This window comes from Myxine glutinosa, chromosome 8, assembly GCF_964187855.1.
Source record: "Myxine glutinosa chromosome 8, kmMyxGlut1.1, whole genome shotgun sequence".
Classification (NCBI taxonomy): domain Eukaryota; kingdom Metazoa; phylum Chordata; class Myxini; order Myxiniformes; family Myxinidae; genus Myxine; species Myxine glutinosa.
The window spans coordinates 101214990-101503347 of record NC_136268.1 but is presented as its reverse complement, the minus strand read 5'-3'; the positions used below and the strand labels follow the sequence as shown (position 1 = coordinate 101503347).

Below are 288358 nucleotides of genomic sequence, written 5' to 3'. Positions count from 1 at the left end.
AACTTTGCCCTCAACATCGACGGTATCCCAGTATCCACCTCCCCTCACATCCGGAATCTTGGCGTCATCTTTGACCAAACCCTCTCCTTCGACAAATACACTAAACAGATCACAAAGTCAGCCTTCTTTCACCTGAAAAACATTGCCCGTCTCCGCTCATCCCTCTCCTCCACGTCTGCAGAAACCCTCATCCACGCCTTCATCACCTCCCGTTTGGACTACTGCAATAGCCTCCTCTATGGTTCACCCTCAAAAATCACCAATAAACTCCAATACATTCAGAACTCCGCTGCCCGTCTACTCACCCATTCCCGGACCCGTGACCACATCACCCCCGTCCTTTACAAGCTTCACTGGCTCCCCATCCCCCAGAGAATCCAGTACAAAATCCTCCTCCTGACATACAAAGCCCTCCATAACCTGGCCCCATCCTACCTGGCTGACCTCCTCTCCAGACACACTCCCACCCGCAGCCTCCGCTCTGCTGGTACCAACCTCCTGACCCCCTCCATCCGGACCAAATTCAGATCCTGGGGGGACAGGGCCTTCTCCATCGCTGCTCCCACCCTCTGGAACTCACTACCTCACACCATCAGAGACTCCTCCTCACTCACCACATTCAAAACATCACTAAAGACCCACCTGTCACTGCATTCAACATTCAACCCACAGCATTTAACCCCTGACTATCTCTTCTCCTTCTCCCTCCTTTTGCTTTAAATATTTCCCTATTGATTCTTGTCTTTTTGCAATTGTTGTTTTCATGTATTGTTATGCATTATGTTTTCCACTCTGTCAAAGCGCCTTTGGGCTTCTGGAAAAGCACTATACAAAATAAATGAATTATTATTATTATTATTATTATTATCATATTTTTCTGCATTGCATCAGCAGACCCTCTTTTTCCATGAGAAGTTTTCCCAGCTCGGCCACAGGTGTTGTTGACCTGCCGCATCCCAAACACGTGTTGGCTTGACAGTGATCCATATACTGTTAGATGTTAGGGTTATTTTACGATCACAGAGTCATTTTTGATATTTTATAGTCTTTATTTACATAAGCACAAATAAATTTGCTATTTTTTGCCACTTTACAATGCACTTTCAGCACAGGACTCAGACACAGAATGCCAAGGACTCGGGACTGCTGGAGGACAGCTTGGACTTTACAACAACAATGGTTCAATGGCGTCTACTCTACAAACCAACGCACAACCCACATCAACACTTGAATGCTTCTCTTCTTCTCTGTATCGGTATTTAGCCTGGATTTTTAGTTTAACCAAAATATTCCAAAATTTTAACCAAAACAACCTCCTTTACCTTTTTAATATCTTACTAGATGATAATAATAAAAAGCTACCCAAGACCTTTCACCCCAAATGGGCATCAGACCTGAGCTCTATCCATGAAAGGTAGACAAGGCCCCAATACCTGCTCTTAGTGGAACTGATGTGTGCCGTAGGGCTGAACGAGGCATCTTCGGCTACCAAAATATTTTTCTAGGAAGGAAAGAATATGCCAGAGCAGGAACAGTGTGTTACTGACAAGTTTAGCAAAACACTTTGTAATAACATCATTCATGATTGACCCTGCATGGAAATGAATGGAATTACAGATAACAGATTCTATCCATCCAGCTATAAAGTTGAAAACGTTTTCCTATGGAATAGTTTATGGCACGGAACACCATGCACGGAGCACCACAATCATGGAGGGAATGTGCAGAGCAAGTAAATCTGAGCATAACCCAAATCCAAACATATAATGACCAATACATGTTAAGCAATAAGACATGACATGTAATATATTCAAGCAAGAGCAATCAAAACAATTAACCTAGCCATTGCCGGGAACAAATCTGTCCATAACTTTCATCTGAATCCGTCCATAACTTTTTCAGATATCCTGCTCATAGACAAACAGACAGACAGACAAATGGGTGAAAACATAACCTCTGTCCACCTTCAGTGGCAGAGGTAACAAACTGCATGAGTGTTCTAACTATCCCCTGCATGCCGTATTTTCCAGTGTATTAACAGCACTTTTTATCAGCAAAAAAGGTTAAAAGTTAGGGGTGCGGTTAATACACGGGCGCGGTTAATACACCGCAAAATACGGTGTCTACACAATGGTTGATCCTTAAAATCGGTTCTGATGAAGCTAAATGAGCAATAGAGAAATTAATATTTTGTGGAGTTTAATGATTTTTTATTTTTTTTGCCAGTCCCAGTTTTGAGTATGCAGAAGTCTCACTATTTGCTCTCCAACAAAATTCAACCAAATGCTAACAGAAGTACGCCATTAATTAGATATCTGCGATCTCCAAGCGATCGCCAAGGGTAAGCCTCCCCTGGCTTAACCTTGGTGATCGCCCATGACTTACCCTCGGCCCATGATCCAATGATGGAATTTTCATTTTTGGACCATATTACCTTGACTTTCAACATATAGGGATAGAGTTTAAAATAAGAAAAAGTTTCCCCATCTACAATCTATCCATGAAACTCAACATCATGAAAATCGGAGAGAAAAAAAAATTCAAATTATGATCAATAAGGTATTTTTTTATTAATTAGGTCATCATCTGAAAAAAGTAGGTGACATCTTGGAAGGAAGGCCAAGAGGTCTTTGAGATTCCGCCTTGGCAAAATTGAGCGATGACAAAAATGCGTTATTTTGTTCAGTCCGGAATTTGACTTTGACCTTTAACTCGGAGGGGTATGATGTTAATTAACTGTAAATGGGCCTTGCTCTAGAGGTTAGAGTCTAGGCAATTTCCTTCTGATCGGACAAACGTTAGTCAAGTTTTAGTGAAAAATGTTAAATGTCTATAATTAGGTCAAAGTCAAAAAATGTCAACCCAGCATATTTCATATTCACATTATTATTCCAAAATTCCCAGCTGGCTCTGAGATACAGCTTGGAAATTGTGAGTGCAGGAAGAAGAAAAGACCCTAAATGGTAGTTTAGTACTCCCAGGGGCTAACGCGTACTCTGAGGTACCATTAAAAAACTGGTGGCACTAATTGTGGAAACAAACCTCACAAGTATAATCTTACCCCAATGCTATAGGGGAGGCTTAATTAAAGGCTGCGGGTTAGAGTGCAGGTAACTATAAATCTCCGGCTGGTTTACCTTGTATTGCGAGAGGAGGCGCGAACGGCGTAGAATCTGCTCGGTGTCTGTTCCATCCCGTGGGACGCACACCAAGCCAAATTCTCCCAGGATCACCCGGAGCTGGTCATTGGTGGGGTGTGGGGTGGGGATGGTTACAGTTTTGTATAAACAAGGGGTGCACATCTGGTGTGAAGACTCCTATAGCTACTGCTGGGACATACTGGCATAACGATAGTATGATGTGTGACAAACACTAGCAAATGAAAGCAGTTTACTTTAAGAAGATTATAATTTTGTAACGTTTCATTTTTCGTAATGGTGAACACAGTCCATCTCTCAAGAAACCAGTATCCAGCAAATATATTTTATAATCGGTCCTCAAAATACATTGTGCACTACATAACTAAGCCAGAGGTTTGCACATAACTAAAGTTTAATATGTAAATGCAAATAGAAATTCAACTTTGTCCAAGTTTCCCTATTCTAACAAAAACATCTTATTATAAAGAGCTGTGTATATGCCCTCCTCCCTTGCTCCAAATCATCTCATAACAAGCCTTCCCTCTTCCTCCCGCCTCCTCAATTAATACTTGCATCGTCATCCTTCCAGAGGCCGGGGATACTGAACGATTCCAGAAGGTCACTTCCACACAGCAGCATAATCCGTAACTCTAACAACAAAGGAAACATGGTAAATGTAAATGTCAACAGAAGAGCACAATCTGTGTCCATTTAGAATTAGATGGTCACGTTAAATGGGTTTGATGGAACACTTTTCATTAAAAACTAGAACTTACCCCCAAGTGACCACTATGTCTCGGCCCACATTATTACATCATTCTACATACTTATACCAAGTTTGATTTAAATACCTTCAGCTGTTCTCAAGTATCACAAGCCTTACTTACTATATTTTGTTTGTGTAACAAAGACCTGACATTGCCTCTGATGCCAAAATCGAATCAGTTCATCTTTACATCATAATATATAACAAGAAAGAGAAATCAGATTGCAAACCCTCGCCAGGATGTATTTTCAGTGGTTTTTAAGGCTTTTGTGTTAAAACAAATATAGCGGCCGAACCACATGACAGATGACATCATTATTTTTTTTCTCCACTAATTTATTCCTAGATTATGCTCAATAAATTTCATCTTGATCGGATGAAGTTTTGTACTTGTCGAATTATGACGTCATAATGGAGGCACCTATGACATCATCATTAACATATTTTATTATCCCCATGGAGAGTTCTTTACAATGAGCCATGTCTCAATTTTTTCTATTCAGCACTTTTGGAGATATAGAGGTGCAAAGTGCTTAGGTTTTTCCAAGATGGTGGCCGAACCACGTGACCTATGACGTCATAATTATCATTAAAAAAATTATACAGGTGGAGTTGCACGAATGGTGAAAATTTCCTGTCAATCGGACCAACGGTTGCAGAGAAAATCATATTTATTCTGTGCAGATAAACAGACAGACAGACAAACAGACAAACAAACAAACGGACTCAAATGCAATACACTCTCCTCAGGCGAGGGTAATTATAGCAAATTTGGTCAAAGTCTCATCAGTGGTTCACAAGTTAGTGCAGTAACAGAATTGTTACCTAACTGGACCTCTGACCTTTGACCTCCTGACCCTAAAAGCAAATCGGTTAATCTTTGCATCAAACTACATACTTGTACCAAGTTTGACTAAGATCCTTTCAGCCATTCTCAAGTTATTGCGGTAACGAAAACCTATCATGGACGGACGGACAACCCGAAAACATAATGCCTCTGGTAAATTCATCGGCAGAGGCATAAAATTTACCATAACCATTGAAGTGTACACATCTATGTGCGCTCCAGCCGCTTGTGGACAAGAAGTTTCTGCCTCACAATATTGCTGGAAGATTCACTGTTTTTTCTTTAATTGGCTTTAGTTTCACTTCAAGTTGATAAATCAAGCAAAATAAGTTGTTGTTGTTTTTGTTTTTTTTGTTTGTTTTGTATACAAGATCGAGGCTCGTGAAAGAGCTAACATTACTCACACAAAAAATCAAACAGACACAAAATATATAACAAGGGGAGCGGTAGACAAGATGGGGAGAGAGGGGGAAGGACACAAACACAACAAATGAGAGCAGGGACATCGGGAGATCTGTGGGAGGGAGAGGGCTTTGGGGGAGGAGGCATGGGAAGGGGGTGGTTGAAGTATAAAACACATGGACACTGCAAGGACTTCCAGTAAAGAAGTTGGTATTTCAAAAAAGTTACAGGAATGTTTTTTTTGTTTTTTTTTTAACAAGATCTAAGGCTCGTAATGGAACACACACACACACACACACACACACACACACACACACACACACACACACACACACACACACACACACACACACACACAATAACAGAAAAAAGGAATAACCATAAAACGTGTGTATACGTACAAATGTGCCCAACTCGTACCTATCTCCTCGTAGCGCACGGTGCTCCCTAAGTTGGCATTTTCATCTGTGGGGCCGGGGGAGGGTGGAGAGAAGGGGTAAGGGTGTCTCAGGAATACCCCATGTCACCGCACTGCAGCATTCTCCAGCAACCAAATGCTCCTCAAATGGTGTTTGCATGCAAGTCATAAATGTCCGATGGTATCCAATAATTCTTAATATCAAATGGAATACCAATCTTGATCAGCACAAGGGTAACAGGGTGTGTGTTGGTGTGCTGCTTCATTGTCCACATAGCTAAACATAGGATGATCACCCTTCTAAAATATTTCTGAGCTGGCAGTGTAGCACTCACTCTACCTTCAATGGAAACATTAATAGTTTTTGTTAATATCATCGGCATTATTAATTATTATCATTTTTTCGATGAATGTGAACTATAACATGTACAATCAATACCACCCACAGTTGCACACAATGTGCAGTTGCTGTAATATAAATTATAATTTAACGTTCTCATAAAGCTGCACAGGTCAGGCAGGTGCAGCATCATGGAGCACCTGCCCTAACCTATAGCACCCATTACATTGTGAAATTATCCTTATGGCTGCGATGGCCTAGCTCTTTAAAAAAGTCAAAAAAAACCATTTCCTTGAATTGTGGTAAATGATTGGTATGCATTATGGAAATTACCGATATATGGGAAGACATCAGACCGAGGGTGAAAGCAGCATACTCTGCTCACACTTTCTCCCAGCTTGGACAGCAGTTTACCTACAGGAAAGTGGAACACACACACACAAAGCTTACAGAGTCCCCATACTCTATTGTGCCAAGTCCTTCCTCGGCAAATCTGAACTTTTATAAACTCACAAGGCCTTCATCTGCAGCTCGATGGAATACTGCTTTCCCATTTTGGCTGGCACCCCTGCCTCACAATATGCACTTATTGATGCCATGGAAACCAAGACCCTCAAAATCATTGGGATCTCCTGTCTTTGGGCCTCTTACTCTCACATCATAGACAGGGCAGTGGCAACTCTGTCTTGTGTCAGTTTTACAGCCATTTTTAAGTTAACAAAGGGTGATGAATTGCGCAATGAAATGGCCATCAGCATGGGTACATTAATCCATTGTGTACACAGGTCTGAGACAAGGTGTGTACAGGTTATGGGGCCATAGATTCTTACCTGGCATTGGTTTGTGATTCTGATCCAGCTGGACGGTGTTCACCTGAGCCTCCTTGTGTGGTTGTGCCACGATGGGAGATGAGGGAGAGTTTACGTTTGAGAGAATGCATCCCATCACCCTCTGGAGGGATTATTTTGCGAAAGACAAAACATATGGGGAAAAGAAGGGAAGATATGGACAGGCGCAGCAATTACACAATTGCACTCAAATCCCCCCACGTATACCAGAATATGGAGTTAATTTAGGGTCTTTGATAAAAGGCTGCCAAGTACAGCCCATGTTTTAACCACCAAGCTCCATAAGCGCTTATGAACCCCGATTGAAATCTTTAATGTAGGTAAATGTCCCTGCTCTCAAAGGTTGCGTTTGCGTCCTTCCCCCTCTCTCCCCATCTTGTCTACAGCTCCCCTAATTATATGTTTTATGTGTCTGTTCGATTTTTTGTGTGATTAATGTTAGCTCTTTCACGAGCCTCGATCTTGTACACACAAAAAAAAAAAGTTTAAAAAAAAAAGAGATCAGAATCAAACACAAGATTCCAGATGTGTCTGTATCAGATTCCTCAGATTTAAATATCATTGCGCCTGTTTGTCCTCGTTGAACATCGTCTGGTTTTTGAAAATCAATATTGCTGCACAAGATTTCTTTCATAGAAACAATCCAAGGAAAAAAATACATTGTTGTTGTCTACGTCTGGGATTCAATTCAGAATTTGGCCCGCTGGTTGCATCCCTACTGAGGTACGGCTGTGCTTCTCATGCGGTGCCCTGCACATTCAGGCAGGAAGTTGTAATTTTCCCAGAGTGCCTGTGATAACTCGCTCACTCTTTGCAAAAGCCAACATGCGATCTTTAATGTCCAAAAACGATCAGTGGTTTGGCACGAAGCCTTAGGTATGCACACCCTCCTCAAATGTCCAGCCAGCGATTGAATCCCGACCAAGCTGCCATACTAGTGTTTCACAGGAAGGCTGAGACATCAATGTGTGTACCTGTCCCTCGGACAGATATTCAACTGGGCGTCCCGCCTGCCGGAATTACTTAGTGGACGTTATAGATCCCACGGAGTCCTGATGGCTTCTAGTTCCGGGTTGCTCTAGAGTCTAGATGTAGGTCGAATCTGCAACTGCTCCTTCCACCTCAATCAAAGCTTAGTTTTCTGAACAGGAACCGTTATTTTTTTACTGTTATATTTTTGGCCATGTGTTGCTGTTTGTGTTTTGGGCCCATTTTTCATGTTAGCTCATACCTTGTTGTGCTATATTGTTGAATTTGTTTTTGTGTAGCTCAGGCCTACTCCTTGGATAACCATCACGCAAAATCTGTTTCTGTTTTGAAATTGTTTCTCCTTCCGCTTACTTTTCCCCAAAGTTTTATCCTTTGCCTTTTTAACGTTATCATATTATATCCTAAACTTTTATAAACAACTTTTATGAAACAAAACTTTTTGCTTTCTGTAAAATCCCCAGGTTCCCCCTCTCCCAACTTCCCCCTCCTCGCTTCAAAAAAAAAAAAAATTTTTTTGCACTCCAAAAACGATGTACATTTGCCTGAATTTCCCTCTACCTATACTTCCTGTACTTCATTATTTCTCTCTGCCTTTTCTCAATATCTCCAAACTGAATGTTCATTGACATGTGTTGTTCTTCTTCTTTGTCAACGCCTATTCTTCCTCCTCCTCTTCCTCTTCTTCACAAGGAATATTTCACAAACCTGTCTTTCACCTCAGCGCTTCATCCATCAACCCTCCTCCCGTAACTACAGCACCATCATTCTGCCTTTAACAAAAATTTCTTCCACCCATCCCATGATGATCTTTGTCTTCATATGTCTAGTTGGGGAATCTTGAGAAGTTCAGTTTACAGAGGTTGTATGCTCATGACAATAACATTCCCTTCACATCCTTTTACAGTGTCAAACCCCTCCATGTCAGTACCCTCCCCCACATCCCAGACAAGCCCACGTCCTTCCAACCCCACCCCCCTAAAACTTCAGCATCCCTCCACTTCATGTCCCATCTTTCTGCATCCCCCCTCTGAAAGTTTCCCCCTCTCGTCATCTCCTCAAAGCTTCCCCCTCATCAACCCCTCTCCCAGATTTCCCTTCATCCCGTCCTCTCCCATCTTCCCCCTCGTCATCCCATCCTCTCCCAGCTGCCCCTCATCCCACCCTTTCCCCTTGGCCCACCCTCTCCCAGCTTCCTCCTCATCCAGCCCTCTCCCAGCTTCCCTCCTCTCCCAGCTTCCCTCCTCTCCCAGCTTCCCTCCTCTCCCAGCTTCCCTCCTCTCCCAACCCTCTCCCAGCTTCTCCATCGTCCGCCCTCTCTCAGCTTTCCCCTCGTCACGCCCTTTCCCAGCTTCCCCCTCGTCCCGCAATTTCCCAGCTTTCCCCTCGTCCCGCAATCTCCCAGCTTTCCCCTCATCCCATCCTCTCCCAGCTCCACCCCCGTCGTCCCATCCTCTCCAAGCTGCTCCTCATCCTGCCCTTTCCCAGCTTTCCCCTCGCCCCAACCTCTCCCAGATCTCCCCACATCAAGCCCTCTCCCAGATTCTCCTTCGTCCCATCCTCTCCCAACTTCCTCCTCATCCCGCCATCTCCCAGCTTCCCCCTCGTCGTCCCATCCTCTCCGATTCCCCTCATCCCATCCTCCCCTCGTCCTGCCCTCTCTTAGCTTCCCGCTCATCACGCCCCCTACCAGCTTCCCCTCGTCCCGCCCTCTCCCTCATTCCGCTTTGTCCTGGCTTCCCCGGCTCCCCCCAAATTCCGCCCTCTCCAGGCATCCCCCTTGTCCAGCCCTCTCCAGGCTTCCCTCTCACCCCATCCTCTCCGGGCTGCCCCTCGCCCAGGCCTCTCATCCAGCCCTCTCCAGGCTTCCTCCTCGTCTGATCCACTCCCAGATTCCACCGCTGTCCCGCACCCTCCCCCTCCCCCTCCCCTCCCTAGTCTTCTTCCTCTAAAATCAGATGGTGCCTTATTTAGTCTGTCTCCAGAATAAGCTCCCCATCCATCCCTTCCCTCACTTCAAATAGCACCACAGCTGACTGTGCTCATGAGAAGGCCGAATGCCTCAACTCTGTGTTTGCTACCAAATATTGGATCCCCAACCCCTCATTCTCCGTACCCAACCTTTCCAGTCATACCCAACTACTCCTGTGTCTTCTACACTTGAGAAGGTGGAGAAGTTTCTGTCAAACCTCGACTCTGATTCTGCAACTGGACCAGACAGCATCAGCGCACATGTCCTAAAAACATGCTCTGCTACTTTTGCACATCACCTCTCTCTACCCTGTTCACCCGATAATTTTCTCTCGGTCATCTTCCACCTGTTGGAAATCAGCCAACATCTCCGCATTACATAAAAAGGTGCAACAACCAATCCCTTGAACTACAGACCGATTTGCTTACTCCCAATCATCAACAAGGTCATGGAATCCATCATCACAGTTGATATGAAATCCTTCCTTTTCTCCAATGGTCTTATCTCAGATCACCAACTCGGATTCAGACCAGCTCACTCTACCTTGGCCATGCTGCGTCCACTCTCCCAACAATGGATGGAGGTGCACAATATTGTACATTAGGTCAGGGTTATCTCTCAAAACATATCTCGAGCTTTCAATAGTCTGGCATCCTGCCTTGCTCTCCAAACTGTCTGTCTATGGGATTCAAGGCCAACTCCAATCGTGGGTTACTCATTACCTCTACTCTCGTAGCCAACAGTTTACTCTCAACGGAATCTTTCATCTCCTCAACGGAATCCAAAGGCTGTTTTGGGCCCAGTCCGTTCTGAATAGTCATCAACGATCTCTCTGACTCTCTGGAAAATCCCATGTTTGGAGGATGAGGGATGTCACAGCAGAGAGTGGAGTCATCAGCAAAAAGATAATGATGATGACTCTTTGCTGATGACTACACTCGCTGCTGTGACATCCCTCATCCTTCAGACAGGCAGCAGCCTCTTCCCTCTCTTCAGACCTTGACAAAATTACCACCTGGTCAAACACTTGGAATACGTCTTTCCATACTGACAAATGTCTCACACACACACTCACACACACACACACACACACACACACACACACACACACACACACACACACACACACACACACACACACACACACACACACACACACACACACTCTCTCTCTCCCCCCCCCTCCAATCTACTTTCTTAACAATCCTCTCTCAAACTCATAGGCCTCAATATCAGCCATGATCTTTCTTTTGCAAACCACATTTCTAAATTAGCAAAGTCCTTCCTTGGCACACCTGAACTCCTATCTACCTACAAGACCTTCATCCGCAGCTTGATGGAGTACTGCTCTCCCTGCCTTGATCTTGCTGAGCTTGACACTGTGGAATCCATGGCCTTCAAGATCATTGGAATCTCCCGCGATAACGCCGAGTTTATGGGCATATCACTTTCCCATCACACACAGGTCAGTGCTTTCTCTGTATTCTATGACTTGTGTGTCTGTGTGTGTTTCAAGTCAGGTCAGTCTTATGGGACTGCCACTGGTAATGTGTAACGCAGTGCTACCTGCCGCTTGGTCGGGTTGTCAGTGACTAAACAGACACCCCTCACTGGCATTGCTACTGGGGAGGGTGACACTCTCGCAGGACTAAAAACAACACCTGACAAATTGCAGATGAGCTCCCTACAGGAGCCAATGGCCATCCAATACTGAGATGGTATCTCCAAAAAACCACCCAATGGGGGTAGGAAAATTTACTTTTCCACCTGGCCTAGTTATTACCCCCACCTGCACAGTGGTCCTGTGAAGAGGTTTCCTTGTTTCAGGACTGGGTGAAGGTTTTGCCAGTTTTTAGTCTTCTTTTTTTGTAGCTCTTCACAAAGTAGTGGCTTTCAGCTTTGTTTAGGTAAAACTTCAATTAAAATAAATAAATAAACCTCCTTTCTGGTCTTGCAACCTCTGCTCTTTCCATGCTTTGTTCCCTCCCACCTCCCCTCACCCCTTCCCACACCCTGTCTCGCTGGCATCCTGGCCAAAGTCCTGCACTCAGTCGAGTATCCTGTGTCAGAGTGATGTCCCATCCAGGTGTAACTATAGCCAAGAAAATGCCTTGACAGAACCAACGCTCTGTTTCGAGCACAGTACACAACTGACTGAACTATCGATGCTGGCAAATGGATCTCCAGATTAATGTCCTGGTGTATACATCGATGCATCGCCCTGCAAAGCAAAACATTATGGTGACAATATTTATAGCTGGGTCTATACTCGAACCCAGGATAGACAGCTCAAAGGAAAGTGTGCACGATACCTCTAGTCCACATTGCCAATCAAAAAATCGTTTTGGTTTGTCAGTAGTGAGTATACACAAAAACACTTAAATAAGCTATAAAGCACAGGTGATGGCATTAACACTGTCAAACCTTGCTAGCTAGGAACCGTCATTTCCGATGGGAAGTTAAACTCTTGCTTTACATGGTCTTTTTGAAGATGAATTACTCGTTCATGGTATCTATCAAGTCTACACATTTTTTGTGACAGATACTTCCTTTGAGCGAAGTTACCTTCATTAGCTCACGGTGATGTTGCAACACATCGCAAGTGGGCTGCCAGGTCTCTTGATAACACTCCCATGGGTCAACCCTGCACAGATACAGAATGAGAATGTCTGTCTACCGTATGCTTATGCTCACTGACACACTCTCTCACTCACTTCCACTCTCGCTGCCTTTTGTCTGTCCCATTTGCATTCATGTTCCTCTGTCGTCTCACTTTGCTGACTCTAACAGTCGTCATAATCAAAGTCTATCAAAAGGACCTAGTACACCACTCACTATGTATTTGTACCTCAATGCAGATGTACGATTTTGCAACCCACATTGATCACCATGTTTGTGCTCTCTCTTCTCCCAATGTTTTATCTGCCCCCCCCCCCCCCCCCTTCAGTACATTTTCCACTCTTGTCCTTACAAGTGTGTATTCAGGAATCAGTGCAGAGGCAGATGTGTGCAGAGAGCAAAGCAGAGGTACACACCTGATCCAGTCAGAGTTCTGGACTGCCAGCTGGCACATGCTCAGCCTATGTCGGCTTGAGATAAGGCCCTGTGGTTAAGGGTTTGTTTAGTAAAATCACCTTTTATTAAGCTGGTTTATCAACCTGCATTAAATGGGGGAGCAGGAGCTGCATTCAAAAAGTTAAACCAACCAGATACTCACAATAGTCCAAGAAATCTTACCAGCATTAACAGCACTTGTATAACAAGAAGAAAAAGACATAAAAAGCCATGGACCCCACCGTAGTTTTAGTAATTTTGCTGTACAGAGTTAAAGGCTGTCAGTCGACCATCTTTAGTCGGATGACAAAACAAAATCTTCTGCATATGTATACTCATGTATTGTCTTTGTGTCAAGTTTGGAGAAAATCGGTCCATGCATGTCCGATAAATGGATGGGGACACGTTTAAGCAACAAAATGGCCGCCATCGGCCATCTTGGATCTGGTCTCGAAAAAAAATATGATGTGCATATGTAACGCATCATTCATTTTCTGTGTGCCAAGTTTGAATAAGATCGGTAAATGTATGTCCAAGAAGTGTTTGAGGACGTGGTCAATATCGGGTTTTAAACAACTGAAATGTCTGCCAGTCTACCAGTCGGCCATCTTTGATCAGATCGCAAAATAAAGTGAGGTGCACGTGTATACCATCATGTACTGTGCCTGCACCAAGTTTGAACAAAATCGGACCATGCATGTGAGAAATTGTTGGAGACACGTTTAAGTAACAAAATGGCCGCCAGTCGGCCATCTTGGATCTGGTGTCGAAAAAAAAGAAGACGTGCATATGTAAGTAATTACCTTCGCAAAAGCGGAAGGTTATGTTTTGATCGCTGTGTATTTACCTTCGCAAAAGCGGAAGGTTATGTTTTGATCGCTGTGTATTTATTTGTATGTCTGTGTGTGTGTATGTTAATCGCATAACTCAAAAAGTATTCAACCGAATTGCATGAAATTTGGTGGGATGATTGGTTATTATACGGGACACATTTGATTAGATTTTGGGAAACAGATTTGCTCAAATTCTGACTATTTTTAACTCGATCGTATTTCACTCAAAGTTATGAGCGACTGAAGAAGAAGATGTCCATCCAGGACGTCATCACTATAACGCGATCTCCCGCGATCATTTCAACCTCAAAAAAAATTATAATTGCAGATTTGACAATAGATGAGGCATATTAACAAACGAATGAAACAGATTTGCTCAAATTCTGACTATTTTTAACTCGATCGTATTTCACTCAAAGTTATGCGCGACTGAAGAAGAAGATGTCCATCCAGGACGTCATCACTATAACGCAATCTCCCGCAATCATTTCAACCTCAAAAATTTTATTTTGGCAACAAAAGTAGCTGCGGCGAAGGTATGCGCTCTACCGAGTGCCCGTTCTAGTTATTTGTATGTCTGTGTGTGTGTGTGTGTGTGTATGTTATTCGCATAACTCAAAAAGTATTCAACCGAATTGCATGAAATTTGGTGGGATGATTGGTTATTATACGGGACACATTTGATTAGATTTTGGGAGCAATCGGGTCAAAGGTCAAGGTCAAGGTCACGAAAAGGTCAAAATCGTATTTTAGTACAGTACAGAACAGTAGCTGCGGCGAAGGTATGCGCTCTACCGAGTGCCCGTTCTAGTTATCTGTGTGCCAAGATTGAACAACATCGGCAAATGCATGTCCGATAAATGGTTGAGGACGTGTTCAACATCTGGTTTTTTACAATGAAATGGCCGTCAGGCGGCCATCTTTGATCGCATCAAACAAATGATGTGCATATATGTATACCGTCATGTATTGTCTTTGTGCCAAGTATGAACAAAATCGGTCCATACATCTCTGATATATGGTTGTGGACGCACGGACGGACGAGACCAAATCCATAAGCCCCCTTTGTAGACTAAGTCCAATGGGGGCGAGTAAAATTAATTTATTAACATCGAATGCCTCATGGATGGGTTTGTACACAAAACACATGCAAGAGAAGCATATTTGGTATAATGGGATTTGAAGCATGGCTCCCTGCACCATAAGCACTGCACCCCCCACATTATGAGCCTTTAGTCTAGGGCGATTAGTAATTTCGTGTTTTTTGTTTGTTAAAATTGATTTAGCAATGGATTCTGCTTCAGAATATTATAGAGATGTAAAAAAAATAGGGTTCCATTTTTTCTTTTACGTCTAATAGGTAGTAATTCGAAGAAATCCAAGATGGCCGCCATAAAATTTGGAAAATACACTTTTGTGCATATCTTTGTATCTAGATATCATATAAACATGAATAATATGTCCTTTTATATGTTTTCAGACCCAAGGAAGCCATATCTGCCATTGTTTTTACAGAAAAATGCAAGGAAATTAAAATAGTGGGCAATATACCAGCCAAAATGGAGACGGCCGTCGTGAAATCGGATCGTATAATTTCTCAATTAGAATCGATTCAATAAACAATCTTCACTGATAACATTTATTTTGAATACACACACACGCACACGCACACACACACACACACACACACACACACACACACGCACACACATACACACACACCTAAACATAAACGATGAATGAACATAAACGATCACATAAACGAATGCCTCATTCATCCTCATCCATATCTATCACACGCGGTTCATTGATGTTTGCTTTGTTGTTACAACTGTAACCCACACACCCACAAACTTCAGTACAAGGAATATTGTTATTGCGACAGCTACATCTTCCCATACACCCTTTCTTGCACCCACAGTTCACGAGATTCATTATTGCTTCTGGGGCTGGAGGATTCAGGCATCGACTTGGGGCATAAACCCCATCATCCGAAAGTAACTGCCAACCATACTCGACAGGTGATGGAAGGGACGGATGGCTTTCTGCTGCCTTTCTCCATATCATTGCGATATAATGTGCTCGCTGAACGTGTAACTTTAGCGAACCAGTGGTAGGTGGAAGACTCTCTCCCTCAGCAGCACGGTTGGAGAATAAGAACCAGCGAAGCTCGTTTACTTTCGTGTGAACTTTAGACTTGTACAGCAGACAGACGAAGCGTTCCAGCTGGGAACACACTTCTGGTGACGGATCAGTTTGTCCCAAAGACTCCAGAGCCTCCCATATCTTGTTGTCACATGTCATGAAGACCTTAAAGCACCAGTCCTTGCTCCTGCCAGCGAACCTTCCAGACATGTCACTTCCCGTGAATGCGTGGAATCCAAGTATTGCAGACGCACGTTTCTCTCCTAGCATGCCATGAATAGGTTGGACTGCAATGCTCCTCCTCAACTTTCCCTTCCCAGTGAGAAACCTCGTAGCAGGTGGTAGATCGTGAAATCTCTGAATCAGTAGGAGGAAGATATCGGTATCTGGCGAATCAATGATAACTTCTGCATCTTTGTCGACTGTGAGAGCATGCAGAATTAAGAGTGTATCGGCCTCTTCTTGGCTGTGCGTGAGTAGACTGTCTGGAACTTCAGTGTTGCCCGTGGTCTTAGTTCCTGATGTCACCATGAACTTCTTCAACTTGTTTGGATGAGCCTTGCTGTAAGATAGACACTTCACAGCCAAGTACTCTGTAAGCTCTGCCTTGGTCTTCACATTGGAAAGGAAATCTTTGAGTGAAATCTTCTGGATCAATGTACTATCCCTGACGTGATAGTATGTTGATTTCCCCTTTGTCCTCTTTAGGCGCATTTTGTCTTTCAGTGAGTTATCGATGTATCGGTCGAATACCAACCTCACGTCATCATAATGCACGGCAATATTTTCGAGGCGTTCAATGAACGATTGAGCAAAGTCACTGCATGTAATCATTTGTTCTGTTTTGGAGATCCCGTTAACAAGAGCCATGCCATCAATGATTATATCACTCTATGGCGAGAAGTCGTCTCGTTTTCATTGATCACTCCTGATCTTGTGGTTGTGTCTGGGTTTTGGCTGATCTGAGAGGGTTCCTGCAAATTTTGGCTTGAGATTTCATAGTCAGTTGATGGGTCATTAGTTTCTTCCCCAGCGTGTGCTGCTGCATCATTCAAAGCGGCAATTCCCGCGTCTTGATGCTCATTGATTTCTGTCGAAATAGGTTCTCCTGGTGGATCATGTACATCCTGCTCTTCAGGCTCAGCCAGATGCTCAAGTTGACGAAGGATTTTTGCCTTGTCGTATGCCAACAAGAGGGATCCATCAGATGCAAATAAAGAACGTGGAACGATGCCAAATTCATAGGTGCCAATACATTCTTTCAGGTCGAGCTCTGGTCGGCTCCGTGAGATAACGATGAACCTCTGCAACAATCCTCGCTCTTCTTTGACTTTGATCAGCTTGTCGCCCGATCTCACTTCTGTTGTGGCATTCGAACTCTTGAATGTTCGAAGTTTTCTTTTCGTCATTTTGTCCCACACAGAAAGTTTTCCCTCAGCTAAACGATCTGTGGCAAATTGCTGGAACATCTGTTGTCCGATCTCGTCGCGCTCTAAGATGTCGCTGGACACTTTTTCATTCATGACTTCTTTGGTGAGCAGGTTGTAGACCTCGTCTACTTCCTCTTCCATAAATGGATCGCCATGTTCACGGAACACCCTAGAAAGCTTGGAGGCATGGCTCATCACCCGGGAAAGCTTTCCCCCCGTGATTTCGTGGTGTTGTTTTCTGCTCTGGTTTTCACCAAGACCATATCCCTCCGCAAACTCGTGCAGTGACTTTGACAGCTCAGGTGCAATGAGGAAGAACTTGTCAAGCGCCTTCTCATTTTGAGTTATCCCTACGATTCCTCCAATCACCTTCAGTGTACGGTTTTCTTGCTCAATGCCATGGTCTGGGGCTATTGATGTGAAGCCTGCCAATCCTTTTGTCACACAGAAGTTCCCTTTCATGAATTCCCTCCACAGTTCTGGGTGCTGCTTTTCAGTCTCCTGCATTGTTGAAATGTAGAGAGGGAGCAACCGAGCATAGTTTAGATGATCGTGAGCGAAGAAGTACTTCGTGAGAGACTCGATGCTCTCCATATGCAGCAGCAGATCACGTTGTCTTGTACTTCTAATGAACAGAAGGATAGTCTCAAACTGTTTCATGTAGTTCAGGATGAAGCGCTGTATCTTGTTTGTGCTGACCTCAAATTGTTCCAGTTTTTTGGTCATATCTCTGGACTCCATCATGGCCAATGTTTTTTTGAGAATGTCGCATAGATTCTTCTCTGGCTCCATGCTCCCGCTGATGTCTCTCTGATATGCCTCTCCCAGACGAACAGATGACTCGTTCAGATAGGCCCTTTCTTCAGGTTCCATTGCCAGGAATCTCTGGAAGTACAGGTTGTACAAAGCGATCAGTGTTACCATGTGTGCCTCCAGAGCTCGATACAAGTGCCTCCGATTTAGTATTTGGCTCACTGTGGTTGGCGAGAAAAGTCCAGCCTCGACCCATGCCTGATCAATTCCACTCCCTTCCACGTATTTTCCTAATGCAGCTAAGGCCCAAAACACAACATGTAGCTCACCAGGTCGGAAGAGGAATTGCTTCCTGATGGCCTCGCGTTCCACCCACAGCTTCATCGCCAGGTCGTATAGCTGCAAATCGAGAGTCATGACTGTGATTGCCTCACTCCCCATAACACGAGTTGTGATGTTGTGAGCTCTCATCAGACCCGTGTACAGTGTATCATAGTCTGTAGGAGGCGACCTTATCAACGGAGGAACGAGAGCAACATTGGTCTTCTCACTGGACGAAGATAGCAAGGAATTGAAGGCTCCCCACGTCCCCGGAGCTGTGAGTTTGACGTCAACTTCTCCTTCTTCCTCGAAGTTCAGGCATCCAATCATCCAGGTCATATCGGTTTTCTTGTTCTTGTCTGTCTCGGGTTTTGATGTGAGCAGCTTGCAGTCGCTCTTTCTCTTCTCGGGTGCTGGCTTCTTGCAGGTCAACGTTTTACAGCCAACTGCATCATGTATCGTTTGAGCTTTTGATGACCGGTCAAGTTCAATTGGTGGTATCATGGGTGATTTCTCCGGTGATACAGGCTGGTAGATCGCAATTGCTGTACCATGAAGGGTATTCATCCCGCAAGGAGTTGACTCTAGAAAATCGATGTTGTCCATGGCAAACCAGACGAACGTGTCCTGAACCAACCATGGTGGTAGACAGATGCCTCCGGTGGACTCCATTTGCTTCAGTACGGAGTTGGCAATGCTGGTCTCAATCTCCATGACCTTTTTGTAGGAGATGGCGAGGTCCAGATGTGCAAGTTTCTCTACAAGCGCCTTGGATCGTGTGTTTTTGTGTATGTCGAGAGCTAAGCCCACACTCAATGGAGTTTCAAATCGTTGTTTGAATGATCCATCCTCGCTTCTTGGTTCGTACGATACCTGTCGGTCAGATTTATAAGCACCGACAAAGTGCTGCGCCAACAATGATGCACTCACACCAATGGAGTCCTCCCTGTTGCTATTTCCTACTTTCCTTGTTCCCATGACTGCATGCTTGCAGAAGATGTTGAGCATCGGGGGTGGCTTGTAATCAGCAAAGGTTCCATTAAATTTCCATGCTGGGGAAGATGCGATGTCTTTCCTCAATATTTTCGCAGCTCGCAAAAGTACTTTAAAATCGTCTTTGATGCTGTCTGCTGTAATTGTGCTTGATATCATGTGGTCTTTGAGCTTTGTGGAAAGAATCTGCTCTGGCTTTGTTTTGTTTGAGGGCCGGCTGAAATGAACATCGGCAATGTTGTCTAGGATCAATTGTTTCAGGTATGGCTTATAACTATGGTTGTCTGAGACCGGAAAGTCGTGCTCCTTAAGTAAATTGACATAGGTTACATGAATTTCATTCATATTCAGCACAGCATTTTCAGTAGTATCATTCAACGCAGTTTCAACAATTTCAATGAGTTCAAGGTCTGATAACACCTGACCAAAGTTAACATTGGTTGTTTCTGTTTGTTTTTCCGTCTTAACTATAGCACGTTTGGCCTTAACTACACATGGTAAATTATATTTCATGTCCTCAGCCATTGCTTGCAATGGGTCAGGCGAACTTATGACACTGTTCAGTCTCACTTTCAGATTGTCATTACTTGTTTCTTGGCCAATGTTTCTGATCTGGAGTCCCATGTTCTTTGTTGACACATTGTGTAGTTCACTTCCTCTGTCTTCCTGGCATATGACACATCTGAGCGCGTCAAATGTCTGTTCTCGGGAACACCTTCTGGATGTTGACGTGCTTTCCCCTAGATCACTAGAACTTGGTCGTCCTCTCTTTTTCAGTCGGATTTCTGCGGCACTGCCTGATGTTGTTCCTTTCTCAAAACTAGCCTTTGCTCGATCAATGTGCATCTTATTGGTAACATCTTTGTAACAAGCTTTATGGTAGCGGAGACCTTTTGCGAGCAATTCTTCAGCAGAGGAATATTGCAAACGTCTATTCAATGATGCAAACTTTGTTTCACCATACGTGTACTGTTCCTCAGCACCTGCCATCAGTTTCTCGACAGAGGAGAGTTTTGGTTTCGTTACAAAGGTTGTATAGTCTGTTTGCCCTATGGCCATTTGGCATACAAAACAAAGTCCGAAATCTACTGACTTCTCAATCTTCCTGGGTGGTGAGTCACTCATCTTGAAGGTAGGTGTAATTTTCTAGACACTCTTGAACTGTCGTCGGTCCTGCAAAGATAGATACTACTATTCAGATTCACATTTCGTCAACACAGTCAAAACCAGACCTTAACTAGATGGTGGAAACTTAATTAACCGATTTCATGCCGGCCGACCCCACTTTGGCTGGTATATGTCCACTATTTTATTTTCCTTGCATTTTTCTGTAAAAACAATGGCAGAAATGGCTTCCTTGGGTCTGAAAACATATAAAAGGACATATTATTCATGTTTATATGATATCTAGATACAAAGATATGCACAAAAGTGTATTTTCCAAATTTTATGGCGGCCATCTTGGATTTCTTCGAATTACTACCTATTAGACGTAAAAGAAAAAATGGAACCCTATTTTTTTTACATCTCTATAATATTCTGAAGCAGAATCCATTGCTAAATCAATTTTAACAAACAAAAAACACAAACAATATTGTTATGACATATGGGCCTGCACTACTTGGGTTTTCCACATTATGAGCCAACATTCAGATGGGAAAATCAGGCCAAAGCCAAACCAATTATAATTGTTTTGTTACTAATCTATATAATAAAGCAGGAGTATCTGTCTGTTCGTCTGTCCCCGACTAGTCCCCCAGTTTTGGGGCTAGCCCCCCCCCCCAACTTTCTGTGGAACCTTTTGGGGTCCCAGCGGGGGGTTTCACGAATTTCTCAATGCAATTATGATTTTGAGTTTCCACCTGGACACACCTGCTCTCTCTCTCTCCGCATGTAAATTTCTCAAAACATTTTTAGCTCAACTAGACGTTAGTCCAGTGAGCTTATGCGATAAAGCAGTCAGTGCCTGTGGGCCAGTGAGTGAGTGAGTGAGTGAGTCTGTAAACACTACAGTCATTGTCGCTTGAACCAAACACCGAACTCTCTTATCTGTCTCCCTCTTCCAAATCCTGGTGGCATCTGGACAAATCTGTTTCTGGTGTTTGTTTCCCCTCCATCCCCTCCCTTACCTCAAACGGCTACACAGCTGACTCCGCACGTGAAAAAGCTGAATGCCTCAACTCTGTGTTTGCCTCTAAACCTTGTGTCCCAAACCCATCCCTCTCTGTACCCACCATACCCAGTCGTACCCAGCTGCTCCTGGACTCCGTGTCCTTTCCTCATGACAAGGTGGAAAAGTTTCTGTCAACCCTCGACTCTGATTCTGCAACTGGACCTGACGGCATCAGCCCACGGGTCCTAAAATCCTGTTCTTCCGCTCTTTCACTCCCTCTCTCTGTTCTCTTCACCCTCTCTTTTGCTCAAGGTCAACTGCCATCTGCTTGGAAATCAGCCAACATCACCGCTTTGCACAAAAAAGGTGCAAAAACAGATCCGAGCAACGACAGACCAAGATCAACCTTCTCCCAATTATAAGCAAAGTCATGGAATCCATCATTGCTTCGGATATGAAATCTTTCCTCTTCTCCAATGGCTTGATCTCTGATCATCAATTTGGTTTCAGACCAGGTCACTCTACTCTGGACATGCTGCTTCTGCTGTCTCAACAATGGATGGAGGTCCTCAATGCCAAACAGGAAATTAGAGCTGTCTCCCTCGACATATCACGTGCCTTCGATACGGTCTGGCACCCCGCTCTGCTCACCAAACTCTCCTCCTTTGGTATCCATGGAAATCTCCATGCATGGCTGGCGGACTTCCTCTCCAGTCGTAGTCAACATGTGGCCCTGAATGGGTTTCTCTCATCTCCTCTTCCTGTTCAGGCTGGAGTTCCCCAAGGCAGTGTTCTGGGCCCTGTGCTTTTTCTGGTCTTCATCAATGATCTCTCTGACTCTCTTGAAAATCCTCTCTATCTCTTTGCTGATGACTCCACTCTCTGCCGCTCCATTCCTCATCCCTCAGATCGGCAGTCTGCAGCCTCCTCATTCTCTGCAGACCTGGACAAAATCACAGACTGGGCAAACAAGTGGAACATGTCTTTCAATCCTGACAAATCTCACACTCTTACGATGTCTCTCCGAAAAGACCGACTGGACAACCCTCCCATCTACTTTCTGAATAATCCTCTCCAAGAAGTTCTGTCACTCAAGCTTTTGGGTCTCACTATCTGCCATGATCTTTCCTGGGAAAACCACATTTCCAAGCTGGCCTCCAAAGCCAGTCGCCGACTGGGCATCCTCCGTCGTGCGAAGTCCTTCCTTGGCACACCTGAGCTCCTCACCACATACAAGGCTTTCATCCACAGCTCAATGGAGTACTGCTCTCCCCTCTGGGCTGGTGCTCCTGCCTCACACCAAGCTCGTCTTCACGCTGTTGAAACCAAAGCGTTCAGAATCATTGGAATCTCTCGCGATGACGCTATCTCCGAGGGCCTTTCACTTAATCACCGCAGGCAGGTTGGTGGTCTTTCCGTCTTCTACCGACTCCTCTCCGGCCTTGCTCCCCCAGCTCTCTCTGGGCTCTGTCCCCCAAATATTCCTGCAGGTCGCACAAGATCTGCCTGCAACCCTCCTATGGTTTAACTGCCAAAATCAAGACTCTCTGCTCACCTTCACTCCTCTTTTCTCCCACCTCTGGAACAAACTCCCTCACTCTCTTCAATCCCACTCCTCCCTCCAGGTCTTTAAAACGGCTGTTCACCACCATCTCTTATCTTCCCCAATACAAAACCTTGATCTTTTCTACCCCCGCTAATTTCACCCCAAATCCACTTTTTTGAGGTGACTTTTGACTTCTTTCCTGGAAGTCCTTGGTGTCCTTGCGTTTTATACCTATCCTGCCTCCCCCCAGGCCCTCTCCCTCCAAAAACATCTCCCGATGTCCCTGCTCTCAAATGTTGTGTTTGTGTGCTTCCTCCCCTTCTCTCCCCATCTTGTCGACCGCTCCCCTTTTTATATACTTTGTTTGCTTGTTTGTTTGATAAATGTTAGCTCTTTCACGAGCCTCGACTCTGTATACAAAAAAAAACAAAAAAAAACAAAAACAAAACACGATTTTGATGAAACTTGGCCACAAGCTACATATCTGATGCCCAATGAAGGTGTATTGACCGCATTAAAATCTGCGCTTATTTACTGGGGTTATTGGGAGGGGGGGGGGGGGGGTTGACACCCCCAAAATAGGTATTTGCCCTCTTCTCCGAAACTACACATGCAATTTTGATGAAACTTCGCCACAAGCTTCATATCTGATGCTTAACGACGGTGTATTGACCGCATCAAAATCTGCGCTCATTAAGGGTGTCTATGGGAGGGGTGGGGGGGTGTTTGACCCCCCAAAATATGTATTTTCCCTCTTCTCCGAAACTACACACATAATTTCGATGAAACTTGATCACAACCTTCATCGCCCATGATGTACCAAAGTTTGTTCACGGCATTAAAATTTCAGGGTCTTGGGGGGTTTGTGGGGGGGCTTGAGTGAGTTCCTGATTCAGGTGAGCTTCAGGACCTGCGGTCCTATATTTTTTTATATGCCTCCGCCCCCGAAGGTGGCCGGAGGCATTATGTTTTCGGGTTGTCCATCCGTCCTTCCGTCCGTACGGGCTAAACCTCGTTTTTCTCAGCAACCACATGTCCGATGAAGACGAAACTTTCAGGGTAGGAGTGACACCCATGCAGACTGTTTTATCACAACTGTGACGTCATAGGTCCCGTGGTATGGCAGCCGTCATGGAATAAACGCAAATATAAAAAAAATTATTTCTCGGAAACCGCTGAATGGAAAAATTTGAAACTTGGCACATTGTCAAGTACTCCCAATGGGGAACAAAAGCATGATAATGATGACATCATAGGTGAAGTGGTATACCAGGCAAAAATGTTATAATCAAATTCCTTATCTTAAAAATCTTAAATTGCATGCACATGATCTACGACCCATTTGTATTGAAATATTAAATTTATGACATCATAGGTCACATGGTTTGGCAGCCATATTGGATTTAACCGAAAACCTTATAAAAACATCTTCTCCCAAACCACCAAATCGATTGACTCAAAACTTTACGTGTGTCATTGACTAGGTATGGCGATTAAAAGGTGATCACAAAAACATCATTGGTCACATGGTGTGGCAGCCATATTGGATTGAAGGAAAATATTAAATAATTATATCTCTGAAACCACCTATCGATGTGATAAACCTATCCGCGCGCGATATCGATGCGATAGGGGAGTTACCCTATCCGCGCGCGATATCGATGCGATAGGGGAGTTACCCTATCGATGCGAAATGTTACAAATATCAACTAGCACCACTGTTGCATATAGTTTGGAAGTAATGACATCAGAGGTCATGTGGCTTGGCAGCCATCTTTGATAGAAAAAACGAACCTTATCCGATCAACACGAAACTTCACAAACGTGATCCTCTACCCATACATATGTAGTGTGTACATTTTTCATGTTATATGTCATGTAGTGTGGCAGCCATATTAGCTTGAAAGCCGATGTTTCAAAAAATCCCTTCTCTGAAAGCGCTTCACCGGTCGATGTGAAACCTGTCAAGGCTGGTGAAAATGTGATACTTCAAAACAGCTGAAGGGATTTAAATCAAACTTGTATATTTTTAGGACAGTGAAAGAGGGCATCTACCCGTTGTGGGACTATGCGGAGGCATATTGGCGACACAGTCGCATTGCTCTAGTTTGCTGAGGTTTTGGGCTCCCACCCATGCATAGCATTCCCATTCACGAGTTATTTATACTTCCATATGAAAAAGAAAAACTATTGGCATTTCTAGGATGATTGTATCTTGTTAAAATAACCTTTTGATCCCCTTTAATACATTTGCTTTAAAAATTGTTTTCTCTGCAATCACTTGTCCAATCGATGTAAAACATTAATTGTAGGAGGGAATCCACATGGAGAATATTTTTTTGCTAACTCTGACATCATAGGTCACATGGTATGACAGCCATATTGGATTAAAGGAAATAAATTGGAGATCATTTTCTCTGAAATCGATCAACGAAAACAACTGAAACTTGGCATATGCCATCAACTCCCCATAGTCGGGGCGCGCATGGCGGTTTAGTTGGGGCGCATGGCGGTTTAGCCGGGGCACATGACGGTTTAGCCGGGGGGCACATGGCGGTTTAGCCGGGGGGCACATGGCGGTTTAGCCGGGGGGCACATGGCGGTTTAGTCGGGGCGCATGGCGGTTTAGCCGGGGCGCATGGCGGTTTAGCCGGGGCGCATGGCGGTTTAGCCGGGGCGCATGGCGGTTTAGCCGGGGCGCATGGCGGTTTAGCCGGGGCGCATGGCGGTTTAGCCGGGGCGCATGGCGGCTTAGCCGGGGCGCATGGCGGCTTAGCCGGGGCGCATGGCGGCTTAGCCGGGGCGCATGGCGGTTTAGCCGGGGCACATGGCGGTTTAGCCTGGGGGCACATGGCGGTTTAGTCGGGGCGCATGGCGGTTTAGCCGGGGGGCATGGCGGTTTAGCCGGGGCGCATGGCTGTTTAGTCGGGGCGCATGGCGGTTTAGTCGGGGCGCATGGTGGTTTAGTCGGGGCGCATGGCGGTTTAGTCGGGGCGCATGGCGGTTTAGTCGGGGCGCATGGCGGTTTAGTCGGGGCGCATGGCGGTTTAGTCGGGGCGCATGGCGGTTTAGTCGGGGCGCATGGCGGTTTAGTCGGGGCGCATGGCGGTTTAGTCGGGGCGCATGGCGGTTTAGTCGGGGCGCATGGCGGTTTAGTCGGGGCGCATGGCGGTTTAGTCGGGGCGCATGGCGGTTTAGTCGGGGCGCATGGCGGTTTAGTCGGGGCGCATGGCGGTTTAGTCGGGGTGCATGGAAGTTTAGTCTGCGTGCAGTGTGCCTTATTACAGTGTAGTGGTTTTAGCAAAATGGTGTTTAAATGCATTGGACGAAAAGCAGAGCAAAATCCCACCTGCTTCCTGTATCCTTCATGCACCGGGGAGATGATTCCACCAATGACGATATAACGGGCAGTCTGATGCAGAAAATTTCTTGCCGTTTCTGCCACATGGGAGAGTTATGTCATCATGCTGCCCACACTTCATTGCTCTGACAACGTCTTAATTTCAATATTACTCCCAGGTTTTTACCTCTCCATACAGGAGTGTTCACTCAATTCTAACCAAATGTGTTTCTACCATCAATGTGGTGCTCTTCAGCTCTCCGCCCTCTGCCCTCCAACCCAACCCCTCCTCCGGCTACCAGCTTTCTTCCAGAATCCGACTCCTGGTTACCCTCTCAAATTTGGACATGAACGCTCACCTCCATTCCTTCATCCCTCTATTCTCTAGTATGTGGAGTTCACTCCCTCTGTTACATCGTGCTGCCCTTCACCACCTCATGACCCTCAAAATCTTCCAGCAGCGCTGCCCACAAATACCTTATCACCTCTCCCGTACCCACCACTGATCTCTCAGGTACCCCTCCTGCCCCCTCCGCCCCGACCGACCTTTCCAAGCACGCACCCCATATCTCTTCAAGCACCCATACCCGACCTCTCCCAAACCCACCTCCATTGTGTGGGGCGGGGGAGGGGTTGATGGATGATATCAACGTTGTTAATTTACCCCATTCACTGGTGTTGTTACTCCAGGAGAGGAGGCAGCCTGGTCATTGATCAAAAGGTACTATACACCATTATTGCACTGCACTACAGTCAAATTCACTGTCTTCACTAATTACATGAACAAATCTCACAACGACGTTCAAACTCTAAGGAAATTTACACCAGACGAAGAACAAACCAGCTTTCACCCACAATGCTCCACTTGGTAGCACAACGTATTTGGGCTCGCCTGACGTCATTCCACGCAACTCGACTGCCATCTGAAGAGTCACCGTGGAGGTACAACTACTATCAGTTAATACCCTCACTCTTCCACAAGCCTCAATCTTGTAGAGGGGAAACAAAATAATGTGAAGGGTAATGCGGCAAGGGTAATGGAAGATTCAAGGAAGAACTGGACCATTCAGAGTGGAACAAGCACCACGTGACAACAGGTCTGATAAGAAACGCCGAGGTATGCCAACAAGGTGAGTACCTGCAGTATTATTCATGGAAATATGGCAAGTACCAGGGGGATCACAGCTCGTGAGTATCAGGGGAATTATAATTTATAATCGTTACCTCGTGAGTATCAGGGGGATTATAATTTATAATGGTTACCTTGTGAGTATCAGGGGGATTATAATTTATAATCGTTACCTCGTGAGTATCAGGGGGATTATAATTTATAATGGTTACCTCGTGAGTATCAGGGGGATTATAATTTATAATGGTTACCTCGTGAGTACCAGGGAGATTCTAATTTATAATGCTTATCTCGTGAATATCAAGGGGATTGTAATTTGTCATGCTTACCTCATGAATATCAGGGGGATTATAATGCTTACTTCGTGAGTATCAGGGGGATTATAATACTTACTTCGTGAGTATCAGGAGGGATTATAATGCTTTCCTCGTGGGTATCAGGGGGATTATAATGCTTATTTCGTGAGTATCAGGGGGATTATAATACTTACTTCGTGAGTATCAGGGGGATTATAATGCTTACCTCATGAGTATCATGGGGATTATAATGTTTACCTCATCAGTATCAGGGGGATTATATTTATAATGCTTACCATGTAAGTATCAGGGGGGATTATATTTATAATGCTTTCCTCATGAGTATCAGGAGGATTATATTTATAATGCTATCCTCGTGAGTATCAGGGGGATTATAATGGTTACTTCGTGAGTATCAGGGGGATTATAATGATTACCTCGTGAGTATCAGGGGGATTATAATGCTTACCTCGTGAGTATCAGGGGGATTATAATGGTTACCTCGTATCAGGGGGATTATAATGGTTACCTCGTGAGTATCAGGGGGATTATAATGGTTACCTCGTATCAGGGGGATTATAATGGTTACCTCGTGAGTATCAGGGGGATTATAATGGTTACCTCGTGAGTATCAGGGGGATTATAATGCTTACCTCGTGAGTATCAGGGGGATTATAATGGTTACCTCGTATCAGGGGGATTATAATGCTTACCTCGTGAGTATCAGGGGGATTATAATGGTTACCTCGTATCAGGGGGATTATAATGGTTACCTCGTGAGTATCAGGGGGATTATAATGGTTACCGCGTATCAGGGGGATTATAATGCTTACCTCGTGAGTATCAGGGGGATTATAATGGTTACCTCGTATCAGGGGGATTATAATGGTTACCGCGTATCAGGGGGATTATAATGCTATCCTCGTGAGTATCAGGGGGATTATAATGGTTACCTCGTGAGTATCAGGGGGATTATAATGGTTACCTCGTATCAGGGGGATTATAATGCTTACCTCGTGAGTATCAGGGGGATTATAATGGTTACCTCGTATCAGGGGGATTATAATGGTTACCTCGTGAGTATCAGGGGGATTATAATGGTTACCTCGTATCAGGGGGATTATAATGATTACCTCGGGAGTATCAGGGGGATTATAATGGTTACCTCGTATCAGGGGGATTATAATGGTTACCGCGTATCAGGGGGATTATAATGGTTACCTCGTGAGTATCAGGGGGATTATAATGGTTACCTCGTGAGTATCAGGGGGATTATAATGGTTACCTCGTGAGTATCAGGGGGATTATAATGGTTACCTCGTGAGTATCAGGGGGATTATAATGATTACCTCGTATCAGGGGGATTATAATGGTTACCTCGTGAGTATCAGGGGGATTATAATGCTTATTTCGTGAGTATCAGGGTGGATTTTACTTATAATGCTTACCTTGCGAGTACCAGGGGGATTATAATATGCACATTTCCAGCATAAGTACCATGGGTATTACACATGCGAACATGAGTACTCAGGGAGCCGGGGTATTAAAAACCCCAGTTGGGTACTCCTCCGTATTGTAAATAACGCCGGAAACAAGCGAACAGAGCACGGACGTTGGTAAACATGACACCACACGCTACGAGGATGGAATGCAGTAAATTTACACCTGAAAGGCACCAAACAGCATCATCTTACCTTACAGGACACCGCTCGTGTATTTACCGATACAAACCCGGTATTCCAGTCACTCTCATGATGATGATGGAAGCCTTCCCGCGGTAGACTGCCCACGTTACCAGACCGTGTATACGTGACCCTGCCGTTCCCACACCTTACCGAACATGTGAACGTGTGCTCTTGTGACCGGGTTGAAGCTGCCGCAGGCCAGAAGAATCACGTGCGTTTTGCAGTTTTCCGACATCGCTGGTATCGCTCGCTCTACGCCGCACGTACGCGCGAAGAGCCCAGCTCACTCTGCCTGTACGTACACGGTTATATCGCTCCTCCGTACGCACGCATGTACGTCGTTCCGCCTATATAGGTACGTCGTGTGTAATTCGTTCTCAGCAGCGTGATGTCCGTGACCTGTTCATTCGCTTGACACCCCCTCTTCTCATTCCAGTCCAGATCCTCCTTCCTCTGCCTCCTCAGTTTGATTTTTCATCTACTTCTTCTTCTTCTTCTTCATATGGCAATGAACCGCGCTCTGGTGGAGGGGTAATTATGTCTTCTCCTCTCTCCACTATCCTTTTCCGCCTACGTAATGTTCTTCGGCCACTCGGCGGACTGCATTACGAGTCATCCCTCCCGTAGTTTAGATTTCAAGTGCTGAGGACTGGCTAGCTGCATCCCGTGATTAGATGGGCGATTCGTACGACGCGATTCTCCTCACACGTTTCCGCTCCGCTTTTCCCGCGCTTTCTTCCTCACGCTTGATTCGTGTCCCAGTCACGGCGGTTTGCTGCTCCGGTCGGTTCTCTTGCTCTCACACGATGATTTAGCACTTCAGAACAGTCAATGTATATGGGAGGGGATTTTAATTTTTGCATCATACATTACTGACCTTATTCTAATCCACCTCAGGTTGACACTCACGTTCTCTCAACGGTTTCCAGGTGTATTCCTCCAGCGTGAGCTCCGGATTTGAGGCCTTGTTGATTAACACGTTCGATAGACCCGGTGAGTCCATTTTATAATAAACTAGCAACAGCACCCATCGCTTTGCTGACTAATTTAATCAAAATACACCATGTTTTACTTCACAAACATTCTGCTCTATTCACCCTATAATTTGTCCGATGACATCTTCAATCTGCTTGGAAGTCAGGTAACAAACATCATCTTTGTCACGTGTTAGATGCTTTGGTTTGAACCTCTGCTTAAAATGAGTGAGATTTAACATTTTGAAAATTTTGAAATATTCTCATTCAGATTTCAACATCTCCATAACTAGGGTTACCATATTTGATTTTCAAAAGAGAGGACACAGAGGACGAAATAAATAAATTAATAAGAGTGGGGGGGGGGGGGGGGGGGAGGGGAAGGTGTATCTGTATCTACCAACTCATGTTGTGTTAATGTGGTGTGTGTGTATATATATATATATATATATATATATATATATATACACACTGTATATATATATGCAGTGTCTGTGTTGTGTGGTCTTGTGTTGTGTTGTCACTGAACTACTCCCTCAAACTTTTGTGAAATCCTACCAAACTTCTGATATGCACCTATCTCTCCCGTGGGTAGGTCCTAAGGGTATTTCTTTTTGAAAAAATTCCCAATTTGTTTTTTTTTGGGGGGGGGGGGGGGGGGGGGAATAATAAAAAAAAAAAATTCCAACTTAAGTCTTCAACTTCAATTGTTTATAAAATGTAATATCACATATATTACAAATACATTTGTGCAAAATAATTGTTTGTATTATGATTGGTGTAAAGTGTAAAACATGACAAAACAGCAACTCATGTACAGTCATCTATCAAAATATCTGCATATCTGGGCAGTGTCTGTGTTGTCACTGAACTACTTACTCCCTCAAACTTTTGTTTCCGTGGTTGTGAAGTGTTTTTAATAACGTGGTGGTGAGGTGTTTTGAATTACGTGGTGCTGAGGTGTTTCGAATTACGTGGTGGTGAGGTGTTTTAAGTTATGTGGTGGTGAGGTGTTTTGAATTACATGGTGGTGAGGTGTTTTGAATTATGTGATGGGGAGGTGTTTTGAATTACGTGGTGGTGAGGTGTTTTGAATTATGTGGTGGTGAGGTGTTTTGAATTACGTGATGGTGAGGTGTTTTGAATTACGTGGTGGTGAGGTGTTTTGAATTACTTGGTGGTGAGGTGTTTTGAATTATGTCGTGGTGAGGTGTTTTGAATTATGTGGTGGTGAGGTGTTTTGAATTACGTGATGGTGAGGTGTTTTGAATTACGTGGTGGTGAGGTCTTTTGAATTACATGGTGGTGAGGTGTAATCGTTCCAAACTTCCAGTCTGCACCCCCCCCCCCCCCCTGTATGTATGTGCTGAGGGTTTCCTCTTTTGAATCGTTTTTTTTTCAACCTAAATCTTCAACCTAAATTGCTTATAAAAATGTAATATCACAAACACTACAAATAAATTTGTGCAAAATAATTGTTTGTATTATGATTGGTGTAAATCATGACAACACAGCAGCTCAGGTACAGTCATTATCCTCAGCTAAAAGAAGCCTGTTCTTCAGTAACGACGCGTGGTGAGGCGAGCGTAGCGAGCCAAGCCAACCTAGTATATATTGTTGCGGTTTTGAAATAAAGGTTAATTTCCCCTCTTAGTTACACCACAACATGAAGCCTCGCGATAGCTCAGTTATTTCTTAATAAATGTAAGCGTAGTCTTTTCCTGTGTTTAGTTTTGCGTTGAGTAGGCCAGTGAGATTAGGTGTCCTTTTGGCGCTTTGCTTTGACGCTTTTGGTTTGGCGCTGAAATACCACGCGGCAGGCCTGAACAAGTCGACCGAGGCCGAAGGAAGGCGGGGCGGGAGGAGTGGCCGGTAAGCACGAGCCGCCAATCAGGGCTCGAGGGGAGTGGCTAACCACGACGACCAGAGGCGGGGTTTGGAACATTCGAGTCGGGCCGGGTCGGAGCCATATAACCCTGCTCCGAGCCCTCCCCCCACCTCAGATGAGTTCCGCAGTTGAGATGAGTTGAGAACGCGCGTCAGATTGGAACGGGTGAGATCGCACGAGAACGGACGGCACGAGAACGCAGAAGGCAGATGAGAACGCGAGTGGAGTTGCAGAACGAATTGAATTGCCGATTGTACACGAACTTTCTCCCGTTCCCTGTGCTCTGTGCTGTATTAATTGCGCGCTGGAAAGGACGACCCGCGCCGGGCCACAGACGCACGATTTTCCTCCTGCCTGCCTTTGCCTGCATACGCGCCGCGAGGATTTCCTCCTGCCTGCCTTCTCCTGATTCGTGCCGTGACCGCCAGAGGGCTACACCACGAGTGAGCTGTCCCAGAGCGACCGAAGCAGGCGCGTTCGGCGCGCGGACATTCTTCCTCCATCTTCCCGTGTATGTGAGTGGGCCCATTTGTCTGGGGATAAGTTAAACTGCTTAAGCTCTGCTCTGTGTCCCTTTCCTTTCATTCTGATCATTGTACATAAATAATAAATCGTGTTCTTCCTCTGATTTGACCGTCCTGTCCCCTTCCATCCATTGGCTTCGCAGGGTACGAATAAAACCGCGCGAATCGGGTTCCAATAAAAGTAACAGCATGAGTCACGTGATACGCATTCCACTCGGGCGTACTCGATTAAGCGTGGCTCGTGCGAGGCTCGATCCCCGCTTTCGTTGCAGCATGGGTACCAAAGGTACGTGCGAATTTGTCCCGAAACCCTTTTTCACGTTTGCCCGGAAGTGGCGATTCGGTCTCGCGGACCCGAAGACCCAGGGGGGAAAAGGGGTTTAATCTCCCCTTTGTAACGGGAACGGGCTTCGGGAATCTGCAACAACATAAATCTATATATATATTATATATATATATATATATATTATATATATATATATATATATATATATATATATATATATATATATATATATATATATATATATATATATATATATATATACATACATATTGTTGCGGATATGAGGACTGTATTTTTTTTATTGTGTTGAATTGTGGTAAATTGCTGTGTAACATTGGTTGATTCTGGCCCCTCCTGCCTCCAGTGTTGTGTAAAGGTTAAAAGGGCGTCCCGGTAGTTAATTCCATAAAGCACACATTGAAGGACACGATAAAACCCTTGTTCAGTAGCTTATATCTTTATTATGTGTTTTAGATTAAGGCTTTGTCGTCCATTAACATGACACTCCATTGCACCAAGTGAAAAAGATAGATTCCCTTCATTCCCATTCCCAAAAAGCTCCATTTCCCCTTTCGTCAATTGCCATTCGCATTGCCAACCAACAATTGCCGCCATTGGCCACGAGGCAGGGTTGGGGAAGAAAGGCGTGCCCGCCCGTCGTCATCAAGGGCGGAGCCAGAGGGTCGCGCGACCAACCAGGGCCGAGGTGAGCACACCGATGGGCGTGTCCTGAAGGCCGGCGGCTTAATCGCCGGCGGCGTTAAAAAAAGCGCGCGCGCAAGAGTGACCAGGGGCTGGGCTGAGCTGCGTGGTGAGGTGCAAGGAAAAAGAGCTGAGTTGTGTGGTTTTGACTAGAGCTGAGTCGTCAGGGCTGAGCTGCGTGGTGAGGTCCATGAAAAGAGCTGAGTCGTCAGAGCAAAGCGGAGTAGGAGGTCCAAGAGTGGTCAAAAGAGCTGAGCTGGGTCGTCAGAGGAGAGCTGCGTAGAGAGGTCGAAGACAAGAGAGGTCCATGACAAGAGAGGTCCATGACAAAGAGAGGTCCATGACAAAGAGAGGTCCATGACAAGAGTGGCGGTTGCATCCACAGCAGCTTGAGCCACCGAAACTGCATCTACAGCAGCTCGAGCCACCGAAACTGCAGCCACAGCAGCGTGGGGCCTGGACGGCAGTTTGGAGCAGGGCCGCGAAGGAACGGCGGCTGCCCAACGCGCTGATCATGCTGCCGGACCCGTTGGACTTCCCTCTCCCTCGAACCATCCACCTGCCATTCCTATCATCATTCCCCGTGTAAGTGTGTTCGTAGTCTGTCTTTTGTCTTGTCCCTGGGAATAAGTTAAGCCTGTTAGATAAGCTAGTAATTTTCACTGTGTCACCTGCTTTTTCATGTTCCCCTGTACATAACCGTGACTGCTCCTTTTGCTTGTGTGTGTAAATAATAAATCCCGTTACTCTTCTGTATGTCTTCTTCTTCCTCTTTACATTCGGTCGTTTTAGAGTTTTCCACATTGAATATCTGTGGCGCGATACAGCCAACGTTTGGGTGAATCGGGGAAACTGTTAGGTCGCGGTGCCTCCGCTCGGCAAACATACCATCCTTAACCGCGGACCGTAACAATATATATATATATATATATATATATATATATATATATATATATATATATATATATATATATATATATATATATATATATATTGTTGCGGATTCGGGGGTCGGCCTCTCCCCTGATCTAGGGGGGTGGGGGGGGGTTAATCCCTTGTCCTTTAAGCTGGCCGTCCGAGTCCCTTTAGAAGTTATGACGTCACTTCCGGTTGGTGGTAAGTAGGGTTGTAAGCCTAATTAGTCTTAGTACCTAAGTACTACCACCGGCCGTTAAAGCGAGGAGATAACTCCCACCCGAGCCGCAGCGTTAATGGATACGCCGAGCGAAGCGAGCCGCGACTCAGGCCGTTAACAAAGACTAACCCGATTCTGAGCGGTTTCCAATCGTGCCACAGGTACTCAATCGAGAAAAGACAAACGATCGATAAGAGGAAACCAGAGTAAGGGGAAGAAAGACAAAGAGTGAGTTTATTAATTATTTACAAGCAAAAGAAGAGGAAACAAAAGAATATACAGGAGGAAGAAGAAGAAGCAGGGACACAGGGCAGCTTACCTATACAGTCTTAACTTAACGACCCCAGGACAATCAGACACACTCACACCGGATGGTCGCTGGTAGGGGAAGGAAGGTCCAAGCAGATGTCCAGGCTCCTCGTCCGGTCCTGACTCGTGCCGTGGTGGTGATGAAGCGGGCCGCAGCGCGTCATTGTCGTTGACCGCGAGCGGACCTTACAGATATCGGGGGAACTGGGATGCGGCGTATGTAATACGTATTTTGTGCCAATGCTCTCTCTCTCCCGATCAATGTTCTTATCAAAGGCAGTTCGTATCAAAGGGCAGTTCGTATCAAAGGCAGTTCGTATCAAACGAGCTCCCTCACGCAGTTCCTCAAGTCCCCAAGTCCGTGTAATCGAGCTCTCTCCGCGCAGTCCTATACAAATAAGCAGTCCGTGGCACAGTCCTTCACAATAAGCAGTCCATGGCACAGTCCTCAAAGGGCCTTGGCACTTGCGCTTATATAATGCGCTCACAGATCAATGCGCGCTTCATCAAACAACGCCCGCCAGTGAGCTCACCTCAGCCCTGGTTGGTTGGCGAGGGCTCACCGGCTCCGCCCTTGATGGTGAGTTGACAGGGCACACCTCATTCTTGTGTCCCGCCCCCTTTTTCCTCGGCCTGAGACCGCATGTTCAATGGCGTTTGGAGCGAGCGCTAAGGTGACGAAGGCTCAATGCAGCGAACGCTGCTAATCAAACCACGTGACAATTTTGGGGAGAGAAAAGCCCCGACTGTAGGGGTGCATAATGGCGTAGCTCGGAGAGAGCGGCTGCAAAATGAACGAAAGGGCCTACTCCTTATTTGATTGATGCAACATAGATTCAACTATTGGGAACACGCCTTATCTGACACATAATAAGGAAATAACTAAAGTTCCTATGGTGGCCTACGTGTTGCATATGGACTCGAGGGTGCGACCTTTAACCTTTTAAATGATGGGATATTTACAAAAACGATTTACAAAGTGAGGGTTCTAAAAACCGCAACAATATATATATATATATATATGTATATATATATGTATATATATATATATATATATATATATATATATATATATATATATATGTATATATATATATGTATATATATATATATATATATATATATATATATATATATATATATATATAATATCTGTGTACCACGTGTCCTCTACAGTCGTGGCCAAAAAGGTTGGCACATTTTTTTTTTTTTTTTTTTTTGTATACTGAATCGAGGCTCGTGAAAGAGCTGACATTTACTTCACAAACAAATCAACCAGACAACCAAAATATATAAAAAGAGGGAGCGGAAGACAAGAGAAGGGGAAGCACACAACATTTAAGAGCAGGGAGATGTGTGGGAGGGAGAGGGCTTGGAGGGAGGAGGCATAGGAAGGGGGGGGGGGGGGGGGTGGGAGAAGTATAAAACACAAGGACACCAAGCACTTCCAGGACAGAAGTTGGTATTTCAAAAAAGTGGAATTGGGGTGAAATTAGTGGGGGTAGAAATGATCAAGGTTTTGGATGGGGGAAGATAAGAGATGGTGGTGAACAGCTGTTTTAAAGACCTGGAGGGTGGAGTGGGATTGAAGAGAGTGAGGGAGTTTGTTCCAGAGGCGGGAGAAAAGAGGAATGAAGGAGTGAAGGTGAGCAGAGAGTGTTGATTTTGGCAGTTTAACCATAAGAGGGTTGCAGGCAGATCTTGTGTGACCTGTAGGAATATTTGTGGGACAGAGCCCAGAGAGAGCTGGGGGGGCAAGGCCAGAGAGGAGCCGGTAGAAGACGGAAAGACCACCAACCTGCCTGCGGTGAGTGAGTGAGAGGTCCTTGGAGTTAGCTTCATCGCGGGAGATTCCAATGATTCTGAATGCTTTGGTTTCAACAGCGTGAAGACGAGCTAGGTGTGAGGCAGGAGCACCAGCCCAGAGGGGAGAGCAGTATTCCATTGAGCTGCGGATGAAAGCCTTTTTTGTGGTGAGGAGGTCAGGTGTGCCAAGGAAGGACTTCGCACGACGGAGGATGCCCAGTCGGCGACTGGCTTTGGAGGCCAGATTTGAAATGTGGTTTTCCCAGGAAAGATCATGGCAGATAGTGAGACCCAAAATCTTGAGTGACAGAACTTGTTGGAGAGGATTATTCAGAAAGTGGATGGGAGGGTTGTCCAGTCGGTCTTTTCGGAGAGACATCGTAAGAGTGTGAGATTTGTCAGGATTGAAAGACATGTTCCACTTGTTTGCCCAGTCTGTGATTTTTTCAAGGTCTGCAGAGAGTGAGGAGGCTGCAGACTGCCGATCTGAGGGATGAAGAATGGAGCGACAGAGAGTAGAGTCATCAGCAAAGAGATAGAGAGGATTTTCAAGAGAGTCAGAGAGATCATTGATGAAGACCAGAAAAAGCACAGGGCCCAGAACACTGCCTTGGGGAACTCCAGCCTGAACAGGAAGAGGAGATTAGAGAAACCCATTCAGGGCCACACGTTGACTACGACTAGAGAGGAAGTCCGCCAGCCATGCGTAGAGATTTCCATGGACACCAAAAGAGGAGAGTTTGGTGAGCAGAGCAGGGTGCCAGACCGTATCGAAGGCACGTGATATGTCAAGGGAGACAGCTCTAAGTTCCTGTTTGGCATTGAGGACCTCCATCCATTGTTGAGAAAGCAGAAGCAGCATGTCCAGAGTAGAGTGACCAGGTCTGAAACCAAATTGATGATCAGAGATCAAGCCATTGGAGAAGAGGAAAGATTTCATATCTGAAGCAATGATGGATTCCATGACTTTGCTGATAATTGGGAGAAGGCTGATTGGTCTGTAGTTGCTTGGATCTGTTTTTGCACCTTTTTGTGCAAAGCGGTGATGTTGGCAGATTTCCAAACAGATGGCAGATGACCTTGAGCAAAAGAGAGGGTGAAGAGAACAGAGAGAGGGAGTGAAAGAGCGGAAGAACAAGATTTTAGGACCCGTGAGCTGATGCCGTCAGGTCCAGTTGCAGAATCAGAGTCGAGGGTTGACAGAAACTTTTCCACCTAGTCAGGAGGAAAGGATACAGAGTCCAGGAGCAGCTGGGTACGACTGGGTACGGTGGGTACAGAGAGGGATGGGTTTGGGACACAAGATTTAGAGGCAAACACAGAGTTGAGGCATTCAGCTTTTTCACGTGCAGAGTCAGCCGTGTGGCCATTTGAGGTGAGGGAGGGGATGGAGGGGGAACAAACTCCAGAAACAGATTTGACCAGATGCCACCAGGATTTGGAAGAGGGAGACAGATAAGAGAGTTCTGTCCTGAGAACGGAGAGATATTGTTTCCTGGCTCTCCTGAGGGTGGACACACACTTGTTACGGGCTTTGTGAAAGGAAATGAGATTTCCTTCCGTTGGATTTGCTTTCCAGGAGACGAAAGCAAGTTGTTTCTGGGCAATAGCCTCACCACAAGATTCCATGTACCATGGACGGGAGGAAGGGTATGACAACTGAAGACGAGATGGGATAAAACTGTGCATGAGAGAGAGCAATTTACTTTGGAAGAATTCCCAGGATGAGTTGATGTCAGAGGCGGTAGAGATGGGAGAGCAGTCCAGATGATTGATGGCTGCTTGAAGACCGTGCCAGTTGGCCTGATTGAAATGCCAGACTCGTCGACGCTGAGGAGGCTCTATGAGAATGGTCAGAGAGATGTCTACTTTAACAAGCACATGATCAGATGAGCCGATTGGAGCAGAAGAAGAGCAGCAGACATTTTCAGGGAAGTTAGTCATAACCAAGTCCAGAAGAGAAGATGCTCCGTTGACTGAGATCCGGGTCGGGAAATTGACAGATTGTGTTAGTCCCAGTGAGTCACAGAAGTCCTTTGCTGAAGAGCCATGGCTGGTGAGAGAGGTACCCACACCCAGCCAACTGGCATGGTGACAATTGAAATCACCACATATGAGGAAGAGAGAGTTGGGATGGGTAGATAGAAGTTGGTCCATATTATCAGACAGCGAGATGTAGATGGAGTCATCACTGTTTGGTGGACGGTACAACACACATATGAACAAAAGGTGGGAGCGAAGGGGAAGCCGTAGCCAAAGGTATTCCTGGGGGTGAGGTGGAGAGAGGGCAGTGCAGGGCGAGTGAGGAAGAGAGTTTTTTATAAAGATAGCAAACCCCCCCCCCCCCCCCCCCCCCTCCAGGACGAAGCTCAGGTCTATCATACCGGAGGAGGGAGTAACCTGGGAGAGATACCAAGGAATCAGAGACATAATGAAGGAGGAAAGTTTCTGTTAAGCAGATCACATCTGGTTTGTCAGAAGCAACCTGTATGGAGAGATCAGTCAAGTTTGAGCGAAGGCCCCGGATGTTTGAGGTCCATACTCTTAAAGAAGAGGAAGGGGGAGCATCGGATACAGAACGGGGGGGGGGGGGGCGGTAGGGTAAGATGTGGAAGAGGAGGAAGAGGTAGGGAGAGCTGTTGAAGGTGTGTCAGAGATTTCAGAATAGCTTGCTGAAAGGGAAGAATGGGGCAGACAAAAGGTTTGATGGTGATTGGGTGAGGCGCAGTGAGGTGTTATTTGAGGAGGGGGAAGAGTGAGGCAGAAGGTTGAGGGAGATGAAGGTGAAAGTTGGTAGGGGGAAGGAGCGGGGAGGACGCTTTGAGGAGGAGGGGTGAGAGGGGAGTCTAGGAGGGGAGGAGTGAGTGAAGGTATCGGAGGGGAGGGGTGTGGGGGGAGTTTAGGAGGGATGGGGCAAGGGGGGAGATCTGAAAGGGATGGGTGATGGGGAAGATTTGGAGGGGAGGGGCAAGGGGGAAGATTTGAAAGGGATGGGTGATGGGGAAGATTTGGAGGGGAGGGGCAAGGGGGAATATTTGAAAGAGATGGGTGATGGGGAAGATTTGGAGGGGAGGGGCAAGGGGGTGGATTTGGAGGGGAGGGGTGATGGGCAAGTTTTGAAGGGGAGGAGTGATGGGGAAGTTTTTGAGGGAAGGGGTGATGGGGAAGTTTTGGAGGGAAGGGGTGATGGGGAAGATTTGGAGGGGAGGGGTGAGATTGGATTTTGAAAAATGTACGATTAATGGGAAACGAACATTTATTGCAAAATGAGTTTCTTGAGACCTTCGAGTCAAAAATACGTTTGAGGACGCTGAAGGATGGGTGGAGTTCTGGAGAGTTTAGGGAATGTATGAAAGAGGCACTGTAACTGTAAGAGATGGAAAATTTTTTTGGAATGAATAGATTTGGTGAGCAAGTCGAAAGCCTCCTTTTATAGAAGAAGAAGAAAAAGGTGTTATAGTATATGACAGAATACAGTTCTTCAGGGGACAGTTGAAACTTTTTTTAACGACGTGAACACGTGATCACGAACAACGTGGTCGAAGAACCAACGAACAAATAAGAACGAACAACGGATAAGAACAGAGAAGGGAATATTTTCTGTTTTTTTTATTGTTTTTTTTTAGTTGAGATGAGAACAGAGACAGAGACCGAATGTGAAACGTGAAAAATAGAGACCGAAAGTAATTGTGAGCGCAATCGAAGAACCGCTGAGACAGAAACAAAGCCTCAAGCCAAGGTCAGACACGGTAGCCTACTAGTACTACACTGGGCCTCAGAATACGTGACACGAACTAACCGACGATTCTGTACACAGGTATGAAAAACCAACACCAAGAATACTATTAAAGACACACCAATAGTTTCACACACCGAAGGAAAGATACAGTTTCGACAAAAACACAATTGTGAAAAGTTACTTAACTTCGAAAGCGTGCGCGCATGGACAGCTTTGAAGAGACGTGACGTGACGAGAAGAGACGTGAAGAGACTTTGAAGAGATTTAAAACGTTAGACAAGTGGTCGATGTTCGGGGTAGTTAGGGGGAGAAGAGAAAATCTAAGAAATAAGCAATACAGCGAAGGAAAGAACTTAAATTCACAGAACACGTATGGGGGTAGGGAAGCCGAGAGAAACCAGGCCGCGCACGCGGTGGGACAGAAAACGATTAAATTATACAAAAGTTTGCAAGAATTGCAAATCAACACCAACTGGAAAACACACTGCAACACATGCACAATAAAAAGCGAGTAGAAATTGACGAAGACACAAACATTTGCACTTTTTTCAAATAATGAACCATTTCTTCAAGAAAATTGTTGATATTAAAAAGTATTTTGGTATTCACATGCATTTCTTTGGTTTGCAGTGGAACAAAACAAAAAAAACTGAAAAAATACTAAATCTTAGCTTTTTCCACACAGAAATCCTAAAATAGGCCGGAAAATATTATTGGCACCTTTTATAAGTTGTTAGAAATAATTAGATTTCAAGCAGGTGATTCTACTTTATTTTGGAATTGAACTCACCTGTGGTGAGTTGCAGGTGCCTGCAATATAAAAATCACTCATTCAACCAGTTTGAATAGAGAAAAGGAGTCATTCTGCTGTTTTGTGTCACTGTGTGTACCATAATGAGCATGGAGAAAAGAAAGAAAACCAGAGAATTGTGAGGAGGTCAGACACAAGATTGTAGCCAAGCATGGACAATCTCAAGGCTATAAGTCCATCTCCAGAGACCTTGATGTTCCTGTGTCCACCGTACGCAATGTTATCAGTAAGTTTAAGGCCCATGGCACTGTAGTCAACCGACCTGGATGTGGCCGCAAGAGAAAACTTGATCGAAAATTGCAACGAAGGATTGTTCGAATGGTGGTTAAAGCACCTTGATCAACTACCAAACAGATTCAAGCTGACTTTCAGACACAGGTATGACAGTTTCAACTCGCACCATCCGTCGCCAACACAAGGAAAGGGGGTTCTATGGTAGAAGACCCAGGAGGACCCCACTGCTGAGAGAGAGACATAAGAAAGCTCGACTGGAGTTTGCCAAAATACACCTGAACAAGCCAAAATCCTTCTGGGAGAATCCTGTGGATATATGAGACCAAATTAGAGCTTTTCTTTTTAAAGCACATCATCTCTATGTTTACAGAAAACAAAATGAAGCCTTCAAATAAAAGAACACCTTCCCTGCAGTCATGGAGGAGGGTCAGTGATGTTTTGGAGTTGATATGTTGCCTCTGGCACTGGTTGCCTTGAATGTGTGCATGGCATCATGAAATCAGGAGATTACCAAGGCATTTTGGAGCACAATGTTGAACCCAGTGTCAGAAAGCTGGGTCTCCGTCGAAGGTCATGGGTCTTGCAGCAGGACAATGACCCCAAACACACTTCAAAAAGCACCCAGGAATGGTTCAAGACAAAACGCTGGACTGTATTGAAGTGGCCAGCAATGAGACCAGATCTAAATCCCATTGAACACCAGTGGGGAGATGTGAAAACAGCAGTTGGGAGAAAGCACCCTTCAAATCTGGGAGAAATGGAGCAATTGCACAAGAAGAATGGGCCAAACTGTCAGTGGAGAGGTGTAGGAAGCTCATTCATGGCTATAGGAAGCGCTTGACTGCAGTTATTTTGTCCAAAGGCTGTGCTACCAAATATTAAGTCTAGGGTGTCAATAATTTTGTCAATGCCATTTCTTTTTATTTTCTGATTTAAAAGGATATATTAAGTTCTGAATCAAAAACAAAAGTTCTGTGATATTAACAGTGAAATAAAGAATTGTGGAGACCAAATACTTTTGTCAAATTCAACTTACTAGCAACGGTACCCGCCCTATGGGTTGGGCTTCAAAAAGGCAAAATATCAGAAATTGAAGGCTTTTTTATTTTAAACGATTCATATCCGTTAAATCATATCACACACAAATCATCAAAATCTAAACAGTACATGGCGCTCATTTTGAAAAAAGATTGAATTCTGCAAAACGGAAGCGGCCGCTACACGTCTTTCTCAGTCGCACGTTTATGTGTGAAGAGTGCGCGCCGAATCTGTAACACGGAAGCGGCTGCTACACCTGTTTCTCAGACGCTTTGCACATGCTGCCATGTTACTTCGGAGCCGCACGTTTATATAGGAAGAGTTCGTCAGGAGTCTATCTGAAGAGTTCAGATGCAAAAACAGATATTAAAGCGCGGCGTTACGCGCGCTGCTTGTGAGCAAGGAGGAAGCGGACAAGCGGTAACATATAAATGTCTTTATTGTAAGACTACACTGTAACACTGAACTCCTCCGGGCTGGGCGCCCGGTGTATATCATGAGGCCACGCCTACCCCTCGGGCGTGGCCACAGCCCACTTCGTGCGTGGAATGATGTCACCACGCCAGTGGGCTTTTGTGTCCGCCACACGCGCCCCCCCAGAATTCCCGCGCACCTGGAGGGCCAGTTTGCGGGGCAGACGAATGACCCGGCCGAAGCGCCCCCTGGCGATCGGCGGCGTCCGGGGTGCAGGGATACCAGGTGGGATGCCCCTGGCTGCCCCTGGGATGGGTGCAGGACCGGGGGGCGCCGTGGCGGCGGGGCTGGGCGGTGCCGGGGGTCCGCCCGCAGGAGGGCGGCCCCGACGTGGGGGTCGGGCCACTGGCGGTGGATGGTCCACATCGAGGTGGGCCGGCTTGAGGCGGTCTACCGAAACGCGGTCAGGAGTACCGCCGATGTCCAGGGTGAAGTGCTTCGCCCCGGTCTCCAGCACGCGGAAAGGCCCGTCGTACGGGGGCCGCAGTGGTGTCTGATGGGCATCGTGGCGGACGAAGACGTACTCCGCCGTGCGAAGCTCCGGGGCGACGTGCGTCGGTGGGTGCCCGTGGCATGCCGTTGGCACCGGGGCGAACCTCTGGGCGGTCTCTTGCAGAGCGGAGCGCTGCTGTGCCGCGGACCATGGTGCCGTGGAGTCGGGGAGGAACTCGCCCGGCACCCGCAGCGGTTGCCCGAAGACCAACTCCGCCGCGGATGCGCGCAGGTCCTCCTTGGGTGCCGTCCGGAGGCCCAGCAGGACCCAGGGGAGCCTGTCGACCCAGCCGCCGTCGCGGAGGGTGGCCCGGAGCGCGGCCTTCAATGAGCGGTGAAATCGCTCACACAGGCCATTAGCCTGGGGGTGGTAGGCCGTGGTTCGGTGCAGCCGGACCCCGAGCCCCTGCGCAACCGCCCCCCAGAGCTCCGAGGTGAACTGGGGGCCGCGGTCGGATGAGATGTCTGAGGGGGCGCCGAACCGGGCGACCCAGGTGGCGATGAAAGCCTGCGCGACATCGGCCGCCGTTGTCGACGCCAAGGGCACGGCCTCCGGCCACCGGGTGGTGCGGTCCACCATGGTGAGGACGTAGGTGAAACCCCGCGAGGGGGGCAGAGGTCCCACCAGGTCCACGTGGACGTGGTCAAACCGGCGTTCCGGCACCGTGAACGGGGCCAACGGGGCCTGGGTGTGCCGGTGCACCTTGGCGCGCTGGCACGCGAGGCACGTCCTGGCCCAGCCGCGGACGGCCTTCCGGAGGCCATGCCAGACGAACTTGTCGGCGATCAGCCTTTGGGAGGCCCTCGCGCCCGGGTGGGACAGGCCGTGGATGGCGTCAAACACCTGGCGCTGCCAGCCCGCGGGCACGATGGGGCGAGGACGCCCGAGGGAGACGTCGCACAAGAGGGCCGCGCCCGCGCCGTCGAACGGCACCTCGGTGACGCAGAGGCCCGTGACGGCGGTCCGCAAGGCCTGGACGTCGGGGTCAGCGGCCTGGTCCGCTGCCATCCGGGCATAGTCGATGCCAAGGTGGACTGCGTGGGCGACGGCCCGGGAAAGGCAATCCGCAACCGGGTTGTCCTTCCCCGCGACGTGCTGGATGTCCGTCGTGTACTCGGACACGGCCGAGAGGTGACGCTGCTGCCGGGCCGACCACGGCTCGGTGACCTTGCCCATCGCGAAGATCAGCGGCTTGTGGTCGACGAAGGCAGTGAACGCCCGGCCCTCGAGCAGATGACGGAAGTGCCTGACCGCCAAGTGAAGTCCGAGCAACTCGCGGTCGAAGGTACTGTAACGGCGTTCGGGCGGGCGAAGCTGCCGGCTAAAGAACGCCAGTGGTTGCCAAGCTCCACGCACCCATTGCTCGTGCACCGCGCCCACCGCGTAGTCCGAGGCATCGGTGGTGAGGGCGATCGGTGCATCGGGCGCCGGGTGCGCGAGCATGGTGGCGTTAGCCAAAGCGAGCTTCGCGCCCGTGAACGCCGTGTCCATCTGCTCGGTCCAGGTAACGTCGCCTTTGCCCGGCTTACCTCGGAGAGCTTCGTGCAGGGGGCGCAGGAGCTGGGCGATACGGGGCAGGAACCGATGGTAAAAGTTCACCATGCCCAGGAACTCCTGCAGCCCTCTGATCGTGCGGGGGCGCGGAAACCCCTTCACCGCCTCCACCTTGGCCGGCAGGGGGACGGCTCCGTGCCTGGTGACACGGTGCCCCAGAAAATCGATTGTGGCGGCGCCGAACCGGCACTTTGCGGGGTTCACAATCAGGCCATGCTGGCCCAGGCGTTCGAAGAGCGTGCGGAGGTGGCGTAGGTGCTCTTCGCGGGACGCGCTGGCGACGAGGATATCGTCCAGGTAGACGTAGACAAAATCCAAGTCGCGCAGGACGCTGTCCATCAGTCGCTGGAACGCCTGAGCCGCATTCTTCAGACCGAAGGGCATGCGCAGGAACTCGAAGAGTCCGAATGGCGTGATGACCGCCGTCTTCGGGACGTCCTCCGGCCTGACGGGGACCTGATGGTAGCCGCGTATGAGGTCCACCTTCGAGAAGAAGGACCTGCCCGCCAAACGGGCGGAAAAGTCCTGAATGTGGGGGACGGGGTAGCGGTCGGGAGTCGTGGCGTCATTGAGACGGCGATAGTCCCCGCACGGTCGCCATCCCCCGCCGGGCTTCGGCACGATGTGCAGCGGCGACGCCCAAGCGCTCTCTGAGCGCCGAACGATGCCGAGTCGCTCCAGGGTAGCGAACTCTGCTTTTGCCACCGCCAGCTTCGTCGGCTCGAGGCGGCGTGCCCGGGCGTAGACCGGTGGCCCGACGGTGGGGATGTGATGGGCCACCCCGTGCTTGACGGCCCCCGCCGAGAAGGTGGGCCGCGTGAGGGCCGGGAAGCCGGCGAGGAGGCGGGTGAATGCGTCCGCTGCCGGAAGCGTACAGACCAACGTGGCCGGAACCGAATCGTTCGGCAAGCCGCTTGGCAAGCCGCTCGTTGAGCTGGGCAACGCACATGCGAGCGAGCTGAACGTCTCGGCCTGGACAAGCCGTCTGCGCTTGACGTCGACCAGGAGCCCATTAGCGCACAGGAAGTCCGCGCCAAGCAGTGCCATGGGCACGTCGGCGGTGACGAACGTCCATCGGAAAACCTGCCCTCCAAACCGCAGAGAGAGGCAGCGTTTTCCGTACGTACGGATGGGCGTCCCGTTCGCGGCAAGCAGCGCGGGGCCCCCACCCGCGGCGTGCTTGTCTGACGTGCCGGCGGGAATGACACTCACCTGTGCTCCCGTGTCGCACAGGTAACGGCGCCCGGAGAAGGTGTCCGTTATGAACAGCAGGCTGCTCGAACGGCCGGCGCTCATCGCCACAATTGAGCGCCGGCCCGGGCGTTTCCCGACCCGTTGAAGGAGCACGGCGGATGACACCGCCGAGCTTCGTGGCCGAACTTGGCGTGGAACCAGCACCAGGTGGTGGAGCTGGAGGAGCGCGGCTGGCTCCGCCAGGCCGGTGGAGTCGACGGGTTTCCCCGCGGTGGCGGTTTTCGCCGCGGCGGTGGGCGGGGCGTGGCGGCGTTCACGAGGTGCGTATCAGCATGCTGCTGAACCACAGCGTGCTGTAGAAGATGATGCTGTGGAACATCAGCGTGCTGTAGAAGATGATGCTGTGGAACATCCGCGTGCTGTAGAAGATGATGCTGTGGAACATCAGCGTGCTGTAGAAGATGATGCTGTGGAACATCAGCGTCGAAGGCCGTGACGGCCACGCCAACGCTCGCCCGCGTGTCCGAAGCGGCGAAGTACTTGTCCGCCTCGGCCGCCAATGCTCGGGGTTCCGTTAGCCCGGTCCCGGCCAACGCGAGGCGAACCTGCGCTGGAAGTTGGCGACGGAAAAGCGCCCGGAATAGCGAACCGGGGGCTTCGTCGCCCAACAGTGACAGCATATGGTCCATTCGGACCGACGGGCGCGTCTCACCGAGCTCGGGGAGATCCAGGAGGCGATCGGCCCGTGCGTCGTCCGTGAGGCCGAACGTGGCTAGGAGTAGCCGCTTGAGTGCCTCGTACTTGTGGCCGTCCGGTGGGTGGCGAAGGACGGACACAACTCGAGCGGCCGTGCCGGGCCCGAGGGAGGCGACGACATGGCAGTAGCGCAGGTCGTCGTTGGTGAGGCGCCGAAGCTGAAATTGGGCTTCGGCCTGGACGAACCAGACTTCGGCCTGAGCCTCCCAAAATTCCGGAAGTTTGACGAAGGCGGCCATGGCGATGGCGTCGCGTGTGGAAGGATCGCTCCGGCAGATCCAACGTCGAGGGTCACCAGTAAAGCGCGGCGTTACGCGCGCTGCTTGTGAGCAAGGAGGAAGCGGACAAGCGGTAACATATAAATGTCTTTATTGTAAGACTACACTGTAACACTGAACTCCTCCGGGCTGGGCGCCCGGTGTATATCATGAGGCCACGCCTACCCCTCGGGCGTGGCCACAGCCCACTTCGTGCGTGGAATGATGTCACCACGCCAGTGGGCTTTTGTGTCCGCCACAATATATCCATTGTTGCTAAAATGAGAAAATCAAGATTTTCTGCTGTGCATTCCAAGTGAAACCCATAAAAATGACATGGGCTATATCTTAATCAGTAAATATGAGATAATAAAACGGCAGGATTTCAAAAATTAAAATTTATTAGAAAAATAAATTTTTGGTGATTTTGAACACGTTTTCCCGCAAAAACAGATAAGTCCATGGGTCGTTTTTTTGTCAAAAACAGATCAATCCAAATGTCACTTTTAGACAAGTAAAAGTGGTATGAAATGACCAGAATGTCATTCTTATGGCAAGTATCATGTGGCATAATAATGAAATTAATACCAAAAAGGCTTCAACGCCCCCAAAACCAGTTTTGTCAGTTTTCTGTTGCTGATAAATTTACGGGTAAGAATCAATCTTTTGCAGACGACCACAGCCACCGAGGACACTCTCACGGCACTATCCAACCAAAGTCACCATCACAAGTCAGCAGTATCCCAAGTAACATCACAAATCAGCAGTATCCTAATCCACCAACACAAATCAGCAGTATGTATGTCAGCATCACAAGTTGCCAGTACAACACTCCAAAATCAGAATCATAAACCTGGCAGTAAGCAGTGTTGGCAGTATCACAAGTTGAGGGGCTGTCCACTGAGTACGTACACGGAGTCACCTCACCCGGTACACCAAATTTGCAAAAGTAGAACTGACAAAATGATAGTATCATTCAAGCCTTAACAGGGGTTTGCCATCCTGAAACATTCCAGTCTGCGTGTGTGTGTACTTCATGGAGCAGCCCCCCTACCCGCCCCCCCCCCCCCCCCCAGATGCACAAACATGAATAACGAACAACATGACGTCACAGATGATGTCAGAGAGCAGATCCTACAACAGCTGAGCATGTAATGGAATATCACAAAAATCAGTTTTCAAGCCTATACTAGCACTGAAAGGGTACATCACTGACCGACTGAAAAGGTGTGTTCGCCTCCTGATGATCAGGAGGCGAACACACCATTTCAGTCACAATAACCTTTCAAAAAATTTCCCAGTCGGAGTCCAGCTCGGAAACTGATTTCTGCAACATTCCACTAATACTGATAAGCGGAAATCGGATAACCCTGCCACACTTGGCACTAGGTTCATGGAATCACACAAACTCTATTCTTCATCACTGCTCTCATTAAGTCCTGTCTCCCAACATTCTGTCCAACATCAGCCAAGGCATTCTCATAAAATTCTCTGACTCCTTCACCAGCACCAAGTTCATCGATCAGCTTCAGGACATCCGTTTTCTTAGCTTCCTTCACGCAGTTGACCATTGGACTCAGAACAGGTTTGAATGATTCCCATTTTTTTCCCCTTTTCAAAACATTGTGATAGCAAAAGTCAAGACTGTAGACTTGTTTGAATCCAAGTTTGTCCCCATCTATCTCGAGCACCCTGGCCTGACTGATTTTGAATGAACGGGATGAGGAGCATTGACCTGTCGCTGCAGACTTCAAATCATAGCAAGCCCAATCAGTGCTATAAACATGAACATTTCCATGCTTTCGTAAAATATCGAGGTCCTCAGATGGAAGCAGAATGGTGTCCTTCTTCCGAATGTCCTGTTCAATCCTGCCAAAAGCACGGTCAGCAGGGAGGAAGCTATGGCCACGTATCGGAAAGTTGTACTCGATTTTCAGATCCCTAAATTTCTGCTTCCTTAATGCAAAAAACATTGATATTTTTGTTTTGCCCATAGCAGGAATCAGAAAATAGCCGCAGTGTTTTAAACTGAGACAGTTCTTCATGGACTACAGTTCCGAAGTAATGCTGAAGGGCAGATGCCACCATGTTGCTGTCCTTTCTGTTCTGATTTTCCAGCCAGACGAACAGATGAATGTCCTCCTTCCCTTGTGGCTGGCCTCGCCCACGGTGACGAACAACACCAAAAACATACAGATAGAGTTGGCGGGAATAATACGTCTGTCCAATGGGTGATTTGGGTAGAACGAGGTTCTCCATGATGTCGAAACAGACAGTGAAGGTATCCCCAACTGCATTCATAATGTCGTAAAACTTGCGTCCCCTGCGACGATGGAGGAGATACATGGCTGATGTTTCACGTTTCTCCTCATCAGATAGCTCTGGATCTTTTAACTTTATACGGTATTTCACACAGGAACTGCATACATCTTTCGCAGGGTGTCCAAAGCCAAGGTTAAAATCATACACGAAGACACTGTAGTAGAATGCGTACGAAATCTGGGCATGATTCTGATCCGCGAACAATGGATGCATCTTCTTGACACTGAGATCTGTCGGTAGGTACTTCCGGCCAGGGGCACCACGCTGTGCATAGTGACTGGCTCGACAAGTAAAAGTCCCGATGCGCTGCTGTACTGCTGCCTTTTTCTCATTATTCTCCTCGACCTTGCGGGCACCGCCACGATTCTCCGGCCGGGCTACTCCCTTTTCGAACCAGTACTTTGCTATGTTGGATACTCGATCTTTTTTTACACCTGAAATTACAATGAAAAATTATGAAGCAAGCCAGAAAAAACAGTTGGCAATTTAAGCACCAGGTAAGATTATTTTCCAAATAAAATGTACGACGGACAATGGACATGATGGAAACTGTCATGTTGCAGCACAAAACGTCATTGAAAAGAACCAGTGCTTTTGAAAACCAAACAAGATTGCAAAATGTAAATCAAAATTATGATCCAGACAGCAGTGGATGCATGCATAATGTTATAGAATAACATGACAATTTAATGACTGGCCACTCTCATCATGAAAATAAATAACTACTGTGCCTTGCCCTGGCCCCTGCAGTGGTTGTGGTCAGAAGGGGGGTGAGGGCGTCAAGAAGTGACCCATCCTGACATGACCAGAAATGCTGAAAAAAAGAGCATTAATTATTTTTATAGCACTTTTTTTTTTTTTTTTTTTTTTTTTTTGTATACTGAATCGAGGCTCGTGAAAGAGCTAACATTTACTTCACAACCAAATCAACCAGACAAACAAAATATATAAAAAGAGGGAGCGGAAAACAAGATGGGGAGAGAAGGGGAAGCACACAAACACAACATTTGAGAGCAGGGAGATGTGTGGAAGGGAGAGGGCTTGGGGGGAGGAGGCGTGGGAAGGGAGGGGGGGGGGGAGAAGTATAAAACACAAGGACACCAAGGACTTCCAGGACAGAAGTTGGTATTTCAAAAAAGTGGAATTGGGGTGAAATTAGCGGGGGTAGAAAAGATCAAGGTTTTGGATGGGGGAAGATAAGAGATGGTGGTGAACAGCTGTTTTAAAGACCTGGAGGGTGGAGTGGGATTGAAGAGAGTGAGGGAGTTTGTTCCAGAGGCGGGAGAAAAGAGGAATGAAGGAGTGAAGGTGAGCAGAGAGTCTTGATTTTGGCAGTTTGACCATGAGAGGGTTGCAGGCAGATCTTGTGCGACCTTTAGGAATATTTGCGGGACAGAGCCCAGAGAGAGCTGGGGGGGGGGGGCAAGGCCAGAGAGGAGTCGGTAGAAGACGGAAAGACCACCAACCTGCCTGCGGTGAGTGAGTGAGAGGCCCTTGGAGTTAGCTTCATCGCAGGAGATTCCAATGAATCTGAATGCTTTGGTTTCAACAGCGTGAAGACGAAATAGGTGTGAGGCAGGAGCACCAGCCCAGAGGGGAGAGCAGTATTCCATTGAGCTGCGGATGAAAGTCTTGTATGTGGTGAGGAGCTCAGGTGTGCCAAGGAAGGACTTCGCACGACAGAGGATGCCCAGTCGGCGACTGGCTTTGGAGGCCAGATTTGAAATGTGGTTTTCCCAGGAAAGATCATGGCAGATAGTGAGACCCAAAATCTTGAGTGACAGAACTTCTTGGAGAGGATTATTCAGAAAGTGGATGGGAGGGTTGTCCAGTCAGTCTTTTCGGAGAGACATCGTAAGAGTGTGAGATTTGTCAGGATTGAAAGACATGTTCCACTTGTTTGCCCAGCCTGTGATTTTGTCCAGGTCTGCAGAGAGTGAGGAGGCTGCAGACTGCCGATCTGAGGGATGAAGAATGGAGCGACAGAGAGTAGAGTCATCAGCAAAGAGATACAGAGGATTTTCAAGAGAGTCAGAGAGATCATTGATGAAGACCAGAAAAAGCACAGGGCCCAGAACACTGCCTTGTGGAACTCCAGCCTGAACAGGAAGAGGAGATGAGAGAAACCGATTCAGGGCCACACGTTGACTATGACTAGAGAGGAAGTCCGCCAGCCATGCGTGGAGATTTCCATGGATACCAAAAGAGGAGAGTTTGGTGAGCAGAGCGGGGTGCCAGACCGTATCGAAGGCACGTGATATGTCAAGGGAGACTGCTCTAATTTCCTGTTTGGCATTGAGGACCTCCATCCATTGTTGAGAAAGCAGAAGCAGCATGTCCAGAGTGGAGTGTCCAGGTCTGAAACCAAATTGATGATCAGAGATCAAGCCATTGGAGAAGAGGAAAGATTTCATATCTGAAGCAATGATGGATTCCATGACTTTGCTGATAATTGGGAGAAGGCTGATTGGTCTGTAGTTGCTGGGATCTGTTTTTGCACCTTTTTGTGCAAAGCGGTGATGTTGGCAGATTTCCAAGCAGATGGAAGATGACCTTGAGCAAAAGAGAGGGTGAAGAGAACAGAGAGAGGGAGTGAAAGAGCGGAAGAACAGGATTTTAGGACCCGTGGGCTGATGCCGTCAGGTCCAGTTGCAGAATCCGAGTCGAGGGTTGACAGAAACTTTTCCACCTTGTCAGGAGGAAAGGACACAGAGTCCAGGAGCAGCTGGGTACGACTGGGTACAGAGAGGGATGGGTTTGGGACACAAGATTTAGAGGCAAACACAGAGTTGAGTCATTCAGCTTTTTCACGTGCGGAGTCAGCCGTGTGGCCATTTGAGGTGAGGGAGGGGATGGAGGGGGAACAAACACCAGAAACAGATTTGACCAGACGCCACCAGGATTTGGAAGAGGGAGACAGATAAGAGAGTTCGGTCCTGAGAACGGAGAGATATTGTTTCCTGACTCTCCTGAGGGTGGACACACACTTGTTTCGGGCCTTGTGAAAGGAAATGAGATTTCCTTCCGTTGGATTTGCTTTCCAGGAGACGAAAGCAAGTTGTTTCTGGGCAATAGCCTCACCACAAGATTCCGTGTACCATGGATGGGAGGAAGGGTATGACAACTGAAGACGAGATGGGATAAATCTGTGCATGAGAGAGAGCAATTTACTTTGGAAGAATTCCCAGGATGAGTTGATGTCAGAGGCGGTAGAGATGGGAGACCAGTCCAGATGATTGATGGCTGCTTGAAGACCGTGCCAGTTGGCCTGAGTGACATGCCAGACTCGTCGACGCTGAGGAGGCTCTCTGAGAATGGTCAGAGAGATGTCCACTTTAACAAGCACATGATCAGAAGAGCCGATTGGAGCAGAAGAAGAGCAGCAGACATTTTCAGGGAAGTTAGTCATAACCAAGTCCAGAAGAGAAGATGCTCTGTTGACTGAGATCCGGGTCGGGAAATTGACAGATTGTGTCAGTCCCAGTGAGTCACAGAAGTCCTTTGCTGAAGAGCCATGGCTGGTGAGAGAGGTACCCACACCCAGCCAACTGGCATGGTGACAGTTGAAATCACCACATATGAGGAAGAGAGAGTTGGGATGGGGAGATAGAAGTTGGTCCATATTCTCAGACAGCGAGATGTAGATGGAGTCATCACTGTTTGGTGGACGGTACAACATACATATGAACAAAAGGTGGGAGCGAAGGGGAAGCCGTAGCCAAAGGTATTCCTGGGGGTGAGGTTGAGAGAGGGCAGTGCAGGGCGAGTGAGGAAGAGAGTTTTTTATAAAGATAGCAACCCCACCTCCAGGACGAGGCTCAGGTCTATCATACCGGAGGAGGGAGTAACCTGGGAGAGATACCAAGGAATCAGAGACATCATGAAGGAGGAAAGTTTCTGTTAAGCAGATCACGTCTGGTTTGTCAGAAGCAACCTGTATGGAGAGATCAGACAAGTTTGAGCGAAGGCCCCGGATGTTTGAGGTCCATACTGTTAAGGAAGAGGAAGGGGGAGCATCAGATACAGAACAGGGGGGGGGGAGGGGTAGGGTAAGATGTGGAAGAGGAGGAAGAGGTAGGGAGAGCTGTTGAAGGTGTGTCAGAGATTACAGAATAGCTTGGAGAAAGGGAAGAATGGGGCGGACAAAAGGTTTGATGGTGATTGGGAGAGGCGCAGTGAGGTGTTATTTGACGAGGGGGAAGAGCGAGGCAGAAGGTTGAGGGAGATGAAGGTGAAAGTTGGAAGGGGGAAGAAGCGGGGAGGATGCTTTGAGGAGGAGGGGTGAGAGGGGAGTCTAGGAGGGGAGGAGCGAGGCAGAGTCTCGGAGGGGAGTGGTGTGGGGGGAGATTTGAAAGGAATGGGTGATTGGGAAGATTTGGAGGGGAGGGGCAAGGGGGAAGATTTGAAAGAGATGGTTGATGGGGATGATTTGGAGGGGAGGGGCAAGGGGGTAGATTTAGAGGGGAGGGGGTGATGGGGAAGTTTTGGAGGGGAGGGGTGATGGGGAAGTTTTGGAGGGAAGGGGTGATGGGGAAGATTTGGAGGGGAGGGGCAAGGGGGAAGATTTGAAAGGGACGGGTGATGGGGAAGATTTGAAGGGGAGGGGCAAGGGGGAAAATTTGAAAGAGATGGGTGATGGGGAAGATTTGGAGGGGAGGGGCAAAGGGGTAGACTTGGAGGGGAGGGGTGATGGGGAAGTTTTGAAGGGGAGGGGTGATGGGGAAGATTTGGAGTGAAGGGGTGATGGGGAAGTTTTGGAGGGAAGGGGTGATGGGGAAGATTTGGAGGGGAGGGGTGATGGGGAAGATTTGGAGGGGAGGGGTGAGATTGGATTTTGAAAAGTGAACGATTAATGGGAAACGAACTTTTATTGCAAAATGACTTTCTTGAGACCTTCGAGTCAAAAATACGTTTGAGGACGCTGGAGGGAGGATGGAGTGCTGGAGAGTTTAGGGAATGAATGAAAGATGCACTTTAAGAGATGGAATTTTTTTTTGGAATGAATAGATTTGGTGAGCAAGTCGAAAGCATCCTTTTATAGAAGAAGAAGAAAAAGGTGTTATAGAATATGACAGAATACAGGTCTTCAGGGGACAGATTAGACATTTTTTAACAACGTGATCACGTGATCACAAACAACGTGGTCGAAGAACGAACGAACAAATAAGAACGAATAAACGAATAAGAACAGAAAGAAATATATTTGTTTTTTTTTGTTTTTTTTGAGGAGATTTTAAAACAAGGAAGTTTGGGGTGAAAAGACCGTGAAAAACAGAGACCGGAATGTAATTGCAGCGCGATCGGAGAACCGCTGAGACAAAAACAAAGCCTCAAGCCAAGGTCGGACACGGTAGCCTAGTACTACACTTAGGCCTCAGAATACGCGATACGAAAGACCGACGATTCTGTACACAGGTATGAAAAACCAACACCAAGAATACTATTAAAGACACCCCAATAGGTACATACACCGAGAGAAAGATACAGTTTCGACAATAACACAATTGTGAAAAGTTACTTAACTTCGAAAGCGAGCGCGCATGGACAGCTTTGAAGAGACGAGACCTCCAATCTTGCGCATGCGCAGATGTCAAAATACTCACAAATCTGGAAAAATACTCACAAAAGATGCTGAGGAATGATGCCTTGCACACTGGCACTTTCTGTCTATCTTCCGTCAGCACAAAGTATTTCACATCGATGTCCCTGCTCTTCTGCCTTGCTGGGTCATCCACCTTGGGCCTACGGCGTTGAGCTGCCTTAATGTTCATGTACGATAGGAGTATGGCATCCTGCTTCACTTTCTCAGCCGTCGTAAACAGGAGCCCATGCACGTAACCCACATCATCGTCAGTCAGTGTAGATGCCATGCACAAATCAGTTATGTACACAAGCTACACATGGAATTTTTCCGATCGAACTGTGCCGGCCTTTCTTCGCCACAGAACGAACAGATTCCTCTGGACGGCGCTTCTTCTTACGCCCAGATGGCGAGAGCATCACTGGCTCTTCGATTTCATCAAATTCCTGCATTACTCCTTGCAAATTACAGCAGTTTTTAACGATAAATCGGACAGAATTTCACTCGATTCGACGATGCACAGGGCGCAGACATGTTGGATGTAGTAAACAAGCCGCGTGCGCTGATTGGCTGAATGGATGTATCGGGGTTTGGGAAAGTACGGCCTCGGCGCTTATCGTTTTCTGAAACGAAATGCGATCTTGAATGGGAAAATACGTGGACGCTATCGGGTTTTGGGAGAAAATGATTTGACTACTGAAACGGAGGTATTGAAACATATACTTCGGTAAACATAGTTCAGTTTCGTCAAAAATGGCGTTTATCGGTTTTTGCGCCTGAACTCTTCATCTACTCTCTCCTGGTACGTAGAATAAACAGTATTTGTAGAATTTCAACAAAAGCCACATCACTGTTCATATCGGTAAATATGATGCCATCGTGTTTGGAAAAACTGGAAAATTGGAAAACTTGGAAAAACAATATAGCCTATTTTACTCCCAGGGGTCCCAGGAATACCCACCCAAAATATTGTTGCGATCGGTTGAGCCATTTTTGCAGTACCTTCGAACGGACGGACGGACATTTGGTGAATTATAGTAAGATGTTTAGAGAAAATTGTGAGTTATTTGAAAAAAGTGCAAAGTTCCCAATATTTTTGGCCACGACTGCACATTGATTATTTATCGATAAATAAGAACAAATGTGCCTCAAAAATCAAATGTTATAATTATTCAAATTTCAATGTACCTCTTGACCCCTTTCCTTTTACCAGTCCTTCTTTTTGCTAATAATAAGGATTATGAGCTCTCTCCTCAAAACTACTTTCTTCTGCTTGTCCGAGTCCACATGAGATTGTAATTCAATCAATAGCACCTTTTATTTGCCACAGAGACGTACCTACGGCTCTATATACCAAGTACTCTGCTTCCCATTCTTCTCGACCACTTTGAAAACAAGGGAATTTTGGATTTAGTTCTGCAGGGAATTTACACTTTGGTTTAGGCATTGTAAAGAAGACAATCAAACAAATGTATACGGTATTACGGTACGGACTCAGAAGAGAAACTGCCTCGAGCACACCACAAGACTCACTGTGTGGTTGGTCAGGAAGTGGACGCGTGATGTTCGAACTCGTCCGTTACACCATGACGGAGTACTACAGACTTGTACGAAGTTGTCCCTGTCCAAACATCACATAACTGCATTTTATCACCGAAATAAATGTACAAAAATGGTTCGACCCTTTAAATAAGGTAAAAAGTATCCCAAATCTTGAAATTTATCCCTTTGAAAATGCAAAATAAAAAAAGGCTAAACCCAGACATTTTAAGGTGTTTTACAAACCCGGCCGAATGGAGATTTAAGGACCAAAAAGGAGGACATATCCGGGGAAAACTGGACATATGGTAACTCTATCATAATGCATATTACCCAGTTGTTTAAACTTTCTTTATATAAGACTAGCGTGGATCGGCTTGCGCTCGCCTTACCACACGTCGCTGCAAAAGCACAGGCCTGTTTAAACTGAGGATAATGACCTGACTGAACTTGAGTTGTTGTGTTGTCATGATTTGCACCAATCATAATACAAACATTTCTTTTGTTCACATTTATTTGTAATATTGGTGATATTATTTATTTGTAATTTATTTGCAATCAAAAAAGGTCCAAGTGGTGTAAAGCTCTAAATGGTCAAGGGTCCAAGCTGTTTAAGGGGTTGAATGTACTTAAGGCGTGTAAAGGTTTAAAGGGTATAAAAGGTTGGAAGGGTGAAGGGATCTGAAGGTGTCTAAAGTATTGAAAGGGTCTTAAGGTAAAAGTGGTCTTAAGGGTCTTGGGGGTCTTCAGGATCTTGGGGTTTAATGGGTCTGAAAGGTCTTATGGGTCTTACTTCTCTTCTTCTCTCCTATTGAGATCGTCCCGATGATGATTATGATGATGATGATGATGATGATGATGTGTCTTACAGGGCTTGAGGGTCTTCTGGGTCTGTAAGGGTCTTCAGTGTACTTTGGGTCTTCAGGATCTTCAGGACCTTTTGGTTATTTTGAGTCTTTGGGGTCTTTTGGATGTGTAACGGTCTTTTTGGACTTTTGGGTATTTTGGATCTTTTGGGTATTTGGGGTCTTCTGGGTCTTCAGCATATTTTGGGTATTTTGGGTCTTCGGGATATTTGGGGTATTTTGTGTCCTGGAAGTCTTCAAGGTGTTTTGGGTCATCGTTGTTCTTAAGGGTCTTTTCGGTATTTGGGTTTTCAGAGTCTTTTGGTACTTTTGGGTCTTCAGGGACATTTGGGCCTTTTGGAGTCTTCGGGGTATTTTAGTCCTTTTGGGTATTTTGGGTCTTCAGGGTTTTTTGGATCTTCAGGATCTTTGGGGTCTTTTGAGTCTTCATGGTATTTGAGGGTCTTTAAGGTACTTTAGGTCTTTTATATCTTTTGGGCATTCAGGAAATTTTGGGTATTTTGGGTCTTCGGGGTCTTTAAGGGTTTTCGGGGTCTTTTGGGTATTTTAGGTCTTTGTGGTCTTTTGGGTGTTCATGGTATTTTGCATCTTCAGGATATTTAAGGGTCTTTGGTGTCTTTTGGGTATTTGGGGTATTTTGGGTCTTCTGGGTATTTTGGGTCTTGGGGGTATTTTGGGTCCTTTGGATCTTTGAGGTCCTCAAGGTCTTTTGTGTCCTCTGGGTCTTTAAGGGTCTTTGAGGTCTTCGGGGTCTTTTGTGTCTTTGGAGTCTTCCAGTTATTTTGGGTTATTTGGGGTCTTGGTGGTCTTAAGGGTCTTGGGGTATTTAAAGGGTCTTCAAAGGTTGAAGGGATCTCAACAGTCTAAAGAGTCGAAAGCTATATTCCAACAATACGTAATTAATAGACATGCATAATTAATAGACAGGCTGCAACTGGCATTCCAACAGTACGTAATTAATAGACACATGATCACAGATTCACGGCTTTACTGGGGTCTTTGGGGTCTTTTGTGTCTTTGGGATCTTCCGATTATTTTGGTTCCTTTGGGTCTTTTGAGTCTTTAATGGTCTTCTGGGTCTCTGTGGTCTTTCGGGGTCTTGGTGGTCTTAAGGGTATTGGAGGACTTAAAGGGTCTTCAAAGGTCTAAGGGATCTCAGCATTCCAACAATACGTAATTAATAGACAGGTTACAACCGTCGTTGAAACAACCAGCATTAAAAGACATATAATAACACAGTTTCACGGCTTCCCGGACGGACGGACGGCTTCACGGACCGTGTTTTTCGGTTTTATATATCTATATATATATCTGTGCAGCGTCTGTCCTGTGTTGTGTTGTCTTGTCACTGAACTACTTTCTCAAACTTTTGTGAAATCGTACCAAACTTCTGGTATGCACATATCTCTCCCGTCGGTATGTCCTAAGGGTATTTTTTTTGAAAAATTTTCCAATTGTTTTTCTTTTTTTTTGGATTTTTTTTGGGAATTTTTTTTTTTCAACTTCAATTGTTTATAAAAAGTAATATCACGTATATTACAAATACATTTGTGCAAAATAATTGTTTGAATTATGATTGGTTTAAACCATGACAAAACGGCAACTTGGGTACAGTCATTTATCTATATATCTACATATCTGGGCAGTGTCTGTGTTGTCACTTAACGACTCCCTCAAACTTTTGTTTCCGTGGTTGTGAAGTGTTTTTAATAACGTGGTGGTGAGGTATTTTGAATTATGTGGTGGTGATGTGTTTTTATTACGTGTTTTATGGCTGTAGGAGTGTAGGTGTTTTCAATTTCGTGGTGGTGAGGTGTTTTTAATTTTGTGGCTGTGAGGTGTTTTTATTACGTGTTTTATGGCTGTGAGGTGTTTTAAATTTCGTGGCTGTGAGATGTTTTTATTACGTGTTTTATGGCTGTGAGGTGTTTTCAATTTCGTGGTGGTGAGGTGTTTTTAATTTCGTTGCTGTGAGGTGTTTTTATTACGTGTTTTATGGCTGTGAGGTGTTTTTAATTTCGTGGTGGTGAGGTGTTTTTAATTTCGTGGTGGTGAGGTGTTTTTAATTTCGTGGCTGTGATGTGTTTTTATTAAATGTTTTATGGCTGTGAGGTGTTTTCAATTTCGTGGTGGTGAGGTGTTTTTAATTTCGTGGCTGTGAGGTGTTTTTATTACGTGTTTTATGGCTGTGAGGTGTTTTCAATTTCGTGGTGGTGAGGTGTTTTTAATTTCGTGGTGGTGAGGTGTTTTCAATTTCGTGGTGGTGAGGTGTTTTTAATTTCGTGTCTGTGATGTGTTTTTATTAAATGTTTTATGGCTGTGAGGTGTTTTCAATTTCGTGGTGGTGAGGTGTTTTTAATTTCGTGTCTGTGATGTGTTTTTGTTAAATGTTTTATGGCTGTGAGGTGTTTTCAATTTCGTGGAGGTGAGGTGTTTTTAATTTCGTGGCTGTGAGGTGTTTTTATTACGTGTTTTATGGCTGTGAGGTGTTTTCAATTTAGTGGCTGTGAGGTGTTTTCAATTTCGTGGTGGTGAGGTGTTTTTATTACGTGTTTTATGGCTGTGAGGTGTTTTTAATTTCGTGGTGGTGAGGTGTTTTTAATTTCGTGGCTGAGATGTTTTTATTACGTGTTTTATGGCTGTGGGGTGTTTTTAATTTCGTGGTGGTGAGGTGTTTTTAATTTCGTGGCTGTGAGGTGTATTTATTACGTGTTTTATGGCTGTGAGGTGTTTTTAATTTCGTGGCTGCGAGGTGTTTTTAGTACGTGTTTTATGGCTGTGAGGTGTTTTTAATTTCGTGGTGGTGAGGTGTTTTTAATTTCGTGGCTGTGAGGTGTTTTCAATTTCGTGGTGGTGAGGTGTTTTTATTACGTGTTTTATGGCTGTGAGGTGTTTTTAATTTCGTGGTGGTGAGGTGTTTTTTATTTCGTGGCTGTGAGGTGTTTTTATTACGTGTTTTATGGCTGTGAGGTGTTTTTAATTTCGTGGTGGTGAGGTGTTTTTAATTTCGTGGCTGAGATGTTTTTATTACGTGTTTTATGGCTGTGAGGTGTTTTTAATTTCGTGGTGGTGAGGTGTTTTTAATTTCGTGGCTGTGAGGTGTTTTCAATTTAGTGGCTGTGAGGTGTTTTCAATTTCGTGGTGGTGAGGTGTTTTTATTACGTGTTTTATGGCTGTGAGGTGTTTTTAATTTCGTGGTGGTGAGGTGTTTTTAATTTCGTGGCTGATATGTTTTTATTACGTGTTTTATGGCTGTGGGGTGTTTTTAATTTCGTGGTGGTGAGGTGTTTTTAATTTCGTGGCTGTGAGGTGTATTTATTACGTGTTTTATGGCTGTGAGGTGTTTTTAATTTCGTGGTGGTGAGGTGTTTTTAATTTCGTGGTGGTGAGGTGTTTTTAATTTCGTGGCTGTGAGGTGTTTTTATTACGTGTTTTATGGCTGTGAGGTGTTTTCAATTTCGTGGTGGTGAGGTGTTTTTAATTTCGTGGCTGTGAGGTGTTTTTATTACGTGTTTTATGGCTGTGAGGTGTTTTCAATTTCGTGGTGGTGAGGTGTTTTTAATTTCGTGGTGGTGAGGTGTTTTCAATTTCGTGGTGGTGAGGTGTTTTTAATTTCGTGTCTGTGATGTGTTTTTATTAAATGTTTTATGGCTGTGAGGTGTTTTCAATTTCGTGGTGGTGAGGTGTTTTTAATTTCGTGTCTGTGATGTGTTTTTATTAAATGTTTTATGGCTGTGAGGTGTTTTCAATTTCGTGGTGGTGAGGTGTTTTTAATTTCGTGGCTGTGAGGTGTTTTTATTACGTGTTTTATGGCTGTGAGGTGTTTTCAATTTAGTGGCTGTGAGGTGTTTTCAATTTCGTGGTGGTGAGGTGTTTTTAATTTCGTGGCTGAGATGTTTTTATTACGTGTTTTATGGCTGTGAGGTGTTTTTAATTTCGTGGTGGTGAGGTGTTTTTAATTTCGTGGCTGAGATGTTTTTATTACGTGTTTTATGGCTGTGGGGTGTTTTTAAATTCGTGGTGGTGAGGTGTTTTTAATTTCGTGGCTGTGAGGTGTATTTATTACGTGTTTTATGGCTGTGAGGTGTTTTTAATTTCGTGGTGGTGAGGTGTTTTTAATTTCGTGGCTGTGAAGTGTTTTTATTACGTGTTTTATGGCTGTGAGGAGTTTTTAATTTTGTGGTGGTGAGGTGTTTTTAATTTCGTGGCTGTGTGGTGTTTTTATTACGTGTTTTATGGCTGTGAGGTGATTTAAATTTCGTGGTGGTGAAGTGTTTTCAACTTCGTGGCTGTGAGGTGTTTTTATTAAGTGTTTTATGGCTGTGAGGTGTTTTCAATTTCGTGGCTGTGAAGTGTTTTCAATTTTGTGGCTGTGAGGTGTTTTATTACGTGTTTTATGACTGTGAGGTGTTTTCAATTTCGTGGTGGTGAGGTGTTTTTAATTTCGTGGCTGTGAGATGTTTTTATTATGTGTTTTATGGCTGTGGGGTGTTTTTAATTTCGTGGTGAGGTGTTTTTAATTTCGTGGCTGTGAGGTGTTTTTATTACATGTTTTATGGCTGTGAGGTGATTTAAATTTTGTGGTGGTGAGGTGTTTTAAATTATGTGGTGGTGAGGTGTTTTCAATTACGTGGTGGTGAGGTGTAATCGTCCCAAACTTCCAGTCTGCACCTACCCCTCCCCTCGGTATGTGCTGAGGGGTTCTTTCTTGAAAAAAAAAACATTCAACCTAAATCTTAAACCTAAATTGCCTATAAAAATGTAATATCACAAACACAACAAATACATTTGTGCAAAATAATTGTTTGTATTATGATTGGTGTAAATCATGACAACACAGCAAGTCAGGTGCAGTCATTATCCTCAGCTAAAATAAGCCCGTACCTCAGTAACGACGCATATATATATATTGTTACGGATACGGGGGACGGCTCTCCCGTTAGCAAGGGGTGATTAGCCCCTTGTCCTGTTAAGCTGGCCGTCTCCCCGGTCCTGGTACTTGTAACGCTCTCCCGTGGGATGGAACGGATCAGGGTTATGGGTCCAGTGTTTATCCCGAATACCTTTATCCGTCCCTCCGCAGACTAGGGAGACAAGTACCGCTCGAATCCCGGTTTTAGATGTTATAATTGCCGAGCGGTGTTAGCAACCCGACGTTCGAGCCATTAGCAATACTAAACCCGATCCTAAACGTTGGCCAAATCGTGCCACAGGTGTGCAATGATGGAAACCTCTAAAGCGACCGAAAGAGCATGAAGAAGAAAAAGACAAAGTAGGGAATAACAGGATTTATTTACACACAACTAAAGCAGAAAAGAAATGGAATATGATTTACAAGGCAATGGAAGGAGCAGGAGACATAGTGCAATGGTTAGCTTATATATTACACTCTTAATTAATACCCCAGGACAACGTGAAGGACAGACGAACGATCACACTTACACGGGGGATGCAGGCAGGAATGAATGGCTTGGAGAGGCACGGAAGGTCCAGCGGGGACTGGGCACGGTCGGGCCGGAAGGCACCGCCGTCAAAAAGCCAAGCCACGGTCGTGCGAACTCCCGCGGTTCCAAACTGCGCGGGCGAAGTTCCTTTCTCCGCACTGCTGCGTCGCGCGCTCCTTGTGTTGCCTCGGTCCGTATCTCTTCTGCAGCGCGGCACGTATCTCAGCTGCTTGGACTCATCTGCTCATCTCCGTAGCTCATCTGAGGTGGGGGCGTCTCCCACGGGTTATATAAACCCCACCCTTGAACCTTCGCGAACCTCCCAGATCGTTCTCTCTCCGCCCGCTCAAGCCAAACCCCTTCGTGCTGGGTTGGTTGAGCGGGGCCGACTCACTCCTCCTTTCTGTGACGAGGTGCGGAGACACGCCTTTCTTCTCCAACCGACCGCGTGCTCAATGGAGTCCATTTGCGGCGAAAACCATCCAAACCTGACACTTTGCAGATGGGACCTACTCTTATTTAATTCGGTGCAATGGAGAGTCAAACTATTGGGAAACACAGCCTTAAACTACATAGAATAAGGGAATAACTATTTAAAAGGATATATAGTGTCCTGCGTGTATGTTTATGGAATTAACTACGAGGATGACCTTCGACCCTTCTTTACATTACGGAGGGTGACATTTCCACACAACAAAACCATAATTCTCACATTCTTTACACTTTCTCAAATTCGTTACACTGCACCCTCCTTCCTCCCTGGACCATTTGGTCAACACAACACACATCACCATCACTCACTCATACACTGCTCCATACACCTGTATAGTTGCACACCTGTGCAATCACAATTGTTCCTCACTCACTGCTCCATACACTTCCACGCTCAATACACTTTCGATTCTCAAACACACGGCATCATCTTATCTAACTCCTCCCCTCTGGAACTTGCGCTTCCCAGTCGCCCCTTTAAACTATTGCGCTCCCTCGTCATTATTATCCAACTACCCTCTCTATGTCCCCACTACCGGTTCAATGTTGCTACCTAACCTTACCGTTACCTATGGTCATCTTCTCTAGATCCCTACACACGATATCCTAACCCTCCCGGGCTAGTTTTCACTGCCAACCCCATAAATCTACTGCTCCTTTGCCCCCTTTGTGAGGGATGGCAGAGTTGCCATCCCACCACATCGGGCAGCTCTTACTATAAATTTTGCTCACCAAATTCCAGCCAATTAAAAATTTGCCAATCACTCTACCAATCATTTGCCAATCATCAATCTGCCAATCCTTTGCCAATCATCAAATTTTGCTTTTCAATTTCGGGTCCAAAACACTACCATCATTACACGTCTACTCACTTGAGCCTCTCGGTGCGCCAATTCATTTCCAAAGCTCGGCTTCGCAAAGCCGAGCAATGAATGCGGGTTGTTTGGTGCCGGCGGTTGGATTCGTCCGGCATTCGGTGCAGGGAAGGGGGCTTACTTGGGCCGAGATCCCACGCACCATCTCGGCACGGAGCCGTCCAATGGCCCTATCTCGCCCTGCCGGAACGCCTCAACCACAAAGGGTTGCCGTGACGACCCTTCCTACCGGGCCGCCCGCTCCGCTTAGTGGAGTACGGATGCGGCCGTTCAGAGCGAGGCCCGGCGTGGACTGCGTACGGCGGTTCTGTCGAAACCGCCGCGGTTACGATCTCCGCGGGTTCCCGCGGCACGCAAACCCCGGCACGAACCGAGGGCTCGCTTCGGCTATAAGTCGGTCTAACCGCTAACCCGGTTAGCGTCGATGCTCCACTTGCATGCTTACACCCCGCGTTCCGTTCCTTGCTCACACATCCAGCCGTTCCCATGCTCCTAGTCATTGCACCTTCTCTTACACACCCAGGTACACTCATTCCGCTCACAGACTTTGTCACACACCTGACCACCGCACACCTTTGCACACACTCGTCATTTGCGCACCTCACCAACACACCTCTTCGCGCCCCCTCCTCGGTCACATCCTCTGTGACAACCACAGGTGTGCTCTCCTCCGCACACCCAACCACGTGCCTCACTACTAACTCCAGTGTGCATTCCCATACGCGCTCTACCATTCCAGGTGTGCATCCTTCCATTCCAGGTGTACATTCTCTCTCACCTGCCACAACCAGCTCACGCTCCGTGTCACTCTCACTACTCTTACCACCACACTCGGTCGCGCATTCACCCTCAATCTTGACAGCGCACTCTGTACCCATACACTCCTCTGTTACACACCTTTCTCGCGCATCCTCTTGAGCACACTCTCCCGTTACACTCACCACGGGTGTGCATGCTTCCGTTACATCCCCTGTAACACTCCCCACTACGCGCTTCCATGTGCCCCCCCCGCACACGCGCTACGACCAACTCACTCTCGACAGCACACTCACTCCTCGTGCACCCGTCCGTTACACACCTTTCTCGCGCATCCTCTTGCGCACACTCTCCCGTTACACCCTCCGTAACACTCACCACAGGTGTGCATTCTCCCGTTACATTTCTTGTAACACTCCCCACTACGCGCTTCCATGTGCCCCCCCCGCACACGCGCTACGACCAACTCACTCTCGACAGCACACTCACTACTCGGCGCGCACTTTTTCCTCACACACCCCATAGTCGGACATTCTCGCACACCTCCTCTGTCCATACACTCCGTACCTGTCGCACACTTCACCAGCGGCCTCTCACGAACACCCGGGTCCAAACCAACCCCCAAGCCGACTGAATCTCCCCTAACACCATGTACATTTCTGCGTATATCGCCACTCACCTCGGCACCTCGTCTCCACACCTCCTTCGCCACCTGCAAACTCTTTATTTGGGTAGTGAGCACATATTCATGATTTGAGCACCGACCTTGTACATATTCCATCACTTCCTCTTTTATCTCCCTCTTAGTTTCCCTCCATCTCTTCTTAATTTCACTCACCCCCTCTTCCACTTCCTCTAACTTTTGCTTCACCTCTTTTATTTCCCGGTGCGTCTCCTCAATTTCGTCCTCTAATGCCACCTTGACTGTTTCTATGTGCGTCCTCACCTCCCGGTCCTTTGTCTCCATTGCCTCCGTCACCTCGTCCAACCTCGTTGTCAGTCCCTCACGTACCATCCGACATTCCCTCTTCGTCGCTATTAAGTCATTTTTTATTTCTTTTTGTGTCGCTTTCAACCCTCCTAGTACCGCAGTGTTCTTTTCTACCTGCTCCACTAGTTCCTTTTGTCCCACCGTCAGCTGCTCTACTCCCCGTGTCAGGTCCTCTATGCCCCCCTGTAACCTAGCCGTATTATTCCTCACCTCTTTCTCCATACGCTCCTTACCTCGCTTTACCTCCTCGCGTACCCCCGAGACCTCCTCGCTTACACCTCGTCTTATTTCCTCCCCCATTTCTTTAGTAGATGCCGCCCTCATCTGTCCCAATTCATTCCTCTGAGCATCCAATTTAGTGTCTGACCCGATTTTCACCTCCTTTATCTGGTTCCCCATCTGTTTGATTTCCCGGGCGGATTGCTCCCCTATTTCCCGCAATTTGCCTTCCATCTTATTTTCTAGCCCCGTTAACCCATTCTTTACCTCTTTTATCGCGTTGTCTAACCCCTCAAATGTATTGTCTAAACCCTCAAATTTCTTGTCTAAACCCTCAAATTTAGCTTCTCGCCCCCCGATTTGATTTTTTAATCGCTCCCCCAATTGCTTACTATTTCTTTCCATCATTTGTCCCATTTGCTCTCCCATCCTGTCCATACTGTCGTTTTCTTTCTGTATTTCCGCCATGAATTGGGCCATGAAGGCTTGCATTTGGACCACCCCCATTGGTGCAGCGGGCGCGGCTACCGCAGCCACGTGCGAGCCGCCATTTTGTTACTCTGCAACCTCGTGCGTGAGAGCGCCATTTTGTGTACCTGATTTCCCCGCAACCATTTCACCATTTCTCTCCTCCTCCATTTCTCCCACATACATTTCCCTGGGGTCCTGGGTCACTTCTACCCCCCTTTCTGACTCACCCACCTGCATCCGATCGCCTTGACCATCCATGGCACGATTTTTAACTTTGGAATATTAAAATACAATTTTTGGGCCACTCGTAATTTGAGCGCACTAAGCGCTTCAGGTCCGTATCCCACTCCTGACACCAATTGTTACGGATACGGAGGAAGGCTCTCCCGTTAGCAAGGGGTGATTAGCCCCTTGTCCTGTTAAGCTGACCGTCTCCCCGGTCCTGGTACTTGTAACGCTCTCCCGCGGGATGGAACGGATCAGGGTTATGGGTCCAGGGTTTATCCCGAATACCTTTATCCGTCCCTCCGCAGACTAGGGAGACAAGTAGCGCTCGAACCCCGGTTTTAGATGTTATAATTGCCGAGCGGTGTTAGCAACCCGACGTTCGAGCCATTAGCAATACTAAACCCGATCCTAAACGTTGGCCAAATCGTGCCACAGGTGTGCAATGATGGAAACCTCTAAAGCAACCGAAAGAGCATGAAGAAGAAAAAGACAAAGTAGGGAATAACAGGATTTATTTACACACATCTAAAGCAGAAAAGAAATGGAATATGATTTACAAGGCAATGGAAGGAGCAGGAGACATAGTGCAATGATTAGCTTATATATTACACTCTTAATTAATACCCCAGGACAACGTGAAAGACAGACGAACGATCACACTTACACGGGGGATGCAGGCAGGAATGAATGGCTTGCAGAGGCAAGGAAGGTCCAGCGGGGACTGGGCATGGTCGGGCCGGAAGGCACCGCCGTCAAAAAGCCGAGCCGCGGTCGTGCAAACTCCCGCGGTTCCAAACTGCACGGGCGAAGTTCCTTTCTCCGCACTGCTGCGTCGCGCGCTCCTTGCGTTGCCTCGGTCCGTATCTCTTCTGCAGCGCGGCACGTATCTCAGCTGCTTGGACTCATCTGCTCATCTCCGTAGCTCATCTGAGGTGGGGGCGTCTCCCGCGGGTTATATAAGCCCCACCCTTGAACCTTCGCGAACCTCCCAGATCGTTCTCTCTCCGCCCGATCAAGCCAAACCCCTTCGTGCTGGGTTGGTTGAGCCGGGCCGACTCACTCCTCCTTTCTGTGACGAGGTGCGGAGACACGCCTTTCTTCTCCAACCGACCGCGTGCTCAATGGAGTCCATTTGCGGCGAAAACCATCCAAACCTGACACTTTGCAGATGGGACCTACTCTTATTTAATTCGGTGCAATGGAGAGTCAAACTATTGGGAAACACAGCCTTAAACTACATAGAATAAGGGAATAACTATTTTAAAGGATATATAGTGTCCTGCGTGTATGTTTATGGAATTAACTACGAGGACGACCTTCGACCTTTCTTTACATTACGGAGGGTGACATTTCCACACAACAAAACCATAATTCTCACATTCTTTACACTTTCTCAAATTCGTTACAATCTATATTATAATAGCCGTAGATGATTCTGTCTGTCTGTCTGTCTGTTGGGCGTCTGTCCGGGGTGTAGCTTACTCGGTTTGCAGAGTAGCTCCACCCATAGCTCCACCCATTCTGGGAGAGCCTTCGCTTCATATAAACAAATATCCACCATTTTATTTACTCGCATAGCTTTGAGGCCTGTTTTGTAGGCCCATGGTGTCTTGCTCTCTCTCCCAGTTTTATTTCAAATCAAATTCGATGTATCATTTCATTTTTCACAGTCGCTAACATAGTTTTAGACTCGGTTGGAAAAAAACGGGAAGAAAATCCGATGAAAGTTGCCGTTTATAGAACGAAATGAATTCTCAAAGGCCTGTAACTTCAAGGCCATTGAGTCTCTCTCACGCCTTTATCTCCAATCTAACTCACCATCTGATTTCATTTTTATCGATGGTTTTGGACTCGGTGTCAGCAATAATTGAGAACATTCCACACACGTGGGAAAATGCAGAGATATATTTTTAAAAATCGCGTCATGATGTATCATACACCGCCCAACATGACACCGACGGCAACGTGTCGACATATATTAAAAATTCACTTTTGCTTTTCCGTTAAGATATATTACTTTTTCGTTTGATGACAGTCGTCACAAAAACGTCAACAATGATGCCGACATATATTTCTTCGTTTTTATTTCATTCAACATTATTAGCCGGAAGTAAAATATGTTTCAGGAAATTACCGAGAGATATTTCTTCGTTTTTTAAAATTAGTTATGTGTGCATACACTTTAAATAGGTTTATTTGAAATCTTTAATTTTCCACAATATAATTTACTTGCCATTTATCATTTGATGATTACGAGACACTTCCTCTTGAGGATCGTGACAATTCATGCGCTGCGTGGAAACCTCTATTTCCAAAATGAATGAGACGATCGATGAAGAACGCAGACTTGAACAGGATGTAGCAAGAAAACGAATGAGACGGGCGAACGAGTCCATCGACGAACGTCAATGCAAACTTGAACATGATGGAGCAAGAAAAAGAACGAGACGGGAGAAAAACGAGAGAAACGAGACGGGGAAAAGCCGATTGGAGAGGCGAGTGAGGAGCGATTGGAGAGGAGAGTGAGGAGCGATTGGAGGGGAGTGTGAGGCGCGATTGGAGAGGAGTGTGAGGGATTGGAGAGGAGAGGTGTGTGAGCGATTGGAGAGGCGAGTGAGGAGCGATTGGAGAGGCGAGTGAGGGATTGGAGAGGAGAGTGAGGAGTGATTGGAGGTGAGTGTGAGGAGCGATTGGAGAGGAGTGTGAGGCACGATTGGAGAGGAGTGTGAGGCACGATTGGAGAGGAGTGTGAGGCGCGATTGGAGAGGAGTGTGAGGCGCGATTGGAGAGGAGTGTGAGGCGCGATTGGAGAGGAGTGTGAGGCATGATTGGAGAGGAGTGTGAGGCGCAATTGGAGAGGAGTGTGAGGCGCGATTGGAGAGGCGTGTGAGGGATTGGAGAGGTGAGGGATTGGAGAGGAGAGGAGTGTGAGGGATTGGAGAGGTGAGGGATTGGAGAGGAGAGGAATGTGAGGGATTGGAGAGGAGAGGAGTGCTAGGTGGAGAGAGGAGAGTGTCAGGTGGAGAGAGGAGAGTGTCAGGTGGAGAGGAGTGAGGGGTCACATATTATGTGAAATAAATAAATTGTGTTCATTACACCATTTCTGGATCTGATGACTTGCCAGTAACCATTTTGTAAAAATGAATGTGCAGCATCTAACTCAATATGTCGAAATGTCACACACGTCCATGCCCGTGGGATTCCCACGGGTGACCCCGCTAGTATATATATATTGTTACGGACGCGGTTTAGATGTTATTTACCGAGCGGTGGTATTGCCGTGACCGAACAGTTATTCCCCGACTGGACCCCGATTCCACCCAGACGTTGACCAAATCGCGCTATGCCAAATCAATGATGGAAAGGACGCGACGACTGGGAAAGAGGAAATGACGCAAGGGGTACAGTTCTCAAGACCTCCGGAGGAGGGTATAATTACAGTGGTGGAGAAAAGGGGGTAGATTACAGGGCAGAGTGAGGTAAAAGACACAGAAGAGATGGGCACTTAAATACAATCTTATCTATTCCCGGACAGACCACAGACAAACGGAACAAGGCTGACTTACACAGGGATTGATGGCAGGGAGGGACAGGTAGTTCGATGGCACAAGGTGCACCTTGGCTCGGGGACAGGATAAAGCACGGTCCAGTCCAGAAGATGCGGGGAGGCCTCACAGCGCTCGGAGGGTACGTCTTGCTTGCTCCAAGCTCAGCGCGCATCTCACGTCACCTCCCTCTCCCTGCGCATGCTCAGCGGGGAGTGACACACCCTCGGCTGGTTGGCTCCGCCCCACTGGGGCCGGTCCGCCGCTTCCATTGGGTGCGGGGGTTACCGGGCTCCGCCCTTGACGAGGAGCTGACAGGGAGCCCCTATTTGGTAACCCCGTCGAGCACATGTTCGATGGCGGCTCGTTGGGGAGGCCTGGTGCCCTCCCAACACCCCCTACCAACCAAGCCGGAGTGAGGACGCGCACTCCCCGCGCCCGCCGCTGCCGTTGCTGTTGTTGTTGTTGTTGTTGTTGTTGCTGAACCGTGAGGAAGAGCTGCGGGGAGGTATTGGGAGGTCCTAAACTTCCTAACGGTGCCATACAATCACATTCTGGTGCAACGAAGGGTCAGAATTAATGGAAACGAGTCCTTAACTGACAAAGACTAAGAATAACTAGCAAGATGTCCTATAGTTGTCTTACATGAGATGCGGTGAACCTGGGCACGACATTTAATGGGGGAAATAGGGGGAGGTCGGGTCTACAGAGTGTTGTTTACAGAAAATGGGACTAGGGAATGGGGGATTGGGGATAGTTGGGAAGTATTGAGGAAATAGGGGAATATTTACAAGCGGATATGGATGGATGCAAATCCCATACCCGCAACATTGCACCCTTCTCTACCTCGGGGCGGCCCGACCCGATAAATTTTTACCTACTTTAGTGTGGCACTCAGATGTAGTTCCCTCTACTATTAACTCAACCCTGAGTGCGACAGTTTTACAGATGTTCACAAATGAGTAAATATGTCCCCCTGCGACGTTGCACCCTTCTCCTAACAGAAACACACCCACAGGATAACCGAATCGCGGAAAGCATCCTCAAACTAAACATACAGCCGGTAGGGAGCATCATTTATACAAGACTACACTGATATTTACACAACGATCCAGGACCTGTTCTTTGAGGAACACATGCAGATGTTATGCATAGGGAGAGCACGCATGCCAGCATCGATACACCAACCCACGAGTGCCCTGTGGCCCTACGGCCTTTAATAATGTGCAGAGCACCCCGTCCAAGCACCAAAAGCACCACCCCATTACGCACAGTCAGCACCATCCGGTGCACCAATAAAGTGTTCATAAAAATGCACAATTAAGTGTCCATGGTCACCGGTGGTGTCGCAGCCGGCCGATGTTCTGCCGCTGGTCTTGCCTTCATGGAGTGCACTTGGCCTTCTGGCTTCTTTAGAAATAAAGAAAGGCGCCAACCGCGTCCATTTCTTAATTGTGGCCGTCAGGGGGCCAACTAAAATTGCGGTCCATATGGTGTATCGATCCAGGCAGCAAGCAGCGGAAGTACAGGCCCACAACTGCGGAGCCAGCACCTCTCTCTCCTCTCTCTCTGCCCCAAAGCCAGATCCTCGGAGGTGGGAGACAAAAGAAGACAAGTGAGTAAGGTGGTAAGGGCGCAAAAGTGCATGCAATACAAGGTAATGCACACTGGGGGCACATGGGAACCAGGTGAGACAGGTACGTTCCTACCGTACGCCCCCCCCCCCCACCAGGTAACCTACATTGCCCCTCCCTTACCCCTTACTGTATCCACAAAACACAACACTACCCATAAACATCTACTTTACACATCAACAACGTCCCTACTGTCTTCCCCGTTCCTCCCATAAACCAAATTCGTCTTCTCTCCCTCCTAACCAATCAAATTTGCCATTTCCAACTCTCATCAAAATCTGCCATCTCCAACTCAACATCAAAATCTGCCATCACCAATTCATCATCAGTCCCTCCTAAGGAGGGAGAGATGGAATCACCCCAATGTCTCATCCACGTCGTGATGCGTCTCACAAATCCAAACAGCAATTCTCATTTCCTGCAACACAAAACAAAGAAAACACAGGTGTGGAGTCATCATCATCACCTCAGGCAAGTGGCTGCGTATGGTGCGACAGGTTCATCAATCCTAACTATTTCCTAAATGACTTTAACAACTTTACATTACCCGGGGTCTTTCTCCTGCCAAACCATTGGCCCACTTACACTATGGGTTCTAAAAACCAATTCCCATTGACCAACTGTGGTGCTTCTCAAGTTGGGGTCTCACTCCCCCGATTCATCACTCGGTGCCCCCGCACAATTTCGGTGGCTGGGTCGTGTGACGCTCCTAGCTGGTCCGCCCACCTGCACACCTCCACCACTGTTGTTGCCTACCGAGCTCACCTGCTCCTCACCCTAACCTAACTAACTGGGGAAGGCCCTCTCGCACTCTCACCCCCTCAGTGCCCTCTCTGGCACGGGCTGCCCGATCCACACCCGGGATCCTCAGGCACCCACTGACACTAACGGCTCCCAGAGCCCACCTGCGGCCTCACCTGGCCGACATCTAACAGTGGCGGAGTGCCCAACCATTCACACTCATACTAACAGGCCACACGACCAGCCAATTTCACCACACCAATGCACCCATCCATAATACCATTCTGCAACCGCACCACAAATGCCAATATCCAACCACAATTTACCTATACCTTCTAACTATTCTTTAAACTACCCTCCCCGGGTACTCGTGAAAAGGGGTCCACTCTTCCCCCATCCACACCTTCGCACCATGCACACCACTCCGTACCACTTACTCTAACTCTCTCCACACCACTCATTCTCTGCTCCATATATTCCACACACCTGTACTTGCACACCTGTGCTCTCATACTTGGTGCCGCCTGCACCCTTCTCTCCCCCAAGCGCATTCGCGCTGATACACAACACTCACTACTCATACACTGCTCCACACACCTGTCCAGTTCTCACACAGCATCATCTCATCTAACTACTCCCCTCTGAAACTTGCGCTTCCCAGTCGTCCCTTTAAACTATTGCGCTCCCTCGTCATTATCATCCACTCTAATCTACCTGCGTCCCCTCTACAGGTATCCTTGTCACTAACTAACCTTAACGTTACCTAATGTCATCTTCGCTAGATCCCTACACACAATATCCTAACCCACCCGGGCTAGTTTTCACTGCCATACACCCCATAATCTATAGCGCATTTGCCCCCAGTTTGTGAGGGATGACAGAGTTGCCATCCCACCACATCGGGCATCTCCCACTACCAATTTTGCACATCAAATTTCAACAAATCAAAAATTTGCCAATCACTACCCATCATCTGCCAATCATTACTGCCAATCCTTTGCCAATCATCAAATTTTGTTTTTCTAATTTCGGGGCCAAAACACTATCCTCGTCATTACAGTCTACTTACTAATGCCTCTCGGTGCGCCAATTCACTTCTAAAGCTCGGCTTCGTACAGCCAAGCCATGAATGCGGGTTGTTTGGTGCCAGCGGCTGGATACGTCCCGCATTCGGTGCAGGGAAGGAGGTTTACCCGGGCCGAGGTCCCACGCACCATCTCGGCACGGAGCCATCCCATGGCCCGATCTCGACCTGCCGGAATGCCTCAACAAAAAGTGGTCGCCATGACGAACCTTCCTATCGGGCTGCCCGCTCCGCCTAGTGGAGCACGGACGCGGCCGTTCAAAGCGAGGCCCAGCGTGGATCGCGTACGGCGGTCCTTTCGAACCCGCCGTGGCTCGGATCCCCGCTGGTTCTCGCGGCACGCGAAGCCCGGCACGCACCGAGGGCCCGACTCGGCTATAAGTCGCTCTAACCGCTAACCCGGTTACCGTCGATGCCTCACCTGCATGCTTACACGCATACGCTACCCCTTTCTTGCTCATACATCCAGCCGTTTCCCTGCTCTTGGTCATTGCACCTTCTCTTACACACCCAGGTACACTCATTCCACTCACAGACTTGGTCACACACCTGACCACCGAACACCTTGGCACACATTCGTCGCTCGCACACCTCACCAACACACCTCTTCGTGCCCCCTCCTCGGTCACCTCCTCTGTGACGATCACAGGTGTGCTCTCACTCGCACACCCAACCACGTGCCTCACTACCAATTCCAGCGTGCATTCCCACACACGCTCTACCATTCCAGGTGTGCTTCCTTTCTCACCTGTCACAACCAACTCACGCTCCGTGTCACTCTTACTACTCTCACCTCCACTCTTGACAGCGCACTCACCCTTGGCGCGCACTTTTTCCTCACACACCCCAGAGTCGGACTTTCTCGCACACCTCCTTTTTCGCACACCAGACCTGTCGCACACTTCACCAACGGCCTCTCACGAACACCCGGGTCCATCTCGACCCCCAAGCTCATTAAATCACCTGGCGCATCATACGCACGACCATATTGGTCACCACTTACACCGGGTCCTCTTTCTCTTCGCTTCTCCTCCATCACCTGCGAATCCCTCATCCGGTTAATGAGCACATCATCACGATCCGAACACAGACTTTGGACCAATTCTTTTACTTTCTCTTTCATCTCTTTCTTATCCCCTCTCCGTCGCTTCTTAATTTCGCTCACCCCTTCTTCCACTTCTTCTAATTTCTGCTTCACCTCTTTTATTTCCCGGTGCGTCTCCTCAAGTTCGTCCTCTAAGGCTACCTTGACCGTTTCTATGTGCGTCCTCACCTGCCGGTCCTTTGTCTCCATTACCTGTGTCACCTCGTCCAACCTCGTTGTCAGTCCCTCACGTACCATCTGACACTCTTTTTTAATTACCCCTACGTCCTTTTTCATCTCCTTCTGTGTCGATTTTAAACCCTCTATTACCGCTGTGTTCTTCTTTACCTGGTCCCCCAACTCCTTTTGTCCCACTGTCAGTTGTTCTACTCCCAGCGTCAACTCCTCTATACCACCTTGCAATTTTACAGTCCCCTTTCTCACCTCCTTCTCCATGCGCTCCTCACAGTGCCTCACCTCCTCGCGCACTCCTCCGACCTCCTCACTCACACCTCTTCTGATCTCCTCTCCCATCACTTGCATCTCCTGCCCAGATGCCACCCTCATCTGCTCCATTTCCTCCCTGTGAGCATCCAATTTAGTTTCTACCCCCATTCTGACCCCCTCTATCTGCTGCCCCATTTTTTAAACTTCCCTTTCCGCTTGGTCCCTCATGTCCCTCAATTTGCCTTCCATACTGTTTTCTAACCCCTCTAACCCCTTTTTCATCCCTTCCATTTGATTCTCTTGAGCGGCCATTCTGTTTTCTACCCCCGTTAACCCCTCCTGTATTTCCCCTAATCTATTGTCTAATCCCTCTATTCTACTCCCTAACCCTCCGATCTGGGCCCCCATGTCCTCCCTCAATTTCTCGCTATTGGACCCCATCCTTTGTTCTAACCGTTGGCTATTGGCCCCCATGTCCTCCCTCAATTTCTCGCTATTGAACCCCATTCTTTGTTCTAACCGTTGGCTATTGGCCCCCATGTCCTCCCTCAATTTCTCGCTATTGGACCCCATTACCCCCATTTGCTCACTCTGAGCCTCTATACTGTTTTTCAAACCTCCAATTTGGTCTCCCATTTGTCCCATAAGGGCCCTCATTTGCAGGAAAAAAAGGTTCGAATCCACCAGCGGCGCTGCTACGGTCGCGGGCACGGTCGCCGTAGCCATGTGCGAGGCGCCATTTTGCGCGCCCGTAACCTCGTGCGCGAGGACGCCATTTTGCGAACCTGCCGCCCTCACTGCTTCGCTTTCCTCATGTCCCTCAATTTGGTCCTGGATCGACCCTGCCTCACTCTCCTCTACCGGAACCCAGCCGTCTTGATCTCCCATAGCGCGACTTTCAAAATTCGGGTTTTTTGTAAAACAAAATCAAATTTCGGTGACTTATAATTTTGAGCGCGTTAAGCGCGCTTCGGGTCCGTATCTCACTCCCGACACCAATTGTTACGGACGCGGTTTAGATGTTATTTACCGAGCGGTGGTATTGCCGCGACCGAACAGTTATTCCCCGACTAGACCCCGATTCCACCCAGACGTTGACCAAATCGCGCTATGCCAAATCAATGATGGAAAGGACGCGACGACTGGGAAAGAGGAAACGACGCAAGGGGTACAGTTCTCAAGACCTCCGGAGGAGGGTATAATTACAGTGGTGGAGAAAAGGGGGTAGATTACACGGCAGAGTGAGGTAAAAGACACAGAAGAGATGGGCACTTAAATACAATCTTATCTATTCCCGGACAGACCACAGACAAACGGAACAAGGCTGACTTACACAGGGATTGATGGCAGGGAGGGACAGGTAGTTCGATGGCACAAGGTGCACCTTGGCTCGGGGACAGGATAAAGCACGGTCCAGTCCAGAAGATGCGGGGAGGCCTCACAGCGCTCGGAGGGTACGTCTTGCTTGCTCCAAGCTCAGCGCGCATCTCCCGTCACCTCCCTCTCCCTGCGCATGCTCAGCGGGGAGTGACACGCCCTCGGCTGGTTGGCTCCGCCCCACTGGGGCCGGTCAGCCGCTTCCATTGGGTGCGGGGGTTACCGGGCTCCGCCCTTGACGAGGAGCTGACAGGGAGCCCCTATTTGGTAACCCCGTCGAGCATATGTTCGATGGCGGCTCGTTGGGGAGGCCTGGTGCCCTCCCAACACCCCCCTACCAACCAAGCCGGAGTGAGGACGCGCACTCCCCGCGCCCGCCGCTGCCGTTGCTGTTGTTGTTGTTGTTGTTGCTGAACCGTGAGGAAGAGCTGCGGGGAGGTATTGGGAGGTCCTAAACTTCCTAACGGTGCCATACAATCACATTCTGGTGCAACGAAGGGTCAGAATTAATGGAAACGAGTCCTTAACTGACATAGACTAAGAATAACTAGCAAGATGTCCTATAGTTGTCTTACATGAGATGCGGTGAACCTGGGCACGACATTTAATGGGGGAAATAGGGGGAGGTCGGGTCTACAGAGTGTTGTTTACAGAAAATGGGACTAGGGAATGGGGGATTGGGGATAGTTGGGAAGTATTGAGGAAATAGGGGAATATTTACAAGCGGATATGGATGGATGCAAATCCCATATCCGCAACAATATATATATATATATATATATATATATATATATATATATATATAATATATATGATTTCTAATACCAGATACCAGGGGTCTAATACCAGGGATTCCATAGATATAATTGGGATCTTCTCCTTCACCCGGAACCCCCTCTCCCAGACATGTTACCCAGACAGAAACCACACTTGGGGTACCTTTAGACAACATGTAAAATTATTGGGCTGACACACTTGTTCTCGCAAACCTGTTGTTGTCTATCAGTACCACCGTCTCGAGATGATAAAGATAGACCGGCATTACACAAGGCATCAGAACCTATCCTTTCAATCTCCTTGAAATCTGTGTCTGCCATCACTCCCTCCCTCTTCTTCCACACATTCGCACCCATCTGAATCCTCCTTCGCACCTTTGCCTCTGACTTGCCATCCGACGGTCACTGTTCCACCCAGATACCCAAACCTATTTCCCTGTCTGATCTTCTTCCCCTCTAACCTGCTATTCATTTATTTCCTCTGCCACCCAACCCACATCACCTCCATCTTCTCCATGCTCATTTTCAGCCTATGTTTCTCAAATGCCTCCTTCCACTCCCTCAGAACTTCCTTCATTTCCCGCCCACTCTCCACCACAACAGCCAGATCGTCCGCATACAATATCATCCCCAGCATACCTTTCATGTTTATCTTCCTGCTTACCAGCTCCATCACCATGATAAAAAGGAGTGGGCGCAGAGTGCTTTCCTGCCCTCAAACCGATCTTCTTTCGTGTATCATCAGATGGCCAGCTCAGTGTCGTGCAGCCATGCCCTCGTCTCTGGTCCTACGTCGAAGAGGTCGGCTTCTGAAGGTGGTCTGTATAGGGGGCAGGTGGTAATTATGTGTTCGGCAGTCTGCTCAGGCTCGCCGCACTCGCACGCGATTGGAGAGGAGAGGAGAGTGAGGAGTGATTGGAGGGGAGTGTGAGTGTGTCTGCCAGGCCCCACATCTTCAGCGATTATTTGAAGCGGCCGACCCCCATACGTAGACGGTTCAGCAAGGTCCATTGCAGGCGTGGTAGATCTTCTCCTACGACGCCACCTCCTGGGTCCCAGATGTAGCGGTGGATGCGGGTGGGCCCGGCCGTTTCCCACACCTGCTTCCAAGACACCGCCAGCCATGCGCTTCTAGACAGGTCCGCAGGGATAGAACTGAGCATCTCTTGTGCCGCCTTGTTGTAGGGATGGCGGGACTTGAGTCTGCTTGGAGGCGCCACTATCGTTGTGGTGTTGTGCAGGATGTGCCAGTCTCAAACCGATGTTCACATATAAATAAACAGACACGAATTGAGCTTTATATACAGTGGCCTGCAAAAGTATTCACCCCCTCCTCTCCAAAGCTTCACATTTTGATGCCACCTGAGCTTATTTCATGATGCTTTCAAATCAAACTTAATATATAGAATCTTCACAAACTACTCCAAAGTGATGAAGCCAAAAAATACAGATAAAATGTGAATAAGTTAGATAAACAGAGAAAATCAGATTATTCTCAAAGGCATAAGTATTCAAACCCTTTTGCCTAGTTAACCGTAAATCACCTCAGGAGCAAATTCTTTGTTTGAAAGGTTACAAAATAAGTGTAATAGGTTTCACCTGTATGTAATCAGTGGTTTAACGTAAACATTAAGCTTCTTCACTTATCTAAGGAGTTTAAGGTGCTAATCTAATGTTAATAATCTTACTAAAATTCACCAAATGTCCGTCCGTCTGTCTGTCCGTCCGTCTGTCCGTCCGTTCGAAGGTACCGCAAAAACGGCTGAACTGATCCCAACGATATTTTGGGTGGGTAATCCTGGGATCCCCGGGAGTAAAATAGGCTATATTGTTTTTTCAATTTCAGCTTTGGCCTCCAGCATTTTCAGGTTTGGACTCCCGCATAACGTTATTTTCCCGGGTACCGCACAAACGGCTGCACTGATCGGACTCGGTGACCTTGGACAAAGACCTTTTATAAGGACATGGGTTGAATCCCTGCTTGAGAGAATGCCAACCGCCTCCCCGCCATCACGGTCATCTCTCCAATTCACAATCCCACGAGATATGCGGAAAGGACGGCCCAAAACCAATTATCTTCTTTTTGATTCATATATAAACATCATTGAAAGTAAATAATGACCTCGGCCAAAGTTCAAACGACGTGGGTTTAATCTCTACATGAGAGAATTCCACATAGCTATTTGGGCGGTGTATAAGCTAACAGATTGCTGTCTCCATCGATCTTGCCAAGGCCATAATACCTATCGGCTCAAAATCCTTTTAACTGTTGACTTGGTAGTTTTTACAACGAAGGAAACATTAACAATGTTGTTAAAAGTTTATATTGTGATTAATTTGTGATTGGAGTTATGTTGTTTGGAATGAAAAAAGAGGTATCGAGTTCAAGTGAATGATGACATGCCGTGATGGTTTCTACTTTCTAAACCTGAACCTCGTGGATCACCATATGCAGATTCGCCATGGACCCACGATCGATGTTTCTATACGTGAACGTACCTGTTTGTTTGCGAACAGGTACGTTTTTCATGCAAGTCCTTCACGAACTTGCTGTCCATGTCTGACGTGTGACTGAAGATGCTACAGGAATGTGGAATTTATTGGTTTCATGCTTTAGCATTCGCCGTATCTGCATTGCCTGTTTGCTTCTGGCCTCCCACCCGTGTGCAGCACGGGTATCTCACCAGTGTTAATAATGTTATCTAAGGAGTCTAAGTAACTCACTTGGTTAACCAACAAGGCAAACATGAAGAGCAGGAGCTTTCCAAATAAGTCACACATAAAGTGGTGGAGAAACACCATTCAAGAGAGGGTTATAAGAATATTTCAAAGTTGCTCATTATCCCTTTGAGTACCGTGAAACCCATCATTAAGAAGTGCAAGACGTATCATACCACACAGACTCGACAGATCAGGTCGCCCATCCAAACTCGGCAGCCGGGCAAGCAGGAATCTGGTTCAGGATGTCACTGTAAATCCAACAATGACTGAAAGATCTGTAAGTCTCTATGTCTGAGATGGGGGTCAGTGTTCATCAATCAACAATATCCCTTTCCCTTCACCAAGCTGGCCTCTATGGGCAGGTGTCAAGAAATATGCCATTACCGAACAAGAATGACTGCACAATGGTCAAAACCTGCGACAAAATCTATGATTTTGTGATTAGGAAACGGGCCGATTGGGAAACACACATTTAAAGCACTCTTAAAAGATGAACAGTGCAATTGGTAAACACATTTAAAGCACTCTTAAAAGATGAACAGTGCAATTGGGAAACACACATTTAATGCGCTATTAAAATATTAACTTGACACCTCTTATCCATGTCACCCTTCCCACGGTTATATCAGAAAGAGCTGATTCGACACACGGTCACGGATTGCTTCACCCTAATATGGGGCTGTTCAAAAATTTCGTAACGCTATTTTTTAAAAAAAATTTTGGTAAATTTGCGTGACGTAATGCTTGATTACATCGTGTGACGCTTGATTACAGTGCGTTCTGACATACCGTGTGTTTTGACGGGCTTGATTAAACCTTATTATTATTCAACATATGATTAGATTTTTTGGTGTCCCACATCATGAATAACACTCGACCCAAACAAAGCCAATGGAAATCTGACGCACTAAACCCAGGCAGTATGTAATCAGCAGACGCCAACAGGCCTAATGTGTTAGGCCCACCATAAAATCAAGATGGCGGCCATATCAATTCATCTTGATGCTACAATGGGTGGAATCAAACGACAGATGTGGGTGTGGTCTGGTAACTGTCCAACCAATGGGTGCACATTTTTAAAAATCGACCCCCAACAAGAATCCCAACAACAACAACAACAGCAATGCAAAGCTTTTGTTGACCTGCAACATGTCACAGGTAAAAAGGATGCATCTAAAAAAGCTCGTAAAGAGTTTACGAGAAAAATTTTGTGTACAGGTGAGACAAATATTGAACTTTTTGGTCTAAATTCAAAGCATTACTTCTGGTGCAATCCTAACACTGCACATCGAGGCGAGCTTGTCAGGATAGAAGGGACAATGAACATTGCAAAGTACAGGAGAATCCTTGATTTCAGCCATGAATCTGAAACTGGGTAGGAGATTCATATTTCAGCAGGACAATGATCCGAAGCACAAAGCTAAAGCCACACTGGTGTGGCTGAATGAGAAGAAAATAAATGTTATTGAGTGGCCCAGTCAAAGTCCTGACTTGAACCCAAATGAACATTTATGGCAAAACTTGAAGACTGCAGTCCATCGACGATCACCACCAAATTTGGGAGAACTAGAGCAATTTTCATGTGAAGAATGAACAAAGATTTCATCATCTCACTATGCAAAGCTGGTAGAGACCTACCCTAGAAGACTCGTAGCAGGCATTGCTGCAAAAGGTGCTGCCACCAAGTGCTGACCTAAGCAACTGAATACTTTTGTAACCAGTGAATTTTGATTCGTACATATTTTTTGCAGGTATTCCTGACGTAACAGAAAGTATAAGTGTTTAGTTTGATCTCTTCAGTGATGAAAAATAGTTCATTTGGAAAGAATTTTTTCTCCATAATTTGTAATTCGTCTAAATGTGGCATTATTGGTAGGGGGTGAATAATTTTGCAAGCCCCTGTATTCGATGAATTCTAAAGTTAATGTATTAGTACTTTGAGATTATTCCGCCATAGAACTGACAGGTCAGATCAGAGGTAGCGGCTTTGAATTTATTTTCCCACACATATCATTGCCATAATCATATATGTGGGAAAATTGCATGCCCAGTAAGGGTCGCCCAGATAGCTCAGATGGCAGAGTACTGGTACGGTTTTCCAGAGGACCTGGGCTCATTTACTGGTCTGGGCACGTACTTTTTCCACATATATCAATTTAATTATTTAATCCTGTTCATTAATCTTATAATATTAATATAATAAGCTTGATTTTTGCCTTCATCCATCATACTGACATATATCCAATTATTAATCTCAGTCAAGTGCTTCCTCAGATGAAAGAGGCATTTTGATTGAATTATAGATGAAGAGAAAGATGTCAGTCAATTGAAATTGGAAATCACAATTTGATAAAAATAAACTTTGGCAAACAAGGAGAAATAAGTATACAGACATTGATCTACCATAACACTCATGCATCTGTCTAACAGGCCAACATTACCAGGTCATGCTCCATTTATAAACTGGTGCAAGAAGAGGAAATGTACAGTGCCTTCAGAAAGTATTGTCACGTGACTGCTCTCAGTTAAGACCGAGAGTGAGCCATGGATGGAAACGAGCGTTGATGGAGGTGTTCAACTCAAATTGATGGCGGATGATACGCGAGGAGGAGGCAGAGTACCGACTTACCTGGACGGCCTCGCTGATGTCTTCACCCTGCGAAAATAACTCACACGAACCGGGTTTAAAATGTACAGTGAAAATAATACAAAGGATTTATGATAACGAATGTCGGGACAAGAGAAACGCGACGATAAAACTAAAACCTAAATGGAGCGCTCCCTCACCAGACTTAGAAACGCAGACACAGGGGAATATAAACTGGATAAAATTAATAGTGTGGGTTATCGTGCACTTAGCTGAACTCGCTCGTGGTCTCATCAGGGATCGTCCGGCCCCGAGCACGCAGTCCCGACGCAGCTCCGGTATTGGCGGGAAACCGCTCGACGTTGGCGCGCGCACACAAAATCAGGCCTCCGTTCTCCTCGCACGCCGATGGATCGTTTCAGTATGAGTGTCGAAGGCCAGGGGTGAGCGAGAGGCAGGAACGTCAAGGGACAGAGGAATATCCGAGGGGCGAGGAAGGGCAAATGAAGGCGTGAAGGGCAAGTGAGAGAGAGAGGGCAAGAAGAAGCGAGTCCAGGGCAAGAGAGAAAATGTCAGTCTCCTCGTACTTTTAACGTCGGCTTCCTACGTCATCAGCGCTTCTCCACCAATCCCTGCCGGCCAACCCCACAGATTTAGCTATCCACCAATCACACTCAGCCCCGCCTCTCACGTCCTCGATGGTATCTGGCCAACCGGCACGATGCTTACTGCTCCTCCTTCTTTCCCCAATCGGCTGGAAGCTTCTTGGTGACCAGTCACGGCTCCCTCATTCTCCTGGCCTTTGGTTGGTCGACTCCCACCCAATAGAGAGTCCTTCTGGGCGTGGCTCCCGGCTTGCCTGTGCGATGTGTGTTCAACCAGGCGGTGTTGTTAGCCCTGGTGCTTGATGCCTGGCTTCCGGTTAGGTTTTACTGTCATTTATTAATGAGTGTACTAATGGGCCTGACTAGTGTCTATGTGCAGTGCCATAAGGGACATTGGGATGATTACAAGGTTTTACGAGCCAGGGAATTGGCATAATCCATGTGATAACTAACACAAGGATCATCCTTGTATGATCACAAAGATACACTTACGCGAACAAACCGCTGAAACAAACTTATTACATGTGGGGTTCCCTATCACGATAATCGGAGCACACTACCTATACAGATCTACCTGACTTTATACATCACTCTACCCCACCGACATAATAGTATTCACACCCCTTAATTTTTTCACATTTTCTTGTGTTACAGCCTGAATTTAAAATGGATTAAATTGGGATTTTTTTGTCACTAATCTACAAAAAATACCCCATGATGTCAAAGTGGAATTAAAAAAAAAATTTTTTTTTAAATAGTTAAATAAAAAATGAAAATAATTTAAAATGAAAAACGGAAATATCTAATTTACATAAGTATTTACCCCCTGAGTCAATACTTCGTAGAAACGCCTTTGGCAGCGATTACAAATTCAAATCTTCTTGGGTATGTCTGTATCAGCTTTGCACGTCTGGATTTGGGGAGTTTCTCCCATTCTTCCTTGCAGATTTTCTCAAGCTCTGTCAAACTGCATGCGGTGCTTCCGTGAACAGCAATCTTCAAGAGTTTCCACAGATTCAAGTCTGGGCTTGGGCTAGGCCACTAATGGACTTTCAAATTACTAGGGCATGCCCGTACTATATATATATCTAAAATTATATCCCCCCCCTCTATTTACATGAAATGGTTTGGTCCATTCGCAAAGCCAAAGCGAACGGCTTGCGAGTACGGTAGAACCCCCCCCCTCTATTTACATGAAATGGTTTGGTCCATTCGCAAAGCCAAAGCGAACGGCGAACGGCTAAATCGCCATAGCTCGGTAGCTCGCTGCTCTCTGATTGGTCGAATCGTTTTTTGGACATAGCTCGGTAACTACTTGTCCGATTAATATGAAACCTTGAAAAGGCACATCCTCGGGTCCCCAGCAATATACCTGGCAAGTTTCAAGTATATCGGACCGGTAGTTGTCGAGAAACAGCGGTCGCATACACACAGAGATTACTGGAATTATAGATAGATTGTTCTGAAGCCATTCCAGTGTTGCTTTGGCTTTATAATTGGGTCATTGGCACATAAATATTGTCGTGTGACTGCTCTCAGTTAATACCGGGAGTGTCACGGAAGGCAATCAAGCGTTACTTTGAGGCGTTCATTTCAAATGTGGATTTTATTATATCGGCGCCGAAGGAAGAAAGAAGAAGAGGAAGCTGAAGAGCTTACCTGTGCGATCCCACTGCTCGGTACCAACAGCATGCAAAAATAACTCAAGCGGCAACGGGTTTAAGATGTACAAAGAAAATAATGAAAGGATTTATTAATTAAAATGCCGGTCATAAAGAAAATCGCGACGGTGAAACTAATTCCTAATCGGGACTTCCCCACACTAGACGTATAACACAGACACAGGAGAATATAAGAGAAAATAAAAGCGTGGTGTGCAACTTAGCTCTGACTCGCTCGTGGTCTCGTCAGGGATCGTCCAACTCGTCCGGTACGTTGGCAGTAACCGCCCGGCCGTTGGCACGAAAACAGGCCTCGCACGCCCCCGTTCACGAGGCCTCGTTGCTCTCCAGCGGCCAGCCGCGCGTCGTTTCCATCGTTCCGCCTGCCAAACTCGGCCTGCTGTCGCCCGCACCGAGGTCCAGTACGTGAAGATAGGGAGGAAGAATCATTGGCGCACAACCGCCTCCACCAAAGTCCGAAGGCAAGAGAGACAAGGAGAACGCAAGGGAAGTCCAGGGCAAGAAGACGGTCCAGAGCAAGAGAGAGAAAATGTCCGCCAGTCCTCCTTTAATATCCAGGTCGTGACATCATCAGCGCTTCTCCACCAATCCTTGCCGGCCAACCCCACAGGTTTAGCTCTCCACCACTCACACTCAGTCCCGGTTCTGACGTCATCGGTCATACTTTGCCAATCAGCGAGATGTCCCCTACTCGCACTCTTTTCACCAACCAGCGAGCTCCTTCTTGCTTCGCCCTGACCAATCATGGCTCCCTTCTTACCCCGGCCTTTGGTTGGTCAACTCCCGCCCAATCACTGGCCTTCTGGGCGTGGCTCCCGGCCCGCACGAGCGATGTGTGCTCAACCAGTTGGTGTCATAAGTGGAAGTGTTCAATATCTTGCTTCCGGATAGTTTTATTGTCATTTGTTATGTGTGGTGCTTTAAATGGTGGGATTCCTCACTAGTGTTTATTGGGTGATGAGCTATACTCAGTTTCCACCAGATGTAGTGCTTTGCATTCAGGCCAAAGAGATAAATTTTTGTCTCATAAGACCACAGATCATTTTGCCTCATTTCACGTGCCTTTTTGCTTTCGTCTTTCACGTGCCTTTTTGCAAACTCCAGGCGCGCTGTCACGTGCTTTTTTCTCAGGAATGGCCTCCATCTGGCCACTCTCCCATAAAGCCAATATTTGTGAAGTGCTCCAGAGGCTGTTGTCCTTCCGCCAGGTTCTCCCATCTCAGCCAAGGAACTCTGTTGTTCTTTCAGAGTAGTCATTGGGCTCTTGGTCACCTCGGTGATGAAGGTTCTTCTTGCTCAGTTTGGTCAGATGGCCAGTTCTAGGAAGAATCTGGTTAGTTCCGTATTCTTTCCATTTCCTAATGATGGAGCTCACTGTGCTATTGGCAACTTTCAAAACTCTATATATAGTTTTATACACTTTCCTAGATCTATGCCTCCTCACAATTCTATCTTGGAGTTCTATGGACAGTTCCTTGGACTTCATGGTTGAGTTTCTGCTCTGGCATGCACTGTCAACTGTGGGACCTCGTATAGAAAGGTGTGTATCTTTCTAAATAATGTACAATTAATTGAATTGGCCACAAGTGGACTCCAATCAAGTTAAACGGACATCTCAAAGGTGATCAAGGGAAAATGGATGCACCTGAGCTCAATTTGGAGTGTTGTAGCAAAATGGTTGAATACTTTGACTGATGGATGCAAGACATTTCAGCTTTTCATTTTTTATTATTTTGTAAAAACTTCGAAAACAAAAATTCTATTTTGACATCATGGGGAATTAAACATGTAGATCACATGTGTAGATTAGTGATAAAAATCTCAATGTAATCCAATTGAAATTCAGGCTGTAACAACAACAAAATGTGAAAAAGTCAAGGGGTGTGAATACTTTATGAAGGCACTGTACAAGTAAGAGGATGGATAGACAACGATATGAAAGAAATTTTCGATGAAAGCCTATTTTTGAACAAACAAAGTTGAATATTTTTGAATTGCTTTGGGTAGATCTGAAACAAGCGTACCAAGTCATAACAAAGAAACAAGCTTCACTCAATAGTTGATGCTTGAATACCCTGCCTCTGAAGCACCCGTATGACAATCATAGTCGGGTCGGGAATCAAACCCAGACTCGATTGCTCAAAGGTAAGTGTGCTACATCTGCACCATCCTGTAAACCATGGTTAGGTACTCATGTGTGTTCATAGCTTCCTAATGAGTCCAGCGTTTTGCACAATTTTGGTTTCCTCTTTTCCTCCAAGGTGTATCCGTTTCATTTTTGAAAGCAAAAGAGTGGGATCAATCGATGTTTCAAGATTATCTGAGGATCGATTATGCAGTCATAAAATGTAAAATCCAGGGAGTGAATTGGGGGGAAGATAAAGCCTCTTTCGAGGTCATTTAGCTCGTAGGTAGTGCCGATGCACCCGACATGTCAGCAGGTATCCATGATAGTTGGTCGATGTGGTATTTATAAAGATCCAATACTCCTGCATATTGGGCTCACATTACAGCACATAAGCATTCGGCACAGTGAGGGTTAACCTTGTGGTGTAAAAGCAAATGCAACTGGGTCGATTTTTTTCGCTGTCTGTCTGCATGTGGTCATAGTAATGTGTATTCCTCTTGGCACAGATCTACGGGGTTAATTCAATCACATAAAACAAGCCTCTCTCATCCCCCCAACAAGTAAGATTAAACATTTATTTCCCATTTGATATGTACCAGAGAATGAGCACATAGTAATGGGATAAAAATTATGCGAAGGGGAAACTAGAATGGTGCTTGGTAGAACGCATACCTCCACCAGGCTGGACAATTTACATTTTGTATCCCACTGATAGGCCAGATCTGCATCCAGACTTTAACCAAAATCAAATCGACTTGATCTTGTCACCTACCCAACTCATCCACCTAGTTTTTTCAGAATCCATCCACTTTTTGAGATCGTGCTAGATGTCGTTTTTGGTCCCATCTCTCAATGGTGGAGTTACTATAAAAATTATCGGATCCGAATCCGGATCTTCACCAAAATCGAATTGATCCGTCCTTGTGACACACCCAACCTGTCCACCAAGTTCCATCCGAATCCGTCCCTTACCTTTTGGGATCTCGTAGTAAATATTGTTTTTATCCCTATCACTCAATGCTGAATACTCTCTTTAAAAATTACCGGATCTGTATCCAAATCTTCACTAAAATCGAATCAATTCCTCCTTGTCACATACTCAACCTGTCCACCACGTTTCGTCCGTATCCGTACTTCACTTTTGAGATATCGTGCTATATATCGTTTTTTGCTATATCTCTCTATGGTGAAAAATCTCTTTAAAAATTCTCGTATCCGGATCCAGATCTTCACCAAAATCTAATCAATTCCTCCTTGTCACGCACCCAACCTGTCCACCAAATTTCGTCCGAATCCATCCACACCTTTTTGAGATATCCTGCTCAAAGACAAATAAACAGGCAGACAGACAGACTGATAAAACCACCTTTAGAGGCCATTTTTCCCCGCAAGCGGGGGTTGGCCTTTTTCGGGAACCGTGGTTGTTGTTGTTTTTCGGTCCCCTTTTTGAAGCAATGTTTTACGGCCGGATGCCCTTCCTGACGCCAACCCTTTTTGCCGCCTTTAACGACAAACAGGGAATTACCAGTGAACTGGTCCTCAATTAGCCGACCTCGGAAGGAATGACAGGCTGAGTCAACCCCCCTGGCGTTAATTCAGCGATCGACCGGGATTCGAACCCAGGATCCTAGGATCCTAAGCTGGCACCCTAGCCGCTAGCCCAACACCAGGGTTCCCTCCAGGGTTCAGCCTCCAGGGTCCAGGGTTCACCAGGGTTCAGGGTATAGACAGATATATAAACAGGGGTAAACACATAACTCTCCGTCCACCTTTGGTACTGTTGCTTCGGTATATCCACGTTTGGTGGACGGAGGTAACAAAGATAAGGGTAGGAAAAAAACAATACAAACTTTCTATGCACACGACTTGCACAATGAAGGAATTAAGATGGCTGCAGCTCTATAAAACCAAAACATCTCCAACCATACTTTATTACTGTTGTTGCGTATTACCTCCCCAAACCCCGGTTACTGTGCACCTCAGAGTCTGGAGTGGGAACATGGCAGAAAGATTTGTTATTCTGAATGTTCTAATAAACCCGGGTAAAACTACACCAATGCAATTGCAGAACAAAACAAGTAATTGTATTAAGAACTCTCACATACACAACAAGAAAAAGAGCAATCGGAGATTGCAAACCCTCGCCAGGATGTATTTTCAGTGGTTTTTAAGGCTTTTGTGTTAAAACAAATATGGCGGCCGAACCACGTGTACGATGATGTCAGCATTTTTTTTTTCTCCACCAGTTTATGCTGACATGGCGCTCAAGAAATTTCATCTTGATCGGATGAAGTTTTGTACTTGACGAATGTCATAAGAGAGGCACCTATGACATCATCATTAGCATATTTTATTCCCCATGGAGAGTTCTTTACAATGAGCCATGTCTCAATTTTTTCTATTCAGCACTTTCGGAGATATAGAGGTGCAAAGTTTTTCGGTTTTTCCAAGATGGCGGCAGCACCACGTGACCGATGACGTCATCCCAAAAAAAAATTCTCCACCAGTTTATGCCGACATGGCGCTCAAGAAATTTTAACTTGATTGGATGAAGTTTTGTACAGGTTGAATTATGACGTCATAATGGGGGCACCTATGACATCATTCACATTAGATTCCCCATGTAGAGTTCTTTACAATGAGCCATGTCTCATTTTTTTTCTATTCAGTGCTTTCCGAGATATAGAGGTGCAAAGTTTTTCCGTTTTTCCAAGATGGCGGCCATACCACGTGACCTATGACGTCATAATTCTTATTAAAGAATGACTCAGGTGGAGTTGCACCTATGGTGAAAATTTCCTGTCAATCGGACCAACGGTTGCAGAGAAAATCATATTTATTCTGTGCAGAGAAAGAGACAAACAGACAAACAAACAAACGGATTCAAATGCAATACCCTCTCCTCTAACGAGGGTAATAATAACACTATTAAAGAAAGTACAATGAAAATGTTACTTGCATCAAATGAACAATACATATGATGGTACCATCATTCCCCCAATGGTCTCAAAGCAATGAACTCACGATACGCCCGCCAACCGTGAGTAGAATGTAACATTTCGCAAAGTCCATGCACGAATCTCCATGTGGGGTGAAGGTCGAGGTCGTGCAGAACGGCAAAACAATAGGCAGGTATAGGCGCGGCTGTGGATGAGAAGTTACGAGGTGATAGGTCGATATGGGAATTGAGCCGATAGGTAAACCCACGGCAATCAACATGATGAGGTCGATATGGAAATCCCAACGGCAAATCAAGATGCACCAAGTGGACAGCCTCTTCTTCTTCGAGGACAAAATGGCGTATAGGCCTGTAATGGAGGCGCTTGATTTCTCTCCAGCAATACGTCACACTTTGTGATAAAACCTGAGACGCAGGTTTAATTTCACTCGCAACATATGACGATGTCGCAAACCATCCCTTTCACGGGAAACCTCAACTCATTCGCGACCAATATATAAAAACAAGTCCACTCGCAGCCTCGACGCGATTCACAGCTCTCTCCTCCTCTCTCTGCCCATATCGATCCCTCTTCTTCCGGTTTCTTTGCCGCGTTTTTCTTTTCCCTTCACAAACATTAATTTTTACCTTTTACTAAAGTCATCTCCATTTCACACAAAAATCTTGACAACAATATTAACTGAAACATCCTACAAGTCTATAATAACAACAAAGGCGGAAGTGATGGATCCGTAACACTGTACACACCGATATTTGCAATTATCAAATCCATTGAAAGTTTAAAGAATACAACTGTTGTCATGAGAAGCTTTATTATTATATATTTTTATATTTGGTTCCAACTGCAGGAATGATCACTCGCCCAGCTCCTGATGTGCTCCTGTCTGCTCATCAAGGAATCTCACAAAGTGGAGGGGAAATATCCCGACATTGTCACCAACTTTTCCCTCCAGCCACTCGGGCGTCACTTTGATAGAGGGAATTGTGGGAAAAACAAGATGGAAGGTTTGCGTTATGTTATATTTTCTTTCATGGCCTTTATTTTAATGAACTGACATTGAGCTCAAGTTAGTTCAGGAAGTCACACAGTTGGTTGACAGTAATTTGACAGTTGACAGTTGGCTGACAGTTGGTTGACAGTTGTCCACAGACATTAATATGGTTGACAGTAATTGTTGTTAATATAATTAAGTACCTTCAGAGAGGACTTGTATCTTGTCCCCCTGTCTCAGAGCTAAGTCTCCAGGCTCCAGTGCATTGTACTGGAACAGAGCAATGGCGGTGCGTGTTGAGCCCTGGGGTGGGCACTCCAGCGGAATCTTGGGTGGAGAAACAAAACAAGAAGACGTCATGCGGAGCACGATTCTTGCAAAATCCGCCCCCCCCCCCCCCAAAAAAGTTTCCATTGATACAGCAAATTGTCCATTTCATGAAGATTAAAATTTACGATCTTGATCAAAGCTCAGTTCAACAGGATGAAAAGTGACTTTTTCAGATGAAAAATGATGATTTTAGAAGTTTGACCTTGAGTTGACCTTTGACCTCGACCTCAAAATAGTTGGTTTCCCAATTCAGTGAGGCAATACACAAATGCTGTTCTATTTTCAAGTCAATCGGATGAAAATTGATGGGTTTTCAGATGTAAAGTGATTGTGGAAGTTTGACCTTGAGGTGACCTTTGACCTTTTGACCTCAAAAATAGTAAGTTTCCCAATTTAGTGACTCGATATGCAGATGCTGTTCAATTTTCAAGTCAATCGGTTGAAAATTGACAGCTTTTCAGATGAAAATTGATGATTTTTTAAAAATTTGACCTTGAGTTGACCTTTGACCTTTTGACCTCAAAAATACTTCATTTCCCAATTTAGCGCCTCAATATACAAATGCTATTCAATTTTCAAGTCAATCAGATTTAAAATGGCGATTTTAGAAATTTGACCTCCAGATGACCTTTGACCTCAAAATCAATAGGCTTCTCAATTGGGGCGACCTATACAACATGGTGAAATACAGATAAGCATCTGTGCACAAATCAAAGACAAATCTGTGCACAGATAAGCATCCTCACAGGGTTTGGCTGCATCCACAGGGTCAGATGACCACATGATGCCTGGGCCCAGGCCTGCTGCAGGGCTTCATTGGTTTTGATTTCCAAGACAGTCTCTTCAATGTTTTCTCTGTACCTGCTCAGGACACAGACAGGGTATATATAATTACTGCCGCTTCGGTAATTACAGGGCAGGTTGTTTCCAATCATGTCTTGGCTTGTTACCCTACGCTCGCGAAGTGACAACGGGGTTAAGCATTCACGTGCGTACGTGTGCAAATGCTACGTGTACGCATCGCAATCGATCGTGTACGTGTACGCATCGTAATGCTACGTGTAAATGTACGTGTCTGCATTTGAAAAATTCATTTTCTCGGCAACCTTTGGTCCGATAGACATGATATTTTCACCATAGGAGGGCCTCTGCCTGTAGAATATTTTAATGAGTATTATGACGTCATAGGTCACATGGTACCGGCGCCATCTTGGAAAAAATTCGCACGTCTCTATCTCTGAAACCACTCATGGAAAAAATTGAGACCTGGCTCATTGTCAACTACTCCCCATGGGGAAATAAGATATGTTAATGATGATGTCATCGGTGCCTTCGTTATGACGTCATTATTCGACAAATATAACACTTATCCATCCGATCATTGTTAATTTTTTTCAGCAACTGTTGGTCTGGTGGACAGGAAATTTTCACCATAGGAGCGACTCCTTTAGAATATTTTAATGATAATAATCATGACGTCATCGGTCATGTGGTACAGATGCCATCTTGGAAAAACCGAAAAACGTTGCACCTTTACATCTCCAAAACCGCTGCATGGGAAAAAAATTGAAACGTGGCTCATTGTAAAGAACTCCATATGGGGAATAGGTGTTGTTAACGATGACGTCATTTGTGCCATAATTATGACGTCATAATTCGACAGGGACAACGCTTAGTCTGATCAGTTTGAAATGTATTGAGCGTGATCCATGCAACAATTATATTAGAGAATATAAATTTATGATGTCATCGCTCACGTGGTCTGGCAGCCATATTGGATCAAATAAAAAAATGTTCAAAAACAGAAGAGATGGCTCACAACAAGTTGACTGTGCAGGGTAAGTATTCTATGAATACCATCTAGTCTTTGTACTGAGCAATGAATCCTCAGACTGCTTCACTTGTAACATGTGCTGCCCGACATCAAATACAATCCCTTTGTGCTGATGCCAGACCTGAGGAGCAGTGGCTGATCTGGCAGCTGAAACTTTTCACGCAGCACTGTGAGCAAGTGTGGGAGCGACAGGTCGAGACGCAGCCTCAGCACCACGGTAAACCCACAATGCACCTTGACAAGCGCATGGGTGGTGTCTTTCAAAAAGGCAACACTATCCTGCAAAATCAAAGCATTGTTTTAAATGTACTTGAAACTCACACCAATGTAAAGGTAATTATGAGGTATCATTATGAGGTATCAATTTATTCATGAAAGTACAATCGTTGAATTCAGCGCTTGGAGGTCGAATGACCTTGTTTGCTGCTTTCAGGCAATTTGTGATCAATTACTTGCAGGATTATTAACTGTGCCTCAAGCTGCATCATTTATGATGTGAAAGTGAAGTGCTAAGGCAAAGGCTAAAAGGTAGCACCAGACCTCACCATTAAAAATGTTATTTTTCAGATCGAACCGGTCGTTTCCGAAACAAGAATATGAGATTCTTATATAGCACATTAATAACATTTTAGACTTCTTTGAAAGTTGGATCCAGCATGAGTTTGAGCATTAATAGGGACACATATTAAGACATATCCTGGCTCGGCTACTGCAGCCACCAAATATAGGAGAATTTCTCAATATATCCTGCTGATCTTCTAGAGTCCCATACTGTAAGGAATCCTTTTATTACCCTGCGCTCGTGAAGCGAAAAGCAGGTTAGGCATTCGGGTGCATACATACTAGGGTGTGTCACTGCATAAGGGACATAAACATAAGGGACATAAACAATCACATAAACTCCCTCACTCTCTTCAATCCCACTCCTCCCTCCAGGTCTTTAAAACAGCTGTTCACCACCATCTCTTATCTTCCCCCATCCAAAACCTTGATCTTTCTACCCCTGCTAATTTCACCCCAGATCCACTTTTTTGAAATACAAACTTCTTTCCTGGAAGTCCTTGGTGTCCTTGTGTTTTATACTTCTCCCACCCTCCCCCCCACTTCCCACGCCTCCTCCCCCCAAGCCCTCTCCCTCCCACAGATCGCCCGATGTCCCAGCTCTCAAATGTTGTGTTTGTGCTTCCCCTTCTCTCCCCATCTTGTCTACCACTACTCTTATTAAATGTTTTGTGTGTCTGTTTGATTTTTTGTGTGATAAATGTTAGCTCTTTCACGAGCCTCGATCTTGTATACAAAAAAAAGGGGGGGTGGGGGGGAGGGAAACCTGAAGTTGGTCCATTTCTTTCGCTCGCTTTCTCAAGTAAGCCACTGAAGGAGAAAACGCCACAGACAAATCTTCATTTGAGTAACCATTTATTTAGGGGTTCAAACCCTTTGTGCTTATGCCAGACCTGAGGAGCAGTCGCTGATCTGGCAGCTGAAACTTTTCACGCAGCACTGTGAGCAAGTGTGGGAGCGACAGGTCGAGACGCAGCCTCAGCACCACGGTAAACCCACAATGCACCTTGACAAGCGCATGGGTGGTGTCTTTCAAAAAGGTAACACTATCCTGCAGGATTATTAATCTTTTCTTACCAAGGCCCTTCTCCCCCGATTGCTCAGTTTGGCCGGGCGGCCAGCTCTAGGAAGAGTCCTGGTTGTTCCAAACTTCTTCTATTTAGGAATGATGGAGGCCACTGTGCTCTTGGGAACCTTAAATGCAGCAGAAAATTTTTTTGTAGGCTTCCCCAGATCTGTGCCTCGACACAATCCTGTGTCTGAGCTCTGCAGGAAGTTCCTTCGACCTCATGGCTTGGTTTTTGCTCTTATATGCATTGTCAGCTGTGAGACCTGATATAGACAGGTGTGTGCCTTTCCAAATCATGTCCAATCAATTGAATTTACCACAGGTGGACTCCAATCAAGGTGTAGAAACATCTCAAAGATGATCAAGAGAAATGGGAGGCACCAGAGCTAAATTTCAAGTGTCATAGCAAAGGGTCTGAATACTTATGTAAATGTGATATTTCAGTTTTTTCTTTTTAATAAATTTGCAAAACTTTCTAAAATCCTGTTTTCCCTTTGTCATTATGGGGTATTGAGTGTAGATTGATGAGGGAAAAAATGAATTTAAACGATTTCAGCATAAGGCTGCAACATAACAAAATGTGAAAAAAGTGAAGGGGTCTGAATACTTTCTGAATGCACTGTACATGTGGCATACGTGCTTGTCTGCATTTTAAAAACTCATTTTATCGCGAACCGTTGGTCCGATTTACACAAAATTTTACCATAGGAGCGCCGCCGCCTGTATAATTTTTAATTCATAAATATGACGTCATAAATCACATGGTACGGACGCCATTTTGGAAAAATGTTACACCTCTATATCTCCAAAACTGCTAAATGAAAAAAATTGAAACAAGGCTCAGTGTCAAGTATTCACCATGGGGAATAAGGTATGTTGATGATGTCATCAGTGCCTTCATTATGATGTCATAATTCAACAAGTACAACACTTGATCTGATCAGTATGAAAAAAAAAATTCTCTGCAACTGTTAGTCCAATGGACACGAAATGTTGACCATAGGAGCCTGTTGAATAAAAAAAAATTTTGACCTGTATAATTTTTTAATAATAATCATGACGTCATAGGTCACATGGTACAGGCGCCATCTTGGAAAAATAAAAAAAACTTTGCACCTCTTTCTGAAACCGCTCCATGGAAAAAATTTAAACATGGTTTGTTGTGAAGTACTCCCCATGGGGAATAAGATATGTTAATGATGATGTCATCAGTGCCTTCGTTATGATGTCATAATTTGAAAAGTACAACGCTTCATCCGATCAGTACGAATTTTCTTTTCTTTGCAACTGTTGGTCTGATGGAGACGAAATTTTCACCATAGGAGCGACTCCTCCTTTAGAATGTATTAATGATAATTATGACATCATAGCACACGTGGTACAGGCGCCATCTTGGAAAAACTGAAAAACGTTGCACCTCTATATCTCCAAAACCGCTCTATGGACAAAATTGAAACATGGCTCATTGGAAAGGACTCAGCATGGGGAATAAGTGTTCTTAACAATGACATAATTGATGCCTTAATTATGATGTCATAATTCGACAGTGACAACACTTAGTCTGATCAGTTTGAAATTTATTGAGCGTGATCTATACAACACTTATATTAGAGAATCTAAATTTCTGATGTCATTGCTCACGTGGTCTGGCAGCCATATTGGATCGAATAAAAAAAACCTTTCAAAAACAGAAGAGTTGGCTCCCACCAAGTTTACTGCACAGGATAAATATTCCATGAATGCCATATAGTTTTGAATCAAATCCTTTTGGATTTAGGGTGTGACTCATGCTGTTAAAAATAAAAGAACCAAATTTAAAAATAAACCAAAATATGTAAAACGAAATAAAACTTACCCATTTAGAGGGAAATAAACGGTGCAGGTTCTTCCCTTTCAACTCTGTTTTGGGTTTTTTCAACTCGCAATCTGCACACAGCAAACAACTGTCCTCATGACGAGCTCTTCATTTAATTTGGTCATGATTGTCCAACATATTTTACACCAACATGGATAATTTCTACCTCATGCTCAATGGAATGCGAATCTCATAAGCCTATACCAAATGATGACAGTTGTAATGTAAGGTTGGGTAATACTGAGGATTTTTCGCCATGGCGTTCTACCGCAATGTAATTACACCACAGGTTTCCAGCATTTTGATGCATTATTTTTACATCAACGATATGGTGCCAGAATGCTTTCTATTCCAATTTTTATCCAGCTTGGATGCTCAATCCACCTTCTCCACCTGTCCACCTTCTCCCATCTGAATTCCAACAGGCCACCAAGTGGAAATCTCATCACTTTTAATGATGAGCACGACCATCATTGTGGTCTTTGAATTGCAGCTAAATGAACCATGGCTAAGAGTTGCATGATCCATGGTGGCCTGTTGGAATTCAGACTGATTTACCACGTAATATATGTACAATATACTCCCTTAATCTTACACACTATGGAAAACAAGTGAAATTCCACCAGCATTGCAATTGAGCATCCTTTTACAGATCAGCCCAAACTTAGCTGAGAGTACCAGGTTTCGGAGGCCTTGGTGGTGGTTCCTTGCTGAGCAGAGTTATGTTGCCAGTCTTTTGATGTTCCTTTGCCTCGTGACCCCAAGGTGAAAGAGGCAGGGGATGGAGAGTATGTGGCGTGGAAAGGGGAGCAGGGGAGCGTAGTAGGGGGTGGGGGGGGGGGGGGGGGAGGGAGATCCATAGTTAGATAATGTTAAGAATTGTATGCATCATTTGATCATGTAGTGTTGATTCCTCCTGTAATCGCTATTTTTATAGAAGTAAGTCGTATTCTAAAACGTGCACTGAGGAGGCAGTGAGTGATAACTTTAAAACAGTGCAGTATAGAGTAAACAGTACAGTTGAGGTGTATATCCGTGTTAAAATAGCTTTATCATGAGCCGGTCTACATTTTTAGCTGGTCTACAAGCGTCATTTTCGTAGCTAAGCATCGATCGTTAACACATTATTTTTGGAGGTTTTTTTTCACAATAACCATTTCTTTTTTCATGGGGTCTGGTTTTTCGCAATGATCTTTGTGTCCACCTTCTCTCATCAGTGTGAGCCGTTCTACATCTGTTGGTAAAGGAACCCATAAAAGGTCCCAATCATTAAAAATTGCCAGTGAAGATCAGAAGCTGTTTTAGGGCTCAGTCACTAGTCAGTCTGTTTCCATTGGGACCTTCAAATTTGTACTCAACTCGGGGTCTGTTTCTATCAGTGTATCATTTAATATGATGTTAAGTGGTGGATGATGCCATTGTCTCTTGCTTACCTCTTGCTGACAACATCCCATTGGCTGCAATGCAGTAAGAGGAACCAAACCAGTCTGCAGGAAAAGAGGAGGGTTGGGGGTTAATCGACTGTGAGGTGTTGTTTCTACTGGATCATATTGTCATACTCATGGTGCAATTGGCCATGTGGACTCAACATTCTGTATCAGGTAAATGTTAATTATTGAGGCAGATGTGGTTGGCTTAGTTTGTTACTCAAGAAGCCTCAGAGATAGACAATATCAGCAGATTTTATCCTTTTTACGACGTAGCCCATAGGCCAATTTTGTCTGAAGCAGCATTTGTCTGTCCGTATGTATGTATATGTCCCTTCTGCCAGCATTTTGTGGGTTTATTCCCTTTAAAATCCGTGTTTCCTGCAACCATTTGTCCGATTGACAACAAAATTTTCACCATTGGAGTGCTCCTGTAGAATTTTTAAATGATAATTATGACGGCATAGGTCACATGGTATGGGCGGCATCTTGGAAAAACCGAAAAACTTTGCATCTCCATATCTGTGAAACCGCTCCATGGGAAAAATTTAAAGGTGGCTCATTGTAAAGTACTCCCCATGGGGAATAAAAGATGTTAATGATGTCATAGGTGCCTTCATTATGACGTCATAAATCAACAAGTAGAACTTTATCCGATCAGTATGAAATTGATTGAGCGTGATCTGGGGATAAATTAGTCAAGAAAAATAATTTGATGACGTCATTGGCCACGTGATTCGGCATCCATATTTTTATGGCGTATGTTTGGAACAGCATTTGTCTATCCGTCTGGTGTATGTATGTCCCTCACAAACGTCTACCAATCAGAGCTGAGAATTTGGTCACATGACAGGGGGACAGCAGATCCTCCACTCAGCAGATACAAAACCAGGTACGCCATTGTTAGATTATAATCTAACAATGGCGTACCGGGTTTTGTATCTGCTGAGTGGAGGAGGCTGGATCTTGTTTTTTCAACAAATCTTACCTCCCAACCCACATTGCTGTTGAAGCGAACGTTGGCCCAGCCATCATCTCCTTGTTGCAGAACGAAGACCACATTTCCAGGCTTCACCTCCAGCTCATTCTTCTCTCGTGGCAGAAAATGATAAATAACACGGTGTGGAGGTTCTTGAAGGACCCTGGCCAGGAAGGAGTTTGGGGGAAGCGGGTGAAATCTGCTGCCTTTTTTTTTTTTTTTTTTTTTTTTGTATACAAGATCGAGGCTCGTGAAAGAGCGAACATTAATCACACAGAAAGACAAACCGACACATAAAACATATAACATAGGGAGCGGTAGACAAGATGGGGAGAGAGGGGGAAGGACACAAACACAACATTTGAGAGCAGGGACCGAGAGACAGGAGAGACGAGAGACAGGACCGAGAGAGACATGGAGACATCGAGAGATCTGAGAGAGGGCGAGGGCTTTGGGGGGGGGGCGTGGGAAGGGGGCGGTGGGAGAGGTATAAAACATATGGACACTGCCAGGACTTCCAGGAAAGAAGTTGGAATTTCAAACAAGGTGGATCTGGGGTGAATTAGCGGGGGTAGAAAAGATCAAGGTTTTGGATGGGGGAAGATAAGAGATGGTGGTGAACAGCTGTTTTAAAGACCTGGAGGGAGGAGTGGGATTGAAGGGAGTGAGGGAGTTTGTTCCAGAGGTGGGAGAAAAGAGGAATGAAAGAGTGAAGGTGAGCAGAGAGCCGAGATTTCGGCAGTTTAACCATCAGAGGGTTGCTGGCAGATCTTGTGCGACCTGTAGGAATATTTGGGGGACAGAGCACAGAGAGAGCTGGGGGTGCAAGGCCGGAGAGGAGTCGGTAGAAGACAGAAAGACCACCTACCTGCCTGCGGTGAGTGAGTGAAAGGCCCTCAGAGATAGCTTCATCGCGGGAGATTCCAATAATTCTGAATAATTCTGAATTCTGAATTCAAAATTCAAATTCTGAATTCAAAATTCATTCTGAATTCTAATAATTCTGAATAATTCTGCCTGGTGTATAAAGTGACGTTTTGGTTCTGGTGTTCACAACGACCATTTCAGGTCTTCTTTAATGTCTCTCTTTTTTATTACCCCATACACAAAGCGAAAAATGGTTCACTCTGTCTGTCTGTCTGTCTACAAACATCGGTTTGTGATCGAGGAACAACTTAATTTCAATTTAATGTTATGTCTTGAACACGAATCTAAACATTAATTGGAGACCAAAAAAACCTGCAGTTTTAGCAATTCTTTGGTTCTGAATTTGGCAATTGTATGGAATCTCATGCACGCATGCACGCAGAGGAGTAAGGTAATTTATTTTTAGTCTTCCTGCCTGTCTGGCAGTCAAACAAAATTTAAGATCATTCCAAACAGGAAATTTACTGTTTTAAACAGTATCAGGATACAAACATCAGGCACGAATAACTAATGCAACATGTTGAATAAGTGGTGTAAAAGACATTGCCTCAATGGTGGTAAACCTCTGAAAAAAAAATTATGCGACCTTAAAAATCTTTATTTTATTTCAATTTTTTTTTCTTGCATATGACAAATTGCAGCTCACAGATCTAAGTCTAAGTTGGTCAGCCAAGTTACAGCACTGACTGTTAGGTGGATTGCCCTAAATTATTCATCAAATTTCCATAGGTGGCACTCATTCACAATGTGATGAATAGGCTGGTGACAACAGTCACGTGCTGGGCTGTCTTTGAAATTCCATTTGTGGAGGTGGTTTGATGTCCTTGCATGGAGAGTACAGATCCTGTTGAGCACAGTTCACTGTTTCTGGGAGAGGTCAAAAGTTGTTTTCTTTCCTTTGTTTCTGTCCTGTTCTTTGTTAGCAATGTTGTTTTCTGTCCAGAGATCGTGCCACTTGTCATTTGTGTCAAACCCTGCATCACTCAAAACATTTGCAGAGCCCCAGAAAGGTTTGCGTAACTTGAGTCGCATACTTGGTAGATTCTGCAGGTCTTAATGGATTGGAAGCTCTGGGTTGGCTTTGATGGGATCAAACTTTCTTAGCATTCTTGCCTTCCAACGCACATCAGGGGGTGGAATGTTAGCAGGACTGGGAGCCACTGCATGGCTGTTGATTTTGGTGTACCACTGATTAATCCACATCAGTGTTTTCAGGACATTGTCCAAGTGTTTTGTGTGACTGCTCTCTACCTAAGCAAGAGAACAGTATTCCACTGAAGAGTACTCAAGAGCAAGGCTATAGCAGTGCAAAGGGTGTGCGCACTTGATCCTCAGCTAGTGCTTGCTTATTTCTGGATGATGTTTACCCTGGTCTTGATCTTTTCTGTGACCCCTTTTAGGTGTTTGCAGAACGTGAGGCTGCGATGAAGGGTGTCCAAGGTTCTTGGGGAATGGTTTGGTCTTGACTGCTTTGCCACAAAAGGAAACCTGGGGTGTGCTGTTAGTCAGCCGGTTGATGAGATGGAAGGCAGTAACTCTGGTCTTAGTTGGGTTTGGGTGGAGGTGCCAGTAGAGGAAGTATTGTTTCATTACCTTTATGTTCTGTGGCAGAGTAGTGCTGAGATCTTCAAGGTTGATTGCTTGCGTAGCAAGGCCTAAAGCTTCTGCGTATGCAAACTTTCTGGAGGTGGTACAAGGCAAGCTCACATGTATGTTGAAGAGGATTGGAGCTAAAACAGACCCTTGTGGAAGACCATCATTCAGAGTCCTTATGGAGCTCGTTTGCTCTCCTAGTGAAACTCCATATCTTTGATTGCTAAGCATAGAAGAAAGGACATGCATTGTCGCTTGGCACTGGAAATGTCTGGCAGCTTTCAGCAGAAGACCATGTCAACATACCATACATACGCTGATGAAAGGTCATTAGTGCAACACCTGCCTTGAGTGCACATTGGTACGTGCAAGTACTTGATCAACACAGTTCCTAAGAGGTCTGAAGCCAGCTTGTTCCTTGGAAAGGCTGGGCTCCACCAGTGGAGAGAGCCTGGCCAGAAGGACATACTCAAACAACTTGTATGTCGTACATCGTAAATATATGGGCCAAGAGCTAGATGGGTCAGCAGTAGGTTTTCCTGGATTGCTCTTGCATAGGTTTTCCTGGCTTAAGGATTACAATGACATTAATCTCTCTCCAGGATCATGCTATGGGTAAGCCAACCAATATTGGAGAAGACAACTAATCATGTCTGTGAGGTCCCAAGTTCTTCAATAATTCAGGATAGATGCCATCAATTCCTGCTGCTTTCCTTGCTTTGGTGGAGGAAAGTCCAGTGTCAATGTGGAAAGAGTGCAAGTTCACTGGACAGGAAAATCTCTCACCAATAAATGCATAATGGTATTAAATGCCATGAGCTGAGCATATGCGTACCGCTTTGCTTCCTGCCTGGATAGCTTCAGCAGAGCACCCTCAAGTCTATTTTAAAGATCGAGGATTAAAGGTCAAAAGTAAAGGATAGTGAAGTCGTTGACCATGGTTTTGCCCTTATTAATAATAATAATAATAATAATTCATTTATTTTGTATAGCGCTTTTCATGAAGCCCAAAGACGCTTATTAGAGCTTATCAAAGGCGAAACCATGGTCGAGAACTCCACTATCCTATACTTGTGACCTCAGTTAGTCATATACTTCCCTCCACCTTTTAAGATGGTGAGCAATCACCGTCTCATGACATTCCCTATTCTAATTTCTGATCTTTTCTACTCTCATTGATTTTCCTCTCCAGTGAACTTGCACTCTTTCCCACACTTACCCTGTTTGTCGGCTCTTTCTCTCTGCTCAGATGTCCTTTGTCTACTTATCCTCCTCTGCTAACTTTGTGGTGTCCAAATGTTCCTTCTTATTATGCTGTCTGTCTGTTTGTTCCTTGCCTAATTGTCCATCCCATCCCTCGTATGTCTGTTCCCTTCTGCTCCGTCTTGTCAGCCTTTCACCCCTGTCATTCAGCTCTTGCATAAGCCTCGATTTCTGTAAGGAAAAACAGAAAAAGGACAAGTCATGAGTTTTGTCCAAAGTTTACTGATAGTTAATTAGATTTTTCCTAATGACGTTTAAATGAATTTTTTTTATTGGGAACATTAACACAAGTATATTATTCACTGTTATTGTGATGTCACACATGAAATTTGTCATGAAGTGCTACTTTAATCCACATTTAAAAAATACCTATTTCTTCACTTTACATTCCTATCTGTGCAAGCGTAAGACAATTTGTATCATAAGCATCCTTGAACTCGCTGCAGCAAACATCAAAAGCAAAAGAAAACGGAGGCATAAAAAAGCATTTCTGAAAATATTTGTTTGGTATGGAACTTATTGTTGTGCATTGTTATCAATATAGATACTCGGGAAAGTACGGACAGCTATAGCAAATGACAAAGAATAATTGTGGCCTATCCAAATTCCCAGGAAATGTTATCCACATAGTACTTACTTTACATTCTCTGGCGTGGCTAGACGAATCGGTTTCTGAAACAGAGACCAAAAGTATAAATAAACGAGGAGAGGTTAATTAAGGACCATGAAGCCTTCAAGATCGAGAGGGGAAAAATTTCCCCCATTTGAAATGAAGTTTGTCAATTCGATCGACAAGTGTAGATCATGTGATGTTAAATTGCCATTAAAACCAAAATATATTCCACAAACAACAAGTGACATTATAAGGCATTTTAGAAACGTGCTGAGTGCCCCCAAATCGGAGCCAAGGTTATGCAGTAACAACCGAAAGCCAAATACGTATACAAAAAAAGGCGAGAGACACCTGTGGTTCCAGCGCAGAACAGTGGTCATCTTCCTGTACAGCGGCCACGAGCTGGAAAAGGTGGACGAGAGGAATAAATTCATTTAATATTAAAAAAATACATGTTCCCAACTCACAATAATCCAAATCACTGATAGAAGGAAAATTTTGCTGACAGTCAAAATCAAACTCAGCACCCCTGCAGGTACATTGTGAAAGGTTCGCTTTTGAAACTGTGCTGTTAACACGAAACTGAAGTTTAGTCATTTCAGTCTTGGGGGTTAGTGGTGAGTTTCCAGATCACAAAGCTGTATACTGTTATGAAATCAAGTCGAGACCTCTGATTCCAGATACGAGGCTTTATTGAAATCTATCTCCACACACCCTATATAAACAGAACAAGGAATAATGCCAGAACTACAGCAAAGATTCTACCAGCATTTCATCGTTCATAAGCAAGCTGATTATGCATTCCCACGTCATACCTTTCTCGAGCGTCCGCTCACAACAGACAGATATCAAACCAAAACCTCCTCCTTCCACGGCAACCTGTTATATTCCCTTCTCAAGGTCATTCCATTTGAATCCTCTTCTTCATTTTTATTACATATACATAAGGGGTAAAGGGAAGGTTGAGCAAAGTGTGGGCCCATTGAGGGATAGCCAGGGGATTGGTTAGTGATGAGGTAAGGTAGATAGCAAAAGGGAGGTGATCAGATTCAGGAAAGTGTATCCCCACAATTTAAAAAAATGTTCCAGAAATTAATTGGGAGATTATACAGTGCATTCAGAAAGTATTCAGACCCCTTCACTTTTTTCACATTTTGTTATGTTGCAGCCTTATGCTGAAATCGTTTAAATTCATTTTTTCCCTCATCAATCTACACTCAATACCCCATAATGACAAAGAGAAAACAGGATTTTAGAAAGTTTTGCAAATTTATTAAAAATAAAAAAACTGAAATATCACATTGACATAAGTATTCATACCCTTTGCTGTGACACTTGAAATTTAGCTCAGGTGCCTCCCATTTCTCTTGATCATCTTTGAGATGCTTCTACACCTTGATTGGAGTCCACCTGTGGTAAATTCAATTGATTGGACATGATTTGGAAAGGCACACACCTGTCTATATAAGGTCTCACAGCTGACAATGCATATCAGAGCAAAAACCAAGCCATGAGGTCGAAGGAAATGCCTGCAGAGCTCAGACAGGATTGTGTCGAGGCACAGATCTGGGGAAGCCTACAAAAAAAATTCTGCTGCATTGAAGGTTCCCAAGAGCACAGTCGCCTCCATAATTCTTAAATGGAAGAAGTTTGGAACAACCAGGACTCTCCCTAGAGCTGGCCGCCCGGCCAAACTGAGCAATCGGGGGAGAATCGGAAGCCTCTCCTCAGTGAAAGACACATGAAAGCCGGCTTGGAGTTTACAAAAAAGCACCTAAAGGACTCTCAGACTGTGAGAAACAAGATTCTGTGGTCTGATGAAACCAAGATTGAACTGTTTGGCTTCCGTCTGGCCACTCTGCCATAAAGCCCAGATCTGTGGGGTGTTGCAGTGATGGTTGTCCTTCTGGAAGTTTCTCCCATCTCCACACAGGATCTCTGGAGCTCAGCCAGAGTGACCATCGGGTTCTTGGTCACCTCTCTTACCAAGGCCCTTCTCCCCCGATTGCTCAGTTTGGCTGGGCGGCCAGCTCTAGGAAGAGTCCTGGTTGTTCCAAACTTCTTCCATTTAAGAATTATGGAGGCGACTGTGCTCTTGGGAACCTTCAATGCAGCAGAGATTTTTTTGTAGGCTTCTCCAGATCTGTGCCTCGACACGATCCTGTCTCTGAGCTCTGCAGGCAGTTCCTTCGACCTCGTGGCTTGGTTTTTGCTGTGATATGCATAGTCAGCTGTGAGACCTTATATAGACAGGTGTGTGCCTTTCCAAATCATGTCCAATCAATTGAATTTACCACAGGTGGACTCCAATCAAGGTGTAGAAACATCTCAAAGATGATCAAGAGAAATGGGAGGCACCTGAGCTAAATTTCAAGTGTCATAGCAAAGGGTATGAATACTTATGTCAATGTGATATTTCAGTTTTTTCTTCTTAATAAATTTGCAAAACTTTCTAAAATCCTGTTTTCATTTTGTCATTATGGGGTATTGAGTGTAGATTGATGAGGGAAAAAATGAATTTAAACGATTTCAGCATAAGGCTGCAACGTACCAAAATGTGAAAAAAGTGAAGGGGTATGAATACTTCCTGAATGCACTGTATACCTATTAGTTTGACTTCAGTTGTGGGGAAGGTGTTGGAAATGTTAATTAAGGACCAGATAGGGAACCACCTCCTCCTGGTGGTTTTGTCGAGTTTTTCCTGTTTGTTTTTCTGTCTCTGTGTTTACTGTGTGCTTCTAGTTTGGTTTTCTTTCTCGTGCCAATTTGTGAGTATTTGTAGGACTACATTTCGTTGAGGACTCTTTTCTCCCTACGACCTTCAGACCTTTTATGCTGCACTGCATAGGTTAAATAAAAATGGCAACTTACACACAAGATGGGCTATGGGGAAGGTATGAGGGGTGCAGGGGGAGGAGGAGGAGGAGGAGGAGAAGGAGGCAGAGGAGGGGGTGGAGGAAGGAAGGAAACCTAAAGGTGTGTGTGTGTGTGTGTGCGTGTGTGTGTGTGTGTGTGTGTAAACAGCAACAGCTTGGTTTTAAAAGCAAAATGTCAAATTTTCATCTGATTTGCCACACAGACATGGTTCCTACCTGAGGTTTTCCAAGGAAATCTTTGCTCTCCAGTTGATCCACATATTTCTTGTTGGGCTGAAATAGTTCCTCTGGTGGTAGGAGCAGAAGCTTCCATTGTTGATGGTGCTGCAGGTAAAGACCAACACATGTACACTTTTCACCCTTACCCAAAGCCTCAAGTTAACATGGCTACAGGCCAATCCTATCCTTTTTTTGAGAAAGTATGTCGATGCATTCCATTTCTGACATCGAATCCAAGTCTTTGAGGTCTGAGTCCTAAACTCAAGTCTTGTATCACATGGGGTGGGGGTTGGAGACAGGAAAGTAGCAGATCTATGGACCTTCATGAAGACCTTACTGCACCCATGATTAAGCCGAAAAGATATTGTGCGATAACAATGCATCCATCCACCAAATAATCTAACATATTTTGAGATATTTTGTTATAACAATATCGCCACATCTCTGAATGAGAAATTTGATGACAAAAGCTAAAATGGTAAAAAGGTGATTGTCTGGATAGTCACCTGCCTCTGGAACAAACTCCCTCATTCTCTTCAATCCCACTCCTCCCTCCAGGTCTTTAAAACAGTGGTTCACCACCATCTCTTATCTTCCCCCATCCAAAACCTTGATCTTTTTTTGATTTTTCTACCCCCGCTAATTCATCCCAGATCCACTTTTTTGAAATACCAACTTCTTTCCTGGAAGTCCTTGCAGTGTCCATGTGTTTTATACCTCTCCCACCTCCCCCCAAGCCCTCTCCCTCCCACAGATCTCCTGATGTCCCTGCTCTCAGATGTTGTGTTTGTGTGCTTCACCCTCTCTCCCTATCTTGTCTACCGCTCCCCTTATTTTGTGTTTTATGTGTCGGTTTGATTTTTTTGTTTGATTAATGTTAGCTCTTTCACGAGCCTCGATCTTGTATACAAAAAAAAACAAAAAAAAAACTGAAGCTCAAATAGTAATTAAATAAACACTTAAGCGATTTAAAGAAAGAAAAAAAAGCCGGCCGTCTCACCAGCCAGGCTGAAAAGGCCTATTTGTATTCACTGTGAATTTGACATTTTGACCCCAGCCCTCTCACTTCCACAGATCTACCAATGTCCCTGTTCTCTACTGTTGTTATGATTCCCTCTGTCTCTCTCTCCCTCTTATCTCGTGCTCCCTTTATTATATGTTTTATGTGTTTTCTGTTTCGTTCTTTGTGTTTTATGTGTTGCTCTTACAGGAGACTCGACTTTGTATACACAAAAAAAAGGAAAAGAAAAGGTACTCATTACACAGCTCAACGTTCTTTTCTTCAAGCTTTTGCTTTACCCTTCTTCTACCTGACAAATCTCACACCCTCACTATGTCTCTGAAAAAACCACCTGGAAAACCCTCCCATCTACTTTCTCAACAATCCTCTCGAAGAAGTTGTGTCACTCAAGCTTTTGGGCTCACTATCTGCCATGATCTTTCCTGGGAAAACCACATTTTCAAGCTGGCCTCCAAAGCCAGTCGTCGACTGGGCATCCTCTATCGTGTGACCTTCCTTGGCTTTACTGAACTCCTCACCACTCACAAAGCTTTAATCCGTGGCTTGATGGAATACTGCTCTCTCCCCCCCCCCCCTCCCCCCCTGGACTGGTGCTACTGCCCCACACCTAGCACGGTTACACGCTGTAGAAACCAAGGCTTTTAGGATAATTTGTGTCCCCTGCTGTGAAGCTGATTCTGAGGGTCTTTTTGTCTTTAGGTTGGTGGTCTTTCTGTCTTCTACTGACTCCTCTCTGGCCTTGCACCCCCTGCACGGTCTGTGCTCTGTCCCCCCCAATATTTCTGCCTCTTTTTATTTCTATTTTCAATATTTCTATTTTCTGCCTCTTTTTTCCCACCCCTGGAACAATCTCCCACACTCTCATCAATCCCACTCTTCTCTACAGGTCTTTAAAACAGCTGTTCACCACCATCTCATATCTTCTCCCATCCAAAACCAGGATCTTTTTTACCCCTGTTTAATATTTTTTACCCCCGTTAATCCACCCAAAACCCACCTCCTTCAAATTCCCTGTTTTCTTTCCTGAAAGTCCCTGTAGTGTTCCTCTTGTTTATCCCATATACCCCACCCTAGCTCTCTCTCTTCCACAGATCTCCTGATGTCCCTGCTCCCTACTGTTATTGTGATTCCCTGTTTCGCCCTCTCTTGTCTCCTGCTTCCTTTATTACACGTTATATGTGTTAGCTCCTATACGAGCCTCGACTTAGTATGCAAAGACGAAAGAAAAAAAACCTTTTTGGATTGCCATTGTCATGTAATCTGGTGGTGATTGACTTCTAACTGTCTGAGGTCATGACTCGCAATCATAGAAATGTTCAAATGTTTATCTGACTCCTGGCTTGTTTCAATGTTAACCTCTCTTTGCAAACTCACTTGATGATCAGAAATTATATTTTGTTTCCTTGTTTTTATTACTCCCTTTTATTACTCCCTAGTTTATTACTCCCTTCAAACAATAAAACAGATACAGACAGAGGACATTTTATGACTCAATATGGCTCCCAATGCTGTGGAAATGGCCTCTGGGAAACTGCCACCTGTCACAATTTTTCTTTACTTTGATCCGATTCAGTGGCAGCAAGTTTGGCAGTGAGGAACTGAGCTTGGTCCTCCTTATTTTTTATCCAAAGCAATAAAGTTGCTCCATACTTTTGGCAAGGTCAGATCTCCATGAGTGATCACTTTTCAGATTGGTTCATTTTGTCCTGCTCGTTCAGACCTTGTGCCAGATTTTATTGACATCCCTCTGTTATTGGTCAAAGACGACATCTACTCGAGACACACTGGAGGAAAAATGTCTGACTGCAGTTATTTTAAAGGCATCAGCATAGTCATCAAATGTTTCGCACTTGGCTGGTTTTCCAAGGGGTTGTATCAAAGGCATGACCATCAATGAGAATGCATGTCCTGGCTGAGGTTTCTGGTATTTCCACTGGTCTTTCTAACCCCAGTTGTTCATTCAGCAGTGACAACAGTGCAGACTTGCAGATGAAAGGTACTGTATATAAAAGCAGGGGGTTACAGACACACTGACTCAAAGACTGACAATAAATGTACATAAGTAGAGCATGCATCAAAGCCGAGTGTAACCCATTGAGTGCCGAATACTATGGGCCAAACCAAACCTTTTCAAACATTTTCATGTATCACAAGTTTGAGCACATGTCCGTTGGCAAGTATTTTGTGATTCAAACAGTTTGACATATTTGCATTTTTCTTCAGAATTCCCTATGATTTTTGTTCTTTACAGTACCATAACTCATGAATTGGTCAATATGTTGTCTCTATCTCTTTGGTTAATTTTTTTAATTGAATTTTGACCTCTATATTTGACCTTGAAGGTCAAATGCTGTGATGTCAACTGGGTCAATTAAAAAGCTTGAACCTTTTTTGTATGGTTGACAACATTTAACAAAAAGGCCATCAAAACGTTTTCTAAGCATATTTCTTTCTGGAGGTCAGCCGGTCGACCATTAGTCTCCTAAGAAAGACAATTAAGTGCATCAAGATGGCACTTACGGTGGGATTCGGCCAAAGCAGGAATCAAATCTAGACAATATAGCTTAGAGGTGAGCATATGCAAAGGTGGGCACAGTTAATCGAAAAGTTAACTTCGATAACCGTTAATCAGTTAATTCGTTTAAAATGTAACGAACGTTATCGATAAACCGTTAACGTTAATTTTCACTATTAAAAAACCCCAAAAAACCAGTTTTTTGCTCTAAAACCACCTAAAAAGTGCCAAAACTATAAAATAAGCCTTTTTTGGGTCTTTTTTTCATTCTGTTATGGACCCTTTTGGGTCCAAAAGCCCGTGCTTAGATCCCTCCCACAAGCCGGGTAGACCATGAAATTTTTGGTTTAGCGGACTTGAGTTAACGTAAGTTAAATGTAACGGAAGTTAGTTAGTCCGATAATGATTTTCAAAGTTAACTTAAAAGTTAAATTGTTAACGAAAAAGTTACCTTCGTTAGTTAACGGATTAACGGTTTGGTGCCCAGCTTTGAGCACATGCTATCCCAGCTGAGCCATCGTGCCATCCCTCATTCTATCAACCACTCTTCTCATCAAGACAGACACTTGGCTGGTTAGGATGAAGACTAACAGAAAAACAGATGAACGTTTTCCACACACCTTTGCTGCTTCTAAAGCACCTTCCAAAGTCTGGTGTTTGTGTTTCTGGCAGGTATCCTTCGCACGACCCAGGACTTTAATGGCGTTGTCCCAGCGCTTGAGGACGGCCAGCACGAGTGCCATGTTTTGAAGCACCTAACAAAAAAGTAACCGTACATGACACATGCATGCAGAGTGTGGGCAGTAGGTTATTTATACCCATATGTATACTATAACTCTGTTGGATACAAAGGAATGTGAAAGTTTTCTGTTCCAAAGTGTAATTTGCTGGTTGTTTGGACCATTTACAGACATGACAACCATTTTGAGCTGTCCATTTTAGTGTATGCATCGGAGATGTGCTTTCATCTAGAGTGAGATGAAACTGGGCCACACGTCCAGGTCTGGGCTGTGTGCGGCTGGAGCTGAGCCATGCTTGTTTGGGGCTGCGCTGCACTCGCCCAGGTCCACATAAACCCGTAGCTGGGCTACACACTCCCGGGGCTGGGTACACACTCGTCCAGGTGTGTCTGGGACTGGGACATGCACAAACCCAAAGCTGGACATATAAATTCCTGCATATGTGAATGGGTGCTGAGGCTTGTTTTTGCGTGTTTGAGATTAGGTCATCTTTAATTGCGACTGGCCTGTACACGTGTGACTGGGATGAGTGTGCATGTAGCAACTTTTTCAGCATTTTACTTTTCCGCTGTTTTCAATGCACCTCACAGGCGTACAGCTTGAAACGCAAACCAAGTTGTTTGTAGTCGATGAGGGCATTGCCACGAAGACAATTCATGGCCTTTTCAAAATCTTGCAAAGATTCTTCAAAACTGTGGAACACCAAGGGTACAATAAGTGAGAATGTTGGAATGTCAGTGCAGACATGAGAAAAGCCTGCAATATATGTACTTTACAACAGAGAACACCAAACACGTGTCAATTATACACTGCCCGACATCACAAATTGGTGCAGTACCGGGTATAATGGAATCACACCCTCAAACAAAATATTCAAACATTCCACATAGTAAACCAAAGTATTTTTGGCATACAGTCGAGGCTCGTAGAGGAGCGAGACTCTACGAGTCAAGATCCACAAGCGAGACTCTACGATCCACAAGAGTCGAGGAAGTCATTGAGCCACGTGTGGAGTTGGCTTTGCATGCCATAGGCAGACAGTTTGGAGCAGGACACCAGACTATTGAAAGCACCAGATATATCCAGAGAGATGGCCCTGATCTCATGTCTGACATTGAGGGCCTCCATGTATTGTTGGGTGAGTAGAAACAGCATGTCCAAGGTAGAGGGATCTGGTCTGAATCCAATTTGGTAATCTGAGATGAGGTTGTTGGAGAAAAGGAACGATTTCGTATGAAATGCGATGATGGATTATATATGACCTTGCTTGCTTATGATTGCAAGTTAGCTCATGGTGATGGTGGCTTATGTGCAGCTTGTGCCTGCTTGGCTGCATCATTCTTTGGGGGCGCGGCTGTGCCGCTGATGCAATGACCCCCATTACCAGTAAGCTGGTGCTCATTTTGCCGATCTCAGAAAGATGATAGGCTGAGTCAACCCACCTGGTGTTAATTCAACGGCTGCCAGTGCCTGGAACTCAGGACCCTGAGATCTCAAGGCAGCCACCTTAACCGTTAGGCCAACACCATGCCCTGAAGAAAGCTAATAGGTCTGCATAGTTAAGGGGATCGGTTTGTGTACCTTGTGGGGATCGGTTTGTGCACCTTGTGGGGATCGGTTTGTGCACCTTGTTTATGTAATACAATGATGTCGGTTGACCTCCAAGCAGATGGAAGATGATATAGGGCAAATTATAAGGTTAACAGTGCAGAAAGAGGTTGCATGCTTTACAAAACAGAGGTTACAAACAGCAAGTGTAACAAGATAACAATGTCAGAGATTTTGAAGCCATAATTGTTTATTACAAAAGAAAAACAATCCGAGAGTGATGGCTCTGTAGAACTTTGTTCATTGCATATGGTACAGTAAAACATGGTACCTACTGTTCACTCAGGAATAATGTAATTCCACGTTGATAAAATCCCACTGCCAGATGCCCATCTCTGAATATGGTTTCATCGAAAGCCTGCCGGGAGAGGCACAGGTTGAGGTAGGGTGTGCGATTTGGGGTCAGTTTGAGGTACAGTGATATACGGTATAGTTTGCGATACTATATCAAGTAGTATAAAGTGTGAGGAAGGGTAAATAGTTTGTCATACAGTCAGGGGTGACATAGGAAGTAATATACAAATGTATTGTTTGGGTAAGCTATTACTCTATTAAGTTTGGGGTACTGTGTGAAGGGTACAGTGTGAGGTAGGGTATTTGTTCAGAGTACCATATGAAACGTAGTATTGTGGTGCTGGGCACACACGTTAAACAAAGGTAGGCCACAACGCTTTGGGTTAACTCGAGCTCTTTATTGCTTGCTCACTCGTCAGCACTGCCGTGCTCGGGGCTGCGAGCCCGCGTGTATATCTGGAGGCCACGCCTCACCTGGGACGTGGCCGACACCCACTGGTGCTCGGAATTATGTCACTGCGCCAGCGAGTCATCATGTCCGCCACACGCGCCCCCCCAGAATTCCCGCGCACCTGAAGGGTCAGTTTGCGGGGCAAACGGATGACCCGGCCGAAGCGCCCTCTGGCGGCTGGCGGCGTCTGGGATGCCGGGATGCCATCGGGGATGCCTCTGGCGGCATCTGGGATGGGTGCAGGGCAGGGGGGTGGCGTGACGGCGGGGTTGGGCGGTGCCAGGGGTCCGCCCACCGGGGGGCGGCCCCGACGCGGGGGCAGAGCCGCTGGCGGGGGGTGGTCCAAGTCGAGGTGGGCCAGCTTGAGGCGGTCCACAGAGACTCGGTCAGGAGTACCGCCGATGTCCAGGGTGAAATGCTTCGTCCCGGTCTCCAGCACGCGGAAGGGCCCGTCGTACGGGGGCCGCAACGGTGTCCGGTGGGCGTCGTGGCGGACGAACACGTACTCCGCCGTGCGAAGCTCCGGGGCGACGTGCGTTGGCGGGCAACCGTGGTGCGCCGTCGGCACCGGGGCGAACCTCCGGGCGGTCTCCTGCAGGGTGGAGCGCTGCTGCGCCGCGGACCATGGTGCCGTGGAGTCGGGGAGGAACTCGCCCGGCACCCGCAGCGGTTGTCCGAAGACCAACTCCGCCGCGGATGCGCGCAGGTCGTCCTTGGGCGCTGTCCTGAGGCCCAGCAGGACCCAGGGGAGCCTGTCGACCCAGCCGCCGTCGCGGAGGCTGTCCCGGAGCGCGGCCTTCATGGCGCGATGGAAGCGCTCGCACAGGCCGTTGGCCTGAGGGTGGTAGGCCGTGGTGCGGTGCAGCTGGACGCCAAGCCCCTGCGCTACCGCCCCCCAGAGCTCCGAGGTGAACTGGGGGCCGCGGTCGGCCGAGATGTCTGAGGGGGCGCTGAACCGGGCAACCCAAGTGGCGATGAACGCCTGCGCGACGTCCGCCGCCGTCGTTGTTGCCAAAGGCACGGCCTCCGGCCACCGGGTGGTGCGGTCCACCATGGTGAGGACGTGGGTGAAACCCCGCGAGGGGGGCAGAGGTCCCCCAAGTCCACGTGAACGTGGTCGAACCGACGTTCGGGCACCGTAAACGGGGCCAGCGGGGCCGCGGTGTGGCGGTGAACCTTCGCGCGCTGGCACGCGAGGCACGTCCTGGCCCAATCGCGGACGGCCTTCCAGAGGCCATGCCAGACGAACTTGTCGGCGACCAGCTTTTGGGAGGCCTTCGTGCCCGGGTGGGACAGGCCGTGGATGGCGTCAAAAACTCGGCGCTGCCAGCCAGCGGGCACGATGGGGCGAGGCCGGCCGAGGGAGACGTCACACAAGAGGGCCGCGCCCGCGCCGTCGAACGGTACCTCGGTGACGCGGAGGCCCGTGATGGCGGTCCGAAAAGCCTGGACGGCGGGGTCGGCGGACTGGTCCGCCGCCATCCGGGCATAGTCGATCCCAAGGTGGACCGCGTGGGCGACGGACCGGGAAAGGCAATCCGCCACTGGGTTGTCCTTCCCCGCGACGTGCCGGATGTCCGTCGTGTACTCGGACACGGCCGAGAGGTGACGCTGCTGCCGGGCTGACCACGGCTCGGCGACCTTGGCCATTGCGAAAACCAGGGGCTTGTGGTCGATGAAGGCCGCGAACGGGCGGCCCTCGAGCAGATGGCGGAAGTGCCTGACCGCCAGGTGGAGCCCGAGCAGCTCGCGGTCGAAGGTACTGTACCGCCGTTCGTGCGGGCGGAGCTGCCCGCTAAAAAACGCCAGCGGTTGCCAAGCTCCCTTCACCCACTGCTCGTGCACCACGCCCACCGCGTAGTCCGACGCGTCGGTGGTGAGGGCGATCGGTGCATCGGGCGCCGGGTGCGCGAGCATGGTGGCGTTAGCCAAGGCGAGCTTCGCGCCCGCGAACGCCGCGTCCATCGGCTCGATCCAGGCAACGTCGCCTTTGCCCGGCTTCCCCCGGAGGGCCTCGTGCAGGGGGCGCAGGAGCTGGGCGATGCGGGGCAGGAAACGGTGATAAAAGTTCACCATGACCAGGAACTCCTGGAGCCCCTTGATCGTGCGGGGGCGCGGAAAACCCCTGACCGCCTCCACCTTGGCCGGTAAGTGGATGGCCCCGTGCCTGGTGACGCGGTGCCCCAAAAAGTCGATTTCGGTGACGCCGAACCGGCACTTGGCGGGGTTGATGATCAGGCCATGTCGGCCCAGGCATTCGAAGAGCGTGCGGAGATGGCGGAGGTGCTCCTCACGGGACGCGCTTGCGACGAGGATGTCGTCCAGGTAGACGTACATGAAGTCCAAGTCGCGCAAGACGCTGTCCATAAGCTGCTGGAACGCCTGGGCCGCATTCTTCAACCCGAAGGGCATCCGCAGAAACTCGAAGAGGCCGAATGGTGTAATGACGGCCGTCTTCGGTATGTCCTCCGGCCTGACGGGGACCTGGTGGTATCCACGGATGAGGTCCACCTTGGAGAAGAGGGACATTTTCGCCAACCGGGCGGAAAGGTCCTGGATGTGAGGGACCGGGTAGCGGTCGGGGGTGGTAGCATCGTTGAGGCGGCGGTAGTCTCCGCACGGCCGCCACCCGCCGCCGGGCTTGGGCACAATGTGTAGCGGCGATGCCCATGCGCTGTTGGAGTGCCGGACGATGCCCAGTCGCTCCAGCGTGGCGAACTCCCCCTGCGCCACGGCGAGCTTCGCCGGGTCGAGGCGGCGCGCCCGGGCGTAGACCGGTGGCCCGACGGTGGGGATGTGATGCTCCACCCCGTGCTTGACGGCCACCGCCGAGAAAGTGGGCCGCGTGAGGGCCGGGAAACTGGCGAGGAGGCGGGTGAACTCGTCCGCTGCCGGAAGCGTGCAGACCAACCTCGCCGGGACCGAACCGCTCAGCAAGCCGCTTGGCGAGCCGCTCGGTGAGCCGCCCAGGGAGCTGCTCAATGAACTGCTCAGCGCGCAAGCAAGCGAGCTGAAGGTTTCAGCTTGGACAAGGCATCTGTGCCTCACGTCCACCAGCAGCCCATGCGCACAGAGGAAGTCCGCTCCGAGTAGGCCCATGGGGACACTAGCTGTAACGAACGACCACTGAAAGCGCTGCCCCCCGAACCGCAGCGAGAGACAACGCTTTCCGAACGTGCGGATGGGCGTGCCGTTGGCGGCAAGCAAAGCGGGGCCCCGGCGCTCAGCTTGCTTGTCGGACGCGGAGGCAGGGAGGACGCTCACCTGCTATCCCGTGTCGCACAGGAAGCGATGACCCGAGGAGGTGTCTGTTATGAACAGAAGGCTGCCCGTATGGCCGACGCTCATGGCAGGAAGCGAGCGCCGGCCTGGCCGTTTCCCGACCTGCCAAAAGTACAAGGCGGGCGGCAGGACCTGGCCTTGTGGCCGAACCTGGTATGGAACTGGCACCAGGTCTGGCCCGGTGGTGGTTGTCACGCCGGTCGTGACGACGGTGGTGGGCGGGGCGTGGCGGCGGCCACGCGTGGATCCGCCAAACCTACGCCGTGTTCGGGAGGATCCGAACGCCATGCCACGTGGCGATCCGCCAAACCTACGCCGTATTCGTGAGGATCCGAACGCCATGCTACGTGGCGATCCGAACCACTCGCGCCGCGCGCGGCGCCGGGATCCACGACGGCCATGCTATATGCCGGCCATGCGTCGTGGGCTGTGAAGAACTTGTCCGCCTCTCTGGCCAGGGCGCGCGGTTCCGTAATGGTCGAACCGGCCAGCGCGAGCCACACCTGTACAGGTAGCTGGCGGAGGAAGAGAGCACGGAAGAGGAAATCCGCGTGGCCGTCGCCGAGCAGGGACAGCATGTAATCCATGCGGGCGGACGGTCGTGTGTCGCCGAGGACGGGAAGGTCCAAAAGACGGTCAGCGCGGTCGGCCTTTGTGAGGGCAAACGTGTCGAGGAGAAGGCGCTTGAGCGCCGCGTACTTGCTCTCGTCCGGCGGGTGCCGGAGGAAGGACACGACTCAGGCGGCCGTGCCGGATCCAAGGGCAGCGACCACGTAAAAGTACCTCGTGTCGTCCGCCGTGATGCCCCGGAGCTGGAATTGGGCCTCGGCCTGTAGGAACCAGGTGTCGGCCTGCGCTTCCCAGAACTCCGGTAGCTTGATCGCGACAGCGTTGGTGGCCATAGCACGTTCGGGGAACAGCAACGGCTGAACCAGTTGGAGGTCACCAGTGTGGTGCTGGGCACACACGTTAAACAAAGGTAGGCCACAACGCTTTGGGTTAACTCGAGCTCTTTATTGCTTGCTCACTCGTCAGCACTGCCGTGCTCGGGGCTGCGAGCCCGCGTATATATCTGGAGGCCACGCCTCACCTGGGGCGTGGCCGACACCCACTGGTGCTCGGAATTATGTCACTGCGCCAGCGAGTCATCGTGTCCGCCACAGTATATATTCCATATGAGGTAGGGTATTGTTTGTGGGTACAGTGTTATGAACAGTGTGGGTCATATGTGTAAAGTTTACAGTGTGAGGTTTAGTATAGATTTGGGTACGACATGCACATAGGTACAGTTTGGGGTACGGTGTCATGTGTAAGGTCAGGTGTAGTTTGGAGAACTGTATGCAGTAGTGTTCAGTGCAGAGTACAGTGTGAGGTGGGGTATCGTTTTGGGTACACTATGAGATAGGGTTTGGAGTACAGCGTGAGGTGGGGTATCGTTTTGGGTACACTATGAGATAGGGTTTGGAGTACAATGTGAGGTGGGGGTATCGTTTTGGGTACACTATGAGATAGGGTTTGGAGTACAATGTGAGGTGGGGTATCGTTTTGGGTACACTATGAGAAAGGGTTTGGAGTACAGTGTGAGGTGAGGTATCGTTTTGGGTACACTATGAGATAGGGTTTGGAGTACAGTGAGGTGAGGTATCGTTTTGGGTACACTATGAGATATGGCTTGGAGTACAATGTGAGGTGGGGTATCGTTTTGGGTACACTATGAGATCGGGTTTGGAGTACAATGTGAGGTGGTGTATCGTTTTGGGTACACTATGAGATAGGGTTTGGAGTACAGTGTGAGGTGGGGTATCGTTTTGGGTACACTAAGAGAAAGGGTTTGGAGTACAATGTGAGGTGGTGTATCGTTTTGGGTACACTATGAGATGGGGTTTGGAGTACAGTGTGAGGTGGGATATCGTTTTGGGTACACTATGAGATAGGGTTTGCAGTACAGTGTGAGGTGGGGTATCGTTTTGGGTACACTATGAGATAGGGTTTGGCGTACAGTGTGAGGTGGGGTATCGTTTTGGGTACACTATGAGATAGGGTTTGGAGTACAGTGTGAGGTGGGGTATCGTTTTGGGTACACTATGAGATAGGGTTTGGAGTACAATGTGAGGTGGGGTATCGTTTTGGGTACACTATGAGATAGGGTTTGGAGTACAATGTGAGGTGGGGTATCGTTTTGGGTACACTATGAGATAGGGTTTGGAGTGCAGTGTGAGGTGGGGTATCGTTTTGGGTACACTATGAGATAGGGTGTGGAGTACAATGTGAGGTGGGGTATCGTTTTGGGTACACTATGAGATAGGGTTTGGAGTACAGTGTGAGGTGGGGTATCGTTTTGGGTTCACTATGAGATAGGGTTTGGAGTACAGTGTGAGGTGGGGTATCGTTTTGGGTACACAATGAGATATGGTTTGGAGTACAGTGTGAGGTGGGGTATCGTTTTGGGTACACTATGAGATAGGGTTTGGATTACAGTGTGAGGTGGGGTATCGTTTTGGGTACACTATGAGATAGGGTTTGGAGTACAATGTGAGGTGGGGTATCGTTTTGGGTACACTATGAGATAGGGTTTGGAGTACAATGTGAGGTGGGGTATCGTTTTGGGTACACTATGAGATAGGGTTTGGAGTACTGTGTGAGGTGGGGTATCGTTTTGGGTACACTATTAGATAGGGTTTGGAGTACAGTGTGAGGTGGGGTATCGTTTTGGGTACACTATGAGATAGGGTTTGGAGTACAATGTAAGGTGGGGTATCGTTTTGGGTACACTATGAGATAGGGTTTGGAGTACTGTGTGAGGTGAGGTATCGTTTTGGGTACACTATGAGATAGGGTTTGGAGTACAATGTGAGGTGGGGTATCGTTTTGGGTACACTATGAGATAGGGTTTGGAGTACAATGTGAGGTGGTGTATCGTTTTGGGTACACTATGAGATAGGGTTTGGAGTACAATGTGAGGTGGGGTATCGTTTTGGGTACACTATGAGATAGGGTTTGGAGTACAATGTGAGGTGGTGTATCGTTTTGGGTACACTATGAGATAGGGTTTGGAGTACAGTGTGAGGTGAGGTATCGTTTTGGGTACACTATGAGATAGGGTTTGGAGTACAATGTGAGGTGGGGTATCGTTTTGGGTACACTATGAGATAGGGTTTGGAGTACAGTGTGAGGTGGATAGGATACAGTGTGGAAGTTAGACTACCTCATTGGTATAACATGCTTGTCTGATCCATTTGATTATTTCAATTCCAAGTAAAGTTGATAATTTGAAAAAGTACAATATGTTAGCAAGGGAAATAACATCCTTCGAGGCATCTAATAAGTTCTGTTCCATATTGGTTAGGGCACAATGATACTTATGAGTACACAGGCAAAACACCGAACAATGGCTAATGATGATAAATTATTAGATTTGTTATTCCACTAATGATTACCTTTGTTGCATCCCTCAGGTGACCCAGAGCCAGATGCGCGCATCCCTCATTGAAGGCGACACATGAACTGCGATTGCACACCTCTCGGAACAGTGCAAGTGCATTGCCCCACTCACCACGCTCTGCTGCCCGCACACCCTCCAGCCACAGCCGCACACTCTCTAAGAGTGCCATCGGTGTGTGGATCAACAAGGGAGGGGGAGAGTGAAAGGCATCAGGATCGACACAAAGTTATCTAGAGGATGTGTAGAAATATAAAGAAGAGAAGGAAGGGAATGTTTGAGGAAAAGAGAGACAAGAATACAAGGAAAAAGAGAAAAAGAATTTAAAACAATTGGACAGGATCAGCATGAAAGAGGAATCATTTGAGTTGAGCTAAGAGGGAGAAGGTTGGAAGCGTATATTAGCACAGGTACAGTTTAGGGAGAAGTTAGGTAAAATATTATTGTAGAGAAACACGGGGTTTGGGACAAATAAAAAAGCTCAAAATAATCGGTACAGGTCAACCAAATAGGAGAGAAAATAAGAGGACGAGGAAGAGAGTTATCATAGACAAACAGTAGGAAGAGGCAAGTTTGAGAAAAAGGAAGTTAGAGACTGAATAATAAGAGTCGATTAAAAAAGGAACAAAGACACCCAGTTGCCAAATGTCGTACAGTGTTACCAGTTGCTCGATTTGAGAGAGATAAATGGATGAAGACCATCTGGTAGAAAGTGGAGGGAATTAAACACAAATGTGATAAATTGAAGTACAAACTTTTAACTTGCTGTTCGAAAAGAAAGTCGTTTGTGATTATTGAAACTGTTGTTCAGGGAAGTTAATGGTAACAGAGTTAGGAATGACTTGCCTGTGGTGCTGTGCACACACAATTCGTTTGCCAAGAAGGTAGGCCACAACACGTTGTACAAACTGAAACACTTTATTAACAGCTCGCACGTAAGCACTGGGCGGGCTCGTATATCGAGCCCGCATATATGTCCCGAGGCCACGCCTTGCTCCCGGGCGTGGCCGGTCGGCCGAAAGGCGGGCATGTATCTCAGTTCCACCCTGCGCCTCGTGACGCCTTTGCTCCGGGCGTGGCCCGAGCTGCGCTTCCACGCCCGGACGCTCGCGCCACCCACTGGTGCGCGGAATTATTGCCCACTGACAATGTGTCCGCCACACGCGCCCCCCCAGAATTCCCGCGCACCTGAAGGGTGAGCTTGCGGGGAAGCCGGATGACCCGGCCGAAACCGCCCTCTGGCGATGCGTGCAGGGCTGGGGGGTAGCGGGGCTGGGGGGTGCCGGGGGTCTGCCCGCCGGGGGGCGGCCTCGACGCGGAGGCAGAGCTGCTTGCGGGGGGTGGTCCAGGTCGAGGTGGGCCGGCTTGAGGCGGTCCACGGAGATACGATCTGGAGTACCGTGGATGTCCATGGTGAAATGCTTGTCCCTGGTCTCCAGCACGCGGAAGGGCCCGTCGTACGGGGGCCGCAGCGGTGCCCGGTGGGCGTCGTGCCGGACAAAAACGTACTCCGCCGTGCGAAGCTCCATGGCGACGTGGGAGGATGGACAACCGTGGTGTGCCGTCGGCACCGGGGCGAACCTCCTGGTGGTCTCCTGAAGGGCGGAGCGCTGTTGCGCCGCGGACCAAGGGGCCGTGGAGTCGGGGATAAATTCGCCCGGTACCCGCAGTGGTTGTCCGAAGACCAGCTCCGCCGAGGAGGCGCGCAGGTCTTCCTTGGGCGCCATCCTGAGGCCCAGCAGGACCCAGGGGAGCCTGTCGGCCCAGCTGCCGTCGCAGAGGCTGGCCCGGAGCGCGGCCTTCATTGAGCGATGGAAGCGCTCGCACAGGCCGTTGGCCTGGGGGTGGTAGGCCGTGGTGCGGTGCAGCTTGACGCCGAGCCCTTGCGCCACTGCTCCCCAGAGCTCCGAGGTGAACTGGGGGCCGCGGTCGGACGAGATGTCCGAGGGGGCGCCGAACCGGGCAACCCACGGGGCGATGAAGGCTTGCGCGACGTCAGCCGCAGCCGTCGCCGCCAATGGCACGGCCTCCGGCCACCGGTTGGTGTGGTCCACCATGGTGAGGAGGTGGGTGAAACCCCGCGAGGGGGGCAGAGGTCCCACCAAGTCGACGTGGACGTGGTCGAACCAACGTTCGGGCACCGTAAACGGGGCCTGGGTGTGGCAGTGGACCTTTGCACGCTGGCACGCGAGGCATGTCCTGGCCCAGTCACGGACGTTCTTCCTGAGGCCATGCCAGACGAACTTCGCCGCGACGAGCTTCTGGGAGGCCTTCATGCCCGGTTGGGACAGGCCGTGGATGGCGTCAAAAACCGGCAGCCAGCGGGCACGATGGGGCGAGGCCGGCCGAGGGAGACGTCACACAAGAGGGCAGTGCCCGCGACGTCGAACGGCACCTCGGTGACGCGGAGGCCCATGACGGTGGTCCGCAAGGCCTGGACGTCGGGGTCGGCGGTCTGGTCCGCCGCCATCCGGGCATAGTCGATCCCGAGGTGGACGGCGTGTGCGACGGACCGGGAAAGGCAATCCACCACCGGGTTGTCCTTACCCGCGACGTGACGGATGTCCGTCGCGTACTCGGACACGGCAGAGAGGTGACGTTGCTGCCGGGCCGACTATGGCTCGGCGGCCTTGGCCATCGCGAAAACAAGGGGCTTGTGATCGACGAAGGCCGTGAACGGGCCGCCCTCGAGAAGATGGCGGAAGTGTCGGACCGCCAGGTGGAGCCCGAGCAGCTCGCAGTCGAAGGTGCTGTACCGGCGTTCGTGCGGGCGGAGCTGCCGGCTAAAAAACGCCAGCGGCTGCCAAGCACCACTCACCCACTGCTCGTGCACCGCGCCCACCACGTAGTCCGACGCGTCGGTGGTGAGGGCGATTGGTGCATCGGGCGCCGGGTGCGCCAGCATGGTGGCGTTGGCCAAGGCCAGCTTTGCGCCCGCAAACGCTGCGGCCATCGGCTCCGTCCAGGCGATGTCACCTTTGCCCGGCTTCCCCCGGGGGGCCTCGTGCAGGGGGCGCAGGAGCTGGGCGACGTGGGGCACGAAGCGGTGATAAAAATTCACCATGCCCAGGAATTCCTGGAGCCCCTTGATCGTGCGGGGCCACGGGAAATCCCTGACCGCCTCCACCTTGGCCGGTAAAGGGATGGCCCCGTGCCTGGTGATGCGGTGCCCCAAGAAGTCGATGGCGGTGACGCCGAAACGGCACTTCGCGGGGTTGATTATCAGGCCGTGCTGGCCCAGGCGTTCGAAGAGCATGCGGAGATGGAGCAGGTGCTCCTCCCGGGACGCGCTCGCGACTAGGATGTCGTCCAGGTAGATGTAGATGAAGGACAAGTCACGCAAGACGCTGTCCATGAGCCGCTGGAACGCCTGGGCCACATTTTTCAACCCAAAAGGCATCCGCAAGAACTCGAAGAGGCCGAAAGGTGTGATGACGGCCGTCTTCGGTACATCGCCCAGTTGTACGGGGACCTGGTGGTAGCCCCAGATGAGGTCCACCTTGGAGAAAATGGTCGTTTTCGCCAACCGGGTGGAAAAGTCCTGAATATGCGGACTGGGTAGCGGTCGGGGGTGGTGGCATCGTTGAGCCAGCGGTAGTCACCGCATGGCCGCCATCCGCCGCCGGGCTTGGGCACAATGTGCAGAGGAGAGGCCCATGCGCTGTTGGAGCACCGTACGATGCCCAGCCGCTACAGCGTGGCGAACTCCGCTTTCGCCACGGCGAGCTTCGTGGGGAAGAGGCCGCGCACCCGGGCGTAGACCGGTGGTCCAACGGTGGGGATATGGTGCTCCACCCCATGTTTGACGGCCACCGCTGAAAAGGTGGGCCGCGTGAGTGCCGGGAAACTGGCGAGGAGGCGGCCGTGGAGGCGAGGAGGCGAGGCGAGGCGAGGAACTGGCGAGGAGGCGTGTCTCGTCCGCTGCCGGAAGCGTACAGACTAACTTCGCTGGGACGGAACCGCTCAGCAAGCCGCTTGGTAAGCCGCTCAGCGAGCTGCTCAACGAGCCGCTCAGCGAACAAGTGAGCGAGCTGAAGGTTTCGGCCTGGACGAGGCGTCGACGCTTAACGTCCACCAACAGCCCATTCGCACAAAGGAAGTCCGCACCGAGCAGGGCCATTGGCACGCTGGCGGTGACGAAAGACCATTTGAAGCGCTGCCCTCCGAAACGCAGCGAGAGTCAACGCTTCCCGAATGTGCGGATGGGTGTTCCGTTGGCAGCGAGCAAGGCGGGGCCCCGGCCCGCGGCTTGCTTGTCGGACGCGGAGGCAGGGAGGATGCTTACCTGCGCTCCCGTGTCGCACAGAAAACGACGACCAGACGAGGTGTCTGTGATGAACAGGAGGCTGCCGGAATGGCCGACGCTCATGGCCGCAAGTGAGCGCCGGCCCGGTAGTTTCCCGACCCGTCGAAAGGACACGGCGGGCGGCACGCTCTAGCCTTGCGGCCGAACCTGGCATGATAGTAGCACCAGGTTTGCGGTGGTGGCGGCCGTGCCGGCGGTGGTGGTGGCGGCGGTGGTGGGCGGGGCGTAGCAGCGGCCACGAGGGAAACAGGGGGCGCTGTAGCCTCCGCACCGGGATCCACTACGGCAGCACCGTACATCGACCGCGTGTCGCAGGCCGCAAAAAATTTGTCCGCCTCTCCAGCCAGGACGCGGGGTTCCGTTAAGTTCGAACCGGCCAGCGCGAGCCGCACCTGCGCAGGTAGCTGGCGGAGGAAAAGCGTGCGGAAAAGGAAATCCGGGTGCTGGTCTCCAAGCAGGGACAACATAAAATCCATCCGAACGGACGGTCGTGTGTCGCCGAGGGCGGGAAGGTCCAGGAGGCGGTCGGCGCGTTCGGCCTCCGTGAGCCCGAACGTGGCGAGGAGAAGACGTTTGAGCGCCGCGTACTTGTGGGCGCCCGGCGGGCGCCGAAGGATGGACACGACGCGGACGGCAGTGCCGGGCCCGAGGGCGGCGACCACGTGGTAGTACATGGTGTCTTCCGCCGTGATGCCCCGGAGCTGGAATTGAGCTTCGGCCTGCACAAACCAAACGTCGGCTTGCGCTTCCCAGAACTTCGGGAGTTTGACAGCGACAGCGTTGGTAGCCATGGCGCGTTCAGGGGTCAGCTGCGGCTGAACCAGTCGGGGTCACCAGTGTGGTGCTGTGCACACACAATTCGTTTGCCAAGAAGGTAGGCCACAACGCGTTGTACAAACTGAAACACTTTATTAACAGCTCGCACGTAAGCACTGGGCGGGCTCGGCTATCGAGCCCGCATACATGTCCCGAGGCCACGCCTTGCTCCCGGGCGTGGCCGGTCTCCCGAAAGGCGGGGCATGTATCTCAGTTCCACCTTGCGCCTCGTGACGCCTTTGCTCCGGGCGTGGCCCGAGCTGCGCTTCCATGCCCGGACGCTCGCGCCACCCACTGGTGCGCAGAATTATTGCCCACTGACAATGTGTCCGCCACATGCCATCACAAATGAGGAATTTCAGGATGAGTTACTACTCACATTTGTTTCGTTGTCTTAAATCAAACACAAAGTTAAACCTAGTTAAAAACAGTGAACACTCAATGTTAGTGTTTAATAAAAGTTACTTGAACCAGGTAATTATTGTCCCCGTCGCACAGCGGAGCGAAAGAGGGACTATGGTTTTCCCCTCCGTCCGTGTGTCCGTCCGTCCGTCCGTCCGTCCCGTCCGTCCGTCCGTCCTTCCGTGCGGGCGTGCATAAGCGAAGGACCGCATTCGAATTTGGTTTTGTGGGTGCAACCCACGTCAAAATCCAAGATGGCCGCCGCCATGTATGTCTGATGCCATGTATGTCTGAACCTTGTGAGCTGAATATCTTGAAAAATAAGCGAAGTACCAACTTCAAATCTGGTGTGTGGGAGTATCTAGGCACAAGGAATAACGCTATTGAAAATTGGGTCGCCACGTCAAAATCCAAGATGGCCGCCGCCATGTATGTCTGAACCTTGTGAGATGAATATCTTGAAAAATAAGCGAAGTACCAACTTCTAATCTGGTGTGTGGGTGTATCTAGGCACAAGGAAGAACGCTGTTGAAAATTGGGTCGCCACGTCAAAATCCAAGATGGCCGCCGCCATGTATGTCTGAACCTTGTGAGATGAATATCTTGAAAAATAAGCGAAGTACCAACTTCTAATTTGGTGTGTGGGTGTACCTCCGCATACGGAAGAAGGCTATTGAAAATTGGGTCGCCACGTCAAAATCCAAGATGACCGCCACCATATATATGTCTGAACCTTGTGAGCGAAATATCTCGAAAAATAAGCGAAGTACCAACTTCTAATCTGGTGTGTGGGTGTATCTCGGCACAAGGAAGAACGCTGTTTAAAATTGGGTCGCCATGTCAAAATACAAGATGGCCGCCGCCATGTATGTCTGAACCTTGTGAGATGAATATCTTGAAAAATAAGCGAAGTACCAACTTCTAATTTGATGTGTGGGTGTATATCGGCATAAGGAAGAACTCTATTGAAAATTGGGTTGCCACGTCAAAATCCAAGATGGCCGCCACCATATATATGTCTGAACCTTGTGAGCGAAATATCTTGAAAAATAAGCGAAGTACCAACTTCTAATCTGGTGTTTGGGTGTATCTTGGCAAAAGGAAGAACGCTGTTGAAAATTGGCTCGCCACGTCAAAATCCAAGATGTCCGCCGCCATGTATGTCTGAACCTTGTGAGATGAATATCTTGAAAAATAAGCGAAGTACCAACTTCTAATTTGGTGTGTGGGTGTATCTAGGCATAAGGAAGAACGCTATAGAAAATTGGGTCGCCACATCAAAATCCAAGATGTCCGCCGCCATGTATGTCTGAACCTTGTGAGCGGAATATCTTGAAAAATAAGCGAAGTACCAACTTCTAATCTGGTGTGTGGGTGTATCTAGGCATAAGGAAGAACGCTATTGAAAATTGGGTCGCTCCGTCAAAATCCAAGATGGCCGCCTCCATGTATGTCTGAACCTTGTGAGCGAAATATTGTTGCGAATATGGAATTTGGCCTCCATATCCGCTTGTAAATATTCCCCTATTTTCCCCAATACTCCCCAACTATCCCCAATCCCCCATTCCCTAGTCCCATTGTCTGTAAACAACAATCAGTAGAGCCGACCTTCCCCTTATTCCCCCATTAAATGTCGTGCCCAGGTCCACCGCACCACACGTAGACAACTTTCGGACATCTTGCTAGTTATTCTTAGTCTATGTCAGTTAAGGCCTCGTTTCCATTAATTATGACTCTTCGTTGCACCAGAATGTGATTATATGGCACCAGTAGTGAGTTTAGGACCTTTCCCATACCTCCTCCCATCTTCTTCCCCGTCTACAACAACAGAGGGGCACGGCGCTGCGCGGGGGGGAGTGTGCGTCCTCCCACCGGCTCGGTTCGCCGCCATCGACGATGCGCTCCAGACCATGCGCTCCACGGGGTTACCACGAAGGGGCTCCTTGTCAGCTCCTCGTCAAGGGCGGAGCCTGGTAAACCCCCCGCACGCACCCAATGAGAAGCAACGTGCCGATTCCACGAGGCGGAGCTAACGAGCCGAGGGCGTGTCACTCCCCGCCGGATATACGCGGCCACGCGCCGGATGTGACGTCAGATGCGCCCCCAGCTTGAGACGAAAAGACGCCACTTCGAGCGCTGTGCAACCTTCCGCATCTCTGGACCGGACCGGGTCGATCCTGCCCTGAGCCCAGGAGGACCTGGAGCCATCGACAACCGCTTTCCTGCCATCAACCCCCGTGTGAGTCAGCCTTGTCCCGTTTGCCTGTCGTCTGTTGGGGAATAATATAAGATTGTGTCTAAGTGCTTGTCTTTCTATGTTGTACCTCTCGTCCCTGTAATCTGACCTTCCGCACGAATATAATCTCCTCCGGAGGTCTTGAGAACCGTATCCCTGGTGTCTGTCATTATAATTCAGCCGTGTGTCTTCTTTTTCCTTATTGAGCCAGCGTGGCGCGGCTTCGTCAACGTTCGAGTACAATCGGGTAATTTGTGCGGACACGACGGCCATTCCGCTCGGCCCACCTTAACATCAAAGTCGTGTCTGTAACAATATCATATCATAGCATGTTTTCTGCGTCTTCCACTTTGTCAACTCACATCACTTCCCCGACGGGGGACCGAGACGTAACGCTTGTTATATTTACAAACCACGTTGCTGCAACTGCTTGTTAAATAAATTAATTCCAAAGAGAGCAGGCAGGGGAGGGGTGGGGGCGAGGGGTCATGTTGTGATGTGGTCATGTGGTCATGTGTATCCATACCATGTGGACGGCGGTTTGTTAATATTCGTATTTGTATAATTTAACGCCCACAATTATTGCCACGTTCTCTTGGGGTTGGCTGAGGGAGCTTGACCCAATTTTTTCACGAACCGGCTGGCCAGGCCTGACGTTCGACTAAGGTTAAGGCAGGAATTTGTAATTTGTTCAGGGTGCCGGTGATAGCTCGCCTACTCTCCGAGAAGGTCACCATGGGATCTTTAACGTCCACCAACTAATGCTAACAGACAGGATTCCCAGTTTAATGTCCATCCGAGGAACGACACACACTTTGATGAATAACCATTCCTGTGAAACACCGAGAGGACAGTTTATAGTTGGGCTGAGATTCGAACCCAGGCTCGACAGCTTAGAGGTGGGTGTGTATACCTCTTAGCCATCCTGCCAGTCCTGGTGTTAATATTATTATTATGCCATTATAATCGGAGGGAATTGACCGATTAATTTGTGGTTATAATAATTTTAGCAAAAATCTAACTTGGATGACATAGAGGCTGGGGTCAGGATTGGAGGAAGATGTATCATTGTATCAACAACCTAATGTATGCTGACGATATCACTCAGTTGGCAGAAAGTAAAGAGGACTTCATGAAACTGCTGCACACCGTGAAAGTAAAAAAATTGGTCTTTATTTAAACCTTAAAAAGACTAAAATGTTGTCAACTGAGAAGATCGACGTGCTCAGATTGGGAGACGATCAAGTGGAAAAAGTAGAAAGTTTTATCTTCCTGGGTTCTAAGATTGAAGTGATTGGAGAATGGAGAGGAGAAATGAAATTAATAGACGGTTAGTGTTGGGGAGAATGGCAATGTCAGTATTGGCAAGGATCTGGAAAGACAAGGATGTAACAACACTGACCAAGAGAAAAAAAAAGAAGAAAAAAAGATGAGACTGGTAAATACTCTGGTATTTGCTGTTGCAATGTATGGATGTGAGTCATGGACAGTGAAAAAAAAGGAAAGGAAGACGATTGACAGTTTTGAAATGTGGTGCTCGAGATGAACCATAAAAATTCCATGGACTACAAGAAGAGTAAATAAATCGGTGCTTGAAGAAATTAGCCCACCATGTACATTTTAAGCACTGATGCGAAATCAGAAACTTGTCATACTTTGGACACATAATGCATGCAGAAAATGAAAGTCTGGAGAAGGCAACCATGCTGGCTGGGTAGGATTGAAGGAATAAGAGGAAGACACAGACCTTGTGCATGCCTGATGTGTGGAGTAATGGCTGAAACAAAGGTGTCTCTGCCAGAGCTTCAGAAAGCAGAGAAGGATCGGGATGTTTGGAGAAATCTTATCATGAATGCCACCAGAAGATCGCCACTGGTTATAATAATTATGGTTATAAAATAATTTACTTCCGGTAGGTTTAATTTTCTCCAAATCCATATGCAGTTCACTTCTGATCTGATGGCAAGAAAGATCAGACAGGCAATGGAATATGACATTTATCCATAAAGACTCATTTGAGCACCTTCATTAGCTAAAGATCATTGCTGCCTATCTAGCAGCCTAACCAGAGGTATAACAAGTCATGATGGCTCAGAGTGGCTTGTCTATGGTGGATGCGATAAGCATAGAATGCCTCAAGAATGTTGGCTTTCCTCCAAATTTCATTCAGTTTAGTGTTAAACAACAGTAGCAGCTGTTTAAAAAGGTAATCATATGTTGGACAGAATTGACTGAATCGTTTGTGGTTATGATGATTTTTACTTCCAGTAGGTGTGCCCCATGGAATGTCATGATAAGCTATTGATATACCTTAACACGGAATTTATCCAAGGCGGAAAATCCCATGGGGAAGGGGAAAATGAAGGAGCAACAACCTCCGTCATGTGACCCCGAGTCCCCCTGTTTGGTTGAGATTGGATAAGTAACAACCGAAGGTTTTGTGGTGGTATAAGTAATTATAGGTGGCTAAAACCAATTATTATGGTGAATCGTTGACATTGTGATACAAGCATGAAATTTGGCAGTTATGCTCTTGTATAGATACTCAAATCCAGTCGATTAGCCAACTCGGAAAATTCAACATGTGGAAACAAATGGATGCCATGTTGAATTTTCCGAGTTGGCTAATCGGCGGTTTATGTGCCAAATTTCCACCAAATTCAAACATAATGATGGAGACACTGGATTATCTGATATTTGGAATACCACTCCACTTCTTTTATGGTTATGTGAAAATAAGTATCGCGGATGCCAAATCAATGATTCCGGTAATTCGTTAATCATCAAGTATTCACCATGGGAACAAACTGAATGGTACAAACCAGTTCCATGTTGAACACTGCGGTCAACAGCAGGTGTGGTCTGAGGAATCTGAGGAATATACCACATTCCGAGACCATATCTTCGGTTATGTACACATGAATACATATGAAAACTAGAACGGCACTCAGTAGAGCACAAACCTTCGCCAGGCTGAACAGTTTATGTTTTGTATCACACTGATAGATCAGATTTGGATCTGACATGGACCAAATCCAATCAGATTGTTCTTGTCACCTAACTAACCCATCCACTAAGTTTTGTCTTAAGGGTGTAGTACTGGTGAACAGGTGATTTTTTATTTTTTTAAATTTAGCTGAACAGTTTCCTTATAGTCTTATAAACAAGAATCATGCTATTAGAGGTCATAGAAGTACCCCTAATTATTGAAAAATTCAAATTTCAATTCAATTCAATATAATATTTTGCATGAAATTTGTTATAACTTTAATTTGCATCATTCTTTTGGGCTGAAATTTGGACAGGATATTCAGATTATCACTTCCTTTAAGGGTGTAGTACTGGTGAACTTTCCAATATGCCTCTTTTTTAAAAAACTATGTTTTTACGGTTTAGATTCATACGTATTGTATAAACTCGTATATTGTATAAACTTGTAAACGTAAACATACGTATTGAGTGCTCTCGCGAGATCACGGCGAGGTCACGTCTTTTCGAAGCTGTTCCATGCGCTCACGCTTTTGAAGCTAAGTGATCTTTCACATTTGTGTTTTTGGCGTATCTTTATCTTTCTTTCGGTGTATGTACCTATTGGGGTGACTTTAATAGGTTTCTCGGTGTTGGTTTTTCATACCTGTGTACAGAATCGTCGGTTTTTTTCGTATCGTGTATTCTGAGGCCTAGTGTAGTGCTAGTAGTAGTAGGCTACCGTGTCCTCAGACCTTGGCTTGAGGCTTTTGTTTTTTATCTCAGCGGTTCTTCGATCGCGCTGCAACTACTTTCGGTCTCTGTTTTTCACGGTCTTTTCACCCATACTCCCTTCTTTTAATATCTCAAAAAAAAAACCAAAAAATTTTTTCCCTTCCCTGTTCTTATCCGCTTGTACGTTCTTATTTGTTCTTTCGTTCTTCGTTCTTTTGCTCTTTCGTTCTTCGTTATTTGTTCTTTCGTTCTTCGGCCACGTTGTTCGAGATCACGTGATCAAGTTGTTAATACATGTTTCATCTGTCCCCTGAAGAACTTTATTATTATGTCATATTCTATAACACTTTTTTCTACTTCTTCTATAAAAGGATGCTTTCGACTTGCTCACCAATTCTATTCATTCAAAAAAAAATTCCATCTCTTACAGTGCATCTTTCATTCATTCCCTAAACTCTACAGAACTCCACCCATCCTTCAGCGTCCTCAAACGTATTTTTGACTCGAATGTCTCAAGAAACTCATTTTGCAATAAATGTTCGTTTCCCATAAATCGTACACTTTTCAAAATCCAATCTCACCCCTCCCCTCCAAATCTTCCCCATCACCCATCTCTGTCAAATCTTCCCCCTTGCCCCTCCCCCCCAAATCTTCCCAAACACCCATCCCTTTCAAATCTCCCCCCCTGCCCCTTCCCTCCTAAACTCCCCCCACACCCCTCCCCTCCGAGACTCTCCCTCACTCCTCCCCTCCTAGACTCCCCTCTCACCCCTCCTCCTCAAAGCGTCCTCCCCGCTTCTTCCCCCTTCCAACTTTCACCTTCATCTTCCTCAACCTTCTGCCTCACTCTTCCCCCTCCTCAAATAACACCTCACTGCACCTCACCCAAACACCATCAAACCTTTTGTCCGCCCCATTCTTCCCTTTCTCCAAGCTATTCTGTAATCTCTGACACACCTGCAACAGCTCTCCCTACCTCTTCCTCCTCTTCCACATCCTGCCCTACCGCTCCCCCCCCCCCCCCCGTTCTGTATCCGATGCTCCCCCTTCCTCTTCCTTAACAGTATGGACCTCAAACATCCGGGGCCTTCGCTCAAACTTAAGTGATCTCTCCATACAGGTTGCTTCTGACAAACCAGACGTGATCTGCTTAACAGAAACTTTCCTCCTTCATGATGTCTCTGATTCCTTGGTATCTCTCCCAGGTTACTCCCTCCTCCGGTATGATAGACCTGAGCCTCGTTCTGGAGGTGGGGTTGCTATATTTATAAAAAACTCTCTTCCTCACTCGCCCTGCACTGCCCTCTCTCCACCTCACCCCCAGGAATACCTTTGGCTACGGCTTCCCCTTCGCTCCCACCTTTTGTTCATATGCGTGTTGTACCGTCCACCAAACAGTGATGACTCCATCTACATCTCGCTGTCTGATAATATGGACCAACCTCTATCAACCCATCCCAACTCTCTCTTCCTCATATGTGGTGATTTCAACTGTCACCATGCCAGTTGGCTGGGGGTGGGTACCTCTCTCACCAGCCATGGCTCTTCAGCAAAGGACTTCTGTGACTCACTGGGACTGACACAATCTGTCAAATTCCCAACCCGGATCTCAGTCAACGGAGAATCTTCTCTTCTGGACTTCGTTATGACTAACTTCCCTGAAAATGTCTGCTGCTCTTCTTCTGCTCCAATCGGCTCTTCTGATCATGTGCTTGTTAAAGTGGACATCTCTCTGACCATTTTCAGAGAGCCTCCTCAGTGTCGACGAGTCTGGCATTTCACTCAGGCCAACTGGCACGGTCTTCAAGCAGCCATCAATCATCTGGACTGGTCTCCCATCTCTACTGCCTCTGACATCAACTCATCTTGGGAATTCTTCCAAAGTAAATTGCTCTCTCTCATGCACAGTTTTATCCCTTCTCGTCTTCAGTTGTCATACCCTTCCTCCCGTCCATGGTACACGGATTCTTGTGGTGAGGCTATTGCCCAGAAACAACTTGCTTTCGTCTCCTGGAAAGCAAATCCAACGGAAGGAAATCTCATTTCCTTTCACAAAGCCCGAAAGAAGTGTGTGTCCACCCTCAGGAGAGCCAGGAAATAATATCTCTCCGTCCTCAGGACCGAACTCTCTTATCTGTCTCCCTCTTCCAAATCCTGGTGGCGTCTGGTAAAATCTGTTTCTGGTGTTTGTTCCCCCTCCATCCCCTCCCTCACCTTAAATGGCCACACGGCTGACTCCGCACGTGAAAAAGCCGAATGCCTCAACTCTGTGTTTGCCTCTAAATCTTGTGTCCCAAACCCATCCCTCTCTGTACCCACCGTACCCAGTCGTACCCAGCTGCTCCTGGACTCTGTGTCCTTTCCTCCTGACAAGGTGGAAAAGTATCTGTCAACCCTCGACTCTGATTCTGCAACTGGACCTGACGGCATCAGCCCACGGGTCCTAAAATCATGTTCTTCCGCTCTTTCACTCCCTCTCTCTGTTCTCTTCACCCTCTCTTTTGCTCAAGGTCATCTTCCATCTGCTTCGAAATCTGCCAACATCACCGCTTTGCACAAAAAAGGTGCAAAAACAGATCCCAGCAACTACAGACCAATCAGCCTTCTCCCAATTATCAGCAAGGTCATGAAATCCATCATTGCTTCAGATATGAAATCTTTCCTCTTCTCCAATGGCTTGATCTCTGATCATCAATTTGGTTTCAGACCTGGACACTCCACTCTGGACATGCTGCTTCTGCTTTCTCAACAATGGATGGAGGTCCTCAATGCCAAACAGGAAATTAGAGCAGTCTCCCTTGACATATCACGTGCCTTCGATACAGTCTGGCACCCCGCTCTGCTCACCAAACTCTCCTCTTTTGGTATCCATGGAAATCTCCACGCATGGCTGGCGGACTTCCTCTCTAGTCATAGTCAACGTGTGGCCCTGAATGGGTTTCTCTCATCTCCTCTTCCTGTTCAGGCTGGAGTTCCCCAAGGCAGTGTTCTGGGCCCTGTGCTTTTTCTGGTCTTCATCAATGATCTCTCTGACTCTCTTGAAAATCCTCTCTATCTCTTTGCTGACGACTCTACTCTCTGTCGCTCCATTCTTCATCCCTCAGATCGGCAGTCTGCAGCCTCCTCACTCTCTGCAGACCTTGACAAAATCACAGATTGGGCAAACAAGTGGAACATGTCTTTCAATCCTGACAAATCTCACACTCTTACGATGTCTCTCTGAAAAGACCGACTGGACAACCCTCCCATCCACTTTCTGAATAATCCTCTCCAAGAAGTTCTGTCACTCAAACTTTTGGGTCTCACTATCTGCCATGATCTTTCCTGGAAAACCCACATTTCAAATCTGGCCTCCAAAGCCAGTCGCCGACTGGGCATCCTCCGTCGTGCGAAGTCCTTCCTTGGCACACCTGAGCTCCTCACCACATACAAGGCTTTCATCCGCAGCTCAATGGAATACTGCTCTCCCCTCTGGGCTGGTGCTCCTGCCTCACACCTAGCTCGCCTTTGCGCTGTTGAAACCAAAGCATTCAGAATCATTGGAATCTCCCGCGATGAAGCTAACTCCAAGGGCCTCTCACTCACTCACCGCAGGCAGGTTGGTGGTCTTTCCGTCTTCTACCGACTCCTCTCTGGCCTTGCCCCCCCCAGCTCTCTCTGGGCTCTGTCCCGCAAATATTCCTACAGGTCGCACAAGATCTGCCTGCAACCCTCTTTTGGTTAAACTGCCAAAATCAAGACTCTCTGCTCACCTTCACTCCTTCATTCCTCTTTTCTCCCGCCTCTGGAACAAACTCCCTCACTCTCTTCAATCCCACTCCACCCTCCAAGTCTTTAAAACAGCTGTTCACCACCATCTCTTATCTTCCCCCATCCAAAACCTTGATCTTTTCTACCCCCGCTAATTTCACCCCAATTCCCCCTTTTTGAAATACCAACTTCTGTCCTGGAAGTCCTTGGTGTCCTTGTGCTTTATACTTCTCCCTCCCCCCCCCCCCTTCCCATGCCTCCTCCCCCCGGGCCCTCTCCCTTCCACACATCTCCCTGCTCTCGGATGTTGTGTTTGTGTGCTTCCCCTTTTCTCCCCATCTTGTCTTCCGCTCCCTCTTTTTGTGTATTTTGTTTGTCTGGTCGATTTGTTTGTGAAGTAAATGTTAGCTTTCACGAGCCTCGATTCAGTATACAAAAAAAAAAAAACTCATTCAGTATTTCCTTTAAAATATCTAATGTTATCTTTACACGCAATTTACAAGAAATATAATATTTTGCATGAAATTTGTTATAACTTTAAAAGTTGCATCATTCTTTTGGGCTGAAATTTGGACAGGATATTCAGAATATCACTTCCTTTAAAATGATGAAGGCTTTTGTTTATAGGAGTAGCCATTGTGGATTTATTGAAGGACAACCAGGTTTTATCTGGTAATTGGCATAATTAGCTAATTAGTGAACATTTGACATAATTTCACAAAATCCTCTCATCAGGTAGTAGAGTAACACATGTATAATACATGTACCAAGTTTTGTGTGAAAAGAATGATAGGTGACATAGAAGATAGAAGTAGAAATGTGTTCTTTGTTTTTCCTTGTTTTTTATTGACGGTCTAATTTATGCAAATTATATGCATGTAATATGACAAAGAAGCGTTGAAACTGGTCTGAGTTAAAGCCAAGATTATATCTCTCAAGAAAAACGGAAAATTAGATATTAACTTGACTTTGTTTTTGTGTAAAGGCCTCTCAAAGGTACCTATGTAGTTTTCTCAATTTTTCACCAGTACTACACCCTTAAGTGGTCCACAACTTTTTGAAATATCATGCTACATATCCTTTTTGGCCCTATCACTATCACTGAAAAGTGAAGAATCACTTTAAAAATTAAATAACCCTCGTATCCAGATCCGTATTTAGATCTAAACCAAAATCGAATCGATTTGTCCTTGTCAACCAACCTGTCCACCAAGTTTTGTACGAAACCGTCCACAACTTTGAGATATTGTGCTATATATCGATTTTAGCCCCTTTCTTTCACTGGTGAAGAATCACTTTAAAATTCTGTGATCCAGATCTGGATCCAGATCTTCATCAAAATCTAATAATTTCATCCATGTCACCTGCTCAACATCCCCACTAAATTTCGGCTGAATCCGTCCACAACGTTTTGAGATATCTTGGTCACAGACAGACAGACAGACAGACAAACAAACAGACAGGGGTGAAAATGTAACCTCCATCCACCTTCGGTGGAGTAGGTAGAAACGATCGTTTTTGAAGGGAGTGGAGGTGGTTCACAGAGGCTGGGCGTCCCTCCCTCCTTATGGAGCCACCCCTGTGGTCGGACATTTGGTGCTGGTTCGGTTCCCACAAGAGGAATCTGGATGACAGAGGGAACTCTCAAGACCCTGGCATGGTCTATACAGAATCATCAGCAGGCGAGACCCAGATGTCAGTTATGTCACAGAAGTATACTTCCTACAGCATGGGGGAATTGTGTGTACCTAATATATTTCCCTGCTGGCTACTCTTGTCTTGGCACGGTGGCAAGAGAAAGGGTCGAGGTGTAAGGGCATCCACCAAAGTGGGTCAATAAGTTGTTAAGTTCAGAATCTTTAAATGAGAAAACCGAGATTAAGCAGGAGTGGGACAAGAGTGCCTCTCGAGAGCAGGATCAACTGTCACGGATTGAAGACAAGGCCCAAACATGACTCTCTGAGGATACAGCAGCAGGCACACGAAAGAGGAGCCTCGGTCGGATAAGAGAGACTAGTTGCTACTCGAAGTAAATTAAGCGGACAAAATGTTTTGACATCTGAAGACACGAGCGAGCTTTCTATGAAAGGAGGGATAATGTGATAGATGTAGATGAACTGGATAAAGAAGAAGAAGCCTTTAATATGTGTGGGGTTCGAGGGAAGATAAATTAAGAAGAGTAAACAGCAACTGCTGCTAAATTAAAATATTGGAACAACAATCAATCAATAATTATTTGAAAATAGTTTCTAGTCTAATCTTTGTGGATTTTGGTCGGTCCAAAGGTCATCCACTTACAGTGTAAATAATGAAACTTTGTTGTTTACACTTTAAATGCATTTCTTTGCATACAACAGTGTTGGAGGTGATTGCCGAATTGATAATGTCATAAATTACTCCATAAAAGATGCTTAACAATACAACAGTGTTGGAGGTGATTGGCATTCCGTTTCCGGTCTTGCTGGCGAGGGTTCGTTTATTCTCAGCTCTCCATGCTATCCATCGAAATCGAAGTTAAGTAATTGTTCCCATTTGTATTTTCGTTATAACTATTTATTTTATGGTGTATATATTGTCTCCCGACGAAGATTTTCGGTGCAAATCTTTCATACCTGTATTGAAAATCGTGTTAATTCGGGTCGTGTTTTGAGGCCTTGTAGTTGTAGTACAACTTCCCTGCTGGCTCAAGGTTGTACAGTGTTCACTGTACAACTTGTACAGTGAACACTGTACAACCTTGAGGCTTTGTTTTTCTCTCAGCGGTCCGTGTTTTTGTGATCCAATAACTTTCGTTCTCTGTTTTCCCAATCTTTTCACCCCATAGCCCTCTTCCTTGTGTAAATCACAACTCAAAAAAATCCAAAAAAAAATATTTCCTTCTCTGTTCTCACTTCTCATTCGTTTATTCATTCTTATTCGTTCGTTCGTTCGTTCTTCGACCACGTGTTTCTCCCCCATTTCCCCAGATAGATTGTCAAATTTCAACTCGTTATTTTATCGTCCATGCGTTATTGTTTTGATTATAGTTACTTTTGGTTTGAATTTCCTGTAACTTGTAATTATTTAATCGTGTTCTGCTCCTCGTGTGCGGCCTTGTAGTTGTACCCCCGTCGGTGTTTGTTATCTTAATCGTGTTTTGCTTGGCTCTTAGTTTTTTTCCCTTCTACTCCGAACATAATACTCTGTCTAACGTTCTAAATCCCCACCTCCCCCCCCCCCCCCACCCCCAAAAACCAAACAAACAAAACAAACAAAAAAACATTTATTTTCCTTTCTCCACGTGTACTGTTGAATCATCCTGTATTTTCTGTCCAGGTGTGCTGTTCGCCCCGCCCCCATTAACTCCTTGCCATCCACCGTTTGCCCTTCACGTGACTCGTGGTGGTCCCTCTCGGCTCTTCCCCCCGTTGGTATTTTTGTGCACATAAGATTGTTCACGGTTCTGTTTAAATATTATTTAAATATGTATAACCTTTCCCCTTCAGTGTTTTACTCAGTGGTATTTTACAACACGCTGTTTTTCTTCCTATTTAAAAGGCTTTTCTCAATTTCCTCTCCAACTCATTCCACCTCAAAAAAAAGAAATTCAATATCTTATACGTCTCCCTCACTACATGGTCTAAATTCACATTCATTCCATCCCTCCTCCATCATTCTGAACCGGATTGCTAACTTGAAAATCACAACAAACCCAATTTGTTTTCAATGTTCGTCTTTCATTAATCATCCACTTTCTAAACTCCCCTCTTGCCCCTCCCATCCAAATCCCTCCCCTTGCACCTACACTCCTAAACTCCCCCCTTGCCCCGCCACTCTTAAACTCCCCCCTTGCCCCGCCACTCTTAAACTCCCCCCCCTACCCCTCCACTCCTGAACTCCCCCCTTGCCCTTCCACTCCTGAACTCCCCCCTTGCCCTTCCCCTTCTAAACTCCCCCCTCACTCCTCCCCTTCAAAACTCCCCCCCAACCCCTCCCATTCAAATCTCCCCCCATACCATTCCTCTCCAATTCTCCCTCCTCCCCCCTCCTCCTCAAAGCTGCCTCCTCCCCACTTCGTCTCCCTTCTATCTCATACCTCCACCCCCCCCCAACCTTCTTCTTTCCTCTGCCCCCCCCCTCAAACAACCCCTCTCTGTGCCTCATCCCTTCACCTTCAAACCTTTCATCCTCCTCATCCTTCCCTTTCTTGGAACTCTTCTGCAATCGCTGACACACTAACAACTGCTCTCCCTACCTCCCCCTCTCATCCTTCATCTTACCCTACTCCTCCCCTCCCCTGTCCTGTACCCGATGCTCCCCCTCTCTCTTCATTAACGGTATGGACCTCAAACATCCGGGGCCTTCGCTCAAACCTGACTGATCTCTCCATACAGGTTGCTTCTGACAATCCAGACTTGATCTGCTTAACAGAGACTTTCCTCCTTCAAGATGTCTCTGATTCCTTAATATCTCTTCCTGGTTACTCCCTCCTCCGGTATGATAGACCTGAGCCTCGGCCTGGTGGTGGGGTGGCTATCTTTATCAAAAACTCTCTTCCTCACTCTCCTTGCACTGCCCTCTCTCCTCCTCACCCCCAGGAGTACCTCTGGCTACGGCTTCCTCTCCGCTCCCACCTTTTGTTCATATGTGTTCTGTACCGTCCCCCAAACAGTGATGACTCCATCTACATTTCACTGTCTGACAACATGGACCAACTTCTATCCACTCATCCCAACTCTCTCTTCCTCATATGTGGTGACTTCAATTGTCATCATGCCACCTGGTTGGGTGTGGGTTCCTCTCTCACCAGTCATGGCACCTCAGCAAAGGACTTCTGTGACTCACTGGGATTGACACAATCTGTCAATTTCCCGACCCGGATCTCAGCCAATGGAGTATCTTCTCTTCTAGACTTGCTTATGACTAACTTCCCTGCTAATGTCTGCTGCTCTTCTTCTTCTCCAATCGGTTCTTCTGATCATGTGCTTGTCAAAGTGGACATCTCTCTGGCCATTCTCAGAGAGCCTCCTCAGCGTCGACGAGTCTGGCATTTCACTCAGGCCGACTGGGACGGTCTTCAAGCAGCCATCAATCGTCTGGATTGGTCTCCCATCTCCACTGCCTCTGACATCAATTCTTCCTGGGAATTCTTCCAAAGCAAACTGATCTCTCTCATGCACAGATTTATCCCATCTCGCCTTCAGTTGTCTTACCCTTCCTCCCGTCCATGGTACACTGAATCTTGTGGTGAGGCAGTTGCCCTGAAACAACTTGCCTTTGCCTCTTGGAAGGCTAATCCAACTGAAGGAAATCTCAGTTCCTTCCACCAAGCTCGGAACAAGTGTGTGTCTACCCTCAGGAGTGCCAGGAAGCACTATCTCTCCTCACTCAAGGATGAACTCTCAAACCTGTCTTCTTCCTCCAAATCCTGGTGGCGTCTGGTCAAATCCGTTTCTGGTGTTTGTTCCCACTCCATCCCCTCCCTCACCTCAAATGGCCACACAGTTGACATCGCACGTGACAAAGCCGAATGCCTCAACTCTGTGTTTGCCTCAAAATCCTTAGTCCCAAACCCATCTCTCTCTGTTCCCACCTTTCCCAGTCGAACCAAACTGCTCCTGGACTCTGTGACCTTCTCTCCTGACAAGGTGGAGGAGTTTTTGTCAAACCTCGACTCTGATTCTGCAACTGGACCAGATGGCATCAGCCCACGGGTCCTAAAATCCTGCTCTGCCGCTCTATCTCACCCTCTCTCTGTTCTTTTCACCCTATCCTTTGCTCAAGGTCATCTGCCAGCATCCTGGAAATCAGCAAACATTACCGCTTTACACAAAAAAGGTGCAAAAACAGAGCCTTGCAACTACAGACCAATCAGCCTGCTCCCAATTATCAGCAAAGTCATGGAATCCATCATTGCTTCGGATATGAAATCTTTCCTCTTCTCCAATGGCTTGATCTCTGATCATCAATTTGGTTTCAGACCAGGTCACTCTACTCTGGACATGCTGCTTCTGCTGTCTCAACAATGGATGGAGGTCCTCAATGCCAAACAGGAAATCAGAGCTGTCTCCCTTGACATATCACGTGCCTTCGATACGGTCTGGCACCCAGCTCTGCTCACCAAACTCTCCTCCTATGGTATCCATGGAAATCTCCATGCATGGCTTGCGGACTTCCTCTCTGGTCGTAGTCAACGTGTGGCCCTGAATGGATTTCTCTCATCTCCCCTTCCCGTTCAGGCTGGAGTTCCCCAAGGCAGTGTGCTGGGCCCTGTGCTTTTTCTGGTCTTTATCAATGATCTCTCCGACTCTCTGGAAAATCCTCTGTATCTCTTTGCTGATGACTCCACTCTCTGCCGCTCCATTCCTCTTCCCTCAGATCGGCAGTCTGCAGCCTCCTCACTCTCTGAATACCTGGACAAAATCACAGACTGGTCAAACATGTGGAACATGTCTTTCAATCCTGACAAATCTCACACTCTTACTATGTCTCTCCGAAAAGATCGACTGGACAACCCTCCCATCTACTTTCTCAACAATCCTCTCCAAGAAGTTCTGTCGCTCAAGGTTTTGGGTCTCACCATCTGCCATTATCTTTCTTGGGAAAACCACATTTCCAAGCTGGCCTCCAAAGCCAGTCGCCGACTGGGCATCCTCCGTCGTGCGAAGTCCTTCCTAGGCACACCTGAGCTCCTCACCACATACAAGGCTTTCATCCGCAGCTCAATGGAATACTGTTCTCCCCTATGGGCTGGTGCTCCTGCCTCACACCTGGCTCGGCTTCACGCTGTTGAATCCAAAGCTTTCAGAATCATTGGAATCTCCCGCGATGAAGCTATCTCTGAGGGCCTTTCACTCACTCACCGCAGGCAGGTAGGTGGTCTTTCTGTCTTCTACCGACTCCTCTCCGGCCTTGCTCCCCCAGCTCTCTCTGTGCTCTGTCCTCCAAATATTCCTACAGGTCGCACAAGATCTGCCAGCCACCCTCTGATGGTTAAACTGCCGAAATCTCGGCTCTCTGCTCACCTTCACTCTTTCATTCCTCTTTTCTCCCGCCTCTGGAACAAACTCCCACACTCACTTCAATCCCACTCCTCCCTCCAGGTCTTCAAAACAGCTGTTCACCACCATCTCTTATCTTCCCCCATGCAAAACCTTGATCTTTTCTACCCCCACTAATTCACCCCAGATCCACCTTGTTTGAAATTCCAACTTCTTTCCTGGAAGTCTTGGCAGTGTCCATATGTTTTATACCTCTCCCACCCCCCCCCCCTTCCCATGCCTCCCCCCAAAGCCCTCTCCCTCCCACAGTTCTCTCGATGTCTCCATGTCTCTCGGTCCCTGCTCTCAAATGTTGTGTTTGTGTCCTTCCCCCTCTCTCCCCATCTTGTCTACCGCTCCCGATGTTATTTGTTTTGTGTGTCTGTTTGTCTTTCTGTGTGATTAATGTTCGCTCTTTCACGAGCCTCGATCTTGTATACAACAACAAAAAAAAAAAAAACATTTTCAAAGGAGAAAAACCCATGGTTTTTGCACTTTTCGAAAATAAACTTAAAAATTGGCATGATGCTGTGAATTTGCATGATTTTGCAAGTCCAGCTGCACCTAAATGGCAAACCCAATTCTGATGCAAGTAAACCCAATGGTTCATGCAGGGGCAAATCACTGTTCAAGAACTATGTAGCAGTTCCACGCATCAGCCAAGTGCCAAACAATAAGCAATGGCTGCAGCACAGAAAGAAAAAGCCAAGATTGTGTTCTTTCCGAATGAGAATAACTCCATAGCGAATGGGAGAGTGTTTAACCGATCCTACGACAGTACAGCAGGAAAGCTAATTTAAATATAAATAGCATTGTGCACTTTTGATGAAAGCATAAAATTTCCTACATACCTAAAAATTTATTTTCAGACATGGAGCCTTCTTGGATTTGACCTCTGATCTTGGCAGGTCAATGACCTTGGAGAATGAGAATTTGCTATTTTTGCACCATGTGCCACAGTAACATGATCTAAATCCCTAAATTACAGTTTTATGTGAGTTTCTTTATTTCTGTGCCCTGCAACATTATTACCCTCGCCAGAGGAGAGGGTATTGTATTTGAGGCCGTTTGTTACTTGGCCAAAAAAAAAAAAAAAAACATTTTTTTGCAAGTATGTTGCTCACTCCGGTTTGTGTGTTTGTGTGTTTGTCTGTCCGCTCACTTATACTTGTCAAAGGTCACAATTTTAAACCGATCTTCACGAAACTTCACCAAATAGTAGAGTTCGTGGTCCGACAAAATCCTATATATTTTTGGGGTCAAAATATCAAAAGGTCAACATAGGCCAAAGGTCAACCACTTTTTTCAAATTTCTAAAATCCTCAATTTTCATCCGATTGACTTGAAATTTGAATAGGATATACGCATCGGCTAACTGAATTCAACCACCCACTATTTTTGAGATCAGCTTAGGCCAAAAGGTCAACATAGGCCAAAGGTCAACCACGTTTTTCAAAATTTCTAAAATCCTCAATTTTCATCCGATTGACTTGAAATTTGAATAGGATTTACATATCGGCTCACTGAATTCACCCACCAACTATTTTTGAGATCAGCGTGGGCCAAAAGGTCAACATAGGCCAAAGGTCAACAACAATTTCAAATTTCTAAAATCCTCAATTTTCATCCGATTGACTTGAAATTTGATTGGGATTTACATATCAGTAAACTGAATTCAACCACCAACTATTTTTAAGATCACCAAAGGTCAAAGGTCAACAACAATTTCAAATTTCTAAAATCCTCAATTTTCATCCGATTCACTTGAAATTTGAATGGGATATACATATCAGTTAACTGAATTCAACCAACAACTATTTTTCAGATCAGCATAGGCCAAAAGGTCAAAATAGGCCAAAGGTCAACCACTTTTTTCAAATTTCTAAAACCTCAATTTTCATCCGATTCACTTGAAATTTGAATTGAATATTCATGTCAGCTAACTGAATTCAACCATAATTATTTGTGAGGTCAAAAGGATGTTCTACGAGTACTATTCTACTTTGTTCTCTTGCCAAGTGTCGCTCTATGAGTGATTTTTCATTTGTCTGTCTGTTTGTCTGTCTATTTGTTTGTCCGCACAGAATAAATATGATTTTCTCTGCAACCGTTAGTCCGATTGACAGCAAATTTTCACCATAGGTGCAACTCTACCTGTATAATTTTTTTGTGATAATTATGATGTCATAGGTCACGTGGTTCGGCCGCCATGTTGGAAAAACCGAAAAACATTGCACCTCTATATCTCCGAAAGCGCTGAATAGAAAAAATTGAGACATGGCTCATTTTAAAGAACTCTCCATGAGGAATAAAATATTTTAATGGTGATGTTATAGATACCTCCATTATGACATCATAATTCGACAATTACAAAACTTCATCCGATCAAGATGAAATTCCTTGAGCATAATCTAGGAATAAATTAGTTTAGAAAAAAAAATAATGATGACGTCATCGGTCACGTGGTTTGGCTGCCATATTTGTTTTAACACAAAAGCCTTAAAAACCACTAAATACATCCTGGCGAGGGTTTGCAATCTCCGATTGCTCTTTTTCTTGTTTGTAAATGTGAAGTCAATGGAAGTTTGACCTCTGTTGACGTTAAGGTCAATTATCTCAATGAGGACTGAAATGCGGTCCAATTGAGAAGTGGTTAAGAATGCCCCAAATAAACCCAGTTTATTAGAAGGAGATCCGCAAGGAGATCCGCAAGGGGACCGCAAGGCTAACCCCCGCTCTAGCAGGGAAAATGGCCTTAAAATGCATGTTGTGTTGTATTAGAAGGTTGGTCTCGACATGTACATTATGTCACACTGATACATATATTATTAGATGCAGAGATCTGGGCCCGTATTCATAAACGTACTTAAGTCTAAGTATAACACTTAAGTACCTCCTAAATTAGGTTTTACGAACAAGTGGTATTCAATATGCTACTTACCGGTACCTAATGTATTACACTTCATGCTTATATTTGAGACACCTCCAGGGGTGTCTTAAGTGAACGTAAGTTGGCCACACACTGTATATTCTGTCCACTTTCGACCAGACAGCGAAGAGGAATGGCTGCATTGCTTCTGATAGCACAAGAACGGCTGGTTCGACGGCGTGCAATTCGTCGAGAACGAGTATGTCGTGACCGACGTCATCCGCTAGATGAGTACGATGATGTCGAACTATACCAATGATACCGCCTTGACCGGCAAACGATTTTGGATGTTATTGGTGATAATCTTGATCCATTGACATTGCGAAACCACGCATTGTCAAGGGAACTTAAGGTTTTGGCAGCTATACGTTTCTATGCGACCGGAGCCTTTCAGCTGACAGCAGGAGATACAGTGCATGTATCACAACCAACGATGAGTCGAGTTGTCTCTCAAGTCACCCATGCATTGCTTCCTTTACTGCAGGCTGTTGTGAAATTTCCAAAGGATCAAGACATTCCCACCATAGTTGAAGAGTTTCCTGAAATTGCAAATTTTCCCGGTGTTCTTGGCCTAGTTGACGGAACACACGTTTGGATTTTAGGTTCCACCCAGCACGAGTGGCGATATGTTAACCGGAAAAACTATTATTCAATAAACACTCAAGTAGTGATGGATGCTAGATACCGATTCATCAATGTCGTTGCCAAGTGGCCGGGAAGTACCCACGACTCAGTTATTCTGAGGGAAAGTGGACTTTCCACAATATTCGAGGAACGGAATGGTAATGAAGTGCTATTAGATGACAGTGGGTACCCCGTGCGACCATGGTTAATGACGCCATTTCTCAACCCAAATACGCCGCAGCAACGTAGATACAATAGAGCTCACAAGAAAACAAGGTGTTTGGTGGAAAGAGGAATGGGACAGTGGAAAAGACGCTTTCATTGTCTTCACGGGATGTTGAGATACTCGCCACAAAAATCTGGTGAAATCATTGCAGTGTGTGCACTTCTTCACAATATTGCAATTGACAGAGCTTTGCCTGATTTTGATGAAGAGCCAATTGCACTGCGGCCGCAACCCGAAGCTAACCCAGAAAATGTAGTTTTTACCGGACAGGAACAATGGGGCTGCAAGAAGAGATCAAATTGTCAATGCTCACTTCTGATAGATGTAAGTGAAATGAAAAGCATAAAACAAATTAAATAATGCTCATTCATGCATGTATTTCACATGTTCACCTTAGTCGTTACAGTATTAAATCAAAGATTTAATTAGTGTAGACATGCGGAACCGGTACATCATTACTTCCATCGGTCGCCAGCATGAAATTTCCGGGATAAATTGCTCCCCATCCCCCAGACAATCCAGTACAAAATCCTCTTGACATACAAAGCCCTCCATAACCTGGCCCCATCCTACCTGACTGACCTCCTCTCCAGACACACTCCCACCCGCAACCTCCGCTCTGCTGGTACCAACCTCCTGACCCCCCCCCCCCCCATCCGGACCAAATTCAGATCCTGGGGGGACAGGGCCTTCTCCATCGCTGCTCCCACCCTCTGGAACTCTACCTCACACCATCAGAGACTCCTCCTCACTCACCACATTCAAAACATCACTAAAGACCCACCTGTTCAACACTGCATTCAACATTCAACCCACAGCATTTAACCCCTGACTATCTCTTCTCCTTCTCCCTCCTTTTGCTTTAAATATTTCCCTATTGATTCTTGTCTTTTTGCAATTGTTGTTTTCATGTATTGTTATGCATTATGTTTTGCACTCTGTCAAAGCGCCTTTGGGCTTCTTGAAAAGCGCTATACAAAATAAATGAATTATTATTATTATTATTATAAGCTAATTTTTGCTTCTTCAATTGCAATACCTCTATTTCTAACAGCTTGTTTTTTTTCCAATCGCAGTTTTTCAATTTCTAATATTGCTCGAGTCTTCTCAAGAGACAAAAGATCTTTGTGCATCTCTGTGATATCTCCGGCTTCATCAGCTTTGCGCTTCGTTTTCTTTTCAGTTTCTTCGGCCAAAGGCGGGCATGGATTCGGCAATGTTGCAGGCGGTTTGCGGCTAATGGAGGCGTCACTGTTTGTTGATGGACTGTAAAACAAATACCTTGTATCAACTTGACCATCATTATTATAGGACATTCCATGGTATATCATATAGCCTACATCATTCTACCACTGTACATGTCATCAAATAGGACAGCTACCTTGTATAAGTATACCTAATATAAGGATATTGTTATTTCTGATAAGAGGACAACCGGAAAGTGGCAGCAACACACTCTAAAGCGAGCAAGGAAGGGGGGTGATTTGTAGAATAAACAAATAAACACTCACCGGTACTTTTGAATGGTACTGGGAACAGCCGATGTCGATTTCGAAGGAGCATCCCATGTCAAAGGAGCATCCGGTGACAGGAGAATTCGGTGTCAAGGGAGCATCCGGTGTCAAAGGAGCATCTGGTGACTTGGCGTGGTAGGCATATCCTGCATCTTTTCTTGAACTGTCCACACCACCATCTATACCGTGTACAGTTGGATCGTCTTCTCCTAGGATCGCGCCAACCTTCTGCGATATTAGGGATGGCTCCGCTGGTGCTGGTCCACCTCCTATAAAAGGGACAGCTTTTAGTTGAAGAGTTTCCTAGGAGAAGACGCTTCCAGATTTTGTAACAATAAAAAATTATCTTGCAATTAATGTAAAATCAACTACAATACAGAAACCAACTGAATAAAAATGGCATAACAGAAGATTGAAACCATTCTCACCTGTTTCAGCAAGTTCTTTTCTGTATGCGCGGTATTCATCCTTTATAACTGAGCACATGTTCTGCCATTTTTTTCTGGTAGTCCTTGTCACTCCTTACCACGGTAGGATTTCTTCTATTCATGGCCTCAGTTATCTTAACCCATGCGTCATGCTTCTTTCTGTTCGAAACGGCGGCAGAAAACTTCGATACCATGACACCAATATGCTTTTCATACTCTTCGCACAGCCGAAATTTTTCAGCATCAGTGAAATTTTTCTTTCGCTTCGTAGACATAATGTTCCCTACCATGATGAAGGGTGGAAATAATGCCTAATGTCTTCTTAGCGACTTACAACAGCATTAAATAATAGCATTTGGTTTTGAACCCAATTATGTAGTCCCGTCCTTATGTCATGGCACTCAGCCAAACCACAGAAACTGACACAATCGTGCAAGAAATGTGATCATTAACCGTAGCAACGGCCAGTCAAAACCGTTAGGTGTTATGCCTATATTTAGGTGTCACACTGAGTGAGGTGTAACACTTAAGGTCATTTATGAATACCGACATAAGTCTTAGTCCTAGGTAAGTGTCACACTTGGAGTTTAAGTGTACTTAACATAAGAACGTTTATGAATACGGGCCCTGAAGAACTGGGAGGTTTGATTAATACTCTGCACACTAGGTTAGTGCATACTAGCATCTTCCAGAATAGGAGCAGAGGGCACTTGATGCTGGCCTTGACACATTTGCATCACCCAGTGCATCCCCTCGTACACCCACAGTGAATGATTTCATATCACGACTATGATACTTCTGGAAGGGTGGTTCACAGTGGTTCCAATCCTGTGGTGTCCTTCCTCCATCCCCAGTCTGATGGACTTGGAAGCTTCTCTTGACAAAGCTCTCAATTCGTGGCAACTGCCTTGGGTGTAGGTGTGGTAGAGTCTACCATGATGTGGCATGATTGGTTAGAATCAGTTTTCGGTCTGCCTGTGTTAAGCAATGTCATCTTGGCCTGTGGACCAAGCAATGTCGTCGGTGTCAATGCTCCAAAATCCAAAGTCATACTGTTGCACCACTTGGTAGCTTTTCAACACCAGATCGGCATTTTCAACAGGGTCTGTTGGTCTACCACCTTCACCACCTTCGGTCTACCACCATACTGTCGGTTCCCTACTACCTTCAAACAGGCACCGCTATTTACTGCCTTGTGTTGACCCCTTCACCCGTTGGCCGGAGACTACACCGATAGCTGACATCATTGCACCTACCATCCCCAGAGCCTTTGTCCACAGTTGGATCACATGTTTTGGTGTTCCATCAACCATCACTACGGATTGTGGTAACCAGTTTGAAGCAACTCGATTTTGCGAGCTGACAACTCCTGGGTACCAACCATATGCGAACCACCACTTACCATCCAGCGTTTTCACTGCCAACTCAAGTCTTCCCTGAAAGCCAATGAGAACTCCATGCACTGGATGGGCATTGTACCTATGGTCCTGCTTGGTATGTGAGCTGCTCTAAAAGACTGTAATGTCTTTGTTATAAAGATGCGGACACGCAGAGAGCATCAAGCACCCACCATCTTCATTCCAGGCAACGGCAATGCAGGCTTCACCCCCCCCCTCCCCCACAGCGGCTTTGCTCAGCCCCGCCCACAGCGGCCACACTCAGCCATACATGGCGCTACACTCCTCCCCCCTTAAGTCACATAGTCTTTCAAATATAGAAGAAACACGTGGGCATTGCGCCACGGACACGAATAGCGATGGTGATGCATTGGACACAGATGACGGCTCCCCACCAGACACCAAACTAGGCTCAATTGAAACCGGAGGAACATCCACACTACTCTCACTGCCATGAATATCCTGCTCCACAGATGGATGGACAGCTGGCCAAAACGTGGTCACGGGCACCTCAATGGATGAGGACACATTGCACGGTGGAACGGAATTGGTTGTGTGTGAATGACCGGACCCGCGAGCCAACAACTGATTCACATGACGTTTCCAGATAAGCCCGGCCGAAGTATGAACAAGGTAGTTAGCTGGACCGGAAACTCGGACCACAACAGCTGGCACTTATTTCTGTCGGTGTACATAGTGCCATAACTGGCTGGTCCACCGTGAATGAACGAACTTTGGTTGCCGTAACAACTTCAGGTGCACCAGGTCGACGCAAATCCAGGCGCGACCGCAACTGTCAGCTATACATGCGGAATGCAGGTGTTTCCTGTGTAGTAGAATGCACTAAATTATGATAGGCATGCAAAAACACATCAACCCTACTCTGCACAGATCGAACTGCTTGGCCTCTACGCAAGGCATGTTTCAACACTTTGACAAATGACTCAGCCTGGCCATTTGTAGCTGGGTGGTAAGGCATCGACCTCAGGTGTTTGATACCATTAGCACACATGAACACAGCAAACACCTCAGACACAAACTGCGAACCATTATCCGAAACTAAAATCTCCAGAACCCCCTTGTTCGCAAAAATACTCCGCAGATGCTCCACCATGTTCTCGGCCGAGATGGACTCCATTAGAGCTACTTCTGGCCGCTTTGAGTAAGCGTCGATCACCACCAGAAACATGCGGCCCATGACTGGCCCTGCAAAATATATATGAACGCGCTGCCACGTTCCATCAGCAGGCAGCCATAACAACGACACATGTGAGGGATTATCAGCATAATTAACCCCGTTAAGCAATTTACAGTACATTGGCTTTGAATTTGTCCTGTCCGCACATGCGCAGAGAGAGAGAAATACCATTTTTACTCTATCTGCCTGCCTGGCAGCAGTCAAACAAAATTGAAAATCATTCCAAACAGGAAACTTACTGTTTTTAAGGACATCATAAAGGACACAAACAACAGGCGCGAAAAACTATTGTAATGATTAAAATAGAATGTTGTAATTGACACTGGTTAAAATGGCGTCTAAAAATCTGTAATTAATTTATTTACACGCCTTTAAACCTCTTCATCCATTTTTTAAAATGTAATTACATATTACATGCTTGAACACTGTAGAACACAAATCGCCTTCATATTACTTCCAATAATATACTATATATTGATATATAGCTTAAGAGGGTGTGGCATGTGAAAGGGTGCAGTTTTGGGGTGAAGAAGAGGCCGCCGTATAACTATACACGATGCTGATTGACGCTGCTTTCTATGGTGATCAATAAAGCCTCCATCTCCTAAACTGCAATCTGCGATTCATCGTCGTCTTATTACAGTGTATAAGGGTGATTGATGTACAAGACCGCTTCAACAGCACTAAACTTCTGGATTTTTAAAAACAATCTTTAAAATCAGTATTTTATTTCAATTGAAGTATATACAGTATATACAGTTTCCTCCTGACAAGGTGGAAAAGTTTCTGTCAACCCTCGACTCGGATTCTGCAACTGGACCTGACGGCATCAGCCCACGGGTCCTAAATCCTGTTCTTCCGCTCTTTCACTCCCTCTCTCTGTTCTCTTCACCCTCTCTTTTGCTCAAGGTCATCTTCCATCTGCTTGGAAATCTGCCAACATCACCGCTTTGCACAAAAAAGGTGCAAAAACAGATCCCAGCATCTACAGACCAATCAACCTTCTCCCAATTATCAGCAAAGTCATGGAATCCATCATTGCTTCAGATATGAAATCTTTCCTCTTCTCCAATGGCTTGATCTCTGATCATCAATTTGGTTTCAGACCTGGACACTCTACTCTGGACATGCTGCTTCTGCTTTCTCAACAATGGATGGAGGTCCTCAATGCCAAACAGGAAATTAGAGCAGTCTCCCTTGACATATCACGTGCCTTCGATACGGTCTGGCACCCCGCTCTGCTCACCAAACTCTCCTCTTTTGGTATCAATGGAAATCTCCACGCATGGCTGGCGGACTTCCTCTCTAGTCGTAGTCAACGTGTGGCCCTGAATGGGTTTATCTCATCTCCTCTTCCTGTTCAGGCTGGAGTTCCACAAGGCAGTGTTCTGGGCCCTGTGCTTTTTCTGGTCTTCATCAATGATCTCTCTGACTCTCTTGAAAATCCTCTGTATCTCTTTGCTGATGACTCTACTCTCTGTCGCTCCATTCTTCATCCCTCAGATCGGCAGTCTGCTGCCTCCTCACTCTCTGCAGACCTGGACAAAATCACAGACTGGCAAACAAGTGGAACATGTCTTTCAATCCTGACAAATCTCACACTCTTACGATGTCTCTCCGAAAAGACCGACTGGACAACCCTCCCATCCACTTTCTGAATAATCCTCTCCAAGAAGTTCTGTCACTCAAGCTTTTGGGTCTCACTATCTGCCATGATCTTTCCTGGGAAAACCACATTTCAAATCTGGCCTCCAAAGCCAGTCGCCGACTGGGCATCCTCCGTCGTGCAAAGTCCTTCCTTGGCACACCTGAGCTCCTCACCACATACAAGGCTTTCATCCGCAGCTCAATGGAATACTGCTCTCCCCTCTGGGCTGGTGCTCCTGCCTCACACCTAGCTCGTCTTCACGCTGTTGAAACCAAAGCATTCAGAATCATTGGAATCTCCCGCGATGAAGCTAACTCCAAGGGCCTCTCACTCACTCACCGCAGGCAGGTTGGTGGTCTTTCCATCTTCTACCGACTCCTCTCTGGCCTTGCCCCCCCAGCTCTCTCTCTGGGCTCTGTCCCGCAAATATTCCTACAGGTCGCACAAGATCTGCCTGCAACCCTCTTATGGTCAAACTGCCAAAATCAAGACTCTCTGCTCACCTTCACTCCTTCATTCCTCTCTTCTCCCGCCTCTGGAACAAACTCCCTCACTCTCTTCAATCCCACTCCACCCTCCAGGTCTTTAAAACTGCTGTTCACCACCATCTCTTATCTTCCCCCATCCAAAACCTTGATCTTTTCTACCCCCGCTAATTTCACCCCAATTCCACTTTTTTGAAATACCAACTTCTGTCCTGGAAGTCCTTGGTGTCCTTGTGTTTTATACTTCTCTCTCCACCCCCCCCCCCTTCCCACGCCTCCTCCCCCCAAGCCCTCTCCCTTCAACACATCTCCCTGCTCTCAAATGTTGTGTTTGTGTGCTTCCCCTTCTCTCCCCATCTTGTTTTCCGCTCCCTCTTTTTGTGTGTTTTGTTTGTCTGGTTGATTTGTTTGTGAAGTAAATGTTAGCTCTTTCACGAGCCTCGATTCAGTATACAAAAAAAAAAAAAAAAAAGAAGAAAAAAAAAGTACTTGAACACTGCGTGGGGTGTCGTGTTCTATGAACTCACCAGTTACCCTGCACTCGCGAAGCGAAATGCGGAGTTAAGCGATTGGTTGTGTACATACATGCCTGCATTTAAAAAATTCATTTTCTTGGCAACTGTTGGTCTGATTGACACTCAATTTTCACTACAGTGGTTTTTCATGGAAAAAATTGAAATGTGGCTCATTGTAAAGAACACTATGTTCTTTACATGGGAAATAAGTGGCATTAATAATGACTTCATCAGTGCCTTCATTATGACGTCATAATTCAACAAGTACAACGCTTAGTTCGATCGGTTTGAAATTTCTTGAGCGTGATTCTACGCAAGTGTGTTTGGCCCTATCTCTCAATGGTGAAGAATCACTTAGAGAATTTAAAATTTTTCGTATGCGGATCCGGAATTGGATCTTCACCAAAATCAAATAAATTCGACCTTGTTACACACTCAACCTGTCCACCAAGTACCGTCCGAATACATCCACAACTGTTTGAGACATCGTGCTATATATCGTTTTTTGCCCTATCTCTCAATGGTGAAGAATCACTTTAAAAAGTCAGATGTCAGATGAGTCAATGCGGATCCAGATCTTCAATAAATCTAATAATTTCGTCCTTGTAACATACTCAACCTCTCCACCAAATTTTTACATTGAGCCACACTTCAATTTTTTTCATAGAGTGGTTTCGGAGATATAGAGGTGCAAAGGTTTTCGGTTTTTTTTCCAAGGTTAAGCACGTACCATGTGACATATGACGTCATAATTAGCATTAAATATTATACAGGCTCCTATGTTGAAAATTTGTGCCAATCGGACCAACGGTTGCAGAGAAAAGGAATTTTAAAGGAAATAAACCCGCAAAATGCTGGTGGAAGGGACATACGTGCATACATACATACATACATACATACATACAAACATACATACATTAGACGGACAGACAAGTGCTGTTCCAGACGGCATTGCCCTATGAGCTATGCCGTAAAAACCTAAAACAAAAACAGAAGAGTAGGCTTGCACCAAATCCTTCTGAAAAGCACAATGGTAAGTATTCTATGAATACCATATAGGTTTTGTTTTAATCCCTCAGGCATTCACCTTCGTGCTCCACCCATCCACTTACTTTTTTTTTTTTTTTGTATACTACGTCAGGCTCGTGTTAGAGCTAACACATAGAACATATAATAAAGGGAGTGGGAAACAAGAGGGGGAAAGAGAGGGATACACAACAACAGTAGAGAACAGGGACATCAGGAGATCTGTGGAAGGGAGAGGGCTGGGGTGGGGTACACGGGATAAACAAGATGGACACTACAGGGACTTTCAGGAAAGAAATCGGAATTTGAAGGAGGTAGATTTGGGGCGGATTAATGGGGGTAGAAAAGATCAAGGTTTTGAATGGGGAAAGATAAGAGATGGTGGTGAACAGCTGTTTTAAAGACCTGGACGGAGGAGTGGGATTGACGAGAGTGTGTGAGTTTGTTCCAGAGGCGGGTGGAAGAGAGGAATGAAAGAGTGAAGGTGAGCAGAGAGTCTTGATTTTGGAAATTTCACCAGAAGAGGGTTGCTGGCAGATCTTGTGTATCCTGCAGGAATAAAGGCATGCTGTCGTTTTAGACAATCATTTTTGCCTAATTAAATCCACATGTTTAACGTGAAAAGGATATGATGCACCATTTTGAATTGAATTGCCAGTCGATTAAAAATTTCCATGTTTAACATGGAGTCGTAGACAATAAAAAAGACTGCAATGAAATTAAAGCCAAGTTGGAGAGACGTTTTTGAGGGTAGAGTTAAAGAAAGCCACGCCCATGAGTCGAAGCTCCTCCTACCAGGAGAGGTCCTGGGCTTCCGCCCATGGATTGAGTTTGTCAAAAGTGCTGCATATTGCTCAATCTGTCGATGTGTCATTTGTTTTGTATGGCTCTGGGGGTTCTGGGTCGTGCTCCAGTGGTGTAAACCGTTTGTACTTCCCTGGCAGCTTCGTGTCACAGTCGCACACGGTTTGGTAACCTTGTTTGAATGAGGTTGTGCAGAGGGATTGCCTGAGTGTTTTGGTTTATTTTTAAAACCCCTCTCGATTTCAGGAACATGGAGTGTAACATGGAGTATTCCTGGGACAAATGGTCCAAGGAGGTAAATATCGACTTTTCAGAGTGTCTGATGCTCCTGGTGATGATTGGACACAAGTTTTCGAGTCAACGAGGTATATATACTAAACCACCGACACCCTCCTCCTCCTTCCCACCATTTCCCTTCAGGAACTCGAGAAGCAATACTCCCCGAGCTGCTGGTCTCACCGTTTCAGTAGTGATGTGGTGATTGATGCACATATCGCTACGATACAAAAAGGTAATCACTGCCATCTAGTTTTGTGCATGTTCTGAATTCCCATGCTAACGCCCCCTTCCCTTCCCGCTACCAAAAATATTATATTTTACCTCTGAGTCAGAGTAGGAGATTTCGCCTTTCTATGTAAACAAAACCTAAGACCCAGATTCTCAAAAGTAATGGAAACCATTAACCGTCCTGTCAGTCTTCTTCACCACCATCTCTTATCTTACCCCATCCAAAACCTTGATCTTTTCTAACCCCGTTAATACACCCCAGATCCACCTTTTTGAAATACCGACTTCTTTCGTCACAGATCTCCCGATGTCCCTGTTCTCTACTGTTGTACTTGTGTGCTTCCCTCTCTCTCCCCATCTTGTCTGCCGCTCCCTTTATTATATGTTTGATGTGTCCGTTTATGGTTTTTTGTGATTAATGTTAACTCTTAGATGAGCCTCGATCTTGTATACAAAAAAAAAAGAATACTAATACCTGTGAATACCATATGCATACCTGTGAATGAGCCCTCTTAGTGTTTTCATTGAATGATTCCACGCAGGGTCGTAATAGGCCATGGGCCAGATATGGTCCTCGTGCACTCCCCCCCCCCCCCTCCCCCTACAACTCTACCACCCCATATATTTTTTGAAACACTCGGGTCCCCTCAACATGAAATCAACTGGTAACAGTAAATAAACTGGTTCTTACTATTCATTTTCCACACATATTTGATGGTACCCTTAAAATATATCTTTTCCGAGTCTTTATGTTCCCTGAGATGGCTGAAAGTGGTCTGAGTTATATAAGTTATATATCATCTGAAAGGTAATTATCTGCTGGTCATTATAAATGGCATATATTTTAGATTTCGTGTTACCATTGGCCTCAAAAATCAAGTCGAACAGCTATACCCCATGTTTCGCTGTGCCAACGTAACACAGACTAAGATATTCGAACTTATATCTTCAATCCAGCCACACTAGACTTGATTGACATTAACAACAACTTTCTGGACATTCTTCATAAAAATACCTTTCATTTGATACCAAATATGTCTTCTTACCAGTAAACATCTATCAGATACGACACTGTAAACCAGCGTTTCTCAACCTTTGATGGCCCATGGTCCCCCTACCGAGTCGCTTAACATTCGTGGCCCCCTGCCCTTCAATAAAAGATGCAGATTTCGTTTTATGAAATTTATTTACTCAGTCTTAAAAGATAAATCAAAGTAAACATTTTTCTAAGCAATACAATCAATGAGACACTTGCTGTTGGGCTTGTCTGACGAGGCCTCTTATGTCCGGCTCCGTCTTGGACACAGCAAGGCGAATATCGTTCCCAACGTCAAGACGGTTTCTGGACTTCGTTTTAATGGTCGCAAGGTCAGAAAATCCAGATTCGCAAAGATATGTTGTGGCGAATTGAATGAGCATTACGGATGCCTTCTTGCTGAGTAGTGGATACGCATCCTGAACAGACAACCAGAAGGTGGAGAGGTCTTCTTTGTTACTGAAGACCAGCTTCATTGCTTTTGAAACCTTCAACTCTGCCAGCTCCTCTGCTTCGTCTTCAGTAGGTTCAATTTTGGCGTTGAACGGGTCTTTGTGCCACGGAACATCCAACGGTGCATCGTCGAAATACGATTTGAACTCAGCGGAGAGATTGTCGAGATGTCTAGTGATGCAATCTTTGATGCCGACGGGAAGCTCAATCCTCTGCGTCTGCAGGTGCTCGTCCAAGAAAGGAAACGAGGCAGTGGACCCGGCCTTGATTCGTGCCTGCCAGACTTCCATTCTAGCAGACAGTCCGGCAAGCTTGTCTTGAACGTCACTGACTGTCACATCACGGCCTTGCAAGGACTGGTTCATTTCGTTGAGTTGGCCGAATATATCGGCCAGGTAGGCGAGCATCATGACGAACTCTTCATTGTCGAAGTGGACATGGAGGTTGTTTTCGTTGTCTCGCAGGAAGATTTCCACCTCAACCCGGAGTTCATACAGCCGAGAGAGGCATTTCCCCCTCGATAGCCAACGGACTTTGGTGTGGAACAGAAGTCCAACATGTTCCGCTCCCATTTCGTTGGCCAGTAGTTGGAAGAGCCGATGATTTTTGGCCTTCGCACGAATGAAGTTGATCACTTTGACCGCGACGTCCATGACTTCCAGCAAACGAGGCGGAAGAGTCTTTGACGCAAGAGCGTATCGGTGTAGCGAACAGTGGGAGGACGTCACATGGGGCCATTCGTTCTTCACAAGCGTGACGAACCCTCCTCTGACGCCGACCATCGCTGGGGCACCATCAGTACAAATGTGCTTGAAATTCTGCCGACCGAGTCCGTTAGCTTCAAAAAAAAGAGTCCACAATAGCTTTGATATCTGCCGCTGTCGTTGTGGTTGGTAGGGTATTGCAGAACAAGAACTCTTCCTTCATCTTTCCCTTTCTCTCGTAGCGAGCGAAGGCGATCAACTGGCTCTCCAGGGCGGTGTCGGTAGACTCGTCTAATTGAAGGCTAGCCTGGAGCGTGCTTTGTTTGATTTCGGAGCAAACTTGACGGCACACATCAGCAGCCATGTCGTCAATCCGTCGTCGGATCGTGTCATTAGAGAGCGAAACTTGCTGGATCTTCTTTTTCGCCTCTGGTCCGATCATCAATTCCACCATTTTCTCTGTACATGGCTTGATAAGGTCCTCAGCAATAGTGTGCGGCTTCTTGCACTTCGCAATTCGGTATGCCACTTCGTCGCTGGATTGAAGAGCAGGTTTTTCTTCTGGCCGGAATCCAAATTTGGGAAGTGTCGCTTCACGGTCATATCGTGAGCGTTTCGCAGACAGAGCGTCGATATTATCTTCCTTCCTTCCGGGATGCATCTTGTCGCGATGGTTTGAAAGTTTGGAAGGACGTAGTGACGCATTTGACATCACGACCGAGCAGTGCAGACATTGCGCGCAGTCCACGCCATCTCGACTGACATTCGTGAATCCAAACTTGACATAGCTGTCATTCCATTTTCGAGCCTTCGACATCTGAGAAAAAAATTGCAAATACGAATTAATTACTTTTGTAACGGTAATACAGTAAGGTTGAAAATTAGGTTTAGAAAAGTGCTCTGGAGGGAAGGAGAAGAAAGGAAGTAGAGATGTAAAGAAGCAGAAAGAGATGGAGAGAAACTCATCTACCCTTTTTTAGAGAAGGTTAAACTCATCTACCCTTTTTACTTTGACACTATGACCGGAGACTCGTCACCTTAATTGTACATTACAAGCTTCTGCATTCTGAATCGCAGTTTTTCGGCGTCCGCTCGTGGCCCCCCGGTCGAAGGCCCGTGGCCCCCTTTGGGGACGTAGTGACGGGCCCCCGGTTGAGAAACGCTGCTGTAAACAGACCGCAGGTGTGCCGACAATTGCCGCATATGCTTCTCAGATGATCCACGTAGTAACACTGTGCGAACTTTCAACACAATTAAATATGAATTGCTAAATTCACACACAATCACACCTTATTTGTTACAGTATAACAACATTGCTGCTTTCTCGCTGAGCAACATACAATGCTCTCAAGTCTGATAGTTTCACAACCTTGTGGCTATGTAACACCTCCTTATCTACAACATCACAAACTACTTCAAAAGCTTTCTTGTGAACTTCTTCTAGTTCTAGCTGATGCTAGATTCTAGCTGATGTTCTAGCTGGTAAATCTATATATATAAAACACAGTTTGTGTGTGTGTGTGTGTGTGTGTGTGTGTGTGTGTGTGTGTGTGTGTGTGTGTGTGTGTGTGTGTGTGTGTGTGTGTGTGTGTGTGTGTGTGTGTGTGTGTGTGTGTGTGTGTGTGTGTGTGTGTGTGTGTGTGTGTGTGTAATGTTACCGATAGACTCCGAAACGGAGAGGCTCACGTGCTTGATATTTGGCATAGACATGGCCATTGAGCCTGGTACGAACATGGCCGAGACCATATTTGACGAGATCCATATTTTTTATTCATATTTACCTCAGCGCATTTCAGCGAAGTACCCGCTAATCTCAGCCAGTGCGAGCAGCTCGCTGATTCGCTCAGAGCGATCACGTGATGTTCCATCCCGTCACACGTCACACGTTTGCACGTAATTCAGGGCGAAAAGCCATTGCGTTTTTTCACCTTTATGCGACCGTGTTTTGTGTCGATTTTGTGCGATATGAATTAAATTTTAATTCATATTTCGTGTTTACGAATTCGAATACGAAGGATTTCCCCTTTCGATTTCGAATACGAATCGAATACGAGCTTGAGTCGAGAGGGCGAATGTGCGGGTCTCCCTTCCCCCGCCCGGCAACTGGAGCCCGGTACTGGAGGACGTGGGTCACAGGATCGGTGAGTCTCCAAAAGCCACTTCGTGCTCTTTCGAAGATGCAGGACGATGTCGCAATTGTTGTGCTGCTCTCCGACCATGAGAACTGCAACGTCATTGTTGACTGGCCCTCCCCCTTCCCCCTCCCTTCCCCCTCCCTCCCCCCTACCCCTTCTACCCTCCCCTCCCCCTCCTTTTCCCCCTCCCTTCCCCCTCCCCTTTCCCCCTTCCCCCTCCCCCTCCCCTTTCCCCCTTCCCCCTCCCCCTCCCCTTTCCCCCTCCCCCCTCCCCCCGCCCCCAGCCCCCTCCTCCCTCACACCCCCTCACCCACCCATCCCTCACCCTCCCCCCCTCCCCATCTCCCTCCCCCCCTCGCCCTCCCCATCCCTCCCATCCCTCACCCTCCCCATCCCCCCTCTTCTCCACCTCTCCCCCTACCCCTCCCCCTCTTCTCCCCTCCCCTCCTCTTCTCCCCTCCCCTCCCCTCCCCTCCCTGCCCGGCAATGCCGGGTACTTCTGCTAGTTTCTGAATAGGAGCGAGTGGTTGACAAAGCTGCTTCATTTGTAACATGCATGTATTCCTGTAACTAAATCGAGGTAAAGTGTGACTTAATAATATATTGTCAAGTAACAATGAGCAATTGAATGATATTTCACTTTCCAATTAAAGCACCTTCCATGACTGACAATGTCCATCAACGCGATCATTTCGTGCAGGTATCGCGATTGTCGGCACACCTGCATTCTGTTTGAAGTGTCATATCTGATAGATTTTTATTGACAAAAATACACATTTGGTATCAAATGAAAGGTATTTTTATGAAGAATGTCCAGACATTTGTTATTAATGTCAATCAAGTCTAGTGCGGCTGGATTTGAAATATTAGTTTGAATATCTTAGTCTGTGTTACGTTGGCACAGCGAAACATGGGGTATAGCTGTTCGACTTGATTTTTGAGGCCAATGGTAACACGAAATCTAAAATATATGCCATTTATAATGACCAGCAGATAATTACCTTTCAGATGATATATAACTTATATAACTCAGACCACTTTCAGCCATCTCGGGGAACATAACGACACGGAAAAGATATATTTTAAGGGTACCATCAAATATGTGAAAAATGAATAGTAAGAAACATGGGGTATAGCTGTTCGACCTGATCTTTGAGGCCAATGGTAACACGAAATCTAAAATATATGGGGTGGTAGAGTTGTGGGGGGGGGGGGGGGGGGGTGCACGAGGACCATATCTGGCCCATGGCCTATAAGGCTTTAAGTTTTGGCAATAGACATGCATCTTTTTGTCCTGTCTTTGAAACCCACATGTTGGAGTGTATATCCGACATCGTTTCACCAGTTTCACACTTCTGTCCATCGAAAGCTGCAAAGAATGCTTTTGATTCGTGAATGACATCTTCCGTATCACCTCAGGGGTCTCCAAGATTGTTCAACTCGTTTGTTGTCTTTATTAGGAGCCAGATATTTACACTCTTGCAGGATTGTTTTACTGACATTCCTAAACATGACATCATCATCTTTGTCCTCGAGTCTGAGCACACTGGGCACCGCACACATAAAACTAGAAGACTGGATTAGCCGGGAGCAGAGAATCACTTTTGTCAGCAATTGATAAGACAGTTTTGTGGCATCCTTTAGCACCATAATGGAATGAATAGCGTTCATGCACCGAATCAGACGTCAAAAAATTTGACATCACTACTGATATCTTCCAAAAGCTTATCGAATGTGTAGTCGGTATCATTTGTGCGGTCACCTCCATCATCTTGTTTGATTCTCCCAACCATTCATTTCTTCTGACGACTCATGATAACGACCATCTCTTGCATGGAGATCACTGACAGAACCTGGTAGTCTTACCTCCACCTGGTTTGTCCACTCATTCTTCTGCTTACCATAGATTTGAAGGATTTAGTCTTTGAATGATAATTTGTGTCCAGGGCTTGCTGTTTTAAATATATATTCTGCTCGCCACCTGGATGGGTTACGTGGGTTAGATATGAGTGTAAATGACTCCCTACAGAATGTGCAATGCAATTTAAAGTCAAAGAAAGATAAAGATACTATAGCCTCAGAATGGCACAGTCTTTATTGAGGCGGAGGTTCACTTTTTACCCTCCGCCACCAAAGGTGGATGGAGGTTATGTTTTCACCCCCGTCTGTCTGTCCGTTTGTTTGTGAACAAGATATCTCAAAAAGTTGTGGACGGATTTGAACGAAATTTGGCAGAGATGTACCGTATGTGACAAGGACGAAATTATTAGATTTTGGTGAAGATCCTGATTCGGATCTGGCTACTATAATTTTTAAGCGATCCTTCACCATTGGGGGATAGCGCCAAAAACGATACATAGCAGGATATCTCAAAAGGTTATTGTCAGATTTGGACGAAACTTGGTGCACCGTTTGGGTGTTTCACAAGGAAGAATCGATTCGATTTTGGTGAAGATCTGAATATGGATTCGGATATGATAATTATTTAATTTTTTAAGTGATTCTTCACCATTGAGTGATCGGGCTAAAACCAACATACAGCAGGATATCTCAAAACGTTATGTACGGATTTGGACGAAACATGGGGCACACGTTGTGTGTGTGACAAGGAAGAATCGATTCAATTTTGGTGGAGATCCGGATTCGGATCCGGCTAGTCGAGTTTTTTTAGTGATTCTTCACCATTGGGAGACAGGGCCAAAAACGATACAAAGCAGGATATCTCAAAAAGTTGTGGACAGATGATTTTGATTAAATGTGATTCTGTATTGTGATTTTCTGGTCTACTCTAGGATACAAAACATAAACTGTTCACCTGGCGGCGGTGTGCTCTCTACTGAGTGTCGTTCTAGTTGATCATAGTTTTACTCCACCCATCTGGCATTGCACGTATATGTGTTCTTGATGCGTATGCTGAAACACAGTTTTTGTGGCATTTGATAGGAAACGTTTCATCTACATCCAAACGTTTTTTTGCTAGTTCCTCGTGAAGGTTGTCCCCTCGGTGTTGACTGGCAGAATTAATGCTCTTGATGTGAGTCGCTCCAGATGCAATGATATTTTTTGTTGGACTACAAAGCTTGAAGAAACACTCCGAGCCATTTTCACTTCTTTCTGAAAAAATAAAAAGGCGTGTGTTAAAATGTTCAGCAAAATATTCCAGATCTGATGCAAAAAAAGTTTCTTCTCCATCTCGTTGATAGTAACCAGAAATAAAACCGGTGGCCATCTTTGATTACCGTATATGGAAGCATCCAATCATGATGAAAAGTATAAAAAAATTACTTCTTTGACCTGAAAAACATATAGTTTAAAGCATTTTCTAAATTAAAATACTCAATATTCATCCTTGTATACCTATCTTTTAGTGCTTATAAGTGGTGGCCATCTTGGTGATAAGTATGCACCACAAAATTCCATGTTCAGCAACAAAATTGTTGTTGGGAACCAGACTAATATGGCCTAAGAAAGTAGAACCACACTCTGAACCATGGAGCATGTTGTATCCCGAATTATGAGAGGTTGGAGTAAATAGACCATTTAACCAACTATTCCGGAAATGGGACTCGTGCGGTAATCGAAAACCGAACTTTAACCAAATTACCTTAAATCTATCCTTAACTGAGCAAATACACAAAATGAACAAACAGTTCACCGTCATTCATCAGCATAATCTCTGAATTGTAATTGTAGTTCAACAAGATCGAATGTCTAACAGCAGCATAGCTGGGCTTGTTTGATACTTTAGTTGAAGAGGATAGTATGACCTGGGTGGGGATACCATTAGCAAATACCGTAATGTAAGTATCAATTTATTTTTGCATTGAGAAACTGGTTTATTCTATGTTTCGAGTCAACGATTAACCAACCATACACCGCTTCGATCTAGAAACTTTGCAATAACGACAAAGGTGTTTTGTTACGATTGCAGTGTTATGATTATATTTACTATATTATTAGTATTAATGCTATTATTATTATTACCCTGCGCTCGTGAAGCGAAAAGCAGGGTTCGGCATTCGGGTGGTGTACGTGTCTGCATTTTAAAAATGCATTTTCTCGGCAACCGTTGGTACGATTGGCACGAAATTTTACCATAGGAGCGCCTCCGCATGTAGAATTATTTTATTCATAATTATGACGTCGGAAATCACGTGGTATGGACGCCATATTGGAAAAACGTTGCACCTTTATATCTCTCAAACCGCTCAATGGAAAAAGTTGAAACGAGGCTCATTTTCAAGTACTCACCATGGGGAATAAGATATGATGATGATAATTGTTATGTATTACCTCCCCAAACCCCGGTTACGGTGCACCTCAGAATCTCGAGAGGGAATGTGGCAGAAAGATTTGTTATTTTGCGTGTTCTAATAAACCATGGTAAAACCACACCAATGCAATTGTGTAGAACAAAACAAGTAATTGTATTAAGAACTCTCACATACACAATAATAACACTATGAAAGAAAGTACAATGAATCTATCACTTGCAGCAAATGATTAACACATATGATGGTACCATCATTCCACAATGCTCTTAAAGCAATGAACTCACAATATGCCAAACGTGAGTGGAATGTAACCTTCCCCAAAGTCCATGCACTAATCTCCACGCTGGTTGAAGCTGTGCAGAACGACGAGAACAGGCAGATATCGGCACGGCGGTGAACGAGGAGTTACGAGGAGAGAGGTCGATATGGGAATTGAGCCGATAGGTAAACCAACGGCTGATCAAGTCCTGTAAGCAACAATAATTCCAAACAACGCACAGGAATCCTCAAGGTTAATTCACTCTGGATAAAGCTTCGGCGACTACATTGTCCCTGTCCTTTACATGCCTGATTTCCAAGTTGAACTCTTGCAAAGACAAGCTCCATCTCATCAAACTCTGATTTTTATTTTTCATTTTTTGAATGAAGGTTAAGGGGTTGTGATCAGTGAAAACCTTTATAGGAAAGGTAGTAGTTTCCAGATACACCTCATAATGCTGTCGAGATAGTAGGAGAAAAGGGTCTCTTTTTCCACAGTGGCATAATTTTTCTGATGTCTGTCAAACTTCCTCGAACAATAGCACACCGGGTGATCCACGCTATCATCACCTTCCTGCAGTAGAACTGCCCCAGCCCCACATCACTTGCATCGATGGCCAACTTGAAAGGTTTTCGAAAATCCGGCGCTGCTAGGACAGGAGAGCTCATCAATATCGCTTTGACTTGGGCAAAGGCAGCCTGGCATTTGTCATCCCAAACAAACTTGGTCTCCTTCCTCAGCAAATTCGTTAAAGGGGCTACCACGTCAGAAAAATTCCTACAGAACCGCCGGTACCAACCAGCCATACCCAAGAATCTCATAAGCTCCTTTTTCCCTTTTGGAACTTGGAAGCGATCAATGGCTTCTATCTTGGCTGTCATTGGTTGCACTTGACCCTGACCAACTACATGGCCTAGGAACACCACCTGTGGTTTTACAAACTCACTCTTAGATAAGTTGATGGTCAACCCTGCCTCGGTCAGTTTCTTGAAGAATGCATGAATTTGTTTAATATGATCTTCCATTGTCATGGTGTGGATGATAACATCATCCAAATAAGCCTCCACCCCCTCAATGTCTGCAATAAGCTTATTAATTAGTCGTTGAAACATAGCAGGACAGTTTTTCAACCCAAAGGGAAGAACCTTGTGCTGATACAACCCATTTGGTGTGACAGGCCGAAATTTCCTTTGCCTGATCAGTAAGAGGAATCTGCCAATACCCCTTCAACAAGTTAAATTTGCTTACAAATTTAGCTGGGCCTATTCTATCAATAGTCATCAATCAACTGGATGGGATACGAATCTGTCTTTGTCACTGCATTAACCCATTTTAAATCCATACAACAGCGAAAACTGCCATCGGGTTTTGGAACCAACACACATGGTGAGCTCCATTCACTGCTGCTTGGTTTGATGATGTTGTTCTCCAACGTATACTGAACCTCCTTCTGGAGATAATCCATCTTAACAGGGTTCATCCGGTAGGGGTGTTGTTTCACGGGAATGGCCTCCCCCACATCAATATCATGATATACCAGGTCAGTACGACCAGGTACATCTGTGAACAAATGTGCATACTCATAAATTAGATAGGATAAATGCCCTTGTTGTTCCCTCGTCAAATGACCTAATTTCTGGTCTGGGTTCCTTAACACTTCAGTGTTCGTCAATCTGGGGCAAGCCTGGTCATCAATGCTATCGAACTTCACACTGGCCTCAAACTCTGTATTTTCTTGCACACCGACTACGGGTACGATTTCTCAAGTCGGTTCACATGACACAGCTGCCGCTTTTTCCGTCGGTTGGGAGTCCTCGCCACATAATCCGTTTCATTGACATGGAGCTGTCTTCGGATGTGCATGGAGCTGTCCTCCAACTTCCATGCACTTAAGTCATTTTTTTGTCTCCGTCGCACAGCGTAGCGAAAGGGGGACTATGGCTTTCCCCTCCGTCCGTGTGTCCGTGCGTGCGTGCGGGCGTGCGTGTTTGCGTGCGGGCATGCGTAAGCGAAGGACCGCATTCGAATTTGGCGTGTGGGTGCAACCCACGTCAAAATCCAAGATGGCCGCCGCCATGTATGTCTGATGCCATGTATGTCTTAACCTTGTGAGATGAATATCTTGAAAAATAAGCGAAGTACCAACTTCTAATCTGGTGTGTGGGTGTATCTAGGCATAAGGAAGAACGCTATTGAAAATTGGGGCGCCACGTCAAAATCCAAGATGGCCGCCACTATATATATGTCTGAACCCTGTGAGCGAAATATCTTGAAAAATAAGCGAAGTACCAACTTCTAATCTGGTGTGTGGGTGTATCTAGGCACAAGGAACAACGCTATTGAAAATTGGGTCGCCACGTCAAAATCCAAGATGGCCGCCGCCATGTATGTCTGAACCTTGTGAGCGGAATATCTTGAAAAATAAGCGAAGTACCAACTTCTAATCTGGTGTGTGGGTGTATCTAGGCATAAGGAAGAACGCTATTGAAAATTGGGTGGCCACGTCAAAATCCAAGATGGCCGCCTCCATGTATGTCTTAACCTTGTGAGCGAAATATCATATCATAGCATGTTTTCTGCGTCTTTCACTTTGTCAACTCACATCACTTCACCGACGGGGGACCTAGGCGTAACGCTTGTCCCACATCATTGGGGTTTCTTGTCCATAGTTTTGCTGGTACATGGTGTAAAGCATCATCCTGGGGTCGGCCTCCCTCTCTCTTCCTAGGCCATGTAGTTGGCCTGGGTCTGTCATGACCATGGGAGCTATCGTTTGTGGCCTATGGCCTATGCCTGTTCCTGTCCTTCCCATCAATTGGGCATACAATCCCACGTGGGGATCTGGTCCGTATATGGCCTAAGGTTGGGAGGGGGCCCCACTCCCTTCCCCAGGCATTGTTATCTTGTCATTTTATTGTGTCACTACCCTTTGTTTTTAACACAGCTATATGTTTCTTTGTTGTCTCAAGTTCGCCCTTAAAACCCGCACATTTTGAGGCCATCTCTCGTTTGGCACACTCGTCCAGCCATTGATTGAAAGCCTCCCAATCATCACCGTTGTGCTTTTTCCCAGCATCTCTTTTCTTTAAAGCTCTCCAAGTTTTCTAACCGTATCCTCTCCAATGTTCCCTCAACGTGGAACACAGACCTTTTTCCCACGGTCATTCCAACTCACTCGTGTGCATATCGTACGGAATCCTCCCCAGCTGTTTTCAACATGTACTCTGCCGGAGTACCTGCAGATGGACGATCGGGTTTCCCCGGGTGTCCATTATGATTTCCCATTCTTACACCTTATTTCCCTCTTAGTGGGGTCACTACTCAGGGTACCCCATGTAGTCCTTAGTCACTGAATTCTCTTTCCCTCAAGGTCACACCTTGTTTGAGCTTCCCTTATACCAGAGGTCCCACCTCCCTTATACCTTAATACCTCGGATTTCAACTTGGTTCCTTAAAATTTGTCCTGCGCCACATAAGTGGCTTGACTACCTTTTAACCAAGTTTACAATTCTGGTTTGGACTCACTCAAAGCTATGGAGGAAAGGGTCTGACTTTATCTGGAAACGACAGCACTTTGTCCACTAAAAAAAACCCACCGTTTAGAGGCCATTTGTCCACTAGAGAGATATAAAAGGTCTCTCACCTTGTTCTGTCTTTGAGTGGGTACCCGGACCAACTGCTGTCGCCTCCAGGAGTAGTCGGTTCTCCCATCCACAGCTTGGCGAGTCCCGGGTTTCGGCACGAAATGATGAGGTCTGATGTCGAATGTCCGGAGACACGAAAGACACCGCACTGAGAATACAAGCCGTTTAATGGTAGAGTAAATACACATGCAGGAGAGAGGGATCAGATGGAAACTGGCCAGGTCCCTTCTCAAAATACAATACTCAGTGAGCTTCATTTTATAGGCAAGGTCCAGTGCAGCAGAGATAACTATCTCCGCATGCAGTTCCCCACAAGGCCGAGTTTAGTGCGCAATGCACCGCACTCGTTACTTGAGGGTCACTCCATTGGAATGTGGAGGTCTTGGTTCACAGCACCTGTTTCTTGTCATATGTTAGACTAGCAGAAGTACCCGGCATTGCCGGGCGGGGGAGGGGAGGGGGAGGGGAGGGGAACTGGGGGGGGGGAGCGAGCCCCTTGGCAAAGCGAGCGATTTTTTTTTTCATAGCGTCATAGCGTTCATAGCGTCATAGCGTTTCATAGCTTCATAGCGTCATAGCATCATAGCGTTCATAGCGTCATATCGTTCATAGCGTCATAGCGTTTCATAGCGTCATAGCGATTTTTTTTTCATAGCGTCATAGCATCATAGCGTTCATAGCGTTCATAGCGTCATATCGTTCATAGCGTCATAGCGTTTCATAGCATAATAGCGATTTTTTTTTTCATAGCGGTCATAGCGTTTCATAGCGTCATGGCGATTTTTTTTTTCATAGCGTCATATCGTTCATAGCGTCATATCGTTCATAGCGTCATAGCGTCATCACGTGATCGCTCTGAGCGAATCAGCGCCCACCTGCTCTGATTCCGTTGATTCCGTGCGCTGAAATGCGCTGAGGTAAATATGAATAAAAAATATGGATCGTCAAATATTTTGAGTTCAGCCATGTTCGTCCCACGCTCAATGGCCATGTCTATGTCAAATATCAAGCACGTAAGCCTCTCCGTTTAGGAGTCTATCGGTAACATTACACACACACACACACACACACACACACACACACACACACACACACACACACACACACACACACACACACACACACACACACACACACACACAACTGTGTTTTATATATTGTTACAGACACGACTTTGATGTTATGGTGGGCCGAGCGGAATGGCCGCCGTGTCCGCACAAGTTACCCGATTATACTCGAACGTTGCCGAGTCGCGCTACGCTAGATCAATGAAGGAAAAGGACACAACGGCTGGGATTAAAATGACACGACACCAGGGATACGGTTCTCAAGACCTCCGGAGGAGGTTATATTAGGGCGGAAGGTCAGATTACAACGACAAGAGGGACAGCATAGAAAGGCAGGCACTTAGACACACTCTTATAATAGCCCCGACAGACGACAGATAAACAGGACAAAACTGACTCACACGGGGATTGATGGCAAGGAAAGGCGGGTTGGTCGATGGCTCAAGGTGCACTCTTGGCTCAGGGACAAATCGACCCGGTCCGGTCCAATAGATGCGGGGAGGTCGCTCAGCGCTCGGAGGTCGCGACTGGTCTGTTCAAGCTGGGGGCGCATCTGACGTCACGTCCGGTCAGTGGCCGCGTATATCCGGCGGGGAGTGACACGCCCTCGGCTCGTTAGCTCCGCCCCAGATGGAATCGGCCCGTTGCTTCTCATTGGGTGCGTGCGGGGGGGTTACCGGCTCCGCCCTTGACGAGGGGCTGACAAGGAGCCCCTTCGTGGTAACCCCGTCGGAGCGCATGGTCAATGGCGGCTAACCGAGCCGGTGTGAGGACGCACACTCCCCCGCGCCGCGCCGTTGTTGTTGTAGTTGTTGTTGTAGTTGTTGTTGTAGTTGTTGTTTGGGGAAGAAGATGGGAGGAGGTATGGGAAGGTCCTAAACTCACTACTGGTGCCATATAATCACATTCTGGTGCAACGAAGAGTCAGAATTAATGGAAACGAGTCCTTAACTGACATAGACTAAGAATAACTAGCAAGATGTCCGAAAGTTGTCTACGTGAGATGCGGTGGACCTGGGCACGACATTTAATGGGGGAAAAAGGGGAAGGTCGGTTCTACAGAGTGTTATTTACAGGCAATGGGACTAGGGAATGGGGGATTGGGGATAGTTGGGGAGTATTGGGGAAATAGGGGAGTATTTACAAGCGGATATTGAGGCCAAGTCCCATATCCGCAACATTATATAGAAGATAAGCAGAGAGAATAGCGTGATAATAAATCAAACACCGTATCCCACTCTAAAATAATGTGTTTTTACCAAGCCTCAAGGATAAATGTGCAATAAAATAAGATAAAGCATGTGTCAGCAGGTTTCAGAAGGTAATTAGCTGCATGCACTCAAAGCAGAGTGAGTTGAAAAAGAAAATAAAGGTATATTCCTTCATACCAACTCCAAAACAATCCATTAATTTGGCCCCCTAATTGTTCACTCAATCCCTTCATTTGTTCACCCATTCGTGCATTCATTTGTTCACCCATTGCCTTCATTTGTTAACCCATTCGTGCGTTGATTTGTTCACCCATTCCCTTCATTTTATTTTTCATTCGTTCACTCTGGGCATTCATTTCTCTCTTCAATTGTTCCATAAGCACTTGTATCCAGACCTGGTCGGCCATCACAGCCATTCCCAGCGTCCCAGGCCCCGGTATTACGGGGAGGGGGTTTGAACGCTCAGGACGGGGGAAGTTGCACTCCTATCCTCCAATCCCTCTATCTCCGGCTCACTTCCATACTCTTCAGAATCCCCAACCCGCTCGGCCATCTCACTCGCTTCTGCCATCCGCGGTGAGAAAGCAGTTGTCCCGCCCCCGTATTTTTACCTCAGAAAAGAAAAGGTTTTAAATTTTCAGAAAAACGCGATGTTGCGCTTCGTACACCAATAACGATATAATTTGGACACCCCGGTACTACGATTACCTCCCCCTTGACGAGGGAAAGCCAATCGTTAAAAAATTTGAATACCGAAAGCTGAGCACAATTTCGCCCTCGGCGGGTGTCGAACTCGCATCTCTCGAATACAAAATGTCCGTCAAGTCTGAATCCCAAACTCCTGACACCAATTGTCACGTTCCTGGTGATTAAAATCTTCCAAGGAAACAGATTTCCGAACGAGCTTTAGACTCCGAGGCGTTCAGTCAAAATATAGCGGAGAATACATGTGGGCGGGGGGTGGGAGAGGGGGCCGAAGAGCGCTTACCTTCACGGATCCCACCGGCAGTCTCTACACCTAGATAAATTAACTCGAACAACACGAAAGTAAACTGTACAAAAATACTGGTTTTATTAAAGAAAATGCCGGTAACAAAATAAAACACGGCAAAATAAAACTATGATTCCTAAATGGAGCGCTTCCAAACAGACCCGAATACAGACAAAGGGAAAAAGAATTGGAAAATAAATATGTGTTCTTTATGTGGCACTTAGCTCAAATCGGCTGGGGTGTCACATCAGGAATCGTCAGGATTGTCTGAGGCCTTGGCGTCTTTGCGTGCTAAACGCGCCTGTTGGCGCGAAGTAGGCCTCCCGCATGAAGCGAGTGAGGTTGGCATGCAGCTCGCTCTTCCAGCCGTGCATGTCCACATGATCTCTGCATGGAAACTGCAGCTCTCCATCTGCAGTTCTCCTCCACACGACCATTAGCAAGATCTCGGAACACGACCGTTCGCGATGAAACTTCCTTGCACAGGAGCAATAGCGACCATTCACCAACAAAGTCTGGACCCAAAATATACGAGAAAATGTCGACACACGACCGTTCACCACCAGTTCCAAAAAACGAGAAGGGCGAGAGGACGTCGATGCTGAGAGAGCCAAAATGCGACCGTTTGCTATGGGATCCAGAATCATAAGAAACGAGAAGGGCTAATGTCCACCGTTCCAACTATTTTGTACGCCCAGTTCTGATGTAATTCATGCCTGCTTCACCAATCCCATAGTCCCATCTTACCAGTCCTTGTGTCAATCAATTCGCGGACCAATCACTGCTCTTCTAGGTGTGGCCTCACGAACCTGCCTGTCCTGTGTGCTCACCAAGTCAGTGTTATTTACAGTAATGCTTCATGCCTGGTTTCCGGTTGGTTTTTAATTAGTGTGTTTAATGGGCGATTTCTGGCTGGGTGTCTAGTGCGGTGTCATAAAGAACATAGAAAAACAAGCATTCTGAGTATTGCGCTGCAATACATGTCCCCTACCGGCAGTCTGTCGTCCGGAAAACTCTTGGGGAAATTACCAAGGGTTATTTATCCACAGGTTCCGAATCGTTCCCAATCGCTAATTACCTCAGACGGGCTCACCTGTGATTCGCACTCGGGACTTCGATTTATACACCTTGCAGACAGGTCAGCAGAAGCACGAGAAAATACGTTTTTGATAAAGAACCTTATGAGTCGCTAAATATCAGTAATTTATTATATTTTCCGGTTCACGATCAATGATCGATGTGCATATATATGTTGTTTGGCTTGGCTCCGCCCCTCCCGAAAGCACGCGCTGTGTTGCGCTGTTGACGTTCGCGAGACGAGGCTGAGGGCGCGCGGTGCGGCTTGAGGAGAACTCTAGAATAAACAAGAGATATCCATTTTTAAAACATTTTTGTTTAATTAACGATATCTGCCAAACCACGTGTCCTATCGCAAATTCCAAAAAGACGTTTTAGTAGACTGACATGCTCAACAGATCTGTGAAGTTTCCCCTCGATTGGATCAAAAATGAGGGAGGAGCTCGGTTTTAAAGGTTCATGCTTAAAAACGTCATAACTCTGAAACCATGTGACGCATGACGTCATGCTCGCTGACGTTCTTGTTCGTCATGGGTATGCGATCCCGCCTGCAAAGTTTGGCCTCGATCTGTTCAGCCGTTGCAGAGAAAAATGGTTTTTTTGTGTTTTCACGAAAACAATATGGCGGCCGAATCACGTGACCTGTGACGTCATAATTGCCATTAAAATATTCTACAGACCGAGTCCCTCCTAAGGTGAAAATTTGATCTCAATCGGTCCAATTATTGCAGAGAAAATCCTTTTTAAAGGAAATTAAAACTTAAAATGGCACTGAGTTAAGGATCATCAGAATTATCAGAATTCCCAAAGTTCAAAGTGCATAACTTTGTCAAAAATGACCGAAACGTCGTGAAGTTCGAACTTGACCTGTAACTTATCATGAGGAAACCATGTGCCAAGTTTGAAATCTTTAGCGTTAAGCGTTTAGAAAAAAAAGTCCGGAAAACTGTTCTTTGCGTGACGGACGGACTGACGGACTGACGGACTGACGGACTGACGGACTGACGGACTGACGGACTGACGGACTGACGGACTGACGGACTGACTGACGGACTGACGGACTGACGGACTGACGGACTGACGGACTGACGGACTGACTGACTGACTGACTGACTGACTGACTGACGGAGGGACGGAGTGCAAACCTATAGTCCCCTCCGGTGTACACCGGTAGGGGACTAATAATACAGAGGCAATTACAAACAGGGAATTAATTACCCATAATCCCTCGCTAATTAACAAGCCCCACCCCTCTGATGGGGACGAAGATACAAGCTTACCCGACATCCGGTCTACACAAATTCCCTACTTATGATACATCGAGGTTTCTTCTTCTTCACGACAGTCCGAGCACACACTTTACCTGGCCTAAGGTATCCCTACCCCTCACAAACATAACTTAACATTTCATTTTATTAATTAGTGTTCTCAATATTCTCCTAATAAAGGTTTGTTGAAGATTTGGTGGCAAAAGCTCAAATGGTAAAAATGTTATAGCCTGGACAGTTGAAATGGAAATAAATAAAGAAGCATTGAAGCGATTTAATAAATAAATGGCAATCTCGTGCTGCGCAGTGGCAGACGGGCTAATAAGGCCTATTTTTATTTACTGTGACATTGCCATTGACATTTTGACACAATTATGAATTGGTCTTCTCTATATTCTCATAATAAAGGTTTGTTGAAAACTTGATGACAAAGACTCAAATGCTATGAAAGCTCTGCCCTGAAGGTCAGGACAGACACAAACACACAGAATAGATTGCAAAACCCCTTCTCATTGCATGGGGAACGTTCTGATAATGAAACTGCTGATAAAAGTGTAAAATATGTGTTGGGAGCTGTTAAACATTATATGCACAATCCTGCTACCTTTCCAATCCCACAACCTAAACCTCCCTTTTTAGTTTTGCTAACACAGCGCATTTGCAGGCACGGAACAAGGTCGAGCATATGCCCAGACGATGTTGGATATTCCATACGGATCGGGTCCCTGCCAGCTCATTGATGTCTACCTTCCTCGCTCTCCTTGTCCAAGTAATTGATTGGAAGCTTGAACTTTGATTAACACCAACCATCTGATTAGCATGCAAATCCAAAATTTTACTATTGGTTCTTTTAACGATCATTGTTGTGATTATTATTAGCCTTGCCCGAAAGGGAGATGCTATTGTAATCGGTCTGTCATTGAATATAGATATGAGTGTGCATGTGTCTGCACACAGATATACTTTGATATAGAACTCAGGTCAAAACTCAAGGATGACCATGAAAACGTCCTCTTCATTTGATGCCTTTTCCATTTGGTTTGCTATTGTAGTGATTTATTTATTGTTAAACTTGGTGTGTGTGTGTGTGTGTGGTGTTGTTTAAAAAAAAAATACCTTACACCAGATTTTTATCCCTTACACCAGATCCTCCTGCACTCATTTACATCCATGGCGGCTATTGGCAAATGTTGAGGTATGAAGTTTGCCGCTGACATTTTTGTTTTTTTGTGCATTTTAGTAAGACTTCTTCAACAGGAAGTTTCACTATGTTACATAATGTTACTACGTTATATAATGAATGTCTGTATGCTTCTTTATCTGGTCAATCACTCCAAAACGTCCAGCTGGTCAAACCCAAAACTTGTTGAGTCGAGGAAGAACTGAATACATTCCAGAGAAATTGTGGGATTGTATACTGAATGTCTCAGCAGCCGAGTGAAGGAATTATAAATCATACCAGAAATGTGAACATACATAAGAGACAATTGGAAATGTTATAATGTCAACTAGGGAGTTCATAGAACACCTTACCCCTTGCAGTCTTGAGAAGAAGGGCATGAGAAGGGTCTTTTCAACTCTTCATTTGCATTTCCGAGCATTGGAACGATCTTTGAGAAAAAGATGCATTAAACAAAAGCATCTTTTGGACCAATTTAGCTCTGTCATTGCAAGGCTCATTTTTGCCTGAATCTCACTGACGGCATAAAGTTTTGCCCAATTATACTAAACTGATGGTTTTAGGAAACAAGGCGATTTGTGTTCTACAGTGTTCAAGTATATAATTAATTTGAAAAATAAAAGTTTTAAAGGCTGGAGAAAAATTAACCCATTTATTCTGAGGTTTACTGGTGATGCATCGTCTTTTACGCCACCTTATTTAACGCATTACATTAGTTATTTGCGCCTGTTGTTTGTGTCGTTTTTGACGACTCTAAAACAGAAGCTTTCATGTTTAAATTGATTTTCAACTCTGTTTGACAGTCAGACAGACTGATGCAATTGCTTCACCGCGAGTGTGCGTGCATGCTCAGGATGAGACTCTGTACAATTTTCCAAATTCATAGCCAAAGTACTGCTAAACTGCAGTCTTGTGTTCCGATTCCTGCTTCAATTTGAGTTCTAGTGTTCAAAATATACAATTCAGTTGAAATTAAGTAGTTCCTTCATCGCATAAATAAACTGATGGACAGACAGAGTGAACCAATTGCTTAACCCCACTTGTGGTAATTGACTTGTACAAATGGAATTACAAATACCACAAGCATTGATTATACCCGAGCGGCCTGTTCAGCACGTTTGGATGAGTTTTGTGAATCTTGACTCCTTCATCTGCAGGTTGTTTCTGAGCATGACCCCCTCCCTCCCTTATACTCCGGCATATTGCAAACAAATTAAAAAGTGTGACACACAAAAATACTCCGAGTCCCGACAAAGCACACAAAAACAAGCGTTACGCCTAGGTCTCCCGTCGGTGAAGTGATGAGTTGACAAAGTGGAAGACGCAGAAAACATGGAAGAGTCGATAATATTTGCGAGTGGGTTGGAGACACACCCACACACCAGATTAGAAGTTAGTAGTTCGTTTATTTTTGAAGCTATTCCGCTCACAAGGTTCAGACATATATGGTGGCGGCCATCTTGGATTTTGACGTGGCGACCCAATTTTCAATAGCGTTCTTCCTTATGCCTCGATACACCCACACACCAAATTAGAAATTAGCAGTTCATTTATTTTTCAAGATATTCCGCTCACAAGGGTATGCACGCACGGACGGACGGAAGCACGCACGGACGCACACACGGACGGAGGGTAAAACCATAGTCCCCTTTTCGCTCTGCGGTGCGACGGGGGACAATGATCTATTCTACAGTGTGTCCCACATAAACTTGCACAGTTAAAAATGCTCGTAATTCTTCTTGCGTTTGATTCAATGATTACTACACTGACATCACTGGCAAGAGCAACTGAAAACGTTTTGTAATGAGGAAAACGTTTTTGGTTATAAAAGGTTTTTAAATGATAATAGGGGAATTGTTTTTATTCCATTATGAACACTTTCGTATCTGGCGCGACCCTTCTTTAATCTGCCACCTTTTTTTGCAGGCAGGGCGAGGCATCACTGTGTGTAACATCCCTCGGATGGACGTTAAACTTCGTTTGTCGACGTGAAATATCCTACTTGTCCTAAATCCTAAAAATATCCTAAAAAAAAAAAATATCCAAGAGAAGGCGAGTTATTGCCGGCACCAAGGCCAAATTACAAATTCCTGCTTCTAACCTACAGGGGACTTCATCAGCAATGATGCACACAGAGGTCACGTGGTTCATAGCAACGAATAGATAGATTATGAACATTTTGTTGTTCACTTCACCGAGACATTTTTATGAATTGATCAAGCTTGAAGAAAAAAAAAAAAGCATTTTTTAAAAATCAAAGCCCTTTTGACTTCCTCTTCCAATGAGGCCAGTCTCATAACCCCAGGTCGTTATAATCTTTAAAAACTGTATAACCTTTTGTGGAACACACCAAGGAGCAGTAACATTTGGCACAGGTAGTAGGAATCCCTTCCAGGTTTGTTTCCTTGCTCATCGTTCTGCTATGTTCTTATCTAACAGCAATTCTTTTATTCCTGTTTTATCAACCTTATAAATCTGCTTACGTCATGTTATTTTTACTAGAATAGCTGTTGATAGTACATTGGAAGTCAATATGACTCTATGGAAAACACATGTGGCTCAGTGATGATGACTATGATCATCATCATCATAATTCTGTGTGTGGGGGGTGGGGGGATGAGAGGTGGAGGACAAATCTTTCATTTATCAATGAACAATTGTACTCTGAAAATTTTTATTCCATTTTTGTTCAAAATCCCATGCAATAATTTATTTCTACCTCTGCCCCTCCTCCCCCTACCTCATCACCTGTCACCAGCAAGGACCTCTCTGGTTTTATGGTACCTCCTCTGGTTGACTTGGGAATTGTTGTCGTGGTCCCAGGATACACCACAGCACCAAAAGGTTTGATATTCTTCTCTCTCTGTCAACCTCTCCCTCTCCCCTTCTCATCCTCTCTCACCCATTATCACCCTATCTCATTCCTTATCACCCTCTTTTACTTTCACTCTATTTTACTCTCACCTTCTTTTCCTCTCACTCTCTTTTATCCTCACACTCTTTTATCTTCATCCTCTTTTACTCTCACTCTCATCCTCTCTCTCTCTCTCATCCTCTCTGTCTCTCACCCTCACCCTCACCCTCCTGCTTACCCTCATCCTCTCTCATTTTCACCCTCACCCTCCCACTATCTGACCCTCATCCTCTCACTCTCATCCTCATCCTATCACTCTCACCCTCATCCTCTCACTCTCACCCTCATCCTCTCACTCTCACTCTCATCCTCTCACCCTCATCCCCAACCTCTCACTCTCTCACCTTCATCCTCTCTCTCACCCTCATCCACACTCTCACCCTCACCCTCATCCTCACACTCTCTCACCCTCATCCTCATCCTCTCTCTGACCCTCCTCCTCTCTCTGACCCTCCTCCTCTCTCTGACCCTCCTCCTCTCTCTGACCCTCCTCCTCTCTCTGACCCTCATCCTCACTCTCACCCACCTCCTCTCTCTTATCCTCATCCTCTCTCATCCCCACCGTCACCCTCACACACTCTCACCCTCATCCTCTCTCTCTCACCCTCACCCTCACTCTTCATGTTAACCTTGCTCGGATGCCTTTTTATTATTGCACAAGGTATATAAACAACAACCAAAGGATGTGAACATATTTTGGGACTTAGACTTTTTGAAAATACAAATTTACAGGATGAGAGACAGATAAGGATGTTTGACATCTCGATTTGGATTCCATGTGGTGTCTTTACTAATCAAATATTTTACAAGTTGGTGTATTTTTTTAATATCCTGACCATCACCTATTTTTAAATAAATCTGAACTAAAAAAATAAGCGGAACTTCGAAAACATAGAAAATGGTTTTTGTATACAACGTCGAGGCTCATGGAAGAGCTAGAACAAATACGGACCTGAAAATAACAGAACAAGAAGAACAATGGTGGAAAGGGGGCTAGGAGGGGGGGGGGGGGGGGACACACCAACAGCAGGGTCAAATGACACATGGACAAAGAATGAGATCTAGGGCGAAGAGGGTGTGAGTGGGAGGGAGGACAAAGGGGATGAACAAGTTTGATACGAGCTTAAACACAGCAATAAGAGGTAGGGAAAAGTGGTGATGAAACAGAAATGGAACACAAAACAAATGTGAGGTAGAGGGGAGAAAACGCAATATCCTGAAAAGGAAGGGGTGGGCTTGGGGTAGGGGTTAAAAACCACCTTTAGAGGCCATTTTTCCCCGCAAAGCGGGGGTTGGCCTTTTTCGGGAACCGTGGTTGTTGTTGTTTTTCGGTCCCCTTTCGGGGTAGGGGTTAATGAGGGTATAAAAGATCACGAGTATATAGACACAGAAAGACCTGAGGTGGTGGTCAACAGCCATCTTGAAGCTCTGGACGGAAGAGTGGGATTGAACAGACTGAGAAATTTGGTTCCACAGCCCACAGGCAAGAAAAAATAGGTACAAATGAGTAAATGTGAGCACTGAGGATTCCGATTCTGAGAACATTCTGGGAGTTTCACCAGAAGTGGGTTACTAGAAAACTGGATGAAAATCCTTGGGAAGGGCAGACAGTGCAAGGAAAGAGTAGAGGATGCAAAACCAGAAGAGGAGGCAGTATAAATCAGAGGCCACTGACCTGTCTGCGATGAAAGAGTAACAGCCCCAGAGACTCAGCTTCGCGTGAGATTCCCATGATAAATCGAAAAGTGTTCGGGCCGCGGTCGGGAACCTATGGCTCGCGAGCCATATATGGCTCTTCCGGTGACGGCATATGGCTCCCAGACAATTTTGAGTTGAAAAAAAAAAAAAAAAAATCAGTTTGGAACTGATTTTAAAATACTTGTGATATTTCTTAATAATACTGTCATTTTAAAGTAAACAGAAATTAGTTTTGAAGATAAATTTCACGGGTCACGGGTCACCCGTGGGTCGGGTCGGGAACCAATGGCTCGCGAGCATGTCTGCGTCATTGTAAAGGTGAAGAAATCAATTTTATCAGATAGCCAACTAGTTTATCCGCTTCAACCCTTGTAACGGAAAAGATGGCGAAAAGAAAAAAAGACGATGATTACCGTGCATTCCAGGCTGCATGGACAGAGGAATTTGCATTTGGTGAGAGAGCAGGATCTGCGGTATGTCTAATATGCAATGATAAAATTGCATCGATGAAACGGTCAAATATAAAGCGGCACTTCGATACGCACCATGCTTCATTTGCATCGAAATATCCAGCGGGGGACAGCAGGAAAAGGGCATGCGAGGAGCTACAGCGGAGAGTGCAGACGAGTCAGCAGCAACTACGTGTGTGGACCAAGCAAGGTGACGGGAATTCCGCTAGCTTTGCGGGTGCTTTGGCAATAGTAAGGAATGGAAAGCCATTCACAGATGGCGAGTATGCCAAAACATTCATGCTTGATGTGGCCAATGAACTGTTTGATGACTTCCCAAATAAAGACAAGATAATCAAACGAATAAAAGACATGCCCCTGTCAGCAAGAACTGTGCACGATCGTAGCATCATGATGGCAAATCAAGTCGAGGAAACACAAATTAAGGACATAAACGCCGGGACATACTTATCTCTCGCGTTAGATGAGTCAACAGACGTTAGCCATCTATCTCAGTGCAGTATAATTGCCAGGTATGCTGCAGGTGACACACTGCGTGAGGAAAGCTTGGCTGTTTTGCCAATGAAAGGGACAACAAGAGGAGAGGATTTATTCACGTCTTTCATGGAGTTTGCTAAAGAAAAAAAACTACCAATGGATAAACTTATTTCTGTCTGTACTGATGGTGCACCCTGTATGTTGGGGAAGAACAAAGGATTTGTAGCGCTTCTCCGTGAACATGAAAAGAGAGCCATCCTAAGTTTTCATTGCATCCTGCACCAGGAGGCGCTTTGCGCTCAGACGTGTGGCCAGGAGCTTGGTGAGGTGATGTCGCTGGTCATTCGAGTGGTCAACTTTATTGTTGCCCGAGCTTTAAATGATCGCCAGTTTAAAGCTCTGTTAGAAGAAGTTGGGAATCATTATCCCGGTCTGCTTTTACACAGCAACGTGCGTTGGTTGTCAAGGGGGAAGGTGCTCAGCCGTTTTGCAGCTTGCCTGAGTGAAATCCGGACTTTTCTTGAAATGAAAGGCGTCAAGCATCCTGAGCTAGACAACACTGACTGGCTCCTGCAGTTTCACTATCTCGTGGACATAACTGGCCATCTGAACCAGCTCAATGTGAAAATGCAAGGTATTGGAAATACAATCTCATCCCTTCAACAAGCAGTGTTTGCATTTGAAAGCAAGCTGGAAGTCTTTCTCAGGGACATTGAAACAGGTCGTCTTCTGCACTTTGAAAAACTGCAACAATTTAGAGATGCATGCTTAGCAAGTGACTCCACTCAACATCTGGATCTCCAGCAGCTAGCTGGCTTTACGTCCAATCTCCTGCAGTCATTCAAAGCACGTTTTGGAGAATTTCGTGCGCGCACTGGTCTTTTCAAGTTCATCACTCATCCACATGAGTGTGCAGTGGACAAAATCGACCTGACATGCATCCCCGGGGTCTCTATCGGAGACTTTGAGCTGGAAGTTGCTGACCTGAAGGCATCAGACATGTGGATGAGTAAGTTCAAGTCACTTAATGGAGAGTTGGAAAGTCTTGCGCGACAGCGAGCAGAGCTGGCGAGGGAACACAAGTGGACAGAAATGAAAAATCCTCAACCTGAAGACCAGCTGATTCTTAAAACTTGGACCGAGCTTCCTGTGACATACCACACAATGCAGCGTGTGAGTATTGCCGTATTGACCATGTTTGGCTCTACATATGCATGTGAGCAGTCATTCTCGCATATGAGGAACATTAAGACCAACCTACGCTCACGTTTAACTGATGGAAGCCTCAACGCCTGCATGAAGCTCAACCTCACCACGTATGAACCAGACTACAACGCCATCAGCAAAACCATGCAGCACCAGAAGTCGCATTAAAAGTAAGACATATTTAATTTATTATACGTTAAAAATACTATATGGCTCTCAATGAAATATATTTAGAAATATTTGGCTTTTATGGCTCTCCCAGTCAAAAAGGTTCCTGACCCCTGTGTTAGGGTGTAAGGCAAGGGTGCCAGCTCAAAGGGAGAGGGGGGGGGGGGCAGGAGTCCATCGAGGTGCAGATGAAGGCCTTGGATGTGCTAAGAAGAGAGTTTTGATGAAAGAGGATGCCCAGTTGGTAGCTTGCTTTGGAGGCCAACTTAGATATGCTTTTTTCCCAAGAAAGATTATGGCTGATGGTGAGGTGCAAAAGTTTTGGTGACTGAACTTCTTCAAGATATTCTATAAGGAAGTCGATTCTATAAGGAAGATTCAAAATATTCGCCAGATGATCCTTTTGGAGAGACAGAGTGAGAGTGTGAGATTTGTTGGGGTTGAAAGTCATTCCAAGTATTGGACCAGCTCCTGATTTTATCAAGGTCTGCAGAGGGGGAAGAGGCTGCTCTCTGCTTATCTGATGGATGAGAGATGGTACGGCAGAGGGTGAATCATCAGCAAAGTGATATGCAGGATTTTCCAGGGGATCTGAAAGATAATTGATGAAGATGAGGAGCAGGACTGGGTCCAAATCACTGCCTTGGAGTACTCCAGCCTTGAAATGGAGAGGAGGTAAGAGGGTTCTGTTTGAGAGCCATGCACTGACTTTGAGAGTGGAGGAAGTCAGTTATCTATGAGAGGAGGTGGACTTTGAGAGGTGGCCATAAGCAGTGAGTTTGGAGAGCCAGGCGGGGTGCCAGATTGTGTCAAATGCTCTATTATATGTCCAGAGAAACGGCCCAAATCTCTTGTCTGAGATTGAGGGCCTCCATTGTTGGGAGAGCAAAAGTCGCATGTGCAGAATTCAGTTACTGGGTCTGAATCCCAACTGAAAGACTGAGATCAGGCCATTGGATAATTTTATGAAAAAGAGTTAAACTTTATTATGCAACAAATATGATTTCTTTTTCAATGTGGGATGCCAAAGCATACATCATGGACATTACTCCTTATAATGCTGTTGGCTCCTTGCTTTCATTTTGTAGTTTTTATTTTCCATTAAATGCTCATATTATGGCTTTACTAGGAGAAGAAGCCCATGGTAAAAATACCACGTTATAAAAAAAGATGAAAAAGAAGCCTTTCATTCTTGTGCTGGTTGAAAGAGCTCAAATCTTTCTTAACAGGAAAAAAAGTTTATATATTCGGGAGTGATTGAGGCAGCAGTCTGTTGCCTATACACCGCCTGAGTTCAATTTTTTGTCCGATTGAGAAAATTATAATTTTCCCGGAGGTTTGGATTAATTTAAAATCAACTTTTACTTGACTTTTTTTTCTAAAAAAGATGCTCTTGATATATGTATATACTAGTGGAGCCAGTGCCAGATTAAGCCTTGCCACGGTTGGGGACAAATAATATTTTCAGGCCGGTCTCAACATGAGTGCCACCCACAGAACACAGGTTGTCTGACGTTGAGGAAAGAATTTCTCGTCTCTCTGGCTTATTTAGATTTAGGGTTGAAGGGGTTATATTAAGTAAATCAGAAAATTCCATGAAAAGGGCTTCTAGCAACTCTGTGAAAGGCATATCTGCCTCACTCTGTATATTTTGATTTCATTAGAATATAATAGAGAGTTTAACGATAGCAAAGAGAAATCTGTGACTATAGTTTACATGCTTTTCATCGTTTTGATACCTGTGGTTAACGTTCACTTATGTTTGATCCCCTACCAGGGGACCTGGATCAAATGGTCGTCGAGATGCGGAAAGCTGTGGCCTTTGTGGCCAAACAGTACTCTCAGTTCAGGTATTGCTGCTAACGTTGCTGAACCCTCAGTGTTTTGCACTTTTTGTTTCGTTAAAAAAAAAAAAGCAAATGAAGGAAACATTTACATCACTAGCTTCATGCTTTTTGTACTTATCCACCTTGTACAGTTATACAAACATAAAAATGGCTGAATCCCCTTCACTGCCCCATCCATGTACAGTACTACCTTTCCCATAGACCCTCCCTTTTTATTTCCCACTTTCTTTCTCTTCTCTTGCACCTCCTCTGCAACTCCACTCCTCCCTTTCCTTTCTTTTCCCCTCATTTTTAGTTTTAGTTCTCTGAATTCACATTCAACTCCTACTTCCTCCATCTCATTATTTAATGTACATACTATGTAGATTGATACTTTGAGCAGGAAAAAGGCCAAATATTACTCAAGGAACAGTTTCATCGAGTTGTGCTATAGACCGGATGTTGTATTAGTGACCGGATGGTTTGGGCTTTGTAAATTTTTTACAACAATATTTTTGGGATTGTTGTGCACCACTCCTTTTCTATTGCATCTCCAGGTGCTGCATGACGTCATTGCTGGGCACCAAAGGGGGGCCCGGCAATGACGCACGCTGAAAGGGAGTACTCGGTTTTCATTCTGGTTGTTTGATTGTTTTCTTTTTTTGTTTTCTTGTTTGCCCGGGCGATATCTCAGCCATCCTTTGAGCTAGGAAGCTGAAATTTCGGCACAATAGTGAGCACATGCTTGGGAAAAACTGCATTTTTTGTTTTTTGATTAATCAATTAATTTATTAGTTACTTAATTATTATCAATTAATTAAGTGCTTATTTATTTCCTTTCTCTTCTGGGCAATATCTCAGGCACCTTTTGAGCTAGAAAGCTGATATTTGGAAATTGCATTGACCAAGTGATTTGGCTGTAAAGGGTATTTCTGGTTTGTTGATTAATCAATTAATCGATCAATTATTTAATTATTCGATTAATGGCTTAATTGATTTTTTTAAAGTTACAGATTCGGATGAAATGGTGGTGGTTTAGGTATTCTATTAGCCAATTGATTAATAATTTTATTATTTTTCCATTATTATTTAATTATTTTCTTTATTAATCACTTATTTATTTTCTTTCTCATCTGGGTAATATTTCAGGCCCCTTTTGAGTGAATATGAATGATCGTTTTAAGGCCATTTTTCCCCGCTAGAGTGGGCGTTAGCCTTGCGGGCCCCATGACAATCATGGTTCCCTGTTTGAGGCAATGTTTTTATAGCCAGATGCCCTTCCTGATGCCAACCCTTGGTCGCCTCCTACGATGCGCAGGGATATGGTACACCTATTCTAAACCGGGGTACACACCGGGATCATTCATCCCAGCAAGCTGGTATTCAAATTTGCCGACCTCGGAAGGATGACAGGCCGAGTCAACCCCCCTGGCATTAATTCAGCGATCGACCGGGATTCGAACCCAGGATCCTAGGATCCCAAGCCGGCACCCTAACCGCCAAGCCAACACCAGGCTGGAAGCTGATATTCGGACATGACAGTGACCAAGTGATGTGGCTACAAAGGATATTTTTGATTTATTGATTAATCAATCAATCGATTTATTATTTACTGATTAGTCAATTAATCAATTAATTATTTAATTTTTTCGATTAATGACTTATTTAAATAATTTTCGAAAAGTTACAGCTTTGGATGAAAAACTAGTCGTTTATGTATTGCTGTTATCCAATTGATTAAGAAATTATTTTATGACTATTGATTTGAAATACACAATTAATCAATCAATTATTGTACACCTATCCCTCCCAATTATTGAGTACCAGTTCACTGGTAATTCCCTGCTTGTCGTTAAAGGCGGCAAAAAGGGTTGGCGTCAGGAAGGGCATCCGGCCGTAAAACATTGCTTCAAAAAGGGGACCGAAAAACAACAACAACCACAGTTCCCGAAAAAGGCCAACCCCCGCTTGCGGGGAAAAATGGCCTCTAAAGGTGGTTTTTATCCCTCCCAATGGTACACCCGGTGTGTACCCCGGTTTAGAATAGGTACACCGTATCCCTGCGTGTCGTAAGAGGCGACTAAAAGGGTTGGCGTCAGGAAGGGCATCCGGCCATAAAAACATTGCCTCAAAAAGAGAACCATGACAATTACGACTACATATGGGCAGGGTACGGCTCGAAGTACCCCGTGGGGGACCCCACTCCCTCGCGTCAAAACTCAAGGTGGGGAACCCGATCGAAGCAAGGGTGGAAATCATTCCATTTATGACGACGAAACGTCTGATGCCCGACGTGGAGATCGGTTTCTGAGATTTGGGACATGGAATGTAGGGACAATGACAGGGAGATCAGGAGAAGTGGTGGAAGTATTGGTCAGAAGAAGAGTGGACATATGTTGTGTGCAGGAGACGAGATGGAAGGGAAGTGGTGTGAGAATGGTGAAGGGTAGGCAGGGACAGAAATACAAGTTTGAGTGGCAAGGGTGCCTGGAGGGCGTGAATGGTGTTGGTGTCCTGTTTTCTGAGGAGTTTGTAGACAGTGTGGTGATTGTGACTAGAGTGAGTGAAAGGTTGATGATGGTGAAAATGATGATTGGAAAGCTCTTGGTGAACATCATCTCGGGATATGCTCCGAAGGTTGGTCGGAGCGATGAAGAGAAGGACAAGTTCTGGTGTGCTATAGAGAAGCTGATGGAAAACATGAAAGATGAGGAAGTTGTTGTGGTAGGAGGAGACCTAAATGGACATGTGGGAAGGAGTATGGACGGTTTTGAGTGAGTTCATGGGGGTTACGGATATGGTGTGAGAAATGGAGAAGGTGAAAGGATTTTGGAGTTTGCTGATGGAGCTGATTTGTTGATTTGTAATACTCAGTTCCAGAAAGAGGATAATAAGCTTGTTACATACACGTCAGGTGGGTCGATGACAACCGTTGTCTACCTGCTGGTGCGTAGGCGAGATAGGGGGCACCTCCGGGACACAAAGGTGATCCCGGGGGAGGAGGCTGTTTCACAGCACCACTTGGTTGTCTGTGACATAAGGGTGAAAGATGCGAGGAGAGCTCGGCGGGTGAAGTACCAACCGAGAATGAAGGTGTGGAGGTTGAAAGAGGTGACAGTGAGGGGGGCATTAAAAGAGAGGCTGAGTATGGTGGAGGATGATGTGGTTGAGCTTGAAAGTGGTTGGATGTCAATGAAAGATAGTCTGTTGGGAGCCGTTGGTGAGATATGTGGATGGACAAAAGGACCACCGAGGCACTCGGAAACATGGTGGTGGGATGATGAAGTTGGAAAGAAGATTGACGAGAAGAGGAAGAAGTTCAAGGAGTGGCAGAAGGCGAAGGGTATGGGGGCAGAAAAGGCAGAGCATGAAAGTTATAAGGCAGGCAAGAAGGCTGCAAAGAAAGAGGTAGCAAAGGCACAGAAGGCATGTAGGAAAATGTTCGGGGAACGCTTGGATGCGGAAGAGGGTCAGAGAGCGGTATTCAGGATTGCAAAGCAGATAGTGAAAGAGGTGTGATGTGATGGGGTGAGTTGCTTGAAGGATGAAGTGGGACAAATCGTTGTGGACCCAGATAGAATTAAAGGAAGATGGAAGAGACATATGGAAATACTGTTGAATGCAGAGAATGAATGGGATGGCAACATAGAGAGTAACCCAGTTTTAGGACCGGCAGAGAAGATAACTGAGAAGGAAGTTGAGGAAGCGATAAAAGCAATGAAGAGTAGAAAAGCGGGAGGGCCGACGGGAGTTGTGGGAGATATGTTGAAGGCTGCGGGAAATTGGGGTGTGAAGAGAATGACAGAGATCTGCAATCTGGTGGTGAAAGAAGGCCGCATTCCAGTGGTTTGGGAACTGAGTACCCTCGTCCCTCTATACAAGGGGAAAGGTGACCCTCTGGACTGTGGCTCGTATCGAGCGATAAAGTTATTGGAGCATGGAATGAAGGTATTGGAAAGGGTGTTGTAGAGGAGGATTAGGAAGAAAGTGAAGATTGACGAAATGCAGTTTGGATTTATGCCAGGAAGAGGAACGACAGACGCGCTTTTTATTGTGAGGCAGTTGCAGGAGAAGTATATGGAGAAGAGGAAGAAGTTGTTTCTTGGGTTTGTTGATCTGGAGCAAGCATTCGATAAGGTTCCACGTGAAGTAGTGACATGGGCATTGAGGAAGTTAGGAGTGGAGGAATGGTTGATCAGATGGCAATGTACAAAAGAGCGCGCACAGCTCTCTCCGACCATTTTGTGGACATCTCTCTGACCATTTTCAGAGAGCCTCCTCAGCGTCGACGAGTCTGGCATTTCACTCAGGCCAACTGGCACGGTCTTCAAGCAGCCATCAATCATCTGGACTGGTCTCCCATCTCTACTGCCTCTGACATCAACTCATCCTGGGAATTCTTCCAAAGTAAATTGCTCTCTCTCATGCACAGTTTAATCCCTTCTCGTCTTCAGTTGTCATACCCTTCCTCCCATCCATGGTACACGGAATATTGTGGTGAGGCTATTGCCCAGAAACAACTTGCTTTCGTCTCCTGGAAAGCAAATCCAACAGAAGGAAATCTCATTTCCTTTCACAAAGCCCGAAACAAGTGTGTGTCCACCCTCAGGAGAGCCAGGAAACAATATCTCTCCGTCCTCAGGACCGAACTCTCTTATCTGTCTCCCTCTTCCAAATCCTGGTGGCGTCTGGTAAAATCTGTTTCTGGTGTTTGTTCCCCCTCCATCCCCTCCCTCACCTTAAATGGCCACACGGCTGACTCCGCACGTGAAAAAGCCGAATGCCTCAACTCTGTGTTTGCCTCTAAATCTTGTGTCCCAAACCCATCCCTCTCTGTACCCACCGTACCCAGTCGTACCCAGCTGCTCCTGGACTCTGTGTCCTTTCCTCCTGACAAGGTGGAAAAGTGTCTGTCAACCCTCGACCCTCGACCCTCGACTCTGATTCTGCAACTGGACCTGACGGCATCAGCCCACGGGTCCTAAAATCATGTTCTTCCGCTCTTTCACTCCCTCTCTCTGTTCTCTTCACCCTCTCTTTTGCTCAAGGTCATCTTCCATCTGCTTGGAAATCTGCCAACATCACCGCTTTGCACAAAAAAGGTGCAAAAACAGATCCCAGCAACTACAGACCAATCAGCCTTCTCCCAATTATCAGCAAGGTCATGGAATCCATCATTGCTTCAGATATGAAATCTTTCCTCTTCTCCAATGGCTTGATCTCTGATCATCAATTTGGTTTCAGACCTAGACACTCCACTCTGGACATGCTGCTTCTGCTTTCTCAACAATGGATGGAGGTCCTCAATGCCAAACAGGAAATTAGAGCAGTCTCCCTTGACATATCACGTGCCTTCGATACAGTCTGGCACCCCGCTCTGCTCACCAAACTCTCCTCTTTTGGTATCCATGGAAATCTCCACGCATGGCTGGCGGACTTCCTCTCTAGTCGTAGTCAACGTGTGGCCCTGAATGGGTTTATCTCATCTCCTCTTCCTGTTCAGGCTGGAGTTCCCCAAGGCAGTGTTCTGGGCCCTGTGCTTTTTCTGGTCTTCATCAATGATCTCTCTGACTCTCTTGAAAATCCTCTCTATCTCTTTGCTGACGACTCTACTCTCTGTCGCTCCACTCTTCATCCCTCAGATCGGCAGTCTGCAGCCTCCTCACTCTCTGCAGACCTTGACAAAATCACAGACTGGGCAAACAAGTGGAACATGTCTTTCAATCCTGACAAATCTCACACTCTTACGATGTCTCTCCGAAAAGACCGACTGGGCAACCCTCCCATCCACTTTCTGAATAATCCTCTCCAAGAAGTTCTGTCACTCAAGCTTTTGGGTCTCACTAAATGCCATGATCTTTCCTGGAAAAACCACATTTCAAATCTGGCCTCCAAAGCCAGTCGCCGACTGGGCATCCTCCGTCGTGCGAAGTCCTTCCTTGGCACACCTGAGCTCCTCACCACATACAAGGCTTTCATCCGCAGCTCAATGGAATACTGCTCTCCCCTCTGGGCTGGTGCTCCTGCCTCACACCTAGCTCGCCTTCACGCTGTTGAAACCAAAGCATTCAGAATCATTGGTATCTCCCGCGATGAAGCTAACTCCAAGGGCCTCTCACTCACTCACCGCAGGCAGGTTGGTGGTCTTTCCGTCTTCTACCGACTCCTCTCTGGCCTTGCCCCCCCAGCTCTCTCTGGGCTCTGTCCCGCAAATATTCCTACAGGTCGCACAAGATCTGCCTGCAACCCTCTTTTGGTTAAACTGCCAAAATCAAGACTCTCTGCTCACCTTCACTCCTTCATTCCCCTTTTCTCCCGCCTCTGGAACAAACTCCCTCACTCTCTTCAATCCCACTCCACCCTCCAAGTCTTTAAAACAGCTGTTCACCACCATCTCTTATCTTCCCCCATCCAAAACCTTGATCTTTTCTACCCCCGCTAATTTCACCCCAATTCCCCTTTTTGAAATACCAACTTCTGTCCTGGAAGTCCTTGGTGTCCTTGTGCTTTATACTTCTCCCTCCCCCCTCCCCCCCTTTCCCATGCCTCCTCCCCCCGGGCCCTCTCCCTTCCACACATCTCCCTGCTCTCGGATGTTGTGTTTGTGTGCTTCCCCTTTTCTCCCCATCTTGTCTGCCGCTCCCTCTTTTTGTGTATTTTGTTTGTCTGGTCGATTTGTTTGTGAAGTAAATGTTAGCTCTTTCACGAGCGTCGATTCAGTATACAAAAAAAAAAGAAAAAAAAAAGCTGTAAGGACGAAGGATGGGAACAGTGGTGAGGTGAAGGGGGGAGTGCATCAGGGGTCGGTACTAAGTCCACTACTATTTGTAGCTGTGATGGAGGTGCTGGTTCAGAACGTAAAGGAGGGTTTACCGTGGGAGTTGTTGTATGCAGATGATCTGGTCTTGATTGCAGAAAGTATGGATGGGCTGAAGGCGAAGATGAACAAGTGGAAGGAATGTATGGAGACAAAAGGTCTGAAGGTGAATATCGGAAAAACGAAGGTGATGGCAAGTGGTAAAGTATGTGGTGAGGTGGAAAGAACTGGGAAGTGGCCGTGTGCTGTGTGCAGGAAGGGTGTCAGAGTGAATTCCATTCAATGTACAATGTGCGCTGAGTGGGTTCATCAAAAATGTAGTGGTTTGAGAGGGTCATTTACCAGTGTGGCAGCTACATTCAAGTGTAAGGTGTGCACCGAGGGAGCTGCAGATGGAGGAAATGTTGAGTTGGATCTTGGAGATGGCGTGAAGCTGGAAGGTGTGAAAACATTTTGTTACCTTGGAGACATGCTGAATGGAGAAGGTGGATCAGACTCGGCAACGGTTGCTCGAGTGATATGTGCATAGAAAAAGTTTCGGGAACTGAGTGGCGTGCTGACGAGGAGGGGAGTGTCGTTGAAGCTGAAGGGAAAGGTGTATGCTGCATGTGTGAGAAGTGTTATGATTTATGGGAGTGAGACATGGGTAATGAACTTAGAGCAGCAACGAAGGCTGGAAAGGGTGGAAATGCGAATGGTTCGGTGGATGTGTGGAGTATCGTTGAGAGAGAGGAAGACAAATGATGAATTGCGAAAGATGATGGGAATAGAGCCTGTGATGGATGCTGTGAAGAGAAACAGGTTGAGATGGTTTGGTCATGTGTTGAGGAATAATGAAAGTGACTGGTTGAAAAGAGCGATGGGAATGAATGTAGAAGGAAGTAGAGGACGGGGAAGGCCGAGAAAGACTTGGCTAAAGATGGTCGAAGAAGAAATGCGGGCAAGGGGGTTAACAAGGGGAGATGCCGAAAATAGGGCAAAATGGAGAACATTGTCATGGGGACCGCAAGGCTAACCCCCGCTCTTGCAGGGAAAATGGCCTTTAAATGCCTGTTGTTGTTGTTGTTGTTGTTGTTGTCTCCCTCCCAATACCATTTATTTGTACTGCTTTGCATTTTGTGCTGCATTTCTCTTTGTACCATTTATTTGTGCTTTGAGGGTTAATGTCTGAAACACCAGCTTCTACTTGCTTCCCACGGCAGTTAGCACACCTCAATCAGCATTCTTTTGATTTCATCCAATGATAGTTCGTATATTTGAAACACAGATTATCCTGACAAATGCCAAACATATTAGGGTCAATATACGATTTAGGCTAATCATTGTATAATTCAATATCAGTAAATCTACTGTTCAATATAATGGGTTATTCAAGCTTGTTCACTGGCGTAATGCTTATGAAACTGATTTATGGTGTACTTTTTGGTACCCAGTGGCATATACCTGTGTGGCCATTCTGCTGGGGCTCACCTTGTGGCTATGGTCCTTGCCACTGACTGGACCCAACCAGAGTACGGAATTCAACCGAACATCCGCGGTAAGGCGTTTTTGCTGAGGAGTTCCAGATGTGCCACACTTCTCTGCTTCCTTGCTCACAATTTGTTCATATTGAGCTGAATCGTCCAGTGGTTGGATTGGTTGCACTTTTTATTTCACTTTCTGATTGCACCCATGTACAGGTCTGTCCTCTGGTCTGCACGTCTCTTCTGCATTCCTGCCTATAATGATGATTGTATTGTGTGTTCGTGAATAATGTATTTGTTCTTTACGTTTTCCTATCCTCCTTCTATTTTATTATTATTCTTTTCTAAAAATAGAAGCTCATGGAAGAGTGAGGCGACAGAAGGGAACAAGAAAGAGCAATCAGAGATTGCAAACCCTCACCAGGATGTATTTTCAGTGGTTTTTAAGGCTTTTGTGTTGAAACAAATATGGCGGCCGAACCACGTGACCGATGACGTCATAATTTCTTGTTTCTAAACTAATTTATTCCTAGATTATGCTCAAGAAATTTCATCTTTATCGGATGAAGTTTTGTACTTGTCGAATTATGACGTCATAATGGAGGCACCTATGACATCCTCATTAACATATTTTATTCCCCATGGAGAGTTCTTTACAATGAACCATCTCAATTTTTTCTATTCAGCGTTTTTGGAGATATAGAGGTGCAAAGTATTTTTTGGCTTTTCCAAGATGGCGGCCAAACCATGTGAGCTATGACGTCATAATTATCATTAAAAATTATACAGGTGGTGTTGCACCTATGGTGAAAATTTCCTGTCAATCGGACCAACGGTTGCAGAGAAAATCATATTTATTCTGTGCAGACAAACAGACAAACAGACTCAAATACAATACCCTCTCCTCAGGTGAGGGTAGAAAGACAACCGACTGACAGTATGGGAACGGCTATTGAGGAATGGGAGGAAACAGCCACAAGAGCATCAGCCCAGACAAGTACACATTAACCCAGTGCAAAAACTCAGGCAAAGGCACATAATATATCACATCAACAAATTAACACCAACAATTAGCAAAATATTTGCAAATATAAGTTACTAGCAGAAGTACCCGGCATTGCCGGGTGGGGGGGGGGGGGGGGGAGGCGGAGGGGGAAGGGGAGGAGGGGAACGGGGGGGAGGGGAGGAGAGGGGGGGGAGGGGAGAAGAGCGGGGAGGGGAGAAGAGGGGGAGGGGAAGGGGAGAGGGTAGGGTGGAGGGGGAAGGGAGGGGGAAAGGGATGGGGGAGGGTAGGGATATAGATGGTTACTGGCAATTGATCACATCCACAAATGATGTAATCCACACAATTTATGTACTTTACATAACGTTAATAGGAATACATGGCCGTGTAGATGGGAAATACAGTTTGTTTGAAATAAATCACAAATATCAGATGAAAGTTTTTAAAATTTAGAACTATTCTCACTCAGAGTTAAACATCACCGCAATATTACGCGGTTGCTTCGACGTTTTCTGTAAATTATATGTCATCATTGTGAGATTTTTTGGGATTTTTTTTTTTGAAATGAGATTTTTATATTTAAAAAAAACGGAAAAAAGCATCAGAACAGCTGTGAAAAAGCATGAAAACAGCAGTGAAAAAGCATCAGAACAGCAGTAAAAAGCATCAAAACAGCAACAATTGTCCGGTGATTTTTCAATCACCGCAGCTAAATGTATCGGAGTAATTAACTATTTTCCTTCGTGCCTTTTTTTGTGTGTTTTTTTTATACACATAAATACATAAAATCACATAAAATACACATAAATACACATAAAAATCAGATCAGAATCAGAATCAGAATCGATATTCTCACAATTATCACAACACACCAGACACGTAGTTAATTACGCAGTGCTTCCTTGTAAACAATGTTCTTTGTCTTTCCTTTTTCGGATAGGATGTATAGATTGTTCTCTTGTCCTACCCGACTACATCCTACGTATAGTTGGCCATGGGAGAAGCACGGGGAATCAAGGTTCAGTCCGACCACCTTGAGAGATTGTCCTTGCACCTTGTTGATGGTCATGGCAAAGCTGAGCCGTACGGGGAATTGGAGCCTTTTGAACTCGAATAGCAGATCAGATGGTATGATTGGTATCCTCGGAATGAAGACTTGTTCCCCGCTATAGTTTCCCATAAGTATGTTGACCTCAATTACGTGAGGCATCAACTTTTTGATAGCCAGTCGTGTGCCGTTGCACAGTTTTGGAGGATCGATATTTCTCAGGAGCATGATTGGAGCACCTTCCTTTAGATGGAGTATGTGGGGAGGCACACCCGGAGGCTGTAGCGAATTGAGGAACTCTACCGGGTAATGGACAGTCTCGTGGTCAATTTGGATTGAGTCGACAGATCGGTAAGTTCTTAGATCCCCAGGGATAGTCTGCAGAAGATCCAAATTGATTTTGTCCACTGCATCGTTCTTTGGGGCTAGAATTGCCCTTTCACAGAGCCAGGAGTGATTTCGGTAGTTGGCGGGGATGTTGCGGAAGACGTTCGCCTTGAGTTCGTCAGCCGTGGTGACATTGTTGCCGCATGGTACGATGTCCAGTCCATCTTCAGGGCACGTCTCCAAATCTCCGTTTCCGATCTGTAACAGCTTCGCTGAAAAGGCGCCTGCGGCTGCATCTCCATGAAGGGTGACACGCATGTTTGTGCTGAGTTTCAACTTCGTCACTTTTGACCATAGAGGAGATGCCTTTATACAGGAACGAAGTTCATCTGCCTTGGTTCCACGTGGTATGACAGGCAGGGTCTGTCGGAAATCCCCTGCCATCAGAAGAGTAATGCCTCCCATGACAGTCTGATCGTTTCGAATATCTTGCAGTGTGCGGTCAACTGCCTCCAGTGCAACTCTGTGAGACATTGTGCACTCGTCCCAGACAATGAGTTGGCATTGCCGAAATACCTCCGCGACAGCCGATGACTTGGAGATGTTGCACATTGGCTGCTCCGTGTTAGTGAGGTTGAGGGGGAGCTTGAAGGTTGAGTGGGCGGTCCGGCCCCCGGGGAGGAGAGTGGCAGCAATTCCGGAAGAGGCAACAGCCAGAGCAATCATCTTTTTCTGCCTGATTTTTGACAGGAGGAGGTTCATAAGGAACGTTCTTCCAGTGCCTCCAGGTGCGTCCAGAAAGAACAATCCACCTTCAGAAGAGTGTATGCTCGCCAGCACTTGCATGTAGATCTGTTCTTGCTCCACTGTCAGTCTTGGCTCGTTTTCATTGATGTAGTTTTCCAACTCTTGTGCGTTGTATGAAGTCTCTCGGAGTACTTCCCGAGCCAGGTGATTCTGTTGTTGTCGCTGTGTTACAGGAAGGCCAATGACCTCCAGCGAATGTCCTCCAAGAGAAAGCAGTTTGTCTTCTATGAGTACTAAGGCTTCATTGTAGATCGCATCGGAGTAGTCTGCTTCAGCATGAACCTGTCTTGCCCTGTGGAGAATGTCCTCGCTGAGATCGTCACGATGGTTATTCCACAGTTGTACCGGATTGGAGAGACCGCAAGTTTGTAGCATGATGGCAAAGAGATTTCTCAACAGGGCTGGAGAGCGTGAGACTGCTGCTTCTTCTAGAGTGGCATCCCAGTGGCTGTCATCCTCCAGAAGGCCATGCAGGTGGCAGGCTTGGCGGAAGGTGTCGCAAACCTGGCCGTTGAACGTTCTCAGTTCTTGGAAAGAGATGGGTCCTTTGACATGATGGAGTAGAAGGCGCAGGAAGAAGCATTCGAAATTGTTTGGATGTACAGTGTAGACTCGTCCAATTGCATCTGAACGGCGAATGTCGGGATGTCCCACAACTCGTGCTCCTTGTGTACGTCTTTTCCACGTCTTACTGCCAACCACCCAGGTGTAGTACTGTGGGACTTCATTGCAGATGAGTGTTTTGGCGAATTCGTCTTGTTGACACAATTGGAAGAATGCGGTAAGTGTAGTTGAACTTGGTGGTTCTGCTGCTTTTTGCCTTGCGTTGCCTTCTGTGAAATACACTCTCTGGCCATTCTCAAGATGTACGGAAAGGTGTACAACGGTTGGGTAGCGTTCGTGGATAGGGAAGTTGAGAACTCTCCAGATAGCTTCGTTACTACTGACGTGTAACGCCCCAGCTGATATGACTCGATCTCGTCGTTTTTGTTCCTCTGAAGGCCGAACATCTCCATGTCCGAACCTTTGTTGACGTATTTGCACACGTATTTGATTGATTTCACTGAGTTGCAGAACTCAACATTGAGATGAGCCTTGAACATTTTAGAGAGAAGTGGACAGTATGGTACAATCCATCGGTTGTCAATGTCTATGCTTCTGGTCTCGGAAATTGACATAGATGTTTCAGATCCACCGCTTTCAGGCTTTCTCTTCCGGTAAAGTGGGTATCCATCCAGACCAGTCTGCGTTTCCTTGAGAAATGCCCTAGGATATCGCTTGGTGCATTTACCGTCCTTCATACACAGAGACGATGGATTCAGCCGGCCGCAAGGGCCATGCTCCATCTGCGTTTTGACGATGTTGAACAGCTCTGGATCCTCATCAGGGTTTGGAAGTTCAGCACTGATAAAAGAGTCTACATTGGAAGCGTGGATCTTTTCTTCTAGCCACACCAGAATGTGGGCATGGGGCAGGCCTCGTTTCTGCCATTCAATGGTGTACATGAAGCATCGGACAGTCCCGAAAACTTTGCCCTTCTTAATCGTCTGCATGAGTTCCTTCTGTTTCTGGTGGAATACCTTTGCGATAATGTCATGGCGATGTGTTGGCTGCTGGTTGATCATCAACTCTCGCTTAATTTCTTCCCACTTCGGATTACAGGTGAAGGCAAGGAAAAGGTCGGGCGACCGTAATTGTGTACGTATGCCATCGCATCCTGGGTCCGCTCGTGCATGTATCGGGGACCTCCGGTGAACGTGGATGGCAAGATGACCAGTTGTCCCATGTTCTGAACATCTCCGTCATTGTTGGCAGCATCCTTGAGGTGTGCGGACGATTCTGCCCTCAGTTGACGTTGGTGGAGCCGGATAAAGAGGAGTCTCTCACTTTCGATTTTGGCATACATGTCGACGATGAACTGGTGGAACAGATCACGGCACTGCAGGATATGATTCGTGGAATTCTTTCTGACCATGATGTGGAAGGCATAGAAGTCATTCGCAGATACTTTCTTTCCCCGGCCGCCAGCTTGTTCAACTTCAAAATGATAGCCATCTTGTCCTTTCCAGAAAATCAGAGGGTACTGGAGGGCGTCATAGAATCGGTGAGTCTCCGAAAGCCGCTTCGTGCTGTTGTCGCGAAGATGCAGGACGATGTCGCGATTGTTGTACTGCTCTCCTACCATGAGAACTGCAACGTCATTGTTGACTGGCTCGTTAAACCGACATTCGTTCTCTCCGTGAGGACGTTTGTCAGCTCGAATTACGACCTTGTAATCAGGTGAAGGCATTCTCTCCAATGGCGACTTGAAGCTGTTGACCAGTGCATTATTTGAGTGGAGCATATCTTCCAAGGCGAGGATGAGTTCAGAGCGTAGGTTGGGAAAGTTCTGTCCTCGTCGGGCAGCTTCTTCTCTGTGGTCACCCATAAAATAGATTTGTAAAAAATTTCGGTTGCTCACCTGGTTGAGGGTGGATAGAGCCAATGAGGTGGTATACCTGGCCTTGCACCTTGAATGTAGGCATGAATCCTTGCTCAGTGACGACGCGATCTGCTCCAAACGAAGTCATTTGGAACGAAGAGTTGTAATTACGGATTTCCTTCAGGATGTGTCTGGATTGAGTCGTAGTTGATTGAAGTAGTTCTTTCAAAGGTTCCGGTGGAGATTGGAGAGAAGGCAAAAGGACTTTGCCTCCCCTGCAACACATTCCTGGTGTTTCTCCCTTCCATTTCAAGGCATGGCAAAACTGACAGGTGAACGACATGGAACCAATATCAACGTTTGAGGAGTAGTCAGTGTTTGGATTGTAACTGAATGCAGCCTTCTCCCATGCAATGGCCGGCTGCCGTCTGCCTGATGGTTGCCAGTTGTTGAGTCGTTTTTGGCGCTGTTCTTCTGTCTCCTGCTGTCTGGCCCTCGCCACACGTTGTTGATTAGCGTTCAGACGTGCCTCTGTCTCATCTTTTGTCTCTCGCTGTCTGGCCCTCGCCAGACGTTGTTGATTGGCGTTTAGACGTGCCTCTGTCTCATCTTCTGTCTCTTGCTGTCTGAATCTAGAGACACGTTCTTGATTGGCTTGTCGATGTTGAAAAGTATCTTCATCGGTTTCATGGAGTCTCCGATCAGCGATTTTACTTGCTCGGGAGGTTGAACGCGACAAATTTCTTTTCTTCGGTGCCATTGCCTTTATCACAGTCAGCCTTCCAGTCACTCACTCGTAGACAAATTCAAAATACTCGGAGACAAAATACCACGTTTACACGTGGTAAGAAACGACGCAAACGCAAGATTGCAACTCTGCGTCGTGTCGTGGGCGTGGCCAACGTGGCCTCATGCGCCCAGGTGATTGGCTAACTCGAGCTCGAGCGAGCCATAATGCACTACGTTATGGCAAAAAATATGGATCTAAAGATGAAAGAAAAAAAAAACCTATGTGGTGTGAATGGCAATGTTCCTCGCTGAAATGTGAAAAAACGCAATCGCTTTTCGCTCTGAATTACGTGCGAACGCGTAACTGTGAGTTTATGGCGGCAAGGATGGAACATCACGTGATCGCTCTGAGTGAATCAGCGCGCTGCTCTGCCACCAGCTCAGATTCCGTGTATAATATTCCTCGCTGAAAAAAAATATGGATCTAAAGATGAAAGAAAAAAAACCCTATGTGGTGTGAATGGCAATGTTCCTCGCTGAAATGTGAAAAAACACAATCGCTTTTCGCTCTGAATTACGTGCGAACGCGTAACTGTGAGTTTATGGCGGCAAGGATGGAACATCACGTGATCGCTCTGAGTGAATCAGCGCGCTGCTCTGCCACCGGCTCAGATTCCGTGTATAATATTCCTCGCTGAAATGCGCTGAGGTAAATATGAATTTAAAAAATGGATCTCGTGTGAATCGTGATCTCGTGTGAATTACGTGCGAACGCGTAACTGTGAGTTTATGGCGGCAAGGATGGAACATCACGTGATCGCTCTGAGCGAATCAGCGCGCTGCTCTGCCACCGGCTCAGATTCCGTGTATAATATTCCTCGCTGAAATGCGCTGAGGTAAATATGAATAAAAAATATGGATCTCGTCAAATATTTTTCGGTAGGCCATGTTCTTCCCAGGCTCAATGGCCATGTCTATGCCAAATATCAAACACGTGAGCCTCTCCGTTTAGGAGTCTATCGGTAACATTACACACACACAAACTGTGTTTTATATATATAGATTACATCAATAAATTAACACCACCAAGGAACAAAAACAAGATGATTCCGGAACAGGTGTCAGCAGGTCAATATTGCTCGGCTCCCCGAGTTTTATCACAGCCTTCTGATTTCTCTACCTGTGTCGTTTGACTTTAGAGGGTTCTTGCAACACTAAGAAGTTTGTAGATTAACCTATTTTCCATCATGATTTATTTTTCTGGAATCTATATCCTTCCAGCAGGTCATTTCTGAGATATTGTACAAATGCTGGAGTAAACAGAGTGCAACATCTAATGGAGCCTTCCTTGCCATTTCAATTCCATCAATAGGTAGTGTTCATTCTATTAGAACAGTGAGCAGTAATATCATGTGGAATGCAGTACATGAGGTAGAATCTATGGAAGGAATCCTTATCTGCAGTCAACTTTCTCGTTCCGGTTTGGAACGTGATGTACAAGCTGCTGACTGTTTGGTCAAACGGAAGATCTCCAGTGGAGATTAGACCATGGGGCCCTGCAACGCAATCATTGATTCATAAATGTAACTCTTGAAATTGCTGTGATAATCCTCAAGTCAAGCACTGTTGGTCTCAAACCTTTGACTCCCCCAAGATTGAACGACCCGACTTTGGAGGACATTGACATTCTTAGCCTTGATAATTTATTGTGCAAGACTGTTCCAATCATTTATCGACCCTCTGGTGAGTGTTTATTAACTTATGTCCAGTTTTGAACGGCTCTTGAACAGCTTCCAAAGATGTCCCTTCATAATTATATTACTCACAGGTGCAAAGAAGTGAGTAGCTGCAACTCGAAGATCTCCATGTATTATGTTGAGGAAAGTGATCATGTCGCCCCTGCGTCGACAGTAATAGATTGAGTGAAGATTGAGAATTTTGAGTGTTTGTTCCCATGGCAGCACATGCAATTCAGCAATCCGCCTTGTTGCTCATCTCTGCACTCTCTCAACTCTATCTCCGTCCGTTTTGAGCATGGAGTACCAGAGGATGTTTCCATGCTCAAAATGTGGCTGAAGAAGACAAAGACAATTGGCAGATTTTCTCTTAAGTGTGAGAATGTCCTTTTGAGGATACCTAGCATCTGATTTGCCTTGAGAATGGATTCTGAGATATGCCCATGAAAGTTAAGTCATTCGTCTATCACAACACCAAAGTCTTTCTCCGTTTGGACATCCTGAAAGATTACATCATTCATATGGTATCTATTCTTACTGTTTTGTCTTCCAGCATGTTTCACCTTGCATTTGGTTTCATTAAATGGGAGCTGCCAGGTGGTGGACCATTCCTGTGCCTTGTCTAAGTCATCCTGAAGTGAGTCTGCTTGATCCTGGTTGTAAACTGGACCCATAATTATGCATCAGCATCAGCAAAAATTGACACAATGTTTTGATCAGTTCTGGCAGATCATTAATAAAGATAACAAACAAAAGGGGACCCTGTACACTACCCCATGGCACACCACTTCTTACATGATTCTCACCCCAAATTTGATCTCACTCCGTTAATATTGGCTCTTTGAAGTCCTCCTGTTTCCTGTTATTCTTCCTGTAAGGAGTTTCCTCCAATGCCATGTGGTGCAATCTTCATCAGTAGTCTCTTGCGTGGAACAGCATCAACCAATTTGCAGAAGTCAAAATAGAAAATATCCACTGCATCTCCCTCGTCAATCATGCCTGTCAGTTCCTCGAAATCACATAACAGTTGTGACATGCATGATCTTCCAGGCATAAACCATGCTCACAGTCTGTGAAGAGCAGAGCTGAAGTGATATTTGTATGGGCACCCTTCATGCACCGATAGTATTTTGTACAAATGTGTGGGGAATGAAGTACAGGACACATTCATGTTTGAAAACTTTTTCTGATTTGGGGATGGGTTGTATGAGTGGTGAATTGTATACAATTTTTGCCACAGTAATGTCATGAACATGCACAATTATTTTTGTACCTGCAAAATGTCGCAGGTCAACAAGAGCTCCGCGCAGTGTTTGTTGTTGTCGATTTGTTTCTTGTTGGGGGTAGATTTTTGAAATGTGCACCCATTGGTCGGACAGCTGCCAGACCCCACCCACATTTCTCGCTTGTCTCCACCCACCATGGCACCCAGATGAAATTTCTGGTGGGCCTAAGACATCAGGCATGTAGGCCTTTGCTGATTATACACTGCCTGGGTTTGTTGCGTGAGATTTCCAATCGCTTTATTTGGGTTGAGTGTTACTCACGATAAGGGACCCTGAAAAATCTAATCATATGTCGAATACAAATTATTCGTCAGGTTTAATCAAGCCATCAGCATGCATGGTACGCGCCTCCCTAAAGCCGTTCCTGTGGTAATAAAGTAATTTTGCGTTAAACATCATCCAATTTCCATCGGCTTTGCTACTCACGATGTGGTCTGCATGTGTCTTTTGTTACCTCTTCCACAACTGAATAAAATGTGCTTCGCTCATGATTTAAACTATACCACCACATGGGCTGTGGGTGTCAGATTTTATCAAAAATAGTGTTACGTAATTTTTGAATGGCCTCATTGGGGTTAAACGATCCGTGACCATGTGTCGAATCAGCTCGTTCTGATATAACCGTGGTGGAGGATGACTTGAATGAGAGGTGTCGAATTAATATTTAACCATATATCTATCTATCTATTCTCTCTCTCTCTCTCTCTCTCTCTCTCTCTCTCTCTCTCTCTCTCTCTCTCTCTCTCTCTCTCTCTCTCTCTCTCTCTCTCTCTCTCTCTCTCTCTCGGGTGTAGCGTCATGGCAGCTGTGAGCAACTGCTCGGTGTTTTGGTGAGTCCGTTGTGAGTTCCCCCCCCCCCCCCTCCCTCTCCTTTTCCATCCTGTGTGCTTCGGCATTGTGTTTTCATCCGTTCTGCACCCTTGTCTTCGAGAGAGAGAGGATTGAGAGCGAGCCCATTTTGGGTGCGGCCTACTGGCTTTGACGACGCTTTGTAAGCCATTTTTGTGCTTATAATGCACGTTTATTATTCACTTTAGTTCGATTATTTTGGTTTGATACCTTCTTGTCCGGTTCGGACAAGGAGGGGGGGGATTTCGCTGGTATGGCGAATACACGCTCTCGCTACGAGGCGTTCGAAAATTTAACGCGTAAGCATGCATTCGCATGTGTTCCGCCTGAAGGAGCTCCGGCTGAGGACATTATCCTGCCGTGGGATCCATCATAGGAGACGGTAATGTTCGTGCGGCATCACGAATGAACCAGAAATTTGTTGTCTTCGTGTCAGAAGAAAAACTCGTTCATGACGTCGTTAGTACCGGTCTAACCATAAAAGGGGGTCATTATATTACGGTATCCCCTATGGATACGCCAGCTACCAAGATAACAATATCCAACGTTCCACCGTTTATGCCAGGCGAGAAACTCCTATCCGTTCTGTCTCGTTATGGTAAAATTGTTTCCCGAATCTCAATGATTCCGCTCGGGTGTCGCAGCGATCGTGTTAAACACGTAATGAGCTTTAGGAGGCAGGTGTACATGATTCTCCCGGATCGCGGAGCCGATACAGGTTTAAATATATCCTTTAAAGTATCGTTGGATGATCGGGAATACCACATGTATGCTTCCTCAGCCTCCTTAACTTGCTTTAATTGTGGAGAATTCGGACACGTTAAAAGATTCTGTCCTAGGGCCTCTTGTCCGAAGTGTGGTGAACCGGGACATAACGAAAGGGTTTGTAAAAAGGCCAATCCCTCCACCGCGCCTTCTGACACCCCGACCATGCTCGCTGACACCCGGACCGTATCTCCTGTTACCCCTACCGTACCTTCCGTCACCCGGACCGTATCTCCTGTCACCCCTACCGTACCTTCCGTCACCCAGACCGTACCCTCTGACACCTCGACCACACCTTCGGACGCCCCGACCGTACCTTCTGACACCCCGACCGTACTCTTTAACCCCCCGACCGTACCCTCTGACACCCCGACCGTACCTTCTGACACCCCGACCGTACCTTCTGACACCCCGACCGTACCTTCTGACACCCCGACCGTACCTTCTGACACCCCGACCGTACCTTCTGACACCCCGACCGTACCTTCTGACACCCCGACTGAGTCGTCTGTCACACCGGTGCTTTCCGATTCCACTGTGATGACACCCACCGATGTGACTGACACAACTAGCATTGCCCCCTTTCCCGAACCCATGAACGAAGAATCCATAGTGTATTCTAAAAAGCGAAGAGCACCAGCGCCAAGCAATTTCGCTGGTGCTGCAAAGAAGGCGGTCATGGGCAGCACCATTTCCGGTGCACATGTGTCCGAGTGTCCCTCTGACATTCCCTCACTAACTGAGTACATGAATACCGTTGTCAATGACACCAGCGAGTCTCATTATGTAAATGAGCCGAAAAATAAAATTTGTACCTCTCACCTGGAAGTTTCCGAGTGCGAAACCTCCAGTGAAAGTATTACCACTTCCGAGCTGGGAAATGTTTTTCCGCTTGCCCTCCCTTTAAATACCGAGCAGACTAAGGATTCAATAAACGTTCCCACTGTACAAACGGGGCCGGTAAATCTGAGTTTGCTGGGATCTCAAACCCAAGCTCCGACCCCAGATACAAATATCCACCAAAGTGTTAACGAGTGCTCTCGGGAACACCTTGGGAAACTTGTGAAGGTGCCTCCAGACAAGACCGCGGGGGCAGCGGGTAATACCCCAGATCCTGACGACATGTTATCTGACGTGTCTGAGTCCGAAGATGACATTGAGACAACCGCGCTGTCACAAGCGATGACAGGTCACTCGCAGGTATCCCCTCAACTCATTCTTACCTTCCTTAACGAAACGTATCGTCACCGCAACATTGTCATTAAAGACTATTTCCCTGACTTGGCTGCATTCATTTGCACCGCAAAGTCAATAATCAAAGCGCGTGAGGATTTTGACCTGACGAAATCTCAATTCCACAGGTTAAGAAAGTTTGTTACCCGAGCAGGTACGGAGTGTTCCCAAGCACAGGGCGATTTCATTACCACGGAATGAAAAACATTTCCTTTGCGACATTAAACATGAATGGTGGGGGTGCAAGTCACCTCCGCCAGGCCCAAGTCAAAAACTTGTTTGACCGTAAAAAGGCAAATGTTCTTTTACTACAAGAGACCCACATCACACCTAACGTGGAACATGACTGGTGCCAAACTTTCAAAGGGCAATGCTATTTTAGCAATCTGTCAGCCTCATCTGCTGGGGTTGGGTTTTTTCTAAAGCCAGGTCTAGCTTTTGAGTCTTGTCATTTTCAGGAAGTCATAAAAGGCTGGCTTATTTCCCTTCAGCTTGCACATCAAAACTTCCGCTGTACCATTTTAAATGTGTACGCACCTAGTGAGAGCAGGGACCGAAAGGCCTTCTTCACCTCCATGGTAAACCACCTGAAATCAGTTGATCTCGACCAATGTGTGTGCATTGGTGGTGACTTTAATTGCACCTTTGACCCTTCGAAGGATAGAAACTCTGCAGAACCCCACCCCGAGTCCCATGGGGACCTATCCCGTTTCTTTAAGACGGCCGGTCTACTGGATGTTTGGCGATTGCATCACCCCAACATAGTCCAGTTTACCTGGTGTCGATGTGCCAATGGCCGGGTGTCTTCGGCAAGACTCGACCGCTGGTACATTAATGTACCCTTTAGGAACGTCGCGGCCTCTTCAGGTTGTTTTCCGTCATTGTTTTCAGACCACCATATGGTAACCTTAGATCTTTCTTTTCCTCGACCCACATGCAGAAATAGTTACTGGAAGTTTAACGTTAAACTTTTAGAAGATAGTTTATTTACAGACTCCTTTCGTGATTTCTGGGCTGAAATGAGTACTAAAAAATCTTCTTTCTCCTCAATTAGTCTCTGGTGGGATAACCTAAAGGCCCAAATTCGAGTATTTTGTCAACAATTTAATTCGCACTGTACCAATGTAAAACATATCACGATGGCTTGCTTGGAAGCAGACATCTTAAGGTTAGAGAGCAAGTTGGCCAATGAGAGCAACCCAGTGAACTATCGGTTGCTACTCGAGAAGAAGGCCCAATTAAGGGATTTGATCCATGAAAAAGCAGCGGGCACACTAGTTCGGCTAAGAATACAGAATATAAAGGTTTCAGATACCCCAACTAAGGCTTTCTTTCACCTAGAAACTGTAGAGAAACCAGCACGACTTATATCTTCGGTTTTGGACCCAGGGGGGAACATCCTAACGAATCCGAGTGATATAAGATTAAATGTAATCGATTTCTTTTCTGAACTTTTCAAGGCCAAAACAGTTTCTCACGAAATGATGAATGTTTTGACCTCTCATCTTCCTTCTGTGGCTGAGGCCCAACGTCTGGAACTGGATGCTCCAATTACCCTTCCAGAGCTAACCGGTGCACTTGCTGAGATGGAGTCGGGAAAAGCCCCGGGCATCGATGGCCTCCCGGCCGAATTTCTTTCGGCATTCTGGGACATTTTGGGCCCAGAGCTGCTCAATGTTGTGGATGCATCTCTTTTATGCAGAGAATTACCGCTCAGTTTTAGAAGAGCAGTACTCTGCCTGCTACCCAAGACTGGCGATCTCCGACACCTGTCAAACTGGCGTCCGATCTCTTTGTTGTGCACGGATTACAAACTGTTTTCCAAGGTCCTTGCGAACCGGTTGAAGACAGTTATTGGGGACCTGGTGTCACCTGATCAAAGTTGCGGCATCCCTGGCAGATCCATCTATGACAACATATTCCTAGTCAGAGATTTGTTAACTGGTAAATGTGTCAAAGAGGATTTTGGATTGGTGTTTCTTGACCTTGAAAAGGCCTTTGATAGCATTGATCATGAGTTGTTGTGTCATGTGTTACAAGCTTGTGGGCTTGGCACTAATTTTAGAGCCTACATAGCTTTGTTATATGCAAACATCTCCAGCTTGATCAAAGTTAACAACGAATTTTGCCCACCCATAAAGGTTCAGAGAGGGGTAAGGCAAGGTTGTCCACTTTCAGGTCTATTATTTGCCCTCGCCTTGGAGCCCCTCTTAATCGCCCTCAGAAAGGATATCCCTGGACTTGTCCTTTCTCCAGGACACCCACCTTTGACCCTGTCAGCTTATGCCGACGACCTTTGTGTCATTGTAAAAAGAAAATGCGACAGTGACGCCATGGCAAAGTGTTTGTCGGACTTCAACCTTGCCTCATCATTAAGGTGTAATTGGGGGAAAAGCAAGGCTCTGTGGATCCCCTTTCCAAAAAATGACTTACCTATGCCACCGTTATTACCACCACCTCCCCTTCCTGCAGAGCTAGTGTGGACAAACGATGGCATCAAGTATTTGGGCGTCTTCCTCGGTCCTCCTCAGTATGCCCAGAACAATTGGGACAGGATCATTGACCAGGTAGATGGGCGTTTGAGCCAGAGCTCTACCCCACCTTTCCTATAAGGGTTGCGCGCTAGTTGTCAACAACCTCGTCACTACCCTTTTGTGGCACCGGTTCATCTGCTTGCAACCACCGGAGGTTTTGCTCCAAGCTATCCAGAGGAAACTGGTGGATTTTTTTTGGGGAGGCTACCACTGGCTTCGACCCAGCGCCATATGTTGTCTCTCGGCCGAGGGTGGTCATGGCCTAGTCGATGTGAAATGCCGCTTGTTGGCCTACCGGCTCCGCTCCATCCAACGCTTGCTTTATGCAGAACACCTACCAGGAAAGCCCTTAGCCTGCTCCATTCTTCAACGAGCTGGGAGGCTCGGATACGGACAGGAACTTTTCCTGACCAACCTTCAACACGTCGATACATCTCTGCTCCCAGTCTTTTATCAGAGCCTCTTGAATGCCTGGCAGGGCGTTTCGATAAGTCGCCAAACAGACTCGTATGGCACTAACATGTATGCACACGAGCCTTTATTTTTCAACCCACTTTTCCCCGATATCCCGAGGAGTCGCGACGTCTGCCAGCATTTTATAGTGGCCAACATCCTGAAAGTGTGTCATCTCCGGCACGACTCTGGACAGGGATGGAAGCCTGCGAACGAGCTGGCGGACCTAACAGGTGTTCGGTCCAGGAGGCAAATCGGGAACATACTAAGAGCGGTGATCCGAAGGGGCCACCAGCTAGGCCTACATTGGACGCAGGACGCAGAGGTTGAGCCCACAGTCCCAAAATTAGGTGTCGCTTTTACCCCAAACGAGCTGCCCCCCATGAGTGCAGGGGGGGGTGAGCAGCAAGAGTGTCCATGCTATGAGCAGCAAGAGTATTTATAGGTCTTGTGTGAAACTTCTTCTTGGGGACCCACCTCTAGCTGGGGTTACCCGGTGGAAAGGACTCTTGCCCCCCTCTGAGCCTTTATGGGATACAATGTATGCTGGACTTATTTCTAAAAGAACAGGTGACCTTCAGTGGCGTTTGGCCCACTGGATTGTTCCTTCCAATGCTGTCATTCGTTTTTTTCCCCCCATTTCCGGCTGTTGCCCCTTTTGTCCGGTGAGGGAAGATTTGTTTCATGCTTTCATTAATTGTGAAAGACTTTCTCCTTTGTTTCATTGGTTAAATTTTATTTCCCATAGATTGCAGGTTACCTTTTCTTTGAAAGCTTACATCTTTGGCTTTCCTCCCAAAAAGGGAACCACATCTATTGTATTCGGGTTCCTAACCGCTACCGCTAAACTGGCCGTATACCTGTCGCGGAAGGCGAAGCTGGGCGGCAGACCCATGCAAGAATGCAGTATTATGGTGTTTTTTAGTTCGTTGGTGTCAGCAAGGCTCAAGCTTGAATTTGGCTGTGTCCAAACTGCAAACGACCTTGCAAATTTTGTTGCGACCTGGTGTGTTGGAGGGATTTGTGAGGTCCAAGATCACAAATTGTTAATTTCTGTATAAGACAGTGCGGGTGTTTCTTATACACTGTTCCATGCTTCTCCTTGCCGGCGTTTTTCTCCCCCTGGTCTTGACCTACTCTTTCTTTCTTAAGTCTCTCCTCAGGGTTGCAGATGCGATTGTAAATTTGTACATATAAAATTATGCCTAGTTTAGAAATTATGCCTAGATTTTCTCCTCGTGTTTTTTTTGGTATTTGCACCTTTTCTGTCGCTTGGTTTGCAGTGCACCGATTGTTTTTTCCTTCCAGGATTGCTATGATTTTACTGATTTTCCTGGATGAATTGCTTTTGGTGGTACTCTTGTTTTATACTTTTATAATAAAAAGAGTTTAAAAGTCAAAGTCTCTCTCTCTCTCTCTCTCTCTCTCTCTCTCTCTCTCTCTCTCTATCTCTATCTCTATCTCTATCTCTATCTCTATCTCTATCTCTATCTCTCTCTATCTCTTCTGCCTCTCTCTCTTAAAAAACGTCAGCACATTTTGTGCCATTGTACTGTGGTGGGAACTCTAAAATTAAATCCAAATAACAATTATTAAATTTGTATTCCTGCTTTTGTCACACTGAGCTTTATAAGCCAGGGAACACAGCCCTAATTAATAATCACACAAACTTTGCTGCTTTGATCACTCATTTTGTTTCCCCATGGCAGGAGCTATGTTGGTGAGTGGCCTGTATGACCTGAGGCCCTTGTTGAACACACGTGTGAATGACCCACTGAAGCTGAACATGTGAGGTCTTTTACGAACTTCTTATTTGGCGATTATCACGGTTTTTTTTCTACCTTAGCCACCGAAGGTGGACGGAAGTTATGTTTCACCCCTGTCTGTTTGTCTCTCTGTTTGTCTCTGTTTGTCTGTCTGTGAGCAGGATATATCAAAATGTTGTGGACGGATTCAGACGAAATTTGCTGGAGAGGTTGGGTGCATGACAAGGATGAAATTATTAGATTTGGTGAAGATCCGTGACCAGATCCTATATTTTTTAAAGTAATTATTAACCATTGAGAGATAGGGCCAAAAATTATATGTAGCAAGATATCTCAAAACGTTATGGACAGCTTAGGACAAAATTTGGTGGACAGGTTGGGTGTGTGACAAGCACTAATTAAGTCGATTTTGGTGAAGATCCGAATGCAATACTTTAACATGATGTTTCAAAAAGTTGTGGATGGATTATGACAAAACTGTGGATGAGTTGGTTTGGTGACAAGAACAAGCCGATTTGATTTTGGTTCAGGTCCGAATCCAGATCCGGCCTATCAGTGGGATGCAAAACTGAAACTGTTCAGCCTGGTGGAGGTATGCCCTCTACCGAGTGTCACTCTAGTTTTGTGTATGTGATCGAGGCTCGTGGAAGAGCTACAGTAGAATGGAGGAGAACAAAATTGAAAAGGGAAAACACCAAGAGCAGAGTAGGAGTGAAATGGGAAATCGGTTCCAGATGTGGAGTGTCGATCCTGTGTTGGAAGATGTCGTGTGGGAAGAAGCCTTCTTAAATTATGGGAGGTATTGGTCATTTAATATGTTTTTTGATGGCCATTTAAACTGGAATGCAGATCTTTGGCTGAATGAGGGTGCATTTTATTTTATTTTACATTTTTATTTTTATACAAGATCAGGGCTCATGGAAGAGCTAGGCGACAGTGTAAAAATTTTGAAAAAAAACGAGATAGACACAACAAGAAAGTGAATGAATGAACAGGTAAGATATTAGAGGGAGGGAGAGAGAGAAAATAGAGAAAAAGAGCGAGAAAGAGAGAAAAATGGAGAAAAAAATGAAACACAGTAACATGCAAGTGAGAGGGTTGTGTTAGGTAGGATTAATGGGGGTAATAAATATTGGGTAGGGATGGAGGATGAAATGTGGTGGCGGTAGTGCACTGCCTGGCTGAAGGCCAGGAGGGAAGAGTGGAAAGAACAACCATAGACCAGTGAGGTGAGAAACAAAGGAGTTGATGTACAGTCACGTGAAAAAGTAAGTACATCCCATGTAAAGTTTTGACTTTTTCAACATATTTAAACATACAGCTATTTGATCTTCATTTCTACAATATTGATAGATAAAGGTGATATAATATAACAAATATCATGAAACATTTACATTTTGTCATCCATTGTATAATTTAAATAAACATAAATGCAAATTTCGCATGTGGAAAAAGTAAGTACACCCTTGGCTCTAAGGGTGTACTAAGCATGGTGTTCCCTTTGGCAGAAACAACCTCAAGTAGGCGTGTCTTATAACTGTCTACCAGTCTATGACATCGACTGGGAGAAATTTTTGCCCACTCCTCCATGCAGAATTCTTTCAGCTGTGCGATGTTTGAGGGGTTTCTTGCATGCACAGCTCGTTTCAAATCCCCCCACAACATCTCGATGGGATTTAGATCCGGGCTTTGACTTGCCATTCCAGAACCCTCCATTTCTTTCTTTTCAGCCATTCCTTGGTGGATTCACTGGTATGTTTAGGGTCATTGTCATGATGCAAGGTTCACCTTCGGTTGAGCTTCAACTTCCCGACAGCTGGCCTCACATTATCCTCAAGCACCCTCTGGTACAATGAAGAATTCATAGTGGATTCCAGGATGGTGAGCTGCCCAGGCCCTGATGCAGCAAAGCTGCCCCCAAACCATAATATTTCCAACACCATGCTTTACAGTTGGTATCAGGTTCTTGTGGTCAAATGCTGTCTTTGGTTTTCGCCAAACATGTCTTCTGGTACTGTGGCCAAATCGCTCTACCTTTGACTCATCTGTCCAGAGCACATTGTTCCAGAAGTGCTGGTCTTTGCCTAGGTGTTCATTGGCAAACTTTAGTCTTGTCCTGATGTTCTTTCTGGACAGCAAAGGTTTCCTCCTGGCACACCTCCCATGTAGATCAAATTTGTGCAGCCTCTTTCTAATGGTAGACTCGTACACTTTGACATCAACAGTGGCAAGAGCTACCTGTAGGTCCCTTGATGACATTCTGGGGTTCTTAGAGATTTCTTTCAGCATCTTGCGGTCTGCTCTCGGGCTGAACTTGCTGGGGTGGCCTGGCCTGAACAAGTTGGCAGTTATTTGGAATCTTCTCCACTTGTAGATGATCTTCCGGACAGTCGAATGATTGATTTCAAATTGTTTTGAGATCTTTTTAAATCCCTTCCCATACTCGTAGGCATCTATAACCTTCTTTCTGAAGGCCTCAGAGAGCTCTTTTGATCTCGGCATGGTGACGCCGCACACTTCAACAACAAAGAGCAAACCAAACTAAATGTCTGAGGTTTAAATAAGACAGGTTCCTCCAAGATCCTCTCCAACGATGTTCTAATCATTTGCACCTGAACTGGTGCACCTGATTCTAATTTTAGAAGTAGTGATAAATGTAGGGGTGTACTTACTTTTTCCACATACGAAATTTGCATTTATGTTTATTTAAATTATACAATGGACTACAAAATGTAAATGTTTCATGATATTTGTTATATTATATCACCTTTATCTGTCAATATTGTTGAAATGAAGATCAAATAGCTGTATGTTGAAATATGTTGAAAAAGTCAAAACTTTACATGGGGTGTACTTACTTTTTCACGTGACTGTATAACAGTCTGGATTTTGGAAGTTTAACCAGAAACGGTGTACTGGGCTGGGAGAACATATGCATCTTGGAGTTGATTTGATGGGGAGGGTCTGAGAACTGAGGACACAAGAGCGGAGCAGAGAGAGGTGCTAAGAAAACAGAGAGATCACCAATCTGCCAGCGATGTGAGAGCAACTGGCCTTGTGTTTTGGCCTTGTCACAGGAGATTCCAATAAGGTGGATGATAATTATCTGTCAGTTTAAAAGTTGTTTTCTCATATTGCGGCCTGTTTTTAGGGAAGCAGCAGTGAGGAACAGCCCAGAGTTGTTCCCGGATGCGATATGGGACGGCCAACTCGGCCGCCGCCTTGTGATTGCTGTGGGACAGCACGATCCACCAGAGTTTAGGCGCCAGTCTCTCGAATTCCATCAGGTATGTGTTAGGCCCATCACACATGAGCCAACACAATGCAACAACATTGTCGGTGATAGCTTATAGCCTGTGACAGTTTTTGATAATTGTGTTATGTGCCGTGGTTGACGAGCCTCATGAACTAGTTTTTCGGATGCGTTGCGAACAACTTGTACGTACATTAACGACAATATGTTCAACTTTTACGATACGTTATTTGTGACAATCGTGCATGATGGTGTAGTGTGCGGCAGTGTAGTGTAGCTGAGTGACAAAGCAGCAGTGTTCAGGGCTCTCACCTTTCTCATCCCCTTCCTGCATTTCTTATTCATTGCCATTTTGTTTTATTAAGATAGTGTGATCGACAATTGCTTAGTGTGAGTCAAGTGTGCTGCAGTCTCGATAAAACAAGATTCTTCGCTGACAATAATATCGTTGCGTTGCGTCGGCGAACATCCGCATGTGCGCAGTGGCCGTTATACTGCAGTCCATTATCAAAATATGGTTTTAGATGATGATTATGATGATGACTATGAAATAAATTACTGGACGATAGCGTTACAGTGTCTAATGCCTGCCAATGTCCTTGTAATTCACATTAAAAGTACACTGACGTCTCTTAATGTATTTGTCCCACATGTGATTATATAGCCTGGCCTGGTGTTGGCTTAACGGTTGAGGTGCCGGCTTGGGATCCTCGGATCCTGGGTTAGAATCCCGGTCGATCGCTGAATTAACGCCAGGGGGGTTGACTCAGCCTGTCATCCTTCCGAGGTCGGCAAATTGAGTAACAGTTCACTGGTAATTCCCTGTGTGTCGCAAGAGGCGACTAACACTAACAGGGTTGGTGGCAGGAAGGGCATCCAGCCAAAAAACATCGCTTCAAAAAGGGGACCAAGGTGCCCAAAAAAGGCCAACCCCCGCTCTTTTGGGGGAAATGGCCTCTAAAGGTGGTTCCACATGTGATTATATGGACAAACTCCTCAATGATCCTTGGATCAATGTAAAAAAGAGAAAATGGCATAATATTTTGTCCAAGTACTACTAAACGGAGGGTTTTTGAAAGTGTCAACAAGACGATTTGTGTTCTACAGTGTTCAAGTATATAATTCATTTGAAATAAAATATAGGTTTTAAATGCTGTAGAAAAAAAACAAAACTAAACCATTTTTTCAGAACTTTACCACCTTTGATGGCACCGTCACATCACCTTATTTCACATGTTAGATTAGTTATTCATGCCTGTTGTTTGTGTCCTTTATGGCATCCCTAAGAACATTAAGTTTCCTGTTTGGTATGACTTTCAATTTCATTTGACTGCCAGACAAAATATAAAAAAGACACACAGACTGAAACAATTACCTTCCTCCTCTGTGTGCACGTGCGCTCGGGACAAGATTCCACAAAATTAGCCAAAGTCAAAGCCAAAGTACTGCTAAGCGAGTATCGAATATCAATTCGTGTTCTACAGTGTTCAAAATGTAGAATTAAATTAAAATCAAGCAGTTCCTCCATCATAGACCGACGTCTGCAGACAGAACAGACAGACAGTGAATAAAATGCCAAAGCCCACTTTGAGCTTCATGCACGTGGTAATAATCCCTGATAGGTGGTATGGATCGTTAAAAATATTTCTCAACTAGCAGAGGTACCTGGCGTTGCCGGGTGGGGAGAGGAGGGGGGGGGGGGGAGTGGAGGGGAACTGGGGGGAGGGGAGGAGGGGGGGGGAGAGGGGAGGGGATGGGGGGGGGGGGGGAAGGGTAGCAGTCAGAAGTGGGAGCTCTTTTACAGAGAATTTATATCTTAAATGTATTATTATTATTATTACTAGAGCGTGCCCGTACGTGGGTGCAAAAAAACATGCGTGCAAACAACAACAACAAAAAAAAACTTTGAAACCACGTGGCAGTAACGACCACAGAACCCCCCCCTCTATTTACATGAAATGGTTTGGTCCATTCGCAACGACCACAGAACCCCCCCCCCCCCCCCCCCCCCTCTATTTACATGAAATGGTTTGGTTCATTCGCAAAGCCAAAGCGAACGGCGAACGGCTAAATCGCCATAGCTCGGTAACTACTTCTCCGATTAATATGAAACCTTGAAAAGGCACATCCTCAGGTCCCCAGCAATATACCTGGCAAGTTTCAAGTATATCGGACCGGTAGTTGTCGAGAAACAGCGGTCACAGACAAACACACAGACAAACACACAGACACACAGACATTCACACAGAGATTGCTGGAATTATAGATAGATTAAAAGGGAGGGGAGGAGGAGGGTGAGGGGAGGGGGGAGGAAGAAAGGAGGGGGGAAGGGTGGGGAGATGGGGAAGGGGAGCAGTCAGAAGTGGGAGCTCTTTTACAGAGAATTTATATCTTAAAGGGGAAGGGAGGGGGGGAGGGGAGGGGACGGGGGGAGGGGGAGGGGGGAGGTGGAGGCAGAGGGGAGGGGATTTGGGGAAGGGGAGAAGGAGGGGGAAGGGTGGGGAGAGGGGAGGGGATTTGGGGAAGGGGAGAAGGAGGGGGGAAGGGTGGGGAGAGGGGGGGGGAAGGGGAGGGGGAGGCAGGAGAGGAAGGGGAGTGGCTCACGTTTGAGTGAATGTGGCTCACGTTTCTGAGTTAAATGTGATGCCGATCTAGAAGAAGAAGCCATACTACCAAATTCGTACACTTCCGGAATAGTTTGATTTATTTGTATTCAAATGTCTGGTAATTGTTTTGTATTTATTTATGCAAATGTGTACTTGTATATAACTGTCATTCATTTAAAAAGGCTTCGGCACTATCGAGCGTTTTTTTGTTTTTTTGTTTTTTTTAAACTCCAAAAAAAAACGAACTTTTTTTTGTCAATTTTCTTTGCCTAAAACACTCCCAGGCACTAACTGATGAACCTCTGAAAGTTTGATGAAGATCCGTTCAGCCATCTCTGAATAAAACGCGGACACACACACAGACAACTCGCGTTTATATATACACAAAGAATTAAGTTAAGCACCCCCCCCGTTTTTTTACAACCTCACACATTACAAGTTTGTTGTCGTCAAAACAGTGTAATATACCCATGATATTGCTATATTTTCTGGAGAAGTGATATTATGGTCACATAAAAACATAACAATCATGCCGTTTTCAATATTTTATTCTGAATAATTTAAGGTGAAATTTTTTGGGAATTTTAGGCATATTTTCACCTCAATTTAAGTATGGAGCTATAGGTCCATCACGGACAGTGTGGATGACGTTTATGTTTTCTAACGTACAGTCATTGTTCTGAGAGGACCTCTAGCGATCTTTGCGTCAATAACGTGTGTAGGACCCACGTGATCGGATCACTGACCCAACCAATCACTTTTTTTCACTTTGATCACTCAATTTCATCAATGGATAATTGCTAATGTCATACCAATCATTATTTGATCTCACATACCTTAGAATATATGCCAATGTATACATATACACAAAGAATATATATTAGGGGGTGCTTACCTTAATTCGTTGTGTAGGGGTGCTTAACTTAATTCTTTGTGTATATATACAGACTTGGCATTTAATATGGAATATTTTTTGTTTCTTGACTTGGGTTTACTTTCTGAACTCAGTATATCAATCTGGTGAGTTTCTTTTACCCTTCGGTGATGTCTTTGTTGAAAGAACCATGTCACTGATTGTCTTTCGCAGCAAGAAGTCAATAACAGGATTATATCACAGGTGGCGTGACAAAATGTAAGGACAGTTACATTTGACGATTGGCTTCACAATCGGGTATATAAGGGTTGTTGCGTTCTGTATTAGTGGAAAACAACTGCTGCACATCTACAAAAGTTATTGCCGCTTCCTCTGGAGATGGTCCGTCAACTTGACAATGCTGTTTGTCATGGAGTGGTGGCTTTACGAAATTCTGGCATGAAACAGCGTGCTATTGCTCGGCAGTATGGCATCACTCAAGGTCAGGTGTCAAAGATCCTGAAACGAAATGCTCACAGGGGTGTCCCTACTCCAATACCGAGGCCAGGACGTCCACGCAGAACCACAAGGAGAGATGATCGCCAGCTGCACCGGTTAGTCTGCAATGGCCGTATCAAGTCAGCTAATCGGCTTAGGGCTGAGTGGCAGCAACTGACAAATGTGCCTGTATCCAGAAGGCTAGTCAACCAACGACTGGTTCAAGCAGGCTCTCGTGCCATGCGTCCCCTGATAAAGCCACGCCTGACCAGACAACAAAGCCAGCGCCGATTGCAGTGGGCCAGAGAGCACCGTCAATGGCAGCCAGGACACTGGAATCACGTGACCTTCAGTGATGAGTCTAGATTTCTGGTCTATCGTCAAGATGGCCGCGTCCGAGTGCGCAGACAAGTGCATGAAGCCCACAACGAAGATTGTATAGTGCCAAGAGTCCAAGCTGGAGGTGGTGGGGTGACCGTTTGGGCTGCTTTTCATGCAGGGGGCAAAACTGACCTGGTTGTTCTGAATGTAAACCTGAACCAGTTCAAGTACAGGGTCATTCTGGAAGAAACATTGCTTCCATTTGCTCGTGCAGCCTTTCGAGGAAACTTTGTCTCCAAGATGACAATGCACGGCCTCATCGTGCTCGCATGATCCAACACTTTCTTGCTGACCGTGGTGTAGAGCATATGGAGTGGCCTGCCATGTCCCCGGATATGAATCTGGTAGAGAACTTGTGGGCAGAATTAACGCGTCAAATCGACAACTTGGACCAGCAGCCCACCTCTGTGCGTGAATTGCAGCAGACTATTGTCACTGCATGGCAAGCGATTCCTCTCCAAACCTTGGCAAATCTCGTGAACAGCATGCCTCGATGTGTACGTGCTCTCCGGAATGCTCGTGGGGGTTACACGAAGTACTGAACTGTAATTTTACTGTCCGTAATCCCAGTCATAATTTAACTTTTGTTTTTGTTAAAAAAAAATTTGGCTAATGTGCAAAATAAAGAGATACTTCTGGAAAACGTACAGAAGTTTAACACAGTACTGTCCGTGAATTGAGTTCGATATCAGTTTACATCACTTTCAAGGATCAATTTATTTGTTTCGAAATGTCAAATGTGGTCTTTGTTTCTTTTAAAGGTCACATTAACAAAATCTAGAATAATTTCAACATAATTCCAATGAACATTTGGTTCTAAGTCATCTTGAAAAGTAAGTTCACCCCCACAAAAAAATATTCCATATTAAATGCCAAGTCTGTATAAATCGGGATTTAAATTTAATTCAAAAATTGATCCAGACGTCTATTCTCTTTTAAACATTCAAACCGACAGAGACAGTTATGTATCACAGCATCTGCAGAATTTTCACCCTTTTACTCAACTCCGGTTCGCTGTTATTTGGTGGAGCAATAAGTCAACTGAGCTTTGTAGATATTTAGATACCATTTGTTACGTGCTCCTCCCCAAACCCCGGTCACGGTGTACCTCCGAGCCCTGAGAGGGGTCACGGCAGAAAGATGTGTTATTCTGTGTGTCAAAGATCAATGGTGAAACCACACCAATTGTTACCAACAAACAAGTATTGTATTAAGGTCACACAAGAATAACAGTACAATAATAATATTAATCAATTGTAGCACCAATCTATCATTCCTATGATGGTACCATCAGTTTCGTACAATATAACTCACTGTGCTCCAAGTGAGCGAAAATAACATTCCCAATGTCTCTGTCCCAGCTTCAAACCAAAGTCGATCCACGCTCCAGTGATCGTCAGAACGATGTTGTATCGAGACCAGAATCCCGCTCGGTTGACAGTCACACTGCCAAAGATAGGCAAAAGTGTACTCAAGAGGCGACTGGGAAATCACACTGTCGTTGAACGTATGGACGTTCAACGGCTCCCAATCGGCGAACCGCAAATTCACACTCAAAATCCACGTTACACACACACCAGGTTAACGTCTGGATGCGGTGTAATGGTTGAAGCGAGGTGAAAAACCTGGAGCGATGCGAAAACAGGCGCGAGCAAAATGGCCAACGGTCCGTTCTCGAGACGTAATGGCACTCCAATGATTCTCTTCGGAATCAACCGCAAAACCTGTCACGCAGGTTTATCTGTCACAGCGATAACAACTCTGTTGCAGGAATCCCTTTCCCAGGAAACCCAAAACTCACTCGTGACCCTCGTTCACCAGCGTTGGCTCAAAACCTCAACGCCGCTCGGCTTCTTCTCCGACCTCACTTGCTCTGCCTCCTTTTTCCTCCTCTTCTTCTTCGTCCGGTTCCTTTTTAAAACACTAACTTTTTTAAACCTTTTGAAAACAGCTATCTCCAATTCACTTAAACGATAACAATAATAGTACATGCAACCAAAAATGTTTACAGTGGATGAGAACCACAACAACGGAAGTGACAAATCCGTAACACATTCCTCCACCATGTCCCTATGTCCAGTGTACAACCTTTTAAATAACTTGATGTTGCTTTTTATTTCCGTGCAGCGTCTGGTGAAGTGCGGCCTCCCAGCCGTGTTGATTGATGTCACAAACGTCGACCATTTTGATGTCATGGATCGGTTAAACCTTCCAGACTACGAACTAACACAGGTACTTATCATTACCTGTGGTCTCAATTATTTACCTGTGGTCTTAGTTATTCATAACATGGACTTGGTTTTCTCTTCTAATCCATCCATACCCGTTCAGGCCCTCAAGAAGCTCATTTACGATGAAGAGTTTGTTTGGTAAACACAGCTCAGGTCTCCAGTGTTATCACCGTTTCTCGTTTGGGGTTTGGTTGTAGGTCATTCCGAACCCATCCAGCACGGTAATGACATGCTGTTTCATTTTGTGAGTTTAGAGTTTGCAATTGAATAAATGTTACCGCATTAAACATTACCGCATTTGATTAAATATACGAGTGCCTTTTGTGCATTTAATGGCTATTTGAGAGCTTATCCTCGAGATCTCTTGAACTTTGATGCCCAGTCTCTTAACCTCGTAATGAAAGTTAATGACTGCATTAAGTTCATTTTAAATGTCTAGCTGTGGTCATAGTCAAAGATCCTATAATTACCTCCGCCAGCAAAGGTAGATAGAGGTTAGGTTATGTTTTCACCCTTGTCTGTTCATTTGTCTGTCTGTTTGTTTATCTGTTTGTGAACAGGATATCTCAAAAAATTGTGGATGGATTTGGCCGAAATTTGGTAGAGATGTTGGATGTGAAGAGGACGAAATGACTCGGTCTTGGTGAAGATCTGGATCCGGTTCTGATAATTATTTAAGTGATTCTAAAACTCTAATTAATTAAGTCATTGAGAGCTGGGGTAAAAAAAAAAAAAAAGGTTAGAGTACGACATCTCAAAAACTTGTGGATGGATTCGGCCACTACTTGGTGGATAGGTTGCGTGTGTGATGAGGAAGAATTGCTTCACTTTTGGTGAAGATTCGAATCCGGATCCGGATCAGAGAATTTTTAAGTGGTTCTTCACCATTGAGTGAAATGTAGCGTATGTAGCAAACATAAACGATATGTAGCAAGATATCTCAAAAAGTTGTGGACAAGTTATGACAAAACCACGTGGATGAGTTGGTTAAGCGACAAGAACAAGCCGATTAGATTTTGGTTAAGGTCCGAATCCAGAACTGATCTGTCAGTAGGATATAAAACGTAAAGTGGTATGATCTCAACCTGGCGAAGGTATGCTCTCAACCGAGTGCCGTTCTACATCTAAATGGTTTCTCAATGAAAACCCTAAATTTTTCCAAGTGACAGATGAAGTGCCAGTATGGAGAAGGCTCAATGTTAAAAATGCAATTAATATTCCTTTTGAGAAGACAAATTTTTGAAAAGTCTGTCCTTTTGAGAAGTAATGTACACACTCATAATAAATGTCAAAAAAGAATTTATTTCTGCTTCTTTCTTAATGAGGCCATGTGTATGCCAACTGCCAAGCAGAGATACAAAATCTACTCTGCGCTATGTAAAAGTGGGAGTGAGCAAGGGACTGCACAAATCAGATAAGTCACAGTACCGACGTCTAGACAAGAGAGATGAGAAACGAGGGTGGGAGAAAGGGAGGTCAAAAATAAGTCGTTTTGTGGATGTAATATGAAGATGGCCCCTTAACGACTCCATTGATAAGTTGCTTCCCTTCATTTCCAAAGACCATATGAAGGCGTTTGACCTGCATGACATGTTCCCAGTTGTAAAAAATAAAACAAAAAGTAGGTGTATACTGTATATACAAGGCAATTCCAACATAAATGTAGTACAGAATTAAACTACAATAATACACTTTGCAAAAACAAATTATTCAAATAATGGATCTGACATTACTTTGACTTGCATTCAAAGTCATACCAGATGTTATAATTATTTACACCTCATCCATGACCTTGTCATATTCCAGTCGCCCTCATTGAACTTCGTCAACCAATCCTCGGGTTCTTAATGTCAATGCAGAAGCCTCATCCAGAAGGGCTCTCAGCACAACACTGTGACCTTCCGGTGCTCTCAGCAAAATGGATGTGATCTATGGGCAAAATTGATGTGATCTATGGGCAAAATTGATGTGATCTATGGGCAAAATGGATATGATCTATGGGCAAAATTGATGTGATCTATGGGCAAAATGGATGTGATCTAAGGGCAAAATGGATTTGATCTATGGGCAAAATGGATGTGATCTAAGGGCAAAATTGATGTGATCTATCGATCTCGTTCACCAACACCGATGTGCCAAGGAAAAGAAAATGCGGCCGTGCCTTCAAACCGAAGGGCCGAGACGGACGGGGGGATAGGGCTCCTGGTTCCGTCAGCTCACAAGAATGCGTCACCAAAAATATCAGCTCTATCAAAGCAAGCTTACGGCACTGAATGCAACAAGGACACCAGCATTGCGGTTTTGCTTTGGGTGCTGGTTTCTCTGGGGAAGCTTGTGTCATCTGAAAGAGCAGAGATAAGTCGCCATTTTGTGTCCCTCGCCCCGTCTGTGCTTGTGACTTCACGCCTTAGTTTTTATCGGATTATTTTTACTTTATTGTATATAGTTATTATTGATTTCATTCTCCGTTTACTTGTTCGGGATTAAACCCGTTTGGTTTTATTCAAAGCTTTATCCCGGTGTGTACCCTGGTTACAATAGGTACACCGTATCCCTGCGTGTCGTAAGAGGCGACTAAGAGGGTTGGCGTCAGGAAGGGCATCCGGCTATAAAAACATTGCCTCAAAAAGCGAACCATGACAATTACAAGTACATATGGGCAGGGTACAGCCCGAAGTGGAGATCGGTTTCTGAGGTTTGGGACATGGAATGTAGGGACAATGACAGGGAGATCAGGAGAAGTGGTGGAAGTATTGGTCAGAAGAAGAGTGGACATATGTTGTGTGCAGGAGATGAGATGGAAGGGAAGTGGTGTGAGAATGGTGAAGGGTAGGCAGGGACAGAAATACAAGTTTGTGTGGCAAGGGTGCCCGGAGGGTGTGAATGGTGTTGGTGTCCTGTTTTCTGAGGAGTTTGTAGACAGTGTGGTGAGTGTGACTAGAATGAGTGAAAGGTTGATGATGGTGAAAATGATGATTGGAAAGCTCTTGGTGAACGTCATCTCCGGATATGCTCCGCAGGTTGGTCGGAGCGATGAAGAGAAGGACAAGTCCTGGTGTGCGATAGAGAAGCTGATGGAAAACGTGAAAGATGAGGAAGTTGTTGTGGTAGGAGGAGACCTAAATGGACATGTGGGAAGGAGTATGGACGGTTTTGAGGGAGTTCATGGGGGTTACGGATATGGTGTGAGAAATGGAGAAGGTGAAAGGATTTTGGAGTTTGCTGATGGAGCTGATTTGTTGATTTGTAATACTCAGTTCCAGAAAGGGGATAATAAGCTTGTTACGTACACATCAGGTGGGTCGACGACAACTGTTGACTACTTGATGTTGCGTAGGCGAGATAGGGGGCACCTCCGGGACACAAAGGTGATCCCGGGAGAGGAGGCTGTTTCACAGCACCACTTGGTTGTCTGCGACATAAGGGTGAAAGGTGCGAGGAGAGCTCGGCGGGTGAAGTACCAACCGAGAATGAAGGTGTGGAGGTTGAAAGAGGTGACAGTAAGGGAGGCATTAAAAGAGAGGCTGAGTAGGGTAGAGGCAGTGGTGTAGTCTACGTGATACGTAGGTATACGCCGTATACCCACTAGGGAAGGTTCAGGATTTCCGTATACCCACTTAAAAATGCGCGAGGATACGTAACAACATAGTTTCGTGACAGAACTTTCACACTTTCATTCATAAAATGCGCTATATAAATAACTTTCATTCATAAAATGCACTATATGAATAAAATTTGATTTGATTTGATAAAATTCACCCCGTCTGTGTTAAGAAGCACTGACTAATGGCATTGGGGCTTCCGTGACCCTTGACCCGGATCTGACGTCACCTACCAAGGAACAACCACACAGTTGCTTAGCGGTCATTCTCGGCGCGAAAATAATGTGAATCAATAAAGGAGAAAACAAACGTGTTTGGAAAGCTTTGTAGACTACCAGGCTACCCACCCTCCCCTTCCTACCCCACCCCAAGCACACTGCCAGCAAACCAGGTGGAACAGGAGCTGGGCTGTCTGTTAGTGTTCCATCCTTTTTCCAGGGCTTGTGGACGAACACAGTGAAACCAGTATGGATACTTTGATGATGTTAAGTGCCTTTTCAACCTTTATTTGTTAACACATTCACATAACATCTAAGCTAAATAGCTCTTAACTGGCTGAGTCTTGTTGCTAAAAAATTGAAAATAAATTGATGTTGATAACACATAACCAGTCTTTCAGAATGCTCTCAATGACGTGTAGATGCATACTGTATGCATTAGTGAGTGTGGTGGTGCTTATGGGGTGTCGCTTCAGGACGGGTGTCGCTCCGGGGCGCGTCGCTCTGGGACGGGTGACTGAGGCTGGAAGGGAAAAATCACAGTATACCCACTACAAAAAACTAGACTACACCACTGGGTAGAGGATGATGTGGTTGAGCTTGAACGTGGTTGGATGTCAATGAAAGATAAGTCTGTTGGGAGCCGTTGGTGAGGTATGTGGATTGACAAAAGGACCACCGAGGCACTCGGAAACATGGTGGTGGGGTGATGAAGTTGGAAAGAGGATTGATGAGAAGAGGAAGAAGTTCAAGGAGTGGCAGAAGGCGAAGGGTACGGGAGCAGAAAAAGCAGAGCATGAAAGTTATAAGGCAGCCAAGAAGGCTGCAAAGAAAGAGGTAGCAAAGGTGCAGGAGGCATGTAGGAAAATGTTCGGAGAACGCTTGGATTCGGAAGAGGGTCAGAGAGCGGTATTCAGGATTGCAAAGGAGATAGCGAAAGAGAGGTGTGATGTGATGGGGGTGAGTTGCTTGAAGGATGAAGTGGGACAAATCGTCGTGGACCCAGATGGAATTAAAGGAAGATGGAAAAGATATATGGAAATGTTGTTGAATACAGAGAATGAATGGGATGGCAACATAGAGAGTAACCCAGTTTTAGGACCGGCAGAGAAGATAACTGAGAAGGAAGTTGAGGAAGCGATAAAAGCAAAGAAGAGTAGAAAAGCGGGAGGGCTGACGGGAGTTGTGGGAGATATTGTTACGGATTCGTCACTTCCGCTGTTGTGGTTTTCACCCACTTGACATATGTCTTATATCTTGTACTTTTATTATTCTCAAAAGGTTTATTATTCAGGAACAGCTATCTAAAGTAAAAAAGGTTAACTTAAAATGATACAGGAAACCGAACCGGAAGACGAGGAGGTGAAGAGGAAGAGGCGGCGAGAGAAAAGTTGGAGAAGACGTGTGACGTCAAGGCTCCATAGTGAGGCTGGTCTACCGAAAGTCGCGAGAGAATTTTGAGTTCCTTGAAGGGACATCCGGCGATAGGGATTATCACTGGTGTGGAAAATCTGCGTAGTCAGATTTGGGCGCTGAGATTTCGACGAATCCTCGCCTAGTCGCCTCGGCTCAAGTAAGAGCCGTCGGCCATTTTGAACCCCACGCTTCGTACACCTACAAAGGTTTTGCCTCGCTTCATCTTCACCCCCAACATCCTACCGTTTCTCGGGGATGTGTGTGTGCGACCGCTTCGTCTCCAATTACATTGCGGTTCGCTGAGTGAGCGGTGAAGGTGCCCCTCTGAAGGGCGCCGTTGTACAGTTTCGATGGGGCGATCACCATTGTCAACTGTACGCGATTCGAATATCGACCGGAGACCGAGATTCGGGCTTCGACTGGATATCGTTTTAGCGACCGCTGGAGCGAATCACATTCGCCTGGGAAAAAGTTATAGAGACAATGAGGAGTGTCCTTTTCACTCGCTGGGAGCGTCAGTGAGTTATCTGACTTTATTGATGGTATATAGAGTGCACTCTTAATTGCTACTTGTTGTACCGTTATTCCTGTGTGATTTTCAATATATTATTTGTTCATTTATAATCATTGGTGTGGTTTGACTATTGATTTCTAACACAGAGAATAACATATTTTTCTGCCGGGGCTCCTCTCGGGGTTCGGAGGTTTACCGAGACCAGGGGATCGGTGAGGAACCCGTAACAATATGTTGAAGGCAGCAGGAAGTTGGGGTGTGAATAGAATGACAGAGATCTGTAATCTGGTGGTGAAAGAAGGCCGCATTCCAGTGGATTGGGAACTGAGTACCCTCGTCCCTCTATACAAGGGGAAAGGTGACCCTCTGGAGTGTGGCTCATACCGCGCGATAAAGTTATTGGAGCATGGAATGAAGGTATTGGAAAGGGTGTTGGAGAGGAGGATAAGGAAGAAAGTGAAGATCCACGAACTGCAGTTTGGATTTATGCCAAGAAGAGGAATGACAGACGCACTCTTTATTGTGAGGCAGTTGTCGGAGAAGTACATGGAGAAGAGGAAGAAGTTGTTTCTTGGGTTTGTTGATCTGGAGAAAGCATTCGATAGGGTTCTACGCGAAGTATTGACATGGGCATTGAGGAAGTTAGAAGTGGAGGAATGGTTGATCAGAGTAGTGATGGCAATGTACAAAGGAGCGCGCACAGCTGTAAGGACAAAGGACGGGAACAGTGGTGAGTTTGAGGTGAAGGTGGGAGTGCATCAGGGGTCGGTACTAAGTCCACTACTATTTGTAGCTGTGATGGATGTGCTGGCTCAGAACGTAAAGGAGGGTTTACCGTGGGAGTTGTATGCAGATCTGGTGTTGATTGCGGAAAGTATGGATGGACTGAAGGAAAAGATGAACAAGTGGAAGGAATGTATGGAGACAAAAGGTCTGAAGGTGAATATAGGAAAGACGAAGGTGATGGCAAGTGGTAAAGCATGTGGTGAGGTGGAAAGAACTGGGAAGTGGCCATGTGCTGTGTGCAGGAAGGGTGTTGGAGTGAACTCCATTCAATGTACAATGTGCGCTGAGTGGGTTCATCAAAAATGTAGTGGTCTGAGAGGGTCATTAACCAGTGTGGCAGCTACATTCAAATGTAAGGTGTGCACAGAGGGAGCTGCAGATGGAGGAAATGTTGAGTTGGATCTTGGAGACGGCGTAAAGCTGGAAGGTGTGAAAACATTTTGCTACCTCGGAGACATGCTGAATGGAGAAGGTGGATCAGACTCGGCAACGGTTGCTGGAGTGAAATGTGCATGGAAGAAGTTTCGGGAACTGAGTGGCGTGCTGACGAGGAGGGGAGTGTCGTTGAAGCTGAAGGGAAAGGTGTATGCTGCATGTGTGAGAAGTGTTATGATTTATGGGAGCGAGACATGGGTCATGAATGTGGAGCAGCAACGAAGGCTGGAAAGGGTGGAAATGTGAATGGTTCAGTGGATGTGCGGAGTATCGTTGAGAGAGAGGAGGACAAATGATGAATTGCGAAAGATGATGGGAATAGAGCCTGTGATTGATGCAGTGAAGAGGAACAGGTTGAGATGGTTTGGTCATGTGTTGAGGAAGGATGAAAGTGACTGGTTGAGAAGAGTGATGGAAATGAATGTAGAAGGAAGTAGAGGACGGGGAAGACCGAGAAAGACTTGGCTAAAGATGGTGGAAGAAGAAATGTGGGCAAGGGGGTTAACAAGGGGAGATGCAGAAAATAGGGCAAAATGGAGAACATTGTCAAGGGGACCGCAAGGCTAACCCCCGCTCTAGCAGAGAAAATGGCCTTAAAATGCATGTTGTTGTTGTTTGTTGTATCGGCAAAATTGATGTGGTCTATGGGCAAAATTGATGTGGTCTGTGGGCAAAATTGATGTGATCTATCGGCAAAATGGATGTGATCTATCGGCAAAATGGATGTGATCTATGGGCAAAATAGATGTGATCTCAAAGCAAAATGGATGTGATCTATCAGCAAAATGGATGTGATCTATCGGCAAAATGGATTTGATCGATCGGCAAAATTCATGTATTCTATTGGCAAAATGGATGTGATCTATCGGCAAAATGGATGTGATCTATGGGCAAAATGGATGTGATCTCTGGGCAAAATTGATGTGATCTTTTGGTAAAATGGATGTGATCTATGGGCAAAATGTATGCGATCTATGGGCAAAATTGATGTAATCTATCGGCAAAATTGATGTGATCTTGCGGCAAAATTGATGTGATCTATCGGCAAAATTGATGTGATCTATCGGCAAAATTGATGTGGTCTCTGGGCAAAATGGATGTGATCTATGGGCAAAATGGATGTGATCTATGGGCAAAATTGATGTAATCTATCGGCAAATTTGATGTGATCGATTGGCAAAATTGATGTGATCTCCAGGCAAAATGGATGTGATCTATCGGCAAAATGGATGTGATCTATTGGCAAAATTGATGTATTCTATTGGCAAAATGGATGTGATCTATCGGCAAAATGGATGTGATCTATGGGCAAAATGGATGTGATCTCCAGGCAAAATGGATGTTATCTATCGGCAAAATGGATGTGATCTCCAGGCAAAATGGATGTGATTTATCGACAAAATGGATGTAATATATGGACAAAATTGATGTAATCTATGGGCAAAATTGATGTGATCTATGGGCAAAATGGATGGAATCTATCGACAAAATTGATGGAATCTATCGACAAAATTGATGTGATCTTTCGACAAAATGGATGTGATCTATGGGCAAAATGGATGTAATCTCGAGACAAAATGGATGTGATCTATCGGCAAAATTGTTGTGATCTGTCGGCAAAATGGATGTGATCTATCGACAAAATGGATGTAATTTATCGACAAAATTGATGTAATCTATCGACAAAATTGATGTGATCTATCGACAAAATGGATGTAATCTTTCGACAAAATGGATGTAATTTATGGACAAAATGGATGTGATCTATCGGCAAAATTGATGTAATCTATGGACAATATGGATGTTATCTATGGACAAAATGGATGTGATCTGTCGACAAAATGGATGTGATCTATCGGCAAAATTGATGTGATCTATCGACAAAATGGATGTGATCTATCGACAAAATTGATGCGATCTATCGACAAAATGGATGTGATCTATCGGCAAAATTTAGGTGATCTATCGGCAAAATCTATGTGATCTATGGGCAAAGTGGATGGAATCTATCGACAAAAATGATGTAATCTATCGACAACATTGAGGTGATGTTCTCTGCACAATGGATGCTCTCTGCACAATGGATGCTCTCTGCACAATGGATGCTCTCTGCACAATGGATGTGATAGTTTGGTGCTCTATACGTAACGGATGTGCTCTCTGCAAAATGGATGTGCTCTCTGCAAAATGGATGTGATGTCTGGGCAAAATTGATGTGATCTATGGGCAAAATTGATGTAATCTATTGACAAAATGGATGTGATCTGTCGGCAAAATTGATGTGATCAATCGACAAAATGGATGTAATCTATCGACAAAATGGATGTCATCTATTGGCAAAATCGATGTGATCTATGGGCAAAATGGATGTGATCTGTCGGCAAAATGGATGTGATCTGTCGGCAAAATGGATGTGATCTGTCGGCAAAATGGATGTGATCGGTCGACAAAATGGATGTAATCTATTGACAAAATGGATGTGATCTGTCGGCAAAATTGATGTGATCTTTCGGCAAAATTGATGTGATCCATCGACAAAATGGATGTGATCTATGGGCAAAATTTATGTGATCTATGGGCAAAATGGATGTGATCTATCGACAAAATGGATGTGATCGATGGTCAAAATGGATGTGATCTATTGGCAAAATAGATGTAATCTATCAGCAAAATTGATGTGATCTATCGACAAAATTGATGCGATCTATCAACAAAATGAATGTGATCTATGGGCAAAATTTATGTGATCTATGGGCAAAATTTATGTGATCTATGGGCAAGGTGGGTGGAATCTATCGACAAAAATGATGTAATCTATCGACAACATTGATGCGATGTTCTCTGCACAATGGATGCTCTCTGCACAATGGATGTGATAATTTGGTGCTCTATGCACAATGGATGTGCTCTCTGCAAAATGGATGTGATCTCTGGGCAAAATTGATGTGATCTATGGGCAAAATTGATGTAATCTATTGACAAAATGGATGTGATCTGTCTGCAAAATTGATGTGATCTATCGACAAAATGGATGTAATCTATCGACAAAATGGATGTCATCTATTGGCAAAATGGATGTGATCTATGAGCAAAATGGATGTGATCTGTTGGCAAAATGGATGTGATCTGTCGGCAAAATGGATGTGATCTGTCGGCAAAATGGATGTGATCTATCGACAAAATGGATGTAATCTTTTGACAAAATGGATGTGATCTATCGACAAAATGGATGTGATCTATTAACAAAATAGATGTAATCTATCAGCAAAATTGATGTAATCTATCGGCACAATGGTTGTGACCTTTCGGTGCTTTCAGTGCAATGGATGTGACGTTTTGGCACTCTTGTCACAATGGATGTGACCTTTCAATGTTGTCCTCACAATATTTGTGGCCTTTCGGTGCTGTCGGCACAATGGATGTGACATTTTGGTGCACTCATCCCAATGGATGTGACCTTTCGGAGCTCTCATCGCAATAGATATGACATTTTGGTGCTCTCTGCACATCGGATGTGACATTTTGGTGCTCTATGCACAATGGATGTGACATGTTGGTGCTCTCTGCACAATGGATGTGACATTTTGGTGCTCTCTGCACAATGGATGTGAAATTTTGGTGCTCTCTGCACAATGTATGTGACATGTTGGTGCTCTCTACATAATGGATGTGATATTTTGGTGCTCTCTGCACAATGGATGTGATATTTTGGTGCTCTCTGCACAATGGATGTGACATTTTGGTGCTCTCTGCACAATGGATGTGACATGTTGGTGCTCTCTGCATAATGGATGTGATATTTTGGTGCTCTGCACAATGGATGTGATATTTTGGTGCTCTCTGCACAATGGATGTGACATTTTGGTGCTCTCTGCACAATGGATGTAATATTTTGGTGCTCTCTGCGCAATGGATGTGATATTTTGGTGCTCTCTGCACAATGGATGTGACATTTTAATGCTCTCTGCACAATGGATGTGATAGTTTGCTGCTCTCTGCACAATGGATGTAATATTTTGGTGCTCTCTGTGCAATGGATGTGATATTTTAATGCTCTCTGCACAATGGATGTGACATTTTAATGCTCTCTGCACAATGGATGTGATAGTTTGCTGCTCTCTGCACAATGGATGTAATATTTTGGTGATCTCTGCGCAATGGATGTAATATTTTGGTGCTCTCTGCGCAATGGATGTGGCATTTTAATGCTCTCGGCGCAATGGATGTGATAGTTTGCTGCTCTCTGCACAATGGATGTGATAGTTTGCTGCTCTCTGCGCAATGGATGTAATATTTTGGTGCTCTCAGCGCAATGGATGTGACACTTTAATGCTCTCGGCGCAATGGATTTGATCTTTTGCGCTCGTGTGTCACGGTGACATCACTTGAGAGAGGCTGATCGACCAGACCCTACGACACTTCATTGCACTGTATACTCGGACCAACAGATGGCATCACAGCACGAGCCGGTATTTTGTTCACCTAAATTACGTAATGTCTTTGTACAACCAATAGTTCGACTCAGAAATCTGTACTGTGATGCATCTCGGTAATTCGGATGCGACTAAAGCTTCCGTCTGCTGGTACACTGGTGACCGCATTGAGGCTTCTGTCCATGTGTATTTAATGATAAAGATGCCACGGCATTCATTTTCAAGAGAAGGTGTTTGGGTTGATACCACAGTACGATCTCCACATTTTACGTGGAGTTTAGTTAAAAGTAAACTCCACTTCGTTCAGATTCCTCCTGGTGTCTAACCAAGGAAGATTAGGTAAGGAATATGTTTTTAGTGATTCTTTACCATTGAGTGGTAGGGCTAAAACCGATATATAGCAGGATATTTTAAAAAGTTGTGGACGAGTTATGACAAAACTGGGTAGACGAGCTGGTTCGGCGACAAGAACAAGCCGATTAGATTTTGGTTCAGGTCCGAATCCAGATCCGGCCTATTATTGTGATACAAAACGTAAACTGTTCAGCCTGGTGGAGGTATGTGCTCTCTACCGAGAATCGTGCTAGTTATGTCTGTGATATGGTAGAGTAATGTTTGAGAAAGGCGCAGGAATGTGAGTGTTTGCAGAATGGACAGCCGGCTTGATACCCCCTCCAAATGAGCAGAACAGATGCTCTACGATGCATCGCCCTCTCCGTGAAGCACCAGGATGAGAGTTTGTGGGTCGAATCTTACTTGGGCATGGTAGTGGGACACCTTGAAGATGTCCCATCCTTGGAAACTAGTGACACGAAGGTAAATGTGATTTTAAATAATAAAATATTGTAAGCTTGACATGCAAGGTGGTGTGAGGATGTAAAAAGGCAATCCTTGAATAAATAAAACAACTTTATACTCTAAAGACCGCTGAGTAGTAATTCCACCACTAATGGAGCTCAAGGTGGACTACATATTACATCTAATGAGGGTACTAAGCTGGGAATGAGGATAAATGGTAGTTTCCAGTGTGTGTATATGCGTAGGGAACATGGGATTGATTTATTGATTAGAAGCAAAAGCACTCGTCCCAGTAATGGGAAAAGTTAAAGTAAATCTATCAATTTAAATTATTTCATGGACTTAAAAAAGGTTAATTGTGTTGCACTCTTGGTTTCTCTCAGAGCCAAAGCTCTGAGCTACTTTTACCACCCACGCAAAATGGTGGCACAACAGAGGGCGGTGGAGCTTGAATTTGTCGAAAGATCCTGCTTGCGCAATATAATTTTGCATCAACATTATTCATGTCTGTTCTCCCGTAATTTCAAAAGTGAATGTTTAGCTTTGCCTTCGTGCAAAGATTTTCACACGTAGCATGGGAAGCGGCCGCCATAAAAGGGAGACAGACAAATGCACGGACAGACACCACGGTTCACAATACAGGACTGCATACGTGTATGTACACACATAAACATAATATATATATATATATATATTGTTATGGACACGGCTTAAGATGTTGCTTGACCGAGCGGAATGGCCGCCGTGTTCGCACAGTTTACCCGATTACCCCCAACTCACCCGATTCCACTCGAACGTTGGCCAAATCGCGCTACGCTAAATCAATGATGAAAAGGACACAACGACTGGGATAAATGAAACGACGCAAGGGGTACAGTTCTCAAGACCTCCGGAGGAGGATATAATTAGTGGTGGAGAAAAGGGGTAGATTGCAAGGTAATGAGGTAAAGACACAGAAGAGATGGGCACTTAGTTACAGTCTTATCTTAACCCCGACAGACCACAGACAAACGGAACAAGACTGACTTACACAGGGATTGATGGCAGGGAAGGACAGGCAGTCGATAGCACAAGGTGCACCTTGGCTCAGGGACAGGATAACGCACGGTCCAGTCCAGAGATGCGGGGAGGTGTCACAGCGCTCGGAGGTGGCGTCCTTCTCTCTCCAAGCTCAGCGCGCATCTGACGTCACCTCTCTCTTCCTGCGCATGCTCAGCGGGGAGTGACACGCCCTCGGCTCGTTGGCTCCGCCCCAGATGGGATCGGTCCGCCGCTTCTATTGGGTGCGGGGGTTACCGGGCTCCGCCCTTGACGAGGAGCTGACAGCGAGCCCCTACTTGGTAACCCCGTCGAGCACATGTTCGATGGCGGCTCGTTGGAAAGTCTTGGTGCCCTCCCAACACCCCCTACCAACCAAGCCGGAGTGAGGACGCACACTCCCCGCCCCGCCGCCGCTGTTGTTGTTGTTGTTGTTGTTGTTGTTGTTGTTGCTGAACCGTGAGGAAGAGCTGCGGGGAGGTATTGGGAGGTCCTAAACTTCCTAACGGTGCCATACAATCACATTCTGGTGCAACGAAGAGTCAGAATTAATGGAAACGAGTCCTTAACTGACATAGACTAAGAATAACTAGCAAGATGTCCTATAGTTGTCTACGTGAGATGCGGTGGACCTGGATGCGACATTTAATGGGGGAAATAGGGGGAGGTCGGGTCTACAGAGTGTTGTTTACAGAAAATGGGACTAGGGAATGGGGGATTGGGGATAGTTGGGAAGTATGGAGGAAATAGGGGAATATTTACAAGCGGATATGGATGGATGCCAATCCCATATCCGCAACAATATATATATTGTTGCGGACACGACTTATTGAGATGTTATGCTGGGCCGAGCGGAATGGCCGCCGTGTTCGCACAAGTTACCCGATTATACTCGAACGTTGGCCGAATCGCGCTACGCTAGATCAATGAAGGAAAGGACACAACGGCTGGGTTAAATGACACGACACCAGGGGTACAGTTCTCAAGACCTCCGGAGGAGGTTATAATATGGGTTTGCAGAATGTTTAGATTACACCGACAAGAGGTACAGCACAGAAAGGTGGGCACATACACGGTCTTATCTTAGCCCCGACAGACCACAGACAAACGGGACAAGGCTGACTCACACAGGGATTGATGGCAAGGAGGGGCAGGTAGTCGATGGCTCAAGGTGCACCTTGGCTCAGGGGCAGAATCGACCCGGTCCGGTCCAGAGATGCGGGAGGTATCTCTCGGCGCTAGGAGGTGACGTCCTTTCTTCTTCGTAGCTGGGGCGCATCTGACGTCACCTCCGTCTTCCTGTGCATATCCAGCGGGGAGTGACACGCCCTCGGCTCGTTAGCTCCGCCCCAGATGGAATCGGTCCGCCGCTTCTTATTGGGTGCGGGGGGTTACCGGGCTCCGCCCTTGACGAGGAGCTGACAGTGAGCCCCTGTGTGGTAACCCCGTCGGAGCACATGGTCAATGGCGGCTAACCAAGCCGGAGTGAGGACGCGCACTCCCCGCGCGCTGTTGTTGTTGTTGGTGTTGTTGTTTCATGAGGAAGAGATGCGGGGAGGTATTGGGAGGTCCTAAACTTACTACTGGCGCCATACAATCACATTCTGGTGCAACGAAGAGTCAGAATTAATGGAAACGAGTCCTTAACTGACATAAACTAAGAATAACTAGCAAGATGTCCTATAGTTGTCTACGTGAGATGCGGTGAACCTGGGCACGACATTTAATGGGGGAAAAAGAGGAAGGTCGGGGCTACAGAGTGTTGTTTACAGACAATGGGACTAGGGAATGGGGGATTGGGGATAGTTGGGGAGTATTGGGGAAATAGGGGAATATTTACAAGCGGATATGGATGGAGGCCAAATCCCATATCCGCAACAATATATATATATATATATATATATATATATATATATATATATATATATATATATATATATATATATATATATATATATATATTATTATTAATGTAAGATTTGCCATTGGACCTATTATTTAATCACTTCCATGTGTCTTTCTTTATTTAACATCGAGCTTCAGTGTGTTTGGCCAGGCAATACCATTTTTACCATCTGAGCTTTTGTCATCAAATCTTAAACAAGCTTTGATTATGAGAATTTCGAGAAAACAAATGAATAATGTACATATTTCTAAACTGTCCTCTCCGTCAAGTTGAGTTATAGTAGAAAGCAGATGGAGATGAGCTCAGCAATTTGGGATGCTTTCTACTTACCTCCGCAACCGAAGACGTGCGCCTGTGCGGAGGTGATGTTTTCATCCCGTCTGTTTGTCTGTTTATCTCTGAGCAGGATATCTACAAAAAGTTGTGGATGGATTCGGACGAAATTTGGTGGAGAGATTAGGTGTGTGACAGGGACGAATTGACTAGATTTTGGTGAAAGTCTTGATCTGCAAACGAGATTTTTATTTTTTACTTTTAAGTGATTATTCACCATTGCCAAAGACTATAGAACCACATTTGGAGGCCATTTTTCCCGGCAGAGCGGGGGTTGGCCTTTTTCGGGCACCGTGGGCCCCTTTTTGAAGCAATGTTTTATTGCCTTCCTGTCGCCAACCATATTAATCGCCTCTTGCCACACACAGGGAATTACCAGTGAGCTGGTACTCAATTTGCCGACCTCAGAAGGATGGCAGGCTGAGTCAACCCCCCCTGGCGTTAATTCAGCGATCGACCGGGATTCAAACCCAGGATCCTAGGATCCCAAGCCGGCACCCTAACCGCTAAGCCAACACCAGGCTTATGGCCAAAGTCTATATACAGTATTTTCTATAATTATATATATATATAATTATAATATTATATACACACATGTGTATATATATATATATATATATATATATATGTATATGTATATATATATATATATTATATATACATATGTGTATATATATATATATATATATATATATTATATATACATATATATATATATATATATATATATATATATATATATATATATATATATATATATATATATATATATATATTTCACAACACACACACACACACACACACACACACACACATATTATATATATATATATATATATATATATATATATATATATATATATATATATATATATATAAACATATATATATATAATATTGTTGCGGATCTCAGATTACGGCGCTCGCCTTACCGAGGGGGGGTTAATCCCCTCATCTATTAAGCTGGCCGTCTCCGGTCCTAGAAATTATGACGTCACTCCGGGTCGGTAGTAGCCAGGGTCATTAGTCAATTAAGTCCCAAATACCTGCGTACTAAGACCGGCCGTGAGCGAGGAGATAATTTCCACCCGAGCCGCAGCGTTAATGGATACGCCGAGCAAAGCGAGCTGCGACTCGGGCCGTTAACAAAAGACTAACCCGATTCCGAGCATTGGCCAAATCGTGCCACGTATATCAATTGAGAAATCACTAAAGCGACCGGATGAGAGGAACCAAAGTAAAGGAAGAACAAATATAATTTATTAATTATGTACAAGAAACCCGAAGAGGAAATGAAAGAAGGGAATATACAAGAAGAAGAAGAAGCAGTGACACAGGGCAGCCTTAAACAGTCTTATATTATCACACGCCCAGGACAGTACAAACACACTTACACGAATGGGGAATAGCAGGGATGAAAGGTCCAGGCGATGGGGTCCGGTCCAGGCTCCGGATCCCCCGCGAATGATGGCAGGCAGCTTCGCGTGTCGTTGGCGCGCGACCGGACCTTATAATTATGCGAGGGACTGGGATGCCGCGTACATAATCTTCGTGCCAACTCTCTCTCGCCCAACGTTCGTCTCAGAGGGTACCCTCGCGCAGGTCGCTCAAACAACGTGACAAACAATCGAGCGCTCCCCGCGCAGTTTGTTCACAATCAGCATCCCCGGGACAGTCCGTTACGATCAGCATCCCCCGGCGCAGTCCGTCAAAGGGCTTCACGCTCGCGCTTATATGATCGCGTGTTGAAAATCAAGCCGCCTTCATAGGGCTACGCCTACTAACGAGCTCACCTCAGCCCTGGTTGGTCAGCGAGGGCTCACTGGCTCCACCCTCGACGGCTCGTGGGCGAGGCCACACCTCTTCCCGTGGATCCGCCCCTTCTTTCCTCGAGCCGACCTTGTGTTCAATGGAGTTTGGAGCCAGCGCTAAGGCAGCGACGACGGCACAAGGCAGCGAACGCTGCTAATAAGATTATGTGACAGCATTGGGAAGGACAAGCCCTGTCGGTAGGTGCCACTGGCACTTTGGAAAGAGATAGAGATTGGGGGTAATTGAAGGGGCCTAGGTTAATTGATTAATGCAACGCAGATTCAACTATTGGGAACAGATCCTTAACTAGAACACATACTAATGAGGTAACTAAAGAAGAAGCCTATGACGTCCTACGTGTTGCAATATGACCTAACTAGGGTGTGACCTTTGATCTTTGCACCAAAAAAAATGGGAATATTTACAGGGGATTATTTATAAGGGATATTACAATATTTACAAAGTGGAGGGTTCTAAAAACCACAATATATATATATATATATATATATATATATATATATATATATATATATATATATATATATATATATATATATTGTAAATATCTTAAACACTTTATGCTAAAAAAATGAAAAAAACAGGTTTGTTGAATCATCACTGGGATATTTTGTTCACAATGTTGTACAAGGACGTGGTTATGTATAGTGCATGAAGAGGTGGTTATTCCATTACAGGGAAGGAATAAAAATCGATTGACAAGGTCCGATTTATATGGTGAGCCTCGTCTACTCCTTATAAATGTTTCTGAGGACATTGACCCCGCATTCCCTCTCCTCACCTCCATCTTGAAGTGAACCCATTCAAGCTCTGGCTAGATAGCCCAAAGGCGAGTGCCTGGGTTGCTTATGGGTTTAACAAAAGCATGAAGAGCCAAATGTCATCCCTTGCTTTCATGACCTTGATCATGGCGTCACCACTCGCGGAACGCTCAAATGCACTTGTGTTGTGAAGGGTCTGCTGATGGGAATGGACTCCGCACACTCCCAGCACCGTGGTCCAATCACCGGCGCAGAACCGGGTCACCTTGAAGCGCTTGATGTAATACGATCACAAGTGGGACGTTGGGAGGGGAGTCATTACCAGCACCGGTGGGGCGCCCCACAAACGGGTCCTTTGAACTGAGCCCGATACACGAGTCGCAATTACGCGTCCTAATTGGATATCTTCCATCTGTCTGCAAGCAAACTCGGACTTGATGTGCAATCGGACACAACAGCAAATCCACAAAAAGACACATAAAGAGCGATCCTAAATGGGAAGAATAAAACATATGGAGCACTTGTAAAGCTAAGGTACAAGTGTGGGAGTAGGGGAGGAGAGGTGAAATATTTGAGACTTTGTGTATGCAATATATAAATTACCTCATTTGATGTGTTACGAACTTGGAGCTGGACAATCTTTAAATAACAGACAATACTACATTCTGCAAACACTAATGGTCTGCATCGACATTAACCGTCTTCGCTCTGAATGGGTTGTGTTTGTGACGTGTAATTATCAAAGCTGAAATCATGTGAAACGTCACATGGTAAGTGTTTTCACTAGCATTGGGAAATGATTGTTACGTTTTAAATTTCAGGCTTTATAAGGATCCGAGAAATCGATTACTGTACACGTTTGGAGTGAAAGTGAAGATGTGAACGGGTGGGATTGAAGGAGGTGGGAGACGTGCATGAAGTCAAATATGGTACTTCCTGTGAAATATTTTTTTTAATGATTCTTCATCATTCAGTGATGGGGAAAAAAACGACATATAGCGTGGTATCTCAAAAAGTTATGGACGGATTATGACAAAACTATGTGAATGAGTTGGCAAGGTGACAAGAACAAGCCGATTCGATTTTGGTTCCGGCTGGATCCAGATCTGACATGTCAGTGGGATATAAAACATAAACTGGTCAGCCTGGCGGAGGTATGCACTCTACCGATCTCGGGATCATTGAAGGTATTTGTGGTTTTGTATTAAATTCGATGTCGATCATGCCTGCTCCCGGACGAGGCCCGGGCGTCCCGGACGAGGCCTGGCAAGTCGAGAGCGGGCATGCCCGGGCGTCCTGGGCGAGCCCGGCATGGTGATCGCTCCGCGTCCTCGGTAGGTGCAAGGTGATTGTGTATACCCAGCATTAGCCGCTACACACGTCCCCCCAGAATCGACTTGCACCGGCAGGGTCAATTTAAGGGGGGTCCTGATGACCCGGCCGAAGCGACCCCTGGCGGGTCGTGGGGGGGGGGGGGGGTCCGGTGTGGTGGTGGGCGGTCGAGTGGGGGGCACCGTGGACGGGGGGCGGCCTCGCCGCGGCGGAAGGGCCAACTGTGGCGGTTGGTCGATGTCCACGTGCGCCGGCTTGAGGCGGTCCACCGCAATCCGGTCCGACCTGCCGCCGATGTCGATGACGAACGACTTGTCATCCCGTCGCAGGACCCGGAAGGGCCCGTCGTACGGCGGCCGGAGTGGCCCCCGATGTGCGTCATGACGCACAAAAACGTACTCCGCTGTGCGAAGCGCTGGGGGGACGTAGGACTGGGGTTCACCGTGGTGGGACGTTGGCATGGGGGCAAACCGTCGGGCGGTCTCCTGGAGGTCCGAGCGCTGGTGAGCTGCGGACCAGGGACTGGTAGCGTCGGGCACGAATTCGCCCGGGACGCGTAGCGCCTGGCCGTAGACAAGCTCGTCGGTGGACGCCCGGAGGTCCTCCTTGGGGGCTGTGCGGAAGCCCAAAAGGACCCACGGCAGCCGGTCGGCCCAACCGCCGTCCTGAAGGCCGGCCATGAGCGCGGCCTTCATGGAGCGGTGGAATCGCTCGCACAACCCGTTGGCTTGGGGGTGGTAGGCCGTAGTACGGTGGAGCTTGACCCCCAGGTTGCGGGCGACCGCGCCCCACAACTCGGAGGTGAACTGCGGTCCGCGGTCCGATGAGATGTCCGCCGGTGCGCCGAAGCGGGCGACCCAGGTGGCGATGAAAGCCTGCGCCACGTCGGCGGTGGTGGTGGAGACGAGGGGAACGGCCTCCGGCCACCTGGTGGTCCTGTCCACCATGGTGAGCAGGTGTGTGAAACCCCGTGATGGGGGGAGGGGGCCCACCAGGTCCACGTTGACGTGGTCGAAACGTCGTTCGGGCACGGTGAAAGGTGCCAGCGGGCCTGGGTGTGTCGGTGGACCTTGGCCTGTTGGCAGGCTGTGCAGGTGCTGGTCCAATCGTGGACGTCCCGTCGAAGGCCGTGCCAGACGAATCGCGCCGACACCAGCTTCTGGGAAGCTTTCCGGCCCGGGTGGGAAAGGCCGTGTAGGGAGGCGAAGATGCGGCGTTGCCAGGTAACGGGCACGATGGGGCGAGGCTGGCCTTGGGAGACGTCGCAGAGCAGGACAGTGTCCGCGAAGGGGATGTCGGCCAGGCGGAGACCCGTGTCCGCCGCCCGGAGGGCTTGCACCGTGGTGTCGGTGGTTTGGTCCGCCGCCATAAGCGCGAAGTCCACGCCGAGGTGGACCGCGTTCGCGCTGGCCTGAGAAAGACAGTCGGCCACGGCGTTGTCTTTGCCGGCGACGTGCCGGATGTCCGTGGTAAACTCCGACACGGCGGAGAGGTGGCGCTGTTGGCGGGCCGACCACGGCTCCGTGACCTTGGCCATTGCGTAAACCAACGGCTTGTGGTCGACGAACGCCGTGAAGGGTCGGCCCTCCAGGAGGTGGCGGAAATGGCAAACGGCCAGGTGTAGACCGAGGAGGTCTCGGTCAAACGTGCTATATTTGAGCTCGTTCGGCCGGAGTTGCCGGCTGAAAAAAGCGTGTGGCTGCCAAACCCCGTTCACCCATTGCTCATGTACGGCGCCAACCGCGTAGTCAGAGGCATCCGTGGTGAGGGCGATGGGAGCGTTGAGCACCGGGTGAGCGAGCAGTGTTGCGTCGGCGAGGGCCCGCTTTGAGCTTTTAAAGGCCGCGTCCATTGCTGCGGACCAGACGACGTCGTGCTTGGCCGGCTTGCCCCGGAGGGCTTCGTAGAGGGGCCGCATGAGTTGAGCAGCGCGGGGCACGAAGCGGTGATAGAAATTCACCATTCCCAGGAATTCCTGCAGGGCCTTTATGGAGCGGGGACGCGGAAACGTGGTGATGGCCTCGACCTTGGTTGGCAGCGGCACGGCCCCGTTCTTGGTGATGTGGTGGCCCAAAAAATCAACGGCCGTCGTGCCGAAGTGGCATTTGGCCGGGTTGACGATGAGGCCGTGCTCGCTGAGGCGCCCGGACAGTGTTCGGAGGTGGAGGAGGTGCTCGGCCCGGGACGTGCTGGCGACGAGGATGTCGTCCAGGTAAACGAAGAGGAACGGCAGGTCGCGCAGCACGCCGTCCATCAAGCGCTGGAATGCCTGAGCCGCGTTCTTGAGGCCAAACGGCATTCGCAGGAATTCGAATAAGCCGAACGGCGTGATGACGGCCGTTTTTGGGACGTCGGCCGCCTTGACAGGTACCTGGTGATATCCCCGTATTAAATCGATCTTTGAAAAAATGACCCGTCCTGCCAAACGGGCGGAGAAGTCTTGGATGTGCGGGATCGGATACCTGTCGGGGGTGGTAGCGTCGTTAAGGCGGCGGTAGTCGCCACATGGGCGCCAGCCGCCCCCTGGTTTTGGGACGATGTGTAGTGGCGAAGCCCACGCGCTATCGGAGCGCCGCACGATGCCGAGGTGTTCCAAAGCGTCGAACTCGGCTTTGGCCACGGCGAGCTTGGCTGGGTCGAGGCGGCGGGTTCTGGCGTAGACCAGCGGGCCCGTGGTTGGTATGTGGTGCTCGATCCCATGTCGTACTGCGACGGCCGAAAACGTTGGCCGCGTGAGGGCCGGGAACTCCGTGAGCAGGCGAGCAAACTCGTTCGCCGCCGGGAGGGCGCATGCCAGCTCGGTCAGAGCGGAGCTGCTCAATGTGCATGCCAGGGAGCTGAAGGTCTCAGCGTTGATGAGGCGACGCCATTGGACGTCCACCAGCAGTCCGTGTGCGCAGAGGAAGTCGGCGCCTAGCAGAGCCATAGGCACGCTTGCGGTTACAAAAGTCTTATTAAAGCGTTGGCCGCCGAAGCAGAGGGTGACGTTGCGCGGGCCGAAGGTGCGGATGGCCGATCCGTTGGCCGCAACCAAGGAGGGGCCGCAAACCACGGGCTGCCTGTCCTGATCGGAGGCGGGTATGACGCTCAGTTGGGTGCCGGTGTCACACAGGAAGCGCCGTCCGGGCGCTTTGTCCGTGATGAAAAGTAAGTTGCCCGTGTGGCCGGCGCTCATGGCTGGTAATGAACGCCGGCCCGGCCGTTTCCCGGCTTGCCGAAGGTGCACGGGGGTCGGCATGTCCGGGCCTTCTGTCCGAACCTGGCATGATAATAACACCACGCCTGGTCAGGTGGAGGCTCCGGTCGTCGTGCTGGAGATGGTCGGCACGGCGTAGCGGCCGCCAATTGCGTCGGCAGTTCGGTCGTCGACCGTGCCGGGTGCTCGGGCGCCATGGGCGTTGCTTCGGACGGCGGTGGGCTCCAGGTCGCTGCTCCAATGCGTTGGCCTGCCGCGGAGATCTTGTCGGCTTCCCTGGCGAGGGCGCGGGGATCCGTGATCGTCGTGCTTGCCAGGGCGAGGCGTACCGGGCTAGGCAGCTGACGGAGGAACAGCTCCCGGAACAGGAATGCCGGAGAGTGCTCGCCGAGCAGCGAAAGCATGCAGTCCATTCGCTCGGACGGGCGCGTGTCGCCGAGCTCGGGCAGGTCGAGCAGGCGCCGTGCGCGTTCCGCTGATGAGAGGGCGAAAGCGTCGAGGAGGAGCTTTTTAATCGCGTCGTATTTGTCAGCGGCTGGCGGGCGCTCGAGGAGGCTCAGGGCGCGGGCCGCGGTGGCTGAGCCGAGTGCTGCTACCACATGGTGGAAGCGGGTGTCGTCGGCCGTGGTGCCTCGCAGGGCGAACAGGGAGTCCGCCTCGGCGAACCAAACCGCCGTGTGAGCCTCCCAGAAGGTAGGCAGTTTGAGGGCAACTGCCGTGTCCATGTCGGGTCACCAATGTGGGAGCTATGCTCCAACGTAAATCGAAAGAATGGACGCGACAAAAAGCTGGAATTCGTCCGAGTTTCTTTATTGTGTCAAATCAACTCGGGTACTCTGAAAAGCCCGTTTATCGGGTAGCAATATATATACACATTATCCCGGAGCGTTTGCCCGGGAAAGGCGAGAGGGGGCGTGCCCGGGCAAGCCCGGGCGTCCCGGACGAGGCCTGGCAAGTCGAGAGCGGGCATGCCCGGGCAAGCCCGGGCGTCCCGGGCGAGGCCTGGCAAGTCGAGAGCGGGCATGCGGGCGTCCTGCGCGAGCCCGGCATGGTGATCGCTCCGCGTCCTCGGTAGGTGCAAGGCGATTGTGTATACCCAGCGGTAGCCGCTACACTATCCCCTTTAGGTTAGAACAGGAATTTGTAATTTTGTTCAGGGTGCCAATGATAAATCATCGACTCTTCGGGAAGTACACCGTGGGATCTTTACTATCCACCAACTAGAGAGTTAATAGAACATCTTACCCGGTGCAGTCATGAGGAAAAGGACATGGGATTGGTTTTTTCAACTCTTGCTTTGCGTTTCCGAGCAGTATCGATATTTCCGACATACCGCAATTTTGTCTGAATCGTGATATTCCCCAACGGTTAGAGTGCAAGCGGCAAATTTGATTGGTCAAGACGGTTGAAATGGCGTAATATTTTGTCCAAGCACTGTACTGATAAGCTAGAGGTTTTTTCAAAGTGACAACAAGGCGATTTGTGATCGAGTGTTCAAGTATATGCAGTACTTCAATTTAAATAAAATAAAACTTTTAAAGGCTGTAGACCTCTTTAATACATAATTTGGTATCATGCCATTTAAAGGCATGCCAATCCCCACCTCTTTAATCCCACTAAAATACATAATTTGGTATCTGTCTGTCTGTCTGTCTGTCTGATTTTTGATTGTGATACATTCGATTGTTATGCAATCTCAACCAAACTTGACAGGAGTACGAAGGGTCACGCAATGGAGGTTGTAGCGATTTACCTCCCCCACCCCACCCAAAGGGGGTTTCCCAGCCAAGGGGATTGCGTGTTGAGCTGTATATCCATACTACGAGTACGATAGCTTTATCGTGGCATTTTTCCAAGGCCGCATCTAATAACAAAAGTAATAACTCTAATGATAATAGTATCATATTAATGTTATTGCAAATCAATATTAATACTAATAATATCCCCCTCCCCAAGGGGTTTTTCCTCCTTGAACAAATGCCATGTTAAAGGTGAATAAACAGCTTATCGTAGTGTTTCATGGGAGCAACGGCCCCTACCAGAAGTAAAAATATTATAAACCACAAACACGTAAGATTACCTTTCTAAACAGTCGCTAATGCTGTTTTACACTAAACTAAAAGAAATTTGGAGGAATACCGACATCAGTGAGACAAACGGTGAGACATCAGTGAGGCAATCTATGCTTATCGTGTCGCCCAACGCATCTCAGCGATGATCTACTGTAGTCTATAAACCCCACAAGGGTTCACGATGCTTTCTTCCACTTCTGTAGTGTTTTTCTAAGGCATTTTTTCAGGGCCATGTCTAATAACAAAAGTAATAACAACACAAATGATCATAGCATACTGTTAATGTTATTACAAACAATATATTCCCTCCCCAAGTGTTTTTTGCGACATGCGATATTGCACCCCTCCCAACCCCCCGACACCCTCACGGAGGTAAAATTTATTATCGGGAATTTGGAATGGGAAGGCACGGTCTGATCTTTTCAATAACATAATCTCACAGAAGTAATAATAACTGGCAATAATAATAACGATAATAACATGACGCCCTACCGCTGCCGTAGTGAGTGGGTGTACTAGTACTTTGAAATAAACCAATTTGGGACCGTCATATGGGGAGAATTAAAAAAACAGATGGTTCCAACATTCGGGTTTCCTACAAGTATTGCAGGTCTCAGTAGAGTGACACCCTATCCTCTGGAGGCATGAATTAAGACGACAGAACAGAATGAGGGATGACAGCCTTTCTTAAATAAATAAATATGCTTAGTTATAAGAATCACTGAGCCTAACATTTTCAGATTTCATTCCAGATTTCAGCACTTATTTAGTGCACGAGATCCAATCTTCAAACCCAAACACAGATTTTGATTGTGCACTTTAATTAGTCTGTGAGAGTAGATCGTGTTTTCAAGGCAAGGCACATTTGAATCGGCTGAAACAAAATGGCAGCTAAGATAGCTGCGAGGTGATGTTGAACTGACTGGAGATGAAGCCTTTCATGAAGGCAAGCTGTTATTTCTCTTCCAAAGGCATGTTTAAATTTACCCAAACACCCAGTTTTGATTAATGCACTCCTTAGGAGTTCCCTTAGTGTGCATGCAAAGTTTTGGGCCACTAGGTTTCATGGTTTGGAGTTATTGAGTTGATACATATATACGTACACACACACATCTCGTTTTTTCATTTCTGTTCCTCACAATTCTATCTCTCTCTTTTATTCACAGACACACACACACACACTTAATTAATTAATTGTACAGTATCGGTTGTTCCTAAACTTAAATATAAATAATTTAAAGGATTGTTGTAAATGATGTTAATTTCACAACATCCCATATTCAACTTTATTTAAATTGTAAATCTCAAACATAGTTTCTCCACCGAAAGCAAGAATCTTAACCTGTAAGCAATTGACTCGTTTCCCGACTGCATGGATCATCAGCTGGGTACCGCTCATCCTCGAGGTTTCGATCCTTTCAGCCCAGGACCTCTCCAACACACACACACACACACACACACACACACACACACACACACACACACACACACACACACACACACACACACACACACACACACACACACACACACACAATCTCTTTTATTATTATCAATACAGTATTAGGATGTCCAGTTACATTTGTGGCAAACCTTGAAGGATTCTCCAGCATCAGATGGAGGTAACGGAAAATGCTTCGGAAAAGCACTGAGTAACCGGCAATATAAAATGACACAACGATCCCATTTATGGGTTCACTGATCGTTGTACTGGATAGATGGGGCAACAGGATATAGGATTTCCGTGTTTGGCTCGAAATGTTAGCTCTGTGTCGGAGCCAGCTAGTATTTGGTTGTTGCACATTGTGCTTTATTCAGTAAATACAGATCATATATATATACACAAAGAATTAAGTTAAGCACCCCCCCCCCCCCCGTTTTTTTACAACCTCGCACATTACAAGTTTGTTGTCGTCAAAACAGTGTAATATACCCATGATATTGCTATATTTTCTGGAGAAGTGATATTATGGTCACATAAAAACATAACAATCATGCCGTTTTCAATATTTTATTCTGAATAATTTAAGGTGAAATTTTTTGGGAATTTTAGGCATATTTTCACCTCAATTTAAGTATGGAGCTATAGGTCCATCACGGACAGTGTGGATGACGTTTATGTTTTCTAACGTACAGTCATTGTTCTGAGAAGACCTCTAGCGATCTTTGCGTCAATAACGTGTGTAGGACCCACGTGATCGGATCACTGACTCAACCCTACGTCTCATAGACCCTGTAAGCCGTCGTATGCGTTGCTGTGGCAGGTTGTTCCATTCCCGATGTAATGCACGTTCCAATTCATCCAGATTGGCTATTGGAGGGACCATCTTCGCAATTTGTCGTCCCAACATGTCCCAAACGTGCTCGAGGGGGTTCAACCTGCCACAGCAACGCATACGACGGCTTACAGGGTCTATGAGACGTAGGGTTGAGTCAGTGATCCGATCACGTGGGTCCTACACACGTTATTGACGCAAAGATCGCTAGAGGTCTTCTCAGAACAATGACTGTACGTTAGAAAACATAAACGTCATCCACACTGTCCGTGATGGACCTATAGCTCCATACTTAAATTGAGGTGAAAATATGCCTAAAATTCCCAAAAAATTTCACCTTTAATTATTCAGAATAAAATATTGAAAACGGCATGATTGTTATGTTTTTATGTGACCATAATATCACTTCTCCAGAAAATATAGCAATATCATGGGTATATTACACTGTTTTGACGACAACAAACTTGTAATGTGCGAGGTTGTAAAAAAACGGGGGGGGGGGGTGCTTAACTTAATTCTTTGTGTATATATATATATTGTTACGGATACGGAGTACGGCTCTTCCCTCTTAGCAAGGGGTGGTTAGTCCCTTGTCTTGTTAAGCTGACCGTCTCCGCTCCTGGCACTTGTAACGCTATCCCGCGGGATGGAACGGATCAGGGTTATGGGTCCAGGGTTTATTCCGAATACCTTTATCCGTCCCTCCGCAGATTAGGGAGACAAGTACCGCTCGAACCCCGGTTTGGATGGTCTAGTTGCCGAGCGGTTTTTAGCAACCCGAAGTTCGAGTCATTAGCCTTCACTAAACCCGATCCTGAAAGTTGGCCGAATCATGCCACGTACACTCAATATTGAAACCACTAAAGCGACCGCACGAGAATTAAGAAGAAGAAGTACGGAGGAATAACAGGATTTATTAATTATTTACACAAGCCAAAGCAAAGTGAGCAGTCAAGGTTATATACAGAAAATGGAAGGAGCAGGAGACACAGTGAAATCATTAGCTTACCTATACAAGCTTAATTAATAAACCCCAGGACAACGTGTACGATAGACGAACATTCACACTTACACGGGGAAATAACCACCTTTAGAGGCCATTTTTCCCCGCAAGCGGGGGTTGGCCTTTTTCGGGGACCGTGGTTGTTGTTGTTTTTTGGTCCCCTTTTTGAAGCAATGTTTTACGTTACACGGGGAAACACGGGGTTACACGGGGAAAACGGGGAAACACGTTACGTTTATGTTACACGGGGAAATGATGGCAGGAATTAATGGCTTGGAGATGGATGGCTTTGAGAGGCAAGGAAGGTTCAGCGGGGACTGGGCACGGTCGGGCCAGAAGGCACCGCCGTCAAGAAGCCGAGCCGCGGTCGTGCGAACTCCCGCGGTCCCAAACTGCGCGGGCGAAGTCCCTTTCTCCGCACTGCTGCCTCGCGCGCTCCTTGCGTTGCCTCGGTCCGTTTTTCCTGCAGCGCGGCACGTATCACGGCGGCTTGGACACACCTGCTCATCTCCAGCGCATCTCTCTTGGACTCAGAACTCATCTGCCGTGGGGAGCGTCCCGCTGCGGGTTATATAGGCCCCGCCCTTCAACCTCTTGCGAACCTCCCCGATCACTCTTCCTCCGCCCTCTCAAGCCAAACCCCTCGTGCTGGGTTGGTTGTTCGGGGCCGACTCACTCCTCCCTTCTCTGTTACGAGGTGGAGACACGCGTTTCTTCTCCGTGGTTACCTCGTGCGTAATGGAGTCAAATGCAGCAAAGTGGACTGGAGATGAAAATGCAGCAGCAAAGTGGCTAAAGGAGTCAATTGCAGCAAACCTGGCAAACCTGGCAAGTGGAAGATGCCATGGGGCGTCGGAGGGACCTGTCTTATTTAATTGATGCAACGTAATGGACTAGTGGATCACAGAACCTTCAACTACATTGAATAAGGACATAACTAATGAGGGAAATCATAGATTTGCTACGTGTATGCGATGAATTTAACTAAGGGCGACCTCTGATCTTTGATACTTGGACGGTGATATTTACAGGATTTACAGCATACAAAAGGGGAGAATTTACATCGAATTACCCACACAATTCCCATATCCCCAACAATATATATATATATATATATATAATATATATATATATATATATATATATATATATATATATATATATATATATATATATTCTTTCAGAAATAACACCAGGTGGGGTTGACTCAGCCTGTCATCCTTCTGTGGTCGATGAAATGAGTACCAGTTTACTGGGATGAATGAGCCATTCAAGTGTCTTGTGTAGGAGTGACGACCCGACCAGGATTGTACCCAACCGTCATGAAACTGCTTAGGCAGCCATATGCATCTGATCATGCAGGAGTGGACATCATCATCATCATCATCATATATATAATTGGTGTCGATGATGATCCCGATGTGTACCCTGGTTTAGAATAGGTACACCGTATCCCTGCGTGTCGTAGGAGGCGACTAAGAGGGTTGGCGTCAGGAAGGGCATCCGGCCATAAAAACATTGCCTCAAAAAGAGAACCATGACAATTACAACTACATATGAGCAGGGTACAGCCCGAAGTGGAGATCGGTTTCTGAGGTTTGGGGCATGGAATGTAGGGACAATGACAGGGAGATCAGGAGAAGTGGTGGAAGTATTGATCAGAAGAAGAGTGGACATATTAGTAGGGTGGCTTAGCGTCAATTTTGTCGATTATCGTTACAGGGTGGATAAAAGCGTCATTTTTGGTACAGAGCTTCCCTGCGGCCTAACTTTTGATTTTAGAAGGGGTGCCACCTGAACGGGGTCATGGATCCGGGTCAGGGGGGCCAGGGGCACTAACCCCCTCCCATGTAGCTGTAATACGGGTTTTATGCCTTTCTCACATTGTCTATTAACACCATTTTGGGTTCATAACCTAAGTTACGCACAACATTTCATTTTAGAATGTGATGGCCCTTGTAACAGGGGCTACGGTCAGGTGAGGGGCAAGGGGGAGCCCCCCCCACCCCCCACTTCTCAATGTCAAAAATATGGGCTTTGTTCGCAGTTATTAGAGATTTATTTCTGAGTTAACATGTGTTGTTGTTTTCGTTTTATGATGGGTGCACTTGGATTAGGTCTGTCGTTTGTTGCCCACACAAAATCAGCGACACTTTGTTGCAACATTAATTCTCCAAGTTATCTTTCTGCTTGTGTCAGGTAAAATTTCAACGTAGCATAAAATACAGACATCTGAATTTTTTGGATGTTGAATCATGATGATGATGTTGAATCATTTTATGTTTGATGTTGATGCCCTTTGATGTTGAATCCATCCATTTCAATTTTGTGCCTACAGCTTCGACGTATCACCATGGATTTCAACTGGAGCCGCTGCATCATTTGTCAGAAAGACAAGGATGAACCGTTAAAGTGTCCCATTAAGTCCTTAGATAAAGGCGTTGATGGAGCAGATGCCTATAAATCATTTTTGTTAATTGTGGAAGCATTTCGAGCCATTGATGCTCTTCCTACTGAGCTCTACTTTGGTGAAGAAACTGCTGACAGTTTTGCTTCACATGCTGCTTCTTGGCACAAGTCCTGTCATTTGAAATTCAGTAACTCTAAGATTGAAAGGGCCAGAAAAAGAAAAATGAAAGATTCCAGTGATGCTGTAAGCAAGAAACCTATAAAGCACCGATCATTTGATGTTGAGAAATGCATCTTCTGTGAAAAGGGAAAAGAGGAAGATGCCCTACATGAAGTTAGCACCCGAGAAGCAGACAACAATATCAGGGAAATGATAACCGAACTGAATGACACAAAACTCATGACTAGAATAGTTGGAGGTGATCTCATAGCACTTGAAGCAAAGTATCATCTAGTGTGTCTAGTGAGCTTAAGAAACCGGTATCGTTCTCACATGAGGGCATCTCAAACGCTGGATAATGATGATGAAAAAATGAATGAAGCACGTGCATTTGCTGAACTAAAAAGCTACATCAAATGCCAAGTAGACTCAGGAATATTCTTCTTCAAGTTAAGTGAAATTCATACTCTGTACGTAAATCGTCTCGTTGAATTAGGTATCGAAAAAAACGTGAACAAGACAAGGCTGAAAGAACATTTGCCGATAGACTTTCCAGAAGCACAAGAACAATCTGATGGGAAAAACATAGTTCTTGTTTTCAAAGAAGGAATGAGAAAAATCTTGAAAGAAACAATTGAAAAGCGAGACTTTGATGAAGATGCTGAGACAATTGGGAAAACTGCATCCATAATACGAAGGGACATTTTGAAACACGAGTGCTTCAAGTTCTCTGGTTCCTTTCCTCTAGAATGTCAGGAAAATTCACTTCCATCAAGCTTGAAGTATCTCATCTCTCTGATTTTGACAGGCCCTCAGTTTGGTGAGCAAGATAAGCATGACTCTCAAGCTTGCCTCACAATTGGGCAGGAAATCGTGTTTAATACTGTTACGGATTCGTCACTTCCGCTGTTGTAGTTTTCACCCACTTGACATATTTCTGGTATTATGTACTATTATTATTCTCAAAAGGTTTATTATTTAGGAACAGCTATCTAAAGTTTAAAAGGTTAACTTAAAATGATACAGGAAACCGAACCGGAAGACGAGGAGGTGAAGAGGAAGAGGTGGCGAGCAAAGTTGGAGAAGATGCGTGACGTCAAGGCTCCATAGCGAGCCTGGTCTACCGAAAGTCGCGAGGGAATTTGGAGTTCCTTGAAGGGACATCCGGCGATAGGAATTTATCGCTGGAGTGGAAAATCTGCGTAGTCAGATTTGGGCGCTGAGATTTCGACGAAGCCTCGCCTACTCGCATCGGCTCAAGTAAGAGCCGTCGGCCATTTTGAACCCCGCGCTTCGGACACCTACAAAGGTTTTGCCTCGCGTCATCTTCACCCCCAAAATCCTACCGTTTGTCGGGGATGTGTGTGTGCGACCGCTTCGTCTCCAATTACGTTGCGGTTCGCTGAGTGAGCGGTGAAGGTGCCCCTCTGAAGGGCGCCGTTGTACAGTTTCGCCGGGGCGATCACCATTGTCAACTGTACGCAATTCGAATATCGACTGGAGAGCGAGATTCGGGCTTCGACTGGATATCGTTCTAGCGACCGCTGGAGCGAATCACATTAGCCTTGGAAAAGGTTATAGAGACATTGAGGAGTGTCCTTTTCACTCGCTGGGAGCGCAGTGAGTGATCTGACTTTATTGATGGTATATAGAGTGCACTCTTAATTGCCATTTGTTGTACCGTTATTCCTGTGTGATTTCAATATATTATTTGTTCATTTATAATTAATCATTGGTGTGGTTTCACTAGTGATTTCTAACACAGCGTAACATATTTTTCTGCCGTGGCTCCTCTCGGGGTTCGGAGGTGTACCGAGACCAGGAGATCATAGAGGAACCCATAACAATACGAAGAAACGACCATCACCTGGACCATCATCGTCTTCAATGAATCCGAGACATTCCCTTGACCGTGAGCCACCGCTCCCTATCTACATTGTCATCAATGTACATGCACAGACTCGAAGCAAGAATCTGATCCAACAGCTACACCACATGGGTATCAGCATTTCGTATGACCGTGTCCTACAAATTGAAAATTGGATCGCGACTTCTGCGTCCGAGCGCTTCGAAGAAGATGGTGTAGTTGCTCCAGCATCCCTCAGGAAAGGAGTCTTTACTGTTGGGGCCTTAGATAATTTGGATCACAATCCCAGTTCAACCACTGCGATGACTTCATTTCACGGGACAGGTATCAGCTTGTTCCAGCTACCATCCAAGGACAAGCCAAGTGAAAGTAGACCACCAATCAAGATACCACCTGCTGGACAAAAGAAATATTCTCTTCCTGATAGCTATGCATCTGTTCCAGCAGTGGCTTTGAAGACGAGCTCAGTGAATGTACCAAAGCGTGACACATATTCCATTGAGAGTACTTTAAATGATGCTATGACAGAAGAGAAGCAGTGGATCAAGCGGGCCCAGTCCCTTCTTCATGAGGAGGACATTGACCATGAAGATACTATCTCATGGGCTGGTTATCACGCCTCAAAACAACCAGTTAGGGAAGACCCACCAGCTATTCGCGCACTTCTCCCTCTGTTCCATGAGAAGTCCAGCACACCAGCTATGATTAAACATGGCATGGATGTCCAGAGACAAGCGGTCGAATATCTGAATCCAGGACAAATCCCTGTCACTACATTTGACCAGCCTCTTTTTGCTTTGGCAAAGTGTGTGCAATGGAAATGGCCAGAGACCCATGGTGAGAATATGCATGTGGTTATGCTAGGAGGCTTGCACACAGAAATGGCCCTCTGGAGTACTCTTGGCGATCTCTTAGATAGCTCAGGTTGGACAACAGCACTAACAGAAGCTTCTAACAGAAGTCGCTGGGTTCTCTCCAAAACTTCCAACAAGTTTTCTTCAATCCCCTTCGATCAGGCACATGAGCAAGATAACAGGATCGTTAAAGGTGCGGGTGGTGCAATTGGGCTCTTGGAAAATCCTGCTGCTTTGAGACGATGGATGTTTTCTGGACCAGAGCTGGCTAGAATGCTTAAGGAGTTTGAGGAAGGATACCTACCAGAAGGTGACACAGAGGACTCGGAAGAATCTCAGCACCATGAACAAGGTCTTTCTGCCCAAAAGATGTTCCATAAACAGGTCAACAACCTGTTTGTAACAAATTGTTTGTAACAATAAATTGTAACAAATTAATTTTATGGTGTGGGGGGGGGGCTCCCCACCCCAATCGCCCGACCATTTGCCCCTGTTCTCAGGAACCTCACATTCTAAAATGAAATGGAGTGCTTAAAAATGTTATGTACCAAAAAATTGTGCTCATAGACAATATAAGATTGGCGTAAAACCCGTATTTCAGCAATATGGGAGGGGGGTAGTGCCCCCGGCCCCCCTGACCCGGATCCATGACCCCGTTCAGGTGGCACCCCTTCTAAAATCAAAAGTTAGGCTAAAAGGAAGCTCTGTACCAAAAATGGCGCTTTTATCCAACGTGTAACGATATTTCCACGAAGCCACCTAACTATATGTTGTGTGCAAAAGACGAGATGGAAGGGAAGTGGTGTGAGAATGGTGAAGGGTAGGCAGGGACAGAAATACAAGTTTGTGTGGCAAGGGTGCCCAGAGGGCATGAATGGTGTTGGTGTCCTGTTTTCTGAGGAGTTTGTAGACAGTGTGGTGAGTGTGACTAGAGTGAGTGATAGGTTGATGATGGTGAAAATGATGATTGGAAAGCTCTTGGTGAACGTCATCTCCGGATATGCTCTGCAGGTTGGTCGGAGCGATGAAGACAAGGACAAGTTCTGGTGTGCGATAGAGAAGCTGATGGAAAACGTGAAAGATGAGGAAGTTGTTGTGGTAGGAGGAGACCTAAATGGATATGTGGGAAGGAGTATGGACGGTTTTGAGGGAGTTCGTGGGGGTTACGGATATGGTGTGAGAAATGGAGAAGGTGAAAGAATTTTGGAGTTTGCTGATGGAGCTGATTTGATGATTTGTAATACTCAGTTCCAGAAAGAGGATAATAAGCTTGTTACATACGTCAGGTGGGTCGACGACAACCGTTGACTACCTGATGGTACGTAGGCGAGATAGGGGGCACCTCCGGGACACAAAGGTGATCCCGGGGGAGGAGGCTGTTTCACAGCACCACTTGGTTGTCTGCGACATAAGGGTGAAAGGTGCGAGGAGAGCTCGGCGGGTGAAGTACCAACCGAGAATGAAGGTGTGTAGGTTGAAAGAGGTGACAGTGAGGGAGGCATTAAAAGAGAGGCTGAGTAGGGTCAAGGATGTTGTGGTTGAGCTTGAAAGTGGTTGGATGTCAATGAAAGATAGTCTGTGGGGAGCTGTTGGTGAGGTATGTGGATGGACAAAAGGACCACCGAGGCACTCGGAAACATGGTGGTGGGATGATGAAGTTGGAAAGAGGATTGACGAGAAGAGCAAGAAGTTCAAGGAGTGGCAGAAGGCGAAGGGTACGGGAGCAGAAAAAGCAGAGCATGAAAGTTATAAGGCAGCCAAGAAGGCTGCAAAGAAAGAGGTAGCAAAGGCGCAGGAGGCATGTAGGAAAATGTTCGGAGAACACTTGGATTCGGAAGAGGGTCACAGAGCGGTATTCAGGATAGCAAAGCAGATAGCGAAAGAGAGATGTGATGTGATGGGGGTGAGTTGCTTGAAGGATGAAGTGGGACAAATCGTTGTGGACCCAGATGGAATTAAAGGAAGATGGAAAAGATATATGGAAATGCTGTTGAATACAGAGAATGAATGGGATGGCAACATGGAGAGTAACCCAGTTTTAGGACCGGCAGAGAAGATAACTGAGAAGGAAGTTGAGGAAGCGATAAAAGCAATGAAGAGTCGAAAAGCGGGAGGGCCGACGGGAGTTGTGGCAGATATGTTGAAGGCAGCAGGAAGTTGGGGTGTGAAGAGAATGACAGAGATCTGTAATCTGGTGTTGAAAGAAGGCCGCATTCCAGTGGTTTGGGAACTGAGTACCCACGTCCCTCTATACAAAGGGAAAGGTGACCCTCTGGAGTGTGGCTCGTACCGAGCGATAAAGTTATTGGAGCATGGAATGAAGGTATTGGAAATGGTGTTGGAGAGGATGATAAGGAAGAAGGTGAAGATCGACGAAATGCAGTTTGGACTTATGCCAGGAAGAGGAACGACAGACGCGCTATTTATTGTGAGGCAGTTGCAGGAGAAGTACATGGAGAAGAGGAAGAAGTTGTTTCTTGGGTTTGTTGATCTGGAGAAAGCATTCGATAGGGTTCCACGCGAAATATTGACATGGGCATTGAGGAAGTTAGGAGTGGAGGAATGGTTGATCAGAGTCGTGATGGCAATGTACAAAAGAGCACGCACAGCTGTAAGGACGAAGGACGGGAACAGTGGTGAGTTTGAGGTGAAGGTGGGAGTGCATCAGGGGTCTGTACTAAGTCCACTACTATTTGTAGCTGTGATGGAGGTGCTGGCTCAGAACGTAAAGGAGGGTTTACCGTGGGAGATGTTGTATGCAGATGATCTGGTGTTGATTGCGGAAAATATGGATGGACTGAAGGAAAAGATGAACAAGTGGAAGGAATGTATGGAGACAAAAGGTCTGAAGGTGAATATCGGAAAGACGAAGGTGATGGCAAGTGGTAAAGCATGTGGTGAGGTGGAAAGAACTGGGAAGTGGCCATGAACTGGGAAGTGTGCAGGAAGGGTGTCGGAGTGAACTCCATTCAATGTACAATGTGCGCTGAGTGGGTTCATCAAAAATGCAGTGGTCTGAGAGGGTCATTAACCAGTGTGGCAGCTACATTCAAATGTAAGGTGTGCACAGAGGGAGCTGCAGATGGAGGAAATGTTGAGTTGGATCTCAGAGACGGCGTGAAGCTGAAAGGTGTGAAAACATTTTGCTACCTCAGAGACATGCTGAATGGAGAAGGTGGATCAGACTCGGCAACGGTTGCTCGAGTGAGATGTGCATGGAAGAAGTTTCGGGAACTGAGTGGCGTGCTGATGAGGAGGGGAATGTCGTTGAAGCTGAAGGGAAAGGTGTATGCTGCATGTGTGAGAAGTGTTATGATTTATGGGAGCGAGACATGGGTAATGAACGTAGAGCAGCAACAAAGGCTGGAAAGGGTGGAAATGCGAATGGTTCGGTGGATGTGTGGAGTATCGTTGAGAGAGAGGAAGACAAATGATGAATTGCGAAAGATGATGGGAATAGAGCCTGTGATTGATGCTGTGAAGAGGAACAGGTTGAGATGGTTTTGTCATGTGTTGAGGAAGGATGAAAGTGACTGGTTGAGAAGAGTGATGGAAATGAATGTAGAAGGAAGTGGAGGACGGGGAAGACCGAAAAAGACTTGGCTAAAGATGGTGGAAGAAAGAAATGCGGGCAAGAGGGTTAACAAGGAGAGATGCAGAAAATAGGGCAAAATGGAGAAGATTGTCATGGGAACCGCAAGGCTAACCCCCACTCTCGCAGGGAAAATGGCCTTAAAATGCATGTTGTTGTTGTTGTTGTTGTTGTTGTTGTTGATGATGACAAAGCTTGGGCAAGATCTGTAGAGGATCACGAGTGGTACTATTTATTGGCTGCAAATTCACAGGAAACAAAAGCCTTTATCCCACACTGTCAGCTTGTAAAAGATTCATTCCCTGCTTGGTTGATAACAGCTGATTCAAGCTTGCGATGCCTGCGAGCGAGGTCATTGAGACTTTGTGTGGGATGTGATAGCATAACAAAACCATAAAGACGACGTAAGGAAACATTGACACCCAGCCACAGCAAACAAAGATCGATCTACCAACGATCCATTGCCAACCGATTTGTAGACCAATTACCACCATGCAGGTGGATCATTAAAGTCTGCTCTGCAGGAACGATGATGCTCCGGAATGGTCCAGCATCGTCGGTGCATGCTTATCTCCAGACAAGCATTTTGGATTCACGTCCTAGTTTAATGAGGAATTTACACCTACGTTGGCCCATCCTCGCATAGCAAACCGAGACACAAATCGATCAGCATTGAATCACTAATCTCTCATTGGTGCTTTTTTTTATTCTTTTTTTTTGTATACAAGATCGAGGCTCGTGTAAGAGCTAACATTAATGACAAAAAAAATCGGACACATAAGACGAAATAAAGGGAGCGGAAGACACGATGGGGAGAGAGGGGGAAGCACACAAGTACAATATTTGAGAGCAGGGACATCGGGAGATCTGTGGGAGGGAGAGGGCTTGGGGGGAGGAGGCGTGGGAAGGGGGGGGGGAGTGGTGGAAGAAGTATAAAACACAAGGACACCAAGGACTTCCAGGAAAGAAGTTGGTATTTCAAAAAAGTGGATTTGGGGTGAAATTAGTGGGGGTAGAAAAGATCAAGGTTTTGGATGGGGGAAGATAAGAGATGGTGGTGAACAGCTGTTTTAAAGACCTGGAGGGAGGAGTGGGATTGAAGAGAGTGGGGGAGTTTGTTCCAGAGGCGGGAGAAAAGAGGAGTGAAGGTGAGCAGAGAGTCTTGATTTTGGTAGTTTCACCATAAGAGGGTTGCTGGCAGATCTTGTGCGACTTGTAGGAATATTTGGGGGACAGAGCACAGGTAGAGCTGGGGGAGCTAGGCTAGAGAGGAGTCGGTAGAAGACAGAAAGACCACCAACGTGCCTGCGGTGAGTGAATGAAAGTTCATTTTCGTGTTTGTATTATTTTACAAATACTATATTGTATCATTTCATATCATTTTATCATTGGCGATTGTATCATTTTAGTATTTCTAAGAATGTTCATTTATGAATGGAATGATGACAAGCACCGTAATTGCACCAGCGTTCTGCTCCACATTTATGCTAACGTCGATTTTCTAATTAACACTGTGACACCTTTACCGTCACTGCCTTTGACATCCAAAGTAGCACCTTCTGTATCTCTGCTCTTTGTCCCTCGATATTAATTGTTTCTTGTCGATCCCATTCACTGTGACTCACCAAACTACTACGGTGTGACTCACCAAACTATATCATTGAAATAGCGATAAAATGTCGTTTTTAAATTATATAATTATTATATTATTCGAGAGAAGCCCAATTTCCGGCTTCCCCCTAGTGCGCAGGCGCACGTGGTGCTTCAGGTACACTTCCTGGATGCCCTATTGACATGAACTTTAGCAGATATATAGGGGATCGTATGAAGAAGTTGTTAGCATTGTTTCTTTCATTGCATCACATTGTGGCGGACACAAGGGACACGAATTCAGCGCACCAGCAGGTGGCGCGAACGTCCAGGCGGGAACTGGAATGCATGCCCCGCCTATCGACCGATCGGCCACGCCCGGGGACTAGGCGTGGCCTCGGGATATATATGCGGGCTTTAAGCTCGAGCCCGCTCAGTGCTGAAGTGCGAGCTTTGAATAAAGACTCTTTGTATTACCAACGCGTTGTGGCCTACCTCTCTGGCAATCGAGTCGTGTGTGCGCAGCACCACACTGGTGACCCCGATTGGTTCAGCCGTTGCTGACCACTGAACACGCCATGGCTACCAACACCGTCGCAGTCAAACTCCCCGAGTTTTGGGAAGCGCAAGCCGATGTTTGGTTTTTGCAGGCCGAAGCTCAATTCCAACTCCGAGGCATAACGGCGGACGAGACCCGGTACTACCACGTGGTCGCCGCCCTCGGGCCCGGCACTGCCGCCCGAGTCGCGTCCATCCTTCGGCGCCCGCCGGGCGACAACAGGTACGAGGTGCTCAAACGTCTCCTCATCGCCACGTTCGGGCTCACGGAGATCGAACGGGCCAACCGCCTCCTGGACCTTCCCGCCCTCGGTGACACACGACCATCCGTCGGGATGGATTCCATGCTGTCCCTGCTTGGAGACCAGCCCCCGGATTTCTTATTCCGGGCGCTTTTCCTACGCCAGCTACCCGCACAGGTACGCCTCGCGCTGGCTGGTTCCAAAATAAAGGAACCCCGCACCCTGGCTAGAGAGGCCAACAAGTATTTTGCGGCCTGTGACACGCGGTCGGTGTACGGTGCTGCCTTAGTGGATCCCGGCGCGGAGGCTCCAGCGCTCCCGACTTCCCTCGTGGCCGCTGCTACGCCCCGTCCACTACCGCCGCCGCCACCACCACCACCGCCGCCGGCACGGCCGCCGCGGCCGTTACCACCGCAAACCTGGTGCTACTACCATGCCAGGTTCGGCCGCCAGGCTAAAACGTGTCGCCCGCCATGCACTTTTGTCGTGTCTGGAAACTACCGGCGCTCACTTGCGGCCATGAGCATCGGCCATTCCGGCAGCCTCCTTTTCATCAAGGACACCTTGTCCGGGCGCCGTTTTCTTTGCGACACAGGAGCACAGGTAAGCGTCCTGCCCGCCTCCATGTCCGACAAGCAAACCGCGGGCCGGGGCCCGCTTTGCTTGCCGCCAATGGTACACCCATCCGCACATTTGGGAAGCGTTGCCTCTCCCTGCGGTTCGGAGGGCAGCGCTTTCAAAGGTCGTTCGTGACCGCCAGTGTGCCAATGGCACTGCTCGGTGCGGACTTCCTATGTGCAAATGGGCTGTTGGTCGACGTGAAGCTCAGACGGGTCGTCCAGGCCGAAACCTTCAGCTCGCTCGCTTGTTCGCTGAGCGGCTCACTGAGTGGCTCACCGAGCGGCTTGCCAAGCGTCTTGCTGGAGGGTTCCGTCCCGGCGAGTTTAGTTTGCACGCTTCCGGCAGCGGACGACTTTACCCGCCTCCTCGCCAGTTTCCCGGCCCTCACGCGGCCCACCTTCTCAGTGGTGGCCGTTAAACACGGGGTGGAGCATCCATATCCCCACGGTCGGGCCGCCGGTCTATGCCCGGGCACGCTGACTCGAGCCCACGAAGCTCGCGGTGGCGAAAGCGGAGTTCGCCACGCTGGAGCGGCTGGGGATCGTACGGCGCTCCAACAGCGCTTGGGCTTCTCCTCTGCACATTGTGCCGAAGCCCGGCGGAGGATGGCGGCCGTGCGGGGACTACCGCCGGCTCAATGATGCCACCACCCCCGACCGCTACCCGGTCCCGCACATCCAGGACTTTTCCGCCCGGTTGGCAAACACGACCGTGTTTTCCAAGGTGGACCTCATCCGGGGCTTACCACCAGGTCCCCGTCCAACCGGACGACGTCCCAAAGACGGCCGTCATTACCCCTTTCGGCCTCTTCGAGTTCCTGAGGATGCCTTTCGGGTTGAAGAATGCGGCCCAGGCATTCCAACGGCTTATGGACAGCGTCTTGCGCGACTTACCTTTCCTGTTTGTCTACCTGGACGACATCCTGGTCGCGAGCGCGTCCCGGGAGGAGCACCTGCTCCACCTCCGCACGCTCTTCGAACGCCTGGGCCAGCATGGCCTAATCATCAACCCCGCCAAGTGCCGTTTCGGCGTCACCACCATCGACTTCTTGGGGCACCGCATCACCAGGCATGGGGCCGTCCCTTTACCGGCCAAGGTGGAGGCGGTCAGGGATTTCCCGCGGCCCCGCACGATCAAGGGGCTCCAGGAGTTCCTGGGCATGGTAAATGTTTACCACCGCTTCGTGCCCCACGTCGCCCAGCTCCCCCGCCCCTTGCATGAGGCCCTCCGGGGCAAGCCGGGCAAAGGTGACATCGCCTGGTCGGCGCCGATGACCGCGGCGTTTGCGGGCGCAAAGCTGGCCCTGGCCGACGCCACCATGCTGGCGCACCCGGCGCCCGATGCACCGATCGCCCTCACCACCGACGCGTCGGACTACGCGGTGGGCGCGGTGCACGAGCAGTGGGTGCGTGGTGCTTGGCAACCGCTGGCGTTTTTTAGCCGGCAGCTTCGCCCGCACGAACGCCGCTATAGCACCTTCGACCGCGAGCTGCTCGGGCTCCACCTGGCGGTCCGACACTTCCGCCATCTGTTGGAGGGCCACCCGTTCACGGCTTTCGTCGACCACAAGCCCCTTGTGTTCGCGATGGCCAAGGTTGCCGAGCCATGGTCGGCACGGCAGCAGCGTCACCTCTCTGCCGTATCCGAGTACACGACGGACATCCGTCACGTGGCGGGTAAAGACAACCCGGTGGCGGATTGCCTTTCCCGGTCCGTCGTGCTCGCGGTCCACCTCGGGGTCGACTATGCCCGGATGGCGGAGGACCAGACCGACGACCCCTGTGTCCAGGCCTTGCGGACCGCCGTCACGGGCCTCCGCGTCACTGAGGTGCTGTTCGACGCCGCGGGCGCGGCCCTCCTATGCGACGTCTCCCTCGGCCGGCCCCGCCCCATCGTGCCCGCTGGCTGGCGGCGCCCAGTTTTCGACGCCATCCACGGCCTGTCCCACCCGGGCACGAAGGCATCCCAGAAGCTCGTCGCGGCGAAGTTCGTCTGGCACGGCCTCTGGAAGGACGTCCGCGACTGGGCCAGGACATGCCTCGCATGCCAGCGCGCAAAGGTCCACCGCCACACCCAGGCCCCATTGGCCCCGTTTGCGCTGCCCGAGCGTCAGTTCGACCATGTGCACGTCGACTTGGTGGAACCTCTGCCCCCCTCGCGGGGGTTCACCCACCTCCTCACCATGGTGGACCGCACCACACGGTGGCCGGAGGCCGTCCCATTGGCGGCGACGTCTGCAGCTGATGTGGCGCAGGCCTTCATCGCCACTTGGGTTGCCCGGTTCGGTGCCCCCTCGGACATCTCGTCCGACCGCGGCCCCCAGTTCACCTCGGAGCTCTGGGCCGCAGTGGCACAAGGGCTCGGGGTGATACTACAACACACCATGGCCTACCACCCCCAGGCCAATGGCCTGTGTGAGCGCTTTCATCGCTCAATGAAGGCCGCGCTCCGGGCCAGCCTCCGCGATGGCGGCTGGGTCAACAGACTCCCCTGGGTCCTGCTGGGCCTCAGGACGGCGCCCAAGGACGACCTGCGCGCGTCCTCGGCGGAGCTGGTCTTCGGGCAACCACTGCGGCTACCGGGTGAATTTATCCCCGACTCCACGGCTCCTTGATCCGCGGCGCAACAGCGCTCCGCCCTTCAGGAGACCACCCGGAGGTTCGCCCTGGTGCCGATGGCACACCACGGTTGCCCGCCTTCCCACGTCGCCCCGGAGCTTCGCACGGCGTAGTACGTCTTCGTCCGGCACGACGCCCACCGGGCACCGCTACGGCCCCCGTATGACGGGCCCTTCCGCGTGCTGGAGACCGGGGACAAATTTTTCACCATCAACATCGGCGGTGCCCCGGATCGCATCTCCGTGGACTGCCTCAAGCCGGCCCACCTCGATCCGGACCACCCCCCGCAAGCAGCTCTGCCTCCGCATCGAGGCCGCCCCCCGGCGGTCGGACCCCCGGCACCTCCCTGCCCTGCCGTCCCGCCACCCCCCAGACCGGCACTCATCGCCAGGGGGCGTTTCGGCCGGGTCATCCAGCTTCCCCGCAAACTCACCCTTTAGGTGCGCGGGAATTCTGGGGGGGTGCGTGTGGCGGACACAAGGGACACGAATTCAGCGCACCAGCAGGTGGCGCGAACGTCCAGGCGGGGAACTGGAATGCATGCCCCGCCTATCGACCGATCGGCCACGCCCGGGGACTAGGCGTGGCCTCGGGATATATATGCGGGCTCTAAGCTCGAGCCCGCTCAGTGCTGAAGTGCGAGCTTTGAATAAAGACTCTTTGTATTACCAACGCGTTGTGGCCTACCTCTCTGGCAATCGAGTCGTGTGTGCGCAGCACCACAACATCTTATTATAATGGAGCAAAAGTACTGTATATGGTTATGTATGTATATTTGTGCCCAAAACGGAAATCTTCTTATTCAATGAATCATTCCGACATGTTCTTCTTCAAATTTTATTTTTTATAAATTCCGCCATGTTCTTTATACTGTATATAATATAAAGCTAACCAAAGAAAGAGATTCCTGTCTTACCTGTATTCATCAGGACTATTTTTTTGGATACTAGGCCAAGGTAAGCGGTGTATTGGAGGTACGTCTGCTCTTAATGGCTGGCAGTTAAACTTTCCCGTCCAGTTGTTACCCTGCGCTCGCGAAGCGAAAACAGCGTTAGGCATTCGGGTGCGCGCATACTAACTTGTGTGGCGTATTGTGGGGCGGGCGTACGTACGTGTGTCGCATTTTTCAATTTCTTTGCAACTGTTGGTTCGATTGACACGAAATTTTACCACAGAAGCACCTCCGCCTGGAAAATGTTTTATTCCTAATTATGACGTCATATGTCACGTGATACAGATGCCATATTGGAAAAAAATTACACCTCTATATCTCCGAAACAGCTGAATGGAAAAAAATTTAAACAAGGCTCATTGTCAAGTACTCCCCATGGGGAATGGGTGTTCTTAACGATGACCTCATTGGTGCCGTAATTATGACGTTATAACTCGACAGGGACAACGCTTAGTCTGATAAGTTTGAAATTTATTGAGCGTGATCTACACAACAATTATTACAGAATATAAATTTATGATGTCATCGCTCACGTGGTCTGGCAGCCATATTGGATCGAAGAAAAAAAAAACCCTTCAAAAACAGAAGAGTTGGCTCACACCAAGTTGACTGTGCAGGGTAAGTATTCTATGAATACCATCTCGTTGATGTTGTGTTGTCTTTGCCATCCAGCTCTAACTCTTAATTTAAAATAAATATGAATTTGTGCTCAGTTCCTTTTTATTTATAAGAGTTCGGTTCTGTCTCCTGATTTACAGTATATTTACAGTCAGAGCACAAGATATATTTGGCCGACCTTCCCCACCATCCCCCAGCACCATCCACCCCATCCCCCCTCCTCCATTCCCCCATCCCCCCTCCTCCATTCCCCCATCCCCCTTCCTCCATTCTCCCATCCCCCCTCCTCCATTCCCCCATCCCCCCTCCTCCATTCCCCCATCCCCCACATCCTCTGATGCACCATCACCCCTCTACTAACCCACACCACCATTCCCACTTCGCTCATTCCCAGAGAAAGCAGGCATGCTCAGAGAAGCCTATGCCTCTGCAGCGACGTGTGCTGAGGCGGACGAAGGACGCCTATCTATCTATAATTCCAGTAATCTCTGTGTGTATGTTTGTATGTTTGTATGTTTGTATGTTTGTATGTCTGTGACCGCTGTTTCTCGACAACCACGGGTCCGATATACTTTAAACTTGCCAGGTATATTGCTGGGGACCCGAGGATGTGCCTTTTCAAGGTTTGAAATTAATCGGACAAGTAGTTACCGAGCTATGGCGATTTAGCCGTTCGCCGTTCGCTTTGGCGTTGCGAATGGACCAAACCATTTCATGTAAATAGAGGGGGGGGTTCTGTGGTCGTTGCGAATGGACCAAACCATTTCATGTAAATAGAGGGGGGGGGGATTGTCACTGTACTCGCAAGCCGTTCGCCGTTCGCTTTGGCGTTGCGAATGGACCAAAACATTTCATGGACCAAACCATTTCATGTAAATAGAGGGGGGGGGGGATTGTCACCGTACTCGCACCCACGTACCCACGTACCCACGTACGGGCATTGCACCCACGTACGGGCATGCCCTAGTTTGCATCAATGCTAACAAGTGATGGGTGTTTACTTATGGTGAGGTAGCTGTACTAAATATTTTGCATAAATTTGGTCTCAAAAGATGCACGACTTCCAAAAAAATCCATGGAACAGTATTTAGTAATTCGTGGGGGTTTCAGAAAATCGCGAAAATGCTATGGGGGGCGAGGGGTGGGGGTCATTTTGACTCCATAAGATAACCCTGTTCAACGCGCAAAAATTTCCTTTGCATGTGCGATGTGGAGAAACATCTGAGAATTAGCTTCTTCATGATTAGTTGTCAGTTCAGGAACATCACGATGGAGCCCACAGGTTACTCTGAGTGCTCTTTTTATGTCATGACCCACCAGACATATATTAATCACAGCTCAGCATAAGTGCCTCCTCACACTTCACAATCCAGTCTTCCATAAGAAAGTTTGCCATATTTCCTTTGTTATTTGCATTTGAGATCATTTTCAGCAGCTGTTTTGGAAGGGGTGTCATCTGTGAAGGATTTCAAATTTCTTGCATCTGTACAACGTGCCTCCGTGGGATCTTTCTCCTGATTTGATAGATTATTGACTGGAGGATTCTAGGACTGGATTCCAGGTGACAGTGTATGTACAGACTATTCGAAAGGAGTATCATCAAGTCTATCAGTCTAAATGTTGTTTTGGAAGACTCGGAGCTCAGCATGATCGTTCTCGAAACATGCAAGGGATTTGCTTTTTTGTGTCTTTCTCATTGGTCTGTCCAGATTGGAATGTGTGAGAGGCACTGGAGATAATTCGTATTTCAAAATGTTTTAAAATGTTTTTCATATATGTCCTCATCTCGAGATTGACCAATCACTTCCAGTTTACTGAATATTTGTCTATCAATATTCAGCATCTACATTGCCTGCTTTCTCTTGTTGCCTCTGCCGTCGAAGGTGGATGGACGTTATGCTTTCACCCCTGTTTGTCTGTCTGTCAGTTTGTCTGTAAGAAAAATATCTCAAAAGGTTGTGGACGAAACTTGGTGGACAGGTGGTATATAAGACACTGCATCAACTATTGTAAACTTCCGAATTTTTTTTCCTACTGAGACAAAATATTACGGCATTTTACATCATCTCGACCAATCAAATTTGCTGCTCGCAGACCTTGCCCATGTCCTATTTTCTCAAGGCTGCGTGGGGGTAAGGTGTTCCATGAACTCTCCACTTCGTTCCTGCGCAACAGGTTGTTTTTTTTGGTTTTTTTTTTTGTATACAGAATCGAGGCTCGTGGAAGAGTTAACATTTATCACACAAACAAATCAAACTGACAAACAAAGTATATAAAAAGGGGAGCGGTAGACAAGATGGGGAGAGAAGAGGAAGCACACAAACACAACATTTGAGAGCAGGGACATCGGGAGGTGTGTGGGAGGGAGAGGGCTTGGGGGGAGGAGGCGTGGGAAGGGGGGGGGGGAGTGGTGGAAGAAGTATAAAACACAAGGACACCAAGGACTTCCAGGAAAGAAGTTGGTATTTCAAAAAAGTGGATTTGGGGTGAAATTAGTGGGGGTAGAAAAGATCAAGGTTTTGGATGGGGGAAGATAAGAGATGGTGGTGAACAGCTGTTTTAAAGACCTGGAGGGAGGAGTGCGATTGAAGAGAGTGAGGGAGTTTGTTCCAAAGGCGGGAGAAAAGAGGAATGAAGGAGTGAAGGTGAGCAGAGAGTCTTGATTTTGGCAGTTTAACCATAAGAGGGTTGCAGGCAGATCTTGTGCGACCTGTAGGAATATTTGGGGGGCAGAGCCCAGAGAGAGCTGGGGGGGGGCAAGGCCGGAGAGGAGTCGGTAGAAGACGGAAAGACCACCAACCTGCCTGCAGTGAGTGAGTGAGTGAGAGGCCCTTGGAGTTAGCTTCATCGCGGGAGATTCCAATGATTCTGAACGCTTTGGTTTCAACAGCGTGAAGACGAGCTAGGTGTGAGGCAGGAGCACCAGCCCAGAGGGGAGAGCAGTATTCCATTGAACTGCGGATGAAAGCCTTGTATGTGGTGAGGAGCTCAGGTGTGCCAAGGAAGGACTTCGCACGACGGAGGATGCCCAGTCGGCGACTGGCTTTGGAGACCAGATTTGAAATGTGGTTTTCCCAGGAAAGATCATGGCAGATAGTGAGACCCAAAAGCTTGAGTGACAGAACTTCTTGGAGAGGATTATTCAGAAAGTGGATGGGAGTGTTGTCCAGTCGGTCTTTTTGGAGAGACATCGTAAGAGTGTGAGATTTGTCAGGATTGAAAGACATGTTCCACTTGTTTGCCCAGTCTGTGATTTTGTCCAGGTCTGCAGAGAGTGAGGAGGCTGCAGACTGCCGATCTGAAGGATGAGGAATGGAGCGGCAGAGAGTAGAGTCATCAGCAAAGAGATAGAGAGGATTTTCAAGAGAGTCAGAGAGATCATTGATGATGACCAGAAAAAGCACAGGGCCCAGAACACTGCCTTGGGGAACTCCAGCCTGAACAGGAAGAGGAGATGGGAGAAACCCATTCAGGGCCACACGTTGACTACGACTAGAGAGGAAGTCCGCCAGCCATGCGTGGAGATTTCCATGGATACCAAAGGAGGAGAGTTTGGTGAGCAGAGCTGGGTGCCAGACCATATCGAAGGCACGTGATATGTCAAGGGAGACCGCTCTAATTTCCTGTTTGGCATTGAGGACCTCCATCCATTGTTGAGAAAGCAGAAGCAGCATGTCCAGAGTAGAGTGACCAGGTCTGAAACCAAATTGATGATCAGAGATCAAGCCATTGGAGAAGAGGAAAGATGTCATATCTGAGGCAATGATGGATTCCATGACTTTGCTGATAATTGGGAGAAGGCTTATTGGTCTGTAGTTGCTAGGATCTGTTTTTGCACATTTTTTGTGCAAAGCGGTGATGTTTGCTGATTTTCAAGAAAATGGCAGATGACCTTGAGCAAAAGAGAGGGTGAAGAGAACAGAGAGAGGGAGTGAAAGAGCGGAAGAACAGGATTTTAGGACCCGTGGGCTGATGCCGTCAGGTCCAGTTGCAGAATCAGAGTCGAGTGTTGACAGAAACTTTTCCACCTTGTCAGGAGGAAAGGACACAGAGTCCAGGAGCAGCTGGGTACGACTGGGTACGGTGGGTACAGAGAGGGATGGGTTTGGGACACAAGATTTAGAGGTAAACACAGAGTTGAGGCATTCAGCTTTTTCACGTGCGGAGTCAGCCGTGTAGCCGTTTGAGGTGAGCGAGGGGGTGGAGGGGGAACAAACACCAGAAACAGATTTGACCAGACGCCACCAGGATTTGGAAGAGGGAAACAGATAAGAGAGTTCTGTCCTGAGAACGGAGATATATTGTTTCCTGGCTCTCCTGAGGGTGGACACACACTTGTTTCGGGCTTTGTGAAAGGAAATGAGATTTCCTTCCGTTGGATTTGCTTTCCAGTAGACGAAGGCAAGTTGTTTCTGGGCAACAGCCTCACCACAAGATTCCGTGTACCATGGACGGGAGGAAGGGTATGACAACTGAAGACGTGATGGGATAAATCTGTGCATGAGAGAGAGCAATTTACTTTGGAAGAATTCCCAGGATGAGTTGATGTCAGAGGCGGTAGAGATGGGAGACCAGTCCAGATGATTGATGGCTGCTTGAAGACCGTGCCAGACTGCCAGTTGGCCTGAGTGAAATGCCAGACTCGTCGACACTGAGGGGGCTCTCTGAGAATGGTCAGGGAGATGTCCACTTTAACAAGCACATGATCAGATGTTTCAAAGAGGTTTCAAAGACAGTTCCAGCCATCACTTTGTATTGTAACACAAGCAGCTCAGATTAGGGAAGTAATGATTCAGACAATCATGTAGATGCCAGATATCCAAACAGATTCAAAGGAAAATTCACCCTTTATTCCCCAAGCCCAAGAACTCATCCTGAGTGCTGTATGTCCTGGATTTGAACGTGTGGAAAAACCATCCATGCTCTACCTTCACTAGGCAGTTTATGTAGTTAGGTCAGGAATCAAACCCAGACTAAGCAGCTCAAAAGCAAATGAACTAACTCAGCACAAAACTATCTCCGGAAAATATCCTGATCCATCAGATACCTATCCCGGCTTGCCTTTCATGGCCCACAAATCGAGTGAAGGAAAGATTCTAGAAGCTTCCGTGGCTACGTTGTGAAGATGACCCACAGTCAAAACTGTGGATGTAACAAGAAAAATAAATATATGTCATCAAGCATTCGTTCAGATCGAAATATTCCATTTGCAAGGTCAGTTGACAATTCTCATGGTTTGCGAAGTTCAAAATGGCTCAGAGACATTTGCTGTGACCAGAGAATATCATTCAGGACCGAAATTTTCTACCCCTGTTAATTCACCCCAGATCCACTTTTCTGAAATACCAACTTCTTTCCTGGAAGTCCTAGCTGTGTCCATGTGTTTTTTACCTCTTCCCCCCACCCCCCTTCCCATGCCTCCTCCTCCCAAGCCCTCTCCCTCCCACAGATCTCCCGATGTCCCAGCTCTCCATCTTGTTCTCCCGCTCCCTTTATCTTATGTTTTATGTGTCAGTTTGTCTTTTTGTGATCAATGTTAGCTCTTACACGAGCCTCGATCTTGTATACAAAAAAAGAACAGAAAAAAAAGAAACAGGAAAGAATCAATATACGTCAAGTAAGTGAAGTTGAAGACCCAAATGTTCATTACACCTTTGTTGACAAGTTTGAAGCGCTCGATTCAAATGGAAGAAAACATTCCAAAGACTATGCAAGGTGATTCTGCTCCATCTTCAGTTGCCATTGTGTGTCTCGACATATGTGACGTGTTGTAAAAAATATCAAGATATCAGGTTCCTAACATGGATAGGTAGAAAGAAAATGAAAGCAGCCTTTAGCTCTTTATGCTCATCGTCATGGTGCTCACAAGTATCCGCAGTTGCAGTCATTCGAGATGGTCTTCAGTGGCAGCAAGAGCCTTGAAACTTCCACAGTTGTGTGGCAAATAGAACATCTCTCCATGTATTCCCAGTAGTGAGAGTACAAAACCTCACTTTATGAAGTGACCGTGTCCATGAATCAAGTTGGCTGCAATGAGGTGCAGCATCAAGTTTGATACAGTAAAATACCCAGGCATTTGGTCAAGTTCAAAGCAAGCAACAAATGGTCTCCAGCTCTCGAGCACTTTGGATAGTTCAGTTGTGGCACTGGACTTCAGCAAGGCCTTTGACAGGGTTTGCCACAAAGGACTCCTATCGAAGCTCCCAATGTATGGTATTTATATCCTTCAGCTCATCTCGTCGTTTTCCAACTTCCTCGCAGGGCGACCTATTTCTACCTGTGTTGATGGTGTCCTCTCTGACCCCCCCCCCCCCCCCACATTAATTCTGGTGTCCCTCAAGGTCGTTCTGTCATCTCGCCAACCCTCTTTCTTCTTTTCATCAATGACCTCCTCACAGCTACAAACAACCCAGTCCATTCTTCTGCTGATGAACTCCACCCTCAACTCCTATGCCAGTTATAAATCACAGAAGACCTCCCTCCTAGTCCCTTTCTGCTGATCATCCCTCAACTTTTGCCTCCAACAGTCGTGATCTCAATCTCATCCTCCAATTTGGCTCCACCAACCTTGTCTCTTTAAATCAGTCGAAGACTTCAAACCCTTTCGGCCAGGGGCCAGACCCGATTTCTGATGATCTTGGGTACTTCGTCTGCTAGAAAATTTTCATTGCTGTCAGGTGTTAGGCCCATGGTATAGACCAACGCTCGGGTGGATGTACATTCTGAAGGTGGGACAATTTCTTTATTTATTGAGAAATTAAGTCTGCTCATACATGTAGTCCCACATGTCGACCTCTGGTTGGTTTTGTCTGGTTTTACAGAGAAATTTTGACTTAAGGATGTCTCGATAATTATTACCTCCGCCACCGAAGGTGGATGGAGGTTATGTTTTCACCCCTGTCTGTTTGTCCGTTTGTCAACAAGATATCTCAAAACGTTGTGGACGGATTCGGACTAAATTTGGCAAAGATGTAGCGAATGTGACAAGGACGAAATGATTAGATTTTGGTAAAGATCCGGATTCGGATCCGGCTACTAGAATTTTTAAAAGTGATTCTTCACCATTGGGAGATAGGGCCAAAAACTATACATAGCAGGATATCTCAAAAGGTTGTGGACGGATTTGGACGAAACTTGGTGGACCGGTTGGGTGTCTGACAAGGTTTAATCGACTCAATTTCGGTGAAGATCTCAATATGGATTCAATGCGAGATTAATTAAAATTTTTAAGTGATTCTTCACCATTGAGAGATCGGGCTAAAACCAACATACAGCAGGATATCTCAAAAGGTTAGCCTAATGGTTATGGCGGTGGTCTTGGGTTCCTAAGGTCATGAGTTCGAATCCAGTTCAGCTGTTGAATTAATACCAGGTGGGGTTGACCCAGCCTGTCATCCTTCCGAGGTTGGCGAAATGAGTACCAGGGTACTGGGTCCTCTCTCAAGGAAGTTTTTTTTTTTGTTTTTTTTTGTATACTAAATCAAGGCTCGTGAAAGAGCTAACATTTACTTCACAAACAAATCAACCAGACAAACAAAATATATAAAAAGAGGGAGCGGAAAACAAGATGGGGAGAGAAGGGGAAGCACACAAACACAACATTTGAGAGCAGGGAGATGTGTGGAAGGGAGAGGGCCCGGGGGGAGGAGGCATGGGAAGGGGGGGGGGAGGGGGGAGGGAGAAGTATAAAGCACAAGGACTTCCAGGACAGAAGTTGGTATTTCAAAAAAGTGGAATTGGGGTGAAATTAGCGGGGGTAGAAAAGATCAAGGTTTTGGATGGGGGAAGATAAGAGATGGTGGTGAACAGCTGTTTTAAAGACCTGGAGGGTGGAGTGGGATTGAAGAGAGAGGGAGTTTGTTCCAGAGGCGGGAGAAAAGAGGAATGAAGGAGTGAAGGTGAGCAGAGAGTCTTGATTTTGGCAGTTTGACCATAAGAGGGTTGCAGGCAGATCTTGTGTGACCTGTAGGAATATTTGCGGGACAGACCCCAGAGAGAGCTGGGGGGGGGCAAGGCCAGAGAGGAGTCGGTAGAAGACGGAAAGACCACCAACCTGCCTGCGGTGAGTGAGTGAGAGGCCCTTGGAGTTAGCTTCATCGCGGGAGATTCCAATGATTCTGAATGCTTTGGTTTCAACAGCGTGAAGACGAAATAGGTGTGAGGCAGGAGCACCAGCCCAGAGGGGAGAGCAGTATTCCATTGAGCTGCGGATGAAAGCCGACATCCGTTGGGGATTAGCTGATCCGTTGGGGTCTTTCGCCTGCACTCGTCGGCCCCGAATCCATATCCGTCCTATTATTAGGATACAAAACGTAAACTGTTCAACCTGGTGGCAGGATTTGCACTCCGGCCGCCATAAAAACACCTCATTCGAGGAGTTGTCTAAGGATGCAGTAACGGGCTGATCCAGCGTATGCTCCGATATATATATATATATATATGAGACTAAACTTGGTGGACGAGTTGGTTAGGTGACAAGAACAAGCCGATTAGATTTTGGTTCAGATCCGAATCCATATCCGTCCTATTATTAGGATACAAAACGTAAACTGTTCAACCTGTTGGAGATATGCGCTCTAGCGATTGCCGTTATAGTTTAATATTTAATTTCTAAATCTTCCATTCTTAGACATCAATCATAAATCAATGCTGTAGAAAATATGCAACAGATTGATAGAAAATGCACTTATTCCTTATTACGAATGAAAACATTTGAAACTATGTGATATAAATATAGTTGTGTATGGTATATAGTAGTCTGCACAATTTAATTGTTAGCTTCCACCAAATATAATTGTCACCCACAAAGCAAGTCCTGTAACAAGCATACATCTGGATGAATCTGCAGTGAATATATACAGTGACTGGAGTTTCTGAGAGAATGATAAATCCCTGAAATTGACAAGGGAACAAGGCAACAGAACAAGTAACCACTTGTAAATACATATTGCTACATCTACAGTAGCTCGAGATGATGTGACAGAATGTATCAATAAAGTGAGAGAGAATGAAGATATTTTAACGAAATACTTCACACATCTGACAGGTTACCAACTGGTAAAGAAAAAAAATATTTGACCCTATGAAGACCTAGTGACTAATGAATGATAAAACTTATGCCAGTGTAATTCACATTGAAGTTCCTGGACACTTGATGTCTCCTAATGTCTTTGTCGTGCATGCGAGTTGCATCCATGACCTGTATATCACCACAAACAAAAATATGGGAGGTGTCGTCCCATGAACAAAAAGAGGGAGGTGTCGGCCCATGAACGAAAAGATGGGAGGTGTCGGCCCATGAACCAAAAGATGGGAGCTGTCGGCCCATGAACGAAAAGATGGGAGGTGTCGGCCCATGAACAAAAAGATGGGAAGTGTCGGCCCATGAACAAAAAGATGGGTGGTGTCGGCCCATGAACAAAAGGATGGGAGGTGTCGGCCCATGAACAAAAAGATGGGAGGTGTCAGCCCATGAACAAAAAGATGGGAGGTGTCGGCCCATGAACAAAAAGATGGGAGGTGTCGGCCCATGAACAAAAAGATGGGAGGTGTCGGCCCATGAACCAAAAGATGGGAGCTGTCGGCCCATGAACGAAAAGATGGGAGGTGTCGGCCCATGAACAAAAAGATGGGAAGTGTCGGCCCATGAACAAAAAGATGGGAGGTGTCGGCCCATGAACAAAAGGATGGGAGGTGTCGGCCCATGAACAAAAAGATGGGAGGTGTCGGCCCATGAACAAAAAGATGGGAGGTGTCGGCCCATGAACAAAAAGATGGGAGGTGTCGGCCCATGAACAAAAAGATGGGAGGTGTCGGCCCATGAACAAAAAGATGGGAGGTGTCGGCCCATGAACAAAAGGATGGGCGGTGTCGGCCCATGAACAAAAAGATGGGAGGTGTCAGCCCATGAACAAAAAGATGGGAGGTGTCGGCCCATGAACAAAAAGATGGGAGGTGTCGTCCCATGAACAAAAAGATGGGAGGTGTCGGCCCATGAACAAAAAGATGGGAGGTGTCAGCCCATGAACAAAAAGATGGGAGGTGTCGGCCCATGAACAAAAAGATGGGAGGTGTCGGCACATGAACAAAAAGATGGGAGGTGTCGTCCCATGAACAAAAAGATGGGAGGTGTCGGCCCATGAACAAAAAGATAGGAGGTGTCGGCCCATGAACAAAAAGATAGGAGGTGTCGGCCCATGAACCATTGAACTTCTTTATATCCAATCTACCACTCATTCCAAGTTTTAAATTATGAATACTCTCTATATTCTCTTTCCACTGAGCGGCTCTTTCGCAATTAAACATTTTGGGAACATTTGTCCCCAAATTGTCTCGGAGAGAAAAATTTTAAATACACTAAGTTATTACGAGATTTTCTTTCGAAAATATGTTCTTGCCCTGTTTATCCTAGGCCGAGGAATCAGATGTTTGCAGTTTCCTCCGTTTGGAACACAAGACGAGTGTTTGACTGGGTATCTTAACTAAGCACCGTGAATGTATCATTGACATGAGTTCTCCATCCTGCCTTCTCTCACATTTATTATTCATTGCTCTCTGACCTTGTGGTGAAGGTGTCAGAATTATTTATGAATTGGGTTCGAGATGTTCGGATATCTTTATGTAATTTCTTTTACATTTGAGTGCATCCTTTCATTTGGCCAATCGTTGTACCGCTGTTCTCCTCTTCTGCTATATTTGTGTGTCCGTCCCCAGAGGTGTGGACAAGAACTGGGTGGTGCAGATTGAGGGGCATGATGTATTAAAAGCATTCCTTGTGCTCAAACAAACTCGCTTTGGTGGTGTTGTTGCTGGTATGTGCACACCTGTAATGTCAGATATATATATATATATATATATATATATATATATATATATATATATATACATATATATATATATATATATATATATATATATATATATATATATATATATATATATATATATATATATATCTGACATTACAGGTGTGCACATACCAGCAACAACACCACCAAAGCGAGTTTGTATATATATATATATATATATATATATATACAGTATATCCAAATATATCTTCAGTTCTCCAGCTTTCAATGAGCGCACGTAATGACGTCACTGCCATGTACATACGCTCTGCCTGTCAAGCTCTCAAGAGAACCCTCCGGCAGAGCAGAATTTTGATCTTAGTTCAAATACTGTCATAAGTGTATGTAAAACTCACAGTTACCGACCTGGTTTCGCCCTTTTGGGGCTCATCAGGGCAACGCAGTGAGTCCTGCATACACTTATGACTCTGAAAACCTTTCGGTTATATACCAGTTACTATGCGATTACATACCATCAGTGGTGAACCGCCAAAATAATGAAAGGATTTATTTACATGGATGCCGATAACAAGAAAAACGTGATGAACTAATCCCTCTGAATGGAGCGCTCCTATGACAGACACACACACGCACAGGGGATAAACTTACAAAATAAATGGGGGTTAGGATTTTATGTTTGACTTACCTGATCCGTTGGGGTCTTTCGCCTGCACTCGTCGGCCCCGAGTGCGCCGCCTGGACTCAGCTCCGTTCTTGGTGGGAACGCACGCCGACTCGCTCCGACCGCTCGCCGTGAAGTCCACTCGACCACAGGGGTGCCTTAAAACCCCTCCGACTGCTCACCGTGAAGTCCACGAGACCACAGGGGTGCCTTGAAACCCCTCCGACTGCTCGCCGTGAAGTCTCGCTGCCAATCGGTGCGTTCGGCACGACGTCAGCCGTGCGAAGCTTCCGCCTCTCCCACCGAGTCCACAAACCGCGACCTCTTCCTCAACCGTGCCACTATCGCCTGTTTCAGTGTTTGCTGGCGTGTGCAGAATCAATACACCAGCCCCAGAAGCAGAAGAAGAAAGGACGAAGGACAAAAGCCTGATGACGAAGGCAGGAAGGAAGGAAGGAAGGAAGGAAAGAAACAGGGGACCAAGGATGGAAAAAAGAAGAAGCCGACTCAGAGAATGTCGCCGATCGATCTTTTATCATCCCTCCTCTGACATCATAGTGCTCCTCTTCCACTCAGCGCAGGCCAACAGCACTGGCCCACTGGCCCAGCGCTCCACCAATTGCGGCATCGCTTCTCCTTCATGCCATCGGTCCTTGGCCAATCAGCGCATCGCTTCTCCTCGCTCCTCCCTCTACCAATCGGCGGGCTTCATCCTGCCTCGTGTCTTCCTATTGGTGGTGTCTCGTCCAATCGCTGCTCCTCTGGGCGTGTCTTTTGTCTGCTTGCTCGATGTTGCCATACAAGTTGGTGATGTAGCCGGTGATGTTGAACTGACTTGTTGGGGGGTTTTATTGTGGGGGGGTGGGCCATTCTACTTATATGTGTCTAGTGCAGTGCCATAAGGGACAACAGAATGATCACAAGGTTTTACGAGCCAGGGAATTAGCATAATCCCTACGATAACTAACACAAGGGTCATCCTTGTATGATCACAAAGATACACTTACGCGAACAAACCACTTAAACAAAATTACATGTGGGGTTCCCTATCACGATAATCGGAGCACACCACCTATGCAGATCTACCTGAATCTATATATCACTACCCCAAAATTCATAACAATATATACACATATACATATATACACATGAACACATATACGTGGATGAGTGTGTGCACATATATGTGTGTATGCATGCAAGTTGTTCTTGTTGACTGCTATCTCCATACGTGGGTTGGTTTCATGAGATAGAACGGAGACCTACCAGGTCTCAAAGTATCCACCTCGGTTAGCATGTGTGTGTGTATGTGTATGTATATGTGTGTGATCACAAATCAATATTTGTGTATATAATATATAGCATAAATTTCAATCGTGCTTGTGTATGTGTAAATGACGATGTGTGTCTGTGTGTGTGTGTGTGTGTGTGTGTTAGTTATTACCCTAAGCGAAAAGCGGGGTTAAGCAATCGGTTAAGTACGTGTGCCGTACGTCCGCATCTGCATTTTAAAAATTCATTTTCTCGGCAACCGTTTTTTTTTTTTTTTTTTTTTGTTGTATACTGAATCGAGGCTTGTGAAAGAGCTAACATTTACTTCACAAACAAATCAACCAGACAAACAAGATATATAAAAAGAGGGAGTGGAAGACAAGATGGGGAGAGAAGGGGAAGCACACAAACACAACATTTGAGAGCAGGGAGATGTGTGGGAGGGAGAGGGCTTGGGGGGAGGAGGCGTGGGAAGGGGGGGTGGGGGGTGGGACACAAGGACACCAAGGACTTCCAGGACAGAATTTGGTATTTCAAAAAAGTGGAATTGGGGTGAAATTAGCGGGGGTAGAAAAGATCAAGGTTTTGGATGGGGGAAGATAAGAGATGGTGGTGAACAGCTGTTTTAAAGACCTGGAGGGTGGAGTGGGATTGAAGAGAGTGAGGGAGTTTGTTCCAGAGGCGGGAGAAAAGAGGAATGAAGGAGTGAAGGTGAGCAGAGAGTCTTGATTTTGGCAGTTTAACCATAAGAGGGTTGCAGGCAGATCTTGTGCGACCTGTAGGAATATTTGCGGGACAGAGCCCAGAGAGAGCTGGGGGGGCAAGGCCAGAGAGGAGTCGGTAGAAGACAGAAAGACCACCAACCTGCCTGCGGTGAGTGAGTGAGAGGCCCTTGGAGTTAGCTTCATCGCGGGAGATTCCAATGATTCTGAATGCTTTGGTTTCAACAGCGTGAAGATGAACTAGGTGTGAGGCAGGAGCACCAGCCCAGAGGGGAGAGCAGTATTCCATTGAGTTGCGGATGAAAGCCTTGTATGTGGTGAGGAGCTCAGGTGTGCCAAGGAAGGACTTCGCACGACGGAGGATGCCCAGTCGGCTACTGGCTTTGGAGGCTAGATTTGAAATGTAGTTTTCCCAGGAAAGATCATGGCAGATAGTGAGACCCAAAAGCTTGAGTGACAGAACTTCTTGGAGAGGATTATTCAGAAAGTGGATGGGAGGGTTATCCAGTCGGTCTTTTCAGAGAGACATCGTAAGAGTGTGAGATTTGTCAGGATTGAAAGACATGTTCCACTTGTTTGCCCAGTCTGTGATTTTGTCCAGGTCTGCAGGGAGTGAGGAGGCGAGGCTGCAGACTGCCGATCTGAGGGATGAGGAATGGAGCGGCAGAGAGTGGAGTCATCAGCAAAGAGATAGAGAGGATTTTCAAGAGAGTCGGAGAGATCATTGATGAAGACCAGAAAAAGCACAGGGCCCAGAACACTGCCTTGGGGAACTCCAGCCTGAACAGGAAGAGGAGATGAGAGAAATCCATTCAGGGCCACACGTTGACTACGACTAGAGAGGAAGTCCGTCAGCCATGTGTGGAGATTTCCATGGATACCAAAAGAGGAGAGTTTGGTGAGCAGAGCGGGGTGCCAGACCGTATCGAAGGCACGTGATATATCAAGGGAGACAGCTCTAATTTGCTGTTTGGCATTGAGGACCTCCATGCATTGTTGAGGAAGCAGGAGCAGCATGTCCAGAGTAGAGTGACCAGGTCTGCAACCAAATTGATGATCAGAGATCAAGCCATTGGAGAAGAGGAAAGATTTCATATCTGAAGCAATGATGGATTCCATGACTTTGCTGATAATTGGGAGAAGGCTGATTGGTCTGTAGTTGCTGGGATCTGTTTTTGCACCTTTTTGTGCAAAGCGGTGATGTTGGCAGATTTCCAAGCAGATGGCAGATGACCTTGAGCAAAAGAGAGGGTGAAGAGAACAGAGAGAGGGAGTGAAAGAGCGGAAGAACAGGATTTTAGGACCCATGGGCTGATGCCGTCAGGTCCAGTTGCAGAATCAGAGTCGAGGGTTGACAGAAACTTTTCCACCTTGTCAGGAGGAAAGGACACAGAGTCCAGGGGCAGCTGGGTATGACTGGGTACGGTGGGTACAGAGAGGGATGGGTTTGGGACACAAGATTTAGAGGCAAACACAGAGTTGAGGCATTCAGCTTTTTCACGTGCGGAGTCAGCCGTGTGGCCATTTGAGGTGAGGGAGGGGATGGAGGGGGAACAAACACCAGAAACAGATTTGACCAGACGCCACCAGGATTTGGAAGAGGGAGACAGATAAGACAGTTCGGTCCTGAGAATGGAGAGATATTGTTTCCTGGCTCTCCTGAGGGTGGACACACACTTGTTTCGGGCTTTGGGAAAGGAAATGAGATTTCCTTCCGTTGGATTTGCTTTCCAGGAGACGAAAGCAAGTTGTTTCTGGGCAATAGACTCAGCACAAGATTCCGTGTACCATGGACGGGAGGAAGGGTATGACAACTGAAGATGAGATGGGATAAATCTGTGCATGAGAGAGAGCAATTTACTTTGGAAGAATTCCCAGGATGAGTTGATGTCAGAGGCGGTAGAGATGGGAGACCAGTCCAGATGATTGATGGCTGCTTGAAGACCGTGCCAGTTGGCCTGAATGAAATGCCAGACTCGTCTACGCTGAGGAGGCTCTCTAAGAATGGTCAGAGAGATGTCCACTTTAACAAGCACATGCTCAGATGAGCCGATTGGAGCAGAAGAATAGCAGCAGACATTTTCAGGGAAGTTAGTCATAACCAAGTCCAGAAGAGAAGATGCTCCGTTGACTGAGATCTGGGTCGGGAAATTGACAGATTGTGTCAGTCCCAGTGAGTCACAGAAGTCCTTTGCTGAAGAGCCATGGCTGGTGAGAGAGGTACCCACACCCAGCCAACTGGCATGGTGACAATTGAAATCACCACATATGAGGAAGAGAGAGTTGGGATGGGTAGATAGAAGTTGGTCCATATTATCAGACAGCAAGATGTAGATGGAGTCATCACTGTTTTGTGGACGGTACAACACACATATAAACAAAAGGTGGGAGCGAAGGGGAAGCCGTAGCCAAAGGTATTCCTGGGGGTGAGGTGGAGAGAGGGCAGTGCAGGGCGAGTGAGGAAGAGAGTTTTTTTATAAAGATAGCACCCCCACCTCCAGGACGAGGCTCAGGTCTATCATACCGGAGGAGGGAGTAATCTGGGAGAGATACCAAGGAATCAGAGACATCATGAAGGAGGAAAGTTTCTGTTAAGCAGATCACGTCTGGTTTGTCAGAAGCAACCTGTATGGAGAGATCAGTCAAGTTTGAGCGAAGGCCCCGGATGTTTGAGGTCCATACTGTTAAAGAAGAGGAAGGGGGAGCATCGGATACAGAACAGGGGGGGGGGGGGCGGGAGGGTAAGTTGTGGAAGAGGAGGAAGAGGTAGGGAGAGCTGTTGAAGGTGTGTCAGAGATTTCAGAATAGCTTGGAGAAAGGGAAGAATGGGGCGGACAAAAGGTTTGATGGTGATTGGGTGAGGCGCAGTGAGGTGTTATTTGAGGAGGGGGAAGAGTGAGGCAGAAGGTTGAGGGAGATGAACGTGAAAGTTGGAAGGGGGAAGAAGCGGGGAGGACGCTTTGAGGAGGAGGGGTGAGAGGGGAGTCTTGGAGGGGAGGAGTGAGGGAGAGTCTCGGAGGGGGGGGGGGGGTGTGGGGGAGTTTAGGAGGGAAGGGCAAGGGCGGAGATTTGGAAGGGTTGGGTGATTGGGAAGATTTGGAGGGGTGGGGCAGGGGAGAAGATTTGAAAGAGATGGGTGATGGGGATGATTTGGAGGGGAGGGGCAAGGGGGTAGATTTAGAGGGGAGGGGTGATGGGGAAGTTTTGGAGGGGAGGGGTGATGGGGAAGTTTTGGAGGGAAGGGGTGATGGGGAAGATTTGAATGGGAGGGGCAAGGGGGAAGATTTGAAAGGGATGGGTGATGGGGAAGATTTGGAGGGGAGGGGCAAGGGGGAATATTTGAAAGAGATGGGTGATGGGGAAGATTTGGAGGGGAGGGGCAAGGGGGTAGATTTGGAGGGGAGGGGTGATGGGGAAGTTTTGAAGGGGAGGGGTGATGGGGAAGTTTTGGAGGGAAGGGGTGATGGGGAAGTTTTGGAGGGAAGGGGTGATGGGGAAGATTTGGAGGGGAGGGGTGAGATTGGATTTTGAAAATGTACGATTAATGGGAAACGAACATTTATTGCAAAATGAGTTTCTTGAGACCTTCGAGTCAAAAATACGTTTGAGGACGCTGAAGGATGGGTGGAGTGCTGGAGAGTTTAGGGAATGTATGAAAGAGGCACTGTAAGAGATGGAATTTTTTTTTGGAATGAATAGATTTGGTGAGCAAGTCGAAAGCATCCTTTTATAGAAGAAGAAGAAAAAGGTGTTATAGTATACGACAGAATACAGTTCTTCAGGGTACAGTTTAAACATTTTTTAACAACGTGATCACGTGGTCACGAACAACGTGGTCGAAGAACGAACAAACAAATAAGAATGAACAAACGGATAAGAACAGAGAAGGGATTTTTTTTTTTTTTTTTTTTGAGTTGAGATTTTAAAACAAGGAAGTATGGGGGTGAAAAGACTGTGAAAAACAGAGACCGAAAGTAATTGCAGCGCATTCGAAGAACCGCTGAGACAAAAACAAAGCCTCAAGCCAAGGTCGGACACGGTAGCCTACGGCCTTAGGATGGCCTTAGACTTAGTCGGACACGGCCTTAGAATACGCGACATGAACTAACCGACGATTCTGTACACAGGTATTAAAAACCAACACCGAGAATCCTATTAAAGACACACCAATAGTTACACACACCGAAAGAAAGATACAGTTTCGACAAAAACTCAATTGTGAAAAATTACTTAAGGGCCTATCTCATTGGCGGAGACGTCGCCGTGACTGCCGCGACTGCCGCGACTGATCAGTCGCGGCAACTCGGGCGACTCGGGAGACCAAAAAATGGTTTGCTCTCTCACCAAGGCGACGCCAGGGCGACGTCTACGCCAGGGCGATGATATTCATCACTACTCCTTTCGCTACATTTTTTACATATTTTTGCATGTATTTATTTTAATGCAATTAAATATAAATTCAATGCAATTTAAATATACACTCACATGTAGGTAGGGGCTTCTTGATCTCCTCGAAGATGTTCTGCATATCAACAAGGAAGGTTTCAACCGCTGCTTTCTTGTATTGGTTATCTTTGTATCTTGCATACGATTTATCGTAAAATTCCGGATGATCCTCCCAGAAGTCAGCCATTGCCTTTTGATGCCCCTCTTTCCAATCATATTGTTTTCTAGTCGGATCGCCGCTGGAACCATGTTCCTCATCTTCTCTAGCATCAACTGCTACCTCAGCATCCACAAACTGCGCTGAAGCTGCTACAACTGCTTCATCCTCCTTCTTCTTGCCCTTCCGGTCCCCACTGCCCTTGGGTGGCATGGTGGAAGGACAGTACTACTCTGGAGTTGGAGCTGTCCCCTGGCAAGACAAGATGGTGGGGCCTCTTCCAAGGCAGTACAAGGAGCAGCAGCAGTATCAGGAACAAGTACCAAATGATGAAGACCTTGACCGGATCCTGTACCTGACTTGGACCAAGAGTGAAGGCGTCTCGATGATGCCAGCACGCGCTCAGTCACGTGGTCTCTAAAGTGGGTCAAGCAGCGTCGCGGAGACGTCGCCGCAACGTCGCCGCAACATCGCCGCAACGTCGCCACAACGTCTCCTCAGTCTCCTTGGTCTCCAGCAGGTCGCGGAGACGTCGTGGAGACGTCGCGGAGACGTCGCGGAGACGTCTCCCCAGTCGCGGACAAAATTAGTCTCCGCGACGTCGCCGAAAAATCGAACATGTTTGAATTTCCCGCGACTTCCTGGAGACCCGGCTAGTCTCCAGGAGATGTCGCTGCGGAGACTCGAGTCGCCACCAGGTCGCCACCTAGTCTCCAGGCCAATGAGATAGGCCCTTTAACTTCGAAAGCGTGCGCGCATGGACAGCATTGAAGAGGTGTATATCAACACCTCTTGGTCTGATTGACACAAAATTTTACCATAGGAGCACCTCCTCCTTTAGAATAGTTTAATGATAATCATGACATCATAGGTCATGTGTTACAGGCGCCATCTTGGCGTTGCTCCTCTATATCTCCAAAACCGCTCTATGGAAAAAACTAAAACGTGGCTCATTGTAAATAACTCCATATTGGGAATAGGTGTTGGTTACGATGACGTCATTGGTGCCATAGTTATGACATCATAATTTGACAGGGACAACGCTTAGTCTGATCAGTTTGAAATTTATTGAGCATGATCGATGCAACAATTATAATAGAGAATATACATTTATGATGTCATCGCTCACATGGTCTGGCAGCCATATTGGATCAAAAAAAAAAGAAAAGTTCAAAAACAGAAGAGTTGGCTCACACCAAGTTGACTGCACAGGCTAAGTATTCGATGAATACCATCTTGTTAATGTAGTGTTATTACTCTTGGCAGAGGACAGTGTACAGCATTGCATTTGGGTCCATTTGTCTGCACAGGTGAGTACAGTTTGTCTATTAAACGCTAATGATAATGGTACATAATGATAATGGTAATGATTATAATGATAATAATGCATAATGATAATGGTACAAAATGATAGTGATAATTACAATGGCTCATAATGATAATGGTAATGATAATAATATAGTACTCCGTCTATTAATTACGTACTATTGAAATGTAAGTAAAACGTCTATAAATTGCGTTTCATTGGAAGGTGAGTGAGTACGCCCATTAATCATGTACTATTGAAATGTGAGTATGTCTATTAATTATGTACTATTGAAATGTGAGTACGTCTATTAATTATGTACTATTGAAATGTGAGTACGTCTATTAATTATGTACTATTGAAATATGAGTACGTCTATTAATTATGTATTTTTGAAATGTGAGTATGTCTATTAATTACGTACTATTGAAATGTAAGTAAAACGTCTATAAATTGCGTTTCATTGGAAGGTGAGTGAGTACACCCATTAATTATGTACTATTGAAATGTGAGTACGTCTATTAATTATGTACTATTGAAATGTGAGTACATCTATTAATGACGTACTATTGAAATGTGAGTACGTCTATTAATTATGTCCCATTGAAATATGAGTAGGTCTATTAATGTATGTACTATTGAAATATGAGTATTGCATCTATTAATTACGTACTATTGAAATGTGAGTACATCTATTAATTATGTCCCATTGAAATATGAGCATTACATCTATTAATTATGTACTATTGAAATGTGAGTACGTCTATTAATTATGTACTATTGAAATGTGAGTTTGTCTATTCATTATATACTATTGTAATGTGAGTATGTCTATTAATTATGTATTTTTGAAATGTGAGTACGTCTTAATTATATACTATTGAAATGTGATTACGTCTATTAATTACGTTATATTGAAATGTGAGTATGTGTATTAATTATGTACTCTTGAAATGTGAGTACATCTATTAATTATGTACTATTGAAATGTGAGTCGGTCTATTCATTATGTTCTATTGAAATGTGTGTACATCTATAAATTATGTGGCAAACGTAAGTATGGGAAACGACACAGCAATTATTTGTTTCTTCTTCTGTCTTTGCATTAATTCCGATGACATTTTGTAATGATGTAATTTGTAATTATTGTAATGACATAACTTGTATTTGTAATCATCTGTATTATCCTAATTATTTGCTAAAATCGTACTGTGTTAATTTACTTCTCAATGCTTGCATTTTCATAGCATAATAGACTTCGTCTCAATTTAATTGTTATTCTTCTGTTATCCCGGCAATTATTCCGCCATTAAGATGCTGAGCCAACCCCATTCTCTTTCCTCACTAAGGGCTTACTCCAGACACCACCTTCCTGGTGTCTTGTTTTATTTATCAATTTATCATCCCCTCCTCCCAGCCTAACGCCTTATAATACCCCCGCACTCTTCATCCATCCACAAGTCTCTTACAGGTCTTTGTGCAGCCAATAACAATTTTTCCATCTCCAGCCTCAATTTTTCCATCTCCAGCCTCCAGGTTTCCATTCAAATAGCATGGGTCTGACCTCATGCTGTGATAAAGGGTGCTCGTTAAGTTTTCAGCCACTTAATTCCCTGCTTCGTTTTCATCTACCTGTACAAAGGAAAAAGAGCTTTGAAAACTCGACTCAGAAGAAGGACAAAGAGGGCATTGTGTGCCTTTTTCCCCAAGGAAGAAGATTATGTTAAATATGGACTGCCTGTGATCTGACTTAATTGCCACTACCTAAGTAGAGCAGTATATTAAAGCGATTTCCCTTTAATGAGTGGAATAAATAATTAATAACATGGCCATTTGTAAGCATGACCTTGTTGTACTCCAATAAAAACAACAAAGATTGGTATGACAAGGGATTGTAAGACATGGAAATGAGGAAATAGTGCAGTGATATCCTGGGACGTGTCCGAGTGATTGCCCGAGGCGATACGTAATGGAACCAGACAGATAAGCGAGCAGAGACAATCTGAAGGAAAGTCTTATTCACCTTTATCATAAAGAGATATGTGTTATCAGATTCAGATGAACTCCATTTTATTGGAGTTAAACTTGTTACTTATGCTTTCCTCCCGGCTGTTCCCCATCAAAGTTCATAACATACACTACATGGCCAAAAGTATGCGGGCACCCATGCATCACACCCGTATGTGCTCGTCGAACATCTCATTCCAAAATCATGGGCATTAAAATTGAGTTGGTCCCCCCTTTGCTGCTATAACAGCCTCCACTCTTCTGGGAAGGCTTTCCACTAGCTGTTGGAACATTGCTGCGGGGATTTACTTCCATTCAGCCACAAGAGCATTAGTGAGGTCAGGCACTGATGTTGGGTGATTAGGCCTGGCTCGCAGTCAGCGTTCCAATTCATCCCAAAGGTGTTCAGTGGGGTTGACGTCAGGGCTCTGTGCAGGCCAGTCAAGTTCTTCCACACCAATCTCGACAAACCATTTCTATATGGACCTCGCTTTGTGCATGGGGGCATTATCATGCTGAAACAGGAAAGGGCCTTCCCCACACTGTTGCCACAAAGTTGGAAGCCTACAATCGTATAGAATGTCATTGTATGCTGTAGCATTAATATTTCCCTTCACTGGAACCAAGTGGCCCAGCCCGAACCATGAAAAATAGCCCCTGACCATTATTCCTCCTCCACCAAACTTTACAGTTGGCACTATGCATTCAGTCAGTTAGCGTTCTCCTGGCATCCGCCAAACCTAGATTCATCCTTCGGACTGCCAGATGGTGAAGTGTCATTCATTACTCCAGATAACACGTTTCCACTGCTCCAGAGTCCAATGGCAGCGAGCTTTACACCACTCCAGCCGACGCTTGGCATTGCACCTGGTGACCTTCGGCTTGTGTGTCCATGGAAACCCATTTAATTAAGCTCCTGACGAACAGTTGTTGTGCTGACGTTACTTCCAGAGGCAGCTTGAAACTCGGTGGTGAGTGTTGCAACCGAAGACAGACGATTTTTATGCGCTAGGTCGCTACGCGCTTCAGCACTCGGCCGTCCCTTTCTGTGAACTTGTGTGGCCTACCACTTCGTGGGTGAGCTGTTGTTGCTCCTAGACGTTTCTACTTCACAATAACAGCACTTACAGTTAACAGGGCAGCTCCAGCAGGGCAGAAATTTGACGAACTGACTTGTTGGAAAGGTGGCATCCTGTGACGGTGCCACGTTGAAAGTCACTGAGCTCTTCAGTACGGCCTATTCTACTGACAATGTTTGTCTATGGAGATTGCATGGCAGTGTGCTTGATTATATATACAGTGCATTCAGAAAGTATTCAGACCCCTTCACTTTTTTCACATTTTGTTATGTTGCAGCCTATTGCTGAAATCGTTTAAATTCATTTTTGCCCTCATCAATCTCCACTGAATACCCCATAATGACAAAGAGAAAACAGGATTTTAGAAAGTTTCGCAAATTTATTAAAAAGAAAAAACTGAAATATCACATTGACATAAGTATTCATACTCTTTGCTATGACACTTGAAATTTAGCTAAGGTGCCTCCCATTTCTCTTGATCATCTTTGAGATGTTTCTACACTTTAAACTCTAGGAGCAACAACAGGTCACCTGCAAAGTGGTAGGCCACACAAGTTCATAGAAAGGGATCGCCGAGTGCTGAAGGGCGTAGCACGTAAAAATCGTCTGTCCTCAGTTGCAACACTTACTACCAAGTTCCAAACTGCCTCTGGAAGCAACGTCAGCAAAACAACAGTTCGTCAGAAGCATCATGAAATGGGTTTCCATGGCCGAGCAGCTGCACACACACCATGCACAATGCTAAGCGTCGGCTGGAGTGGTGTAAAGCTTTTGCCAAATCTCCCAATCATGGGTCGGGAATTGAACCCCTCGCGATTACACACCTTTTTCCCAATCAAGGGTGCCGAGCGGATCGTGCAGTGTGAACCGCGGTTTTATACTGCATGATCTACGGATCTAATCAAGCAGCCAAATTTGGTTTGAACGTTGCTGGGCCAAAGGATTAAAGGACGTACATGAGCAGGTCAGAGGAAACAAAATGTACACGTCCGTAATTCACAACAGCACACAAAAAAGGATGAGAAGCAGACTTGACAATATTCTTACCTATCTAAATCCCAACATAGGTGCCTGCCACACACACATACACACACACACACACACACACACACGGAATGAATCACACACCGGTTAGACTCGTACCAGTGGACGTGCAGACGCTCACTCGGGTCCGGCAGTTCCCGCGCGTGGCGTACGGTTCGATCCGGCAGACAGCACGAAGGAGGATCGCATGGAGGATGATCAGGTTCCACGACCTACCATTGGTCACTGCTAGTCACGTGCGGTCATTGCGCCCTGCCCCCCCCCCCCCACTCCAGAAGGAAGGCTTCAGTCCCTGCCTCCTTTTGGAAGGATTTATGCCCCGCCTACTACTGCCGTGGTTGATCACGTGCACTGTTTCTCCCCGCCCACGAATCAAGGTCTTCATTCAAACATACGAGGGTTGGAATCCTACCTAAATCAATGCATATCTGCTTTAATTACTACACAATGGGAAGGGAGCTAATCTTTACATTTAATAAGAAATAACTGACTTCTGCAGGCTACATGTTGTCGTGTAATTAACTATAGGGGGTGTTCTTTATTGCAAAACCATAACACTGCCCCCTCCTCTCGTCCAGACTCGTCCCGAGTCATCCACATGAGGAGCGGCTGGGGGAGCTGGGCATTCATTTAACATTACCATTAGTGTGACACATATATGTAATTCCCCTAACATTTTAACTCTAACCCCAATGTGTGCGACAATTTAAACTAAATATGTCCCTCCTAATGCGTTGAGAAGCTACCTAACAGATTCACACCCACCACCTTATACTGTTCGCGTATTGCCGGAATTTTGAAACTAAACACATATCCGGTGGGCAACATTTTTACATTTAACACCAAACACAATTTATTTACAAAAACTATGACCCAGGACCTGGACTCAAAGCATGAAGAATGGAGGACTTGTTGCTGGAGTCATCTTGTGGCTTCTTGCCTTGGTAAGCTGGCTAACAAAACCGGCTGGCCCTGACCGGTGCATTGGTGGAATACAGGCCATTTCAAGATCAGGGCCATCTACTTTTTCACATTTCCACAGATGGGTCAATTTTATTTCATGAGCAGGGCCACTTGACACGTGGTCCAAATGAGTGGCGTCAATGCCACCCAACAGGTGGTCCACCCAGCAAGATGATGGGGCAGCCAGGAGCTGCAACAGTAGGAAATGTGTGGCCACAAAGCTAGTGGTCAATAATGGGATGATGGATGGCAGCAAGATGCTGTGACAGCAAGGTGAGTCCTCATGATGGTGCTGGGGCGGGGAGGAAGACAAAGCGCATGAGCACAAGGAAAGGGCAACGGTGGCACATGCAAAACGAAGGTAAACCAGGTATTGTCATACCTGGTGCAGTGAGAGGAACGCCGGCACAGTGAGCTCAAGCTCGGCCCGAACCGTACATACCCCCACCGTCTACTACACTATCCTAGCCCTCCTTGTATTTACAATTCGTCTCTACATCTTGTCTCCCACGTCCCGCTCTAATGCCAAATTCGTCCCCACCTCCCCCCAGGTTCTCCTAGGAAGGAAAGGCAAAGAGAAACACTGTTTGGCACTCACGTCGTGATGCATCTCACCAATCAAACTTTAAGTCACGTGGT

At 46.4% G+C, this 288358-nt stretch overlaps 3 protein-coding genes across 5 annotated transcripts in view; 1 reads left to right on the top strand and 2 right to left on the bottom strand.

Annotated features, from left to right (window-relative positions):
• Window positions 1-29883, bottom strand: part of LOC137432775 (nicotinamide/nicotinic acid mononucleotide adenylyltransferase 2) — a 38150-nt gene extending 8267 nt beyond the window's left edge. The window contains exons 1-10 of the mRNA XM_068124975.2: window positions 29509-29883; window positions 26258-26346; window positions 12756-12823; window positions 12286-12364; window positions 6744-6864; window positions 6247-6327; window positions 5576-5620; window positions 3714-3790; window positions 3138-3239; window positions 1434-1501 (exon numbers count right to left, since the gene is read on the bottom strand). Of these exons, the coding sequence (XP_067981076.1) occupies window positions 1434-1501; window positions 3138-3239; window positions 3714-3790; window positions 5576-5620; window positions 6247-6327; window positions 6744-6864; window positions 12286-12364; window positions 12756-12823; window positions 26258-26346; window positions 29509-29593 (815 nt within the window). The 5' untranslated portion in view covers window positions 29594-29883. The remainder of the gene's footprint in view (window positions 1-1433; window positions 1502-3137; window positions 3240-3713; window positions 3791-5575; window positions 5621-6246; window positions 6328-6743; window positions 6865-12285; window positions 12365-12755; window positions 12824-26257; window positions 26347-29508) is intronic.
• Window positions 29884-90545: 60662 nt separating this feature from the next.
• NOXA1 (NADPH oxidase activator 1) lies at window positions 90546-121156 on the bottom strand. Its single transcript, XM_068124971.2, has 15 exons — window positions 120573-121156; window positions 113384-113466; window positions 112084-112192; window positions 111381-111515; window positions 107222-107329; window positions 104481-104531; window positions 104154-104188; window positions 99743-99896; window positions 98761-98814; window positions 98006-98078; window positions 97328-97398; window positions 93964-94121; window positions 92755-92869; window positions 91882-92005; window positions 90546-91653 (listed from the first exon to the last, which is right to left on the bottom strand). Exons 1-15 carry the CDS (start codon window positions 120744-120746, stop codon window positions 91541-91543), a joined length of 1557 nt encoding a protein of 518 aa, XP_067981072.2. The 5' UTR covers window positions 120747-121156; the 3' UTR covers window positions 90546-91540.
• AFMID (arylformamidase) lies at window positions 120610-220523 on the top strand. Of its 3 annotated transcripts, none has more exons than XM_068124974.2 (12): window positions 120610-120748; window positions 155846-155894; window positions 156020-156110; window positions 174890-174994; window positions 175372-175420; window positions 178164-178249; window positions 184116-184188; window positions 192415-192518; window positions 209346-209424; window positions 212554-212689; window positions 219121-219225; window positions 219325-220523. In XM_068124974.2, exons 2-12 carry the CDS (start codon window positions 155850-155852, stop codon window positions 219364-219366), a joined length of 915 nt encoding a protein of 304 aa, XP_067981075.2. In that variant the 5' UTR covers window positions 120610-120748; window positions 155846-155849; the 3' UTR covers window positions 219367-220523. The 3 variants fall into 3 exon arrangements, with proteins under 3 accessions (XP_067981075.2, XP_067981073.2, XP_067981074.2); XM_068124972.2 differs by lacking the exon at window positions 120610-120748 and adding an exon at window positions 155522-155766; XM_068124973.2 differs by lacking the exon at window positions 120610-120748 and adding an exon at window positions 155662-155761.
• The last annotated feature ends 67835 nt before the right edge of the window (window positions 220524-288358 follow it).

What these genes read in the sequence shown, in the direction of transcription:
- NOXA1 (XM_068124971.2), bottom strand. Translation starts at nt 120,746, where the DNA reads ATGGCACTCTTAGAGAGTGTGCGGCTGTGGCTGGAGGGTGTGCGGGCA. An exon ending in ATTTCCTTGGAAAACCTCAG is followed by an intron (nt 104,532 to 107,221) that starts GTAGGAACCATG and finishes CACCTTTTCCAG; the next exon opens with CTCGTGGCCGCTGTACAGGA. An exon ending in GCCACGCCAGAGAATGTAAA is followed by an intron (nt 99,897 to 104,153) that starts GTAAGTACTATG and finishes CTTCCTGGCCAG; the next exon opens with GGTCCTTCAAGAACCTCCAC.
- AFMID (XM_068124972.2), top strand. Translation starts at nt 155,570, where the DNA reads ATGAGTCGAAGCTCCTCCTACCAGGAGAGGTCCTGGGCTTCCGCCCAT. An exon ending in TATCGCTACGATACAAAAAG is followed by an intron (nt 156,111 to 174,889) that starts GTAATCACTGCC and finishes GCGCATTTGCAG; the next exon opens with GCACGGAACAAGGTCGAGCA. An exon ending in GACCCACTGAAGCTGAACAT is followed by an intron (nt 209,425 to 212,553) that starts GTGAGGTCTTTT and finishes GCCTGTTTTTAG; the next exon opens with GGAAGCAGCAGTGAGGAACA.